The sequence below is a fragment of the Henckelia pumila genome, chromosome 4 (genome assembly GCF_033568475.1).
Source record: "Henckelia pumila isolate YLH828 chromosome 4, ASM3356847v2, whole genome shotgun sequence".
Taxonomy (NCBI): Eukaryota; Viridiplantae; Streptophyta; class Magnoliopsida; order Lamiales; family Gesneriaceae; genus Henckelia; species Henckelia pumila.
Window position 1 is genome coordinate 54661966 of NC_133123.1, and position 284213 is coordinate 54946178.

At 42.9% G+C, this 284213-nt stretch overlaps 94 non-coding genes and 21 pseudogenes across 94 annotated transcripts; 29 read left to right on the forward strand and 86 right to left on the reverse strand.

Moving 5' to 3' along the window:
• Positions 1 to 7577: 7577 nt before the first annotated feature.
• On the reverse strand, positions 7578 to 7696 carry LOC140868761 (5S ribosomal RNA). The gene has a single exon (XR_012146162.1). It is a non-coding gene; the product is annotated as a 5S ribosomal RNA (ribosomal RNA).
• Positions 7697 to 8097: 401 nt separating this feature from the next.
• Positions 8098 to 8216, reverse strand: LOC140868616 (5S ribosomal RNA). The gene has a single exon (XR_012146024.1). It is a non-coding gene; the product is annotated as a 5S ribosomal RNA (ribosomal RNA).
• Positions 8217 to 8840: 624 nt separating this feature from the next.
• On the reverse strand, positions 8841 to 8959 carry LOC140869099 (5S ribosomal RNA). The gene has a single exon (XR_012146489.1). It is a non-coding gene; the product is annotated as a 5S ribosomal RNA (ribosomal RNA).
• Positions 8960 to 9359: 400 nt separating this feature from the next.
• LOC140868583 (5S ribosomal RNA) lies at positions 9360 to 9478 on the reverse strand. The gene has a single exon (XR_012145993.1). It is a non-coding gene; the product is annotated as a 5S ribosomal RNA (ribosomal RNA).
• Positions 9479 to 9878: 400 nt separating this feature from the next.
• Positions 9879 to 9996, reverse strand: LOC140869568 (5S ribosomal RNA; annotated as a pseudogene).
• Positions 9997 to 17898: 7902 nt separating this feature from the next.
• Positions 17899 to 18017, reverse strand: LOC140868772 (5S ribosomal RNA). The gene has a single exon (XR_012146173.1). It is a non-coding gene; the product is annotated as a 5S ribosomal RNA (ribosomal RNA).
• Positions 18018 to 18415: 398 nt separating this feature from the next.
• On the reverse strand, positions 18416 to 18534 carry LOC140869243 (5S ribosomal RNA). The gene has a single exon (XR_012146627.1). It is a non-coding gene; the product is annotated as a 5S ribosomal RNA (ribosomal RNA).
• A 349-nt stretch (positions 18535 to 18883) lies between these two features.
• LOC140869785 (5S ribosomal RNA) lies at positions 18884 to 19002 on the reverse strand (annotated as a pseudogene).
• A 399-nt stretch (positions 19003 to 19401) lies between these two features.
• LOC140868033 (5S ribosomal RNA) lies at positions 19402 to 19520 on the reverse strand. The gene has a single exon (XR_012145470.1). It is a non-coding gene; the product is annotated as a 5S ribosomal RNA (ribosomal RNA).
• Positions 19521 to 19920: 400 nt separating this feature from the next.
• LOC140869705 (5S ribosomal RNA) lies at positions 19921 to 20039 on the reverse strand (annotated as a pseudogene).
• A 401-nt stretch (positions 20040 to 20440) lies between these two features.
• LOC140869358 (5S ribosomal RNA) lies at positions 20441 to 20558 on the reverse strand. Its single transcript, XR_012146739.1, has one exon. It is a non-coding gene; the product is annotated as a 5S ribosomal RNA (ribosomal RNA).
• A 402-nt stretch (positions 20559 to 20960) lies between these two features.
• LOC140868017 (5S ribosomal RNA) lies at positions 20961 to 21079 on the reverse strand. Its single transcript, XR_012145454.1, has one exon. It is a non-coding gene; the product is annotated as a 5S ribosomal RNA (ribosomal RNA).
• A 400-nt stretch (positions 21080 to 21479) lies between these two features.
• Positions 21480 to 21598, reverse strand: LOC140868466 (5S ribosomal RNA). Its single transcript, XR_012145883.1, has one exon. It is a non-coding gene; the product is annotated as a 5S ribosomal RNA (ribosomal RNA).
• A 399-nt stretch (positions 21599 to 21997) lies between these two features.
• On the reverse strand, positions 21998 to 22116 carry LOC140868769 (5S ribosomal RNA). Its single transcript, XR_012146170.1, has one exon. It is a non-coding gene; the product is annotated as a 5S ribosomal RNA (ribosomal RNA).
• Positions 22117 to 22517: 401 nt separating this feature from the next.
• Positions 22518 to 22636, reverse strand: LOC140868821 (5S ribosomal RNA). Its single transcript, XR_012146222.1, has one exon. It is a non-coding gene; the product is annotated as a 5S ribosomal RNA (ribosomal RNA).
• Positions 22637 to 23036: 400 nt separating this feature from the next.
• On the reverse strand, positions 23037 to 23155 carry LOC140868791 (5S ribosomal RNA). Its single transcript, XR_012146192.1, has one exon. It is a non-coding gene; the product is annotated as a 5S ribosomal RNA (ribosomal RNA).
• A 402-nt stretch (positions 23156 to 23557) lies between these two features.
• On the reverse strand, positions 23558 to 23676 carry LOC140868985 (5S ribosomal RNA). Its single transcript, XR_012146379.1, has one exon. It is a non-coding gene; the product is annotated as a 5S ribosomal RNA (ribosomal RNA).
• A 400-nt stretch (positions 23677 to 24076) lies between these two features.
• On the reverse strand, positions 24077 to 24195 carry LOC140869207 (5S ribosomal RNA). Its single transcript, XR_012146593.1, has one exon. It is a non-coding gene; the product is annotated as a 5S ribosomal RNA (ribosomal RNA).
• Positions 24196 to 24595: 400 nt separating this feature from the next.
• LOC140869073 (5S ribosomal RNA) lies at positions 24596 to 24713 on the reverse strand. Its single transcript, XR_012146465.1, has one exon. It is a non-coding gene; the product is annotated as a 5S ribosomal RNA (ribosomal RNA).
• Positions 24714 to 26044: 1331 nt separating this feature from the next.
• Positions 26045 to 26163, forward strand: LOC140869756 (5S ribosomal RNA; annotated as a pseudogene).
• Positions 26164 to 36151: 9988 nt separating this feature from the next.
• LOC140869679 (5S ribosomal RNA) lies at positions 36152 to 36270 on the forward strand. The gene has a single exon (XR_012146799.1). It is a non-coding gene; the product is annotated as a 5S ribosomal RNA (ribosomal RNA).
• A 399-nt stretch (positions 36271 to 36669) lies between these two features.
• On the forward strand, positions 36670 to 36788 carry LOC140869330 (5S ribosomal RNA). The gene has a single exon (XR_012146709.1). It is a non-coding gene; the product is annotated as a 5S ribosomal RNA (ribosomal RNA).
• Positions 36789 to 37187: 399 nt separating this feature from the next.
• Positions 37188 to 37306, forward strand: LOC140868766 (5S ribosomal RNA). Its single transcript, XR_012146167.1, has one exon. It is a non-coding gene; the product is annotated as a 5S ribosomal RNA (ribosomal RNA).
• A 398-nt stretch (positions 37307 to 37704) lies between these two features.
• LOC140868295 (5S ribosomal RNA) lies at positions 37705 to 37823 on the forward strand. Its single transcript, XR_012145719.1, has one exon. It is a non-coding gene; the product is annotated as a 5S ribosomal RNA (ribosomal RNA).
• A 900-nt stretch (positions 37824 to 38723) lies between these two features.
• Positions 38724 to 38842, forward strand: LOC140869253 (5S ribosomal RNA). Its single transcript, XR_012146636.1, has one exon. It is a non-coding gene; the product is annotated as a 5S ribosomal RNA (ribosomal RNA).
• A 22742-nt stretch (positions 38843 to 61584) lies between these two features.
• LOC140869030 (5S ribosomal RNA) lies at positions 61585 to 61703 on the forward strand. Its single transcript, XR_012146423.1, has one exon. It is a non-coding gene; the product is annotated as a 5S ribosomal RNA (ribosomal RNA).
• Positions 61704 to 62099: 396 nt separating this feature from the next.
• Positions 62100 to 62218, forward strand: LOC140868841 (5S ribosomal RNA). The gene has a single exon (XR_012146242.1). It is a non-coding gene; the product is annotated as a 5S ribosomal RNA (ribosomal RNA).
• Positions 62219 to 62617: 399 nt separating this feature from the next.
• Positions 62618 to 62736, forward strand: LOC140868035 (5S ribosomal RNA). The gene has a single exon (XR_012145472.1). It is a non-coding gene; the product is annotated as a 5S ribosomal RNA (ribosomal RNA).
• Positions 62737 to 63137: 401 nt separating this feature from the next.
• LOC140869106 (5S ribosomal RNA) lies at positions 63138 to 63256 on the forward strand. Its single transcript, XR_012146496.1, has one exon. It is a non-coding gene; the product is annotated as a 5S ribosomal RNA (ribosomal RNA).
• A 399-nt stretch (positions 63257 to 63655) lies between these two features.
• On the forward strand, positions 63656 to 63774 carry LOC140868938 (5S ribosomal RNA). The gene has a single exon (XR_012146334.1). It is a non-coding gene; the product is annotated as a 5S ribosomal RNA (ribosomal RNA).
• Positions 63775 to 64174: 400 nt separating this feature from the next.
• On the forward strand, positions 64175 to 64293 carry LOC140868788 (5S ribosomal RNA). Its single transcript, XR_012146189.1, has one exon. It is a non-coding gene; the product is annotated as a 5S ribosomal RNA (ribosomal RNA).
• A 504-nt stretch (positions 64294 to 64797) lies between these two features.
• LOC140868580 (5S ribosomal RNA) lies at positions 64798 to 64916 on the forward strand. Its single transcript, XR_012145990.1, has one exon. It is a non-coding gene; the product is annotated as a 5S ribosomal RNA (ribosomal RNA).
• Positions 64917 to 65312: 396 nt separating this feature from the next.
• On the forward strand, positions 65313 to 65431 carry LOC140869581 (5S ribosomal RNA; annotated as a pseudogene).
• Positions 65432 to 65833: 402 nt separating this feature from the next.
• LOC140868929 (5S ribosomal RNA) lies at positions 65834 to 65952 on the forward strand. The gene has a single exon (XR_012146326.1). It is a non-coding gene; the product is annotated as a 5S ribosomal RNA (ribosomal RNA).
• Positions 65953 to 66351: 399 nt separating this feature from the next.
• LOC140869322 (5S ribosomal RNA) lies at positions 66352 to 66470 on the forward strand. Its single transcript, XR_012146701.1, has one exon. It is a non-coding gene; the product is annotated as a 5S ribosomal RNA (ribosomal RNA).
• A 350-nt stretch (positions 66471 to 66820) lies between these two features.
• LOC140869211 (5S ribosomal RNA) lies at positions 66821 to 66939 on the forward strand. The gene has a single exon (XR_012146597.1). It is a non-coding gene; the product is annotated as a 5S ribosomal RNA (ribosomal RNA).
• Positions 66940 to 67338: 399 nt separating this feature from the next.
• LOC140868800 (5S ribosomal RNA) lies at positions 67339 to 67457 on the forward strand. Its single transcript, XR_012146201.1, has one exon. It is a non-coding gene; the product is annotated as a 5S ribosomal RNA (ribosomal RNA).
• Positions 67458 to 68344: 887 nt separating this feature from the next.
• LOC140869552 (5S ribosomal RNA) lies at positions 68345 to 68463 on the forward strand (annotated as a pseudogene).
• A 400-nt stretch (positions 68464 to 68863) lies between these two features.
• Positions 68864 to 68982, forward strand: LOC140869744 (5S ribosomal RNA; annotated as a pseudogene).
• A 22944-nt stretch (positions 68983 to 91926) lies between these two features.
• On the forward strand, positions 91927 to 92045 carry LOC140869315 (5S ribosomal RNA). Its single transcript, XR_012146694.1, has one exon. It is a non-coding gene; the product is annotated as a 5S ribosomal RNA (ribosomal RNA).
• Positions 92046 to 92445: 400 nt separating this feature from the next.
• LOC140869634 (5S ribosomal RNA) lies at positions 92446 to 92564 on the forward strand (annotated as a pseudogene).
• A 402-nt stretch (positions 92565 to 92966) lies between these two features.
• On the forward strand, positions 92967 to 93084 carry LOC140869689 (5S ribosomal RNA; annotated as a pseudogene).
• Positions 93085 to 93483: 399 nt separating this feature from the next.
• Positions 93484 to 93602, forward strand: LOC140868087 (5S ribosomal RNA). The gene has a single exon (XR_012145521.1). It is a non-coding gene; the product is annotated as a 5S ribosomal RNA (ribosomal RNA).
• Positions 93603 to 93952: 350 nt separating this feature from the next.
• LOC140869755 (5S ribosomal RNA) lies at positions 93953 to 94070 on the forward strand (annotated as a pseudogene).
• A 350-nt stretch (positions 94071 to 94420) lies between these two features.
• Positions 94421 to 94539, forward strand: LOC140869714 (5S ribosomal RNA; annotated as a pseudogene).
• A 688-nt stretch (positions 94540 to 95227) lies between these two features.
• On the forward strand, positions 95228 to 95346 carry LOC140869616 (5S ribosomal RNA; annotated as a pseudogene).
• Positions 95347 to 95746: 400 nt separating this feature from the next.
• LOC140869072 (5S ribosomal RNA) lies at positions 95747 to 95865 on the forward strand. The gene has a single exon (XR_012146464.1). It is a non-coding gene; the product is annotated as a 5S ribosomal RNA (ribosomal RNA).
• A 349-nt stretch (positions 95866 to 96214) lies between these two features.
• Positions 96215 to 96333, forward strand: LOC140868374 (5S ribosomal RNA). The gene has a single exon (XR_012145794.1). It is a non-coding gene; the product is annotated as a 5S ribosomal RNA (ribosomal RNA).
• Positions 96334 to 103385: 7052 nt separating this feature from the next.
• Positions 103386 to 103504, reverse strand: LOC140868122 (5S ribosomal RNA). The gene has a single exon (XR_012145554.1). It is a non-coding gene; the product is annotated as a 5S ribosomal RNA (ribosomal RNA).
• Positions 103505 to 103905: 401 nt separating this feature from the next.
• Positions 103906 to 104019, reverse strand: LOC140869733 (5S ribosomal RNA; annotated as a pseudogene).
• Positions 104020 to 104420: 401 nt separating this feature from the next.
• On the reverse strand, positions 104421 to 104539 carry LOC140867848 (5S ribosomal RNA). The gene has a single exon (XR_012145289.1). It is a non-coding gene; the product is annotated as a 5S ribosomal RNA (ribosomal RNA).
• Positions 104540 to 104832: 293 nt separating this feature from the next.
• Positions 104833 to 104949, reverse strand: LOC140869795 (5S ribosomal RNA; annotated as a pseudogene).
• A 401-nt stretch (positions 104950 to 105350) lies between these two features.
• On the reverse strand, positions 105351 to 105469 carry LOC140868290 (5S ribosomal RNA). Its single transcript, XR_012145715.1, has one exon. It is a non-coding gene; the product is annotated as a 5S ribosomal RNA (ribosomal RNA).
• Positions 105470 to 105869: 400 nt separating this feature from the next.
• Positions 105870 to 105988, reverse strand: LOC140869372 (5S ribosomal RNA). Its single transcript, XR_012146753.1, has one exon. It is a non-coding gene; the product is annotated as a 5S ribosomal RNA (ribosomal RNA).
• A 399-nt stretch (positions 105989 to 106387) lies between these two features.
• LOC140868129 (5S ribosomal RNA) lies at positions 106388 to 106506 on the reverse strand. The gene has a single exon (XR_012145561.1). It is a non-coding gene; the product is annotated as a 5S ribosomal RNA (ribosomal RNA).
• A 401-nt stretch (positions 106507 to 106907) lies between these two features.
• LOC140869635 (5S ribosomal RNA) lies at positions 106908 to 107026 on the reverse strand (annotated as a pseudogene).
• Positions 107027 to 107370: 344 nt separating this feature from the next.
• Positions 107371 to 107489, reverse strand: LOC140868850 (5S ribosomal RNA). Its single transcript, XR_012146250.1, has one exon. It is a non-coding gene; the product is annotated as a 5S ribosomal RNA (ribosomal RNA).
• Positions 107490 to 115151: 7662 nt separating this feature from the next.
• LOC140870503 (5S ribosomal RNA) lies at positions 115152 to 115270 on the reverse strand. Its single transcript, XR_012147461.1, has one exon. It is a non-coding gene; the product is annotated as a 5S ribosomal RNA (ribosomal RNA).
• Positions 115271 to 115670: 400 nt separating this feature from the next.
• Positions 115671 to 115789, reverse strand: LOC140868779 (5S ribosomal RNA). The gene has a single exon (XR_012146180.1). It is a non-coding gene; the product is annotated as a 5S ribosomal RNA (ribosomal RNA).
• Positions 115790 to 116181: 392 nt separating this feature from the next.
• LOC140868531 (5S ribosomal RNA) lies at positions 116182 to 116300 on the reverse strand. The gene has a single exon (XR_012145944.1). It is a non-coding gene; the product is annotated as a 5S ribosomal RNA (ribosomal RNA).
• Positions 116301 to 116700: 400 nt separating this feature from the next.
• Positions 116701 to 116819, reverse strand: LOC140867986 (5S ribosomal RNA). Its single transcript, XR_012145423.1, has one exon. It is a non-coding gene; the product is annotated as a 5S ribosomal RNA (ribosomal RNA).
• A 25295-nt stretch (positions 116820 to 142114) lies between these two features.
• On the reverse strand, positions 142115 to 142234 carry LOC140868760 (5S ribosomal RNA). The gene has a single exon (XR_012146161.1). It is a non-coding gene; the product is annotated as a 5S ribosomal RNA (ribosomal RNA).
• A 399-nt stretch (positions 142235 to 142633) lies between these two features.
• On the reverse strand, positions 142634 to 142752 carry LOC140868123 (5S ribosomal RNA). The gene has a single exon (XR_012145555.1). It is a non-coding gene; the product is annotated as a 5S ribosomal RNA (ribosomal RNA).
• Positions 142753 to 143153: 401 nt separating this feature from the next.
• On the reverse strand, positions 143154 to 143272 carry LOC140868551 (5S ribosomal RNA). The gene has a single exon (XR_012145963.1). It is a non-coding gene; the product is annotated as a 5S ribosomal RNA (ribosomal RNA).
• Positions 143273 to 143671: 399 nt separating this feature from the next.
• LOC140869806 (5S ribosomal RNA) lies at positions 143672 to 143790 on the reverse strand (annotated as a pseudogene).
• Positions 143791 to 144191: 401 nt separating this feature from the next.
• LOC140867951 (5S ribosomal RNA) lies at positions 144192 to 144310 on the reverse strand. The gene has a single exon (XR_012145389.1). It is a non-coding gene; the product is annotated as a 5S ribosomal RNA (ribosomal RNA).
• A 400-nt stretch (positions 144311 to 144710) lies between these two features.
• On the reverse strand, positions 144711 to 144829 carry LOC140870272 (5S ribosomal RNA). The gene has a single exon (XR_012147241.1). It is a non-coding gene; the product is annotated as a 5S ribosomal RNA (ribosomal RNA).
• A 392-nt stretch (positions 144830 to 145221) lies between these two features.
• On the reverse strand, positions 145222 to 145340 carry LOC140868302 (5S ribosomal RNA). Its single transcript, XR_012145726.1, has one exon. It is a non-coding gene; the product is annotated as a 5S ribosomal RNA (ribosomal RNA).
• Positions 145341 to 145741: 401 nt separating this feature from the next.
• On the reverse strand, positions 145742 to 145860 carry LOC140869146 (5S ribosomal RNA). Its single transcript, XR_012146535.1, has one exon. It is a non-coding gene; the product is annotated as a 5S ribosomal RNA (ribosomal RNA).
• Positions 145861 to 146260: 400 nt separating this feature from the next.
• On the reverse strand, positions 146261 to 146379 carry LOC140868902 (5S ribosomal RNA). Its single transcript, XR_012146301.1, has one exon. It is a non-coding gene; the product is annotated as a 5S ribosomal RNA (ribosomal RNA).
• A 392-nt stretch (positions 146380 to 146771) lies between these two features.
• Positions 146772 to 146890, reverse strand: LOC140869114 (5S ribosomal RNA). Its single transcript, XR_012146504.1, has one exon. It is a non-coding gene; the product is annotated as a 5S ribosomal RNA (ribosomal RNA).
• Positions 146891 to 147291: 401 nt separating this feature from the next.
• On the reverse strand, positions 147292 to 147410 carry LOC140868280 (5S ribosomal RNA). The gene has a single exon (XR_012145705.1). It is a non-coding gene; the product is annotated as a 5S ribosomal RNA (ribosomal RNA).
• Positions 147411 to 147780: 370 nt separating this feature from the next.
• Positions 147781 to 147899, reverse strand: LOC140868568 (5S ribosomal RNA). The gene has a single exon (XR_012145979.1). It is a non-coding gene; the product is annotated as a 5S ribosomal RNA (ribosomal RNA).
• Positions 147900 to 148291: 392 nt separating this feature from the next.
• LOC140868248 (5S ribosomal RNA) lies at positions 148292 to 148410 on the reverse strand. Its single transcript, XR_012145675.1, has one exon. It is a non-coding gene; the product is annotated as a 5S ribosomal RNA (ribosomal RNA).
• A 403-nt stretch (positions 148411 to 148813) lies between these two features.
• On the reverse strand, positions 148814 to 148932 carry LOC140868458 (5S ribosomal RNA). Its single transcript, XR_012145875.1, has one exon. It is a non-coding gene; the product is annotated as a 5S ribosomal RNA (ribosomal RNA).
• A 404-nt stretch (positions 148933 to 149336) lies between these two features.
• Positions 149337 to 149455, reverse strand: LOC140868103 (5S ribosomal RNA). Its single transcript, XR_012145537.1, has one exon. It is a non-coding gene; the product is annotated as a 5S ribosomal RNA (ribosomal RNA).
• Positions 149456 to 149847: 392 nt separating this feature from the next.
• Positions 149848 to 149967, reverse strand: LOC140868370 (5S ribosomal RNA). The gene has a single exon (XR_012145791.1). It is a non-coding gene; the product is annotated as a 5S ribosomal RNA (ribosomal RNA).
• A 403-nt stretch (positions 149968 to 150370) lies between these two features.
• LOC140868363 (5S ribosomal RNA) lies at positions 150371 to 150489 on the reverse strand. The gene has a single exon (XR_012145784.1). It is a non-coding gene; the product is annotated as a 5S ribosomal RNA (ribosomal RNA).
• Positions 150490 to 150887: 398 nt separating this feature from the next.
• LOC140870369 (5S ribosomal RNA) lies at positions 150888 to 151006 on the reverse strand. Its single transcript, XR_012147333.1, has one exon. It is a non-coding gene; the product is annotated as a 5S ribosomal RNA (ribosomal RNA).
• A 392-nt stretch (positions 151007 to 151398) lies between these two features.
• On the reverse strand, positions 151399 to 151517 carry LOC140868846 (5S ribosomal RNA). The gene has a single exon (XR_012146246.1). It is a non-coding gene; the product is annotated as a 5S ribosomal RNA (ribosomal RNA).
• A 402-nt stretch (positions 151518 to 151919) lies between these two features.
• Positions 151920 to 152038, reverse strand: LOC140869375 (5S ribosomal RNA). Its single transcript, XR_012146756.1, has one exon. It is a non-coding gene; the product is annotated as a 5S ribosomal RNA (ribosomal RNA).
• A 401-nt stretch (positions 152039 to 152439) lies between these two features.
• LOC140868550 (5S ribosomal RNA) lies at positions 152440 to 152557 on the reverse strand. The gene has a single exon (XR_012145962.1). It is a non-coding gene; the product is annotated as a 5S ribosomal RNA (ribosomal RNA).
• A 1525-nt stretch (positions 152558 to 154082) lies between these two features.
• LOC140869053 (5S ribosomal RNA) lies at positions 154083 to 154201 on the reverse strand. The gene has a single exon (XR_012146446.1). It is a non-coding gene; the product is annotated as a 5S ribosomal RNA (ribosomal RNA).
• Positions 154202 to 154602: 401 nt separating this feature from the next.
• LOC140868832 (5S ribosomal RNA) lies at positions 154603 to 154721 on the reverse strand. The gene has a single exon (XR_012146233.1). It is a non-coding gene; the product is annotated as a 5S ribosomal RNA (ribosomal RNA).
• A 400-nt stretch (positions 154722 to 155121) lies between these two features.
• LOC140868914 (5S ribosomal RNA) lies at positions 155122 to 155241 on the reverse strand. Its single transcript, XR_012146312.1, has one exon. It is a non-coding gene; the product is annotated as a 5S ribosomal RNA (ribosomal RNA).
• A 400-nt stretch (positions 155242 to 155641) lies between these two features.
• On the reverse strand, positions 155642 to 155760 carry LOC140868762 (5S ribosomal RNA). Its single transcript, XR_012146163.1, has one exon. It is a non-coding gene; the product is annotated as a 5S ribosomal RNA (ribosomal RNA).
• A 402-nt stretch (positions 155761 to 156162) lies between these two features.
• Positions 156163 to 156281, reverse strand: LOC140870358 (5S ribosomal RNA). The gene has a single exon (XR_012147322.1). It is a non-coding gene; the product is annotated as a 5S ribosomal RNA (ribosomal RNA).
• Positions 156282 to 156681: 400 nt separating this feature from the next.
• Positions 156682 to 156801, reverse strand: LOC140868915 (5S ribosomal RNA). Its single transcript, XR_012146313.1, has one exon. It is a non-coding gene; the product is annotated as a 5S ribosomal RNA (ribosomal RNA).
• Positions 156802 to 157201: 400 nt separating this feature from the next.
• On the reverse strand, positions 157202 to 157320 carry LOC140868183 (5S ribosomal RNA). Its single transcript, XR_012145610.1, has one exon. It is a non-coding gene; the product is annotated as a 5S ribosomal RNA (ribosomal RNA).
• Positions 157321 to 157719: 399 nt separating this feature from the next.
• LOC140868916 (5S ribosomal RNA) lies at positions 157720 to 157839 on the reverse strand. The gene has a single exon (XR_012146314.1). It is a non-coding gene; the product is annotated as a 5S ribosomal RNA (ribosomal RNA).
• A 400-nt stretch (positions 157840 to 158239) lies between these two features.
• On the reverse strand, positions 158240 to 158358 carry LOC140868764 (5S ribosomal RNA). The gene has a single exon (XR_012146165.1). It is a non-coding gene; the product is annotated as a 5S ribosomal RNA (ribosomal RNA).
• Positions 158359 to 158760: 402 nt separating this feature from the next.
• On the reverse strand, positions 158761 to 158879 carry LOC140868359 (5S ribosomal RNA). The gene has a single exon (XR_012145780.1). It is a non-coding gene; the product is annotated as a 5S ribosomal RNA (ribosomal RNA).
• Positions 158880 to 159279: 400 nt separating this feature from the next.
• LOC140868917 (5S ribosomal RNA) lies at positions 159280 to 159399 on the reverse strand. Its single transcript, XR_012146315.1, has one exon. It is a non-coding gene; the product is annotated as a 5S ribosomal RNA (ribosomal RNA).
• Positions 159400 to 159800: 401 nt separating this feature from the next.
• Positions 159801 to 159919, reverse strand: LOC140868184 (5S ribosomal RNA). Its single transcript, XR_012145611.1, has one exon. It is a non-coding gene; the product is annotated as a 5S ribosomal RNA (ribosomal RNA).
• A 399-nt stretch (positions 159920 to 160318) lies between these two features.
• On the reverse strand, positions 160319 to 160438 carry LOC140868961 (5S ribosomal RNA). The gene has a single exon (XR_012146357.1). It is a non-coding gene; the product is annotated as a 5S ribosomal RNA (ribosomal RNA).
• Positions 160439 to 171836: 11398 nt separating this feature from the next.
• Positions 171837 to 171955, reverse strand: LOC140868196 (5S ribosomal RNA). Its single transcript, XR_012145622.1, has one exon. It is a non-coding gene; the product is annotated as a 5S ribosomal RNA (ribosomal RNA).
• A 10082-nt stretch (positions 171956 to 182037) lies between these two features.
• On the reverse strand, positions 182038 to 182156 carry LOC140869365 (5S ribosomal RNA). Its single transcript, XR_012146746.1, has one exon. It is a non-coding gene; the product is annotated as a 5S ribosomal RNA (ribosomal RNA).
• A 398-nt stretch (positions 182157 to 182554) lies between these two features.
• LOC140869014 (5S ribosomal RNA) lies at positions 182555 to 182673 on the reverse strand. The gene has a single exon (XR_012146408.1). It is a non-coding gene; the product is annotated as a 5S ribosomal RNA (ribosomal RNA).
• A 401-nt stretch (positions 182674 to 183074) lies between these two features.
• Positions 183075 to 183193, reverse strand: LOC140868977 (5S ribosomal RNA). Its single transcript, XR_012146372.1, has one exon. It is a non-coding gene; the product is annotated as a 5S ribosomal RNA (ribosomal RNA).
• A 392-nt stretch (positions 183194 to 183585) lies between these two features.
• On the reverse strand, positions 183586 to 183704 carry LOC140869490 (5S ribosomal RNA). Its single transcript, XR_012146781.1, has one exon. It is a non-coding gene; the product is annotated as a 5S ribosomal RNA (ribosomal RNA).
• A 403-nt stretch (positions 183705 to 184107) lies between these two features.
• LOC140869090 (5S ribosomal RNA) lies at positions 184108 to 184226 on the reverse strand. Its single transcript, XR_012146481.1, has one exon. It is a non-coding gene; the product is annotated as a 5S ribosomal RNA (ribosomal RNA).
• Positions 184227 to 184628: 402 nt separating this feature from the next.
• On the reverse strand, positions 184629 to 184747 carry LOC140868887 (5S ribosomal RNA). The gene has a single exon (XR_012146286.1). It is a non-coding gene; the product is annotated as a 5S ribosomal RNA (ribosomal RNA).
• Positions 184748 to 185147: 400 nt separating this feature from the next.
• On the reverse strand, positions 185148 to 185266 carry LOC140869369 (5S ribosomal RNA). The gene has a single exon (XR_012146750.1). It is a non-coding gene; the product is annotated as a 5S ribosomal RNA (ribosomal RNA).
• Positions 185267 to 185666: 400 nt separating this feature from the next.
• On the reverse strand, positions 185667 to 185785 carry LOC140868177 (5S ribosomal RNA). Its single transcript, XR_012145605.1, has one exon. It is a non-coding gene; the product is annotated as a 5S ribosomal RNA (ribosomal RNA).
• A 398-nt stretch (positions 185786 to 186183) lies between these two features.
• Positions 186184 to 186303, reverse strand: LOC140869204 (5S ribosomal RNA). The gene has a single exon (XR_012146590.1). It is a non-coding gene; the product is annotated as a 5S ribosomal RNA (ribosomal RNA).
• A 399-nt stretch (positions 186304 to 186702) lies between these two features.
• On the reverse strand, positions 186703 to 186822 carry LOC140869479 (5S ribosomal RNA; annotated as a pseudogene).
• Positions 186823 to 187222: 400 nt separating this feature from the next.
• Positions 187223 to 187341, reverse strand: LOC140868195 (5S ribosomal RNA). Its single transcript, XR_012145621.1, has one exon. It is a non-coding gene; the product is annotated as a 5S ribosomal RNA (ribosomal RNA).
• An 8446-nt stretch (positions 187342 to 195787) lies between these two features.
• LOC140869551 (5S ribosomal RNA) lies at positions 195788 to 195906 on the reverse strand (annotated as a pseudogene).
• Positions 195907 to 216992: 21086 nt separating this feature from the next.
• On the reverse strand, positions 216993 to 217110 carry LOC140869670 (5S ribosomal RNA; annotated as a pseudogene).
• Positions 217111 to 227225: 10115 nt separating this feature from the next.
• On the reverse strand, positions 227226 to 227344 carry LOC140869285 (5S ribosomal RNA). The gene has a single exon (XR_012146664.1). It is a non-coding gene; the product is annotated as a 5S ribosomal RNA (ribosomal RNA).
• A 398-nt stretch (positions 227345 to 227742) lies between these two features.
• On the reverse strand, positions 227743 to 227861 carry LOC140869559 (5S ribosomal RNA; annotated as a pseudogene).
• Positions 227862 to 237833: 9972 nt separating this feature from the next.
• On the reverse strand, positions 237834 to 237952 carry LOC140868611 (5S ribosomal RNA). Its single transcript, XR_012146019.1, has one exon. It is a non-coding gene; the product is annotated as a 5S ribosomal RNA (ribosomal RNA).
• A 398-nt stretch (positions 237953 to 238350) lies between these two features.
• On the reverse strand, positions 238351 to 238470 carry LOC140868233 (5S ribosomal RNA). The gene has a single exon (XR_012145660.1). It is a non-coding gene; the product is annotated as a 5S ribosomal RNA (ribosomal RNA).
• A 399-nt stretch (positions 238471 to 238869) lies between these two features.
• On the reverse strand, positions 238870 to 238988 carry LOC140869748 (5S ribosomal RNA; annotated as a pseudogene).
• A 401-nt stretch (positions 238989 to 239389) lies between these two features.
• Positions 239390 to 239508, reverse strand: LOC140868329 (5S ribosomal RNA). The gene has a single exon (XR_012145752.1). It is a non-coding gene; the product is annotated as a 5S ribosomal RNA (ribosomal RNA).
• Positions 239509 to 284213: the final 44705 nt, after the last annotated feature.

The following is a 284213-nucleotide window of genomic DNA, read 5'->3' on the forward strand; positions in this document are numbered from 1 at the left end:
TATACAACCAAATCGAATAGCTGTATAAACCCAAACAACAGTAATAAAACCTAGACAATGCTCCAGCTGGCCAACCACTGACTTGCCCCTCCTGGATCCACCCTCCTCGTCCAATCGCAAACCTGCCCCATGGAATAGGGTGTCCAGAAAATACAGAGTACGAGACGTGAGCATAAAATGCTCAGTACGAGAGTATGAGTATACATGCATGCAAAGTGAACTCCCTATAGACTCGAGGTCAAGGATCAGATAACAGAGACAGACCGGGCCCTGGTATGTAGCACGTTGTGCCGTCGCTTCAGGAGGTGGCTCCCATACCGAGATAACCGTGGATACGCCGGACCCAAATCGATGGAAGTCTATCCACTAACAGGATAGGGTACAACCCTACTAACAGACATCTCGAAAGAGATACAACAAGATGCAAATAAATGCAGCATAATATCATGGCATATAAATCATGCAGTCACGTAATACATGCATACTCAGTCAAGATATCTCGAACAGTACTTTCGTACCTCAAAATAGTGCAAGCTCTACCAACTCTAGGCCCACGCCTATAGTCTGCTCTACACTGCCAAATGATACTACTATCATTAAAGTGCTCCAAAAGCCTTAACTAAGCTATTGCATACTCCTAAATATTTATAGGAAGCAAAAGCTATACCTTCGTCCGTCGTTAGCCCTTTGATGTCGATGCCTCCAGAACTTGGGCACAACTCCGCTACGACTACCGAACGCCTCGCCGACCTCCGGACCAAGCCTAAGAAGACAAGAACAGCTCCAAAAGGACTAGAAAGGAAAGGAGAACTCGAAATTGGCAAATGAAAGTGAAGACTCGGCCTTCTATTTATAGACAACGATCGGAACTTCCGATCCTTGATCGGAACGTCCGAACCTCGATCGGAACATCCGATCCTGCCATCGGAGCTTCCGAAGATCCTAATCTGCCATGTGTCAAAATATCACTAGTTGACTCCGGATAGGGGTGATCGGAGCTTCCGGTCCTGATCGGAGCTTCCGATCTAGCCAATCGTCATGGATGACGTAATATGATCGGAGCTTCCGATCCTGCATCGGAGCTTCCGATCCTGTTCGGAACTTCCGAACCTACCTTCGGAACTTCCGAACTCTATTTAAGTAATTATGATTAATCCCTTAATTACTGATTTCGGGTACGGGGTACTACATTCTCCCTCACTTAAGATATTTCGTCCTCGAAAATAGATCTTAAGTACTGAATGCAATACAAGGTTACAGAAACATTCTTTATTCAAATCAAACGTTTACAGTGTTTGCAACTGAATACAACTTAAAGAATGAAATCAAAACAACTCAGGATGGTCTTTACGCATCCTGTCCTCAAGCTCCCAAGTAGCTTTCTCGGTGCCTCGGTGCTGCCACTGAACTAAAACCAAAGGAATGACTTTGTTCCGTAAAACATTATCCTTATAATCCAGGATACGAAGAGGTTTCTCAACATAAGTCAAATCCTTGTCTACCTGAACCTCAGATCGCTGTAGAATATGAGATTCATCCACCACGTACCATCGCAACAGAGATACGTGGAACACGTCGTGAATACTTGATAGATGCGGTGGCAAAGCTAGTCGATAAGCCAAATCCCCAATGCTCTCCAAGATCTCAAACGGACCGATAAATCTGGGAGACAACTTGCCCTTAAGGCCAAATCTGAGAATCTTGCAGAAAGGTGACACTCTAAAAAACACTTTCTCCCCGACCTCGAACTGCAAGGGCCTACGCTTGATATTAGCATAACTGGCCTGACGATCCTGTGCAGTTTTAATCCGTTTCTTGATCTGATCAACAATATCTATCGCTTGCTGGATAAACTCCGGTCCCTCAGCCTATCTCTCCCCCACTTCTTCCCAGAAGAGTGGAGTACGACAACGTCGCCTGTACAACGCCTCAAAAGGTGCCATCCCAATACTAGTATGATAGCTGTTGTTGTACGCGAACTCGATCAACGGCAAATAATCCTGCCAGGCTGAACCAAAATCCATGAAGCACGCTCTAAGCATATCCTCCAAAGTACGGATAGTGCGCTCTGACTAACCATCAGTCTCCGGATGATAGGCTGTACTCAAACTGAGAGTAGTACCCATCGCACACTGAACACTCCCCCAGAATCTAGAAGTAAACCTGGGGTCCCGATCGCTGACAATGCTCACAGGCACTCCATGAAGTCGAACAATCTCCTGAATGTACATCCGTGCCATGCGATCCACAGAGTACTCTCGGCTATAGGCAATGAAATGCGCTGACTTGGTGAGTCGGTCCACCACAACCCAGATAGCATCACAGTTCTTCGGGGATACACTCCCATTTCCATTTCGGAATAGGCAGACTGCGAAGCAATCCTCCAGGTCATCGGTGCTCTTCCTTGACCTATTGACACACCAAACATCTCGAAACAAACTGATAAACACTGCGTTTCATTCCCTTCCACCAGAAACGAGTACGGAGATCCTTGTACATCTTGTTGTTCCCAGGATGAATACTTAACTTAGTGCGATGTGCCTGAGACAAAATCTCCTCTCGCAACTCTTCATCCTGTGGAATCACAAGCCTACCAGACAAACACAGAAAGCCATCTGACTGATAATGAAATCCAGACGAGCTACCCTCGTTAGCTAAACGAGCTAAATGCTGGGTCTTCGAATAAGACATCTGAGCATCTCGGATCCGCGAATACAAGGCTGGCTCAGATAATATCGCAAACATCTGGATACTCTGCATACCTTTCTTATGCTTGAAGGTATAACCTGAAGTACAACAGTCACTGATCGCACTAGACATCGAACAAGTCTGAAGTGCGGATAGTCGCATCTTGCGACTCAAAGCATCAGCGGTGAGATTAGCAGCTCCCGGATGGTACTTAATCTCGCAATCATAGTCCTTAAGCAAGTCCATCCAACGTCTCTGCCTCATGTTCAACTCCGCCTGAGTGAACAAATACTTGAGACTCTTATGGTCGGTGAAGATCTCAAATTTCTCGCCATACAGATAATGACGCCAGATCTTCAAAGCGAACACAATGGCTGCCAATTCTAAATCATGGACTGGGTAATTGTCCTCGTGAAGCTTCAGCTGTCTAGAAGCGTATAGGATCACATGCCCATTCTGAGACAGGACACAACCCAACCCCTGAAGAGAAGCATCCGTGTAAACTACATACCCTCCAGATCCTGACGGTAATGCCAATACTGGCACAGAAGTCAACCGCCGTCGAAGCTCACAGAAATTCTCCTCACACTCGGAGGACCACTCGAAATCCACACCCTTGCGGGTAAGCTGCGTCAACGGTCGAGCTAACTGAGAAAAGTTTAGAATGAAGCGACGATAATACCCTGCTAGACCCAGGAAACTACGGATCTCAGCAACTGTTGTCGGACGCGACCAATTAAGTACCGCTTCAATCTTGCTTGGATCAACAGAAATCCCTTCCCTGGATATGATATGGCCAAGAAAGACCACTCTATCCATCCAGAACTCACACTTGCTCAGCTTGACGTACAACTGCTCATCTCGAAGAGTCTGTAGTACTAACCGCAAGTGAGAAACATGCTCTTCCGTATTACGCGAATAAACCAAGATGTTGTCAATGAAGACCACGACAAACTTGTCCAAATACTCCCTGAAGACACGGTTCATCAGATCCATGAATATAGCCGGCGCATTGGTCAAACCGAATGGCATCACTAGGAACTCGTAATGCCCATAGCGAGTACGGAATGCAGTCTTGGCTACGTCCTGATCACGGACTCTCAACTGATGATACCCAGATCTCAAGTCAATCTTGGAGTAAACTGATGTGCCCTGCAGCTGGTCAAACAAGTCATCAATACGAGGCAACGGATACTTGTTCTTCACAGTGACTCGATTCAGCTGCCGATAGTCAATGCACAGCCGCATCTACCCATCCTTCTTCTTCACGAAGAGAACAGGAGTTCCCCAAGGAGATACACTAGGACGAATGTACCCCTTGTCCAAAAGATCCTGTAGCTGATTCTTCAACTCATGCATCTCTGACGGAGCCAGATGATACGGTGCTCTAGAAATAGGCGAAGTACCTGGCATCAACTCTATGCCAAACTCGACTTCCCTAGCAGGAGGAAAACCCGGAATCTCATCAGGAAATACATCTAGAAATTCATCAACAACAGGAATGCTCTCTATCCCAATACTCTCAGCAGACAAATCAACTACATAGATAAGGTAGCCTTCCCCGCCAGACTCTAGAGCTCGACAGGCTCTCAAAGCTGATACCAAAGGCATCGGGGGTCGCGCTCGCTCACCATAGAAAAACCAACTCTCACTCCCCTCTGGATGAAAGCGTACTAGTCTCTGATAGCAGTCCACTGAAGCTCGATAGGTAGACAACATATCTATTCCCAGAATGTAATCAAAGTCGTCCATTGCCAGGACCATGAGATTCGCTAACAGAATGTTCTCTTCGAACTCTAAAGGGCAACCCATCACTAGACGCTTAGCCAAAGCAGATTGGCCCGTCGGAGTAGAAACAGACATCACTACGTCTAGTGCAATGCATGGTAACTTATGCCTCTTAACAAAACGTGCAGAAATGAAGGAATGAGATGCACCAGTGTCAATAAGTACAAGAGCAGGTATACCATAAAGCAAAAATATACCTGCGATGACTTTCTCATTCTCCTGCACAGTCTGATCATGTCTCAGGGCAAATACCTGGCCAGAAGCTCGTGGCCTCAAATGAGAACTCCCAGCAGACTGTCCCTGCGACCTCTGCTGAACGGTGGCCTGAGAACCCGATCCTGAACCAGAACCAGAACCGCCTCCCCCAGACAGTGGACAATCCCTCCGGATATGACCAGTCTCTCCACAACGGAAACAAGCTCCAGAAGCTCTACGGTACTTGTCGGATGGATGGTTCTTTCCACAGTGATCATACTTGTACTTCTTACCGTAACGGACAACACCTCCAGAACCAGAGGAAGAAGAAGATCAAGACTTCTTGAAAGTTTGGGCACGGGGACCCAAAGAACTAGCAGGCCTCGACTGAGGGAAAGACCTGTTCCGCCGAATGCTGTCCTCCGCCTAGTGACAACGGCTCACCAAACCCTCGTAGGACATGTCGTCGCCAACTGCCACACGGTCATGGATCTCAAGGTTAAGGCCCTGAAGGAACAGATTATACTTCATCTCTGAGCTATCAGCAATCTCGGGGCAATAGGATAACAGATCAAAGAACCTCTGCTGATACTCATTGATAGACATGGCTCCCTGTCGCAGACTCAGTAGCTCGCCTGCCTTCGACTGACGGAGTGCAGGAGGAAAATACCGCTTTTGGAAAGCTGTGCGGAACTCGGCCCAGGTGGCCACTCCTCTCGCCGCAACAAAAGGTGCAGAAGTAAACCTCCACCACCTGCGCGCACGCCCATCCAGAAGATAGCCAAGGGTCTCCACCTTCTGCTCTTCGGTGCATTGGAAATCTGAAAAGTCGTCTCCATGCGGTCTAACCAGTTTTCCGCATCCTCCGGAGACTCACCTCCAACTAAGGGCTTAGGACCCATAGCTAAGAATCGACGCACAGTGAAACGCTCGTCATCATGATGACGATGACGCCGTTCTCGACGAGGCTCCCGGTCGGCATCACCCCAACGCCCACCAACACTGCCATGAGAACTCCGGTCGTCACGATTTGCCATCTACAAAAATATCTCATGATGAGACTAAATCCCAAGAATTCTTTTGCATGCTCTGATACCATAAATGTAGTGACCCTTACCCGGATCACCTACTAAACAGAACTTTATGCATGCAATTTACTTAATTAAACAGATATCAGAATAAAACTGCGGAAACCATAAATAATTTACAACCCCAAGTAAAGGAATCTGTAATTTATCCAATAATATACAACCAAATCGAATAGCTGTATAAACCCAAATAACAGTAATAAAACCTAAGCGAAGCTCCAACTGGCCAACCACTGACTAGCCCCTCCTGGATCCACCCTCCTCGTCCAATCGCAAACCTGCCCCATGGAATAGGGTGTCCAGAAAATACAGAGTACGAGACGTGAGCATAAAACGCTCAGTGCGAGAGTATGAGTATACATGCATGCAAAGTGAACTCCCTATAGACTCGAGGTCAAGGATTAGATAACAGAGACAGACCGGGCCCTGGTATGTAGCACGTTGTGTCGTCGCTTCAGGAGGTGGCTCCCATACCGAGATAACCGTGGATACGCCGGACCCAAATCGATGGAAGTCCATCCACTAACAGGATAGGGTACAACCCTACTAACAGACATCTCGAAAGAGATACAGCAAGATGCAAATAAATGCAGCATAATATCATGGCATATAAATCATGCAGTCACGTAATACATGCATACTCAGTCAGTATATCTCGAACAGTACTTTTGTACCTCAAAACAGTGCAAGCTCTACCAACTCTAGGTCCATGCCTATAGTCTGCTCTACACTGCCAAATGATGCTACTATCATTAAAGTGCTTCAAAACCCTTAACTAAGCAATTGCATACTCCTAAATATTTATAGGAAGCAAAAGCTATACCTTCGTTCGTCGTTAGCCCTTTGATGTCGATGCCTCCAGAACTTGGGCACAACTCCGCTACGACTACCGAACGCCTCGCCGACCTCCGGACCAAGCCTAAGAAGACAAGAATAGTTCCAAAAGGACTAGAAAGGAAAGGAGAACTCGGAATTGGCAAATGAAGGTGAAGCCTCGGCCTTCTATTTATAGACAACGATCGGAACGTCCGAACCTCGATCGGAACGTCCGATCCTGCCATCGGAGCTTCCGAAGATTCTGATCTGCCATGTGTCAAAATATCACTAGTTGACTCCGGATAGGGGTGATCGGAGCATCCGGTCCTGATCGGAGCTTCCGATCTAGCCAATCGTCATGGATGACGTAATATGATCAGAGCTTCCGATCCTACATCGGAGCTTCCGATCCTGTTCGGAACTTCCGAACCTACCTTCGGAGCTTCCGAACTCTATTTAAGTAATTATGATTAATCCCTTAATTACTGATTTCGGGTACAGGGTACTACATCACCCATCCTAGTACTGCTCTCGCCCAAGCACGCTTATCTTCGGAGTTCTGATGGGATCCGGTGCATTAGTGCTGGTATGATCGCACCCAACAGTGAATGAATTCTTTATTGTTTTGTCTCTCGAATTTTGGATCGGAGGAACAGGAGCTGCAATTTCAAACGGACATAACTTTCGATCTGCTGAGAGTTACGGGAGCTTCAGCCTGCTCACGCGAAGCTCTTCTCGATACCTACAGCGCGTATCTCGGTCTAAGAGATGGAGAAGCTCAAATTCAAACCCGGAGATGGGCTTTGGGGGAATTTTTCCCGTAGGGCGCGCTGAGACCCACCGAAGTGGCCCGCGTCACCCAGATCACACATTCACGTCGTGTGATTCAGTCTATTGCATCTTTTTTATCCGCGGATTGGACTGAAAGATTCGGAAATAGGACGGAGAGGAATCGGAAGAAAAAGATGTACGAGTAAGAAAAAAAAGAAACTAATAAAAAATGGGGTGCAACACGAGGACTTCCCAAGGGGTCACCCATCCTAGTACTGCTCTTGCCCAAGCACGCATAACTTCGGAGTTCTGATGGGATCCGGTGCATTAGTGTTGTTATGATCGCACCCAACAGTGAATGAATTCTTTATTTTTTTGTCTCTCGAAATGCGGATCGGAGGAATAGGAGCTGCAGTTTCAAACGGACATAACTTTCGATCGGCTGAGAGTTACTGGAGCTTCAGCCTGCTCACGCGAAGTTCCACTTGATAACTATAGTGTGCATCTTGGTTAAAGATATGGAGACGCTCAAATTCCAAAATGGAGATGGTCTTGTGGGGCATTTTTCCCGTATGTCGCGCTGAGACCCACCAAAGCGGCCCGCGTCACCCAAATCGCACGTTCACATCGTATGATTTAGTCTATTTCATCTTTTCTATCCGCGGATTGGACTGAAAGAGTCGGAAATAGGACGGCGAGGAATCGAAAGAACAAGAAGTACGAGTAAGAAAAAAAGAAATTAATGAAAAAAAGGATGCAACACGAGGACTTCCCAGGGGGTCACCAATCCTAGTACTGCTCTTGCCCAAGCGCACTTAACTTCGGAGTTCTGATGGGATCCGGTGCATTAGTGCTGGTATGGTCGCACCAAACAGTGAATGAATTTTTTATTGTTTTGTCTCTCGAATTGCGAATCGGAGGAACAGGAGCTGCAGTTTCAAACGGACATAACTTTCGATCGGCTAAGAGTTACAGGAGCTTCAGCCTGCTCACGTGAAGCTTCTCTTGATACCTATTACTGCTCTCGCCCAGGCGCGCTTAACTTCGGAGATCTGATGGGATCCAGTGCATTAGTGCTTGTATGATCGCACCCAACAGTGAATGAAGTCTTTATTGTTTTGTCTCTCGAATTGCGGATCGGAGGAACAGGAGCTGCAGTTTCAAACGGACATAAATTTCGATCGGCTAAGAGTTATGGGAGCTTCAGCCTGCTCACGCGAAGCTCCTCCCGATACCTACAGCAAGTATCTCGGTCTAAGTGATGGAGACGCTCAAATTACAACCCGGAGATGGTCTTTCATGGCGTTTTTCCCGTAGGGTGTGCTGGGACCCACCGAAGCGGCCCGCATCACCCAGATCGCACGTTCACATTGTATGATTCAGTCTATTTCATCTTTTCTATCCGCGGATTGGACTAAAAGAGTCGGAAATAGGACGGAGAGGAATCAGAAAAACAAGAAGTACGAGTAAGAAAAAAAGAAATTAATGAAAAAAAGGGTGCAACACAAGGACTTCCCAAGGGGTCACCCATCCTAGTACTTCTCTCGCCCAAGCGTGCTTAAATTTGGAGTTCTGATGGGATCCGGTGCATTAGTGATGGTATGATCGCACCCAATAATGAATGAATTCTTTATTGTTTTGTCTCTCGAATTGGGATCGGAGAAACAGGAGCTGCAGTTTCAAACGGACATAACTTTCGATCGGCTAAGAGTTACGGGAGCTTAAGCCTGCACATGCGAAGCCTCTCTCGATACCTACAGAGCGCATCTCGGTCTAAGAGATGGTGATGCTCAAATTTCAACCCGGAGATTGTCTTTCGGGCGTTTTTCCCGTAGGGCGCGCTAGGACCCATTGAAGCGGCCCGCGTCACCCATATCACACGTTCACATCTTGTGTCTCAGTATATTTACATCTTTTATATCCGTGGATTGGACTCAAAGAGTCGGAAATAGGACGACGAGGAATCGAAAGAACAAGAAGTACGAGTAAGAAAAAAAGAAATTAATGAAAAAAAGGGTGCAACACGAGGACTTCCCAGGGGGTCACCAATCCTAGTACTGCTCTCGCCCAAACGCGCTTAACTTCGGAGTTTTGATGGGATCCGGTGCATTAGTGCTGGTATGATCGCACCCAACAGTGAATGAATTTTTTATTGTTTTGTCTCTCGAATTGCGGATCAGAGGAACAGGAGCTGCAGTTTCAAATGGACATAACTTTCGATCGGCTAAGAGTTACGGGAGCTTCAGCCTGCTCACGCGAAGCTTCTCTCGATACCTACAGCAAGTATCTCGGTCTAAGAAACAGAGACGCTCAAATTATAACCCGAAGATGGTCTTTCGGGGCGTTTTTCCCGTATGGCATGCTGGGACCCACCGAAGCGGCCCGCGTCACCCAGATTGCACGTTCATCTCGTGTGATTAAGTATACTGCATCTTTTATATCCGCAGATTGGACTGAAAGAGTCGGAAATAGGACGACGAGGAATCGAAAAAAAAGAAGTACGAGTAAGAAAAAAAGAAATTAATGAAAAAAGGGGTGCAACACGAGGACTTCCTAGGGGGTCCCCATCCTAGTACTGCTCTCGCCCAGACGCACTTAACTTTGGAGATCTTATGTGATCCGGTGCATTAGTGCTAGTATGATCGCACCCAACAGTGAATGAATTCTTTATTGTTTTGTCTCTCGAATTGCGGATCGGAGGAACAGGAGCTGCAGTTTCAAATGGACATAACTTTCGATCGGCTAAGAGTTACGGGAGCTTCAGCCTGCTCACGCGAAGCTCCTCTCGATACCTACAGCAAGTATCTCAGTCTAAGAGACGGAGACACTCAAATTACAACCCGAAGATGATCTTTCATGTCGTTTTTCCCGTAGGGCACGCTGGGACCCACCGAAGCGGCCCGCATCACCCAGATCGCACGTTCACATCGTATGATTTAGTCTATTGCATCTTTTCTATCCGCGGATTGGACTGAAAGAGTCGGAAATAGGACGGCGAGGAATCGGAAAAACAAGAAGTACGAGTAAGAAAAAAAGAAATTAATGAAAAAAGGTTCAACACGAGGACTTTCCAGGGGGTCACCCATCCTAGTACTGCTCTCGTCCAGGCGTGGTTAACTTTGGAGTTCTGATTGTGTAGTGGCCCATATCCAGAATTAACGATAATGAGTAATTATCGTGTGATCATGTTATATTTAGTAAAACGTGATTAAGGAGATTTCCAAATGGATTAACGGAGCCGGAAATAGACCCAAAATGATCAGAAATGGTCCGGAGGGTCAGACAGATCGAAAGCTCCGAAGTTAGGATCGGATGCTCCGAAGGTGATCGGAAGCTCCGATGAACGATCGGAAGCTCCGATCGAATTACGTCATCCATGACGTGTGGTTGATCGGAAGCTCAGAACAGGATCGGAAGCTCCGATCACCCCTATCCGAAGTCAACATGTGAGATTTTGACATGTGGCAGATAAGGATGTTCGGAAGCTCCGATGGTAGGATCGGAGGTTCCGATCGATGCCTATAAATATAAGGTCCGAGGCATTCATTTCTTGCCAATTCCGAATTCTCTCCTTCGCCCTCGTGGTCCTATTTTAGGGCTTTGGGTACTCTTATTTTAGAGTTGGAGTAGGGTATTTGTTTTAGTATAGTCAGACAGTGTCTAACATAGTCGTGGAGCAGTGCTCGTGTTGTAGAGCCGTGTTCAAGGCTGTGGATTCGCAGCATGGAAGTGCCCTAGTTGCGGAATAGTCGCCATCAGTGGGCTGACAACGGACGCAGGTATAGCTATGGTCTCCTTAAATTATTTAGGAGTATGCAATAGCTTAGTTAAGGCTTTTAGTGCTTATTGAATGATGCATGGGTATTTGCATTGTAGACTTGATGATAGGCTTGGAACCTAGAGTGGAACTACTAGGACTGCCTTAGAAAGGTACGTAAGTACTGACTGAGATTGTCAGCGGATATGCATGCTTATGTGTTGCATTTATGTGTTTGCATGTTATTATTGTTATGCGGCATGTGCATATCATCTTGTGCCTGTACATCTATATATCTTTCGAGATGAGCCAGTTAGGGTTGCTTAGCCCTGTTAGGACGTTTGATATCGAGTACCCTTAGGTACTGATACCTCGAGGACTCCGTGGTCCGCGTCCGGGATTCGGGAATGAGTGGTCGCACACAGTGGTTAGCTACCCCGATGTGACGAGCTTATATCCCAGGCGCCAGTTTGAGCAGTTTGTATACAATTATCCTAGATATGGATACCCTGTCATTTGCATGCATCATATTTGTATGTTTATCCGTGCTTTCGTATTGAGCTTAGAGCTCACGTCCAGTATTTTCTGTGTATCTAGATACCCTATTCGACGGGGCAGGTGTAGGTGCAGGATTGAGCACCAGGAGCCTGGAGGAGCCAGTGACCTTGAAGACAGCAGTATTTAGCTGTAGGTTTTTATCGAAGTAATTCGATTGGGTTGTATAAATCGAGTTTGTTAGCCGGTTGTATTTTGCCGGTCTGCTTGTATTTAAGTCTTCCGTAGCGATTTTATTTAATGCATGCTTAATTATGCTCTTAACTCTGATTAGGTAGTGGATCCGGGTAGGGTCGCTACATTTATGGTATCAGAGCACTACATGCAAGGGACTTAGGAAATTGATAACAAGACTTCTTGATTATCCTTGTAGGATTGATTGAGGCCTAGCGAAAGAAGATTTGATTCTCCATTGCCGAGGTTTGCGGCATAAGTCTTTACTATAAGGAATGCAGCAGTGATGAGAACACCAGTAGTAGCATATCGATAGATAGACTGACTGCTGTGAATAGTTCATTATTCGATGCATTGGAATGCTGATCGAAGAATATATGGATTCCAACCAGGGAAGATTGGAAGAGAAGATTGAGTATATCGCGTCAGATACCTCTGAGGGTTTTTTGGAACGAATGGTGTTTAGTAATCCATGTGGTTCCAGTCCTTGAAGATTCTCCACTCGTAGCTGGAGAGATTGTCAGATAGACCTTCATAGGAGATACCTTGAGTGCCTAAGGCATGATAGGTTTCGAGCGTAAGGTCTGTAAACTCGTGCAGAACATAGTTTTGCTGGTATGCTTGTATCGATGCTTTTGGTAGGCATACGGGGAACTTCATGTTCAAAAGCATGATTTGGATACAAGAAGAACGCTGATGGTAGATCGCGAGCAAAAGAATTCGACCGACATGCACTGACGCAGAGCATAGCTGGTTAGCTATCACGTGCCATTTCTCAAAAGTTCTTTGCGGGAGGACATGTAGAGATACTTGGACGGGAGTATGCTTGTATCGATGCGTGTGTCGATGGAAAGCTTCATGCTCAAGGGACGAAGGCAGGATTCAATGATTTCAAATATTGTATTGTTTTAGTTGTAAACAGTATTTCAGTGGTAATGAATCATTAGAATTTAGTTGTATCAGTTCAAGTTATTGGATGTACATTTTGTTGTATTTTGAATATTGTATGTATTACATGGGATTGTAATAAAGAAATTGTACAAACTTGAAGTAATGATACATGTGTTACTTATTCAGCAATTCGTGATTGATTGCAAGTAATTTTATAAAGTTTGGCTTGGAATTAGTTGATTGGTAATCAACTAGGATAGCTCATGGATTTTGGGTAAGCCGGCGGTAACGAATTGACATGGGGTTAGTCTAAGTATCTTCCTAGGGCTGACCTAATTAGTCGTTTGACTGGATTAGTGCCATTGATGAGGTAATTCATCTGGGGGCATGGGAATTTTGATCTTGTTTGAAATTTTGAGTTTTGTTCTAAGTTGTTTCCTTAGGACAGTAGTCTGATTGACCTTCATAGGTTGAGACTTTGTGATGATGGGATTTCATCGGGATACCAAGACGAGTATATGCCGAGAGTTGTGGACTATGACCATGACTAGACATGATGGAGCGCGACCCTATGCCAGTGCTACTCTGGGAGTCTTTTGTACTTCGGAGAATGCCTGGAAGCCTTTGTGCTTCAGGATTTGGCGGTGGGAAGGCTACTTAGTCTAGAGTTTTGGTAACAGTCACGACGGGGTATGACATTGGATTAGATGACTGGTTAGGTATCAGCGGTTTAGATATCGTTTGACCGTCGTCAGAGATATTGGTTTGCAGTTTTGTCATAAGGACCAGTCTTGGAGGGATTTTCCTTGACGAGTGCATACTCTGAGCAAACAGTTTTAGTCTATTGAATACTGCTAGACTAAGTGGATCTAGTCGGTATTTGGATGCTCTTGTGATAAGGGTTATCCAGGAGATGGGCTTGTGAAATTCCTGAAAACATTTGACTCGGGGATGAGTAGTTTTCAGCATTGATGGTTTCCTTCAGTGATAGATTATATCCGATGCTAAGGATTGTACATGACTATTTGAGGCGTGAGGATAGCGTGATTTATGCCAATGTACACTTGGTGGTGATTTTAGGTGGGACACCGCGACAAGTAACCTCAGTCTCAATTTGTTGCAGTCTTAGCAAGAGATATAATTATCAGGAGCATGTTCAACGATAGTTGAAATCTTTTCGGACTTGTATTGCAGCATGGATTAAACAAGTCCTTATGATCATCTTGGATGAGGATAGACAGTGATAGTATATCTAGACTGGTGCATGTTTAGCGCTAGTGACTACTTGTAACTGTTGTCTGACTCTGTCAAAGATGAGTGATTGAATCAGCTGTGATTCTTTTGATTCCAAGTATTTGGGATATGCGGACGTGTGGCAGTGAGATCATCGATATTGATCGAGCCATGAGAGTTTCATTGATCAGTGATTGTCTGATTAGGGTTGATATCGTCAGGCATGGCGAGAGCTACAGTATATCGATTTGATTGATCAGATTATTCCAATCGGTACAGATGGGATATAGTGAATCAAGAAGTACTGGGAATGGTATTTAAGTATGGTATGCTTTGATATAACGATTCAAGTGCATTTAGGGAATTCTTTAGTTGCTAAAGGATCTTCAGGAATGCGGGAATCGAGACTTTTGGATTCTACGAATCACGAAAGTGATCATAAGTTGGCTCTTGTGATCGTATTTGTTGGTAACGTTGCTTTGGCTACCAGTGACGGATTTTGATCTGAGCATTGCTTGGTATTAGCAATTATTGATCCAGTTTAAGGAAATAGGATTCAGTGATTGTTCCAGGATTGTCAGTGGACGAATTTTGGGGTGCTTCCAATATATGTCTCAAGAGTTGTTCTTGAGAGGCGATTCGACAAGTGCTTATGGATTTCAATGAGCATTAGCAAGTTAGCATTAGTCGTTTCATGGGATGAGACAGCAGCTGAGACTTGTTTTTCTGAGTCTGGCAGGATTGTTGTCACTGATATCCCAGTGCGTTCTGATATGCTGTGTCATTGAGAGGTTGAGATAGTGGGATTGCCGCTAGTACTGATATATTTTGTGCGGGACCTAATTGAATTCGTTTGGTTATCCCCGCTAGGGAGCCAAGGATTTGGTTATCTGGAACAGGATTAACCGGAATCATTTTCGTCGATACTATCTATAGTTCCGAGATAGAAGTAAGCATTTAACATAGGCTACTAATGCTGAGGATGGTGTTGGTCCATCTGGGAGTTTCAGCAGGATGATAGTGAATTTTGAGGCGACGACCTCGAAGGATGCATTTAGACAAGAAATTGTGTATAAGGATTTTGTCACAATTGGGGTTACAAATCTCTGTTTGCTAGTTGTTGTTCTTTGGGAACATTCGTTGACCAATGACAGGGTGAGTACTGAAAGTACGTACTATGATGCCAGGAATTGTCAGGATTTTGTTGTTATCCATGGAAGGATGACTAATACGATTGAGTAGATGCTATCTACGATAGCGGGATTCGGATCAAGGTTTATTGCAATCAGTCTGGGGATTTCAGATGGTTAGAGTCGTGTGCAGTGATGCGATTGCTTTGCGAACTGGTGGCCGGTACTTGCCATTTATATTAGCATAAAGTACTGTTTTGGAAGATAAATTTTATCCTTCGTGATAAAAAGTAACCCACACGAGTTCTTGAAAAAGGGATATCTAGGATTTGACCGAGAGTCGAATCTAGATCGATTTGTTTAGAGCTTGGCGATAATGTCAAGGGATGCGATGTTATCGTTACACTAGTGAAATACAATATGTTGTATCTGGTTTTATCGTGTGCAGCGATGGAGTTCGTGCATGTCTAGAGAATAGCTGATGGTTAGTTACGATCTTAGCAGGAGTGTCATCGATAGATTTGTAAGTAGTGTGGCTGATACAGTCGGCAATTTGGACCGAAGGTGCCATGTTGTTGCAGTTATCGATGGATAACTGACGATAGTTAGCAGTGTTACTCAATTCTCGTAGGATTGCTGATAAGAAGGCAGTGATTTCCAGAGTGATCGTTAAAAGCGCGCGAGTTTATGTTCTTATGTGGTTCAGTGAATGAACAGACCTTGCAGGTTTAGCGAGGTTTGGTATTGTCGAAGGTTATTTGACCAGATGTTTTGAACCGGAACTACTAATGAATTGGACGAATGGTTTATACTATAGTCCCGAGGTTTACCTTAGATTTCAAGGACGAAATCCTTTTAAGGTGGTAGGAATGTAGTGGCCCATATCCAGAATTAACGATAATGAGTAATTATCGTGTGATCATGTTATATTTAGTAAAACGTGATTAAGGAGATTTCTAAATGGATTAACGGAGCCGGAAATAGACCCAAAATGATCAGAAATGGTCCGGAGGGTCAGACAGAACGGAAGCTCCGAAGTTAGGATCGGATGCTCCGAAGGTGATCGGAAGCTCCGATGAACGATCGGAAGCTCCGATCGAATTACGTCATCCATGACGTGTGGTTGATCGGAAGCTCCGAACAGGATCGGAAGCTCCGATCACCCCTATCCAAAGTCAACCAGTGAGATTTTGACATGTGGCAGATAAGGATGTTCGGAAGCTCCGATGGCAGGATCGGACGTTCCGATCAAGGATCGGAAGTTCCGATCGAGGATCGGAGTTTCCGATCGATGCCTATAAATATAAGGTCCGAGGCATTCATTTCTTGCCAATTCCAAATTCTCTCCTTCGCCCTCGTGGTCCTATTTTAGGGATTTGGGTACTCTTATTTTAGAGTTGGAGTAGGGTATTTGTTTTAGTATAGTCAGACAGTGTCTGACATAGTAGCGGAGCAGTGCTCGTGTTGTAGAGCCGTGTTCGAGGCTGTGGATTCACAGCAGGGGAGTGCCCTAGTTGCGGGATAGTCACCATTAGTGGGCTGACGACGGACGCAGGTATAGCTATGGTCTCCTTAAATTATTTAGGAGTATGCAATAGCTTAGTTAAGGATTTTAGCGCTTATTGAATGATGCATGGGTATTTGCATTGTAGACTTGATGATAAGCTTGGAACCTAGAGTGGGACTACTAGGACTGCCTTAGAAAGGTACGTAAGTACTGACTGAGATTGCCAGCGGATATGCATGCTTATTCGTGCATTTATGTGTTTGCATGTTATTATTGTTATGCGGCATGTGCATATCATCTTGTGCCTGTACATCTGTATATCTTTCGAAATGAGCCAGTTAGGGTTGCTTAGCCATGTTAGGACTTTTGATATCGAGTACCCTTAGGTACTGATACCTCGAGGACTCCGTGGTCTGCATCCGGGATTCGGGAATGAGTGGTCGCACACAGTGGTTAGCTACCCCGATGTGACGAGCTTATATCCCAGGCGCCAGTTTGAGTAGTTTGTATACAGTTATCCTAGATATGGATACCCTGTCATTTGCATGCATCATATTTGTATGTTTATCCGTGCTTTCGTATCACGTCTAGTATTTTCTGTGTATCTGGATACCCTATTCGACGGGGCAGGTGTAGGTGCAGGATTGAGCTCCAGGAGCCTGGAGGAGCCAGTGACCTTGAAGACAGCAGTATTTAGCTGTAGGTTATTATCTAAGTAATTCGATTGGGTTGTATAAATCGAGTTTGTTAGCCGGTTGTATTCTGCCGGTCTGCTTGTATTTAAGTCTTCCACAACGATTTTATTTAATGCATGCTTAATTATGCTCTTAACTGTGATTAGGTAGTGGATCCGGGTCGGGTCGTTACAGATTGGATCCGGTGCATTAGTGCTGGTATGATCGCACCCAATAATGAATGAATTCTTTATTGTTTTGTCTCTCGAATTGCGGATCGGAGGAACAGGAGCTGCAGTTTCAAACGGACATAACTTTCGATCGGCTAAGAGTTACGGGAGCTTAGCCTGCTCATGCGAAGCCTCTCTCGATACCTACAGCGCGCATCTCGGTCCAAGTGATGGTGACACTCAAATTTCAACCCGGAGATGGTCTTTCGGGCGTTTTTCCTGTAGGGCGTGCTAGGACCCATCGAAGCGGCCCGCGTCACCCATATCGCACGTTCACATCTTGTGTCTCAGTCTATTGCATCTTTCATATCCGTGGATTGGACTCAAAGAGTCGGAAATAGGACGACGAGAAATCGAAAGAAAAGAAGTACGAGTAAGAAAAAAAGAAATTAATGAAAAAAAGGGTGCAACACGAGGACTTCCCTGGGGGTCACCAATCCTAGTACTGCTCTCGCCCAAGCGCGCTTAACTTCGGAGTTCTGATGGGATGCGGTGCATTAGTGCTGGTATGATCGCACCCAACAGTGAATGAATTTTTTATTATTTTTTCTCTCGAATTGCGGATCGGAGGAACATGAGCTGCAGTTTCAAAAGGACATAACTTTAGATCGGCTAAGAGTTATGGGAGCTTCAACCTGTTCACGCGAAGCTTCTCTCGATACCTACAACAAGTATCTCGGTCTAAGAAATGGAGACGCTCAAATTACAACCCGGAGATGTTCTTTCGGGGCGTTTTTCCCGTAGGGCACGCTGCGACCCACCGAAGCGGCCCGCGTCACCCAGATCGCACATTCACATCGTGTGATTAAGTCTATTGCATTTTTATATCCGCGGATTGGACTGAAAGAGTTGGAAATAGGATGGCGAGGAATCGAAAAAACAAGAAGTACGAGTAAGAAAAAAAGAATTAATGAAAAAGGGGTGCAACACGAGGACTTCCCAGGGGGTCACCCATCCTAGTACTGCTCTTTCCCTAGCACGCATAACTTCAGAGTTCTGATGGGATCCAGTGCATTAGTGATGGTATGATCGCACCCAACAGTGAATGAATTATTCATTTTTTTGTCTCTCGAATTGCGGATCGGAGGTACAGGAGCTGTAGTTTCAAACGGACATAACTTTCGATCGGCTGAGAGTTACTGGAGTTTCAGCCTGCTCACGCAAAGCTCCACTTGATACCTATAGTGCGTATCTCGGTTAAAGAGACGGAAACGCTCAAATTCCAAAACGAAGATGGTCTTTCGGGGAATTTTTCCCGTATGTCGCACTGGGATCCACCGAAGCGGCCCGCGTCACCCAGATCGCACGTTCATATCGTATGATTCAGTCTATTGCATCTTTTCTATCCGCAGATTGGACTGAAAGAGTCGGAAATAGGACGGCGAGGAATCGAAAGAACAAGAAGTCCCAAGTGGTCACCCATCCTAATACTGCTCTTGCCCAAGAGCGCTTAACTTCGGAGTTCTAATGGGATCCGGTGCATTAGTGTTGGTATGATCGCACCCAACAATGAATAAATTCTTTATTGTTTTGTCTTTCGAATTGCGGATCGAAGGAACAGGAGCTGCAGTTTCAAACGGACATAACTTTCGATCGGCTAAGAGTTACGGGAGCTTCAGCCTGCTCACGCGAAGCTCATCTCGATTCCTACAACAAGTATCTCGGTCTAAGAGACGGAGACGCTCAAATTACAACCCAGAGATGGTCTTTTGGGGCGTTTTTCCCGTAGGGCACGCTGGGACCCACTGAAGCGGACCGCGTCACCCAGATTGCACGTTCACGTCATGTGATTAAGTCTAATTGCATATTTTCTATCCACGGATTGGACTGAAAGAGTCGGAAATAGGACGACGAGAAATCGGAAAAACAAGAAGTACGAGTAAGAAAAAAAAATTAATGAAAAAGAAGTGTAACACGAGGACTTCCCAGGGGGTCACCCATCCTAGTACTACTCTCGCCCAAGCACGCTTATCTTTGGAGTTCTGATGAGATCCAGTGCATTAGTGCTGGTATGATCGCAACCAACAGTGAATGAATTCTTTATTGTTTGTCTCTCGAATTGCGGATTGGAGGAACAGGAGCTGCAGTTTCAAACAGACATAACTTTTGATCTGCTGAGAGTTACGGGAGCTTCAGCCTGCTAACGCGAAGCTCTTCTCGATACCTACAGTGCGTATCTTGGTCTAAGAGACGGAGAAGCAAAAATTCAAACCCGGAGATGGGCTTTGGGGGAATTTTTCCTGTAGGGCGCGCTGAGGCCCTTTGAAGTGGCCCGCGTCTCCCATATCGCACATTCACGTCATGTGATTCAGTCTATTGCATCTTTTCTATCCGCGGATTGGACTAAAAGAGTCGGAAATAGGATGGAGAGGAATCGGAAGAACAAGATGTACGAGTAAGAAAAAAAGAAACTAATAAAAAGAGGGGTGCAACACGAGGCCTTCCCAGGGGGTCACCCATCCTAGTACTGCTCTTTCCCAAGAACGCATAACTTCGGACTTCTGCTGGGATCCGGTGCATTAGTGCTGCTATGATCGCACCCAACAGTGAATGAATTCTTTATTTATTTGTCTCTCGAATTGCGGATCGGAGGAACAGGAGCTGCAGTTTCAAACGGACATAACTTTCGATCGGCTGAGAGTTACTGGAGCTTCAGCCTGCTCACGCGAAGCTCCACTCGAAAACTATAGTATGTATCTCGGTTAAAGAGATGGAGAAGCTCAAATTCCAAAATGGAGATGGTCTTTTGGGGAATTTTTCCCGTATGTCGTGCTGGGACCCACAGAAGCGGCCCGCGTCACCCAGATCGCAAGTTCACATCGTATGATTCAGTCTATTGCATCTTTTCTATCCGTGGATTAGACTGAAAAAGTCGGAAATAGGACGGCGAGGAATCGAAAGAACAAGAAGTACGAGTAAGAAAAAAAGAAATTAATGAAAAAAGGGGTGCAACACGAGGACTTCCTAGGGGTCACATATCCTAGTACTGCTCTCGCCCAGGCGGGCTTAACTTCGGAGTTCTGATGGGATCCGGTGCATTAGTGCTAGTATGATCGCACCCAACAGTTAATGAATTCTTTATTGTTTTGTCTCTCGAATTGCGGATCGGAGGAACAGGAGCTGCAGTTTCAAACGGACATAACTTTCGATCGGCTTAGAGTTACGGGAGCTTCAGCTTGCTCACGCGAAGCTCCTCTCGATACCTACAGCAAGTATCTCGGTCTAAGAGACGGAGACGCTCAAATTACAACCCGGAGATGGTCTTTCGTGGCATTTTTCCCGTAGGGCGCACTGGGACCCACCGAAGTGGCCCGCGTCACCCAGATCACACGTTCTCATCGTATGATTCAGTCTATTGCATCTTTTCTATCCGCAAATTGGACTGAAAGAGTCGGAAAATAGGATGGCGAGAAATCGGAAAAACAAGAAGTACGAGTAAGAAAAAAAGAAATTAATGAAAAAAAGGGTGCAACACGAGGACTTCCCAAGGGGTCACCCATCCTAGTACTGCTCTCGCCCAGACGCACTTAACTTCGGAGTTCTGATGGGATCCGGTGCATTAGTGCTGGTATGATAGCACCCAATAATGAATGAATTCTTTATTGTTTTGTCTCTCGAATTGCGGAACGGAGGAACAGGAGCTGCAGTTTCAAACGGACATAACTTTCGATCGGCTAAGAGTTACTGGAGATTCAGCCTGCTCATGAAAAGCCTCTCTCGATACCTACAGCGCGCATCTCTGTCTAAGAGACGGTGACGCTCAAATTCCAACCCGGAGTTTGTATTTCGGGCATTTTTCCCATAGGGCGCGCTAGGACCCATCGAAGCGGCCAGCGTCACCCATATCGCACGTTCACGTTTTGTGTCTCAATCTATTGCATCTTTTATATCCGTGGATTGGACTCAAAGAGTCGGAAATAGGACGACGAGAAATCGAAAGAACAAGAAGTACGATTAAGAAAAAAAGAAATTAATGAAAAAAAGGGTGCAACACGAGGACTTTCCAGGGGGTCATCAATCCTAGTACTGCTCTCGCCCAAGCGCGCTTAACTTCGGAGTTCTGATGGGATCCGGTGCATTAGTGCTGGTATGATCGCACCCAACAATGAATGAATTTTTTATTGTTTTGTCTCTCGAATTGTGGATCGGAGGAACAGGAGCTGCAGTTTCAAATGGACATAACTTTCGATCGGCTAAGAGTTACGGGAGCTTCAGCCTGCTCATGCGAAGCTCCTCTCGATACCTATAACAAGTATCTCGGTCTAAGAGACGGAGACGTTCAAATCACAACCCAGAGATGGTCTTTCGGGGCATTTTTCCCGTAGTGCGCGCTGGGATCAACCGAAGAGGCCCGCATCACCCAGATCGCACATCCACGTCGTGTGATTAAGTCTATTGCATCTTTTATATCCGCGAATTGGACTGAAAGAGTCGGAAATAGGACGGCGAGGAATCGGAAAAACAAGAAGTACGAGTAAGAAAAAAAAAATTAATTAAAAAGGGGTGCAACACAAGGACTTCCCAGGGGGTCACCCATCCTAGTACTGCTTTCTCCTAAGCACGCTTAACTTCGGAGTTCTGATGGGATCCGGTGCATTAGTGCTGGTATGATCGCACCGATGAATGAATGAATTCATTATTTTTTTGTCTCTCGAATTGCGGATCGGAAGAACAGGAGCTGCAGTTTCAAACGGATATAACTTTTGATCTGCTGAGAGTTACGGGAGCTTCAGCCTGCTCACGCGAAACTCTTCTCGATATCTACAGCGCGTATCTCGATCTTTGAGATGGAGAAGCTCAAATTCAAACCCGGAGATGGTCTTTGGGGGCATTTTTCCCGTAGGGCGCGCTGGGACCAACTGAAACGGCCCGCATCACCCAGATCGCACATCCAAGTCGTGTGATTAAGTCTATTTCATCTTTTATATCCGCGAATTGGACTGAAAGAGTCGGAAATTGGACGGAGAGGAATCGAAAGAACAAGATGTACGAGTAAGAAAAAAAGAAACTAATAAAAAAATGGGTGAAACACAAGGACTTCCCAGGGGGTCACCTATCATAGTACTGCTCTTGCCCAAGCACGCATAACTTCAGAGTTCTGATGGGATCCGGTGCATTAGTGCTGGTATGATCGCACCCAACAGTGAATGAATTCTTTATTTTTTTGTCTCTCGAATTGCGGATCGGAGGAACAGGAGCTGCAGTTTCAAACGGACATAACTTTTGATTGGCTGAGAGTTACTAGAGCTTCAGCCTGCTCACGCGAAGCTCCACTCGATACCTATACTGCGTATCTCAGTTAAAGAGATGGAGACGCTCAAATTCCAAAACGGAGATGCTCTTTTGGGGCATTTTTCCCGTATGTCGCGCTGGGACCCACTGAAGTGGCCCGCATCACCCAGATCGCACGTTCACATCGTATGATTCAGTCTATTGCATCTTTTCTATACGTGGATTGGACTGAAAGAGTTGGAAATAAAATGGCAAGGAATCGAAAAAACAAGAAGTACGAGTAAGAAAAAAGAAATTAATGAAAAAAGGGGTGCAACACGAGGACTTCCCAGGGGGTCACCCATCATAGTACTACTCTTGCCCAAGCACGCATAACTTCGGAGTTTTGATGGGATCCAGTGCATTAGTGCTGCTATGATCGCACCCAACAGTGAAAGAATTCTTTATTTTTGTGTCTCTCGAATTGCGGATCGGAGGAACAGGAGCTGTAGTTTCAAACGGACATAAATTTCAATCGGCTGAGAGTTACTGGAGCTTCAGCCTGCTCATGCGAAGATCCACTTGATAACTATAGTGCGTATCTCGGTTAAAGAGATGGAGACGCTCAAATTCCAAAATGGAGATGGTCTTTTCGGGGCATTTTTCCCGTATGTCGCACTGGGACCCACCGAAGCAGCCCGCGTCACCCAGATCGCACGTTCACATCGTATGATTCAGTCTATTGCATCTTTTCTATCCCCGGATTGGACTGAAAGAGTCGGAAATAGGACGGCAAGGAATCAAAAGAACAAGAATTACGAGTAAGAAAAAAAGAAATTAATGAAAAAAGGGGTGCAACACGAGGACTTACCAGGGGGTCACCCATCCTAGTACTGCTCTCGCCCAGGCGCGCTTAACTTCGGAATTTTGATGGGATCCGGTGCATTAGTGCTGGTAGGATCGCACCCAACAGTGAATGAATTCTTTATTGTTTTGTCTCTCAAATTGCGGATCGGAGGAACAAGAGCTGCAGTTTCAAACGGACATAACTTTCGATCGGCTAAGAGTTAGGGGAGCTTCAGCCTGCTCACGCGAAGCTCCTCTTGATACCTACAGTAAGTGTCTCGGTCTAAGAGACGGAGACGCTCAAATTACAACCCGGAGATGGTCTTTCGTGGCGTTTTTTCCCGTAGGGCGCGCTGGAACCCACCAACGGCCCGCGTCACCCAGATCGCACGTTCACATCGTATGATTTAGTCTATTGCATCTTTTCTATCCGCGTATTAGACTAAAAGAGTCGGAAATAGGACGACAAGGAATCGGAAAAACAAGAAGTACGAGTAAGAAAAAAAGAAATTAATGAAAAAAGGGGTGCAACACGAGATATTCCAAGGGGGTCACCCATCCTAGTACTGCTCTGTCCCAGGTGCGCTTAACTTCGGAGTTCTGATGGGATCCGGTGTATTAGTGCTGGTATGATCGCATCCAATAATGAATGAATTCTTTATTGTTTTGTCTCTAGAATTGCGGATCAAAGGAACAGGAGCTGCAGTTTCAAACGGACATAACTTTCGATCGGCTAAGAGTTACGGGAGCTTCAGCCTGCTCATGCGAAGCCTCTCTCGATACCTACAGCGCGCATCTCGATCTAAGAGACGTTGACGCTCAAATTCCAACCCGGAGATGGTCTTTCTGGCATTTTTCCCATAGGGCGCGCTAGGACCCATCGAAGCGGCCCACGTCACCCATTTCGCACGTTCACGTCTTTTGTCTCAGTCTATTGCATCTTTTATATCCGTGGATTGGACTCAAAGAGTCGGAAATAGGACGACGAGGAATCGAAAGAACATGAAGTACGAGTAAAAAAAAAAGAAATTAATGAAAAAAGGGGTGCAACACGAGGGCTTCCCTGGGGGTCACCCATCTCGTACTGATCTTGCCCAAGCACGCTTAACTTCGGAGATTTGATGGGATCCGGTGCATTAGTGCTGGTATGATCGCACCCAACAGTGAATGAATTCTTTATTGTTTTGTCTCTCGAATTGCGGATCGGAGGAACAGGAGCTGCAGTTTCAAACGGACATAACTTTCGATCTGCTGAGAGTTACGGGAGCTTCAGCCTACTCACACGAAGCTCTTCTCGATACCTACAGTGCGCATCTCGGTCTAAGAGAAGGAGAAGCTCAAATTCAAACCCAGAGATGGTCTTTGGGGGCATTTTTCTCGTAGGGCGCGCTGGGACCCACCAAAGGTGTAATTCAAGAAACCCCTTTCTTAATTACCACCTACTCTGATCAGAGATTTCAAGCTACGTATGCATGAGATTACATAGGATATCCATATTCGTAGGTAAGCTCTGAATCCCCGACTACAATGCATTGACTCCTATATGTTTCGTCACAACACCCAACATTGCCACCTGATGACCCCAAATGAGTCGGTAAACAAGTCAAAGTGAAGCACTAGCATATAGAGTCTCCATGTTGTCTCGGGTCATAAGGACTAATGGTGTACAACCATAAACTAGGACTTCCGCACTCGATAAGTGAGAACCACTTGGAAAATCCTTTAGGAAGGGTTGTTCAGTGCACTCTACAAGGAGCACCTATTTGCATGCTTGGACATCTCCATGTCCCCTACCAATGAAACATGGTACTCACATCGCAAATACTAGTCTCAAGCTCGAGCGGCTTTTATCCTTCTTTATGGCGGCTGAATCGACTAGGAACATTTTAGAATATACAGTATTCAAAATATGAGTTTCATGATAGTCATCACATGACCATCTCATATTCTTTCTACTATTTGTATTTTCAAGGGCTTTATCTATGCAGCTTGCATGGGTATACAGATAAAGATTTGCCAAATTAAATAATGTCAAATATTATTAAAATAAAGATTGTCATACAAGAGTTCTCTCAAGGACCATCGGCCAACACATTGGCTCGACGGGCACCTACTCTAACAAAGTCCTCGTGTTGCACCCCTTTTTCATTAATTTCTTTTTTTATTACTCGTACTTCTTGTTCCTACGATTCCTCGCCATCTTATTCTGACTCTTTCAGTCCAATCCACGGATAGAAAAGATGCAATAGACTGAATCACACGACGTGGACGTGCGATCTGGGTGACATGGACCGCTTCGGTGGATCCCAGCGTGCCCTACGGGAAAAACGACACGAAAAACCATCTTCGGGTTGGAATTTAAGCTTCTCCGTCTCTTAGACTGAGATGCGCATTGTAGGTATCGAGACGAGCTTCGTGTTTGAAAGGGCAGCGCCTGTTCCTCCGATCCGCAATTCGAGAGACAAAACAAAAGAGAATTCATTCACTGTTAGGTGCGATCATACAAGCACTAATGCATCGGATCCCATGAGAACTCTGAATTTAAGCGTGATTGGGAGAGAGCAGTACTAGGATGGGTGACCCCCTGGGTAGTCCTCGTGTTGCACCCCTTTTTCATTAATTTCTTTTTTTATTACTCATACTTATTGTTCCTTCGATTCCTCGCCATCCTATTCCCGACTCTTTCAGCCCAATCCGCAGATAGAGAATATGCAATAGACTGAATCACACGACGTGAACGTGCGATATGGGTGACGCGGGCCGCTTTGGTGGGTCCCAGCATGCCCTACGGGAAAAATGACCCGAAAGACAATCTATGGGTTGAAATTTGTGCATCTTCATCTCTTAGACCTAGATGCGCGCTATAGGTATCGAGACGAGCTTTGCGTGAGCAGAGTGAAGCTCCCGTAACTCTCAGCCAATCGAAAGTTATGTCCGTTTGAAAGTGCAGCGCCTATTCCTCCGATCCGCAATTCGAGAGACAAAACTGTAAGAGTGGGTGCCCAGTGAGCCAACTGTGTGGCTATGGGCTTTGATGACTCTTTGTATAAACAATCTTTTGTTTAATATTATTTACACTTTTATTAATGGCAATGACTTTATATTACTTCATATTGTTATATTGTGATATACTATTGTTGTTTTGATAAAGACCTTGAATATACTATAGTGTATGTAAGATGTGGTAGAACATGGGGATGTCTATCATGAAATACATCTTATAGTCACTGTATATTTTAAAACCGTTCCTAGTCGATTGAGCCGTCCGATAATAAGGATAAGGATCGCTCGAGTTTGAGACTAGCATTTGCGATGCGGAGTACCACGTTTCATTGGTAGGGAACATGGAGATGTTCGAAGCATGCAAATGGATATTCATAGGATGAATAATCGAACTACCCTATCCGGACTTTCCAAGTGGTTATCACTTATCGAGTGGATGAAGTCCGTGGTTTTGGTTGTACACCATTAGTCCTTACGACTTGAAACATCATGGAGACTCTATATGCTAGTACTGTGCTTTGACTCGTTTACCGACTCTGAGGGGGTCATCAGGTGTCGAGATTGGGTACAGTTACGACACATATAGGAGTCAATGCATTGTTGTCAAGGATTCACCACATACTTGCGAGTGTGGATATCCTATGCGATCTGAGGAGATATTAGTGTGACAAATCTCTGGCCAGAGTACTTGATGTGATTTAAGAAATGGTTTCTTAGTAGCACATGCGATGTCACTAATTTGATCTTCAAGATGTATTGCATAGTTATCGAATCTTGAGCGACCCTCGATATACCAATGGTTGTTGATTCGATCGGATATATGGATGAAGGGACCGTACTGTACGCTAACCAAAATCTACTGGTTCTTGTAGGCACTATCAGTGATACCTAGGGAATCATGGGGCGATGTTGCTAGGCGCTTTACCATGATTCGTTGGGCAAGTCGGAAATCGTTGTTCCGAGTCACAAGGAGTTGTGAGCCCACGGCTAGCTGTATCCCTGAACCATTGAGGGTCACACAGTGTAATGGAGTTTTAATCCCCGTTGAGATAGTTAAATTTAAAGAGTTAAATTTAATGAATAAAGAAGTTGGACTTCTTAAATAAGAGTAAGAGAGTAGGATTTCCTAAAATGACATAGGGATGTACATTTTTGGAAACCACTGAATTCGGATTCAGGAAAATTTATCTTGACTTTAAAATGTGCAGAAATGGTTTCTGTGCACATTGGTAAAATCGGTTTATCAATCGGAGTCACGATGAATTTTATATTAATTTCTGAACATGCGGGCTTTGCTTGTCGGGCCTTAACTTATGACTAATGGGCCCTAAGGTGTTAGTGGCCTGCATTATAAATAAGTTATTGCAGTACAGAAATTTGACACAACAGGTCATTATTTTTGAGAGCAAAAATTTCGAACCCTAGACCCTCTCTCATAAAGTTTCGGCCGAACACTCCCACTCTGTCAGAGAAAATTTCGGTCTGTGATTTTGAATCGCAGTCAGGAATAACGAATCAGATTCGTTTAATCTCTTCGCAGAAAACTTCTGATAGATTTTCTAGTGCAATCTATCAGAGGGATTTAAACCCCATTCGTGGACCTGATTGAAGGAGTTCATCAGTTCCTTGGAGATACAAGAAGCGCAGAGAAATCTGTGTGGTGTCCATTAATCTCGCTTCGAGATTGAAGGTAAAATTTAATTAATTGTTATTTGAATTTTACACACACAATATAATTTAATCGTTGAATGGTTGATACCCACATCATGGAATTGTTCCATGATAAAAATTTTTAAACTTCCGCTGCACCGGGTATCAATCGTGATTGATCTGACCGCCAGTTTTCCTACAGTGGTATCAGAGCCAGGTTGCTCAGATCAAACGATTAAATTAATCAATTGTACAAAAATTTTTGAGTCTCGGTTTTTGAAACAAAATAAATATTTTTTAAATAAAAAAAAAAAAAAATTTCGGGGGCAAAACCCGGGCAGGGATTGGATCGCTGCCCGGTGGGGCAGCAATTGTTGCTGGCGCCGCCCAAACGGGGCGCACGGCGTCGCCCAGGGGCGGCGCTCGGCGCTGCCCAGGGCGGTGCACGGCGCCGCCCAGGGGCGACGCTCGGCGCCGCCCAGGGCAGCGCACGGCGCCGCCAGGGCAGCAATTGTTGCTGCCCTAAAGGGGCAGCCGGGCTGCTCCGGCCCGCGCCCACGGGTGCGGGCCGGCCCGGGAGTGTCCCGGGCGGCCCGCGGAAAAAATTAAATTTTTTATTTAAAATTAATTTTAATATGTTAAAATTTTATTTTTGGTCCGGTCAAAAATTGTTTTTGATTGGTTCACGAGATTTCGGATCGAATTGTTCGAGTCCGTAAACTTTAAAATTGATTTTTGGATAAATTTGAATTTTTGGAAAATTTTAATATTTTATCCTTAAATTGAATTTTGAAATCAATTATTTTTGGTAAAATTGATGATAAGATTTGATCTTATGAATATATTGAGTAAAATATGATTTTATCCATAAAATTGGATTTTGTAGATAAAATATGATTTTATTTGATAAAGAGATAAAATATGATTTTATATGTAAAATAAGATTTTATATATAAAATATGATTTTATCTTGTTTAAATTTGAATTGCCACTGCATGTTATCCAATAAATTAATTTTGAATTAAATGTTATTGGATAAGGATGATCGATTGCCATGACCAATTTTGTAGGTGTATGTTAGGAATTTACATTTGTTTTTATTGTTGTTGGTTTTATTAATGGGCCTGGTTTATGGCCCGATATGAATGTCATATGTAATAAAAGTGGGCTTGGTTTATGGCCCGTTCCCACCCCTAAAAATGTATCCCCTACTTGTCATTGTTATTTATTGTAAATACATTAGATTTAGTGGGAGATCAAGATTTGAAGATGGTGGGCCCAGCAGACAATAAAGATGAAGAAATGTAAATTGGAAGCTAATGTAATAGGATTGCATTGCATACTGCATATTACCTAGGATTGGACTAAGACCCGTGATTGGCAACCACAGGTCAATTAGAAATGGAATCGATCATCCTATATAATATTTGATATTATGATTGTATGCATGTTTAGACATAATTGCGTGAATCCGGCAAGCATGCAATAAATTAAATTTGATGAGACAAATATTTTTATAATTAAAAATCCCTCATTTTAAATATGATTTAAAATTGATATCAAGATAAATAAAGGAAATTTAAATTTGTTTAAATGTTCCTACCTTCCATCAACGGTCAATGTATGCGATGCTACCCGCGGATACGGTCCGGCTCATATTATTGGGGGGGCCCGTCCGTCGGAAAGCTGTACATTGGATCGACAAATGTTGTAAGTTGGGTGGAACTCCCATGGGATCGGCTCATATTATTGGGGGATCCACATGGCGACCGTCCATCACAACTTAATATTGATGGGTCATCTTGACATGTCACTTTAAACGGCGTCATATTATTGGGCCCTTATTGGACATGAGGTAAATACATGGGGGTTGCTTTGGAAGCAATTGGGCTCTACCTTTTGAGAATTATGGTTGGCTGATATTATTCGGGACCATAAGTTTGTCAATTGGACTCCATGTTCTCACTAAGGAAAAAGTTTCCCGTTTTCACTAGAGGGTAGTGAAATCGTTAAAATAGTGGGAGTGAAATTCATAAAATTAAATTCGCCTATTTTATGTCTTAGTAAATTATTTAAACAATCATTGATATATGTCTGTTTTTCTTTTCAGTATTTCATACGATGAATTCGTGTAATCCTTTATTCTCGATCCTCGAACAAAACAAGTTGACTGGCGCCAACTATACGGAATGGTTCTGGAAGTTGAAGATTGTCTTAACTTCGGAGAAAATGCTCTACGTGTTAGAGAAAGCACCTCCGAAGGAAGCACCAGCTGATGTAAGTCCGGAGGAATTGGCCAAGCTTGATGCATGGTGGGACCATGACATCAAGACCAAATGCTATATGCAAGCCTCGATGTCTGATGAACTCCAGAGGCGATTTGAGGACATGGTGAATGCTGCTGACATTCACGCGCAACTCAAGGAACTTTTTGGGGCTCAATCGAGGGCTGAAAGGTTCGCAACTGTTAAGGAGTTGATGACGTGCCGCATGCGTGAAGGGACTTCGGTCCGTGATCATGGGGTACGAATGATTTGGCTCATACAAAAGTTGGTGACCCTTGATTTGGTGTTGGAGCATGAACTCAATGTGGATTTACTGCTTCTGTCTCTTCCTTCTTCATTTGATGGATTTGTGGTAAATTTTAATATGAACAAGATAGAGGCCACCCTTGAAGAGATGGTCAATATGCTCGTTACATATGAATCCACACTTAAGAAGGATAAGCCCGTTTTCTTGGTGGGCTCCTCATCTTCTGCTGAGAAGGGGCCAAGTATGAAGGGCAAGAAACGTTCTGCCCCACCCAAGAAAGTCGAGCCCGAGAAGAAGCAAAAGACAAAGGCTTCAAACAATGGAAAATCCAAGGATGTTTGCCATTACTGCAAGAAGCCGGGACATTGGAAGCGTAACTGCAAGGAATATCTAGAGCAGTTGCGAACTGCAAAGGGTATGTTCTATATTGAAATTAACGTTTCGCTTAACACTACTTCTTGGGTATTGGATACCGGATGTGGATCTCACATTTGCAATGATTTGCAGGTGATGACAAGAAGTCGGAGGCTTAGAATGGGTGAGACCCAGCTGAGGCTCGGGAATGGTTCCAGAGTTGAAGCTACAGCCGTAGGAGACGTTTGTTTAATTTTGCAGAACGGTTTTAAGTTATTATTAAGAGATGTTTTATTTGTTCCAGATTTAATTAAAAACATTATTTCTATTTCTATGCTTGATAGAGATGGTTATTCTTGCAATTTTGTGAATGGGATTTGCAATATTTACAAGAATGAATGTTTGATTGGAAATGGACAACTAGAAAACGATCTATACAACTTAAAACTAAAAGAAGTTCCAATAAATTATATTGATAAACCGGCGACAACAAACAAAAGGAAAATCGATAGTCAAAACCCGGCAAACCTTTGGCACGCTAGACTAGGTCATATTTCCTCAAGGAGGATGAACAAGCTAGTGGGAGAGGGCATGTTTGATATGTCTGATATTAACTCTCTACCTACCTGTGAATCCTGCCTAAAAGGGAAAATGACTAAATCTCCTTTTAAGGGGAAACCTGAGCGTAGTCAAAATCTGTTGGATTTGATCCATACAGATGTTTGTGGTCCATTTAGAGTTGGGACTCAACATGGCCACACCTACTTCATTACCTTTACTGATGATTATTCAAGGTATGGGTATTTATATTTAATGAAATATAAGTCTGAAGCATTTGAAAAGTTCAAAGAATTCAAGGCTGAAGTAGAAAACAAGCTAGGTAAAAGTATTAAAGCACTTCGATCGGATCGAGGTGGAGAATACTTGAGTACCGAGTTTTTGGACTATCTAAAAGAGAATGGGATTCTCTCACAGTGGACTCCTCCTATGACACCACAGCTGAATGGTGTATCGGAGCGTCGTAATCGAACTTTGTTGGACATGGTTCGATCCATGATAAGCTTCACTGAGCTTCCACCTTCGTTTTGGGGCTATGCGCTTGAAACGACGGTATTGTTGTTGAACAACGTCCACACTAAAGCAGTGGACAAAACACCATACGAGTTATGGAATGGCAAAGCTCCTAAGTATTCGTACTTGAGGATTTGGGGATGTCCTGCTTACGTGAAGCGGACAGTGGGAGATAAGTTGGATAGTCGATCCAGCTTATGTTATTTTGTAGGGTATCCGAAGAATTCAATCGGATATTATTTCTATTATCCTGCTGAAACAAAGGTGTTTGTTTCTAGGAATGCCACCTTCTTGGAGAAGGAGTTCTTATTGGATAAGAAAGGCGAGATGATGGAACTCGAAGAAGTTCGAGAAGAGCCCGAAATACAAAATAACGATCCTACACCTCAGGAACCATTGCTGGACACGCCTGCACCTAGAAGATCCGAGAGGACTTCTAGACCTCCCATTCGATATGGTCTTCTTCTTGAAGGGGATCAAGATGAACCCGACATTGGATGTGATCCAAGAAACTTCAAGGAAGCAATTTCTGATGCGGATTCGAATTTATGGCTTGAAGCTATGCAGTCAGAATTGGATTCGATGCATACAAACCAAGTATGGTCTTTGGTAGATCCTCCCGACGGAATTGTTCCAATAGGGTGTAAATGGATCTACAAAAGAAAGCTTGGGCCTGATGGTAAGGTATTGACCTACAAGGCGCGATTGGTGGCGAAAGGTTATACTCAAAGGCAAGGAGTTGACTATGATGAAACCTTTTCACCAGTTGCAATGTTCAAGTCCATAAGAATCCTAATTGCCATAGCTGCATGGTATGACTATGAGATATGGCAGATGGATGTGAAGACTGCTTTTCTTAATGGAGACATTAAGGAAGAAATCTATATGAAGCAGCCTGAGGGGTTCACATCCATGGGAAGCGAGCATAAGGTATGCAAGCTTCAGAGATCAATTTATGGTCTAAAACAAGCATCAAGAAGTTGGAACCAGAAATTTGATGAAACAATAAAAGATTTTGGTTTCATCAAGAACCGGAGGAACCATGCGTGTACAAGAAAGTAGTTAAGGATGCTGTGACATTCTTAGTACTTTATGTTGATGACATCCTACTCATTGGGAATGATGTAGGGATGTTGCAGTCAACAAAGATATGGTTATCAGGTAGATTCTCGATGAAGGATTTGGGTGAGGCATCCTACATTCTAGGGATACAGATCTATAGAGATAGATCTAAGAGAATGATAGGACTCACTCAATCAACCTACATCGACACCATATTGAAACGGTTTTCAATGGATGGGTCCAAGAGAGGACATCTACCCATGTGTCATGGAGTTTCTCTATCCAAGTCTATGTGTCCCAAGACTGATGCAGAGATAGAGAATATGACACATGTACCATATGCGTCAGCTATAGGTAGTATCATGTATGGGATGATATCTACCAGACCGGATGTAGCATTTGCTCTGAGTGTCACGAGCAGATATCAGTCTAATCCTGGTCAAATGCATTGGAAAGCCGTGAAGGACATTCTTAAGTACTTGCGAAGGACTAAGAATATGTTCATGGTGTATGGAGGACGAGATCTCAAATTGGAAGGCTATACCGACTCTAGCTTCCAAAGTGATGTGGATGACTCGAAGTTAACCTCTGGATTTGTGTTCATGCTCAATGGCGGTGCTGTCTCTTGGAAGAGTTCCAAGCAGGACACCACAGCGGATTCCACCACTGAGGCTGAATACATTGCAGCATCAGCTGCTGCTAAAGAGGCCGTTTGGATGAGGAAGTTCGTCCAAGAGTTGGGCGTTATTCCTGAATTTGTTGGTCCAGTCCCGGTGTACTGTGACAGCACGGGTGCCGTTGCTCAAGCAAAGGAACCAAGGTCTCATCAAAGATCCAAACACGTACTGAGGAAATACCACATAATCCGGGAGATTGTGGAAAGAGGAGACATCATTGTCGAACGAGTGGCCTCTGCAGACAATATCGCTGATCCGCTTACTAAGCCTTTGCCAGGACCATTGTTTGACAAACATCGCGAAGCAATGGGTCTACGTAGTATGACTAGTTGGCTATAGGGCAAGTGGGAGATTGTAAGAGTGGGTGCCCAGTGAGCCAACTGTGTGGCTATGGGCTTTGATGACTCTTTGTATAAAAAATCTTTTGTTTAATATTATTTACACTTTTATTAATGGCAATGACTTTATATTACTTCATATTGTTATATTGTGATATACTATTGTTGTTTTGATAAAGACCTTGAATATATAGTGTATGTAAGATGTGGTAGAACATGGGGATGTCTATCATGAAATACATCTTATAGTCACTGTATATTCTAAAACCGTTCCTAGTCGATTGAGCCGTCCGATAATAATAAGGATAAGGATCGCTCGAGTTTGAGACTAGCATTTGCGATGCGGAGTACCACGTTTCATTGGTAGGGAACATGGAGATGTTCGAAGCATGCAAATGGATATTCATAGGATGAATAATCGAACTACCCTATCCGGACTTTCCAAGTGGTTATCACTTATCGAGTGGATGAAGTCCGTGGTTTTGGTTGTACACCATTAGTCCTTACGACTTGAAACATCATGGAGACTCTATATGCTAGTACTGTGCTTTGACTCGTTTACCGACTCTGAGGGGGTCATCAGGTGTCGAGATTGGGTACAGTTACGACACATATAGGAGTCAATGCATTGTTGTCAAGGATTCACCACATACTTGCGAGTGTGGATATCCTATGCGATCTGAGGAGATATTAGTGTGACAAATCTCTGGCCAGAGTACTTGATGTGATTTAAGAAATGGTTTCTTAGTAGCACATGCGATGTCACTAATTTGATCTTCAAGATGTATTGCATAGTTATCGAATCTTGAGCGACTCTCGATATACCAATGGTTGTTGATTCGATCGGGATATATGGATGAAGGGACCGTACTGTACGCTAACCAAAATCTACTGGTTCTTGTAGGCACTATCAGTGATACCTAGGGAATCATGGGGCGATGTTGCTAGGCGCTTTACCATGATTCGTTGGGCAAGTCGGAAATCGTTGTTCCGAGTCACAAGGAGTTGTGAGCCCACGGCTAGCTGTATCCCTGAACCATTGAGGGTCACACAGTGTAATGGAGTTTTAATCCCCGTTGAGATAGTTAAATTTAAAGAGTTAAATTTAATGAATAAAGAAGTTGGACTTCTTAAATAAGAGTAAGGGAGTAGGATTTCCTAAAATGACATAGGGATGTACATTTTTGGAAACCACTGAATTCGGATTCAGGAAAATTTATCTTGACTTTAAAATGTGCAGAAATGGTTTCTGTGCACATTGGTAAAATCGGTTTATCAATCGGAGTCACGATGAATTTTATATTAATTTCTGAACATGCGGGCTTTGCTTGTCGGGCCTTAACTTATGACTAATGGGCCCTAAGGTGTTAGTGGCCTGCATTATAAATAAGTTATTGCAGTACAGAAATTTGACACAACAGGTCATTATTTTTTAGAGCAAAAATTTCGAACCCTAGCCCCTCTCTCATAAAGTTTCGGCCGAACACTCCCACTCTGTCAGAGAAAATTTCGGTCTGTGATTTTGAATCGCAGTCAGGAATAACGAATCAGATTCGTTTAATCTCTTCGCAGAAAACTTCTGATAGATTTTCTAGTGCAATCTATCAGAGGGATTTAAACCCCATTCGTGGACCTGATTGAAGGAGTTCATCAGTTCCTGGGAGATACAAGAAGCGCAGAGAAATCTGTGTGGTGTCCATTAATCTCGCTTCGAGATTGAAGGTAAAATTTAATTAATTGTTATTTGAATTTTACACACACAATATAATTTAATCGTTGAATGGTTGATACCCACATCATGGAATTGTTCCATGATAAAAAATTTTAAACTTCCGCTGCACCGGGTATCAATCGTGATTGATCTGACCGCCAGTTTTCCTACAAAAACAACAAAGAATTCATTCACTGTTGGGTACGATCATACCAGCACTAATGCACCGGATCCCATCAGAACTCCGAAGTTAAGCGTGCTTGGGCGAGAGCAGTACTAGGATGGGTGACCCCTTGGGAAGTCCTCGTGTTGCATCCTTTTTCATTAATTTCTTTTTTTATTACTCGTATTTCTTGTTCCTCCGATTCCTCGCCGTCCTATTCCCGACTCTTACAGTCCAATCCTCAGATAGAAAAGATGCAATTGACTGAATCACATGACGTGGACGTGTGATTTGGGTGACGCGGGCCGCTTCGGTGGGTCCTAGCGCGCCCTACGGGAAAAACAACCCAAAAGACCGTCTCTGGGTTGGAATTTGAGCTTCTCCGTCTCTTAGACCGAGATGTGAGCTATAGGTATCGAGACGATCTTCGCGTGAGCAGGCAGAAGCTCCAGTAACTCTCGGCCGATCAAAAGTTATGTCCGTTTGAAAGTGCAGCGCCTGTTCCTCCGATCCGCAATTCGAGAGACAAAACAATAAAGAATTCATTCACTGTTGGGTGCAATCATACTAGTACTAATGCATCGGATCCCATCAGAATTCCGAAGTTAAGCGTGTTTGGGCGAGAGCAGTACTAGAATGGCTGACCCCTTGGGAAGTCATCGTATTGCACCCCTTTTTCATTATTTATTTTTTTATTACACGTACTTCTTGTTCCACCGATTCCTCGCCGTCCTATTACCAACTCTTTCAGTCCAATCCTCGGATAGAAAAGATGAAATAGACTAAATCACACGACGTAGACATGTGATCTGGGTGACGCGGGCCGCTTCGGTGGGTCCCAGCATGCCCTACGGGAAAAACGACCCGAAAGACCATCTCCGTGTTGGAATTTGAGCGTCTCCGTCTCTTAGACCGAGATGCGCGCTGTAGGTATCGAGACGAGCTTCGCGTTAGCAGGCTGAAACTCTCGTAACTCTCAGCCGATCGAAAGTTATGTCTGGTTGAAAGTGCAGCGCCTGTTTCTCTGATCCGCAATTCGAGAGACAAAACAACAAAGAATTCATTCACTGTTGGGTGTGGTCATACCAACACTAATACACCAGATCCCATCAGAACTTCGAAGTTAAGCATGCTTGGGCGAGAGTAGTATTAGGATGGGTGACCCCCAGGGAAGTCCTCGTGCTGCACCCCTTTTTTCATTAATTTTTTTTATTACTCATATTTGTTGTTCCTCCGATTCCTCGCCATCCTATTCCTAACTCTTATAGTCCAATCCTCGGATAGAAAAGATGCAATAGACTGAATCACACGACGTGGACGTGCGATCTGGGTGATGCGGGCTGCTTTGGTGGGTCCCAGCATGTCCTAGGGGAAAAACGACCCGAAAGACCATCTCTGGGTTGGAATTTGTGTGTCTCCATCTCTTAAACAGCGATGCGCGCTATAGGTATCGAGACGAGCTTCGCGTGAGCAGGTTGAAGCTCCCGTAACTCTCAGTCGATCGAAAGTTATGTCTGTTTGAAAGTGCAGCGTCTGTTCCTATGATCCGCAATTCGAGACACAAAACAACAAAGAATTCATTCAGTGTTGGGTGCAATCATACCCGCACTAATGCACCAGATCCTATCAGAACTCCGAAGTTAAGCATGCTTGGGCGAGAACAGTACTAGAATGGGTGACCCCCTGGGAAGTCCTCGTGTTGCACCCCTTTTTCGTTAATTTCTTTTTTATTACTCATACTTCTTGTTCCTCCGATTCCTCGCCGTCCTATTCCCGACTCTTACAGTCCAATCCTCAAATATAAAAGATGCAATAGACTGAATCACACGACGTGGACGTGCGATCTAGGTGATGCGGGCCGCTTCGGTGGGTCCCAGCGGGCCATACGGGAAAAATGACCAAAAAAGACCATCTCCAGGTTGAAATTTGTGCGTCTCCGTCTCTTTGACTGAGATGCGTACTGTAGGTATCGAGATGAGCTTCGCGTGAGCAGGATGAAGCTCCCGTAACTCTCAGCCGATCGAAAGTTATGTGTGTTTGAAAGTGCAGCGCTTTTTCCTCCAATCCGCAATTCGAGAAACAAAGCAATAAAGAATTCATTCACTGTTGGGTGCATCGGATCCCATAAGAACTCCGAACTTAAGCGTGTTTGGGCGAGTGTAGTACTAGGATGGGTGAACCCTTGGGCAGTCCTCGTGTTGCACCCATTTTTCATTTATTTCTTTTCTTATTACTCGTATTTCTTGTTCCTCCGATTCCTCGCCATCCTATTCCCGACTCTTTCAGTCCAATCTGCGGATAGAAAATATGCAATAGACTGAATCACACGATGTGGACGTGCGATTTGGGTGACTCGGGCCGCTTCGGTGGGTCCCAGCGCTCCCTACGGGAAAAATGACCCGAAATACCATCTCTTGGGTTGGATTTTGTACGTCTCCGTCTCTTAGACCAAGATGCGCGCTATATGTATCAAGACGAGCTTCGCGTGAGCAGGCTGAAGCTCCCGTAACTCTCAGCCGATCAAAATTTATGTCCGTTTGAAAGGGCAGCGCCTGTTCCTCCGATTCACAATTCAAGAGACAAAACAATAAAGAATTAATTCACAGTTGAATGCAATCATACCAGCACTAATGCATCGGATCCCTTCAAAACTCCGAAGTTAAGCGTGCTTGTGCGAGAGCAGTACTAGGGTGGGTAACCCCCTGGGAAGTCCTCGTGTTGCACCCCTTTTTCATTAATTTCTTTTTTTATTACTCGTACTTATTGTTCCTCCGATTCCTCGTCGTCCTATTTCCGACTCTTTCAGTCCAATCCACGAATAGAAAAGATGCAATAGAATGAATCGCACGACGTGGACGCGCGATGTGGGTGACGCGGGCCGCTTCGGTGGGTCCCAGCGTGCCCTATGGGAAAAATTACCCGAAAGACAATCTACGGGTTGGAATTTGTGCGTCTTCGTCTCTTAGACCGAGATGCGCACTATAGGTATCGAGACGAGCTTCGCGTGAGCAGGGTGAAGCTCCCGTAACTCTCAGCCGATCGAAAGTTATGTCCGTTTGAAAGTGCAGCGTCTGTTCCTCCGATCCCAATTCGAGAGACAAAACAACAAATAATTCATTCACTGTTGGGTACGATCATACCAACACTAATGCACCGGATCCCATCAGAACTCCGAAGTTAAGCGTGCTTGGGCGAGATCTGTAAGACCCTGAAATTAATTATTTCGAGTTTAGCAGAGTTGATTATTATTTATTTTGGAATTAATGAAGATTGATTGAGCTGGGATTCAGTCGATTTAATTTGGAGTTTCAGGGACCGAATTGCAATTATACCGGTTGACTAGTCAGTGGAGATTATTATATTAATTGTTATATATAATATCTACCCATCACCATCCCTTCACTCCTCTCTCCTTTCCTCTCCCTCCATCACGCCTATAACCGAGAGAAGCCATGAACGATTCTCCAAGCTTCTCCTTCCGTCCGATTCGCTCAATCCGACCGTCAAATTTCAGATTCGAGTTGAGATTCTCGATCACCGCAACGAAGGCTTCGTTTGGACGTAAGTTTTGCTACGATCCATGAACTTTGATTTTTGTTGGGTTGTCAGAATTTGATAATGTTCGAGTATGTTGTTCATGAGCTAGCATAGATCATGTATTCGAAGTCGGTTCAGAAAAAGAACGAAGTTTTGATTTTATATGATTTTTGGAGGTTAATTTCGAAAATGAGTCTTGGGTTTTGTTTGGATTTTGGTTGTTTATGGGATTGGAAGATGGTATGAGTTGGTTTGTGTTTTATTGAGGAGGAATATTGATGTTGATGATTTTTGGTTTGACCGTTTATAGCCATTATGCCGTCGAAATCGAGTTTTGGATTATCGGTTGTTTATTCAGTTTGATTTCCGGGTTTGTTTGAATTAGTAGATTGATATCGAATCCGTATGTTTAACATTTCAGATTTGAGTTGAAAGATTCGGGTTTGGATCGAACTTGGGAGTTGAATCGTCTCGAGAATTGAAGACGGTATAGTATTTAACTTCTTGCTTGGCTTGTTTTGATTCAATTCGATATTGATTGAGTTCGTTGTTATTTTTAGATTTGAATCATCGACGAACTTGGAAAGGTAAGAAGACGACAATGGAATGAATGAGACGATTAGCTCGAATTTGAATTAATTCGAGGGCCCAAAAGAAATCACATACTTGCATGCTACTTGAATTATATGATATTTGTTTTACTTGAATGAGTTTTGACTTGCATTGCATTCATATTAAGCCAATTACCTTGGTTTTACGGGCAAGAGAAGCCCAGAAGAGTTAGAAGTACTATGGACTATAGTTGAGTGACATTGGTTAGCAGATTTTTACCAATTGTCGAGAAACACTCTCTATAGGTGCCCAGAGTCTAGAGGAATAAAATATTCACTATCCACCTCGATCGGGAGATTCGGTGAGTTGGTGATATTTTATCCTCGGGATCCCAAATAAGAGAAGAGAACCTTTACCTCGTGATTATCCAGACTTGATAATCCCAGAGTTTTAAAGACATGCATTGCATTGTATGTGTAACGCCCGATTTTATCTTAATTAACTTTATTTGAGATAATCGGAGATTCCAGTGTTCAAGAGCCGACTTACTTTTGATCGAGGTCCTTTTTGCAAATTTCGGAATTTTCAGGGACTAAAATGCAAATTTGGGATTTGTTAGATATTTAAGCATGAGATTGACTTTTATTCACTCATTCCCTTCCCCTCCAAGTCGTCTCCCTCCATTGAAGCGATTCCCAAGTTCTTCAAGCTTTTAGATTTCTCCCCCGAGCTCGATCCGTCCGTTGGAAATTATTTCTGAGGGTAGATTAGCGATCACGGCTGAGAGAGATTCGTTATATCGTAAGTATTTCTTCGATCAGATTCGTTCTATTTTTCGGATGTTGTTAGAATCGATTGAATTTGGAGTATGTTGATCTTGGCAGAGTTCTGATCATTTATTCTCTGTCGGTTTTGAAATAGAGCGTCGTTCGGATTTGTTATTAATTTTTAGGCTTTAATTCGAAAATGGGATTTTTGGATTTGTTGGAATTGGATTGGATTGGATGAATTATTGTTGTTATGGGTTGTTGGGATTGATATTTAGATGTTTGCATTTTTGGTTAGGTGAATTTCTAGCCGTTATGCCGCCGGTTTGAATTTTAAGAATTTTGGATGTTTTGTTGAGTTTTGGGATTATTTTGGTTTGGATGGATTGTTATTGGACTATATTTGTATCCGTACAGATTGATTGAAGATAGCAGAGTTCAGAATTGACAGCTTTCGAATCGTTGAAGAGTTGATCGATGTAGCGACCCGACCCGGATCCACTACCTAATCAGAGTTAAGAGCATAATTGAGCATGCATTAAATCAAATTGCTGCGAAAGAATAAATAGAAGTAGACCGGCAGAATACAACCGGCTAATCAAACTCGATTTATACAACCCAATTGAATTACTTTAAATAAAACCTACAGCTAATCCTGCTGTCTTCAAGGTCACTGGCTACTCCAGGCTCCTGGTGCTCAATCCTGCACCTATACCTGCCCCATCGAATAGGGTATCCAGATACACAGAAAATACTGGACGTGAGCTCTAAGCTCAATACAAAAGCATGGATAAACATACAAATATGATGCATGCAAATGACCGGGTATCCATATCTGGGATAACTGTATACAAACTGCTCAAACTGGTGCCTAGGATATAAGCTCGTCACATCGGGGTAGCTAACCACTGTGTGCGACCACTCATTCCCGAATCCCGGACGCGGACCGCGGAGTCATCGAGGTATCAGTACCTAAGGGTACTCGATATCAAACGTCCTAACAGGGCTGAGCAACCCTAACTGTCTCATCTCGAAAGATATACAGATGTACAGGCACAAGATGATATGCACATGCCGCATAACAATAATAACATGCAAACACATAAATGCAACATATAAGCATGCATATCCGCTGGCAATCTCAGTCAGTACTTACGTACCTTTCTAAGGCAGTCCTAGTAGTCCCACTCTAGGTTCCAAGCCTATCATCAAGTCTACAATGCAAACACCCATGCATCATTCAATAAGCGCTAAAAGCCTTAACTAAGCTATTGCATACTCCTAAATAATTTAAGGAGGCCATAGCTATACCTGCGTCCGTCGTCAGCCCACTGATGGCGACTATCCCGCAACTAGGGCACTCCCCTGCTGCGAATCCACAGCCTCGAACGCGACTCTACAACAAGAGCGCTGCTCTGCTACTATGTCAGACACTGTCTGACTATACTAAAATATGTTCCCTACTCCAACTCTAAAATAAGAGTACCCAAAGCCCTAAAATAGAGCCACAAGGGCGAAGGAGAGAATTCGGAATTGGCAAAAATGAATTCCTCGGACCTTATATTTATAGGCATCGATCGGAACCTCCGATCCTCGATCGGAACTTCCGATCCTTGATCGGAACGTCCGATCCTGCCATCGGAGCTTCCGAACATCTTTATCTGCCACATGTCAAAATCTTACTGGTTAACTTCGGATAGGGCGATCGGAGCTTTCGATCCCGATCGGAGTTTCCGATCCTGCCACACGTCATGCATGATGTAATATCGATCGGAGCTTCCGATCTCACCTTCGGGGCTTCCGATCCTTCAGATACCAAATTGGTTTAATTAACATAATTAATCTCTTAATTACCAATTTCGGTTACGAGGTACTACATTCTCCCCCACTTAAGATATTTCGTCCTCGAAAATAGATCTTAAGTACCGAATGCAATACAAGATACAGAAACATTCCTTATTCAAATCAAACGTTACAACCGAATACAACTCAAAACTGAAATCAAAACAACTCAGGATGGTCTTCACACATCCTTTCTTCAAGCTCCCAAGTAGCTTCCTCAGTGCCTTGGCACTGCCACTGAACTAAAACCAAAGGAATGACTTTGTTCCGTAAAACCTTATCCTTATAATCAAGGATACGAATAGGTTTCTCAGCATAGGTCAAATCCTTGCTCACTTGAACCTCAGACCGCTGCAAAATATGAGACTCATCCGCCACATACCATCGCAACAGTGATACATGGAACACGTCGTGAATACTGGAAAGATGCGGTGGCAAAGCTAGTCGATAAGCGAAATCGCCAATGTTCTCCAAGATCTCAAACGGACCGATAAACCTGGAAGACAACTTGCCTTTAAGACTAAATCTGAGAATCTTACGAAAAAGTGACATTCTCAGAAATACTGTCTCCCCCACTTTTTTCTAGAAGAATGGAGTATGAAAAGTCGCCCGTACAATGCCTCAATAGGTGTCCTCCCAATGCTATGATGGTACCTATTGTTGTACACGAACTTAATCAATGACAACTGATCTGGCTAAACTGAACCAAAAATCCATAGTACACGCCCAAAACATGTCCTCCAAGGTATGGATAGCGCTCTCCATCTGACCATCTATCTCTGGATGATATTCAGTATTTAAACTGAAAGTAGTGCTCGTAGCACGCTGGACACTCCCCCAGAATATGGAAGTAAACCTGGGTCTCGATCGCTGACAATGCCCACTGGCATCCATGAAGTAGAGCGATCTTTTGGATGTATAACCGAGCCTTACGATCAATAGAGTTCTCTCGACTGCTCTTCGAATACCCACTGTTCCTACGAACCTTAGCAGTGATAGTTTCTCGTCAAGTATACCACTTGATACCGACTATCCCTCTTGCTAGAATCAGTTCGTACTAACGAGAAGACCAGATACAACCAACCTGTATCTCCACTGGTCTAACACTGACATCAAATCCCAGAGGTGACCGCAAGTGTTAGCCAATCGATTCACACTTGACGTCCTGCCACAGATAACAACAAATCCCGAAAGTTCCTAGCATCGACAGACTTACATACCGTACTTATTTTCTTTGATGCTGACTAATATTCTCAAAGAATGTCACCGCTATAATGCTGAACACATAGATGGGACCGCAACATCTACTACATTAGTATTCTAGATTAGAGATCACCACTATCTCATCACTCGAGATATCAATTGAATTCGCAAAACTGGTTATCCAATCATAGATAACAATCCCAAGTCACACTTGACTTGTTACCAAGATGAACAAAACTAGTTCACCTCAACCCTTCGTGCAATCCATGACACATGCGGTAAACCAACGAATTTACCCGATAGATCTCGGTCGATCCCAACACCTCAATGGCATAGCACATCAGAACGTACTGGGAAATCACCGACAACAATCTCACTAGACTCTGAACACAGTCTCAGCTGTCGTATTATCCCACGAACAAACAACTGATATCGGCCTGCTAATGCTCATTGAATTCCGCAACACTCGTCGAATCACAATTTAACGAAAATCCTCCGAGAAAACTGCTGGAAATGCCTAAACAAGTATTCGGCTAACAGTTCCCAAAACTGTAATCCAATAGCATGGAACAATTCTATTTCCAAAACTGGTTCAACCATTGCTAATACCAAGCAATGTTCAGATCAATTATGTCTTCTTTTACCACTGATAACTTTACCCGAGTTATCGAACTAGCCATGACTTACCAAAGTCAAAACATGCAATCACCTCCCGTGATCTATCGAACTTGAAAGTCCAAACGACTGCACTCCGAAAATCTCAACCAATCGACCTCGTCGATAAGTTGTGACTATCACACAACTCGTCAGTACTAACCAAATTATGGCAACCATCCGCCAGGTCTTGGTCATTTGAAATCTCACATGGCTCGATCAATAATCATGATCTTACGGCCTTACGTCCGCATATCCCAAATATTTGGAATAAAAAGAATCACAGCTGATTCAACTCACCTATCTCTGACAAAGTCAGACAATAGCTATTAGTAGTCACCAGTACCAATCTCGTATTGATACTGACTCACTACCAACTGTCGCTAAACTTGCTCCTGATAACTATATCTCTTTCTAAGACTGCAAAAAATCGAGACTGAGGTTACTTGCCGCGGTGTCCCACCTGAAATCACCACCAAGTGTACACTGGCATAAATCACGCTATCCTCACGCCTCAAATAGTCATGTACAATCCTTAGCATCGGATATAATCTATCACTGAAGGAAACCATTAATGCTGAAAACTACTCATCCCCGAGTCAATGTTTCAGGAATTTCACAAATTAAAACTCCTGGATAGCCCCTATCACAAGAGCATCCAAACCCCGACTAGATCCACTAGTCTAGCAGTATCCAATAGACTAAAACTATCTGTTCAGAGTACGTACTCGTCAAGGAAAATCCCTCCAAGACTGGTCCTTGTGACAAAGTTGCAACCCAATATCTCTGACGACAGTCAGACGATATCTAAACCGCTGACACCTAACCAGGCATCCAATCAAATGTCATACCCCGTCGTGACTGTTACCAAAACTCTAGGCTAAGTAGCCTTCCCACCGCCAAATCCTGAAGCACGAAGGCTTCCAGGCATTCTCCGAAGTACGAAAGACTCCTAGAGTAACACTGGCATAGGGTCGCGCTCCATCATGTCTAGTCATGGTCATAGTCCACAACTCTCGGCATATACCTAACTTGGTATCCCGATGAAATCCCATCATCACGAAGTCTCAACCTATGCAGGTCAATCAGACTACCGTCCTAAGGAAACAACTTAGAACAAAAACTCAATATTCCAAACAAGATCGATATTTCCATGCTCCCAGATGAATTACCTCATCAATGGCACTAACTCAGTCAAACGACTAATTAGGTCAGCCCTAGGAAGACACCTAGACTAACCCATGTCAATCTGTTACCGTTGACTTACTCAAAATCCATGAGCTATCCTAGTCAACTAATTCCAAGCCAAACTTAGTAAAATTACTTGTAATCAAACACGAATCTTTGAACATGTTTCATTACTTCAAGTTATGTACAATTTCCTTTATTACAATCCCATGTAATACATACAGTATTTCAAAATACAACAAAATGTACATCCAATAACTTGAACTGATACAACCAATTTCTGATGATTCATTACAAATGAAATACTGTTTACAAATACATCAATACAGTATTTAAAATCGTCGAACTTGTCTTCACTTCTTGAGCATGAAGCTTCCAATCGACACACGCATCGATACAAGCATACTTCCGTCCATGTCTCTCTACATGTCCTCCAGCGAAGAACTCCGGAGAAATGGCACGTGATAGCTAACCAGCTATGCTCTGCGTCAGTGCATGTCAGTCGACTTCTTCTGCTCACGATCTACCATCAGCGTTCTTCTTGTATCTAAATCATGCTTTTGAACATGAAGTATTCCGTATGCCTACCAAAAGCATCGATGCAAGCATACCGGCAAAACCATGTTCTGCACGAGGTTAAAGACCTCACTCTCGAAACCTATCATGTTTTAGGCACTCAAGGCATTCCCTGATAAAGGTCTATCTGACAATCTCTCCAGCTACGAGTGGAGAATCTTCAAGAACTGGAACCACATGGATTACTAAACACCATTCGTTCCAAAAAGCCCTCAGAGGTATCTGACGAGATATAAACAATCTTCTCTTCCAGTCTTCCCTGGCTGGAATCCATATGTTCTTCGATCAACATCCCAATGCATCGAATGATGAATCGTCCACAGCAGTCAGTCTATCTATCGATATGCTACTACTGGAGTTCTCATCACTGTTGCATTCCTTATAGTAAAAACTTCTGCCGCAAACCTTGGCAATGAAGAACCAAATCTTCTTTCGCTAGCCTCAATCAATCCTACAAGGATAATCAAGAAGTCTTATTATCAATTTCCTAAGTCCCTTGCATGCAGTGCTCTGATACCATAAATGTAGCGACCCGACCCGGATCCACTACCTAATCAGAGTTAAGAGCATAACTGAGCATGCATTAAATCAAATTGCTGCGGAAGACTAAATACAAGTAGACCGGCAGAATACAACCGGCTAATCAAACTCGATTTATACAACCCAATAGAATTACTTTAAATAAAACCTACGGCTAATCCTGCTGTCTTCAAGGTCACTAGATACTCCAGGCTCCTGGTGCTCAATCCTGCACCTATACCTGCCCCATCGAATAGGGTATCCAGATACACAGAAAATACTGGACGTGAGCTCTAAGCTCAATACGAAAGCACGGATAAACATATAAATATGATGCATGCAAATGACCGGGTATCCATATCTGGGATAACTGTATACAAACTGCTCAAACTGGCGCCTGGGATATAAGCTCGTCACATCGGGGTAGCTAACCACAGTGTGCGACCACTCATTCCTGAATCCCGGACGCAGACCGCGGAGTCCTCGAGGTATCAGTACCTAAGGGTACTCGATATCAAACGTCCTAACAGGGCTGAGCAACCCTAACTGGCTCATCTCGAAAGATATACAGATGTACAGGAACAAGATGATATGCACATGCCGCATAACAATAATAACATGCAAACACATTAATGCAACATATAAGCATGCATATCCGCTGGCAATCTCAGTCAGTACTTACGTACCTTTCTAAGGCAGTCCTAGTAGTCCCACTCTAGGTTCCAAGCCTATCATCAAGTCTACAATGCAAACACCCATGCATCATTCAATAAGCGCTAAAAGCCTTAACTAAGCTATTGCATACTCCTAAATAATTTAAGGAGACCATAGCTATACCTGCGTCCATCGTCAGCCCACTGATAGCGACTATCCCGCAACTAGGGCACTCCCCTGCTACGAATCCACAGCCTCGAACACGGCTCTACAACACGAGCGCTGCTCCGCTACTATGTTAGACACTATCTGACTATACTAAAATATGTTCCCTACTCCAACTCTAAAATAAGAGTACCCAAAGCCCTAAAATAGAGCCACGAGGGCGAAGGAGAGAATTCGGAATTGGCAAGAAATGAATGCCTTGGAAATTATATTTATAGGCATCGATCGGAACCTCCGATCCTCTATCGGAACCTCCGATCCTCGATCGGATCTTCCGATCCTTGATCGGAACGTCCGATCCTGCCATCGAAGCTTCCGAACATCCTTATCTGCCACATGTCAAAATCTTACTAGTTGACTTTGGATAGGGCGATTGGAGCTTTCGATCCCGATCGGAGTTTTCGATCCTGCCACACATCATGCATGACGTAATATCGATCGGAGCTTCCGATCCTGCATCGAAGCTTCCGATCCTGATCGGAGCTTCCGATCTCACCTTCGGGGCTTCCGATCCTTCAGATACCAAATTGGTTTAATTAACATAATTAATCTCTTAATTACCAATTTCGGTTACGGGGTACTACAATCGATGTTTGGTATCGAGTTGATCTCATCCTCGGAAGTTGACTTGAATTATATTCATTGTTGAACTTTGTTTGGAATGGAATTCTTGTATTGTTGTTATTTCCAGGTTTGGAGAATCGACGTTTGAAAGAGGTATAAGATGACTTAGATTAAAATGGAACGTGTGACTCGAATCCGACTTGATTCGAATGTTCCGAAGAATCACATACTTGCATGTTATTTGCTTTTGATTTAATATAGTTGATTGAGTTATGTTTGCATTGCATTCATCTTGAGCCAGAATCCTTGATTTGAGCAGCGGGCAGGACGGCCCTTTTGATGATAGACGTTTTGGGGATTATATTGTGAGTGGCCTGGGTGTAGCCATTTCACCTAGTGCTAGCATACTCCTTATAGTTGCACCAAAGTCTAGAGGATGGAGATACGTAGCACCACCTCGATCGGGAGAGTCGGTGAGTTGTTTACGTGATCTCGTCCTCGGGATCCCAAAGCAAAAGCAGCAACTCTTTTGATTATCCGACTTGATAATCCCAGATTTAAAGACATGCATTTCATTTTGAATTCTCTTGGAATTGCATGGTTGATATGTGAATAGCTGGAAGTTGATGTATTTCGTTTTGAGATACTTATTTGATATTGCATGGTTGTCTCTTTTACTGGGAATATTATTCTCACCGGATTATCCGGCTGTTGTCTTTGTTTGTATGTGTACTTGGCAACAGGTGGGGCAGGACCGAGTCAGAGATCGCATGGATAGATGGTCGAGTTGATAGAGTGAGGCCTTGTTGTTTTAGAAGTCGAATATGTAATCGAACTTAGATCATATTCGAACTTGTATTGTATTGCATTGAATAAGCTAGATTGAAGCATGTTCTATTAGTTTGAGATTGTATAACTTTAGAACTACTCTGTATTGGATTATGCATGGGTATTAACGTTTTGAGTTGCGTTGTAATGCATGATTTCGTTTTGAAAGTGTTGGAGTCGAGCCTCCTTGTTTTCTGTTGTTTCCTTGTTCTGCAGCAGGGGGCGCCCGGGCTGCAGTTTTTAGTAGCCCGGGCGCACACCCCTTCGAGCCAAACAATAGGTTGCTGTTTTTGGAGGCGCCCGGGCTGCAGTTTTTAGCCGCCCGGGCGCACCCCCTTTTAAAAAAAAAATATTTCTTTCTTTTAGTCTTGGATCTTGTTTGCTTAATTTTTGTCTAATCCGAGATTAGTTGTTTAGAACCGAGGTCTCACATAAGTGGTATCAGAGCGATAAGATTCTTGGACTGAACTAGAGTGAGCGGGTAGATTGAGTCCGCTTGAATTGGTTTCTTGCATGTGTTTGAGTTATTTAATTGATTTATTAAATACAATGCGAGCATGCTTTATTGTTGGAGAATTATTTGGATTACATAATTTTGTGATTTAAATTGTTAAGCATGACTTATTTGAGATATGAACTGTATTTCATTCGGATCCGAATTCCTATTGCTTGAGCAAGCAGAATAGAGGTTTTTGGACACCAAATGGTGGAAAATCGAGGTAATTGTGTCCTAACTCGTTTGAGTATGAGATATTTGTTCTGGATGTATATTGAACAGGAATAGAACGGCACTAATTGAAGAATTATTGATGAGATTTCAGTCGTTTTAATCACCGACTCTGAAAAGTAATGAGAATACCGCGAGATGTGAAAGCTGGTTAGTAGAGATCGATCAGACATGGGATTATTTGGACTACAATTATGACTGATGGATTTTGGGTGAGTTCCCTTATTTTGAGGAATCTAGATGATGAATTCCCTTCTTGTTGAGCTTTTGGGTTCTTTAGTCTCAACTCTGGATTTTGATTGGGAATAAGATTGAACTAGGCCGTATAATACTTAGGCTTTCGAATTTGGATTTTATTATCCGTTGAATTGTTCCTCTGGTAAGAATTTTTGATTCAAGGATTTCTTTGATATTATTCTTTAGATGAACCGTTTATTACAGAATTGTACTGATCTTTCCGAGCTTTTGAGCAACGTGAAGTAGCTTTTTGTACCGATCAATTGTATGTTATTCGTCGATGTCTGAATTCTGTTTGAATCGAATTGTCTTCCTCGATTTTTATGGTCTAGATCGACGTCCTTATCTGAGATTGGAAGATTTAAGAATTTTATCCCTGATTCTTCGAGGAATTCTTATCGTTGGTGAAGCTGATTACTTCGCAGAGTATGTTCTTTTGTTTGGACTTCATCTTATGATACCAGTTCTTATTGATTGCAGAAGAGATTGATCAGCGCTTTAGGGCTTCTTAATCCTTTCTGTTACTGATGATCTTTCAGTACTTGGTTTTCTTCTTATCGAGATTTTGGATGTATTCTTATTCAGAGGAATTCCGCTCTATTCTAGCCATCGAGACAGCTGAATACGCTCGAGACTCAATGTCTGAATCTGGACTTTGAGCTCGCATCGATTTTATTGATTATAAGATCTGTTATCTATTGTCTTATGAGGAAATTTTCGTGATATGTTCTAATCTTAGGAGTTGGAGTATTTGTTTTCGCAGACGGAACTGATTTGGAGACAGAGAAGAGGATTAGATAATTTGAGATTCTGACTGCAAATCTTTTTCGAGGAATTATATGCAGCAGCTGATGCTCTGAGCCGAAACATCTGTTCTTATTTTATCTACTATTGGTATTTTCTTTGATGGATGATTGTTACACTTCTGATTAGAGTTTGAAACAGATAGGAGGCCTATCAGAAATTTTTCTTTTGAGCCAAATCAGAAAGGGATAGAGATTACGTTCGAGGAATACGTCGCAAGACTTCTGTGATTTGTTTGAGTGAGTTGCTATCCGTGTATGATTGATGATTATTGTTCTGTTGTTGTATTCCCTACGGATTGGTTCTCATACATGATCAGATGATGGATATTCTGTCAGAATTTTGTCAGATTGTTTTGACTGCCGGATTGGTCATTTCAGACAGAGATTTTTGTTATACCTTTTCTTCTGGATTAGTCTCCGAAGAGGTTTTGTTATTCCAGTTCATCTGAGTTCAATTGATATCCTCAGAACGATGGACAGCCAGAGCAGACGAGTTGAACTTTTGACGTTATGCCATGAGTTGAAGTGCTCGACTTAGCACTAGTGTGCAGGACTCCAGATTCTTGTGGAGACTTTGTAAAACGACAGCTTTTTGGTGAATTCTTGAATGCACTTTTCAAGAGTTGTACAAGAAGAGATGAAGATCCCTGTTGTTTGGAGGTGATTTTCTGTGTCACCTGTTTTGGAACCAGAGATGAATCGAATTGTGACTAAGCAGAGGAAGATTTTTCTGACGAGAATGAGTCGACTTTTGATTGATGGACTTGAAGGAGTAAGTTGAGAGACACAGTTCGTGTTGGAATCGTGTTAATTTCGAGGACGAAATCTTTTCTTAGAGGGGGAGAATTGTAACGCCCCGATTTTATCTTAATTGACTTTATTTGAGATAATCGGAGATTCCAGAGTTCAAGAGCCGACTTAATTTTGATCAGGGTCCTTTTTGCAAATTTCGGAATTTTCAGGGACTAAAATGCAAATTTGGGATTTGTTAGATATTTAAGCATGAGATTGACTTTTCTTCACTCATTCCCTTCCCCTCCAAGTCGTCTCCCTCCATTGAAGCAATTCCCAAGTTCTTCAAGCTTTTAGATTTCTCCCCCGAGCTCGATCCGTCCATTGGAAATTATTTCTGAAGGCAGATTAGCGATCACGGCTGAGAGATCTTCGTTATATCGTAAGTATTTCTCCGATCAGATTCGTTCTATTTTTCGGATGTTGTTAGAATCGATTGAATTTGGAGTATGTTGATTTTGGCAGAGTTCTGATCGTTTATTCTCTGTCGGTTTTGAAATAGAGCGTCGTTCGGATTTGTTATTAATTTTTAGGCTTTAATTCGAAAATGGGATTTTTGGATTTGTTGGAATTGGATTGGATTGGATGAATTATTGTTGTTATGGGTTGTTGGGATTGATATTTAGATGTTTGCATTTTTGGTTAGGTGAATTTCTAGACGTTATGCCGCCGGTTTGAATTTTAAGAATTTTTGAAGTTTTGTTGAGTTTTGGGATTATTTTGGTTTGGATGGATTGTTATTGGACTGTGTTTGTATCCGTACAGATTGATTGAAGATAGCGGAGTTCAGAATTGACAGCTTTCGAATTGTTGAAGAGTTGATCGAGGTTTGGTATCGAGTTGATCTCATCCTCGGAAGTTGACTTGAATTATCTTCATCGTTGAACTTTCTTTGGAATGGAATTTTGATTTGAAATTCTTGTATTGTTGTTGTTTCCAGGTTTGGAGCATCGACGTTTGAAAGAGGTATAAGATGACTTAGATTGGAATGGAACGTGTGACTCGAATCCGACTTGATTCGAGTGTTCCGAAGAATCACATACTTGCATGTTATTTGCTTTTGATTGAATATATTTGATTGAGTTATGTTTGCATTGCATTCATCTTGATCCAGAATCCTTGATTTGAGCAGCGGGCAGGACGGCCCTTTTGATGATAGACGTTTTGTGGATTATATTGTGCGTGGCCTGGGTGTAGCCGTTTCACCTAGTGCTAGCATACTCCTTATAGTTGCACCAAAGTCTAGATGATGGAGATACGTAGCACCACCTCGATCGGGAGAGTCGGTGAGTTGTTTACGTGATCTCGTCCTCGGGATCCCAAAGCAAAAGTAGCAACTCTTTTGATTATCCAACTTGATAATCCCAGATTTAAAGACATGCATTTCATTTTGAATTCTCTTGGAATTGCATGGTTGATATGTGAATAGCTGGAAGTTGATGTATTTCGTTTTGAGATACTTATTTGATATTGCATGGTTGTCTCTTTTACTGGGAATATTATTCTCACCGGATTATCCGGCTGTTGTCTTTGTTTGTATGTGTACTTGGCAACAGGAGAGATCGCATGGATAGGTGGTCGAGTTGATAGAGTGAGGCCTTGTTGTTTTAGAAGTCGAATATGTAATCGAACTTAGATCGTATTCGAACTTGTATTGCATTGCATTGAATAAGCTAGATTGAAGCATGTTCTATTAGTTTGAGATTGTATAACTTTAGAACTACTCTGTATTGGATTATGCATGGGTATTAACGTTTTGAGTTGCGTTGTAATGCATGATTTCGTTTTGAAAGGGTTGGAGTCGAGCCTCCTTGTTTTCTGCTGTTTCCTTGTTCTGCAGCAGGGGGCGCCCGAGCTGCAGTTTTTAGCCGCCCGGGCGCACACCCGTTCGAGCCAAACATCAGGTTGCTGTTTTTGGAGGCGCCCGGGCTGCAGTTTTTAGCCGCCCGGGCGCACCCCCTTTTAAAAAATATATATATTTCTTGCTTTTAGTCTTGGATCTTGTTTGCTTAATTGTTGTCTAATCCGATATTAGTTGTTTAGAACCGAGGTCTCACAGTATGCATTTGAATTGAGTTTAGACATGCTTTTGGAATTGCTTGTCTTGTATGTATATATATCTTGTTTCGATATATTATTTGATATGCATGTTTTGTCTCTTTTACTGGGAATTGTATTCTCACCGGTTTATCCGGCTGTTGTCTTTGTTTGTATGTGTACTTGGCAACAGGAGGATCAGGAGTTGGACCGAGTCGTCTTGGTTAGCTTGGGGTGAGATTGATAGAAGTGAGACTCCACGTCGTAGGTTCGAGTTTGTTGAACTTGTATTAGTTTTGCTGAGTCTTTTGAACTCTATTTTAGAACTCGACTTTTGGTTGTAATTTTTGGGCAGAGCTTAGAACCCGGTGTATGTTCTAAATATGGATTTGTATTGTATTTGAGTCTTGGAATATCTAGAATTTCCTTTGTTGTTTTTCTCCCAGGCTCTCCCTCCCTTTCTGTCCATTTTGCCTGTGCGCGGGCGAGGCATTACCTCGCGCGCGCGCGAGGAGCCTGGAGAGGCTCGGGAGTTTTGGCCCGCGCGCGCGCGCGCGAGAATTTCCGCGAGCCTCTGCTCGCGTAGCCTGCGCGCGCGCGAGGTGATGACCTCGCGCGGGCGCGAGGCTCGCTTTAAAAAAAAAAAAATTGATTCGATTTCACGCGGCTCTTCGTGTTCGATTTTGTGTAATTATTCGAGAATAGAAGATTAGAAACGGGGTCTCACATTAAGTGGTATCAGAGCGATAAGATTCTTGGAATTGAACTAGAGTGAGTGGGGTAGATCGAGTCCGCATGAATTGAATTCTCGCATGTGATTGATTTATTTAAATGATTATTTAAATACTTGCGAGCATGATTTATTGATTCTTCAATTAATTGAATTACATGAGTTGTGATTTAATTTTAGAATCACGATTACTTGATTTGATCGAAAGCATGCTTTATTATTTGTAAATTACTTGAAATTGCATGATTATGTGATTTAAAATTTAAAGAATGAATTACTTGAAATATGAACTGTATTTTAATTTCGGATCCGAGTTCCACCATCTGCTTGAGCTAGCAGATCAGAGATTGTTTGCAATGAGAATTAGAATTTGATTGAGAACCGAAATTCAGTGATTTGTAGTTGAACGAACTTATCGAAAAGAGATGTGGAACACTGAATTTTGAGATGGAGATTTTGTGTCCATTTCTTACTGATTATCAGAATTTTCTCCTGAAGAACTTTAGCAGACGACAACCAACAATAACTCCTTCGACTGATCTAGATCGTACCACTATTGCACTGAAAGATGTCACACTTTCACCGATGGGAGTACTACCAAGGAGGTTTTAGTCGTTTATATTACCAATTTTGAAGAGTACCGAGAATGTTATCTGATGTAGAAGTTGAATAGAAGATATCGATAAGTTGGGTGATTCTATGAACTACACAGATGATCGGGGAATTCGGTTAGTGTGGTACCAACTTAGAGAATTGATAAAAGTTGGTAGAATTGGAGAAGAAAGATTTAGGGAATCAAGGTTTGATCACTTTTTGGAATCCTCCTCCATCCGAATCTCTTCGACAGATTCCTTTTCACCGTTTGATCAGAATTAGAGGGACTTAGAAATCATCTTTAATCGAAGCGGAAGCAGTTTGGGAAATCATTGAGCAGTGCCTTGTCATGGGAAGACGTTGTCAGTTCTGTCATCAGCCCGGACACTATGCCAGAGTTCGTCATCATAATATTATCGAGAGATCTTTGAAGAGGAATTCCTTTTGTAGTCAGCTCTGACAGAGATGCAAGCCGTTTCAGTTGCTCCTTTCGGCCGCAATAACAGAATCTTGGAGAACTCAACCTTATGACGAATCAATCTTTGAGGCAACAGATTCTAGTTGCACTTTTATCGAGGATCAGACTTAGTTTTCACCGATGACGACTGCAGGAATCTGTAGATTTGATTTGATTGGTGGTTAGTTGCTTTATCCAGTACAAGAATACAGTGGATTTGTTTCAGGAAGTCGACAGATTCCGATCCGAGTCAATAGACGAACGGAAATCCTCCGGTAAGGATTCTCGATTCCAGGATTCCTTGTTAGTTAATCTGCCGAATGACCTTCTGATTTCAGAATTTTGCGGTGGAATTCTCTTGTTCAACTGTTGTCCTAGAAACTAGCCTGATTTCAGTTATCAGATTTTGATTTGATTGGTTGTTAGTTGCTTTATCCAGTACAAGACTACAGTGGATTTGTTTCAGGAAGTCGACAGATTCCGATCCGAGTCAATAGACGAACGTAAATCCTCCGGTAAGGATTCTCGATTCCAGGATTCCTTGTTAGTTAATCTGCCGAATGACCTTCTGATTTCATAATTTTGCGGAGGAATTCTCTTGTTCAACTGTTGTCCAAGAAACTAGCCTGATTTAATTGATAAACCAGTGGTTAGAGAGTTGTTGTTATCATCCGAATGAGATTTCTGGATATTTCTCTGAGTCATGAGGTTAGAGTCAGCAATGACTTGAGATCAGTCATCATCAGCTGAGAGTTTGTCAGGAAGAAGTATTGGAGACTGGACTTGGATCGACGTATGACTGCCTTGGAGTATAGTCGTACCGTTTGAAGTGAAAACTCGTCTATAGTATTGTAGATCTTTTGAACTGAATATATCAGAGATATTTAGATGTAATTAGAAATTCTTATCAATCTTTTCGGTTCTGTTCGAAGAATAGTGATGATCATACAGAGTATTGGAGAATGGTCTTACAGAATTTTGTGCCAAGACGAGGCATGCTTTACTATTGAAGTCTGAATTTTGATTGTATCGAGATGTCCTTTCCTCAATCATTTAATTCTAGAGCTGGAATTTCTGTGATCATTTCAAGACCGAAGCTGTTTTGATTGAAGCCAAACCGACATATGTACCTGAGAGTTGAAGATTTTGAGTTCTATATCAGATTTTCGAGAGATTCTTATCGCCGTGGAGTAGATTTCTCATCTAACTCTAGAGAATTCACTTGTATCTTAACCAAATCTTATGAGATCAGTTTTTTTGACATGAATAAGAGATCGACCCAAGCTCCAGTAATTCTTATTTCCTCTGTACTGATGATATTCAGTGCATTGAATTTTCTTATCTAGATTTTGGAGGTATTCTTATTCAGAAGAAATCTGTGATAGCTCAGTCATGGTAGCAGATGGAGCAGTTCAAGGATCAACATCCTTTTCGTGATATTGAATTGACAGTGATCTTATTGCTGTTAGATCGAGCATCTTTATCTCCAGTGAAATTTTCGAAGTCTTTTTGTTGAACTGAGAAGTCAGAGTATGAGTTTCACAACCGAACTGATTTTGAGATTGAGGAACAGATTGGATATGATGAAGAATCTGATGGTGAATTACAGTATGATCTGAAGTAGAACAGTGCAGCGACTGAAGTTTGAACAGAATGACCTATTATTATTTTATCTACTACCGTTATTCTCTTGAGCCGATGGATCTGTTCTTATTTTATCTACTATCCTTGACTTCACCGACCGATGAATGTTGCACTCCTGATTTAGAGTCTGGAACAAATAGGAAGTCTATCAGAATTCTTTTATCCGAACTAAACCAGAATTGATTTAGAAGATGGAGATAGCGCAGAAAACATATTTGAATTGAAGAATTTATTAAAGAAGAGTCAGTACTGGACACAAGCTGAGTTTCAGGACAGTGACAATACCTCAGTTTTGAGTAATTGTTTTGTCGTGTCAGAGATTTTGATTGAGATAGAGTACCTTGATATTTGCACTTTGCACTTATGCATTATTCTCTCAGATGACCGAAAGATGTTCAGAGGATTAAAGGACCGACTGTCTGTGGTACAACTATTGTCAGATTGTAAAGAAGATTATTTTTTCGACGATTAACTTTCCGAAGCTATTGTTCAGTCGGGAAATTAGCAGTCAGCTGAACTATTAGACCGATTACAGAATATGCTACTGTTTTCCGTATGGAATGAACTCCAGACTCGACCCAATGTTGACAAGTTTGTCAGAAAGAGTTTCAGATTATTTTACTCTGTCGCCATTTTATCCGTGCAGAATGGAATTGGGAGCGTTCGACATGTGGTCACGGAGGTATAGAACTGTTTGATTTGGAGATGCTATCTGACTATAATCGAGATATGACTGTAGTCGGCTTCTGTTTCCGTATAGAATGGATTTCAAACACGACAATATGAATGAGATTGTTGTCAGGAGAATTTTCAGATAGTTGATATGTCAAAGTCTGTCCTTTCAAAGAGGTCTTGAGTTAACCTTCACCTTGAACTCAGTCTTTGAGAAACTTTTGTTATTGGATTATAATTGAGCTCAGTTTATTGTCCTCAGAACGACGGACATCCAAGAATAAGCGTTATAGACTTTAAGAGGATATGCTGAGCTGTAGTGCTTGATTTTGGCACTAGCTGGATGGATTTCTCATCTTTTGAGAGGTTTCTGTACAACAGCTATCAGATGAGTATCTTGATATCAATTTTTTTTTAAATGAGTTGTATGAGAAGAAATGAGAATCCCAATTGAATTGGGATGATTTTCTGAGTTCCCTGACTTGGGATCAGTTTTGATTCGAGGTTTGATAGACGGATGTAGGCTTCCTGCCTAGAATGTAGACGACTTGAGAAGAAGGACGAACGAAATAGTCGAATTCCGATGCAGATCTCTGTACTTATGTGCAGGGAGGCCAAGTAATTCAGAAGATTCCTCCTTTTAGAGGCTGTGGCAGTTATGATAAGGGAGAGAACTATCTCGATGAACTCACGAGTTCCTTGGGGATTCTAGAGAAGATAGGAAATCTCGCCTACCAACTTTTACTCCTTCAGTTCTCCTTGTATTCCACTACCTCGTCTTCTGTATTCTTAGGGTATTCTCGACGTGCTTCACGTCTTTTGTTGCCAAGTTCACGGATTTTTCTTGATGTTGAGACGGAAATTGATGTGTCGTCAGTTTTGTTTGAGGCAACCGATTCAGAGTTGACCGAATATAGCTGCAGCTTCTTAGCGGAACCGTTTCAGATGAGTTGTACAATTGAGTAGATACGGATTTGAAGAAACGGTACCAGAAGCAGAGTTGATGAGGATCATGATCTTCAGAGTTATTTTGAGAGAAGAATTATTATAGAAGTCTTCGAACGGTATCTTGTTTTTCTGAGATGGAACTGCTTTGATTTCGAGGACGAAATCGATTCTTAGAGGGGGAGAATTGTAAGACCCTGAAATTAATTATTTCAAGTTTAGCAGAGTTGATTATTATTTATTTTGGAATTAATGAAGATTGATTGGGCTGGGATTTAGTCGATTTAATTTGGAGTTTCAGGGAGCGAATTGCAATTAAACCGGTTGACTAGTCAGTGGAGATTATTATATTAATTGTTATATATAATATCTACCCATCATCATCCCTTCACTCTTCTCTCCTTCCCTCTCCCTCCATCACGCCTATAACCGAGAGAAGCCATGAACGATTCTCCAAGATTCTCCTTCCGTCCGATTTGCTCAATCCGACCGTCAGATTTCAGATTCGAGTTGAGATTCATGAAGTTTTGCTACGATTCTCCAACCACAACAAAGGCTTCGTTTGGACGTAAGTTTTGCTACGATCCATGAACTTTGATTTTTGTTGGGTTGTCAGAATTTGATAATCTTCGAGTATGTTATTCATGAGCTAGCATAGATCGTGTATTCGAAGTCGGTTCAGAAAAAGAACGAAGTTTGGATTTTATATGATTTTTGGAGGTTAATTTCAAAAATGAGTCTTGGGTTTTGTTTGGATTTTGGTTGTTTTATGGGATTGGAAGATGGTATGAGTTGGTTTGTGTTTTATTGAGGAGGAATATTGATGTTGATGATTTTTGGTTTGACCGTTTATAGCCGTTATGCCGTCGAAATCGAGTTTTGGATTATCGGTTGTTTATTCGGTTTGATTTCCGGGTTTGTTTGAATTAGTAGATTGATATCGAATCCGTATGTTCAACATTTCAGATTTGAGTTGAAAGATTCGGGTTTGGATCGAACTTGGGAGTTGAATCGTCTCGAGAATTAAAGACGATATAGTATTTAACTTCTTTCTTGGCTTGTTTTGATTCAATTCGATATTGATTGAGTTCGTTGTTATTTTCAGATTTGAATCCTCGACGAACTTGGAAAGGTAAGAAGACGACAATGGAATGAATGGGACGATTAGCTCGAATTTGAATTAATTCGAGTGCCCAAAAGAAATCACATACTTGCATGCTACTTGATTTATATGATATTTGTTTTACTTGAATGAGTTTTGACTTGCATTACATTCATATTGAGCCAATTACCTTGGTTTTACGGGCAAGAGAGGCCCAGAAGAGTTAGACGTTTTGTGGACTATAGTTGAGTTACATTGGTTAGCAGATTTTTACCAATTGTCGAGAAACACTCTCTATAGGTGCCCAAAGTCTAGAGGAGTAAAATATTCACCGTCCACCTCGATCGGGAGAGTCGGTGAGTTGGTGATATTTTATCCTCGGGATCCCAAATAAGAGAAGAGAACCTTTACCTCGTGATTATCCAGACTTGATAATCCCAGAGTTTTAAAGACATGGATTGCATTGTATACATTTGAATTGAGTTTAGAAATGCTTTTGGAATTGCTTTTCTTGTATGCATATATATCTTGTTTCGATATATTATTTGATATGCATGTTTTGTCTCTTTTACTGGGAATTGTATTCTCACTGGTTTATCCGGCTGTTGTCTTTGTTTGTATGTGTACATGGCAACAGGAGGATCAGGAGCTGGACCGAGTCGTCTTGGTTAGCTTGGGGTGAGATTGATAGAAGTGAGACTCCGCATCGTAGGGTTGAGTTTGTTGAACTTGTATTAGTTTTGCTGAGTCTTTTGAACTCTATTTTAGAACTCGACTTTTGGTTGTAATTGTTGGGCAGAGCTTAGAACCCGTTGTATGTTCTAAATATGGATTTGTATTGTATTTGAGTCTTGGAATATCTAGAATTTCCTTTGTTGTTTTTTTCCCAGGCTCTCCCTCCCTTTCTGTCCATTTTGCCTGCGCGCGGGCGAGGCATCACCTCGCGCACGCGCGATGAGCCTGGAGAGGCTCGGGAGTTTTTGCCCGCGCGCGCGCGAGCATTTCCGCGAGCCTTTGCTCGCGTAGCCTACGCGCGCGCGAGGTGATGACCTCGCGCGGGCGCGAGGCTCTATTTAAAAAAAAAATTGATTTGATTTTACGCGGCTCTTCGTGTTCGATTTTGTGTAATTATTCAAGAATAGAAGATTAGAAACAGGGTCTCACAAGATCAGTACTAGGATGGGTGACCCCTTGGGAAGTCCTCGTGTTGCACTCCTTTTTCATTAATTTCTTTTTTTAATACTCGAACTTATCGTTCCTCCGATTCCTCGCCATCCTATTCCCGACTCTATCAGTCCAATCCGCGAAAAGAAAAGATGTAATAGACTGAATCACACGACGTGGACGTGCGATCTGGGTGACGCAGGCCGCTTTGGTGGGTCCCAAAGCGCCCTACGGGAAAAACGACCCGAAAGACCATCTCCGGTTTGGAATTTTTTGCATCTCCATCTCTTAGACCGAGATGCGCACTGTAGGTATCGAGACGAGTTTCGCGTGAGAAGGCTGAAGCTCCCGTAACACTCAGCCGATCGAAAGTTATGTCCGTTCGAAAGTGCAGCGCCTGTTCCTCCGATCTTCAATTCGAGAGACAAAACAACAAAGAATTCATTTACTGTTGGGTGCGATCATACCAACACTAATGCACCGGATCCCATCATAACTCCGAAGTTAAGCGTGATTGGGCGAGAGCAGTACTATGATGGGTGACCCCCTGGGATGTCCTTGTGTTGCACCTCTTTTTTCATTAACTTTTTTATTACTCGTATTTATTCTTCCTCCGATTCCTCGCCGTCCTATTCCTGACTCTTACAGACCAATACTCGGATAGAAAAGGTGCAATAGACTGAATCACATGATTTAGACGTGCGATCTGGGTGATGCGGGCCGCTTCGGTGGGTCCCAGCGCGCCCTACTTGAAAAACGACCCAAAAGACCATCTCCAGGTTGGAATTTGTGTGTCTCCGTCTCTTAGAACGAGATGCGTGCTATGGGTGTCAAGACGAGATTCGCGTGAGCAGGTTGAAGCTCCAGTAACTCTCAGCCGATCGAAAGTTATGTCCGTTTAAAAGTGTAGCGTCTGTTCCTACGATCCGCAATTCGAGGGACAAAACAACAAAAATTCATTCACTGTTGGGTGCGATCATACCAGCATTAATGCACCGGATCCCATCAGAACTCCGAAGTTAAAAGTGCTTGGGTGAGAGCAGTACTAGGATGGGTGACCCCTTGGGAAGTCCTCGTGTTGCACCCCTTTTTCATTAATTTCTTTTTTTATTACTCGTACTTCTTGTTCCTCCGATTCCTTGCCGTCCTATTCCCGACTCTTACAGTCCAATCCTTGAATAGAAAAATGCAATAGACTGAATCACACAACGTGGACGTGCGATCTGGGTGACGTGAGCTGCTTCGGTGGGTCCCAGCGCACCCTACGGGAAAAACGATCCAAAAGACCATCTCCGGGTTGGAATTGTTGTGTCTTCGTCTATTAGAACGAGATGCGTTCTATGGGAATCGAGACGAGCTTCGCATGAGCAGGTTGAAGCTCCCGTAACTCTCAGCCGATCAAAAGTTATGTCCGTTTAAAAGTGCAGTGCCTGTTCCTACGATCCGCAATTCGAGAGACAAAAGAACAAAGAATTCATTCACTGTTGGGTGCGATCATACCAGTAATAATGCACCGGATCCCATCAGAACTCCGAAGTTAAGCGTGCTTGGGCGAGAGCAGTACTAGGTTTGGTGACCCCCTGGGAAGTCCTCGTGTTGCACCCCTTTTTCATTAATTTCTTTTTTTTATTACTCGTACTTCTTTTTCCTCTGATTCCTCTCCGTCCTATTCCCGACTCTTATAGTCTAATCCTTGGATATAAAAGATGCAATATACTGAATCACACGACGTGGACGTGCGATCTGGGAGATGCGGGCTGCTTCGATGGGTCCCAGCGCGCCCTACGGGAAAAACGACCCAAAAGACCATCTCCGGGTTGGAATTTGTTCGTCTCCGTCTCTTTGACCGAGATGTGTGCTGTAGGTATCGAGACGAGTTTCGTGTGAGCAGGCTGAAGCTCCCGTAACTCTCAGCCGATCGAAAGTAATGTGCGTTTGAATGTGCAGCGCCTGTTCCTCCGATCCGCAATTTGAGAGACAAAACAATAAAGAATTCATTCACTGTTGGGTGTGATCATACCAGAACTAATGCATCGGATCCCATCAGAACTCCGAACTTAAGCGTGCTGTGGCGAGAGCAGTACTAGGATGGGTGACCCCTTGGGAAGTCCTCGTGTTGCACCCATTTTTCATTTATTTCTTTTTTTATTACTGGTACTTCTGGTTCCTCCGATTCCTCTCCGTCCTATTCCCGACTCTTTCAATCCAATATGCGGATAGAAAATATGAAAAGACTGAATCACACAATGTGGACATGCGATCTGTGTGACGCGGGCCTCTTTGGTGGGTCCCAGCGCGCCCTACGGGAAAAACGACCGGAAATACCATCTTCGGGTTGGAATTTGTACGTCTTCATCTCTTAGACCGAGATGCGCGCTATAGGTATCGAGAAGAGATTCGCGTGAGCAGGCTGAAGCTCGCGTAACTCTCAGCCGATCGAAAGTTATGTTTCTTTGAAATGGCAGCGCCTGTTCCTCCGATCCGCAAATCGAGAGACAAAACAATAAAGAATTCATTCACTGTTGGGTGTGATCATACCAGCACTATTGCATCGGATCCCATCAGAACTCCAAAGTTAAGCTTGCTTGGGCAAGAGCAGTACTAGGATGGGTGACCCCCTGGGAAGTCCTCGTGTTCCACCCCTTTTTCATTAATTTATTTTTTTATTACTCGTACTTATTGTTCCTCCGATCCATCGCTGTCCTATTACCGACCCTTTCAGTCTAATCCGCGGATAGAAAAGATGCAATAGACTGAATCACATGACGTGGACGTGCGATGTGAGTGACGCGGGCCGCTTTGGTGGGTCCCAGTGCGCCTTACGAGAAAAATGACTCAATAGAAAATCTACGGGTTGGAATTTGTGCGTCTTCGTCTGTTAGACCGAGATGCGCGCTATAGGTATCGAGACGAGCTTTGCTTGAGCAGGGTGAAGCTCCCGTAACTCTCAGCCGATCGAAAGTTATGTCCGTTTGAAAGACAAGCACCTGTTCCTTCGATCCGCAATTCGAGAGACAAAACAACAAAGAATTCATTCACTGTTGGGTACGATCATACCAACACTAATGCACTGGATCCCATCAGAACTTTGAAGTTAAGCGTGCTTGGGCGAGAGCAGTACTAGGATGGGTGACCCCTTGAGAAGTCCTCGTGTTGCACCCCTTTTTCATTAATTTCTTTTTTTATTACTCGTACTTCTTGTTCCTCCGATTCCTCGCCGTCCTATTCCCGAATCTTTCAGTCTAATCTTTGGATAGAAAAGATGCAATAGACTAAATCACACGACGTGGATGTGCGATCTGGGTGACGAGGGCCGATTCAATATGTCCCAGCGCGCCCAACGGGAAAAACGAACCGAAATACCATCTCTGGGTTGGAATTTGAGCGTCTCCGTCTCTTAGACCAAGATGTGCGCTGTAAGTATCGAGACGAGCTTCGCGTGAGACGTGCAATCTGGGTGATGCGGGCTGCTTTGGTGGGTCCCAGAACGCCCTACGGGAAAAACGAACAGAAAGACCATCTCCGGGTTGGAATTTGAGATTCTCCGTCTCTTAGACTAAGATGCGCGTTGTAGGTATCAGGTCGAGCTTCGCATTTGAAAGTGCAGCGCCTTTTCCTCCGATCCGGAATTCGAGAAACAAAACAATAAAGAATTCATTCACTGTTGGGTGCGATCATACCAGTACTATTGCATCGGATCCCATCAGAACTCCAAATTTAAGCGTGCTTGGGCGAGATTTGTACTAGGATGGGTAACCACCTGGGAAGTCCTCGTGTTGCACCCTTTTTAATTAATTTTTTTTATTACTCGTACTTCTTGTTCCTCCGATTCTTCTCCGTCCTATTCCCAACTCTTTCAGTCCAATCCATATATAGAAATGATGCAATAGGCTGAATCACATGATGTGGACGTGCGATCTGGGTGACGCGGGCCACTTCGGTGGGTCCCAGCGCACCCTACGGGAAAAACAACCCGAAAGACCATCTCCAGGTTGGAATTTGTGCGTCTCCGTCTCTTAGACCAAGATGCGCGCTGTAGGTATCGAGAAGAGCTTTGCGTGAGCAGGCTGAAGCTCCCGTAACTCTCAGCCGATAAAAAGTTATGTCCGTTTGAAAGTGTAGCCCCTGTTTCTCCGATCCACAATTCGAGAGACAAAACAACAAAGAATTCACTCACTGTTAGATGCGATCATACCAGCATTAATGCACTGGATCCCATCAGAAATACGAAGTTATGCGTTCCTGGGCGAGAACAGTACTAGGATGGGTGACCACCTGGGAAGTCCTCGTGTTGCACCCCTTTTTCATTAATTTATATTTTTATTACTCGTACTTCTTGTTCCTCCGATTCCTCGCCGTCCTATTTTCCTGACTCTTTCAGTCCAATCTGCGGATAGAAAAGATGCAATAGACTGAATCACACGACGTGGACGTGCGATCTGGGTGATGTGGGCTGCATCAGTGGGTCCCAGCGCGCCCTACGGAAAAAACGACCCGAAAGACCATCTCCGGGTTTAAATTTGTGCGTCTCCATCTCTTAGACTAAGATGCGTGCTATAGGTATCGAGACGAGCTTTGCATGGGCATGCTGAAGCTCCCGTACCTCTCAGCCGATCAAAAGTTATGTCCGTTTGAAAGTGAAGCGTCTGTTACTTCGATCCGCAATTCGAGAGACAAAACAACAAAGAATTCATTCTTCGTCGGGTGCGATCATACCAGCACTAATGAACCGGATCCCATTAGAAATCCAAAGTTAAGCGTACTTGGGCATGAGCAGTACTAGGATGGGTGACCCCTTGGGAAGTCCTCGTGTTGCACCCCTTTTTCATTAATTTCTTTTTTATTACACGTACTTCTTGTTCCTCCGATTCCTCGCCGTCCTATTCCCAACTCTTACAGTCCAATCCTCGGATAGAAAAGACGCAATAGACTTAATAACATGATGTAGACGTGCGATCTGGGTGATGCGAGCCGCTTCGGTGGGTCCCAACGCGCCCTACGGGAAAAATGACCCGAAATACCATCTTCGGGTTGGAATTTGTGCGTCTCCGTCTCTTAAACCGAGATGCGCGATGTAGGTATCGAAACGAGTTTCATGTGAGCAGGCTGAAGCTCCCGTAACTCTCAGCCGATTGAAAGTTATGTTCGTTTGAAAGTGCAGCGCCTGTTCCTCCGATCCGTAATTCGAGAGACAAAACAACAAAAAATTCATTCACTGTTGGGTGCGATCATACCAGCACTGATACACCATATCCCTTCAGAACTTCGAAGTTAAGCATGCTTGGGCGAGAGCAGTATTAGAATGGGTGACCCCCTAGGAAGTCCTCGTGTTGTACCCCTTTTTCATTAATTTCTTTTTTTATTACTCATAATTCTTGTTCCTCCGATTCCACGCCGTCCTATTCTGGACTCTTTCAGTCCAATCCGCGGATAGAAAAGATGCAATAGACTGAATTACACGACGTGTACGTGAGGTTTGGGTGACGCGGGCCGTTTCAATGGGTCCCAGTGTGCCCTAAGGGAAAAACAACCAGAAAGACCATCTCCGGGTAGGAATTTGAGATTCTTCGTCTCTTAGATTGAGATGCGCATTAAAGGTATGGAGTCGAGCTTCGCGTTTGAAAGTGCAGCGCCTGTTTCTGCGATCCGCAATTCGAGAGACAAAACAATAAAGAATTCATTCAATGTTGGGTGCGAGAATACCAATACTAATGCATCGGATCCTATCAGAACTCCGAAGTTAAGCGTGCTTGGGCGAGATCTGTACTAGGATGGGTGACCACCTAGGAAGTCCTCGTGTTGCACCCCTTTTTTATTAATTTATTTTTTTATTACTCGTACTTCTTGTTCCTCCGATTCCTCGCCGTCCTATTCCCGACTCTTTCCGTCCAATCCGTGGATAGAATTGATGCAATAGACTGAATCACATGATGTGGACGTGCAATCTGGGTGACGCGGGCCGCTTCGGTGAGTCCCAGCCCAACCTACGAGAAAAATGGCTTGAAAGACCATCTCAGGGTTGGAATTTGTGCGTCTTCGTCTCTTATACCGAAATGCACGCTATAGGTATCGAGACGAGCTTCGCGTGAGCAGGCTGAAGCTCCCGTAACTCTCAGCCGATCGAAAGTTATGTCCGTATGAAGTGCAGCGCCTGTTCCTCCGATCCGCAATTCGAAAGACAAAACAACAAAGAATTCATTCACTGTTGGGTGCGATCATACCAACACTAATTCACCGGATACCATCAGAACTCCGAAGTTAAGCGTGCTTGGGCGAGAGCAGTACTAGGATGGGTGATCCCCTGAGAAGTTCTCGTGTTGTACCCCTTTTTCAATAATTTCTTTTTTCATTACTCGTACTTATTGTTCCTCCGATTTCTCGCCATCTTATTCCTGACTCTTACAGTCTAATTCTCGGATAGAAAATATTCAATAGACTTAATCACATGACGTGGACGTGCGATCAGGGTGACGCGGGCCGCTTCGGTGAGTCCCAGCGCGCCCTACGGGAAAAACGACCCAAAAGACAATCTTCGGGTTGGAAAATGTGCGTCTCCATCTCTTAGACCGAGATGCTCTCTATAGGTATCGATACGAGCTTTGCTTAAGCAGGATGAAGCTCCCATAACTCTCAGCCGATCGAAAGTTATGTCCGTTTGAAAGTGAAGAGCCTGTTCCTCCGATCCGCAATTCGAGAGACAAAACAACAAAGAATTCATTCACTGGATCCCATCAGAACTCCGAAGTTAAGCGTGCTTGGGGAAGAGCAGTACTAGCATGGGTGAACCCTTGGAAAGTCCTCGTGTTGCTCCCATTTTTCATTAATTTCTTTTTTTATTACTCGTACTTCTTGTTCCTCCGATTCCTTGCCGTCCTATTCCCGATTCTTATAGTCTAATTCTCTGATAAAAAACATGCAATAGACTGAATCACATGATGTAGACATGCGATCTGGTTGACGCGGGCTGCTTCGGTGGGTCCCAGCACGCCCTACGGGAAAAACGACCTGAAATACCATCTCCGGTTTGGAATTTGTGTGTCTCCGTCTCTTAGACCAAGATGTGCGCTATAGGTATCGAAATGAGCTTCGCGAGAGCAGGCTGAAGCCCCCGTAACTCTCAGTCGATCGAAAGTTATGTCCGTTTGAAAGTGCAGCGCCTGTTCCTCCGATCCACAATTTGAGAGAGAAAACAACAAAGAATTCATTCACTGTTAGGTGCGATCATTACAGCACTAATACACCGGATCCCATCAGAACTCCGGTGTTAAGCTTGCTTGGGCGAGAGAAGTACTAGGATGGGTGACCACCTAGAAATTCCTCGTGTTGCACACCTTTTTCATTAATTTCTTTTTTTATTACTTGTACTTCTTGTTCCTCCGATTCCTAGCCGTCCTATTCCCGACTCTTTCAGTCCAATCCGCGGATAGAAACGATGCAATAAACTGAATCACATGACGTGGACGTCTGATCTGGGTGACGCGGGCCGCTTCGGTGGGTCCCAGTGCACCCTACGGGAAAAACGACCCAAAAGACCATCTCCGGGTTGGAATTTGTGCGTCTCTATCTCTTAGACCGAGATGCGAACTATAGGTATCGTGACGAGCTTCGCATGAGCAGGCTGAAGCTATCGTAACTCTCAGCCGATCGAAAGTTATGTCCGTTTGAAAGTGCAGCGCCTGTTCCTCCGATCCGCAATTCAAAAGACAAAACAACAAAGAATTCAATCACTGTTGGGTGCGATCTTACTGGCACTAATGCACCGGATACCATCAGAACTCCGAAGTTAAGTGTGCTTGGGTGAGAGCAGTTCTAGGATTGCTGACCCCCTGGGAAGTCCTCGTGTTGCACATATTTTTCATTAATTTCTTTTTTTTATTACTCGTACTTATTGTTCCTCCGATTCCTCGCCGTCCTATTCCTGACTCTTACAGTCCAATCTTTGGATAGAAAAGATTCAATAGACTGAATCACACGACTTGGACGTGCGATCTGGGTGATGTGGGCCGCTTCAGTGGGTCCCAGCGTGCCCTACAGGAAAAAAGACAAGAAAGACCATCTCCGGGTTGGAATTTGTGCGTCTCCGTCTCTTAGACCGAGATGCACGCCGTAGGTATCGAGACGAGCTTTGCGTGAGCAGGCTGAAGCTCCTGTAACTCTCAGCCGATCGAAAGTTATGTCCGTTTGAAAGTGCAGCGCCTGTTCCTCCGATCCGTAATTCGAGAGACAAAATAACAAAGAATTCATTCACTGTTGGGTGCGATTATACCAGCACTAATGCACCGGATCCCATCAGAACTCCGAAGTTAAGCTTTCTTGGGCGAGAGCAGTACTGTAGTAACCCGTAACCCAATAAAGAGATTACGGAAATTAATCATATTTAAATTTCAAATTTTTGGATGGCCCGATGAGAAGACCGGAGGATCCGAAGACATTCGGACGATCCGAAGTGATGTTCGGGGGCTCCAATCGCGTTCGGACTGTCCGTCGGCGGGATCAGAGGGCCGAAACAGGGTTAGGTCTTACGTCATCGAATACGTCAGCAAGGTGACGTCGTTGCTGACATCACTGATGGGACTTCGGAGGACCCGAAGTCAGGATCGGACGATCCGATCGTGTACGGAGGCTCCGAACAGGGTTCGGACGGCCCGAACTTCGCCTATAAATATGAGGGACGAGAGTTCATTTGAGGTGCACCAATACCTATCTTCTCTCTCTACTCCTAGGCTTTCTAACTCAAATCTAGGGAGATCTAGGCATCCTACGGGAAATCCGAAAATGGCACAGCGATCTAGGCGTCGTAGCGGAGCTGTGGCCTAGTTTTGAGACTATTGACAGCAAAGGGCTAATGACGGACGCAGGTATAACTTTGGCATCCTAAAAATATTTAGGAGTATGCATTAGCATAGTTAAGGGTTTTAGAGCTTAAATAATGATGCATGGGTATTTGCATTGTAGTAGCAGTAGACTGGACTAGTAGGCTTGGAGTCTAGAACAGCGGAGCTAGGTTTGACCATCAGTGTTAGAGGTGCGTAAGTACTGACCGAGATATCCGGCATGATATATATGCTTATATGTTGCATGATTATGTGCTACGTGTTTCACCATGTTTTACGGCTTTAGCACATGCATATTTTTACGGTAGATTGCATCTGGTATGATGTGAGTCATGACAAGTTTCCATCGGTGATGAGTTACTTCTTATGGATTCTTGTCTGGGGACACTCAGCCCGTGGTTTCACTATATCTAGGAGCGACCACGACGGTGGAGTAGACGCTATAGTGGATAGGGGAATACAAGAGTACCCCGCGGAGTAGCTCTCTTAGCACGATACTGTGTGTTCATGGTGCCCTGAGTAGACTGTTTTACCTAGTGATTTTAAATCATTTGTTTGTTGCATATTAGTTTATATATCATTGCTTTGTATTGAGCATTGTCACTCACGCCCCTGTGTTTGGTATTGGTGGTATACCTTGTGGCGGGTCAGGTTTGAGGTTGGACGGTCCAGGAGGCTCTCAGCAGGAGTGATGTCCCGAGAGTCTGGAGTTTTAGGGGGTTAGGATTTGTTTACCCTGAACCTTCGATTTGGTTGTATAATGGTATTTATAAATTTTTGTTATCATCGGTTGTATTCTGCCGATTGGATTTGTTGTACTTTTAAGTATCCGCTCCTTACGCTTTAAGTTTTATGCATGCGCTTAAATTATAACTCTGATTAGATAGTGGATCCGAGTTGGGTCACTACACTTTTTGGTATCAGAGCGCATTGCACTGGGAATTTCGTAAAGCAGATTAAGTAATTATCTGTTCTCATGAAACAGATGGCAGATTACGATGAGAGCCACGATAGCGGAGGTGGCGGTCGATGGGGCGATCCGAATGATCGTAGACATCGTCGTGGAGAGCCTGATGAGCGCAAATGAGTGAGCATGCGCAGGTTTAAGGAGGTTATCCCGAAGCCCTTGATAGGAGGTGAGACGCTTGATGAGGCTGAGGATTGGCTTGAGAGGATGGATTAGTTTTTTCAGGAGTTCCGTTGAACAGACGAGGATAGGATGGAGATTCTTGCCTTCATGCTTGAGGGGCGAGCGAGGAAGTGGTGGAGATCTACTTCCGCACCATTCATAGCAGTGAGAGGAGTAGCAACGTGGGTTGAGTTCCGTACTGCTTTTCGGAGACTGTATTTCCCTCCAGTTCTTCGTTAGGCGAAAGCCAGTGAGTTGGTGAGTTTACGACAGGGTACGATGATGATCGAGGAGTACCAGCAGAAGTTCTTTGATCTGCTACCTTATTGTCCTCACATTGCTGATAGTTCTATGGCAAAGTACGACCATTTTCTTCAGGGTCTGAACCCTAAGATTCATCGGATGGTCGTTGTGGGCAGTGATATGACCTACAAGGGCTTGGTGGACCGTTGTCGCCAGGCGGAGGACACTATCATGAGGAACAAGGGACTCTTCTCTTCTTTTTCCAAGTCAGCGAGTCTTTCATGAAGCCAGGAGGTACTTCTTCTTCATATGGATCTGGTGGATTGCATAACTTTGGTGGACAGAGATCGAACCGATGTTGTCAGTGTAGGCGCAAGCATCTTGCAGGCCCATGTCCTCATTTTAGTGGGGCATGTTTCCAATGTGGTCAGTAGGGTCATATGAAGAGAGATTGTCCGTTATTGATGGGAGCAGAGAGTGGTTCTGGAGGTTCTCAGGCATCTGTTCAGCCACCTCAGTACCATTAGCCACCTTATCAGCAGCCGTATTCCCAGCAACCGCAGCAGTTTCAGCGACAGCCTGCTCAGAATCCTTCTCGGGGTCATTCTTCTTTGCGACCACGTGCCCAGGGTCAGGTCTTTGCGCTTAACCAGGAACAGGCAGAGGTTGATAGTGATCGGATGATCGCAGGTATCTGTAGTTTATGTGGTTTTCCTGCATATGTTTTTATTGATACCGGTGCATCACATTCTTTCGTATCAGCACGTTTTGCTAAGAAGTATAAGTTTCTATTTATTCCATTAGACGTCTTGCTAGTAGTTTCTACTCCAATGGGTAGCGAGATTTTAGCCAAGCATCTAGTTGTGGGTTGTGTTTTGGATTTCGAGGGGCATCAGCTTAGTGCTAACCTGATGATTCTAGCCATGGAGGATTTTGATTATATAATTGGGATAGATCTCCTGACTACCTACCGAGCGATAGTGGATTGCTATCAGATATTTTTTCAGTTCCATCCCGAGGATTGCGAGTTTTGGTATTTCTATGGTGAGGGAGCGCGACCCCCGATGCTAGTGGTTTCTGCTCTGAAAGCCCGGCGTGCTTTAGAGTCTGGCGGGGAAGGCTACCTTATCTACGCCATTGAAGCATCATTAGGAGAGCTAGACATCCAGGCGATACCAGTGGTTTGTGATTTTCCCGATGTGTTTTCGGAGGAGATTCCAGGCTTACCACCAGTGAGGGAGATCGCGTTTGGCATTGAGTTAGTGCCAGGGACTGCACCGATTTCCAGAGCTCCTTACCGTTTGGCACCGTCAGAGATGAAAGAGCTGTAGAAGCAATTGCAAGATCTTCTTGATAAGGGCTATATTCGACCTAGTGTTTCGCCATGGGGGGCCCCAGTACTGTTTGTCAAGAAGAAGGATGGTTCGATATGTTTGTGTATCGATTACCGTCAGTTGAATCAAGTGACATTTAAGAACAAATATCCTTTTCTGCGGATAGATGATCTCTTAGATCAGTTACAGGGTACTTCTGTCTATTCAAAGATTGATCTTCGGTCGGGATATCACTAGTTGAGGGTTAGAGATGAGGATATCTCTAAAACAGCATTTCGTATGCGGTATGGTCACTATGAATTTTTAGTGAGGCCGTTTGGTCTGACGAATGCTACAGCTATTTTCATGGATCTGATGAATAGGGTATTCCGCAACTTCCTAGATAAGTTTGTGGTAGTGTTCATCCATGACATCTTGGTGTATTCTCGCAGCATGGATGAGCATTCCTACCATCTCTACACTGTACTTCAGGTCTTGAGAGAAAGACATTTGTACGTAAAGCTGAGCAAGTGTGACTTTTGGATTGACCAAGTTGTGTTCCTTGGTCATGTCATTTCTCAGGAGGGCGTATCTATTGACCCCAGCAAGACAGAGGCAATTCTGAATTGGTAGCGTCCGACTACAGCTTTTGAGATTCGTAGTTTCCTTAGTTTGGCAGGATACTACCGGCGTTTTGTGGAAAATTTCACTCAGATAGCAAGGCCTTTGACTCAGTTGGCGAAGAAAGATGCTTCTTTCATGTGGTCAGATGCATGTGAAGATAGTTTTTATGAGTTAAGACGCCGTTTGACGATAGCTCCAGTTCATGCTTTGCCGTCTGGATCAGGTGGTTTTGTAGTCTACACTGATGCTTCTCTCCAGGGTTTGGGGTGTGTGTTGACTCAGAATGGCCACGTGATCGTGTATGCATCCAGACAGTTGAAAACTCACAAGGAGAACTATCCCGTACATGATCTAAAGCTTGCAGCCATTTCTTTGCTCTGAAGATATGGCGTCACTATTTGTACGGAGAGCGATTTGAGATCTTCACCGATCATAAGAGTTTGAAGTATCTGTTCACTCAGGCTGAGTTGAACATGCGGCAGCGTCGTTCGATGGATCTGTTGAAATATTATGACTGTGAGATCAAGTACCATCCAGGTTCTTCAAACCCCGTTGCTGATGCGCTTAGTCGCAAGGTCTATGTGAGTTCCCTTCGTACCAGTTCAGTTTCGAAGGCGGTGGAGGAGTGTTGTTCTTTGGGATTCACGTTCCGTCATAAGAAAGAACAGCAAGGGATTTGTGTTTCTTCTGTGCTTCCAGAGCCAGCATTGTATCGACGAATCCGAGAAGCACAGAATTATGATCTGAAGACTCAGAAGTTGGCCCGTTTGGCTGAGGGTGATAATACTTCTGGTTTTCATCTGCAAGAAGACGGTCTCTTGTGTCTTTCTAGTCGAGTTGTGGTACCCTAGGATTCTAATTTGAGGGATGAGATCTTATCGCAAGCTCACCGTAGTCGATTCTCTATACATCCAGGAAGCATGAAGATGTATAAGGATCTTTGCACACTGTTTTGGTGGAAAGGGATGAAGCGCAGCGTTTATCAGTTTGTATCGCGATGCCTTGTGTGTCAGCAGGTCAAGGAAGAGTTTAGACGACCCGGAGGGTTACTTCACAGCTTAGAGATTCCTGAGTGGAAGTGGGAGCATGTGATGATGGATTTTGTCACCCACTTGCCTATGTCTTCCAGGAATTGTGATGCTATTTGGATTGTTGTGGATCGATTATCGAAGTCAGCGCATTTTCTTCCCTATAACCGCGACTATACCTTTTATAGGATGGCGTAATTGTATGTGCGGGAGAACGTTCGATTGCATGGCATTCGGTTGAGCATTGTCAGTGATAGAGATCCGAGATTCACCTCGAGATTTTGGGGTAGTTTCCAGCGAGCCCTTGGTACTACTTTGAGCCTGAGTATGGCTTATCATCCCGAGACAGATGGACAGTTCGAGCGTACTATTTGCACTTTAGAGGATATGCTTCGCATGACAGTGATGGATTTTGGTCCAGCGTGGCATGATCATTTACCATTGGTGGAGTTCGCTTACAACAATAGTTTCCATCACAGCATTGGCATGGCACCATTTGAGGCTCTTTATGGACGTCGTTGTCGTACACCTTTGTTTTGGGACGAGGTTGGCAAACGTCAGGTTGAGGGTCCTCAGATGATTCAGCAGATGACAGATGCAATGGAGTTGATCCGACGCAGGATTAAGGCTGCCCAGGATCGACAGGCGAATTACGCCAATGCTCACCGGAGGCCGTTACACTTCGAGGTGGGAGAGCATGTATTCTTGCGTGTGTCACCTTTTTGGAAGGTGAGGAGGTTCGGTCGCAAAGGTAAGCTGACACCGAGATTTATTGGTCCTATCGAGATTCTCGAGAAGGTTGGGGACGTGGCTTATCATCTAGCTTTGCCACCAGATCTTTTGGGGATCCATGATGTGTTCCACGTGTCCTTGTTGAGACAGTATGTGGCGGATGAGTCACATATTTTTCATCCAACCGAGGTACAGTTAGATCAGGATCTATCGTATGTGGAGAAACCCCTACGGATTCTAGACAGGAAGGACAAGGTATGTAGTGACCCTTACCCGGATCACCTACTAAACAGAACTTATGCATGCAATTAACTTAATTAAACAGATATCAGAATAAAACTGCGGAAACCATAAACAATATACAATCCCAAGTAAAGGAATCTGTAATTTATCCAATAATATACAACCAAATCGAATAGCTGTATAAACCCAAATAATAGTAATAAAACCTAAGCGAAGCTCCAGCTGGCCAACCACTGACTAGCCCCTCCTGGATCCACCCTCCTCGTCCAATCGCAAACCTGCCCCATGGAATAGGGTGTCCAGAAAATATAGAGTACGAGACGTGAGCATAAAACGCTCAGTGCGAGAGTATGAGTATACATGCATGCAAAGTGAACTCCCTATAGACTCGAGGTCAAGGATCAGATAACAGAGACAGACCGGGCCCTGGTATGTAGCACGTTGTGCCGTCGCTTCAGGAGGTGGCTCCCATACCGAGATAACCGTGGATACGCCGGACCCAAATCGATGGAAGTCTATCCACTAACAGGATAGGGTACAACCCTACTAACAGACATCTCGAAAGAGATACAGCAAGATGCAAATGAATGCAGCATAATATCATGGCATATAAATCATGCAGTCACATAATACATGCATACTCAGTCAGGATATCTCGAACAGTACTTTCGTACCTCAAAACAGTGCAAGCTCTACCAACTCTAGGTCCACGCCTATAGTCTGCTCTACATTGCCAAATGATACTACTATCATTAAAGTGCTCTAAAAGCCTTAAATAAGCTATTGCATACTCCTAAATATTTATAGGAAGCAAAAGCTATACCTTCGTCCGTCGTTAGCCCTTTGATGTCGATGCCTCCAGAACTTGGGCACAACTCCGCTACGCTACCGAATGCCTCGCCGACCGCCGGGTCAAGCCTAGCAAGGCTAGAACAACTCGAATAGACTAGAAAGGAGAGGGAAACACTCGGAATTGGCAATTGGAAATGAAGCCTCGGCCCTCTATTTATAGACAACGATCGGAACTTCCGATCCTTGATCGAAACGTCCGAACCTCGATCGGAACGTCCGATCCTGCCATCGGAGCTTCCGAAGATCCTGATCTGCCACGTGTCAAAATATCACTTGTTGACTTCGGATAGGGGTGATCGGAGCTTCCGATCCTGATCGGAGCTTCCGATCCAACCACACGTCATGCCTGACGTAATATCATCGGTGATTCCGATCGCTCATCGGAGCTTCCGATCCTGTTCGGAGCTTCCGATCATGCCTTCGGAGCTTCCGATCCGTCCGATACCCAATTTATATAATTAGCATTAATCCTTTAATTACTCAATTAGGGTACGGGCTACTACATTCTCCCCCACTTAAGATATTTCGTCCTCGAAATCAGATCTTAAGTACCGAATGCAAATACAGAAATCAGAAACATTCTTTATTCAAATCAAACGTTTACAAAGTTTGCAACTGAATACAAATTAAAGAATGAAATCAAAACAACTCAGGATGGTCTTTACGCATCCCTCAAGCTCCCAAGTAGCTTCCTCAGTGCCTCGGCGCTGCCACTGAACTAAAACCAAAGGAATGACTTTGTTCCGTAAAACCTTATCCTTATAATCCAAGATACGAAGAGGTTTCTCAACATAAGTCAAATCCTTGTCTACCTGAACCTCAGACCGCTGCAGAATATGAGATTCATCCGCCACATACCGTCGCAACAGAGATACGTGAAACACATCGTGAATACTGGATAGATGCGGTGGCAAAGCTAGTCGATAAGCCAAATCGCCAATGCTCTCCAAGATCTCAAACGGACCGATAAATCTGGGAGATAACTTGCCCTTAAGGCCAAATCTGAGAATCTTTTGGAAAGGTGACACTCTAAAAAACACTTTCTCCCCGACCTCGAACTGCAAGGGCCTACGCTTGATATTAGCATAGCTGGCCTGACGATCCTGTGCAGTCTTAATCCATTTTTTGATCTGATCAATAATGTCTATCGCCTGCTAGATAAACTCCGGTCCCTCAGCCTGTCTCTCCCCCACTTCTTCCCAGAAGAGTGGAGTACGACAACGTCGCCCATACAACGCCTCAAAAGGTGCCATCCCAATACTAGTGTGATAGCTGTTGTTGTAAGCGAACTCGATCAACGGCAAATGATCCTGCCAGGCTGAACCAAAATCCATGACGCACGCTCTAAGCATATACTCTAACGGACGGATAGTGCTCTCTGACTGACCATCAGTCTCCGGATGATAGGCTGTACTCAAACTAAGAGTAGTACCCATCACACGCTGAACACTCCACTCCCCCAGAATCTAGAAGTAAACCTGGGGTCCCGATCGCTGACAATGCGCACAGGAACTCCATGAAGTCGAACGATCTCCTGAATGTACATCCGTGCCATGCGATCCACAGAGTACTCTCGGCTATAGGCAATGAAATGCGCTGACTTGGTGAGTCGGTCAACCACAACCCAGATAGCATCACAGTTCCTCAGGGATACCGGCAAATGGGTCACAAAGTCCATTGTGATAAACTCCCATTTCCATTCAGGAATAGGCAGACTGTGAAGCAATCCTCCAGGTCGTCGGTGCTCTGCCTTGACCTGTTGACACACCAAATATCTCGAAACAAACTGATAAACACTGCATTTCATTCCCTTCTACCAAAAACGAGTACGGAGATCCTTGTACATCTTGTTGCTCCCAAGATGAATACTCAACTTAGTGTGATGCGCCTGAGACAAAATCTCCTCTCGTAACTCTTCATCCTGCGGAATCACAAGCCTACCAGACAAACACAGAAAAGCCATCTGACTGATAATGAAATCCAGATGAGCTACCCTCGTTAGCTAGATGAGCTAAACGCTGGGTTTTCGTATCAGACATCTGAGCATCTCGGATCCGCGAATACAAGGCTGGCTCAGATAATATCGAAAACATCTGGATACTATGCATACCTTTCTTATGCTTGAAGGTATAACCTGAAGTACAACAGTCACTGATCGCACTAGACATCGAACAAGTCTGAAGTGCGGATAGTCGCACCTTGTGACTCAAAGCATCAGCGGTGAGATTAGCAGCTCCCGGATGGTACTTAATCTCACAATCATAGTCCTTAAGCAAGTCCATCCAACGTCTCTGCCTCATGTTCAACTCCGCCTGAGTGAACAAATACTTGAGACTCTTATGGTCGGTGAAGATCTTAAATTTCTCGCCATACAGATAACGACGCCAGATCTTCAAAGAGAACACAATGGCTGCCAATTCCAAATCATGGACTGGGTAGTTGTCCTCGTGAAGCTTCAGCTGTCTAGAAGTGTATGCGATCACATGCCCATTCTGAGTCAGGACACAACATAACCCCTGAAGAGAAGCATCCGTGTAAACTACATACCCTCCAGATCCTGACGGTAATGCCAACATCGGCGCAGAAGTCAACCGTCGTCGAAGCTCACAGAAATTCTCCTCACACTCGGAGGACCACTCGAAATCCACACCCTTGCGGGTAAGCTGCGTCAACGGTCGAGCTAACTGAGAGAAGTTCAGAATGAAGCGACGATAATACCCTGCTAGACCCAGAAAACTACGGATCTCAGCAACTGTCGTCGGACGCGACCAATTAAGTACCGCTTCAATCTTTCTTGGATCAACAGAAATCCCTTCCCTGGATATGATATGGCCAAGAAAGACCACTCTATCCATCCAGAACTCACACTTGCTCAGCTTGGCGTACAACTGCTCATCTCGAAGAGTCTGTAGTACTAACCGCAAGTGAGAAACTTGTTCTTCCGTATTACGCGAATACACCAAGATGTCGTCAATAAAGACCACGACAAACTTGTCCAAATACTCCCTGAAGACACGGTTCATCAGATCCATGAATATAGCCGGCGCATTAGTCAAACCAAATGGCATCACTAGGAACTCGTAATGCCCATAGCGAGTACGGAATGCAGTCTTGGCTACATCCTGATCACGGACTCTCAACTGATGATACCCAGATCTCAAGTCAATCTTGGAGTAAACTGATGTGCCCTGCAACTGGTCAAACAAGTCATCAATACTAGGCAACGGATACTTGTTCTTCACAGTGACTCGATTCAGCTTTCGATAGTCAATCCACAGCCGCATCGACCCATCCTTCTTCTTCACGAAGAGAACAGGAGCTCCCCAAGGAGATACACTAGGACGAATGTACCCCTTGTCCAAAAGATTCTGTAGCTGATTCTTCAAATCACGCATCTCTGACGGAGCCAGACGATACGGTGCTCTAGAAATAGGCGAAGTACCCGGCATCAACTCTATGCCAAACTCGACTTCCCTAGCAGGAGAAAAACCCGGAATCTCATCAGGAAATACATCTGAAAATTCATCCACAACAGGAATTCTCTCTATCCCAATACTCTCAGCGGAAAAATCAACTGCATAGATAAGGTAGCCTTCCCCGCCAGACTCTAGAGCTCGACAAGCTCTCAAAGCTGATACCAAAGGCATCGGGGGTCGCGCTCCCTCACCATAGAAAAACCAGCTCTCGCTCCCCTCCGGATGAAAGCGTACTAATCTCTGATAGCAGTCCACTGAAGCTCGATAGGTAGTCAACATATCTATTCCCAGAATGCAATCAAAGTCGTCCATCGCCAGGACCATGAGATTTGAAATCAAAATGTTACCCTCAAACTCTAAAGGGCAACCCATCACTAGATGCTTAGCCAAAGCAGATTGGCCCGTCGGAGTAGAAACAGACATCACTACGTCTAGTGCAATGCATGGTAACTTATGCCTCTTAACAAAACGTGCAGAAATGAAGGAATGAGATGCACCAGTGTCAATAAGTACAAGAGCAGGTATACCATAAAGCAGAAATGTACCTGCAATGACTTTCTCATTCTCCTCCACTGCCTGATCATTTCTCAGGGCAAACACCTGGCCAGAAGCTCGTGGCCTCAAATGAGAACTCCCAGCAGACTGTCCCTACGACCTCTACTGAACGGTGGCCTGAGAGCCCGATCCTGAACCAGAACCAGAACCAGAACCGCCTCCCCCAGACAGTGGACAATCCCTCCGGATATGACCAGTCTCTCCACAATGGAAACAAGCTCTAGAAGCTCTACGGCACTTGTCGGATGGATGGTTCTTCCCACAGTGATCACACTTGTCCTTCTTACCGAAACGGACAACACCTCCAGAACCAGAGGAAGAAGAAGATCCAGACTTCTTGAAAGTTTGGGCACGGGGACCCAAAGAACTAGCAGGCCATGACTGAGGGAAAGACCTGTTCCGTCGAATAGTGTCCTCCGCCTGGAGACAACGGCTCACCAAACCCTCGTAGGACATGTCGTCGCCAACCGCCACACGGTCATGGATCTCAGGGTTAAGGCCCTGAAGGAACAGATTATTTTTCATCTCTGAGCTATCAGCAATCTCGAGGCAATAGGATAGTAGATCAAAGAACCTCTGCTGATACTCATCGATAGACATGTCTCCCTGTCGCAGACTCAGTAGCTCGCCTGCCTTCGGCTGACGGAGTGCAGGAGGAAAATACCGCTTTTGGAAAGTTGTGCGGAACTCGGCCCAGGTGGCCACTCCTCTTGCCGCAACAAAAGGTGCAGAAGTAAACCTCCACCACCTGCGCGCACGCCCATCCAGAAGATAGCCAAGGGTCTCCACCTTCTGCTCCTCGGTGCATTGGAAAGTCTGAAAAGTCGTCTCCATGCAGTCTAACCTGTAGTAGCCCGTGCCCTAATTGAGCAATTAAAGGATTAATGCTAATTAATTGAATTAGGCATTGGACGGATCGGAAGCTCCGAAGGCACGATCGGAAGCTCCGAACAGGATCGGAAGCTCCGATGAGCGATCGGAGGCACCGATCGATATTACGTCAGGCATGACGTGTGGTTGGATCGGAAGCTCCGATCAGGACCGGAGGCTCCGATCACCCCTATCCGGAGTCATCAAGTGATATTTTGACACGTGGCAAATCAGGATCTTCGGAAGCTCCGATGACAGGATCGGACGTTCCGATCGAGGTTCGGACGTTCCGATCGAGGATCGGAGGCTCCGATCGTTGTCTATAAATAGAAGGCCTAGGCTTCATTTCTCCTTGCCAATTCCGGATTTCCTCTCTATTTCTAGTCATATTCGAGTTGTTCTAGCCTTCCTAGGCTTGAACCGGGATTCGTCTAGACGTTCGGTAGTCGTAGCGGAGTTGTGCCCAAGTTTTGGAGGCATCGACATCAAAGGGCTAACGACGGACGAAGGTATAGCTTTTGCTCCCTATAAATATTTAGGAGTATGCAATAGCTTAGTTAAGGCTTTTAGAGCACTTTAATGATAGTAGTATCATTTGGCAGTGTAGAGCAGACTATAGGCGTGGACCTAGAGTTGGTAGAGCTTTCACTGTTTTGAGGTACGAAAGTACTGTTCGAGATATCCTGACTGAGTATGCATGTATTATGTGACTGCATGATTTATATGCCATGATATTATGCTGCATTCATTTGCATCTTGTTGTATCTCTTTCGAGACGTCTGTTAGTAGGGTTGTACCCTATCCTGTTAGTGGATGGACTTCCATCGATTTGGGTCCGGCGTATCCACGGTTATCTCGGTATGGGAGCCACCTCCTGAAGCGACGGCACAGCGTGCTACATACCAGGGCCCGGTCTGTCTCTGTTATCTGATCCTTGACCTCGAGTCTATTGGGAGTTCACTTTGCATGCATGTATACTCATACTATCGCACTGAGCGTTTTATGCTCACGTCTCGTACTCTGTATTTTCTGGACACCCTATTCCATGGGGCAGGTTTGCGATTGGACGAGGAGGGTGGATCCAGGAGGGGCTAGTCAGTGGTTGGCCAGCTGGAGCTTCGTCTAGGTTTTATTACTGTTGGTTGGGTTTATACAGCTATTCGATTTGGTTGTACATTATTGGATAATTACAGATTCCTTTACTTGGGATTGTATAATGTTATTGGATTCCGCAGTTTTATTCTGATATCTGTTTAATTAAGTTAATTGCATGCATAAGTTCTGTTTAGTAGGTGATCCGGGTAAGGGTCACTACATTTATGGTATCAGAGCATGCAAAAGATTTCTTGGGATTTAGTCTCATCTTTAGGTATTTTTGTAGATGTCAAATCGTAACGACCAGAGTTCTCATGGCAGTGTTGGTGGGCGTTGGGGTGATGCCGACCGGGAGCCTCGTCGAGAACGGCGTCATCGTCACCATGACAACGAGCATTTCACTGTGCGTCGATTCTTAGCTATGGGTCCTAAGCCCTTAGTTGGAGGTGAGTCTCCGGAGGATGCGGAGAACTGGTTAGACCGCATGGAAACGACTTTTCAGACTTTCCAATGCATCGATGAGCAGAAGGTGGAGACCCTTGGCTATCTTCTGGATGGGCGTGCGCGTAGGTGGTGGAGGTTTACTTCTGCACCTTTTGTTGCGGCGAGAGGAGTGGCCACCTGGGCCGAGTTCCGCACAGCTTTCCAAAAGCGGTATTTTCCTCCTGCATTCCGACAGTCGAAGGCAGGCGAGCTACTGAGTCTGCGACAGGGAGCCATGTCTATCGATGAGTATCAGCAGAGGTTCTTTGATCTGCTATCCTATTGCCCCGAGATTGCTGATAGCTCAGAGATGAAGTATAATCTGTTCCTTCAGGGCCTTAACCCTGAGATCCATGACCGTGTGGCGGTTGGAGACGACATGTCCTACGAGGGTTTGGTGAGCCGTTGTCACCAGGCGGAGGACAGCATTCGGCGAAACAGGTCTTTCCCTCAGTCGAGGCCTGCTAGTTCTTTGGGTCCCCGTGCCCAAACTTTCAAGAAGTCTGGATCTTCTTCTTCCTCTGGTTCTGGAGGTATTGTCCGTTATGGTAAGAAGGACAAGTGTGATCACTGTGGGAAGAACCATCCTTTCGACAAGTGCCGCAGAGCTTCTGGAGCTTGTTTTCGTTGTGGAGAGACTGGTCATATCCAGAGGGATTGTCCACAGTCTGGGGGAGGCGGTTCTGGTTCTGGTTCAGGATCGGGTTCTCAGGCCACCGTTCAGCAGAGGTCGCAGGGACAGTCTGCTGGGAGTTCTCATTTGAGGCCACGAGCTTCTGGCCAGGTGTTTGCCCTGAGACATGATCAGGCTGTGGAGGAGAATGAGAAAGTCATCGCAGATACATTTATGCTTTATGGTATACCTGCTCTTGTACTTATTGACACTGGTGCATCTCATTCCTTCATTTCTGCACGTTTTGTTAAGAGGCATAAGTTACCATGCATTGCACTAGACGTAGTGATGTCTGTTTCTACTCCGACGGGCCAATCTGCTTTGGCTAAGCGTCTAGTGATGGGTTGCCCTTTAGAGTTCGAAGGGAACGTTCTGTTGGCGAATCTCATGGTCCTGGCGATGGAAGACTTTGATTGCATTCTGGGAATAGATGTGCTGACTACCTATCGAGTTTCAGTGGACTGCTATCAGAGATTAGTATGCTTTCATCCGGAAGGGAGTGAGAGTTGGTTTTTCTATGGTGAGGGAGCGCGACCCCCGATGCCTTTGGTATCAGCTTTGAGAGCCTGTCGAGCTCTAGAGTCTGGCGGGGAAGGCTACCTTATCTATGCAGTTGATTTGTCCGCTGAGAGTATTGGGATAAAGAGCATTCCTGTTGTGGATGAATTTCCAGATGTGTTTCCTGATGAGATTCCGGGTTTTCCTCCTGCTAGGGAAGTCGAGTTTGGCATAGAGTTGATGCCGTACTTCGCCTATTTCTAGAGCACCGTATCGTCTGGCTCCGTCAGAGATGCGTGAGTTAAAGAATCAGCTACAGGATCTTTTGGACAAGGGGTACATTCGTCCTAGTGTATCTCCTTGGGGAGCTCCTGTTCTCTTCGTGAAGAAGAAGGATGGGTCGTTGCGGCTGTGCATTGACTATCGGCAGCTGAATCGAGTCACTGTGAAGAACAAGTATCCGTTGCCTCGTATTGATGACTTGTTTGACCAGCTGCAGGGCACATCAGTTTACTCCAAGATTGACTTGAGATCTGGGTATCATCAGTTGAGAGTCCGTGATCAGGACGTAGCCAAGACTGCATTCCGTACTCGCTATGGGCATTACGAGTTCCTAGTGATGCCATTTGGTTAGACTAATGCGCCGGCTATATTCATGGATCTGATGAACCGTGTCTTTAAGGAGTATTTGGACAAGTTTGTTGTGGTCTTCATTGACGACATCCTGGTTTATTCGCGTAATATGGAAGAGCATATTTCTCACTTGCAGTTGGTACTACAGACTCTTCGAGATGAGCAGTTATACGCCAAGCTGAGCAAGTGTGAGTTCTGGATGGATAGAGTGGTTTTTCTTGGCCATATCATATCCAGGGAAGGGATTTCTGTTGATCCAAGCAAGATTGAAGCGGTACTTAATTGGTCGCGTCCGACGACGGTTGCTGAGATCCGTAGTTTTCTGGGTCTAGCAGGGTATTATCGTCGCTTCATTCTAAATTTCTCTCAGTTAGCTCGACCGTTGACGCAACTTACCCGCAAAGGTGTGGATTTCGAGTGGTCCTCCGAGTGTGAGGAGAATTTCCGTGAGCTTCGACGGCGGTTGACTTCTGCGCCGGTGTTAGCATTACCGTCAGGATCTGGAGGGTATGTAGTTTACACGGATGCTTCTCTTCAGGGGTTAGGTTGTGTCCTGACTCAGAATGGGCATGTGATCGCATACGCTTCTAGACAGCTGAAGCTTCACGAGGACAATTACCCAGTCCATGATTTGGAATTGGCAGCCATTGTGTTCGCTTTGAAGATCTAGCGTCATTATCTTTATGGCGAGAAATTTGAGATCTTCACCGACCATAAGAGTCTCAAGTATTTGTTCACTCAGGCAGAATTGAACATGAGGCAGAGACGTTGGATGGACTTGCTTAAGGACTATGATTGCGAGATTAAGTACCATCCGGGAGCTGCTAATCTCACCGCTGATGCCTTGAGTCGCAAGGTGCGACTATCCGCACTTCAGACTTGTTCGATGTCTAGTGCGATCAGTGACTGTTGTACTTCAGGTTATACCTTCAAGCATAAGAAAGGTATGCAGAGTATCCAAATGTTTGCGATATTATCTGAGCCAGCCTTGTATTCGTGGATCCGAGATGCTCAGATGTCTGATTTGAAGACCCAGCGTTTAGCTCGTCTAGCTAACGAGGGTAGCTCGTCTGGATTTCATTATCAGTCAGATGGCTTTCTGTGTTTGTCTGGTAGGCTTGTGATTCCACAGGATGAAGAGTTGCGAGAAGAGATTTTATCTCAGGCACATCGCACTAAGTTGAGTATTCATCCTGGGAGCAACAAGATGTACAAGGATCTCCGTACTCGTTTCTGGTGGAAGGGAATGAAACGCAGTGTTTATCAGTTTGTTTCGAGATGTTTGGTGTGTCAACAGGTCAAGGCAGAGCACCGACGACCTGGAGGATTGCTCCACAGTCTGCCTATTCCTGAATGGAAATGAGAGTTTATCACTATGGACTTTGTGACCCATTTGCCGGTATCCCCGAGGAACTGTGATGCTATTTGGGTTGTGGTGGACCGACTCACCAATTCAGCGCATTTCATTGCCTATAGCCGAGAGTACTCTGTGGATCGCATGGCACGGATGTACATTCAGGAGATCGTTCGACTTCATGGAGTGCCTGTGAGCATTGTCAGCGATCGGGACCCCAGGTTTACTTCTAGATTCTGGGGGAGTGTTCAGCGTGCGATGGGTACTACTCTCAGTTTGAGTACAGCCTATCATCCGGAGACTGATGGTCAGTCAGAGCGCACTATCCGTACGTTAGAAGATATGCTTAGAGCGTGCGTCATGGATTTTGGTTCAGCCTGGCAGGATCATTTGCCGTTGATCGAGTTCGCTTACAACAACAGCTATCACACTAGTATTGGGATGGCACCTTTTGAAGCGTTGTATGGGCGACGTTGTCGTACTCCACTCTTCTGGGAAGAAGTGGGGGAGAGACAGGGTGAAGGACCGGAGTTTATCCAGCAGGCGATAGACATTGTTGATCAGATCAAGAAACGGATTAAGACTGCACAGGATCGTCAGGACAGTTATGCTAATATCAAGCGTAGGCCTTTGCAGTTCGAGGTCGGGGAGAAAGTGTTTCTGAGAGTGTCACCTTTCCGCAAGATTCTCAGGTTTGGCCTTAAGGGCAAGTTGTCTCCCAGATTTATCGGTCCGTTTGAGATCTTGGAGAGCATTGGCGATTTGGCTTATCGACTAGCATTGCCACCGCATCTATCCAGCATTCACGACGTGTTCCACGTATCTCTATTGCGACGGTATGTGGCGGATGAATCTCATATTCTGCAGCGGTCTGAGGTTCAGGTAGACAAGGATTTGACTTATGTTGAGAAACCTCTTCGCATCCTTGATTATAAGGATAAGGTTTTACGGAACAAAGTCATTCCCTTGGTTTTAGTTCAGTGGCAGCGCCGAGGCACTGAGGAAGCTACTTGGGAGCTTGAGGACAGGATGCGTAAAGACCATCCTGAGTTGTTTTGATTTCATTCTTTAAGTTGTATTCAGTTTCAAACTCTGTAAACGTTTGATTGAATAAAGAATGTTTCTGATTTCTGTATTTGCATTCGGTACTTAAGATCTGATTTCGAGGACGAAATATCTTAAGTGGGGGAGAATGTAGTAGCCCGTGCCCTAATTGAGCAATTAAAGGATTAATGCTAATTAATTGAATTAGGCATTGGACGGATCGGAAGCTCCGAAGGCACGATCGGAAGCTCCGAACAGGATCGGAAGCTCCGATGAGTGATCGGAGGCACCGATCGATATTACGTCAGGCATGAAGTGTGGTTGGATCGGAAGCTCAGATCAGGACCGGAGGCTCCGATCACCCCTATCCGGAGTCATCAAGTGATATTTTGACACGTGGCAGATCAGGATCTTCGGAAGCTCCGATGACAGGATCGGACGTTTCGTTCGAGGTTCGGACGTTCCGATCGAGGATCGGAGGCTCCGATCGTTGTCTATAAATAGAAGGCCGAGGCTTCATTTCTCCTTGCCAATTCCGGATTTCCTCTCTATTTCTAGTCATATTCGAGTTGTTCTAGCCTTCCTAGGCTTGAACCGGGAGTCGTCTAGACGTTCGGTAGTCGTAGCGGAGTTGTGCCCAAGTTCTGGAGGCATCGACATCAAAGGGCTAACGACGGACGAAGGTATAGCTTTTGCTCCCTATAACTATTTAGGAGTATGCAATAGCTTAGTTAAGGCTTTTAGAGCACTTTAATGATAGTAGTATCATTTGGCAGTGTAGAGCAGACTATAGGCGTGGACCTAGAGTTGGTAGAGCTTTCACTGTTTTGAGGTACGAAAGTACTGTTCGAGATATCCTGACTGAGTATGCATGTATTATGTGACTGCATGATTTATATGCCATGATATTATGCTGCATTCATTTGCATCTTGTTGTATCTCTTTCGAGATGTCTGTTAGTAGGGTTGTACCCTATCCTGTTAGTGGATGGACTTCCATCGATTTGGGTCCGGCGTATCCACGGTTATCTCGGTATGGGAGCCACCTCCTGAAGCGACGGCACAGCGTGCTACATACCAGGGCCCGGTCTGTCTCTGTTATCTGATCCTTGACCTCGAGTCTATAAGGAGTTCACTTTGCATGCATGTATACTCATACTCTCGCACTGAGCGTTTTATGCTCACGTCTCGTACTCTGTATTTTCTGGACACCCTATTCCATGGGGCAGGTTTGCGATTGGACGAGGAGGGTGGATCCAGGAGGGGCTAGTCAGTGGTTGGCCAGCTGGAGCTTCGTCTAGGTTTTATTACTATTGGTTGGGTTTATACAGCTATTCGATTTGGTTGTACATTATTGGATAATTACAGATTCCTTTACTTGGGATTGTATAATGTTATTGGATTCCGCAGTCTTATTCTCATATCTGTTTAATTAAGTTAATTGCATGCATAAGTTCTGTTTAGTAGGTGATCCGAGTAAGGGTCACTACATAACCAGTTCTCCGCATCCTCCGGAGACTCACCTCCAACTAAGGGCTTAGGACCCATAGCTAAGAATCGACGCACAGTGAAACGCTCATCGTCATGATGACGATGACGCCGTTCTCGACGAGGCTCCCGGTCGGCATCACCCCAACGCCCACCAACACTACCATGAGAACTCCGGTCGTCACGATTTGCCATCTACAAAAATACCTCAAGATGAGACTAAATCCCAAAAATTCTTTTGCATGCTCTGATACCATAAATGTAGTGACCCTTACCCGTATCACCTACTAAACAGAACTTATGCATGCAATTAACTTAATTAAACAGATATCAGAATAAAACTGCGGAAACCATAAACAATATACAATCCCAAGTAAAGGAATCTGTAATTTATCCAATAATATACAACCAAATCGAATAGCTGTATCAACCCAAACAATAGTAATAAAACCTAAGCGAAGCTCCAGCTGGCCAACCACTGACTAGCCCCTCCTGGATCCACCCTCCTCATCCAATCGCAAACCTGCCCCATGGAATAGGGTGTCCAGAAAATACAGAGTACGAGACGTGAGCATAAAATGCTCAGTACGAGAGTATGAGTATACATGCATGCAAAGTGAAATCCCTATAGACTCGAGGTCAAGGATCAGATAACAAAGACAGACCGGGCCCTGGTATGTAGCACGCTGTGCCGTTGCTTCAGGAGGTGGCTCCCATACCGAGATAACCGTGGATACACCGGACCCAAATAGATGGAAGTCCATCCACTAACAGGATAGGGTACAACCCTACTAACAGACATCTCGAAAGAGATACAGCAAGATGCAAATGAATGCAGCATAATATCATGGCATATAAATCATGCAGTCACATAATACATGCATACTCAGTCAGGATATCTCGAATAGTACTTTCGTACCTCAAAATAGTGCAAGCTCTACCAACTCTAGGTCCACGCCTATAGTCTGTTCTACACTGCCAAATGATACTACTATCATTAAAGTGCTCTAAAAGCCTTAACTAAGCTATTTCATACTCCTAAATATTTATAGGAAGCAAAATCTATACCTTTGTCCGTCGTTAGCCCTTTGATGTCGATGCCTCCAGAACTTGGGCACAACTCCGCTATGACTACCGAACGCCTCGCCGACCACCTGGTCAAGCCTAGGAAGGCTAGAACAACTCGAATAGACTAGAAAGGAGAGTGAAACACTCGGAATTGGCAATTGGAAATGAAGCCCTCTATTTATAGACAACGATCGGAACTTCCGATCCTTGATCGGAACGTCCGAACCTCGATCGGAACGTCCGATCCTGCCATCGGAGCTTCCGAAGATCCTGATCTTCCATGTGTCAAAATATCACTTGTTGACTTCAGATAGGGGTGATCGGAGCTTCCGATCCAACCACACGTCATGCCTGACGTAATATCATCGGTGATTCCGATCGCTCATTGGAGCTTCCGATCCTGTTCGGAGCTTCCGATCGTGCCTTCGGAGCTTCCGATCCGTCCGATATCCAATTTATTTAATTAGCATTAATCCTTTAATTACTCAATTAGGGTACGGGCTACTACAAGGTACTTCGTAACAAGCGTATACCATTGGTGATGGTACAGTGGCAGTGCAGAGGTACAGAGGAAGCTACTTGGGAGTTAGAGAGCTGGATGCGAGCCGAGCACCCCGAGTTATTTTGAGATTTTGTACTTTTTTGTATCAAGTTTGTACTTGTTCGGTTGTAATAAAGAACATTAGTGTTGAGTTCTGTACTATTACTCTAACTTTAATTTCGAGGATGAAATTTCATAAGTGGGGGATAATGTAGTAACCCGTAACCCAAAAAAGAGATTAAGGAAATTAATCATATTTAAATTTCAAATGTTCTGATGGCCCGATGAGAAGGCCGGAGGATCTGAAGATGTTCGGACGATTCGAAGTGACGTTCGAAGTCTCCGATCGCGTTCGGACGGTCCGTCGGCAGGATCGGAGGGCCTGAACAGGGTTAGGGCTTGCGTCATCGAATACGTCAGCAAGGTGATGTCATGGCTGATGTCACTGATGGGACTTCGGAGGACCCAAAGTCAGGATCGGACAATCCGATCATGTTCGGAGGCTCCGAACAGGGTTCGGACGGCCCGAACTTCGCCTATAAATATGAGGGCCGAGAGTTCATTTGAGGTGCACCAATTCCTCTCTTCTTTCTCTACTCCTAGGCCTTATAACTCAGATCTAGGGAGATCTAGGCGTCCTATGGAAAATCCGAAAGTGGCGCAACGATCTAGGCATCGTAGCGGAGCTGTGGCCTAGTTTTGAGACTATCGACAGCAAAGGGATAACGACGAACGCATGTATAACTTTGGCATCCTAAAAATATTTAGGATTATGCATTAGCTTAGTTAAGGCTTTTAGAGCTTAATTAATGATGCATGGGTATTTGCATTGTAGTAGCAGTAGACTGGACTAGTAGGCTTGGAGTCTAGACCAGCGGAGCTAGGTTTGACCAGCAGTGTTAGAGGTACATAAGTACTGACTGAGATAGCCGGCATGATAAATATGCTTATATGTTGCATGATTATGTGCTACGTGTTTAACCATGTTTTACGGCTTTAGCACATGCATATTTTTACGGTAGACTGCATCTGGTATGATGTGAGTCATGACAAGTTTCCATCGGTGATGAGTTACTCCTTATGGATTCTTGTCTGGGGACACTCAGCCCCTGGTTTTGCTATCACTAGGAGCGACCACGACGGTGGAGTAGACGCTATAGTGGATAGGGGAATACACGAGTACCCCGCAGAGTAGCTCTCTCAGCACAGTATTGTGTGTTCATGGCACCCTGAGTAGACTGTTTTACCCAGTGATTTTAAATCATTTGTTTGCTGCATATTAGTTTATATATCATTGCTTCGTATTGAGTGTTGTCGCTCACGCCCCTGTGTTTGGTATTTGTGGTATACCTTGTGGCAGGACAGGTTTGAGGTTGGACGGTCCAAAAGGCTCTCAGCAGGAGTGAAGTCTCGAGAGTGTGGAGTTTTAGAGGGTAGGGATTTGTTTACCCTGAACCATCGATTTGGTTGTATAATGGTATTTATACATTTGTGTTATCATCGGTTGTATTCTGCCGATTGGATTTGTTGTACTTTTAAGTATCCGCTCCTTACGCTTTATGTTTTATGAATGCGCTTAAATTATAACTCTGATTAGATAGTGGATCCGGGTTAGGTCACTACAAGGACTAGGATGGATGACCCCCTGAGAAGTCCTCGTGTTGCACCCCTTTTTCATTAATTTCTTTTTTTTTTACTCGTAATACTTGTTCCTCCGATTCCATGCCGTTCTATTCCCGACTCTTTCAGTCCAATCCACGGATATAAAAGATGCAATAGATTGAATCACACGACGTGGACGTGCAATCAGGGTGACGCGGGCCGCTTCGGAGGGTCCCAGGGCGCCCTACGGGAAAAACGACCAGAAAGACCATCTCCGGGTTGGAATTTGAGATTCTCCGTCTCTTAGACTGAGATGTGCGTCGTAGGTATCGAGTCGAGCTTCGCGTTTGAAAGTGCAGCGCCTGTTCCTCCAATCCGCAATTCAAGAGACAAAACAATTAAGAATTCATTCACTGTTGGTTGCGATCATACCAGCACTAATGCATCGGATCCCATCAGAACTCCGAAGTTAAGCATGCTTGGGCGAGATCTATACAAGGATGGGTGACCACCTGGTAAGTCCTCGTGTTGCACCCCTTTTTCATTAATTTGTTTTTTTATTACTCGTACTTCTTGTTCCTCCGATTAATTATCGTCCTATTCCCGACTCTTTCAGTCCAATCCGCGGATATAAATTATGCAATAGACTGAATCACATGACGTGGACGTGCGATCTGGGTGACGCGGGCCGCTTTGGTGGGTCCCAGCGCACCCTACAGGAAAAACGACCCGAAAGACCATCTTCGAGTTGGAATTTGTGCATCTCCATCTCTTAGATCGAGATGCGCACTATAGGTATCGAGACGAGCTTTGCTTGAGTAGGCTAAAGCTCCCGTAACTCTCAGCCGATCGAAAGTTATGTCCGTTTGAAAGTGCAGCACCTGTTCCTCCGATCCGCAATTCAAAAGACAAAACAACAAAGAATTCATTCACTGTTGGGTGCGATCATACCAGCATTAATGCACCGATCCCATCAGAACTTCGAAGTTAAGCGTGCTTGGGGGAGAGCAGTACTAGGATGGATGATCCCGCTGGGAAGTCCTCGTGTTGCACCCCTTTTTCATTAATTTCTTTTTTTATTACTCGTACTTCTTGTTCCTCCGATTCCTCGCCGTCCCATTTTCCCGACACTTTCAATCCAATCCGCGGATAGAAAAGATGCAATAGACTGAATCACACGACGTGGATGTGCGATCTGGGTGACACGGGCTGCTTCGGTGGGTCCTAGCGCGCTCTACGAGAAAAATGATCCGAAAGACCATCTCCGGGTTGGAATTTGTGTGTCTCCGTCTCTTAGACCGAGATGCGTGCTATAGATATCGAGACGAGCTTCGCGTGAGCAAACTGAAGCTCCCGTAAATCTCAGAAGATCAAAAGTTATGTCCGTTTGAAAGTGCAGCGCCTGTTCCTCCGATCCTCAATTCGAGAGACAAAACAACAAATAATTCATTCACTGTTGGGTGCGATCATACCACTACTAATGCACCGAATTCCATCAGAACTCCAAATTTAAGCGTGCTTGGGTGAGAGCAGTACTAGGATGGGTGACCCCTGGGAAGTCCTCGTTTTGCACCCCTTTTTCATTAATTTCTTTTTTTATTACTCATACTTATTGTTCCTCCGATTCCTCGCCGTCCTATTCCCGACTCATACAGTCCAATCCTCAAATAGAAAAGATGTAGTAGACTGAATCACACGACGTGGACTTACGATCTGGGTGACGCGGGCCGCTTCAGTGGGTCCCAGCGCGCCCTACGGGAAAAATGACCCAAAAAACCATCTCTGGGTTGGAATTTGTGCATCTCCGTCTTTTAGACGAGATGTGCGCTATAGGTATCAAGACGAGCTTCGTGTGAGAATGCTGAAGCTCCCGTAACTCTCAGCCGATCGAAAGTTATGTCCGTTTGAAAGTGCAGCGCCTATTCCTCAGGTCCGCTATTCGAGAGACAAAACAACAAAGAATTATTTCACTGTTGGGTGCGATCATACCAGCACTAATGCACCGGATCCCACCAGAACTCCGAAGTTAAGCGTGCTTGGGCGAGAGCAGTACTAGGATGGGTGACCCCCTGATAAGTCCTCGTGTTGCACCATTTTTTCATTAATTTCTTTTATTATTACTCGTACTTCTTGTTCCTCCGATTTCTCGCCGTCCTATTCCCGACTCTTTCAGTCCAATCCGCAGATATAAAAGATGCAATAGACTAATTCACACGACGTGGACTTGCGATCTGGGTGACGCGGGCCGCTTTGGTGGGTCCCAGCATGCCCTACGGGAAAAACGACCCGAAAGACCATCTCCGATTTGAAATTTGAGCGTCTCCATCTCTTAGACTGACATGCGTGTTGTAGGTATCGAGACGAGATTCGCGTTTGAAAGTGCATCGCCTGTTCCTCCGATCCGCAATTCGAGAGATAAAATAATAAAGAATTCATTTATTGTTGGGTGCGATCATACCAGCGCTAATGCACCGGATCCCATTAGAACTCCAAAGTTAAGCGTGCTTCAGCTAGAGAAATACTAGGATGAGTGACCCCTGGGAAGTCCTCGCGTTGTACCCCTTGCTCATTAAGTTCTTTTTTTATTACTCGTACTTTTTGTTCCTCCGATTCCTTGCCGTCTTATTCCCGACTCTTTTAGCCCAATCATCGGATAGAAAAGATGCAATAGACTAAATCAAATGACATGGACGTGCAATCTGGGTGACGCGGGCCGCTTCGGTGTGTCCTAGTGCGCCCTACGGGAAAAACAACCCGAAAGACCATCTCCGGGTTGAAATTTGAGTGTTTCCGTCTCTTAGACTGAGATGCGCGTTGTAGGTATCGAGACGAGCTTCGTGTTTGAAAGTGCAGCTCCTATTCCTCTGATCCGCAATTCGAGAGACAAAACAATAAAGAATACATTCACTGTTTGGTATGATCATACCAGCACTAATGCATCAGATCCCATCAGAACTCCTAAGTTAAGCGTGCTTGAGCAAGAGGAGTACTAGGATGGGTGACCCCCTAGGAAGTCCTCGTGTTTCACTTCTTTTTTATTAATTTCTTTTTTTAATACTCGTACTTATTGTTCCTCCGATTCCTCGTCGTCCTATTCCCGACTCTTACAGTCCAATCCTCGGATAGAAAAGATGCAATAGACTGAATCACATGACGTGGACGTGCGATCTGGGCGACGCGGGCCGCTTCGTTGGGTCCCAGCGCGCCCTACAGGAAAAATGACCCGAAAGACCGTCTTCGAGTTTGAATTTGTGCGCCTCCGTCCCTTACACCGAGATGCGCCTTGTAGGTATCGAGACGAGTTTTGCGTGAGCAGGCTGAAGCTCCCGTAACTCTAAGCCGATCGAACGTTATGTCCGTTTGAAAACCTTGCTCATTAAGTTCTTTTTTTATTACTCGTACTTCTTGTTCCTCCGATTCCTCGCCGTCTTATTCCCGACTCTTTTAGCCCAATCATCGGATAGAAAAGATGCAATAGACTAAATCAAATGACGTGGACGTGCAATCTGGGTGACGCGGGCTGCTTCGGTGTGTCCTAGTGCGCCCTACGGGAAAAACAACCCGAAAGACCATCTCCGGGTTGAAATTTGAGTGTTGCCGTCTCTTAGACTGAGATGCGCGTTGTAGGTATCGAGACAAGCTTCGTGTTTGAAAGTGCAGCTCCTATTCCTCTGATCCGCAATTCGAGAGACAAAACAATAAAGAATACATTCACTGTTTGGTATGATCATACCAGCACTAATGCATCAGATCCCATCAGAACTCCTAAGTTAAGCGTGCTTGAGCAAGAGGAGTACTAGGATGGGTGACCCCCTAGGAAGTCCTCGTGTTGCACCTCTTTTTTATTAATTTCTTTTTTTAATACTCGTACTTATTGTTCCTCCGATTCCTCGTCGTCCTATTCCCGACTCTTACAGTCCAATCCTCGGATAGAAAAGATGCAATAGACTGAATCACACGACGTGGACGTGCGATCTGGGCGACGCGGGCCGCTTCGTTGGGTCCCAACGCGCCCTACAGGAAAAATGACCCGAAAGACCGTCTTCGAGTTTGAATTTGTGCGCCTCCGTCTCTTACACCGAGATGCGCCCTGTAGGTATCGAGACGAGTTTTGCATGAGCAGGCTGAAGCTCCCGTAACTCTAAGCCGATTGAACGTTATGTCCGTTTGAAAGTGCAGCGCTTGTTCCTCCGATCCCCTATTCAAGAGACAAAAAAACAAAGAATTTATTCACTGTTGGGTGCGATCATAACAACACTAATGCACCAGATTCCATCAGAACTCCGAAGTTAAGCGTGCTTGGGCGAGAGCAATACTAGGATGGGTGACCCCCTGGGAATTCCTCGTGTTGCACCTTTTTTTCATTAATTTATTTTTTATTATTCGTATTTCTTGTTCCTTCGATTCCTCGCCGTCCTATTCCCGACTCTTTCAGTCCAATCCGCGGATAGAAAAGATGAAATAGACTGAATCACACGACGTGGACGTGCGATATGGGTGACGCGGGCTGCTTCAGTGGGGCCCAGCGCGCCCTACGGCAAAAACGACCTGAAAGACCATCTCCGGGTTGGAATTTGAGTGTCTCTGTCTCTTAGACTTAGATGCGCGTTGTAAGTATCGAGACAAGCTTCGCGTTTGAAAGTGCAGCGCCCGTTCCTCCGATCCGCAATTCGAGAGACAAAACAATAAAGAATTCATTCACTGTTGGTTGCAATCATACCAGCACTAATGCATCGGATCCCATCAGAACTCCTAAGTTAGGCGTGCTAGGGCGAGACCAGTACTAGGATGGGTGACCCCCTGGGAAGTCCTCGTGTTGCAGCCCTTTTTTTCATTAATTTTTTTTTATTACTCGTACTTCTTGTTTCTCCAATTCCTCGCCGTCCTATTTCCGACTATTTCAGTCCAATCCGCGGATAGAAAATATGCAATAGACTTAATAACATGACGTGGACATGCGATCTGGGTGACGCGGGCCGCTTCGGTGGGTCCCAGCGCGCCCTACGGAAAAAACGACACAAAAGACCATCTTCGGGTTGGAATTTGTGCTTCTCTGTCTCTTAGACCGAGATGCGCGCTATAGGTATCGAGATGAGCTTCGCGTAAGAAGGCTGAAGCTCCAGTAACTCTCAACCGATCGAAAGTTATGTCCGTTTGTGTAGTGACCCATATCCAGAATTAATGATTAATGAGTAATTAATCATGTTATTATGTTAAGATTAAGTAAAACATGATTAGGAAGATTTCAAATGGATTAACGGAGTCCAAAAATAGATCCAGGACACCCGAAAATGGTGGGTTTGGTTTGGAAGGTTCGGACGCTCCGAACAGGGTTCGTAGGATCCGAACGTGACCAGAGCCATAGATTGGAAGGCCGAGGAGTTCGGAGGGTCCGAAGTCAGTTCGGACGGCCCGAACAGTAGTCAGCCAGCTGTCCTAAGATATTACGTCATTGATGACATCATTGATGTGACTTCGAAGGGTCCAAATTTAGGATCGGATGATCCGATCGTGTTCGGAGGCTCTGAACAGGGTTCGGACGGTCCGAACTTCGCCTATAAATATGAAGGTAGAGACTTCATTTCAGGTGCACCTATTCATCTCTTCTCTCTCTATTCCTAGGCCTTCTAACTCAGATCTAGGGAGATCTAGGCGTCCTATCGGGATTCTGGAAGTGGCATAGCGATCTAGACGTCGTAGCGGAGCTGTGGCCTAGTTTTGAGGCTATCAACAACAAAGGGCTAACGACGGATGTAGGTATAGCTTTAGCTTTCTAAAATTATTTAGGAGTATGCAATAGCTTAGTTAAGGCTTTTAGAGCTTAATTATTGATGCATGGGTAATTTCATTGTAGTAGCAGTAGACTGGACTAGTAGGCTTGGAGTCTAGACCAGCGGAGCTAGGTTTTGACCAGCAGTGTTAGAGGTACGTAAGTACTGATCGAGATATCCGGCATGATATATTTGCATGTATGTTGCATGAGTATGTGCTATATGTCTTATCAAGTTTTAGCATGTTTTACCGCCTTAGCACATGCATGATTTTACGTATGACTGCATCCTAAGAGATGTGAGTCATTGAAAGTCTCCATAGGGAACCATGATCTCATGTTGGACTCGAGTCAGGTATGACAATTTCCATATGGGATCTGTATCCTGTTTTGGATTCGGGTTAGGATGGGGTTGGCTCAGCCCTGATATAGAATATACGAGTACCCCGCGGAGTCGCTCTCTAGCCGGTACTGTATAATCCTGGCGCCATGAGCAAGTGTTTTACCTGAAATTTTAAATCATCAGTGTGCGCATATTTGTACATATATCATTGCTTATGTATTGAGCGTTGTCGCTCACGCCCCTGTGTTTTGGTATTGTGGTGTACCTTGTGGCGGGGCAGGTTTGAGGCTGAACGATCCTGGCGGCTCTCAGCAGGATTGAGGATCCGAGAGTGCGAGATTAGAGGTTAGGGATTTGTTACCTTGAACCTTCAATTTGGTTGTATAATGATATTTATACACTTGTGTTATCGTCGGTTGTATTCTGCCGATTGGAATTGTTGTATATTAATTATCCGCTCCTTAAGCTTTAAGTATTATTGCATGCGCTTTATTTATAACTCTGATTAGTTAGTGGATCCGGGTTGGGTCAGTACACTTTTTGGTATCAGAGCGCATTGCACTGGGAATTTCGTAAAGAGGATTAAGTAATTATCTGTTCTTATGCAACAGATGGAAGATTACGATGAGAGCCATGATAGCAGAGGCAGACGTCGTCGTGGACAGCCTGAGGAGCGCAAAGGAGTAAGCATGCACAGGTTTAAGGAGGTTATCCCGAAGCCTTTGTCAGGAGGTGAGATGCCTGAGTAGGCCGAGGATTGGCTCGAGAGGATGGAGCAGTGTTTTCAGGATTTCTGTTGTACAGACGAGGGTAGGATGGAGATTCTTGCCTTCATGCTTGAGGGGCGAGCGAGGAAGTGGTGGAGATCTACTTCCGCACCATTCATAGCAGCGAGAGGAGTAGCTACGTGGGTTGAGTTCTGTACTACTTTTCAAAGACTGTATTTTCCTCCAGCTCTACGACGGGCAAAAGCTAGTGAGTTACTGAGTTTGCGACAGGGTTTGATGACGATCGAGGAGTACCAGCAGAAGTTCTTTGATCTGCTATCTTATTGTCCTCACATTGCTGATAGTTCTGTGGCGAAGTATGACCATTTCCTTCTAGGTCTGAACCCTGAGATTCATCGGATGGTTGTTGTGGGCAGTGATATGACCTACGAGGGCTTGGTGTACCGTTGTCACTAGGCGGAGGACAGTATCTGGAGGAATAGGGGACTCTTCTCTTCTTGTTCCAGGTCAGCGAGTGCCAGTACTTTGAGTCCAAAAGGACAGTCTTTCAAGAATCCAGGAGGTACTTCTTCTTCTTCATCTGGATCTGGTGGAATGCATAATTTCGGTGGTCAGAGACCGAACCGTTGTCATCAGTGCAGTCGCAGGCATCCACTAGGACAGTGTGGTCGATCGACCAATGCATGATTTCAGTGTGGCCAGGAGGGTCACATGAAGAGGGATTGTCCGATGCTGATTGGGGCAGCGAGTGGTTCAGGAGGTTCTCAGGCATCTGTCCATCCACCTCTGTACCAGCAGCCACCATATCAGCAGCAGTATTCTCATCAGCACCAGCAGCCGCAGCAGTCTCAGCGATAGCCTACTGAGACTCCTTCTCGGATTCTTTCTTCTTTGCGGCCACGTGCCCAAGGTCAGGTCTTTGCGCTTAACCAGGAGCAGGCAGAGGCTGACAGTGATCGGATGATCGCAGGTATCTGTAGTTTATGTGGTTTTCCTGCATATGTTTTGATTGATATCTGTGCATCGCATTCTTTCATCTCAGCACGTTTTGCTAAGAAGCATAAGTTGCCATTTATTCCCTTAGACGTGTTGCTAGTAGTTTCTACTCCTATGGGTAGCGAGGTTTTAGCCAAGCGTCTAGTTGTGGGTTGTGTTTTGGATTTCGAGGGGCATCAGCTTAGTGCTAACCTGATGGTTCTGGCTATGGAGGATTTCGATTGCATCATTGGGATAGATCTCTTGACTACCTACTGCGCGATAGTGGATTGTTATCAGAGGTTTGTTCAGTTTCGACCAGAGGATGGCGAGTCTTGGTATTTCTATGGTGAGGGTGCGCGACCCCCGATGCCAGTGGTTTCTGCTCTGAAGGCCCGACGTGCTTTAGAGTCTGGCAGGGAAGGCTATCTTATCTACGCCATTGATGCATCCTTAGGGGAGCCAGATATCCAGGAGATACCAGTGGTTCGTGATTTTCCAGATGTGTTTCCAGAGGAAATTCCAGGTTTGCCGCCAGTGAGGGAGATCGAGTTTGGTATTGAGTTAGTGCCAGGGACAACACCGATTTCCAGAGCTCCTTATCGTTTAGTGCCATCAGAGATGAAATAGCTGCAGAAGAAATTGCAAGATCTTCTTGATAAGGGCTATATTCAACCCAGTTTTTCGCCAAGGGGAGTCCCATTGCTATTTGTCAAGAAGAAGGATGGTTCGATGCGGTTGTGTATCGATTATCGTTAGTTGAATCAAGTGACAGTGAAGAATAAGTATCCTCTTCCGCGGATAGATGATCTCTTTGATCAGTTGCAGGGTACTTCTTTCTATTCGAAGATTGATCTTCGGTCTGGGTATCATCAGTTGCGAGTTCGGCAGGAGGATGTTCCTAAGACAGCATTTCGTACACGGTATGGACACTATGGGTTTCTAGTGATGCCGTTTGGTCTGACTAATGCTCCTGCTGTTTTTATGGATCTGATGAACAGGGTGTTCCGCGACTTTCTGGATAAGTTCGTGGTAGTGTTCATCGATGATATCTTGGTTTATTCTCGCAGCATGGATGAGCATGCCTATCATCTATACACTGTACTTCAGGTCTTGAGGGAAAGACAGTTGTACGCGAAGCTGAGCAAGTGTGACTTATGTATTGACCGAGTTGTATTCCTTGGTCATGTCATATCTCAGGAGGGTGTATCTGTTGAACCCAGCAAGACAGAGGCTATTCTAAATTGGTCGCGTCCAACTACAGCTTCTGAGATTCGTAGTTTCCTTGGTTTGGCAGGGTACTACCGACGTTTTGTGAAGAATTTCTCTCAGATAGCTAGGCCTTTGACTCAATTGACGAAGAAAGATGCTTCTTTCGTGTGGTCTGATGCTTGTGAAGATAGTTTTTGTGAGTTGAGATGTCATTTGATGTCATCTCCATTTCTTGCTTTGCCATCTGGATCAGGTGGGTTTGTAGTCTACACTGATGCTTCTCTCTAGGGTTTGAGGTGTGTGTTGACTCAAAATGGCCACGTGATCGCATATGCTTCCAGACAGTTGAAAACTCACAAGGAGAACTATCCCGTACATGATCTAGAGTTAGCAGCCATTGTCTTTGCTCTGAAGATATGGCGTCACTATTTTTACGGAGAGAGATTCAAGATCTTCACCGATCATAAGAGTTTGAAGTATATGTTTACTCAAGCTGATTTGAACATGCGGCAGCATCGTTGGATGGATCTGTTGAAAGATTATGATTGTGAGATCAAGTACCATTCAGGCTCTTCAAACCTATTTTTTATGTGCTTAGTCGCAAGGTCTATGTGAGTTCCCTTCGTACAAGTTCAGTTTCGAAGGTAGTGGAGGAGTGTTGTTCTTTGGGATTCACATTCCGTCATAAGAAAAAACAGCAAGTGATTCTTGTTTCTTCTGTGCTTGCAGAGCCAGCATTGTATCGACGAATCCGAGAAGCTCAGAATTCCGATCCGAAGACTCAGAAGTTAGCCCATTTGGCTGAGGGTGATAATACTTCTGGTTTTCATCTACAAGGAGACGGTCTGTTGTGTCTTTCTGGTCGTGTTGTAGTACCCGAGGATTCTACTTTGAGGGATGAGATCTTATCACAAGCTCACCGCAGTCGATTCTCTGTACATCCAGGCAGCATGAAGATGTATATATTTACGGACCATGCATAATTTTCATGGATTGGTTCAGGCTTCTGACTCCTTAGACTTAATCCCATTAACTTTTAGACTGGCCCAAAAATTCACAGACTGACCCAAAAATTCCTATGGGCCCACGAGCCCATAAAAATCATTGGGCTAACTTAAATAAAATATTTGAGGGCCAAATAAAATTATTTGGAGGCCCAAATAATTTTATAACTAATTAATTTAGCCAAAAAACACAATAAATCATTAAATATTTAAAAATAAAAATACCCGAGCCCGGACCACCTAACCCAGACCCGGACCAACCTGACATGACCCATGACCCTACTGACCTGACCCAGGACCCAGACCCAACCCGAATCTGCCCTAAAACCTAAAACCTGATCCCCCCTTTCTTCCCAAGCTGCTACCGAGTGCAGCACCTAATTCCGGTGTTCGGCCGGCCAACTCCGGTCACCAATGACTGGAGTACCACCATCCAATTCTAGCCCACTCCCAGATGTTTCTAACAAACCAAAAACCAGGCCAAACCATTGACTATGGAGTGAGAACGAAGCTCTAGAATCTTGCACATCTGCAGCTCATGCGCAGACGCGAGTAGTTGAGGCGTTTTCATCGTGCGGCTTGCTCAGACCACCAATGACCATGAAACCACTTCCTAGACCTAGCTAACATCCATACGGTTATAACAAAACAAACCACGCACAAATCCATGGCCTGAAGTAGGAGAACGAACCCCCTTTCCTCATAACCCTGAACCTGCGCAAACCATGCACCAGAAACGAACAGCTTCATGTCTGACCATTCCAGCCCCAAACCGACTACACCACTCAACCCTAAGGACCCTAATACACGTCCCTAACCCCCTTCCAACAGCCTGATCCGAACCATATCAGAAAAGCAATGAAAAACGTGAGAAAATATGGGAAAAGAACATATACGGTTCAACATGGTTGCATATTCTTTATCTAACACACATGCAATATCAATGGTTTTCATGCAAGAATCAGAATATAAAACTTAAATGGTGGCCAAAAAGAGAATTCAAACGTGCCTTTCTTGAAGATTTCGAAGAAAACGATAATATGGCGCGTACAGCGATCACCGGAACGAATGATCTACAATCTTTTGCTTAAAATCTTCAAAACTTGTGTGTGTAAGTGGGTTTTCTGCTAATGAACGATGAAGATGATAAGAGATGGCGGCTAGGTATTCTACGTGAAGAAGGATTGAAGAAAATAAGCTAGATATATTTTACTTATTTATTTAGATTTTTGGAAGATAATATATTAAGTTAATATAAAAATATAACTCTTAAAATTAAATAATTTCTGAGTAATTTTCGTAATATATATATATATATATGTATATATATAATTTTTAAAACTCCTTAAAAGTCTTTTAAATAGCTTATTTGTGAAAACTGCTTTCATATATAACTATATATATAAAAACTATTATTTTATGAAAATAATACCTTAAAATAATATTTTAAGGCTCTTAAAATTATCTCAAAATTATTTAGAATAAAATCCATATATCTCGTCCGTTCATGGTTCTGACTACGCGATCGAAAAACTTTATTTCTAAAAATCTCATAAATAACATAAATGCGTGTTAAATGCTATAAATAATATTTAAATCATGCAAAAAAATTCACGTAATCCATATAAAGTCATTTAACCCATTTTTTAAATTTTAATTTAATTATTTCTTAATTATGCATGCGAAATCACCTAAGAAAATTCTGGGCGCTACACGTTTACGTCGTGTGATTAAGTCTATTGTATCTTTTCTATCCGCGGATTGGACTAAAAGAGTTGGAAATAGGACAGCGAGGAATCGGAAAAACAAGAAGTACGAGTAAGAAAAAAAGAAATTAATGAAAAAGGGGTGCAACACGAGGACTTCCCAGGGGGTCACTCATCCTTGTACTGCTCTCGCCCAAACACGCTTAACTTCGGAGTTCTAATGGGATCCGGTGCATTAGTACTGGTATGATCGCACCCAAAAGTGAATGAATTCTTTATTTTTTTGTCTCTCGAATTGCGGATCGGAGGAACAGGAGCTGCAGTTTCAAACAGACATAACTTTCGATCTGCTGAGAGTTACATGAGCTTCAGCCTGCTCACGCGAAGCTCTTCTCGATACCTACAGCGCGTATCTCGGTCTAAGAGATGGAGAAGCTCAAATTCAAACCCGGAGATGGTCTTTGGGGGCATTTTTCCCATAGGGCGCGCTGGGACCCACCGAAGTGGCCCGCGTCACCCAGATCGCGCGTTCACGTCGTGTGATTCAGTCTATTACATCTTTTCTATCCATGGATTAAACTGAAAGAGTCGAAAATATGACGGAGAGGAATCGGAAGAACAAGATATACGAGTAAGAAAAAAAGAAACTAATTAAAAAAGGGGTGCAACACGAGGACTTCCCAGGGGATCACCCATCCTAGTACTGCTCTTGCCCAAGCACGCATAACTTCGGAGTTCTGATGAGATCCGGTGCATTAGTGATGATCGCACCCAATTGTGAATGAATTCTTTATTTTTTTGTCTCTCGAATTGTGGATCGGAGGAACAGGAGATGCAGTTTCAAACGGACATAACTTTAGATCGGCTGAGAGTTACTGGAGCTTCAGCCTGCTCACGCGAAGCTCCACTCGATACCTATAGTGCGTATCTAGGTAAAAGAGATGGAGACGCTCAAATTCCAAAATGGAGATGGTCTTTCAGGGCATTTTTCCCGTATGTCGCGCTAGGACCCACCGAAGTGGCCCACATCACCCAGATCATACGTTCACATCGTATGATTCAGTCTATTGCATCTTTTGTATCCGCGGATTGGTCTGAAAGAGTCGGAAATAGTACGGCGAGGAATCGAAATAATTAGAAGTATGAGTAAGAAAAAAACAAATTAATGAAAAAAGGGGTGCAACACGAGGACTTCCCAGGGGGTCACCCACCCTAGTACTACTCTCGCCCAAGCACGCTTAACTTCGGAGTTCTGATGGGATCCGGTGCATTAGTGCTGGTATGATTGCACCCAACAATGAATGAATTCTTTACAATTTTTTTCTCGAATTGCGGATCGAAGGAACAGGAGCTGCAGTTTCAAATGGACATAAATTTCGATCGGCTAAGAGTTACGCATTTTTCCCGTAGGGCGCGCTGGGACCCACTGAAGCGGCCCGCGTCACCCAGATCGCACGTTCACGTCGTGTGATTAAGTCTATTGCATCTTTTCTATCTGCGGATTGGACTGAAAGAGTCGGAAATAGGACGACAAGGAATCGAAAAAACAAGAAGTACGAGTAAGAAAAATAGAAATTAATAAAAAAAGGGTGCAACACGAGACTTCCCAGTGGGTCACCCATCCTAGTACTGCTATTGCCCAACACGCATAACTTCGGAGTTCTGATGGGATCCAGTGCATTAGTGCTAGTATTATTTCACCAAACAGTGAATGAATTCTTTATTGTTTTGTCTCTCGAATTGCGGATCGGAGGAACAGGAGCTGCAGTTTCAAACGGACATAAATTTTGATCTACTGAGAGTTACGGCAGCTTCAGCCTACTCACGCGAAGCTCTTCTCGATACCTACAACGCGTATCTCGGTCTAAGAGACGGAGAAGCTCAAATTCAAACCCGAAGATGGTCTTTGGAGGAATTTTTCCCATAGGGAGCGCTGGGACCCACCGAAGTGGCCCGCGTCACCCAGATCGCATGTTCACATCGTGTGATTCAGTCTATTGCATCTTTTTTATCCACAGAATGGACTGAAAGAGTTGGAAATAGGACGGAGAGGAATCGGAAGAACAAGATGTACGAGTAAGAAAAAAAGAAACTAATAAAAAAAGGGGTGCAACACGAGGACTTCCCAAGGGGTCACCAATCCTAGTACTGCTCTTGCCCAAGCACGCATAACTTCGGAGTTCTGATGGGATCCGGTGCATTAGTGCTGGTATGATTGCACCCAACAGTGAATGAATTCTTTATTTTTTTGTCTCTCGAATTGCGGATCGGAGGAACAGGAGCTGCAGTTTCAAACGGACATAACTTTCGATCGGCTAAGAGTTACGGGAGCTTCAGCCTGCTCACGCGAAGCTCCTCTCGATACCTACAACAAGTATCTTGGTCTAAGAGATGGAGACGTTAAAATTACAACCCGGAGATGGTTTTTCGGGGCATTTTTTCTGTAGGGCGTGCAGGGACCCACCGAAGTGGCACGCGTCACCCAGATAGCACGTTCACGTCGTGTGATTAAGTCTATTGCATCTTTTCGATCCGCGGATTGGACTGAAAGAGTCGGAAATAGGACGGCGAGGAATCGAAAAAACAAGAAGTTCGAGTAAGAAAAAAAGAAATTAATGAAAAAGGGGTGCAACACGAGGACTTCCTAGGGGGTCACCCATCCTAGTACTGCTCTCTCCCAAGTGCGCTTAACTTCGGAGTTCTGATGGGATCCGGTGCATTAGTGATGTTATGATCGCACCCAACAGTCAATGAATTCTTTATTGTTTTCTCTCTCGAATTACGGATCAGAGGAACAGGAGCTGCAGTTTCAAACGGACATAACTTTCGATCTGCTGAGAGTTACGGGAGCTTCAGCCTGCTCACGCGAAGCTCTTCTCGATACCTACAGCGCATATCTCGGTCTAAGAGACGGAGAAGCTCAAATTTAAACCCGGAGATGGTCTTTGGGGGCATTTTTCCCGTAGGGCATGCTGGGACCCACCGAAGTGGCCCGCGTCACCCAGATCGCACGTTAATATCGTGTGATTCAGTCTATTGCATCTTTTCTATCCGTGGATTGGACTGAAAGAGTCAGAAATAGGACGAAGAGGAATTTGAAGAACAAGATGTACGAGTAAGAAAAAAAAACTAATAAAAAAAGGGGTGCAACACGAGGACTTCCCAGGGGGTCACCCATCCTAGTACTGCTCTTGCCCAAGCACGCATAACTTCGGAGTTCTGATAGGATCCGGTACATTAGTGCTGGTATGATCGCACCCAACAGTGAATGAATTCTTTATTTTTTTGTCTCTTGAATTGCGGATCAGAGGAACAGGAGCTGCAGTTTCAAATAGACATAACTTTCGATCGGCTGAGAGTTACTGGAGCTTCAGCCTGCTCACGCAAAGCTCCACTCGATACCTATAGTGCATATCTCGGTTAAAGAGACGGAGACGCTCAAATTCCAAAATAGAGATGGTCTTTCTTGGCATTTTTCTCATATGTCGCGCTGGGACCCACCGAAGCGGCCCGTGTCACCGAGATCGCACGTTCACATCGTATGATTCAGTCTATTGCATCTTTTATATCCTCGGATTGGACTGAAAGAGTCGGAAATAGGACGGCGAGGAATTGAAAGAACAAGAAGTACGAGTAAGAAAAAAAGACATTTATCAAAAAAAGGGTGCAACACGAGAACTTCACAGGGGGTAACCCATTCTAGTACTGCTCTCTCCCAAGTACGCTTAACTTCGATGTTTTGATGGGATCCGGTGCATTAGTGCTAGTATGATCGCACCCAACAGTGAATGAATTCTTTATTGTTTTATCTCTCGAATTGCGGATCGGAGGAACAGGAGTTGCAGTTTCAAACGGACATAACGTGCATTAGTGCTAGTATGATCGCACCCAACAGTGAATGAATTCTTTATTGTTTTATCTCTTCTTTCGGGGCGTTTTTCCCGTAGGGTGCGCTGGGACCCACCGAAGCGTCCCGCGTCACCCAGATCGCACGTTCACATCTTATGATTCAATCTATTGCATCTTTTCTATCCGTGGATTGGACTGAAAGAGTCGGAAATAGGACGGCGAGGAACCGGAAAAACAAGAAGTACGAGTAAGAAAAAAAGAAATTAATGAAAAAAGGGGTGCAACACAAGGACTTCCCAAGAGGTCACCTATCCTAGTCCTGCTCTCGCCCAAGAACGCTTAACTTTGGAGTTCTGATGGGATCCGGTGCATTGGTACTGGTATGATCGCACCCAACTGTGAATGAATTTTTTATTGTTTTGTCTCTCCAATTGCGGATCGGAGGAACAGGAGCTGCAGTTTCAAACGGACATAACTTTCGATCTGCTGAGAGTTATGGGTGCTTCAGCTTGCTAACGCGAAGCTCTTCTCGATACCTACAGTGCGTATCTCGGTCTAAGAGATGGAGAAGCTCAAACCCGGAGATTGTCTTTGGGGGCATTTTTCCCGTAGGGCGCACTGGGACCCATCGAAGTGGCCCGCGTCACGCAGATCGCACGTTCACGTCCTGTGATTAAGTCTATTGCATCTTTTCTATCCGCGGATTGGACTGAAAGAGTCGGAAATAAGATGGAGAGGAATCGGAAGAACAAGATGTATGAGAAAGAGAAAAAGAAACTAATAAAAAAAGGGGTGCAACACGAGGACTTCCCAGGGGGTCACCCATCCTAGTAGAGCTCTTGCCCAAGCAAGCATAACTTCGGAGTTCGGATGGTGTAGTGACCCTTACCCGGATCACCTACTAAACAGAATTTAGGCATGCAATTAACTTAATAAAACAGATATCAGAATAAAACTGCGGAATCCATAAACATTATACAATCCCAAGTAAAGAAATCTGTAATTTATCCAATAATATACAACCAAATCGAATAGCTGTATAAACCCAAACAACAGTAATAAAACCTAAGCGAAGCTCCAGCTGGCCAACCACTGACTAGCCCCTCCTGGATCCACCCTCCTCGTCCAATCGCAAACCTGCCCCATGGAATAGGGTGTCCTGAAAATACAGAGTACGAGACTTAAGCATAAAACGCTCAGTGCGAGAGTATGAGTATACATGCATGCAAAGTGAACTCCCTATAGACTCGAGGTCAAGGATCAGATAACAGAGACAGACCGGACCCTGGTATGTAGCACGCTGTGCCGTCGCTTCAGGAGGTGGCTCCCATACCGAGATAACCGTGGATACGCCGGACCCAAATCGATGGAAGTCCATCCACTAACAGGATAGGGTACAACCCTACTAACAGACATCTCGAAAGAGATACAGCAAGATGCAAATGAATGCAGCATAATATCATGGCATATAAATCATGCAGTCACATAATACATGCATACTCAGTCAGCATATCTCGAACAGTACTTTCGTACCTCAATACAGTGCAAGCTCTACCAACTCTAGGTCCACGCCTATAGTCTGCTCTACACTGCCAAATGATACTACTATCATTAAAGTGCTCTAAAAGCCTTAACTAAGCTATTGCATACTCCTAAATATTTATAGGAAGCAAAAGCTATACCTTCGTCCGTCGTTAGCCCTTTGATGTCGATGCCTCCAGAACTTGGGCACAAATCAAACGTTTACAGAGTTTGCAACTGAATACAACTTAAAGAATGAAATCAAAACAACTCAGGATGGTCTTTACGCATCCTGTCCTCAAGCTCCCAAGTAGCTTCCTCAGTGCCTCGGCGCTGCCACTGAACTAAAACCAAAGGAATGACTTTGTTCCGTAAAACCTTATCCTTATAATCCAGGATGCGAATAGGTTTCTCAACATAAGTCAAATCCTTGTTCACCTGAACCTCAGACCGCTGCAGAATATGAGATTCATCCACCACATACCGTCGCAATAGAGATACATGGAACACGTCGTGAATACTGGATAGATGCGGTGGTAAAGCTAGTCGATAACCCAAATCTCCAATGCTCTCCAAGATCTCAAACGGACAGATAAATCTGGGAGACAACTTGCCCTTAAGGCCAAATCTGAGAATTTTGCTGAAAGGTGACACTCTCAGAAACACTTTCTCCCCGACATCGAACTGCAAAGGCCTACGCTTGATATTAGCATAGCTGTCCTGATGATCCTGTGCAGTCTTAATCCGTTTCTTGATCTGATCAACAATGTCTATCGCCTGCTGGATAAACTCCGGTCCCTCAGCCTGTCTCTCCCCCACTTCTTCCCAGAAGAGTGGAGTACGACAACGTCGCCCGTACAACGCCTCAAAAGGTGTCATCCCAATACTAGTATGATAGCTGTTGTTGTACGCGAACTCGATCAACGGCAAATGATCCTGCCAGGCTGAACCAAAATCCATGACGCACGCTCTAAGCATATCCTCCAAAGTACGGATAGTGCACTCTAACTGACCATCAGTCTTCGGATGATAGGCAGTACTCAAACTGAGAGTAGTACCCATCGCACGCTGAACACTCCCCCAGAATCTAGAAGTAAACCTGGGGTCCCGATCACTGACAATGCTCACAGGTACTCCATGAAGTCGGACGATCTCCTGAATGTACAACCGTGCCATGCGATCCACAGAGTACTCTCGGCTATAGGCAATGAAATGCGCTGACTTGGTGAGTCGGTCCACCACAACCCAGATAGCATCACAGTTCCTCGGGGATACCGGCAAATGGGTCACAAAGTCCATTGTGATAAACTCCCATTTCCATTCAGGAATAGGCAGACTGTGAAGCAATCCTCCAGGTCGTCGGTGCTCTACCTTGACCTGTTGACACACCAAACATCTCGAAACAAACTGATAAACACTGCGTTTCATTCCCTTCCACCAGAAACGAGTACGTAGATCCTTGTACATCTTGTTGCTCCCAGGATGAATACTCAACTTAGTGCGATGCGCCTGAGACAAAATCTCTTCTCGCAATTCTACATCCTGCGGAATCACAAGCCTACCAGACAAACACAGAAAACCATCTGACTGATAATGAAATCCAGACGAGCTACCCTCGTTAGCTAGACGAGCTAAACACTGGGTCTTCGAATCAGACATCTGAGCATCTCGGATTCGCGAATACAAGGCTGGCTCAGATAATATCGGAAACATCTGGATACTCTGCATACCTTTCTTATGCTTGAAGGTATAAACTGAAGTACAACAGTCACTGATCGCACTAGACATCGAACAAGTCTGAAGTGCGGATAATCGCACCTTGCGACTCAAAGCATTAGCGGTGAGATTAGCAGCTCCCGGATGGTACTTAATCTCGCAATCATAGTCCTTAAGCAAATCCATCCAACGTCTCTGCCTCATGTTCAACTCTGCCTGAGTGAACAAATACTTGAGGCTCTTATGGTCGGTGAAGATCTCAAATTTCTCGCCATACAAATAATGACGCCAGATCTTCAAAGCGAACACAATGGCTGCTAACTCCAAATCATGGACTGGGTAGTTGTCCTCGTGAAGCTTCAGTTGTCTAGAAGCGTATGCGATTACATGCCCATTCTGAGTCAGGACACAACCTAACCCCTGAAGAGAAGCATCCGTGTAAACTACATACCCTCCAGATCCTGTCGGTAAAGCCAACACCGGCGCAGAAGTCAACCGCCGTCGAAGCTCACGAAAATTCTCCTCGCACTCGGAGGACCACTCGAAATCCACACCCTTGCGGGTAAGCTGCGTCAACGGTCGAGCTAACTGAGAGAAGTTCAGAATGAAGCGACGATAATACCCTGCTAGACCCAGAAAACTACGGATCTCAGCAACTGTCATCGGACGCGACCAATTAAGTACTGCTTCAATCTTGCTTGGATCAACAGAAATCCCCTCCCTGGATATGATATGGCCAAGAAAGACCACTCTATCCATCCAGAACTCACACTTGCTCAGCTTGGCGTACAACTGCTCATCTCGAATAGTCTGTAGTACCAACCGCAAGTGAGAAACATGTTCTTCCGTATTACGCGAATACACCAAGATGTCATCAATGAAGACCACGACAAACTTGTCCAAATAGTCCCTGAAAACACGGTTCATCAGATCCATGAATATAGCCGGTGCATTAGTCAAACCAAATGGCATCACTAGGAATTTGTAATGCCCATAGCGAGTACGGAATGCAGTCTTGGCTACGTCCTGATCACGGACTCTCAACTGATGATACCCAGATCTCAAGTCAATCTTGGAGTAAAGTGACGTGCCCTGCAGCTGATCAAACAAGTCATCAATACGAGGCAACGGATACTTGTTCTTCACAGTGACTCGATTCAGTTGCCGATAGTCAATTCACAGCCGCATCGACCCATCCTTTTTCTTTACAAAAAGAACAGGAGCTCCCCAAGGAGATACACTAGGACGAATGTACCCCTTGTACAAAAGATCTTGTAGCTAATTCTTCAACTCACGCATCTCTGACGGAGCCAGACGATACGGTGCTCTAGAAATAGGCGAAGTATCCGACATCAACTCTATGCCAAACTCGACTTCCCTAGTAGGAGGAAAACCCGGAATCTCATCAGGAAACACATCTGGAAATTCATCCACAACAGGAATGCTCTCTATCCCAATACTCTCAGCGGAAAAATCAACTGCATAGATAAGGTAGCCTTCCCCGCCAGACTCTAGAGCTCGACAGGCTCTCAAAGCTGATACCAAAGGCATTGGGGGTCGCGCTCCCTCACCATAGAAAAACCAGCTCTCACTCCCCTCCGGATGAAAGCGTACTAATCTCTGATAGCAGTCCACTGAAGCTGGATAGGTAGTCAACATATCTATTCCCAAAATGCAATCAAAGTCGTCCATCGCTAGGACCATGAGATTCGCAATCAAAATGTTACCCTCGAACTCTAAAGGGCAACTCATCACTAGACGCTTAGCCAAAGCAGATTGGCCCGTCGGAGAAGAAACAGATATCACTACGTCTAGTGCAATGCATGGTAACTTATGTCTCTTAACAAAACGTGCAGAAATGAAGGAATGAGATGCACCAGTGTCAATAAGTACAAGAGCAGGTATACCATAAAGCAGAAATGTACCTGCGAATGACTTTCTCATTCTCCTTCACAGCCTGATCATGCCTCAAGGCAAACACCTGGCCAGAAGCTCGTGGCCTCAAATGAGAACTCCCAGCAGACTGTCCCTGCGACCTCTGCTGAACGGTGGCCTGAGAACCCGATCCTGAACCAGAACCAGAACCGCCTCCCCCAGACAGTGGACAATCTCTCCGGATATGACCAGTCTCTCCACAATGGGAACAAGCTCCAGAAGCTCTACGGCACTTGTCGGATGGATGGTTCTTCCCATAGTGATCACACTTGTCCTTCTTACCGAAACGGACAACACCCCCAGAACCAGAGGAAGAAGAAGTAGATCCAGACTTCTTGAAAGTTTGGGCACGGGGACCCAAATAACTAGCAGGTCTCGACTGAGAGAAAGACTTGTTCCGCCGAATGCTGTCCTCTGCCTGGTGACAACGGCTCACCAAACCCTCGTAGGACATGTCGTCGCCAACCGCCACACGGTCATGGATCTCAGGGTTAAGGCCCTGAAGGAACAGATTATACTTCATCTCTGAGCTATCAGCAATCTCGGGGCAATAGGATAGCAGATCAAAGAACCTCTGCTGATACTCATCAATAGACATGGCTCCCTGTCGCAGACTCAGTAGCTCGCCTGCCTTCGACTGACGGAGTGCAGGAGGAAAATACCGCTTTTGAAAAGCTGTGCAGAACTCGGCCCAAGTGGCCACTCATCTCGCCGCAATAAAGGGTGCAGAAGTAAACCTCCACCACCTACGGGCTCGCCCATCCAGAAGATAGCCAAGGGTCTCCATCTTCTGCTCCTCGGTGCAGTGGAAAGTCTGAAAAGTCATCTCCATGCGGTCTAACCAATTTTCTGCATCCTCCGGAGACTCACCTCCAACTAAGGGCTTAGGACCCATAGCTAAGAATCGACGCACAGTGAAACGCTCATCGTCATGATGACGATGATGCCGTTCTTGATGATGCTCTCGGCCGGCATCACCCCAACACCCAGCAATACTGCCATGAGAACTCTGGTCATCACGATTTGCCATCTACAAAAATACCTCATGGTTACCATATGCAGAGTCTAAATCCCAAGAATACTATGCTTGCTCTGATACCATAAATGTAGTGACCCTTACCCGGATCACCTACTAAACAGAATTTAGGCATGCAATTAACTTAATAAAACAGATATCAGAATAAAACTGCGGAATCCATAAACATTATACAATCCCAAGTAAAGGAATCTGTAATTTATCCAATAATATACAACCAAATCGAATAGCTGTATAAACCCAAACAATAGTAATAAAACCTAAGCGAAGCTCCAGCTGGCCAACCACTGACTAGCCCCTCCTGGATCCACCCTCCTCGTCCAATCGCAAACCTGCCCCATGGAATAGGGTGTCCAAAAAATACAGAGTACGAGACGTGAGCATAAAATGCTCAGTGTGAGAGTATGAGTATACATGCATGCAAAGTGAACTCCCTATAGACTCGAGGTCAAGGATCAGATAACAGAGACAGACCGGGCCCTGGTATGTAGCACGATGTGCCATCGCTTCAGGAGGTGGCTCCCATACCGAGATAACCGTGGATACGCCGGACCCAAATCGATGGAAGTCCATCCACTAACAGGATAGGGTACAACCCTACTAACAGACATCTCGAAAGAGATACAGCAAGATGCAAATGAATGCAGCATAATATCATGGCATATAAATCATGCAGTCACATAATACATGCATACTCAGTCAGGATATCTCGAACAGTACTTTCGTACCTCAATACAGTGCAAGCTCTACCAACTCTAGGTCCACGCCTATAGTCTGCTCTACACTGCCAAATGATACTACTATCATTAAAGTGCTCTAAAAGCCTTAACTAAGCTATTGCATACTCCTAAATATTTATAGGAAGCAAAAGCTATACCTTCGTCCGTCGTTAGCCCTTTGATGTCGATGCCTCCAGAACTTGGGCACAACTCCGCTACGACTACCGAACGCCTCGCCGACCTCCGGACCAAGCCTAAGAAGACTAGAATAGCTCCAAAAGGACTAGAAAGGAAAGGAGAAATCGGAATTGGCAAATGAAAGTGAAACCTCGGCCTTCTATTTATAGACAACGATCGGAACTTCCGATCCTTGATCGGAACGTCCGAACCTCGATCGAAACGTCCGATCCTGCCATCGGAGCTTTCGAAGATCCTGATCTACCACGTGTCAAAATATCACTAGTTGACTCCGGATAGGGGTGATCGGAGCTTCCGATCCTGATCGGAGCTTCCGATCCAACCACACGTCATGCCTGACGTAATAACATCAGTGCCTCCGATCGCTCATCGGAGCGTCCGATCCTGTTCGGAGCTTCCGATCATCCCTTCGGAGCTTCCGATCCGTCCAATACCCAATTCAATTAATTAGCATTAATCCTTTAATTACTCAATTAGGGTACGGGCTACTACAGATGGGATCCGGTGCATTAGTGCTGGTATGATCGCACCCAACAATTAATGAATTCTTTATTTTTTTGTCTCTCGAATTGCAGATCGGAGGAACAGGAGCTGCAGTTTCAAACGGACATAACTTTCGATCGGCTGAGAGTTACTGGAGCTTCAGCCTGCTCACGCGAAGCTCCACTCGATACCTATAGTGCGTATCTCGGTTAAAGAGACAGAGACGCTCAAATTCCAAAATGGAGATGGTCTTTCGGGGCATTTTTCCCGTATGTCGCGCTGGGACCCACCGAAGCGGCCCGCGTCACCTAGATTGCACGTTCACATCGTATGATTTAGTCTATTGCATCTTTTCTATTCGCGGATTGGACAAAAAGATTCGGAAATAGGACGGCGAGGAATCGAAAGAACTAGAAATACGAGTAAGAAAAAAAAATTAATGAAAAAAGGGGTGCAACACGAGGACTTCCCAAGGGGTCACCCATCCTAGTACTGCTCTCGCCCAAGCACACTTAACTTCAAAGTTCTGATGGGATCCGGTGCATTAGTGCTGGTCTGATCGCACCCAACAGTGAATGAATTCTTTATTGTTTTGTCTATCGAATTGCGGATCGGAGGAACAGGAGCTGCAGTTTCAAACAGACATAACTTTCGATCAGCTAAGAGTTACTGGAGCTTCAGCCTGCTCACGCGAAAATTCTCTCGATACCTACATCAAGTATCTCGGTCTAAGAGACGGAGACGCTCAAATTACAATCCGGAGATGGTCTTTCGGGGCGTTTTTCCCGTATGGCACGCTGGAACCCACCAAAGCGGCCAGCGTCACCCAGATCGCACGTTCACGTCATGTGATTAAGTCTAATTGCATCTTTTCTATCCGCGGATTGGACTGAAAGAGTCAGAAATAGGACGGCGAGGAATCGGAAAAATAAGAAGTACGAGTAAGAAAAAAAAAATTAATGAAAAAGGAGTGCAACACGAGAACTTCCCAGGGGGTCACCCATCCTAGTACTACTCTCGCCCAAGCACGCTTAACTTCAGAGTTCTGATGGGATTTAGAGCATTAGTGATGGTATAATCACACCAAAAATGAATGAATTCTTTGTTGTCTCGAATTGCGGATCGGAGGAATAGGACCTTCAGTTTCAAACGAACATAACTTTCAATCTGCAGAGAGTTACGGAAGCTTCAGCCTACTCATGCAAAACTCTTCTCGATACCTACGGCGCGTATCTCGGTCTAAGAGACAGAGAAGCTCAAATTCAAACCCGGAGATGGTCTTTGGGGGCATTTTTCCCGTAGGGCATGCTGGGACCCACCGAAGTGGCCCGCATCACCCAGATCGCATGTTCACATCGTGTGATTCAGTCTATTGCATCTTTTCTATCCGCGGATTGGACTGAAAGAGTCGGAAATAGGACGGAGAGAAATCGGATGAACAAGATGTACGAGTAAGAAAAAAAGAAACTAATAAAAAAGGGATGCAACACGAGGACTTCCCAGGGGGTCACCCATACTAGTACTGCTCTTGCCCAAGCACGCATAACTTCGAAGTTCTGATGGGATCCGGTGCATTAGTGCTGGTATGATCACACCCGACAGTGAATGAATTCTTTATTTTTTTGTCTCTCGAATTGCGGATCGGAGGAACAGGAGCTGCAGTTTCAAACGGACATAACTTTCAATTGGCTGAGAGTTACAGGAGCTTTAGCCTTCTCACGCGAAGCTCCACTCGATACCTAAAGTGCGTATCTCGGTTAAAGAGACGGAGACGCTCAAATTCCAAAACGGAGAAGGTCTTTCGGGTCATTTTTCCCATATGTTGCGCTGGGACCCTCCGAAGCGGCCCGCGTCACCAGATTGCACGTTCACATCGTATGATTCAGTCTATTGCATCATTAATATCCGTGGATTGGACTGAAAGAGTCAGAAATAGAAAGGCGATGAATCGAAAGAACAAGATGTACGAGTAAGAAAAAAAGAAATTAATGAAAAAAAAGGTGCAACACGAGGACTTCCCAAGGGGTCACCCATCCTAGTATTGCTCTCGCCCAAGCACGCTTAACTTCGGAGTTCTGATGGGATCCGGTACATTAGTTCTGGTATGATCGCACCCAACATTGAATGAATTCTTTATTGTTTTGTCTCTCGAATTGCGGATCGGAGGAACAGGAGCTGCAGTTTCAAAAGGACATAACTTTCGATCGGCTAAGAGTTACTGCTCTCGCCCAGGCACGGTTAACTTCGGAGTTCGTTCTTGCCCAGGAACAGTTAACTTCGGAGTTCTGATGGGATCCGATGGATTAGTGCTGGTATGATCACACCCAACAGTGAATGAATTCTTTATTGTTTTGTCTCTCGAATTACGGATCGGAGGAGCAGGAGCTTTAGTTTCAAACGGACATAACTTTCGATCGGCTAAGAGTTACGGGAGCTTCAACCTGCTCACGCGAAGCTCCTCTCGATACCTACAGCAAGTATCTCGATTTGAGAAACGGAGACGCTCAAATTACAACCCGGAGATGGTCTTTCGTGGCATTTTTCCCGTAGGGCGCGCTGAGACCCATCGAAGCGGCCCGCGTCAGCCAGATCGCACGTTCACGTCGTTTGATTAAGTCTATTGAATCTTTTCTATCCACGGATTGGACTGAAAGTTCAACGACCCTAACTCTCTAAATATAAATAAATAAATATGCGGAAATTTTTTTTTTTATTACTTACTAAATAAAAATATGTACATACATGCACATACATATATGCACAGAATAAATACTGGCAATTTGAAAACTTAAAATTTCATAAATTAAATATCTGAGTTATGCGTTTAATAAAATACTGAGAAAAACAAAATAAATTAAAGTTTTGCATGCACTGAAAATATTTCAATAAAAACATCCCATAGTGTCAATTACTGAAAATAAATAAAAAATGTATAACATGATAAAATATTCGAAACATGCATATAGACTCAGACAACGGTCACGGCCACGGGGTCACTACATGTCCGCTCATAGGTCCTCGCCACCGGTGGGTACCACATCCTCCTCTACGTACTCACCTGCACCATACCAGTGTAGTGAGCCTAGAGGCCCAACATGCTAACATAACAAGCGTTTAAAAATAATTTAAATCACTTTAATACTAATACATAACATATACATGAATGAGCATGCTTAAAAATATCATGAACATAACATAAACTTAAATTAAACTTGAATATCATAATAATACATAAACATTGTTGAGCAAAGTATTTTCTAACATCGAAAGGTCGCATCCATAGTGTAACCATACATACATTAAATACTGATCAGTGTGGTAAACCAACGTACGTGACGGTGACGAATCACCTCTTAAATTGGCAGTAAACTACCCTTCAATAGTTCACATATGGGGACGAATCCCCCTTAAATTGTCACACTACTTCAACTTTCAACATAAAATTATTTTCTTTTGCTCAACCTCAAACATTAAATCATGCATAAAAATTATTTCATGAATGCATGTACTTAAATAAAATGTGTGTCCTTCATATATATTAATTTAATTTCATACTAACATATAAATATTAAAAATTACTTCCATGCATAAAAAAAATTAATTAAATATATATTCAGGACCATTGCAATTTCTCATGGGTTGTACTGAACTATTGGGCCTAACACTCAAGCCCTTTTTCTTAAATTCTGGCCCATTAACACTGAGACTGACCCATTAATACACTTAAACCCAAAAATACATTTCTAGGCCCAATTAATAAATTAAAGCCCATTAAAACATTCATGGCCCAATAACAACCTATTCTGGCCCAATGGGCCCAAAAGCCCAAAGACTGGCCCAATAATTTTCATGGGCTTCCAAGCCCATAAAAATTATTAGGCTAACTTAAAATAATTATTCAAGCCCATTAATAAATTTAAATGTAGCCCATTAATTTAATTAATCTATTTAGCCCAACTAAAACACTTTAACTTAATAATTAACTTAAAAATAAAATATCCGAGCCCGACTAACTTAACCCGGACCCGGACCCAACTAACATGACCCAAGACCCACTAAATTGACCCGAACCACCAACCCGACCCGGACCCACCCCTGATACCCTAAAACCCGCAGCCCCTTCCTAGTTCATGCTGCGGCCGTGAGCAGCAGCCACTCCTTGGCTACTGCCGGCCTGCTCCGACCGCCCCTAGCCGGAGCGCCGCCCTAGCTCGGTCTCAACCCTTCACCCTAGCCCAAGGCCGAACCCTCCTTCCAGAAACCCTAACCTGCGCACCCCATGGCTACTTCTTGCACCAGCTCGCCCATGCCTCTATCTAGCCCATGACCGACAGAGCAAAGCTAGCCTAAGGACCTCGACGAACCCCTTGGCAGCCCTGACCAGCAGCCATGCACGCCCCTTAACCAAAAATGTGAACATGATTCCCAAAAACGTGAACAAGTGCATACATTCAACCTTCTCGATTTTTTTTTTCTTCTGAAATTTCTTGAATTAAAAAAAATGATACATACACACACACATGCATAAGTACTGATATGGCACAAAAATTAGAGAAAGAATCATGCCTTGCACCGTAGGTTGAAGAGAAGAAGGCGCGTGGAACGATTCCGGGACGACGAGGCGACGATGACACAACTTGGATGCTTCAAAATCGTGGCTATGGAATCCTTAGAGATGCTAGCCGATGAAGAAGATGAAGAACAAGGGAGGGGGTGGCGGCTAGAAGATTCAACGTAGGATTTTGGGGTAGGTTTAGGTTAATTAGAATAAAATAAAGTTTAGGATAATTAAAATATTAATAAGGGTTTTAAATATACAATATATATAACTTAAAAACTCTAAATAATATTTAAAATCTGATAACTTTAATAAAATCCCGAAATATATAATTAAGGGAATTTTAAAGATAGTAAAAAGTCATTATTTTGGCTAAATTTGGATAAAAATGGACTCCTAAAATTATATAAAATTAAATATTGAAAATTTTGAGGAAATAAAACTCAAAATAATATTTTTGGGCTCTAAAAATGCTCATGAAATAAATTGGATACAATGTTGTCATCTCGTCCGTCCACGGACCCGTCTACGCGATAAAATAATTAAATTTCCATATATCATGAAAAATCACTAATTATGGGTTAAATGCTTAAAAATAACTTAAAACATGCACCAATAATTTCACATAATTATTTAACCCATAATCTAAAATTTTAAATAAATAAATTCCCTAATTATGCATGCGAATTTACGTACTAAAAATATTGGGTGTTACAATTCTCCCCCCCCCCCCCCCCCCCCTTAATTTGAATTTCATCCTCGAAATTAAAGTACTTACCCGAACAACTCCGGGTAGCGAGTCCTCATGTCTGCCTCGGTCTCCCAAGTAGCTTCCTCCTCTGAATGATTCAGCCACTGGACTCTGACCATCGGTATGACCCGCGTCCTCAATCTGCGCTCCTCCCTAGCCAAGATCCGTATAGGCCTCTCCTTAAATGCTAACTCCGGTGTCAACTGAAGAGGCTCAAAATCCAACACATGTGACGGGTTCGAGATATATCTCCGAAGCATGGATACATGGAATACATTGTGCACTGCCGCTAGCCCATGTGGTAGAGCTAAACGGTAGGCCAACGTGCCAACTCTCTCCAAGATCTCGAATGGCCCTATATATCTAGGGTTAAGCTTGCCTCTCCGGCCAAATCGCACTACTCCCTTCATAGGTGACACCTTCAGGAATACGTGATCACCTACAGCGAACTCCAAATCTCGTCGTCGAGTATCTGCATAACTCTTCTGACGACTCTGAGCAGTCCTCATGCGATCCCGAATCTGGGTCACAATATCAGCAGTCTGCTGCACTATCTCAGGACCCAATAGGATTCTCTCTCCAACCTCATCCCAATGAAGAGGAGAACTGCATCTCCTCCCATACAAAGCTGCATAAGGAGCCATACCTATAGACGCCTGAAAGCTATTGTTATAGGTAAACTCCACTAACGGCAATCTCGTCTCCCATGAGCCCTGAAAATCGATGACACAGGCTCTCAGTAAATCCTCAAGAACCTGTATCACCCTCTCAGATTGCTCATCTCTCTGGGGATGAAAAGCTGTGCTGAACAGTAATCTGGTCCCCAATGTTGTATGTAGACTTTTCCAAAACGCGAATGTGAATCTCGGATCTCTATCGGATACGATAGACACTGGTATGCCATGCAGTCTAACAATCTCCTTGATGTAAAGCTCTGCATACTGTGTCAAGGAGTAGGAAGTCCTCACCAGCAAGAAATGAGCTGACTTGGTCAGTCTATCCACGATCACCCAAATAGCTGTGCAACCTCTAGCACTCCTCGGTAAGCCAATTACAAAGTCCATAGTAATATTCTCCCATTTCCATTCCGGAATAGGAAGAGGTCTAAGAAGTCCTGCTGGACGCTGATGCTCAGCCTTGACATGCTGACAAGTCAAGAACTCTGACACAACTCTCCTGATTGCTCTCTTCATCCCGGGCAACTAATACAATAGCTGCAAATCTCGGTACATCTTCGTACTTCGGGGTGAATGGAGTACGGAGATGTGTGACTCTCTGCTAGAATCTCAACTCTCAACTGATCGACGTTCGGTACCCACATCCTACCACGGTATTGAACAATGCCATCCACAACTGTATACAGAAGACCACCCTTGGCCTCATCTCTCTGTATCCAACGCTGCAAATCCTCATCAGTAGACTGTCCATCCCTGATCCGATCTAGCAGAACTGGCTGCAACGTCAATACTGACAAGCTCGGTGCATGACCACCCGAGTAAAACTCCAAATCAAACCTCTGAATCTCCCTCTGCAGTGGTAACTGCACTGACAAACACGATACCACTGACGACTTCCGACTCAAAGCATCGGCCACTACATTAGCTTTACCCAGATGGTAGCTAATGTCACAGTCGTAATCCTTCACCAACTCCAACCATCTCCGTTGCCTCATGTTCAACTCCTTCTGAGTGAAGAAGTACTTGAGGCTCTTGTGATCAGTGAAAATCTTGCACTTCTCTCCATACAGATAGTGCCTCCAGATTTTCAAAGCGAAGACCACTGCCGCTAACTCCAAATCATGTGTCGGGTAGTTCTACTCATGAATCTTAAACTGCCTCGATGCATAAGCAATAACCTTACCACACTGCATAAGTATTGCGCCTAAACCTAGCTTAGACGCATCGGTGTACACCACTAACTCCTCGTGTGGTACTGTCATCGCTAAAACCGGTGTGGTAAAGAGTGCTTCCTTCAGCTGATCGAAGCTCCTCTGACAGTCTGGACTCCAAACAAACTTCGCATTCTTCTTGGTTAAGGAAGTCAAGGGTACTGCAATAGAGGAAAAACCCTTAACTTCCTATAGTATCCTGCCAAACCCAAGAAAGTGCGAATCTCCAAAGCATTCTTCGGAATACCCCATTTTTGCACTGCCTCAACCTTCGACTGATCCACTGCAATCCCATCTCTAGAAATAATGTGGCCAAGAAATGCCACCTGCTCAAGCCAAAACTCGCACTTGCTGAACTTGGCATACAAACGATGCTCCCTCAAAGTCTGCAAGGCTGTCTGTAGATGCTGCCTATGCTCCTCAACGCTCCTAGAGTAGATCAAGATATCATCAATGAAGACTATGATGAACTGATCAAGATACGGCCGAAAAACTCGGTTCATGAGATCCATGAAAACCGCTGGAGCATTGGTCATCCCAAATGGCATCAATAAGAACTCGTAATGCCCATAACGTGCCTGGAAAGCAGTCTTGGACACATCTGCATCTCTAACTCGCAGCTGATGATAACCAGATCGCAGGTCGATCTTGGTGAACACCGAAGCTCCCTGAAACTGATCAAATAAGTCCTCTATCCTCGGCAGTGGGTACTTATTCTTCACTGTGACCCTATTGAACTCTCGATAATCGATGCACAGTCTCATACTGCCATCTTTCTTCTTCACCAATAACACTGGAGCTCCCCATGGAGAAAAACTAGGACGAACAAAGCCTTTCTCTAATAACTCTTGTATCTGCTCCTTCAACTCTTTCATCTCGGTAGGAGCAAGTCTGTATGGTGCCTTAGAGATAGGCACGGTGTCTGGCACTAAGTCGATGCTGAACTCCACATCTCTCACTGGTGGAATTCCTGCAACATCCTCCGGAAAGACGTTTGGAAAGTCACGAACCACCTCTATCTCGGATAATGATCTGCTAGATGGTTCTGAGGCCATGACAATACTTGCTAGAAAACCTTGACAACCCCATTTCAACAGCTTCCTCGCCTGAATAAGAGATATCACCTGAGGAATATCACTGCTCTGAGATGCATGAAAAGTAAACGGGTCGCCTCCCGGCGGTTTCACTGACACTGTCCTCCGACGAAAATCAATCGAAGCTCCATTGACTGTCAACCAGTCCATACCCAATATCAAATCAAATCCACTCAACGAAAAAATCACCACATCTGCGCGAATGGAGTGCCCCTGAAGCTCCAACTCCAGTTCTCGAATGACACTAGAGGTAGAAATAATCTGTCCTGACGGCATAGTGACATCATAACCACTGTCAAAAATCTCGGGTGTGATGCCTATCCGTCTGATAAACTCCAGGGAGATAAACGAATGCGTAGCCCCTGAATCTAGCAACGCAAACGTGGAGTTGTCTCCAACTAAAATTTTCCCTGCACGCAGAAGAATCCCAACAATTTCATACCACTACTAAACTATCCCCCAAAGATAAGTCACTAATAACCCTTAATTCTAGTCACAAGTAAATCATGCTTCTTATTCTAACATGCAGATAGAAAAATCCCAAATAAAAATTATTTCACAAAGAAAAATCGAAATTCTTAACCAAAGGAAGAAATTATAAAATACTAGGGGTAAGATATACCGGTGATCAAGGAGGTGTCTGGGTCTGCCTCCTCTGCCTGCATAACGAACACTCTACCAGCAGTGTTCTTCTTCCTCGGGCAATTAGCTATCTGGTGCCCTGGCTCTCTACAGTGGAAACAAACTCCTGCTCCCAAAAGACAAGATCCCGAATGCATCTTCTGACACTTCGGGCAAGTAGGAAAACCTCCAGTATTAAGGGCCCCGCCCCTAGGCTGCTGTGGCCTCTGCTGCTGGTTCGGGCCCTTAGACGGCCCAATATACTGCTTCTTCGCAGGAGGCTGCGAAGATGGTCGCTGAAATCCAGATTGATTCTGTCTCTTCCCCTGCAGCTCTCTCTGTATCTCTCTCCTACCCTCCTTTGACCTCAGTGCTCTACTAACTGCCGCCTCATATGTAGCGACGTCCATCATACATACGTCATGCTTAATATCCGCCTTCAGTCCCTCCACAAACTGCCTCATCTTTTCCAGTGGACTGTCTGCAATCAGAGGCACAAAATGACAGCCCCTCTTGAACTGTCTCACATACTCAACCACTGACCTGTCCCCCTGTCGGAGACTCATAAACTTCCGGATCATGCGACTGCGCACATCCTCCGTGAAATACTTGGCGTAGAAGATACGCCTAAACTCCACCCAAGTCAATGTAGGAAGATGTACTCCCCTGGCAGCACCCTCCCACCAAAGAGCTGCATCTCCCCTCATCATATACGTCGCACATTTCACCCTGTCGGCGTCAGTAATCCCCATGTATGCAAAGATGGACTCCAAATAACGAATCCACCACTCAGCCACCATTGGATCGGTGATACCAGTGAACTCCTTCGGCCCCTTCTTCTGGAACCGCTCAGCTATGTCCTCCTCGTGGGACAGTCCAGGACGTGTAGCCTGCTGCTCCAGCAGAGCAGTAATCCCTGCCATAATATTATCATTGGCCTGATCCAATGCTGCAAGTGGGTTCTGCGGAGGTGGAGGTGGAGATTCCCCACGTCTGTTCATTGGTCTCGGAGGCATTCTGCACCACCACATATTTCTTTACGTATATCGTCATGCATAACTAAGTGTTTTAACATTAATGCTAACTTAAATTCTTAAAAGTAAATCATGCTATAAACACTTAAAACTTACAGACCGATAGCGTGGATTTCTGAGCTCGCACAGCAGTAATGACCCCTCCAAGGCCCGTGCTCTGATACCAATTGAAACGACCCTAACTCTCTAAATATAAATAAATAAATATGCGAAAATTTTTTTTTATTACTTACTAAATAAAAATATATACATACAAGCCCATACATATATGCACAGAATAAATAGATTTAAAATAAATAACTTAAATAAAATAATGCAACAATTTGAAAACTTAAAATTTCATAAATTAAATATCTGAGTCATGCGTTTAATAAAATACTGACAAAAACAAAAGAAATCAAAGTTTTGCATGCACTGAAAATATTTCAATAAAAACATCATATAGTGTCAATTACTGAAAATAAATAAAAAATGTATAACATGATAAAATATTCGAAACATGTATATAGACTCCGACAACGGTCACGGGATCACTGCATGTCCGCTCATAGGTCCTCGCCACCGGTGGGTACCACATCCTCGTCTACGTACTCACATGCACCATACCAGTGTAGTGAGCCTAGAGGCCCAACATGCAAACATAACAAGGGTTTAAAAATAATTTAAATCACTTTAATACTAATACATAACATATACATGAATGAGCATGCTTAAAAATATCATGAACATAACATAAACTTAAATTAAACTTGAATATCATAATAGTACATAAACATTGTTGAGCAAAGTATTTTCTAACATCGAAAGGTCGCATCCATAGTGTAACCATACATACATTAAATACTGATCAGCGTGGTAAACCAACATACGTGGCGGTGACGAATCACCTCTTAAATTGGCAGTAAACTGCCCTTCAATAGTTCAATTATGGGGACGAATCCCCCTTAAATTGTCACACTACTTCAACTTCCAACATAAAATTATTTTCTTTTGCTCAACTTCAAACATTAAATCATGCATAAAAATTATTTCATGAATGCATGTACTTAAATAAAATGTGTGTCCATATATATTTAATATAATTTCATACTAACATATAAATATTAAAAATAACTTCCATGCATAAAAAAAAATAATTAAATATATATTCAGGACACATGCAATTTCTCATGGGTTGTACTGAACTGCTGGCCCTAACACTCAAGCCCTTTTTCTTAAATTCTGGCCCATTAACACTGAGACTGGCCCATTAATACACTTAAACCCAAAAATACATTTCTAGGCCCAATTAATAAATTAAAGCCCATTAATGTTGGAAAACTGGCGTTCAGATCAATCACGATTGATACCCGGTGCAGCGGAAGTTTAAAAATTTTATTATGGAACAATTTCATAGTGTGGGTATCAACCGTTTACGATTAAATTATTTGTGTGTGTAAAAATTAAATAACTGTTATGTAATTTTTACCTTCAATCTCGAAGCGAGATTATTGGACACCACACAGATTTCTCTGCGCTTCTTGTATCTCCCTGGAACTGATGAATATTCTGTCCTTCAATCAGGTCCATGAATGGAGGTTTAATCCCTCTGATAGATTGCACTAGAAAATCTATCAGAAGTTTTCTACGAAGAGAATAAACGAATTTGATTCGCTATTCCAGACTGCAATTCAAAATCACAGACCGGAATTTCTCACGCAGAGAAGAGAGGGGCGGCCGAATTTCTAGAGAGAACTAGGGGTTTTTTTCGAAAACTGTCTCTCAAAATTATGACCAACTGTGTATAATTTCTGTACTGCAATAACTTATTTATAATGCAGGCCACTAACACCTTAGGGCCCATTAGTCATAAGTTGAGGCCCGACAAGCAAAGCCCGCATGTTCAGAAATTAATATAAAATTCATCGTGACTCCGATTGATAAACCGATTTTACCAATGTGCACAGAAACCATTTCTGCACATTTTAAAGTCAAGATAAATTTTCCTGAATCCGAATTCAGTGGTTTCCAAAAATGTACATCCCTATGTCATTTTAGGAAATCCTACTCCCTTACTCTTATTTAAGAAGTCCAACTTCTTTATTCATTAAATTTAACTCTTTAAATTTAACTATCTCAACGGGGATTAAAACTCCATTACACTGTGTGACCCTCAATGGTTCAGGGATACAGCTAGCCGTGGGCTCACAACTCCTTGTGACTCGGAACAACGATTTCCGACTTGCCCAACGAATCATGGTAAAGCGCCTAGCAACATCGCCCCATGATTCCCTAGGTATCACTGATAGTGCCTACAAGAACCAGTAGATTTTGGTTAGCGTACAGTACGGTCCCTTCATCCATATATCCCGATCGAATCAACAACCATTGGTATATCGAGAGTCGCTCAAGATTCGATAACTATGCAATACATCTTGAAGATCAAATTAGTGACATCGCATGTGCTACTAAGAAACCATTTCTTAAATCACATCAAGTACTCTGGCCAGAGATTCGTCACACTAATATCTCATCAGATCGCATAGGATATCCACACTCGCAAGTATGTGGTGAATCCTTGACAACAATGCATCGACTCCTATATGTGTTGTAACTGTACCCAATCCCGACACCTGATGACCCCCATAGAGTCGGTAAACGAGTCAAAGCACAGTACTAGCATATAGAGTCTCCATGATGTTTCAAGTAGTAAGGACTAATGGTGTACAACCAAAACCGCGGACTTTATCCACTCGATAAGTGATAACCACTTGGAAAGTCCGGATAGGGTAGTTCGATTATTCATCCTATGAATATCCATTTGCATGCTTCGAACATCTCCATGTTCCCTACCAATGAAACGTGGTACTCCGCATCGCAAATGCTAGTCTCAAACTCGAGCGATCCTTATCCTTATTCTCGGACGGCTCAATTGACTAGGAACAGTTTAGAATATACAGTGACTATAAGATGTATTTCATGATAGACATCCCCATGTTCTACCACATCTTACATACACTATAGTATATTCAAGGTCTTTATCAAAACAACAATAGTATATCACAATATAACAATATGAAGAAAGATAAAGTCATTGCCATTAATAAAAGTGTAAATTACATTAAACAAAAGATCGTTTGTACAAAGAGTCATCAAAGCCCATAGCCTCAAGTTGGCTCACTGGGCACCCACTCTTTCAATTAAAACATTACTGGCCCAATAACAACATATTCTGGCCCAATGGGCCCAAAAGCCCAAAGACTGACCCAATAGTTTTCATGGGCTTCCAAGCCCATAAAAATTATTAGGCTAACTTAAAATAATTATTCAAGCCCATTAATAAATTTAAATGTAGCCCATTAATTTAATTAATCTATTTAGCCCAACTAAAACACTTTAACTTAATAATTAACTTAAAAATAAAATACCCGAGCCCGACTAACTTAACCCGGACTCGAACCCAACTAACATGACCCAAGACCCACTGACTTGACCCGGACCACCAACCCGACCCGGACCCACCCCTGAAACCCTAAAACCCGCCGCCCTTCCTAGTTCATGTTGCGGCCGTGAGCAGCAGCCACTCCTTGGCTGCTGCCGGCCTGCTCTGGCCGCCCCTAGCCGGAGCGCCGACGCCCAGACGTAGCCCACGTCTGGGTGGTTTGAACCTGCCCTAGCTCGGCCTCAACCCTTCACCCTAGCCCAAGGCCGAACCCTTCTTCTAGAAACCCTAACCTGCACACCCCATGGCTACTTCTTGCACCAGCTTGACCAAGCCTCTATCTAGCCCATGACCGACCGAGCCAAGCTAGCCTAAGGACCCCGACGAACCCCTTGACAGCCCTAACCAGCAGCCATGAACGCGCCTTAACCAAAAACGTGAACATGATTCCCAAAAACGTGAACAAGTGCATACATTCAACCCTTCTCGATTTTTTTTTCTTCTGAAATTTCTTGAATTAAAAAAAAATGATACATACACACACACACGCATAAGCACTGATATGGCACAAAAATTAGAGAAAGAATCATGCCTTGCACCATAGGTTGAAGAGAAGAAGGCGCGTGGAACGATTCCGGGACGACGAGGCGACGATGACACAACTTGGATGCTTAAAAATCGTGGCTATGGAATCCTTAGAGATGCTAGCCGATGAAGAAGATGAAGAACAAGGGAGGGGGTGGCGGCTAGAAGATTCAACGTAGGATTTTGGGCTAGGTTTAGGGTAATTAGAATAAAATAAAGTTTAGGGTAATTAAAATATTAATAAGGGTTTTAAATATACAATATATATAACTTAAAAACTCTAAATAATATTTAAAATCTGATAACTCGAATAAAATCCCGAAATATATAATTAAGGGAATTTTAAAGATAGTAAAAAGTCATTATTTTGGCTAAATTTGGATAAAAATGGACTCCTAAAATGAAATATAAAATTAAATACTGAAAATTTTGAGGAAATAAAACTCAAAATAATATTTTTGGGCTCTAAAAATGCTCATGAAATAAATTGGATAGAAAGTTGTCATCTCGTCCATCCACGGTCCCGTCTACGCGATAAAATAATTAAATTTCCATAAATCATGAAAAATCACTAATTATGGGTTAAATGCTTAAAAATAACTTAAAACATGCACCAATAATTTCACATAATTATTTAACCCATAATCTAAAATTTTAAATAAATAAATTTCGTAATTATGCATGCGAATTTACGTACTAAAAATACTGGGTGTTACAATTCTCCCCCCCTTAATTTGAATTTCGTCCTCGAAATTAAAGTACTTACCCGAACAACTCCGGGTAGCGAGTCCTCATGTCTGCCTCGGTCTCCCAAGTAGCTTCCTCCTCCGAATGATTCAGCCACTGGACTCTGACCATCGGTATGACCCGCGTCCTCAATCTGCGCTCCTCCCTAGCCAAGATCCGTATAGGCCTCTCCTCAAATGGTAACTCCGGTGTCAACTGAAGAGGCTCAAAATCCAACACATGTGATGAGTACGAGATGTATCTCCGAAGCATGGATACATGGAATACATCGTGCACTGCCGCTAGCCCTGGTGGTAGAGCTAAACGGTAGGCCAACGTGTCAACTCTCTCCAAGATCTCGAATGGCCCTATATATCTAGGGTTAAGCTTGCCTCTCCTACCAAATCGCACTAATCCCTTCATAGGTGACACCTTCAGGAATACGTGATCACCTACAGCAATCTCCAAATCTCGTCGTCGAGTATCTGCATAACTCTTCTGACGACTCTGAGCAGTCCTCATGCGATCCCGAATCTGGGTCACAATATCAGCAGTCTGCTGCACTATCTCAGGACCCAATAGGATTCTCTCTCCAACCTCATCCCAATGAAGAGGAGATCTGCATCTCTTCCCATACAAAGCTGCATAAGGAGCCATACCTATAGACGCCTGAAAGCTATTGTTATAGGTAAACTCCACTAACGGCAATCTCGTCTCCCATGAGCCCTGAAAATCGATGACACAGGCTCTCAGTAAATCCTCAAGAACCTGTATCACCCTCTCAAACTGACCATCTGTCTGGGGATGAAAAACTGTGCTGAACAGTAATCTGGTCCCCAATGTTGTATGCAGACTCTTCCAAAATGCGGATGTGAATCTCGGATCTCTATCGGATACAATAGACACTGGTATGCCATGCAGTCTAACAATCTCCTTGATGTAAAGCTCTGCATACTGTGTCAAGGAGTAGGTAGTCCTCACCGGCAAGAAATGAGCTGACTTGGTGAGTCTATCCACGATTACCCAAATAGCTGTGCAACCTCTAGCACTCCTCGGTAAGCCAACTACAAAGTCCATAGTAATATTCTCCCATTTCCATTCCGGAATAGGAAGAGGTCTAAGAAGTCCTACGGGACGCTGATGCTCAGCCTTGACCTGCTGACAAGTCAAGAACTCTGACACAACTCTCCCGATTGCTCTCTTCATCCCGGGCCACCAATACAATAGCTGCAAATCTCAGTACATCTTTGTACTTCCGGGGTGATTGGAGTATGGAGATGTGTGAGCCTCTGCTAGAATCTCAGCTCTCAACTGATCGACGTTCGGTACCCATATCCTACCACGGTACTGAATTGCCATCCACAACTGTATACAAAAGACCACCCTTGGCCTCATCTCTCTGTCTCCAACGCTGCAACTCCTCATCAGTAGACTGTCCATCCCTGATCCGATCTCACATAACTGGCTGCAATGTCAATACTGACAAGCTCGGTGCATGACCACCCAAGTAAAACTCCAAATCAAACCTCTGAATCTCCCTCTGCAGTGGTAACTGCACTGACAAACACGATACCACTGACGACTTCCAACTTAAAGCATCGGCCACCACATTAGCTTTACCCGGATGGTAGCTAATGTCACAGTCGTAATCCTTCACCAACACCACTAACTCCTCGTGTGGTACTGTCATCGCTAAAACCGGTGCGGTAGTGAGTGCTTCCTTCATCTGATCGAAGCTCCTCTGACAGTCTAGACTCCAAACAAACTTCGCATTCTTCTTGGTTAAGAAAGTCAAGGGTACTGCAATAGAGGAAAAACCCTTGATGAACTTCCTATAGTATCCTGCCAAACCCAAGAAAGTGCGAATCTCCAAAGCATTCTTCGGAATACCCCATTTCTGCACTGCCTCAACCTTCGACTGATCCACTGCAATCCCATCTCTAGAAATAATGTGGCCAAGAAATGCCACCTGCTCAAGCCAAAACTCGCACTTGCTGAACTTGGCATACAAACGATGCTCCCTCAAAGTCTGCAAGGCTGTCTGTAGATGCTTCCTATGCTCCTCAACGCTCCTAGAGTAGATCAAGATATCATCAATGAAGACTATGATGAACTGATCAAGATACGGCCGAAAAACTCGGTTCATGAGATCCATGAAAACCGCTGGAGCATTGGTCATCCCAAATGGCATCAATAAGAACTCGTAATGCCCATAACGTGCCTGGAAAGCAGTCTTGGACACATCTGCATCTCTAACTCGCAGCTGATGATAACCAGATCGCAGGTCGATCTTGGAGAACACCGAAGCTCCCTGAAACTGATCAAATAAGTCCTCTATCCTCGGCAGTGGGTACTTATTCTTCACTGTGACCCTATTGAACTCTCGATAATCGATGCACAGTCTCATACTGCCATCTTTCTTCTTCACAAATAGCACTGGAGCTCCCCATGGAGAAAAGCTAGGACGAACAAAGCCTTTCTCTAATAACTCCTGTATCTGCTCCTTCAACTCTTTCATCTCGGTAGGAGCAAGTCTGTATGGTGCCTTAGAGATAGGCACGGTGTCTGGCACTAAGTCGATGCTGAACTCCACATCTCTCACTGGTGGAATTCCTGCAACATCCTCCGGAAAGACGTTCGGAAAGTCACGAACCACCTCTATCTCGGATAATGATCTGCTAGATGGTTCTGAGGCCATGACAATACTTGCTAGAAAACCTTGGCAACCCCATTTCAACAGCTTCCTCGCCTGAATAAGAGATATCACCTGAGGAATATCACTGCTCTGAGATGCATGAAAAGTAAACGGGTCGCCTCTCGGCGGTTTCACTGACACTGTCCTCCGACGAAAATCAATCGAAGCTCCATTGACTGTCAACCAGTCCATACCCAATATCAAATCAAATCCACTCAACGGAAAAATCACCACATCTGCGCGAATGGAGTGCCCCTAAAGCTCCAACTCCAGTTCTCGAATGATACTAGAGGTAGAAATAATCTGTCCTGACGGCATAGTGACATCATAACCATGTCAAAAATCTCGGGTGTGATGCCTATCCGTCTGATAAACTCCAGGGAGATAAACGAATGCGTAGCCCCTGAATCTAGCAACGCAAACGTGGAGTTGTCTCCAACTAAAATTTTCCCTGCACGCAGAAGAATCCCAACAATTTCATACCACTACTAAACTTTCCCCCAAAGATAAGTCACTAATAACCCTTAATTCTAGTCACAAGTAAATCATGCTTCTTATTCTAACATGCAGATAGAAAAATCCCAAATAAAAATTATTTCACAAAGAAAAATCGAAATTCTTAACCAAAGGAAGAAATTATAAAATACTAGGGGTAAGATATACCGGTGATCAAGGAGGTGTCTGGGTCTGCCTCCTCTGCCTGCATAACGAACACTCTACCAGCAGTGTTCTTCTTCCTCGGGCAATTAGCTATCTGGTGCCCTGGATCTCTACAGTGGAAACAAACTCCTGCTCCCAAAAGACAAGATCCCGAATGCATCTTCTGACACTTCGGGCAAGTAGGAAAACCTCCAGTATTAGGGGCCCCGCCCCTAGGATGTTGTGGCCTCTGCTGCTGGTTCGGGCCCTTAGACGGCCCAATATACTGCTTATTCGCAGGAGGCTGCGAAGATGGTCACTGAAATCCAGACTGATTCTGTCTCTTCCCTTGCAGCTCTCGCTGTATCTCTCTCCTACCCTCCTTTGACCTCAGTGCTCTACTAACTGCCGCCTCATATGTAGCGACGTCCATCATACATACGTCATGCTTAATATCCGCCTTCAGTCCCTCCACAAACTACCTCATCTTCTCCAGTGGACTGTCTGCAATCAGAGGCACAAAATGACAGCCCCTCTCGAACTGTCTCACATACTCAACCACTGACCTGTCCCCCTGTCGGAGACTCATAAACTTCCGGATTATGCGACTGCGCACATCCTCCGTGAAATACTTGGCGTAGAAGATACGCCTAAACTCCGCCCAAGTCAATGTAGGAAGATGTACTCCCCTGGCAGCACCCTCCCACCAAAGAGCTGCATCTCCCCTCATCATATACGTCGCACATTTCACCCTGTCGGCGTCAGTAATCCCATGTATGCAAAGATGGACTCCAAATAACGAATCCACCCCTTAGCCACCAATGGATCGGTGATACCAGTGAACTCCTTTGGCCCCTTCTTCTGGAACCGCTCAGCTATGTCCTCCTCGTGGGACAGTCTAGGACGTGTAGCCTGCTGCTCCAGCAGAGCAGTAATCCCTGCCATAATATTATCATTGGCCTGATCCAATGCTGCAAGTGGGTTCTGCGGAGGTGGAGGTGGAGATTCCCCACGTCTGTTCATTGGTCTCGGAGGCATTCTGCACCACCACATATTTCTTTACGTAAATCGCCATGCATAACTAAGTGTTTTAACATTAATGCTAACTTAAATTCTTAAAAGTAAATCATGCTATAAACACTTAAAACTTACAGACCGGTAGCGTGGATTTCTGAGCTCCCACAGCAGTAATGACCCCTCCAAGGCCCGTGCTCTGATACCAATTGAAACGACCCTAACTCTCTAAATATAAATAAATAAATATGCAGAAATTTTTTTTTTATTACTTACTAAATAAAAATATATACATACAAGCCCATACATATATGCCCAGAATAAATAGATTTAAAATAAATAACTTAAATAAAATAATGCAACAATTTGAAAACTTAAAATTTCATAAATTAAATATCTGAGTCATGCGTTTAATAAAATACTGACAAAAACAAAAGAAATCAAAGTTTTGCATGCACTGAAAATATTTCAATAAAAACATCCTATAGTGTCAATTACTGAAAATAAATAAAAAATGTATAACATGATAAAATATTCGAAACATGCATATAGACTCCGACAACGGTCACGGGATCACTGCATGTCCGCTCATAGGTCCTCGCCACCGGTGGGTACCACATCCTCGTCTACGTACTCACATGCACCATACCAGTGTAGTGAGCCTAGAGGCCCAACATGCTAACATAACAAGGGTTTAAAAATAATTTAAATCACTTTAATACTAATACATAAAATATACATGAATGAGCATGCTTAAAAATATCATGAACATAACATAAACTTAAATTAAACTTGAATATCATAATAGTACATAAACATTGTTGAGCAAAGTATTTTCTAACATCGAAAGGTCGCATCCATAGTGTAACCATACATACATTAAATACTGATCAGCGTGGTAAACCAACATACGTGGCGGTGACGAATCACCTCTTAAATTGGCAGTAAACTGCCCTTCAATAGTTCAATTATGGGGACGAATCCCCCTTAAATTGTCACACTACTTCAACTTCCAACATAAAATTATTTTCTTTTGCTCAACTTCAAACATTAAATCATGCATAAAAATTATTTCATGAATGCATGTACTTAAATAAAATGTGTGTCCTTCATATATATTTAATATAATTTCATACTAACATATAAATATTAAAAATAACTTCCATGCATAAAAAAAAATAATTAAATATATATTCAGGACACATGCAATTTCTCATGGGTTGTACTGAACTACTGGCCCTAACACTCAAGCCCTTTTTCTTAAATTCTGGCCCATTAACACTGAGACTGGCCCATTAATACACTTAAACCCAAAAATACATTTCTAGGCCCAATTAATAAATTAAAGCCCATTAAAACATTCCTGGCCCAATAACAACATATTCTGGCCCATGGGCCCAAAAGCCCAAAGACTGACCCAATAATTTTCATGGGCTTCCAAGCCCATAAAAATTATTAGGCTAACTTAAAATAATTATTCAAGCCCATTAATAAATTTAAATGTAGCCCATTAATTTAATTAATCTATTTAGCCCAACTAAAACACTTTAACTTAATAATTAACTTAAAAATAAAATACCCAAGCCCGACTAACTTAACCCAGACTCGGACCCAACTAACATGACCCAAGACCCACTGACTTGACCCAGACCACCAACCCGACCCGGACCCACCCCTGAAACCCTAAAACCCGCCGCCCTTCCTAGTCATGTTGCGGCCGTGAGCAGCAGCCACTCCTTGGCTGTTGCCGGCCTGCTCTGGCCGCCCCTAGCCGGAGCGCCGACGCCCAGACGTAGCCCACGTCTGGGTGGTTTGAACCTGCCCTAGCTCGGCCTCAACCCTTCACCCTAGCCCAAGGCCGAACCCTTCTTCTAGAAACCCTAACCTGCACACCCCATGGATACTTCTTGCACCAGCTTTCCCAAGCCTCTATCTAGCCCATGACCGACCGGGCCAAGCTAGCCTAAGGACCCCGAAGAACCCCTTGACAGCCCTAACCAGCAGCCATGAACGCCCCTTAACCAAAAACGTGAACATGATTCCCAAAAACGTGAACAAGTGCATACATTCAACCCTTCTCGATTTTTTTTCTTCTGAAATTTCTTGAATTAAAAAAAATGAAACATACACACACACACACGCATAAGCAATGATATGGCACAAAAATTAGAGAAAGAATCATGCCTTGCACCGTAGGTTGAAGAGAAGAAGGCGCGTGGAACGATTCCGGGACGACGAGGCGACGATGACACAACTTGGATGCTTCAAAATCGTGTCTATGGAATCCTTAGAGATGCTAGCCGATGAAGAAGATGAAGAACAAGGGAGGGGGTGGCAGCTAGAAGATTCAACGTAGGATTTTGGGCTAGGTTTAGGGTAATTAGAATAAAATAAAGTTTAGGGTAATTAAAATATTAATAAGGGTTTTAAATATACAATATATATAACTTAAAAACTCTAAATAATATTTAAAATCTGATAACTCTAATAAAATCCCGAAATATATAATTAAGGGAATTTTAAAGATAGTAAAAAGTCATTATTTTGGCTAAATTTGGATAAAAATGGACTCCTAAAATTATATAAAATTAAATACTGAAAATTTTGAGGAAATAAAACTCAAAATAATATTTTTGGGCTCTAAAAATGCTCATGAAATAAATTGGATAGAAAGTTGTCATCTCGTCCATCCACGGTCCCGTCTACGCGATAAAATAATTAAATTTCCATAAATCATGAAAAATCACTAATTATGGGTTAAATGCTTAAAAATAACTTAAAACATGCACCAATAATTTCACATAATTATTTAACCCATAATCTAAAATTTTAAATAAATAAATTTCCTAATTATGCATGCGAATTTACGTACTAAAAATACTGGGTGTTACAATTCTCCCCCCCCTTAATTTGAATTTCGTCCTCGAAATTAAAGTACTTACCCGAACAACTCCGGGTAGCGAGTCCTCATGTCTGCCTCGGTCTCCCAAGTAGCTTCCTCCTCCGAATGATTCAGCCACTGGACTCTGACCATCGGTATGACCCGCGTCCTCAATCTGCGCTCCTCCCTAGCCAAGATCCGTATAGGCCTCTCCTCAAATGCTAACTCCGGTGTCAACTGAAGAGGCTCGAAATCCAACACATGTGACGAGTTCGAGATGTATCTCCAAAGCATGGATACATGGAATACATTGTGCACTGCCGCTAGCCTTGGTGGTAGAGCTAAACGGTAGGCCAACGTGTCAACTCTCTCCAAGATCTCGAATGGCCCTATATATCTAGGGTTAAGCTTGCCTCTCCTGCCAAATCGCACTAATCCCTTCATAGGTGACACCTTCAGGAATACGTGATCACCTACAGCGAACTCCAAATCTCGTCGTCGAGTATCTGCATAACTCTTCTGACGACTCTGAGCAGTCCTCATGCGATCCCGAATCTGGGTCACAATATCAGCAGTCTGCTGCACTATCTCAGGATCCAATAGGATTCTCTCTCCAACCTCATCCCAATGAAGAGGAGATCTGCATCTCCTCCCATACAAAGCTGCATAAGGAGCCATACCTATAGACGCCTGAAAGCTATTGTTATAGGTAACTCCACTAACGGCAATCTCGTCTCCCATGAGCCCTGAAAATCGATGACACAGGCTCTCAGTAAATCCTCAAGAACCTGTATCACCCTCTCAAACTGACCATCTGTCTGGGGATGAAAAACTGTGCTGAACAGTAATCTGGTCCCCAATGTTGTATGCAGACTCTTCCAAAATGCGGATGTGAATCTCGGATCTCTATCGGATACAATAGACACTGGTATGCCATGCAGTCTAACAATCTCCTTGATGTAAAGCTCTGCATACTGTGTCAAGGAGTAGGTAGTCCTCATCGGTAAGAAATGAGCTGACTTGGTGAGTCTATCCACGATTACCCAAATAGTTGTGCAACCTCTAGCACTCCTCGGTAAGCCAACTACAAAGTCCATAGTAATATTCTCCCATTTCCATTCCGGAATAGGAAGAGGTCTAAGAAGTCCTACGGGACGCTGATGCTCAGCCTTGACCTGCTGACAAGTCAAGAACTCTGACACAACTCTCCCGATTGCTCTCTTCATCCCGGGCCACCAATACAATAGCTGCAAATCTCAGTACATCTTCGTACTTCCGGGGTGAATGGAGTATGGAGATGTGTGAGCCTCTGCTAGAATCTCAGTTCTCAACTGATCGACGTTCGGTACCCACATCCTACCACGGTACTGAACAATGCCATCCACAACTGTATACACAAGACCACCCTTGGCCTCATCTCTCTGTCTCCAACGCTGCAACTCCTCATCAGTAGACTGTCCATCCCTGATCCGATCTCACAGAACTGGCTGCAATGTCAATACTGACAAGCTCGGTGCATGACCACCCAAGTAAAACTCCAAATCAAACCTCTAAATCTTCCTCTGCAGTGGTAACTGCACTGACAAACACGATACCACTGACGACTTCCAACTCAAAGCATCGGCCACCACATTAGCTTTACCCGGATGGTAGCTAATGTCACAGTCGTAATCCTTCACCAACTCCAACCATATCCGTTGCCTCATGTTCAACTCCTTCTGAGTGAAAAATTACTTGAGGCTCTTGTGATCAGTGAAAATCTTGCACTTCTCTCCATACAGATAGTGCCTCCAGATTTTCAAAGCGAAGACCACTGCCGCTAACTCCAAATCATGTGTCGGGTAGTTCTGCTCATGAATCTTCAACTGCCTCGACGCATAAGCAATAACCTTACCACACTGCATAAGTATTGCGCCTAAACCTAGCTTAGACGCATCAGTGTACACCACTAACTCCTCGTGTGGTACGGTCATCGCTAAAACCGGTGCGGTAAAGAGTGCTTTCTTCAGCTGATCGAAGCTCCTCTGACAGTCTGGACTCCAAACAAACTTCGCATTCTTCTTGGTTAAGGAAGTCAAGGGTACTGCAATAGAGGAAAAACCCTTAACTTCCTATAGTATCCTGCCAAACCCAAGAAAGTGCGAATCTCCAAAGCATTCTTCGGAATACCCCATTTCTGCACTGCCTCAACCTTCGACTGATCCACTATAATCCCATCTCTAGAAATAATGTGGCCAAGAAATGCCACCTGCTCAAGCCAAAACTCGCACTTGCTGAACTTGGCATACAAACGATGCTCCCTCAAAGTCTTCAAGGCTGTCTGTAGATGCTGTCTATGCTCCTCAAAGCTCCTAGAGTAGATCAAGATATCATCAATGAAGACTATGATGAACTGATCAAGATACGGCCGAAAAACTCGGTTCATGAGATCCATGAAAACCGCTGGAGCATTGGTCATCCCAAATGGCATCAATAAGAACTCGTAATGCCCATAACGTGCCTGGAAAGCAGTCTTGGACACATCTACATCTCTAACTCGCAGCTGATGATAACCAGATCGCAGGTCGATCTTGGAGAACACCGAAGCTCCCTGAAACTGATCAAATAAGTCCTCTATCCTCGGCAGTGGGTACTTATTCTTCACTGTGACCCTATTGAACTCTCGATAATCGATGCACAGTCTCATACTGCCATCTTTCTTCTTCACAAATAACACTGGAGCTCCCCATGGAGAAAAGCTAGGACGAACAAAGCCTTTCTCTAATAACTCCTGTATCTGCTCCTTCAACTCTTTCCTCTCGGTAGGAGCAAGTCTGTATGGTGCCTTAGAGATAGGCACGGTGTCTGGCACTAAGTCGATGCTGAACTCCACATCTCTCACTGGTGGAATTCCTGCAACATCCTCCGGAAAGACGTTCGGAAAGTCACGAACCACCTCTATCTCGGATAATGATCTGCTAGATGGTTCTGAGGCCATGACAATACTTGCTAGAAAACCTTGGCAACCCCATTTCAACAGCTTCCTCACCTGAATAAGAGATATCACCTGAGGAATATCACTGCTCTGAGATGCATGAAAAGTAAACGGGTCGCCTCCCGGCGGTTTCACTGACACTGTCCTCCGACGAAAATCAATCGAAGCTCCATTGACTGTCAACCAGTCCATACCCAATATCAAATCAAATCCACTCAACGGAAAAATCACCACATCTGTGCGAATGGAGTGCCCCTGAAGCTCCAACTCCAGTTCTCAAATGACACTAGAGGTAGAAATAATCTGTCCTGACGGCATAGTGACATCATAACCACTATCAAAAATCTCGGGTGTGATGCCTATCCGTCTGATAAACTCCAGGGAGATAAACGAATGTGTAGCCCCTGAATCTAGAAACGCAAACGTGGAGTTGTCTCCAACTAAAATTTTCCCTGCACGCAGAAGAATCCCAACAATTTCATACCACTACTAAACTTTCCCCCAAAGATAAGTCACTAATAACCCTTAATTCTAGTCACAAGTAAATCATGCTTCTTATTCTAACATGCAGATAGAAAAATCCCAAATAAAAATTATTTCACAAAGAAAAATCGAAATTCTTAACCAAAGGAAGAAATTATAAAATACTAGGGGTAAGATATACCGGTGATCAAGGAGGTGTCTGGGTCTGCCTCCTCTGCCTGCATAACGAACACTCTACCAGCAGTGTTCTTCTTCTTCGGGCAATTAGCTATCTGGTGCCCTGGCTCTCTACAGTGGAAACAAACTCCTGCTCCCAAAAGACAAGATCCCGAATGCATCTTCTGACACTTCGGGCAAGTAGGAAAACCTCCAGTATTAGGGGCCCCGCCCCTAGGCTGCTGTGGCCTCTGCTGCTGGTTCGGGCCCTTAGACGGCCCAATATACTGCTTATTCGCAGGAGGCTGCGAAGATGGTCGCTGAAATCCAGACTGATTCTGTCTCTTCCCCTGCAGCTCTCGCTGTATCTCTCTCTCTGTCTCCAACGCTGCAACTCCTCATCAGTAGACTGTCCATCCCTGATCCGATCTCACAGAACTGGCTGCAATGTCAATACTGACAAGCTCGGTGCATGAATACCCAAGTAAAACTCCAAATCAAACCTCTGAATCTCCCTCTGCAGTGGTAACTGCACTGACAAACATGATACCACTGACGACTTTCAACTCAAAGCATCGGCCACCACATTAGCTTTACCCGGATGGTAGCTAATGTCACAGTCGTAATCCTTCACCAACTCCAACCATATCCGTTGCCTCATGTTCAACTCCTTCTGAGTGAAAAAGTACTTGAGGCTCTTGTGATCGGTGAAAATCTTGCACTTCTCTCCATACAGATAGTGCCTCCAAATTTTCAAAGCGAAGACCACTGCCGCTAACTCCAAATCATGTGTCGGGTAGTTCTGCTCATGAATCTTCAACTCCCTCGACGCATAAGCAATAACCTTACCACACTGCATAAGTATTGCGCCTAAAACTAGCTTAGACGTGTCGGTGTACACCACTAACTCCTCGTGTGGTACTGTCATCGCTAAAACCGGTGCGGTAGTGAGTGCTTCCTTCATCTGATCGAAGCTCCTCTGACAGTCTAGACTCCAAACAAACTTCGCATTCTTCTTGGTTAAGAAAGTCAAGGGTACTGCAATAGAGGAAAAACCCTTGATGAACTTCCTATAGTATCCTGCCAAACCCAAGAAACTGCGAATCTCCAAAGCATTCTTCGGAATACCCCATTTCTGCACTGCCTCAACCTTCGACTGATCCACTGCAATCCCATCTCTAGAAATAATGTGGCCAAGAAATGCCACCTGCTCAAGCCAAAACTCGCACTTGCTGAACTTGGCATACAAACGATGCTCCCTCAAAGTCTGCAAGGCTGTCTGTAGATGCTGTCTATGCTCCTCAACACTCCTAGAGTAGATCAAGATATCATCAATGAAGACTATGATGAACTGATCAAGATATGGCCGAAAAACTCGGTTCATGAGATCCATGAAAACCGCTGGAGCATTGGTCATCCCAAATGGCATCACTAAGAACTCGTAATGCCCATAACGTGTCCGGAAAGCAGTCTTGGACACATCTGCATCTCTAACTCGCAGCTGATGATAACCAGATCACAGGTCGATCTTGGAGAACACCTAAGCTCCCTGCAGTTTCAAACGGACATAACTTTCGATCTGCTGAGAGTTACAGGAGCTTCAGCTTGCTAACGCGAAGCTCTTCTTGATACCTACAATGCATTTCTCGGTCTAAGAGACGGATAAGCTCAAATTCAAACCCGGAGATTGTCTTTGGGGGAATTTTTCCCGTAGGGCACGCTGGGACCCACCGAAGTGGCCCGCGTCACCGAGATCGCACGTTCACATCATGTGATTAAGTCTATTGCATCTTTTCTATCCGCGGATTGGACTGAAAGAGTCAGAAATAAGACGGAGAGGAATTGGAAGAACAAGATGTACGAGTAAGAAAAAAAGAAACTAATAAAAAAAAGGGTGCAACACGAGGACTTCCCAGGGGGGTCACCCATCCAAGTACTACTCTTGCCCAAGCACGCATAACTTCGGAGTTCTGATGGGATACGGTGCATTAGTGCTGGTATGATCGCACCCAACAATGAATAAATTCTTTATTTTTTTGTCTCTCCAATTGCTGATCGGAGGAACAGGAACTGAAGTTTCAAACGGACATAAGTTTCGATCGGCTGAGAGTTACGGGAGCTTCAGCCTGCTCACGCGAAGCTCCTTTTGATACCTACACCAAGTATCTCGGTCTAAGAGACGGAGACGCTCAAATTACAACCCGGAGATGGTCTTTCGGGGAGTTTTTCCCGAAGGGTGCTGGGACCCACAGAAGCGGCCCGCGTCACCCAGATCGCACGTTCATGTCATGTGATTAAGTCTATTTCATCTTTTCTATCCGTTGATTGGACTGAAAGAGTCGGAAATAAGACGGAGAGAAATCGAAAGAACAAGATGTACGAGTAAGAAAAAAAGAAACTAATAAAAAAAGGGGTGCAACACGAGGACTTCCCAGGAGGTCACCCATCCTAGTACTGCTCTCGCCCAAGCATGCTTAACTTCGGAGTTCTGATGGGATCCGGTGCATTACTGCTTCTATGATCGCACCCAACATTGAATGAATTCTTTATTGTTTTGTCTCTCGAATTGCGGATCGGAGGAACAGGAGCTGCAGTTTCAAACGGACATAACTTTCGATCTGCTGAGAGTTACGGGAGCTTCAACTTGCTCACGCAAAGCTCTTCTCGATACCTACAGCTCTTATCTCGGTCTAAGAGACGAAGTAGCTCAAATTCAAACCCAGAGATTGCCTTTGGAGGCATTTTTCCCGTAGGGCAAGCTGGGACCCACCAAAGTGGCCCGCGCCACCCAGATCGCACGTTCAAGTCCTGTGATTCAGTCTATTGCATCTTTTCTATCCGTGGATTGGACTGAAAGAGTCGAAAATAGAACGGAGAGGTATCGGAAGAACAAGATGTACGAGTAAGAAAAAAAGAAACTAATAAAAAAAGGGGTGTAACACGAGGACTTCCAAGGGGGTCACCCATCCTAGTACTGTTCTTGCCCAAGCACGCATAACTTCGGAGATCTGATGGGATCCGGTGCATTAGTGCTGGTATGATCGCACCCAACAGTGAATGAATTCTTTATTGTTTTTCTCTCGAATTGCAGATTGGAGGAACATGAGCTACAGTTTCAAACGGACATAACTTTCGATCGGCTAAGAGTTACGGGAGCTTCAGCCTGCTCACGCGAAGCTCCTCTCGATACCAACAGCAAGTATCTCGGTCTAAGAGACGGAGACGCTCAAATGACAACTCGGAGATGGTCTTTCGGGGCGTTTTTCCCGTAGGGCACGCTGGGACCCACCGAAGCGGCCCGCGTCACCTAGATCGCACGTTCACGTCATGTGATTAAGTCTATTGCATCTTTTCTATCAGCGAATTAGACTGAAAGAGTCGGAAATAGGATGGCGAGGAATAGGAAAAACAAGAAGTACGAGTAAGAAAAAAAGAAATTAATGAAAAAGGGGTGCAACATGAGGACTTCACAGGGGATCACCCATTCTAGTATTGCTCTCGACGAATCACGCTTAACTTCGGAGTTCTGATGGGATCCGGTGCATTAGTTCTGTTATGATCGTACCCAACAGTGAATGAATTCTTTATTGTTTTGTCTCTCGAATTGCGGATCGGAGGAACAGGAGTTGCAGTTTCAAACGGACATAACTTTCGATCTGCTGATAGTTACGGGAGCTTTAGCCTACTCACGCAAAGCTCTTATCGATAACTACAGCGCGTATCTCGGTCTAAGAGAAGGAGAAGCTCAAATTCAAACCCGGAGATGGTCTTTGGGGGCATTTTTCCCGTAGGGTGCGCTGGGACCCACTGAAGTGGCCCACGTAACCCATATCGCACGTTCACGTCGTGTGATTCAGTCTATTGCATCTTTTCTATCCGCGGATTGGACTGAAAGAGTCGGAAATAGGACGGAGAGGAATCGGAAGAACAAGATGTATGAGTAAGAAAAAAAGAAACTAATAAAAAAAAGGGTGCAACACGAGGACTTCCCAAGGGGTCACCCATCCTAGTACTGCTCTTGCCCAAGCACGCGTAACTTTGGAGTTCTGATGGGATCCGGTGCATTAGTGCTGGTATGATCGCACCCAACAGTGCATGAATTCTTTATTTTTTTTCTCTCGAATTGCGGATCTTAGGAACAGGAGCTGCAGTTTCAAACGGACATAACTTTCGATCGGCTGAGAGTTACTGGAGCTTCAGCCTGCTCACGCGAATCTACACTCGATACCTATAGTGCGTATATCGGTTAAAGAGACGGAGACGCTCAAATTCCAAAACGAAGATGGTCTTTCGGGGCATTTTTCTCGTATGTCGCGCTGGGACCCACCAAAGCATCCCGCGTCACCCAGATCGCACTTTCACATCATATGATTCAGTCTATTGCATCTTTTATATCCACGGATTTGACTGAAAGAGTCGGAAATAGGACGGCGAGGAATCGAAAGAACAAGAAGTACGAGTAAGAAAAAAAGAAATTAATGAAAAAAAGGGTGCAACACGAGGACTTCCCAAGGGGTCACCCATCTTAGTACAGCTCTCGCCCAAGAACGCTTAACTTCGGAGTTCTGATGGGATCCGGTGCATTAGTGCTGGTATGATCGCACCCAACAGTTAATGAATTCTTTATTGTTTTGTCTCTTGAATTGCGGATCGGAGGAACAGGAGCTGCAGTTTCAAAAGGACATAACTTTCGATCGGCTAAGAGTTATGGGAGCTTCAGCCTGCTCACGCGAAGCTCCTCTCGATACCTACAGCAAGTATCTCGGTCTATGAGACGGAGACGCTCAAATTACAACCCGAAGATGGTCTTTCGTGGAGTTTTTCCCTTAAGGTGTGCTGGGACCCACCGAAGCGGCCCGCGTCACCTAGATCGCACGTTCACATTAAGTTTATTGCATCTTTTCTATCCGCGGATTGGACTGAGAGAGTTGGAAATAGGACGGCGAGGAATCGGAAAAACAAGAAATACGAGTAAGAAAAAAAGAAATTAATGAAAAAGGGGTGCAACATGAGGACTTCCCATGGGATCACCCATCCAAGTACTACTCTCGCCCAAGCATGCTTAACTTCGGAGTTCTGAAGGGATCCGGTGCATTAGTACTGGTATGATCGCACCCAACATTGATTGAATTATTTATTTTTTGTCTCTCGAATTGCGGATCGGAGGAACAGGAGCTGTAGTTTCAAACGGACATAACTTTTGATCTGCTGAGAGTTACGGGAGCTTCAGCCTGTTCACGCGAATTTCTTCTCGATACCTACAGTGCGTATCTCGGTCTAAGAAACGGAGAAGCTCAAATTCAAACCCGAAGATGTTCTTTGGGGGCATTTTTCCCATAGGGCGTGCTGGGACCCACCGAAGTGGCCCGCGTCACCCAGATCGCACATTCACGTTGTGTGATTCAGTCTATTGCATCTTTTCTATCCGTTGATTGGACTGAAAGAGTCGGAAAAAGGACGGAGAGGAATCGGAAGAACAAGATGTACGAGTAAGAGAAAAAAAATCTAATAAAAAAAAGGGATGCAACACGAGGACTTCCCAAGTGGTCACCCATCCTAGTACTGCTCTTGCTCAAGCACGCATAACTTCGGAGTTCTGATGGGATCCGTTGCATTAGGGCTGGTATGATCGCACCCAACAATGCATGAATTCTTTATTTTTTTGTCTCTCGAATTGCTGATCTAAGGAACAGGAGCTGCAGTTTCAAACGGACATAACTTTCGATCGGCTGAGAGTTACTGGAGCTTCAGCCTGCTCACGCGAATCTACACTCGATACCTATAGTGCGTATATCGGTTAAAGAGACGGAGATGCTCAAATTCCAAAACAAAGATGGTCTTTCAAGGCATTTTTCCCATATGTCACGCTGGGACCCATCGAAGCGGCCCGCGTCACCCAGATCGCACGTTCACATTGTATGATTCAGTATATTGCATCTTTTATATCCGCGAATTGGACTGAAAGAGTTGGAAATAGGACGGCGATGAATCGAAAGAACAAGAAGTACGAGTAAGAAAAAAAAAATTAATGAAAAAAGGTGTGCAACACGAGGACTTCCCAAGGGGTCACTCATCCTAGTACTGCTCTCACCCAAGCGCGCTTAACTTCGGAGTTCTGATGGGATCCGGTGCATTAGTGCTGGTATGATCTCACCCAACAGTGAATGAATTCTTTATTGTTTTGTCTCTCGAATTGCGGATCGGAGGAACATGAGCTGCAGTTTCAAAAGGACATAACTTTCGATTGGCTAAGAGTTATGGGAGCTTTAGCCTGCTCACGCGAAGCTCCTCTCGATACCTACAGCAAGTATCTCGGTCTAAGAGATGGAGACGCTCAAATTACAACCCGAAGATGGTCTTTCGTGGCGTTTTTCACTTAAGGAGCGCTGGGACCCACCGAAGCGGCCCACGTAACCCAGATCGCACGTTCAAATTAAGTCTATTGCATCTTTTCTATCCGCGGATTGGAGTGAAAGAGTCGGAAATAGGACGGCGAGGAATCGGAAAAACAAGAAATACGAGTAAGAAAAAAAGAAATTAATGAAAAAGGGGTGCAACACGAGGGCTTCCCAGGGGGTCACTCATACTAGTACTGCTCCCGCCCAAGCACGCTTAACTTCGGAGTTCTGAAGGAATCCGGTGCATTAGTTCTGGTATGATCGTACCCAACATTGATTGAATTATTTATTTTTTTGTCTCTCGAATTGCGGATCGGAGGAACCGGAGCTGTAGTTTCAAACGGACATAACTTTTGATCTGCTGAGAGTTACGGGAGCTTCAGCCTGCTCACGCGAAGTTCTTCTCGATACCTACAGCGCCTATCTCGGTCTGAGAGACGGAGAAGCTCAAATTCAAACCCGGAGATGGTCTTTGGTGGCATTTTTACCGTAGGGCGCGCTGGGACCCACTGAAGTGGCCCGCGTCACCCAGATCGCACGTTCACGTCAGTGATTCAGTCTATTGCATCTTTTCTATCCGCGGATTGGACTGAAAGAGTCAGAAATAGGACGGAGAGGAATCGGAAGAACAAGATGTACGAGTTAGAAAAAAAGAAACTAATAAAAAAAAGGGGTGCAACACGAGGACTTCCCAAGGGGTCACCCATCCTAGTACTGCTCTTGCCCAAGCACGCATAACTTCGGAGTTCTGATGGGATCCATTGCATTAGTGCTGGTATGATCGCACCCCTCGAATTGCAGATCTGAGGAACAGGAGCTGCAGTTTCAAACGGACATAACTTTCGATCGGCTGAGAATTACTGGAGCTTCAGCCTGCTCACGCGATTCTACACTCGATACTTATAGTGCGTATATCGGTTAAAGAGACGGAGACGCTCAAATTCCAAAATGGAAATGGTCTTTCGGGGCATTTTTCCCGTATGTCACGCTAGGACACATCGAAGCGGCCCGCGTCACCCAGATCGCACGTTCACATCATATGATTCAGTCTATTGCATCTTTTCTATCCGCGGATTGGACTGAAAGAGTCGGAAATAGGACGGCGAGGAATGGAAAGAACAAGATGTACGAGTAAGAAAAAAAGAAATTAATGAAAAAAAAGGTGCAACACGAGGACTTCCCAAGGGGTCACCCATCCTAGTATTGCTCTCGCCCAAACACGCTTAACTTCGGAGTTCTGATAGGATCCGGTGCATTAGTTCTGGTATGATCGCACCCAACATTGAATGAATTCTTTATTGTTTTGTCTCTCGAATTGCGGATCGGAGGAACAGGAGCTGCAGTTTCAAAAGGACATAACTTTCGATCGGCTAAGAGTTACGGGAGCTTCAGCCTGCTCACGCGAAGTTCCTCTCGATACCTACAGCAAGTATCTCGGTCTAAGAGACGGAGACGCTCAAATTACAACCCGGAGATGGTCTTTCGTGGCGTTTTTCCCTTAAGGCATGCTGGGACCCACCGAAGCGGCCCGCGTCACCCAGATCGTACGTTCACATTAAGTCTATTGCATCTTTTCTATCCGCGGATTGGACTGAAAGAGTCGGAAATAGGATGGCGGGGAATCGGAAAAACAAGAAATACGAGTAATAAAAAAAGAAATTAATGAAAAAGGGGTGCAACACGAGGACTTCCCAGGGGGTCACCCATCCAAGTACTGCTCTCGCCCAAGCACGTTTATCTTCGGAGTTCTGATGGGATCCGGTGCATTAGTGCTGGTATGATCGCACCCAACAGTGAATGAATTATTTATTGTTTTGTCTCTCGAATTGCGGATCTGAGGAAAAGGAGCTGCAGTTTCAAACGGACATAACTTTCGATCTGCTGAGAGTTACTGGAGCTTCAGCCTGCTCACGCGAAGCTCTTCTCGATACCTACAGCGCGTATCTCGATCTAAGAGACGGAGAAGCTCAAATTCAAACCCGGAGATGGTCTTTGGGGGAATTTTTCCCGTAGGGCACGCTGGGACCCACAGAAGTGGCCCGCGTCACCCATATCGCACGTTCACGTCGTGTGATTCAGTTTATTGCATCTTTTCTATCCGCGGATTGGACTGAAAGAGTCGGAAATAGGACGGAGAGGAATCGAAAGAACAAGATGTACGAGTAAGAAAAGAAAAATCTAATAAAAAAAAAGGGATGCAACACGAGGACTTCCCAAGGGGTCACCCATCCTAGTACTGCTCTTGCCCAAGCACGCTTAACTTCGGAGTTCTGATGGGATCCGGTGCATTAGTGCTGGTATGATCGCACCCAACAGTGCATGAATTCTTTATTTTTTTTTCTCTCGAATTGCGAATCTGAGGAACAGGAGCTACAGTTTCAAACGGACATAACTTTCGATCGGCTGAGAGTTACTAGAGCTTCAGCCTGCTCACGCGAATCTACACTCGATACCTATAGTGCGTATATCGGTTAAAGAGACGGAGACGCTCAAATTCCAAAACGAAGATGGTCTTTCAAGGCATTTTTCCCTTATGTCACGCTGGGAGCCACCGAAGCGGCCCGCGTCACCCAGATCGCACGTTCACATCGTATTATTCAGTATATTGCATCTTTTCTATCCACGGATTGGACTGAAAGAGTCGGAAATAGGACGGAGAGGAATCGGAAGAACAAGATGTACGAGTAAGAAAAAAAAGAATCTAATAAAAAAAAAGGGATGCAACACGAGGAATTCCCAAGGGATCACCCATCCTAATACTGCTCTTGCCCAAGCACGCTTAACTTCGGAGTTCTGATGGGATCCGGTGCATTAGTGCTGGTATGATCGCACACAACAGTGAATGAATTTTTTATTGTTTTGTCTCTCGAATTGCAGATCGGAGGAACAGGAGCTGCAGTTTCAAAAGGACATAGCTTTCGATCGGCTAAGAGTTACGGGAGCTTCAGCCTGCTCACGCGAAGCTCCTCTCGATACCTACAGCAAGTATCTCGGTCTAAGAGATGGAGACGCTCAAATTACAACCCGGAGATGGTCTTTCGTGGAGTTTTTCCCTTTAGGCGCGCTGGGACCCACCGAAGCGGCCCGCGTCACCCAGATTGCACGTTCACATTAAGTCTATTGCATCTTTTCTATCCGCGGATTGGACTGAAAGAGTTGGAAATAGGACGGCGAGGAATCGGAAAAACAAGAAGTACGAGTAAGAAAAAAATAAATTAATGAAAAAGGGGTGCAACACGAGGACTTCCCAGGAGGTCAACCATCCTAGTACTGCTCTCGCCCAAGCACGCTTAACTTTGGAGTTCTGATGGGATCCGGTGCATTAGTGCTTTGTATGATCGCACCCAACAGTGAATGAATTTTTTATTGTTTTGTCTCTCAAATTGCGGATCGGAGGAACAGGAGCTGCAGTTTCAAACGAACTTAACTTTCGATCTGCTGAGAGTTACGGGAGCTTCAGCTTGCTCACGCGAAGCTCTTCTCGATACCTACAGCGCGTATCTCGTTCTAAGAGTCGGAAAAGTTAAATTCAAACCCAGAGATTGTCTTTGGGGGCATTTTTCTCGTAGGGCGCGCTGGGACCCACCGAAGTGGCCCGCGTCACCCAGATCGCACTTTCACGTCTTGTGATTCAGTCTATTGCATCTTTTATATCCGCGGATTGGACTGAAAGAGTTGGAAATAGGACGGAGAGGAATCGGAAGAACAAGATGTACGAGTAAGAAAAAAAGAGTCTAATAAAAAAAAAAGGGATGCAACACGAGGACTTCCCAAGGGGTCACCCATCCTAGTACTGCTCTTGCCCAAGCACGCATAACTTCGGAGATCTGATGGGATCCGTTGCATTAGTGCTGGTATGATCGCACCCAACAGTGCATGAATTCTTTATTTTTTTGTCTCTCGAATTGCGGATCTGAGGAACAGGAGCTGCAGTTTCAAACGGACATAACTTTCGATCGGCTGAGAGTTACTGGAGCTTCAGCCTGCTCACACGAATCTACACTCGATACCTATAGTGCGTATATCGGTTAAAGAGACGGAGACGCTCAAATTCCAAAACGGAGATGGTCTTTCAAGGCATTTTTCCCATATGTCACGCTGGGACCCACCGAAGTGGCCCGCGTCACCCAGATCGCACGTTCACATCGTATGATTCAGTATTGCATCTTTTATATCCGCGGATTGGACTGAAAGAGTCGGAAATAGGACGGCGATGAATCGAAAGAACAAGAAGTACGAGTAAGAAAAAAAGAAATTAATGAAAAAGGGGTGCAACACGAGGACTTCCCAAGGGGTCACCCATCATAGTACAGCTCTCACCCAAGCACGCTTAACTTCGGAGTTCTGATGGGATCTGGTGCATTAGTGCTGGTATGATCGCACCCAACAGTGAATGAATTCTTTATTGTTTTGTCTCTCGAATTGCGGATCGGAGGAACAGGAGCTGCAGTTTCAAAAGGACATAACTTTCGATTGGCTAAGAGTTACGGGAGCTTCAGCCTGCTCACGCGAAGTTCCTCTCGATACCTACAGCAAGTATCTCGGTCTAAGAGATGGAGACGCTCAAATTACTACCCAGAGATGGTCTTTCGTGGTGTTTTTCCCTTAAGGAGCGCTGGGACCCACCAAAGCGGCTCGCGTCACCCAGATCGCACGTTCACATTAAGTCTATTGCATCTTTTCTATCCGCGGATTGGAGTGAAAGAGTCGGAAATAGGACGGCGAGGAATCGGAAAAACAAGAAATACGAGTAAGAAAAAAAGAAATTAATGAAAAAGGGGTGCAACACGAGGACTTCCTAGGGGGTCACCCATCCTAGTACTGATCTCGCCCAAGAACGCTTAACTTCGGAGTTCTGAAGGGATACGGTGCATTAGTGCTGGTATGATCCCACCCAACATTGATTGAATTATTTATTTTTTTGTCTCTCGAATTGCGGATCGGAGGAACAGGAGCTGCAATTTCAAACGGACATAACTTTTGATCTGCTGAAAGTTACGGGAGCTTCAGCCTGCTCACGCGAAGTTCTTCTCGATATCTACAGCGCGTATCTCGGTCTGAGAGATGGGGAAGCTCAAATTCAAACCCGGAGAAGGTCTTTGGGGGCATTTTTCCCGTAGGGCGTGCTGGGACCCACCAAAGTGGCCCGCGTCACCCAGATCACACGTTCACGTCGTGTGATTCAGTCTATTGCATCTTTTTTTTCCGCGGATTGGACTGAAAGAGTTGGAAATAGGACGGAGAGGAATCGGAAGAACAAGATGTACGAGTAAGAAAAAAAGAAACTAATAAAAAAAAGGGGTGCAACACGATGACTTCCCAAGGGGTCACCCATCCTAGTACTGCTCTTGCCCAAGCACGCATAACTTCGGTGTTCTGATGGGATCCGTTGAATTAGTGCTGGTATGATCGCACCCAACAGTGCATGAATTCTTTATTTTTTTGTCTCTTGAATTGCGGATCTGAGGAACAGGAGCTGCAGTTTCAAACGGACATAACTTTCGATCGGCTAAGAGTTACTGGAGCTTCATCCTGCTCACGCGAATCTACACTCGATATCTATAGAGCGTATATCGGTTAAAGAGACGGAGACGCTCAAATTCCAAAACGGAGATGGTGTTTCGGGGAATTTTTCCCGTATGTCGCGCTGGGACACATCGAAGCGGCCCGCGTCACCCAGATCGCACGTTCACATCGTATGATTCAGTCTATTGCATCTTTTCTATCCGCGGATTGGACTGAAAGAGTCGGAAATAGGACGGCGAGGAATCGAAAGAAAAAGTAGTACGAGTAAGAAAAAAAGAAATTAATGAAAAAAAGGGTGCAACACGAGGACTTCCCAAGGGTCACCCATCCTAGTACTGCTCTCACCCAAGCACGCTTAACTTCGGAGTTCTGATGGGATTTGGTGCATTAGTGCTGGTATGATCGCACCCAACATTGAATGAATTCTTTATTGTTTTGTCTCTCGAATTGCGGATCGGAGGAACAGGAGTTGCAGTTTCAAAAGGACATAACTTTCGATCGGCTAAGAGTTACGGGAGCTTTAGCCTACTCACGCGAAGCTCCTCTCGATACCTACAGCAAGTATCTTGGTCTAAGAGACGGAGACGCTCAAATTACAACCTGGAGATGGTCTTTCGTGGCGTTTTTCCCTTAAGGCGTGCTGGGACCCACCGAAGCGGCCCGCGTCACCTAGATCGTACGTTCACATTAAGTCTATTGCATCTTTTCTATCCGCAGATTGGACTGAAAGTGTCGGAAATAGGATGTCGAGGAATCGGAAAAACAAGAAATACTAGTAATAAAAAAAGAAATTAATGAAAAAGGGGTGCAACATGAATACTTCCCAGGGGGTCTACTATCCTAGTACTGTTCTCGCCCAACCACGCATAACTTTGGTACAAGGATTGAGGGAACATTGCATTTATGACCTGAAGTGCAAGGTTTGAATCCTGGGGAGGGCAAAAACTCCCCACCAGGGGGGAGAAGATCATGAGAGCAAGAATGAATAGGGCCAGCCCAGTTCATTACAACATGTGACACCCGAAGCCAAAAAAGTCCTAGGGCGGTACATGGTCCGCAATATGGGTGGTTAATACCTGAAAGATGGAAACCCCACCAAAGAATGGGCGATGGGTGACATGAATGAACCGATCGCACACCGAAATGAGAGGTACAAAAGATTTGATATGTACAACTCATACAAGAAGGTGCATCTTCTTTTCGGAAGCTCATCACATAAGAACTCCAAAGTTAAGCGTGTTTAACTTGGGGAAATTATAGGATGGGTGACCCCCTGGGAAGTTTCTCAGGGTGCGTGTGAGTGAGGACAAAATCACGCTGAAAAAACCCATCTTGATACAGTGAGGCATTACAAATGGTATCAGAGACTGGCCTCCCCCAGTACGGTGTGGTTCGGGGACGAACCAAGCGGAAGCTGGTGGCATGTGACACTCGAAGCCAAATAATTCCCAGGGCGGTACATGGTCCGCAATATGGGTGGTTAATACCTGAAAGATGGAAACCCCACCAAAGAATGGGCGACGGGTGACATGAATGAACCGATCCCACACCGGAATGAGAGGTACAAAAGATTTGATATGTACAACTCATATCAAGAAGGTGCATCTTCTTTTCGGAAGCTTATCACATAAAAACTCTAAAGTTAAGCGTGCTTGATTTGGGGAAATTATAGGATGGGTGACCCCCTGGGAAGTTTCTCAGGGTGCGTGTGAGTGAGGACAAAATCACGCTGAAAAGACCCGTCTTGATACAGTGGGGCGCGCTAGGACCCACCAAAGTGGCCTGCATCACCCAGATCGCACGTTCACGTCATGTGATTCAGTCTATTGCATCTTTTCTATCCGCGGATTGGACTGAAAGAGTCGGAAATAGGACGGAGAAGAATCGAAAGAACAAGATGTATGAGTAAGAAAAAAAGAAACTAATAAAAAAAAAGGGGTGCAACACGAGGACTTCCTAGGGAGTCACCCATCCTAGTACGGCTCTTGTCCAAGCACGCATAACTTCGGAGTTCTGATGGGATCCGGTGCATTAGTGCTGGTATGATTGCATCCAACAATGAATGAATTCTTTATTTTTTTGTCTCTCGAATTGCGAATCAGAGGAACAGGAGCTGCAGTTTCAAACGGACATAACTTTCGATCGGCTGAGAGTTTCTGGAGCTTCATCCTGCTCACGCGAAGATCCACTCGATACCTATAGTGCGTTTATCGGTTAAAGAGATGGAGACGCTCAAATTCCAAAACTCAGATGGTATTTAAGGGAATTTTTTCCGTATGTTGCGCTGGGACCCACCAAAGCGGCCCGCGTCACCCAGATCGCACGTTCACATCGTATGATTCAGTCTATTGCATATTTTCTATCCGCGGATTGGAGTGAAAGAGTCGGAAATAGGACGACGTGGAATCGAAAGAACAAGAAGTACGAGTAAAAAAAAAAGAAATTAATGAAAAAAGGGGTGCAACACGAGGACTTCCCAAGGGGTCACCCATCCCAATACTGCTCTCGCCCAAGCACGCTTAACTTCAAAGTTCTGATGAGATGCGGTGCATTATTGCTGGTATGATCGCACCCAACAGTGAATGAATTCTTTATTGTTTTATCTCTCGAATTGCGGATCGGAGGAACAGGTGATGCTGTTTCAAACGGACATAACTTTTGATCGGCTAAGAGTTACGGGAGCTTCAGCCTGCTCACGCAAAGCTCCTCTCGATACCTGCAGCAATTATCTCGGTCTTAGAGACAGAGACACTCAAATTACAACCCGGAGATGGTCTTATGTGGCGTTTTTCCCGTAGGGCATGCTAGGACCCACCGAAGCGGCCCGCGTCACCTAGATCGCACGTTCACATCGTATGATTCAGTCTATTGCATCTTTTCTATCCGTGGATTGGACTGAAAGAGTCGGAAATAGGACGGCGAGGAATCGGAAAAAGAAGAAGTACGAGTAAGAAAAAAATAAATTAATGAAAAAGGGGTGCAACACGAGGACTTCCCAGGAGGTCAACCATCCTAGTACTGCTCTCGCCCAAGCACGCTTAACTTTTGAGTTCTGATGGGATCCGGTGCATTAGTGCTTTGTATGATCGCACCCAACAGTGAATGAATTCTTTATTGTTTTGTCTCTCGAATTGCGGATCGGAGGAACAGGAGCTGCAGTTTCAAACAAACATAACTTTCTATCTGCTGAGAGTTACGGGAGCTTCAGCTTGCTCACGTGAAGCTCTTCTCGATACCTACAACGCGTATCTCGTTCTAAGAGACGGAGAAGCTCAAATTCAAACCCAGAGATTGTCTTTGGGGGAATTTTTCTCGTAGGGCGCGCTGGGACCCACCGAAGTGGCCCGCGTCACCCAGATCGCACTTTCACGTCCTGTGATTCAGTCTATTGCATCTTTTCTATCCACGGATTAGACTGAAAGAGTTGGAAATAGGACGGAGAGGAATCGGAAGAACAAGATGTACGAGTAAGAAAAAAAAAACTAATAAAATAAGGGGTGCAACACGAGGACTTCCTAGGGGGTCACCCATCCTAGTACGGCTCTTGTCCAAGCACGCATAACTTCGGAGTTCTGATGGGATCCGGTGCATTAGTGCTGGTATGATTGCATCCAACAATGAATGAATTCTTTATTTTTTTGTCTCTCGAATTGCGAATCAGAGGAACAAGAGCTGCAGTTTCAAACGGACATAACTTTCGATCGGCTGAGAGTTTCTGGAGCTTCAGCCTGCTCACGCGAAGATCCACTCGATACCTATAGTGCGTTTATCGGTTAAAGAGATGGAGACGCTCAAATTCCAAAACTGAGATGGTATTTAAGGGAATTTTTCCCGTATGTTGCGCTGGGACCCACCAAAGCAGCCCGCGTCACCCAGATCGCACGTTCACATCGTATGATTCAGCCTATTGCATATTTTCTATCCGCGGATTGGAGTGAAAGAGTCGGAAATAGGACGGCGTGGAATCGAAAGAACAAGAAGTACGAGTAAAAAAAAAAAGAAATTAATGAAAAAAGGGGTGCAACACGAGGACTTCCCAAGGGGTCACCCATCCCAGTACTGCTCTCGCCCAAGCACGCTTAACTTCGAAGTTCTGATGAGATGCGGTGCATTAGTGCTGGTATGATCGCACCCAACAGTGAATGAATTCTTTATTGTTTTATCTCTCGAATTGCGGATCGGAGGAAGAGGTGCTGCTGTTTCAAACGGACATAACTTTTGATCGGCTAAGAGTTACGGGAGCTTCAGCCTGCTCACGCAAAGCTCCTCTCGATACCTGCAGCAATTATCTCGGTCTTAGAGACACAGACGCTCAAATTACAACCCGGAGATGGTCTTTCGTGGCGTTTTTCCCGTAAGGCATGCTAGGACCCACCGAAGCGGCCTGTGTCACCTAGATCGCACGTTCATGTCGTGTGATTAAGTCTATTGCATCTTTTCTATCCGTGGATTGGACTGAAAGAGTCGGAAATAGGACGGCGAGGAATCGGAAAAAGAAGAAGTACGAGTAAGAAAAAAATAAATTAATGAAAAAGGGGTGCAACACGAGGACTTCCCAGGAGGTCAACCATCCTAGTACTGCTCTCGCCCAAGCACGCTTAACTTTTGAGTTCTGATGGGATCCGGTGCATTAGTGCTTTGTATGATCGCACCCAACAATGAATGAATTCTTTATTGTTTTGTCTCTCGAATTGCGGATCGGAGGAACAGGAGCTGCAGTTTCAAACGAACATAACTTTCGATCTGCTGAGAGTTACGGGAGCTTCAGCTTGCTCACGCGAAGCTCTTCTCGATACCTACAGTGCGTATCTCGTTCTAAGAGACGGAGAAGCTCAAATTCAAACCCAAAGATTGTTTTTGGGGGAATTTTTCTCGTAGGGCGCGCTGGGACCCACCGAAGTGGCCCGCGTCACCCAGATCGCACTTTCACGTCCTGTGATTCAGTCTATTGCATCTTTTCTATCCGCGGATTAGACTGAAAGAGTTGGAAATAGGACGGAGAGGAATCGGAAGAACAAGATGTACGAGTAAGAAAAAAAAAACTAATAAAATAAGGGGTGCAACACGAGGACTTCCCAGGTGGTCACCCATCCTAGTACTGCTCTTGCCCAAGAACGCATAACTTCGGAGTTCTGATGGGATCCGGTGCATTAGTGCTGGAATGATCGCACCCAACAGTGAATGAATTCTTTATTTTTTTTCTCTCGAATTGCGGATCGGAGGAACATGAGCTACAGTTTCAAACGGACATAACTTTCGATCGGCTAAAAGTTACGGGAGCTTTAGCCTGCTCACGCGAAGCTCGTCTCGATACCTCCATCAAGTATCTCGGTCTAAGAGACGGAGACGCTCAAATTACAACCCGGAGATGGTCTTTTGGGGCGTTATTCCCGTAGGGCGCGCTGGGACCCACCGAAGCAGCCCGCGTCACCCAGATCGCACGTTCACATCGTATGATTCAGTCTATTGCATCTTTTCTATCCGCGGATTGGACTGAAAGAGTCGGAAATAGGACGGCGAGGAATCGGAAAAACAAGAAGTACGAGTAAGAAAAAAAGAAATTAATGAAAAAGGGGTGCAACACGAGGACTTCCCAGGAGGTCAACCATCCTAGTACTGCTCTCGCCCAAGCACGCTTAACTTTTGAGTTCTGATGGGATCCGGTGCATTAGTGCTTTGTATGATCGCACCCAACAGTGAATGAATTCTTTATTGTTTTGTCTCTCGAATTGCGGATCGGAGGAACAGGAGCTGCAGTTTCAAACAAACATAACTTTCTATCTGCTGAGAGTTACGGGAGCTTCAGCTTGCTCACGTGAAGCTCTTCTCGATACCTACAGCGCGTATCTCGTTCTAAGAGACGGAGAAGCTCAAATTCAAACCCAGAGATTGTCTTTGGGGGAATTTTTCTCGTAGGGCGCGCTGGGACCCACCGAAGTGGCCCGCGTCACCCAGATCGCACTTTCACGTCCTGTGATTCAGTCTATTGCATCTTTTCTATCCACGGATTAGACTGAAAGAGTTGGAAATAGGACGGAGAGGAATCGGAAGAACAAGATGTACGAGTAAGAAAAAAAAAACTAATAAAATAAGGGGTGCAACACGAGGACTTCCTAGGGGGTCACCCATCCTAGTACGGCTCTTGTCCAAGCACGCATAACTTCGGAGTTCTGATGGGATCCGGTGCATTAGTGCTGGTATGATTGCATCCAACAATGAATGAATTCTTTATTTTTTTGTCTCTCGAATTGCGAATCAGAGGAACAAGAGCTGCAGTTTCAAACGGACATAACTTTCGATCGGCTGAGAGTTTCTGGAGCTTCAGCCTGCTCACGCGAAGATCCACTCGATACCTATAGTGCGTTTATCGGTTAAAGAGATGGAGACGCTCAAATTCCAAAACTGAGATGGTATTTAAGGGAATTTTTCCCGTATGTTGCGCTGGGACCCACCAAAGCAGCCCGCGTCACCCAGATCGCACGTTCACATCGTATGATTCAGCCTATTGCATATTTTCTATCCGCGGATTGGAGTGAAAGAGTCGGAAATAGGACGGCGTGGAATCGAAAGAACAAGAAGTACGAGTAAAAAAAAAAAGAAATTAATGAAAAAAGGGGTGCAACACGAGGACTTCCCAAGGGGTCACCCATCCCAGTACTGCTCTCTCCCAAGCACGCTTAACTTCGAAGTTCTGATGAGATGCGGTGCATTAGTGCTGGTATGATCGCACCCAACAGTGAATGAATTCTTTATTGTTTTATCTCTCGAATTGCGGATCGGAGGAAGAGGTGCTGCTGTTTCAAACGGACATAACTTTTGATCGGCTAAGAGTTACGGGAGCTTCAGCCTGCTCACGCAAAGCTCCTCTCGATACCTGCAGCAATTATCTCGGTCTTAGAGACACAGACGCTCAAATTACAACCCGGAGATGGTCTTTCGTGGCGTTTTTCCCGTAAGGCATGCTAGGACCCACCGAAGCGGCCTGTGTCACCTAGATCGCACGTTCATGTCGTGTGATTAAGTCTATTGCATCTTTTCTATCCGTGGATTGGACTGAAAGAGTCGGAAATAGGACGGCGAGGAATCGGAAAAAGAAGAAGTACGAGTAAGAAAAAAATAAATTAATGAAAAAGGGGTGCAACACGAGGACTTCCCAGGAGGTCAACCATCCTAGTACTGCTCTCGCCCAAGCACGCTTAACTTTTGAGTTCTGATGGGATCCGGTGCATTAGTGCTTTGTATGATCGCACCCAACAGTGAATGAATTCTTTATTGTTTTGTCTCTCGAATTGCGGATCGGAGGAACAGGAGCTGCAGTTTCAAACGAACATAACTTTCGATCTGCTGAGAGTTACGGGAGCTTCAGCTTGCTCACGCGAAGCTCTTCTCGATACCTACAGTGCGTATCTCGTTCTAAGAGACGGAGAAGCTCAAATTCAAACCCAAAGATTGTCTTTGGGGGAATTTTTCTCGTAGGGCGCGCTGGGACCCACCGAAGTGGCCCGCGTCACCCAGATCGCACTTTCACGTCCTGTGATTCAGTCTATTGCATCTTTTCTATCCGCGGATTAGACTGAAAGAGTTGGAAATAGGACGGAGAGGAATCGGAAGAACAAGATGTACGAGTAAGAAAAAAAAAAACTAATAAAATAAGGGGTGCAACACGAGGACTTCCCAGGTGGTCACCCATCCTAGTACTGCTCTTGCCCAAGAACGCATAACTTCGGAGTTCTGATGGGATCCGGTGCATTAGTGCTGGAATGATCGCACCCAACAGTGAATGAATTCTTTATTTTTTTTCTCTCGAATTGCGGATCGGAGGAACATGAGCTACAGTTTCAAACGGACATAACTTTCGATCGGCTAAAAGTTACGGGAGCTTCAGCCTGCTCACGCGAAGCTCGTCTCGATACCTCCATCAAGTATCTCGGTCTAAGAGACGGAGACGCTCAAATTACAACCCGGAGATGGTCTTTTGGGGCGTTATTCCCGTAGGGCGCGTTGGGACCCACCGAAGCAGCCCGCGTCACCCAGATCGCACGTTCACATCGTATGATTCAGTCTATTGCATCTTTTCTATCCGCGGATTGGACTGAAAGAGTCGGAAATAGGACGGCGAGGAATCGGAAAAACAAGAAGTACGAGTAAGAAAAAAAGAAATTAATGAAAAAGGGGTGCAACACGAGGACTTCCCAGGTGGTCAACCATCCTAGTATTGCTCTCGCCCAAGCACGCTTAACTTCGGAGTTCTGATGGGATCCGGTGCATTATTGCTTTGTATGATCGCACCCAACAGTGAATGAATTCTTTATTGTTTTGTCTCTCGAATTGCGGATCGGAGGAACAGGAGTTGCAGTTTCAAACGGACATAACTTTCGATCTGCTGAGAGTTACGGGAGCTTCAGCTTGCTCACGCGAAGCTCTTATCCATTCCTACAGCGCATATCTCGGTCTAAGAGACGGAGAATCTCAAATTCAAACCCGGAGATTGTCTTTGGGGGCCTTTTTCCCGTAGTGCGCGCTGTGGCCCACCAAAGTGGACCGCGTCACCCAGATCGCACGTTCACGTCCTGTGATTCAGTCTATTGCATTTTTTCTATCCACGTATTGAGTGAAAGAATTGGAAATAGGACAGAGAGGAATCGGAAGAACAAGATATACGAGTAAGAAAAAAAGAAATTAATGAAAAAGGGGTGCAACACGAGGACTTCCCATGGGATCACCCATCCTAGTACTGCTCTTGTTGGAAAACGGTGTTCAGATCAATCAGAATTGATACCCGGTGCAGCGGAAGTTTTAAAATTTTATATGGAACGATTCCATATCATGGGTATCAAAACATTACGATTAAATTGTGCGTGTAAAAATTAAATAACAATTAAATTTTTACCTTGAATCTCGAAACAAGATTATGGACACCAACATATAACTCTGCTCTTGTTGTATATCCCAGAAACTGATGGACGAACAATTCTTCAATCAGGTCCACGAACAGAATTCGAATCCCTCTGATAGATTGCACTAGAAAATCTATCAGAAGTTTCTACGAAGAGAATTAACGAATTTGATCCGTTAAACCAGACTACAAATTCGAAATTCACAGACTGGATTTCAGAGAGAAAAACACAGAGAGGGGGCGGCCACTCTAGGTCTCAAAACCCTAGTGTTCAAAAATTATGAGACTTTTGTCTAATTTCTGCACTGCAATAACTTATTTATAATGTGGGCTGCTAACAGCTTAGGGCCCATTAGTCATAAGTTAAAGCCTGACAAGCAAAGCCTACATATTCAGAAATTAATATAAAATTCATCGTGACTCAGATTGATAAACCAATTTCACCAATGTGCACAGAACCATTTCTGCATCTTTTAAAGTCAAGATAAATTTTCTAAATCCGAATTCAGTGATTTCCAAAAATGTCAATCCCTATGTCATTTTAGGAAATCTTACTCTTCTACTCTGATATAAGAAGTCCTACTTCTTTGTTCATTAAATTTAACTCTTTAAATTTAACTATCTCAACGGGAATTAGAAATCCATTACTTGTGTGACCCTCAATGGTTCAGGGATACAGCTAGCCGTGGGCTCACAACTCCTTGCGACTCGGAACAACAATTTCCGACTTGCCCATCGAATCATGGTAAGAGCACCTAGCAACATCGCCCCATGATTCCCTAGGTATCACTGATAGTGCCTGCAAGAACCAATAGATTTTGGTTAGCATACAGTACGGTCCCTTCATCCATATATCCCGATCGAATCAACAACTATTGGTAAATCGAGAGTCGTTCGAGATTCGATAACTATGTAATGCATCTTGAAGATCAAATAGTGACATCGCATGTGCTACTAAGAAACCATTTCTTAAAACACATCATGTACTCTGGCCAGAGATTCGTCACACTAATATCTCCTCAGATTTCATAGGATATCCACACTAGCAAGTATGTGGTGAATCCTTGACAACAAAGCATCGACTCCTATATGTGTCGTAACTGTACCCAATCCCGACACCTGATGACCCCAATAGAGTCGGTAAACGAGTCAAAGTACAGTACTAGCATATAGAGTCTCAATGATGTTTCAAGTAGTAAGGACTAATGGTGTACAACCAAAATCGCGGACTTTATCCACTCGATAAGTGATAACCACTTGGAAAGTCCGGATAGGGTAGTTCGATCATTCATCGTATGAATATCCATTTGCATGCTTTGAACATCTCTATGTTCCATACGAATGAAACGTGGTACTCGGCATCACAAATGCTAGTCTCAATCTCGAGCGATCCTTATCCTTTTTAACGGACAGATCAATCGACTAGGAACTGTTTTGAATATACAGTGACTATAAGATGTGTTTCATGATAGTCATCCCCATGTGCCACCACATCTTACATACACTATAGTATATTCAAGGTCTTCATCTAAACATCTTATAGTATGTCACAACATAATAATATGATAAAATATAAAGTAAATTCCATTATAAAAGTGTAAATTATATTAAACAAAAGATTGTTTATACATAGAGTCATAAAAGTCCTTAGCCACAAGTTGGCTCACCGGACACCCACTCTTTCAATCTCCCACTTGCCCTAAAGCCAACTAGTCATATTACGTAGTCCCATTGCTTCGCGATGTTTGTCAAATAATGGTCCTGGCAAGGGCTTAGTAAGTGGATCAGCGATATTGTCTGCAGAGGCCACTCTCTCGACAGTGATGTCTCCTCTTTCCACGATCTCCCGGATGATGTGGTATTTCCTCAGTACGTGTTTGGATCTTTGATGAGACCTTGGTTCCTTTGCCTGAGCAACGGCACCCGTGTTGTCACAGTACACCGGGACTGGACCAACAGCTTCAGGAATGATGCCCAACTCTTGGACGAAATTCCTCATCCAAACGGCCTCTTTAGCAGCAGCTGATGCCGCAATGTATTCTGCCTCAGTGGTGGAATCCACTGTGGTGTCCTTCTTGGAACTCTTCCAAGAGACAGCACCGCCATTGAGCATGAACACAAATCCAGAGGTTGACTTCGAGTCATCCACGTCACTTTGGAAGCTAGAGTCAGTATAGCCTTCCAATTTCAGTTCTCTTCCTCCATAAACCATGAATACATTCTTAGTTCTTCTCAAGTACTTAAGAATATCCTTCACGGCTTTCCAATGCATTTGACCGGGATTGGCTTGATATCTGCTCGTGTAGTGACCCTTACCCGGATCACCTACTAAACAGAACTTAGGCATGCAATTAACTTAATTAAATAGATATCAGAATAAAACTGCGGAAACCATAAATAGTTTACAACCCCAAGTAAAGGAATCTGTAATTTATCCAATAATATACAACCAAATCGAATAGCTGTATAAACCCAAACTACTGTAGTAAAACCTAAGCGAAGCTCCAGTTGGCCAACCACTGACTAGCCCCTCCTGGATCCACCCTCCTCGTCCAATCACAAACCTGCCCCATGGAATAGGGTGTCCAGAAAATACAGAGTACGAGACGTGAGCATAAAACGCTCAGTGCGAGAGTATGAGTATACATGCATGCAAAGTGAACTCCCTATAGACTCGAGGTCAAGGATCAGATAACAGAGACAGACCGGGCCCTGGTATGTAGCACGTTGTGCCGTCGCTTCAGGAGGTGGCTCCCATACCGAGATAACCGTGGATACGCCGGACCCAAATCGATGGAAGTACATCCACTAACAGGATAGGGTACAACCCTACTAACAGACATCTCGAAGGAGATACAACAAGATGAAAATGAATGCAGCATAATATCATGGCATATAAATCATGCAGTCACATAATACATGCATACTCAGTCAGGATATCTCGAACAGTACTTTCGTACCTCAATACAGTGCAAGCTCTACCAACTCTAGGTCCACGCCTATAGTCTGTTCTACACTGCCAAATGATACTACTATCATTAAAGTGCTCTAAAAGCCTTAACTAAGCTATTGCATACTCCTAAATATTTATAGGAAGCAAAAGCTATACCTTCGTCCGTCGTTAGCCCTTTGATGTCGATACCTCCAGAAATTGGGCACAACTCCGCTACGACTAATGAACGCCTCGCCGACCTCCGGACCAAGCCTAAGAAGACTAGAACAGCTCCAAAAGGACTAGAATGGAAAGGAGAACTCGGAATTGGCAATTGAAAGTGAAGCCTCGGCCTTCTATTTATAGGCAACGATCGGAACTTCCGATCCTTGATCGGAACGTCCGAACCTCGATCGGAACGTCCAATCCTGCCATCGGAGCTTCCGAAGATCCTGATCTGCCACGTGTCAAAATATCACTTGTTGACTCCGGATAGGGGTGATCGGAGCTTCCGGTCCTGATCGGAGCTTCCGATCAAACCACACGTCATGCCTGACGTAATAACATCGGTGCCTCCGATCGCTCATCGGAGCTTCCGAACGTGCCTTTGGAGCTTCCGATCCGTCCGATACCCAATTCAATTAATTAGCATTAATCCTTTAATTACTCAATTAGGGTACGGGCTACTACAGCTCGTGACACTCAGAGCAAATGCCACATCCGGTCTGGTGGATATCATCCCATACATGATACTCCCTATGGCTGATGCATATGGTATGTGTGTCATTTTCTCTATCTCTTCGTCAGCCTTGGGACACATAGACTTGGATAGAGAGACTCCATGACACATAGGTAGATGTCCTCTCTTGGACTCATCCATTGAAAACCTTTTCAATATAGTGTCGATGTAGGTAGCTTGAGTAAGTCCTATCATTCTCTTAGATCTATCTCTATAGATCTGTATCCCTAGAATATAGGACGCCTCACCCAAATCCTTCATCGAGAATCTACCTGAAAACCATATCTTTGTTGACTGCAACATCCCTACGTCATTCCCAATGAGTAGGATGTCATCAACATAAAGTACTAAGAATGTTACCGCATCCTTAACTAATTTCTTGTACACGCATGGTTCCTCCGGGTTCTTGATGAAACCAAAATCCTTTATTGTTTCATCAAATTTCTGGTTCCAACTTCTTGATACTTGTTTTAGACCATAAATTGATCTCTGAAGCTTGCATACCTTATGCTCGCTTCCGATGGAGGTGAATCCTTCAGGCTGCATCATATAGATTTCTTCCTTAATGTTTCCATTAAGAAATGCAGTCTTCACATCCATTTGCCATATCTCATAGTCATACCATGCTGCTATGGCAATTAGGATTCTTATGGACTTGAACATTGCGACTGGTGAAAAGGTTTCATCATAGTCAACTCCTTGTCTTTGAGTATAACCTTTTGCAACCAATCATGCCTTATAGGTCAACACCTTGCCATCAGGCCCAAGTTTTCTTTTGTAAATCCATTTACATCCTATTGGAACAATTCCATCAAGAGGATCTACTAAAGACCAAACTTGGTTTGTATGCATCGAATCTATTTCCGACTGCATAGCTTCAAGCCATAAATTTGAATCCGCATCAGAAATTGCTTCCTTGAAGTTTCTTGGATCACATCCAACGTCGGGTTCATCTTGATCCCCTTCAAGAAGAAGACCATATCGAATAGGAGGTCTAGAAGTCCTCTCGGATCTTCTAGGTATAGGCGTGTCCTCTGAAGATTCTTGAGGTATGGGATCATTATTTTGTATTTCGGGTTCTTCTCGAATTTCTTCGAGTTCCATCATCTCGCCTTTCTTATCCAATAAGAACTCCTTCTCCAAGAAGGTGGCATTCCTTGAAACAAACATTTTTGTTTCAGTAGGATGATAGAAATAATATCCGATTGAATTCTTCGGATACCCTACAAAATAACATAAGGTGGATCGACTATCCAACTTATCTCTCACTGTCTGCTTCACGTAAGCTGGACATCCCCAAATCCTCAAGTACGAATACTTAGGAGTTTTGCCATTCCATAACTCGTATGGTGTTTAATCCACTGCTTTGGTGTGGACGTTGTTCAACAACAACACCGCCGTTTCAAGCGCGTAGCCCCAAAACGAAGGTGGAAGCTCAGTAAAGCTCATCATGGATCGAACCATGTCCAACAAAGTTCGATTGCGATGCTTCGAAACACCATTAAGCTGAGGTGTCATAGGAGGAGTCCACTGAGAGAGAATCCCATTCTCTTTTAGATAGCTCAAAACTCGGTACTCAAGTATTCTCCACCTCGATCAGATCGAAGTGCTTTAATCCTCTTACCTAGTTTGTTTTCTACTTCAGCCTTGAATTCTTTGAACTTTTCAAATGATTCAGACTTATATTTCATCAAATATAAGTACCCATACCTAGAATAATCATCAGTAAAGGTAATGAATTAGGTGTGACCAAATTTTGTACCAATACTAAATGGTCCGCAAACATCCGTACGGATCAAATCCAATAGATTTTGACTACGCTCAGGTTTTCCTTTGAAAGGAGATTTAGTCATTTTTCCTTTCAAGCAGGACTCACAAGTAGGTAGAGAGTTAATATCAGACATATCAAACATGCCCTCTCCCACTAGCTTGTTCATCCTCCTTGATGAAATATGACCTAGCCTAGCATGCCAAAGGTTTGCCGGGTTTTGACTATCGATTTTCCTTTTGTTCGTTGTTACCGGTTTATCAACATAATTTATTGGAACGTCTTTTAATTTTAAGTTATATAGATCGTTTTCAAGTTGTCCATTTCCAATCAAACATTCATTCTTGTAAATATTGCAAATCTCATTCACAAAATTGCAAGAAAAACCATCTCTATCAAGCATAGAAACAGAAATAATGTTTTTAATCAAGTCTGGAACAAATAAAACATCTCTCAAAAGTAACTTAAAATCATTCTGCAAAATTAAATAAACGTCTCCCACAGCTTTGGCTTCAACTCTAGAACCATTTCCGAGCCTCAGCTGGGTCTCACCCATTCTAAGCTTGCGACTTCTTGTCATCACCTGCAAATCATTGCAAATGTGAGATCCACATCCGGTATCCAAAACCCAAGAAGTAGTATTAAGTGAAACATTTATTTCAATATAAAACATACCCTTCGCAGTTACGTTTCCAATGACCGGGTTTCTTGCAGTGATGGCAAACATCCTTGGACTTTTCCATGTTTGAAGCCTTTGTCTTGTTCATATTGAAATTCACCACAAAACCGTCAAACGATGAAGGAAGAGAGAGAAGTAATAAGTCCACATTGAGTTCATGCTCCAATACCAAATCAAGCGTTACCAACTTCTGAATGAGCCAAATCACGCGTACCCCATGATCACGGACCGAAGTCCCTTCACGCATGCGACACGTCATTAACTCTTTTACAGTAGCGAACCTTTCAGCTCTCGATTGAGCCCCAAAAAGTTCTTTGAGTTGTACGTGAATGTCAGCAGCATTCACGGTATCCTCAAATCGCCTCTGGAGTTCATCAGACATCGAAGCTTGCATATAGCATTTGGCCTTGATATCATGGTCCCACCATTTATCAAGTTTGGCCAACTCTTCCAGACTTATATCAGCTAGTGCTTCCTTCGGAGGAGATTTTTCTAACACGTAGAACATCTTCTCCGAGGCCAAGACAATCTTCAACTTACGGAACCATTCCGTATAGTTTGCGCCAATCAGTTTGTTTTGTTCGAGAATAGAGAATAGTGGATTGCGCGAATTCATTTTAATGAAATACTGAAAAGAAACAGACAATAATCAGTGATTGTTTAATTAATTTACTAAGACATAAAATAGGCGAAATTTATTTTATGAATCTCACTCCCACTATTTTAACGATTTCACTACCCTCTAGTGAAAAACGAGAAACATTTTCTTTAGTGGGAACATGGAGTCCAATTGACAAACTATAGTCCCGAATAATATCAGCCAACCATAATTTTCAAAAGGTAGAGCCCAATTGCTTTCAAAGCAACCTCCACGTTTTTTACCTCATGTCCAATAAGGGCCCAATAATATGACGCCGTTTATTGTGACATGTCAAGATGACCCATCAATATCAAGTTGTGATGGACGGTCGCCATGTGGATCCCCAATAATATGAGCCAATCCCATGGGAGTTCCATCCAACTTACAACATGTGTCGATCCAATGTACAACTTTCCGACAAACGGGCCCCTCCAATAATATGAGCCGGACCGTATCCGCGGGTAGCATCTCATACATTAATCGTTGATGGAAGGTATGAACATTTAAAAATTATTTAAATTTCCTTTATTTATCTTGATATCAATTTTAAATCATATTTAAAATGAGGGATTTTAATTTTGAAAATTTGTCTCATCATTTAAAATTTGTATGCTTGCGGGATTCATACAATTTAGTCTAAACATGCATACAATGATAATATCATATATTATATTTTAGGATGATCGATTCCATTACTAATCGACCCGTGGTTGCCAATCACGAGTCTAAGTCCAATCCTAGGTGATATGCAAGTATGCAATGCAATCCTATTACATTGTGCTTCCAATTTACATTTCTTCAGTCTTTATCATTGCTTGCTGGTCCCACCTCCATCTTCAAAAACTCCCACTATTTCTAGTGAATTTACAATAAATTACTATGACAAATAAAGGGATACATTGTAGGGGTGGGAACGGGCCATAAACCAGGCCCACTTTTATTACAAATGATAAAATCAAATTTGGGTCATAAACCAGGCCCATTAATAAAACCCAACAATCAATAATAAAGTCAAATGTAAACAACCTAACATACACCTATAATATTGGTCATGGCAATCGATCATCCTTATCCAATAATATTTAATTCAAAATTAATTTATTGGATAACATGCAATGGCAATTAAATTAAAAAGGATAAAATAATATTCCATATATAAAATCTTATTTTACATACAAAATCATATTTTACATTTTTATCAAATAAAATCATATTTTACATATAAAATCCAATTTTATACATAAAATCATATTTTACTCAATATTTCCATAAGATCATATCTTATCATCAATTGTACCAAAAATAATTAATTTCATAAAATCTGATTTAACGGATAAAATCTATAAATTTTCAAAAAATTCAAATTTATCCACAAATCAATTTAAAAATTTTCGGACTCGAACAATTCGATCCGACGCCTCGTGGACCAATCAAAAACAATTTTCGATCGGACCAAAAATAGAATTTTAACATATTAAAATTTTAATTAAAAATAAAAATTAATTTTCCCGGGCCGCCCGGGACGATCCCGGGCAGCCCGCGCCCCAAAAGGGGCTCGGGTCGGGCAGCGCCGTGCGCTGCCCTGGGCAGCGACGTTCGCTGCCCCGGGTTTGCCCATTAATTTTAAATTTTTAAAATCCTTTTGTTTCAAAAAACCAAGGCTTAAAAATTTTGTACAATCGATTAATTTAATCGCTTGATCTGAGCAACCTGGCTCTGATACCACTGTTGGAAAACGGTGTTCAGATCAATCAGAATTGATACCCTGTGCAGCGGAAGTTTTAAAATTTTATATGGAACGATTCCATATCATGGGTATCAAAACTTTACGATTAAATTGTGCGTGTAAAAATTAAATAACAATTAAATTTTTACCTTGAATCTCGAAACGAGATTATGGACACCAACAGATAACTCTGCTCTTGTTGTATATCCCAGGAACTGATGGACGAACAATTCTTCAATCAGGTCCACGAACAGAATTCGAATCCCTCTGATAGATTGCACTAGAAAATCTATCAGAAGTTTCTACGAATAGAATTAACGAATTTGATCCGTTAAACCAGACTGCAAATTCGAAATTCACAGACTGGATTTCAGAGAGAAAAACACAGAGAGGGGGCAGCCACTCTAGGTCTCAAAACCCTAGTGTTCAAAAATTACGAGACTTGTGTCTAATTTCTGCACTGCAATAACTTATTTATAATGTGGGCTGCTAACAGCTTAGGGCCAATTAGTCATAAGTTAAAGCCTGACAAGAAAAGCCTGCATATTCAGAAATTAATATAAAATTCATCGTGACTCGGATTGATAAACCAATTTCACCAATGTGCACAGAAACCATTTCTGCATCTTTTAAAGTCAAGATAAATTTTCTGAATCCGAATTCAGTGATTTCCAAAAATGCCCATCCCTATGTCATTTTAGGAAATCTTACTCTTCTACTCTGATATAAGAAGTCCTACTTCTTTGTTCATTAAATATAACTCTTTAAATTTAACTATCTCAACGGGAATTAGAAATCCATTACTTGTGTGACCCCCAATGGTTCAGGGATACAGCTAGCCGTGGGCTCACAACTCCTTGCGACTCGGAATAACAATTTCCGACTTGCCCATCGAATCATGGTAAGAGCGCCTAGCAACATCGCCCCATGATTCCCTAGGTATCGCTGATAGTGCTTCAAGAACCAATAGATTTTGGTTAGCGTACAGTACGGTCCCTTCATCCATATATCCCGATCGAATCAACAACTATTGGTAAATCAAGAGTCGTTCGAGATTCGATAACTATGCAATGCATCTTGAAGATCAAATAGTGACATCGCATGTGCTACTAAGAAACCATTTCTTAAAACACATCATGTACTCTTGCCAGAGATTCGTCACACTAGTATCTCCTCAGATTGCATAGGATATCCACACTAGAAAGTATGTGGTGAATCCTTGACAAAAAAGCATCGACTCCTATATATGTCGTAACTGTACCCAATCCCGACACCTGATGACCCCAATAGAGTCGGTAAACGAGTCAAAGTACAGTACTAGCATATAGAGTCTCAATGATGTTTCAAGTAGTAAGGACTAATGGTGTACAACCAAAACCGCGGACTTTATCCACTCGATAAGTGATAACCACTTGGAAAGTCTGGATAGGGTAGTTCGATCATTCATCGTATGAATATCCATTTGCATGCTTTGAACATCTCTATGTTCCATACGAATGAAACGTGGTACTCGGCATCGCAAATGCTAGTCTCAATCTCGAGCGATCCTTATCCTTTTTAACGGACGGCTCAATCGACTAGAAACTGTTTAGAACATACAGTGACTATAAGATGTGTTTCATGATAGCCATCCCCATGTGCCACCACATCTTACATACACTATAGTATATTCAAGGTCTTCATCTAAACATCTTATAGTATGTCACAACATAATAATATGATAAAAGATAAAGTAAATGCCATTATAAAAGTGTAAATTATATTAAACAAAAGATTGTTTATACATAGAGTCATAAAAGCCCTTAGCCACAAGTTGGCTCACCGGGCTCCCACTCTTTCAGCTCTTGCCCAAGTACGCATAACTTCGGAGTTCTTATGGGATCCGGTGCATTAGTGCTGGAATGATCGCACCCAACAGTGAATGAATTCTTTTTTTTTCTCTCGAATTGCGGATCGGAGGAACATGAGCTACAGTTTTAAACAGACATAACTTTCGATCGGCTAAGAGTTATGGGAGCTTCAGTCTGCTCACGCGAAGCTCGTCTCGATACCTACATCAAGTATCTCGGTCTAAGAGACGGAGACGCTCAAATTACAACCTGGACATGGTATTTTGGGGCATTTTTCCCGTAGGGCACGCTGGGACCCACCGAAGCAGCCCGCGTCACCCAGATCGCACTTTCACGTCGTGTGATTAAGTCTATTGCATCTTTTCTATCAGCGTATTGGACTGAAAGAGTCGAAAATAAGACGGCGAGGAATCGGAAAAAAAAGAAGTACGAGTAAGAAAAAAAGAAATTAATGAAAAAGGGGTGCAACACGGGGACTTCCCAGGGGATCACCCATCCTAGTACTGCTCTCTCCCAAGCACGCTTAACTTCGGAGTTCTGATGGGATCCGGTGCATTAGTGCTGGTATGATCGTACCCAATAATGAATGAATTCTTTATTGTTTTGTCTCTCGAATTGCCGATCGGAGGAACAGGAGCTGCAGTTTCAAACGGACATAACTTTCGATATGCTGATAGTTACGGGAGCTTCAGCCTACGCACGCGAATCTCTTCTCGATACCTACAGCGCGTATCTCGGTCTAAGAGACGGAGAAGCTCAAATTCAAACCCGGAGATGGTCTTTGGGGGCATTTTTCCCGTAGGGCGCGCTGGGACCCACCGAAGTGGCCCACGTCACCCAGATCGCACGTTCACGTCGTGTGATTCAGTCTATTGCATCTTTTCTATCCGCGGATTGGACTGAAAGAGTCGGAAATTGTACGGAGAGGAATCGGAAGAACAAGATGTACGAGTAAGAAAAAAAGAAACTAATAAAAAAAGGGGTGCAACACGAGGACTTCCCATGGGATCACCCATCCTAGTACCGCTCTTGCCCAAGCACGCATGTATTTTGATGGGATCCAGTGCATTAGTGCTGGTATGATCGCACCCAACAGTGAATGAATTCTTTATTTTTTTGTCTCTTGAATTGCGGATCGGAGGAACAGGAGCTGCAGTTTCAAATGAACATAACTTTCGATCGGCTGAGAGTTACTGGAGCTTCAGCCTGCTCACGCGAAGCTCCACTCGATATCTATAGAGCGTATCTCAGTTAAAGAGACGAAGACGCTCAAATTCCAAAACGGAGATGGTCTTTCAGGCATTTTTCCCGTATGTCGCGCTGGGACACACCGAAGCGGCCCACGTCACCTAGATCGCACGTTCACACGTTCACATTGTTATATTGTGATATACTATTAATGTTTTGATAAAGACCTTGAATATACTATAGTGTAAGTAAGATGAGATAGTGAATAAAGAGAGATCACTATTATGAAACACATCTTATAGTCACTGTATATTCTAAACAGTTCCTAGTCAATTGAGCCGTCCGCTAATAAGGATAAGGATCGCTCGAGATTGAGACTAGCATTTGTGATGCTAAGTACCACGTTTCATTGGTAATGGACATGGAGAAGTTCAAAGCATGCAAATGGATATTCATATGATGAATGATCGAACTACCCTATTCGGACTTTCCAAGTGGTTATCACTTATCGAGTGGATAAAGTCCGCGGTTTTCGTTGTACACCATTAGTCCTTATTACTTGAAACATCATTGAGACTCTATATGCTAGTACTGTACTTTGACTCGTTTACCGACTCTATTGGGGTCATCAGGTGTCGGGATTGGGTAAAATTACGACACATATAGGAGTCGATGCTTTGTTGTCAAGGATTCACCACATACTTGCGAGTGTGGATATCCTATGCGATCTGAGGAGATATTACTGTGATGAATCTCTGGCCAGAGTACATGATGTGTTTTAGGTTACTCGGTTTTCCTAGTAACACATGCGATGTCACTATTTGATCTCCAAGATGTAATGCATAGTTATCGAATCTCGAACGACCCTCGATGCACCAATGGTTGTTGATTCGATCGGGATATACGGATGAAGGGATCATACTGTACGCTAACCAAAATCTACTAGTTCTTGCAGGCACTATCAGTGATACCTAGGAAATCATGGGGCGATGTTGCTAGACGCTCTTACCATGATTCGTTGGGCAAATTGGAAATTGTTGTTCCTAGTCACAAGGAGTTGTGAGCCCACAGCTAGCATTATCCCTGAACCATTGAGGGTCACACAAGTAATGGATTACTAAACCCCATTGAGTTAGTTAAATTTAAAGAGTTAAATTTAATGAAAGAGAAGTTGGACTTCTTAACTAAAAGGGAGTGGAATTTCCTAAAATGACATAGGGATGGGCATTTTTGGAAATCACTGAATTCGGATTCAGAAAAAATTATCTTGACTTTAAAAGGTGCAGAAATGGTTTCTGTTCACATTGGTTAAATCGGTTTATCAATAGGAGTCATGATGAAATTTATATTAATTTCTATAATAATGGGCTTGGCTTGTTGGGCTTAAGTTATGGATTATGGGCCCTAAGGAGTTAGAGTCCTAATATAATCATAACTTAATCTAGTCTATAAATTATCTATAAATATATGAGTAGTGTTCGAAAATCTTAAGCATTCCATCTTGCAATTTTCGAAATCACACATATATTTTCAAGGGGAATTTTTCGAAAATTCCTCTGTCCCTTTAGAGAAAATTCGGTCTGTGATTTTTGTGAAAAATTACATTCCAAATTAACAGATCAAATCTGTTTATTCTCATCGATAAACATCTGATTGATTTCTAGTGCAATCAATCAGAGGGTTTCTATTTTCTGTTCATGGACCTTATTCCGGAGATTGATCGTGAAGCCATCGGTTCCCGGGATATACAAGAAGAGTAGATTAAATTCTGTTGGTGTCCATAATCAAGCCGTTGCTTGAATATGTAAAAATTTAATTGTGATTTTATTTTTACTTTCATAATTTAATTGTAAAGTTTTGATACCCATGATATGGAATCGTTCCATATCGAAAAATAAAAATTTTTAAACTTCCGCTGCACCGGGTATCAATTCTTAATTGATCTGAACACGTTCTTCCAACAGTGGTATCAAAGTCAGGTTGCTCAGATCAAACGATTAAACTAATCGATTGTACAAAATATTTGGCCTCGGTTTTTTTTGAAAAAAAAAACGAATTTTAAAAATTAAAATTTTGACGGAACAGGGGCATCGGGGCAGCGATCAAAGCGATTTGATCGCTGCCCAGGGCATCGATCGTCGCTGCCCGCCTCCACCTGGGCAGCCCTGTCCCACGTGGAGGAGGGGGCTGCCCGGGAATGTCCCGGGCAGTCCGGGAAAAATTAAAATTTATTTTTAATTAAAATTTTAATATTTTGAAATTTTAGTTTTTGGTTCGATCGAAAATTGTTTTTGATTGGTCCACGAGGCATCAGATCAAATTGTTTGAGTTCGACATTTTTAAAATTGATTTTTGGATAAATTTGAATTTTCGGAAAATTTGTAAATCTTATCCGTTAAATTAGATTTTATAAAATTAATTATTTTGGTACAATTGATGATAAGATATGATCTTATGAATGTATTAGATAAAATATGATTTTATCTTTTAATTATGATGTCATTGCATGTTATCCAATGTTTTAATTATTGAATTAATTATTGGATAAAAGGATGATCGATTGCCATGACCAATGTTTTAGGTGTATGTTAGGTAATTTACATTTGGTTTTATTGTTGTTGGGTTTTATTAATGGGCTTGGTTTATATCCCAAATTTGAATTGTCATTTGTAATAAAAAGTGGGCTTGGTTTATGGCCCGTTCCCACCCTTTAAATATGTATCCTCTACTTGTCATCGAAATTTATTGTAAATTTGTTAGACTTAGTGGGAGATAAAGATTTTAAGACAATGGTGGGCCCAGCAGACGATAAAGACCGAAGAAATGTAAATGGAAGCTCAATGTAATAGGATTGCATTGCATACTTGCATATCACCTAGGATTGGACTTAGACTCGTGATTGGCAACCACGGGTCGATTAGATAATGGGATCGATCATCCTTAAATAATATATGATATTATTGATGTATGCATGTTTAGGCTAAATTATATGAATCCCGCAAGCATACATAAATTACATGATGAGACAGATTTTCAAAAAATTAAAAATCCCTCATTTTAAATATGATTTAAAATTGATATCAAGATAAACAAAAGGAAATTTAAATATTGTTTAAATATTCCTACCTTCCATCAACGATCAATGTATGAGATGCTACCGGCGGGCACGGTCCGGCTCATATTATTTGGGGGGCCCGTTCGTCGGAAAGCTGTACATTGAATCGACACATGTTGTAAGTTGGGTGGAACTCCCATGGGATTGGCTCATATTATTGGGGATCCACATGGCGACCGTCCATCACACCTTAATATTGATGGGTCATCTTGACATGTCACATTAAACGGCGTCATATTATTGGGCTCTTATTGGACATGAGGTAAAAACATGGGGGTTGCTTTGGAAGCAATTGGGCTCTACCTTTTGAAAATTATGGTTTGCTGATATTATTCGGGACTATAGTTTGTCAATTGGACTTCATGTTCCCACTAAGGAAACAAGTTTCCCGTTTTCACTAGAGGGTAGTAAAATCGTTAAAATAGTGGGAGTGAAATTCATAAAATTAAATTTTGCCATATTTTATGTCTTAGTAAATTAATTAAAAAATCACTGATTATTGTCTGTTTCTTTTCAGTATTTCATTACAATGAATTTGACTATACGGAATGGTTCCGTAAATTAAAGATTGTTCTAAATCGGAGAAAATTTTCTACGTGTTAGAAAAGAATCCTCCAAAGGAAGCACCGGCTAATATAAGTCCGGAAGAATTGTCAAAACTTGATCAATGGTGGGACCATGATGTCAAGGCCAAGTGCTATATGCAAGCTTCAATGTCTGATGAACTCCAGAGGCGATTTGAGGATGCCGTGAATGCTACTGACATGCACATGCACCTCAAGGAACTTTTTGGAGCTCAGTCAAGGTCGGAGAGGTATGCCACCGTCAAAGAGCTCATGACATGCCGCATGCGAAATGGGACTTCGGTCCGTGAGCATGGGGTACACATGATTGGGCTCATTGAAAAATTGGTAACACTCGATTTGACTTTGGAGCATGAACTAAACGTGGACTTATTGCTTCTTTCCCTTCCTTCGTCATTTGACAGATTTGTGGTGAACTTCAATATGAACAAGATAGAGGCCACCCTTGAAGAGATGGTCAATATGCTTGTGTCTTATGAGACCACATTAAAGAAGGATAAACCGGTACTCTTGGTTGGCTCCTCTTCTTACTCCAAGAAGGGGCCAAGTGGAAAGGGTAAGAAACGTTCTGCTCCACCCAAGAAAATTGTATCACAAAAGAAGGCCAAGACAAAAGCTTCAAACGTGAACATATCTGGAGATGTTTGCCATCGCTGCAAGAAACCTGGTCATTCGAAACGTAACTCCAAGGAATACCTCGAGCAGTTGCGAATTGCAAAGGGTATGTCTTACATTGAAATAAATGTTTCACTTAATACTAATTCATGGGTATTGGATACCGGATGTGGATCTCACATTTGCAATGATTTTCAGGTGATGACAAGAATTCGTAAGCTTAGGATGGGTGAGACCCAGCTGAGGCTTGAAAATGGTTCCAGAGTTGAAGCCAAAGTAGTGGGAGATGTTTATTTAGTTTTGCAGAACAATTTTAAGTTATTTTTGAGAGATGTTTTATTTGTGCCATATTTAGTTAAAAACATTATTTCTGTTTCTATGCTTGATAGAGATGGTTTTTCTTGTAATTTTGTGAATGAGATTTGCAATATTTACAAGAATGAATGTTTGATTGGAAATGGACAACTTGAAAACGATCTATATAACTTAAAATTAAAAGATGTTCCAATTGATTATGTTGATAAACCGGTAACAACAAATAAAAGGAAAAACAATAGTCAAAACCCGACAAACCTTTGGCATGCTAGGCTATGTCATATTTCCTCAAAGAGGATGAACAAGCTAGTGGGAGAGGGCATGTTTGATATGTCTGATATTAACTCTCTACCTACTTGTGAGTCCTACTTAAAAGGAAAAATGACTAAATCTCCTTTCAAAGGGAAGCCTAAGCGTAGTCAAAACCTGTTGGATTTGATCCATACAGATGTCTGTGGACCATTTAGTATTGGTACTAAATTTGGACACACCTACTTCATTACCTTTACTGATGATTATTCGAGGTATGGGTATTTATATTTAATGAAATATAAGTCTGAATCATTTGAAAAGTTCAAAGAATTCAAGGCTGAAGTAGAAAACAAACAAGGTAGAAGTATTAAAGCACTTCGATCGGATCGAGGTGGAGAATACTTAAGTACCGAGTTTTTGAACTATCTAAAAGAGAATGAGATTCTCTCTCAGTGGATTCCTCCTATGACACCTCAGCTAAATGATGTCTCGGAGCGTCGCAAATCAAACATTGTTGGACATGGTTCGATCTATGATGAGCTTCACTGAGCTCCCACCTTCGTTTTGGGGCTATGCGCTTGAAACGGCGGTATTGTTGTTGAACAATGTCCACACTAAAACAGTAGATAAAACTCCATACGAGTTATGGAATGACAAAGCTCCTAAGTATTCATACTTAAAGATTTGGGGATGTCCTGCTTACGTGAAGCAGACAGTGGGAGATAAGTTGGATAGTCAATCCACCTTATGTTATTTTGTAGGATATCCGAAGAATTCAATCGGATATTATTTCTATCATCCTTATGAGACAAAAGTGTTTGTTTCGAGGAATGCCACCTTCATGGAGAAGGAGTTCTTATAAGATAAGAAAGGCAAGATGATGGAACTCGAAGAAATTCGAGAAGAACCCGAGATACAAAATAACAACCACACACCTCAAGAACCTTCAACGGACACGCTATATCTAGGAGATCCGAGAGGACTTCTAGACCTCCTATTCGATATGGTCTTCTTCTTGAAGGGGATCAAAGTGAACCCAATATTGGATGTGATCCAAGAAACTTCAAGGAAGCAATTTCTGATGCGGATTCTAATTTATGGCTTGAAGCTATGTAGTCGGAAATAGACTCGATGCATACAAACCAAGTTTGGTCTTTAGTAGATCCTCCCAATGGAATTGTTCCAATAGGGTGTAAATGGATCTACAAGAGAAAAATTAGGCCTGATGGTAAGGTACTTACTTACAAGGCACGATTGGTAGCAAAAGGTTATACTCAAAGACAAGGAGTTGACTATGATGAAACCTTTTCAGCAGTCGCAATGTTCAAGTCCATAAGAATCCTTATTGCCATAGCAGCAAGGTATGACTATGAGATATGGCAAATGGATGTGAAGACTGCATTTCTTAATGGAAACATTAAGGAAGAAATCTATATGATGCAGCCCGAGGGATTCATATCCATGGGAAGCGAGCATAAGGTATGCAAGCTTCAGAGATCAATTTATGGTTTCAAACAAGTATCAAGAAGTTAGAACCAGAAATTTGATGAAACAATAAAGGACTTTGGTTTCATCTAAAACCCAGAGGAACTGTGCATGTACAAGAAAGTAGTTAAGGATGCAGTGACATTCTTAGTGCTTTATGTGGATGACATCCTACTCATTGGGAATGACGTAGGGATGTTGCAGTCAACAAAGATATGGTTATCAGGTAGATTCTTGATGAAGGATTTGGGTGAGGCATCCTATATTCTTGGGATACAGATCTATAGACATAGATCTAAGAGAATGATAGGACTCACTCAAGCAACCTACATCGACACCATATTGAAAAGGTTTTCTTTGGATGAGTCCAAGAGAGGACATCTACCTATGTGTCATGGAGTTTCTCTATCCAAGTCTATGTGTCCCAAGACTGACGAAGAGATAGAGAAAATGACACACATACCATATGCGTCAGCCATAGGTAGTATTATGTATGGGATGATATCTACCAGACCGGATGTAGCCTTTGCTCTGAATGTCACAAGCAGATATCAGGCCAACCCCGGTCAAATGCATTGGAAAGCCGTGAAGGATATTCTTAAGTACTTAAGAAGTACTAAGAATATATTCATGGTTTATGGAGGAAGAGAATTGAAATTGGAAGGCTATACCGACTCTAGCTTCCAAAGCGACGTGGATGACTCGAAGTCAACCTCTGGATTTGTATTCATGCTCAATGGCGGTGCTGTCTCTTGGAAGAGTTCCAAGCAAGACACCACAGCGGATTCCATCACTGAGGCAGAATACATTGCAGCATCAGCTGCTGCTAAAGAGGCCGTTTGAATGAGGAATTTCGTCCAAGAGTTGGGCGTAATTCCTGAAGCTGTTGATCCAGTTCCGGTATACTGCGACAACACTGGTGCCGTTGCTCAGGCAAAGGAACCAAGGTCTCATCAAAGATCCAAACACGTACTGAGGAAATACCAAATCATCCGGGAGATTGTGGAAAGAGGAGACATAACTGTCGAGAGAGTGGCCTCTACAAACAATATCACTGATCCACTTACTAAGCCCTTGCCAGGTCCATTGTTTGACAAACATCACGAAGCAATGGGATTGCGTAGTGTGACTAGTTGGCTTTAGGGCAAGTGGGAGATTGAAAGAGTGGGTGCCCGGTTAGCCAACTTGTGGCTAAGGACTTTTGTGACTCTATGTATAAACAATCTTTGTTTAATATAATTTACATTCATTAATGGCATTTTCTTTGTCTTTCTTCATATTATTATATTGTGATATACTATTGATGTTTTGATAAAGACCTTGAATATACTATAGTGTAAGTAAGATGAGATAGTGAATAAAGAGAGATCACTATTATGAAACACATTTTATAGTCACTGTATATTCTAAACAGTTCCTAGTCAATTGAGCCGTCCGCTAATAAGGATAAGGATCGCTTGAGATTGAGACTAGCATTTGTGATGCTAAGTACCACGTTTCATTGGTAATGGACATGGAGATGTTCAAAGCATGCAAATGGATATTCTTATGATGAATGATCGAACTATCCTATTCGGATTTTTCAAGTGGTTATCACTAATCGAGTGGATAAAGTTCGCGGTTTTGGTTGTACACCATTAGTCCTTATTACTTGAAACATCATTGAGACTCTATATGCTAGTACTGTACTTTGACTTGTTTACCGACTCTATTGGGGTCATCAGGTGTCGGAATTGGGTACAGTTATGACACATATAGGAGTCGATGCTTTGTTGTCAAGGATTCACCACATACTTGCGAGTGTGGATATCCTATGCGATCTGAGGAGATATTAGTGTGACGAATATCTGGCCAGAGTACATGATGTGTTTTAGGTTACTCGGTTTTCCTAGTAACACATGCGATGTCACTATTTGATCTCGAAGATGTAATGCATAGTTATCGAATCTCGAACGACTCTCGATGCACCAATGGCTGTTGATTCGATCGGGATATATGGATGAAGGGACCGACTGTACGCTAACCAAAATCTACTGGTTCTTGCAGGCACTATCAGTGATACCTAGGGAATCATGGGGCGATGTTGCTAGACGCTCTTACCATGATTCGTTGGGCAAGTCGGAAATTGTTGTTCCGAGTCACAAGGAGTTGTGAGCCCACGGCTAGCTGTATCCCTGAACCATTGAGGGTCACACAAGTAATGGATTACTAAACCCCGTTGAAATATTTAAATTTAAAGAGTTAAATTTAATGAAAGAGAAGTTGGACTTCTTAACTAAAAGGGAGTGGAATTTCCTAAAATGACATAGGGATGGGCATTTTTGGAAATCACTGAATTCGGATTCAGAAAAAATTATCTTGACTTTAAAAGGTGCAGAAATGGTTTCTGTGCACATTGGTTAAATCGGTTTATCAATAGGAGTCATGATGAATTTTATAATAATTTCTATAATAACGGGCTTGGCTTGTTGGGCTTAAGTTATGAATTATGGGCCCTAAGGAGTTAGAGTCCTCATATAATCATAACTTAATCTAGTCTAGAAATTATCTATAAATATATGAGTAGTGTTCAAAAATCTTAAGCATTCCATCTTGCAATTTTCGAAATCACACATATATTTTCAAGGGGAATTTTTTTAAAATTCCTCTGTCCCTTTAGAGAAAATTTTTTCTATGATTTTGTGAAAAATTACATTCTGAATTAACAGATCAAATCTGTTTATTCTCATCGATAAACATCTGATTGATTTCTAGTGCAATCAATTAGAGGGTTTCTGTTTTCTGTTCGTGGACCTTATTTCGGAGATTGATCGTGAAGCCAACGGTCCCCGGGATATACAAGAAGAGCAGATAATTCTGTTGGTGTCCATAATCAAGCCGTTGCTTGAATAGGTAAAAATATAATTGTGATTTTATTTTTACTTGCACAATTTAATCGTAAAGTTTTGATACCCATGATATGAAATCGTTCCATATCGAAAAATAAAAATTTTTAAACTACCGCTGCACCGGGTATCAATTCTTAATTGATCTGAACACGTTTTTCCAATAGGGAATCCGAAAGAACAAGAAGTACGAGTAAAAAAAAAAGAAATTAATGAAAAATAGTGTGCAACACGAGGACTTCCCGGGGGGTCACCCATCCTAATACTGCTCTCCCCCAAGCACGCTTCACTTCGGAGTTCTGATGAAATCCGGTGCATTAGTGCTAGTATGATCGCAACCAAAAGTGAATGAATTCTTTATTGTTTTGTCTCTCGAATTGCGGATCAGAGGAACAGGAGATGCAGTTTCAAACGGTTATAACTTTTGATCGGCTAAGAGTTACGGGAGCTTCAGCCTGCTCACGCGAAGCTCCTCTCGATACCTACAGCAAGTATCTCGGTCTAAGAGATGAAGACGCTCAAATTACAACCCGGAGATGGTCTTTCGTGGCGTTTTTCCCGTAGGGTGCGCTGGGACCCACCGAAGCGGCCCGCGTCACCTAGATCGCACGTTCACGTCGTGTGATTAAGTCTATTGCATCTTTTCTATCCGCGGATTCGACTGAAAAAGTTGGAAATAGGATGGCGAGGAATCGGAAAAATAAGAAGTACGAGTAAGAAAAAAAAATTAATAAAAACGGGGTGCAACACGAGGACTTCCCAGGGGGTCACCCATCCAAGTATTGCTCTAGCCCAAGCATGCTTAACTTCAGAGTTCTGATGGGATCCGGTGCATTAGCGCTGGTATGATCGGACCCAATAGTGAATGAATTCTTTATTTTTTTGTCTCTCGAATTGCGGATCAGAGGAACAGGAGCTGCAGTTTCAAACGGACATAACTTTCGATCGACTGAGAGTTACTGGAGCTTCAGCCTTCTCATGCGAATCTCCACTCGATACCTATAGTTCGTATATCTGTTAAAGAGACGGAGATGCTCAAATTTCAAAACGGATATGGTCTTTCGGGGCATTTTTCACGTATGTCGCGCTGGGACCCACCGAAGCGGCCCGCGTCACCCAGATCGCACGTTCACATCGTATGATTCAGTCTATTGAATCTTTTCTATCCACGGATTGGACTAAAAGAGTCGGAAATAGGACGGCAAGTAATCAAAAGAACAAGAAGTACGAGTAAAAAAAAAAGAAATTAATGAAAAAACGGGTGCAACACGAGGACTTCCCAAGGGGTCACCCATCCTAGTACTGCACTCACCCAAGCACGCTTAACTTCGAAGTTCTGATGGGATCCGGTGCATTAGTGATGGTATGATCTCACCCAACAGTGAATGAATTCTTTATTGTTTTGTCTCTCGAATTGCGGATCGGAGGAACATGAGCTGCAGTTTCAAATGGACATAACTTTCGATCGGCTAAGAGTTACAAGAGCTTCAGCCTGCTCACGCGAAGCTCCTCTCGATACCAACAGCAAGTATCTCGGTCTAAGAGACGGAGACGCTCAAATTACAACCCGGAGATGGTCTTTCATGGCGTTTTTCCTGTAGGGCGCGCTGGGACCCACCAAAGCGACCCGCGTCATACAGATCGCACGTTCACATTAAGTCTATTGCATCTTTTCTATCCGCGGATTGGACTGAAAGAGTCAGAAATAGGACGGCGAGAAATCGGAAAAACAAGAAGTACGAGTAAGAAAAAAAGAAATTAATGAAAAAGGGGTGCAACACGAGGACTTCTCAGGAGGTCACCCATCCTAGTACTGCTCTCGCCCAAGCACGCTTAACTTCGGAGTTTTGATGGGATCCGGTGCATTAGTGCTGGTATGATCGCACCAAACATTGATTGAATTCTTTATTGTTTTGTCTCTTGAATTGCGGATCAGAGGAACAGGAGCTGCAGTTTCAAACGGACATGACTTTCGATCTGCTGAGAGTTACAGGAGCTTCAGCCTGCTCACGCGAAGCTCTTCTCGATACCTACAGCTCGTATCTCGATCTAAGAGACGGAGAAGCTCAAATTCTAACCCAGAGATGGTCTTTGGTGGCATTTTTCCCGTAGGGCGCGCTAGGACCCACCGAAGTGTCCTGCGTCACCCAGATCTCACGTTCACATCGTGTGATTCAGTTTATTGCATCTTTTCTATCCGCGGATTGGACGGAAAGAGTAGAAAATAGGATGGAGAGGAATCGGAAGAACAAGATGTACGAGTAAGAAAAAAAGAAACTAATAAAAAAAAAGGGGTGCAACACGAGGACTTCCCAGGGGGTCACCTATCCTAGTACTGCTCTTGCCCAAGCACGCATAACTTCGGAGTTCTGATGGTATCCGGTGCATTATTGCTGGTATGATCGCACCCAACAGTGAATGAATTCTTTATTTTTTTTGTCTCTCGAATTGCGGATTAGAGGAACAGGAGCTGCAGTTTCAAACGGACATAACTTTCGATCGGCTGAGAGTTACTGGAGCTTCAACCTGCTCACGCAAAGCTCCACTCGATACCTATAGTGCGTATATCGGTTAAAGAGATGGAGACGCTCAAATTCCAAAACGGAGATGGTTTTTTGGGGCATTTTTCTCGTATGTCGCGCAAGGACCCAACGAAGCGACCCGCGTCACCCAGATCGCACGTTCACATCGTATGATTCAGTCTATTGCATCTTTTCTATCCACGGATTGGACTGAAACAGTCGGAAATAGGACGGCGGGGAATCTAAAGAACAAGAAGTACGAGTAAGAAAAAAATAAATTAATGAAAAAAAGGGTGCAACACGAGAACTTCTCAAGGGGTCACCCATCCCAATACTGCTCTCGCCCAAGCACGCTTAACTTCGGAGTTCTGATGAGATCCGGTGCATTAGTGCTGGTATGATCGCACCCAACAGTGAATGAATTCTTTATTATTTTGTCTCTCGAATTGCGGATCGGAGGAACAGGAGTTGCAGTTTCAAACGGACATAACTTTCGATCGGCTAAGAGTTACGGGAGCTTTAGCCTGCTCACGCGAAGCTCCTCTCGATACCTACAGCAACTATCTCGGTCTTAGAGATGGAGATGCTCAAATTACAAAACGGAGATGGTCTTTCGTGACGTTTTTCCCGTAGGATGCGCTGGGACCCACCGAAGCAGCCCGTGTCACCTAGATCGCACGTTCACGTCGTGTGATTAAGTCTATTGCATCTTTTCTATCCGCGGATTGGAATGAAAGAGTCGGAAATAGGACGGCGAGGAATCAAAAGAACAAGAAGTACGAGTAAGAAAAAATAAATTAATGAAAAAATGGGTGCAACAAGAGGACTTCCCAGGGAGTCACCCATCCTAGTACTGCTCTCGCCCAAACACTCTTAACTTTGGATTTCTGATGGGATCCGGGGCATTAGTGCTAGTATGATCACACCCAATAGTGAATGAATTCTTTATTGTTTTTCTCTCGAATTGCGGATCGGAGGAACAGGAGCTGCAGTTTCAAACAGACATAACTTTCGATTGGCTAAGAGTTACGGGAGCTTCAGCCTGCTCACGCGAAGCTCCTCTCGATACCTACAGCAAGTTTCTCTGTCTAAGAGATGGAGACGCTCAAATTATAACCCGGATATGGTCTTTCGGGGCCTTTTTCCCATAGGGTGCACTGGGACCCACCGAAGCAGCCCGCGTCACCCAGATCGCACGTTCACATCGTGTTATTAAGTCTATTGCATCTTTTCTATCAGCAGATTGGACTGAAAGAGTCGGAAATAGGACGGCGAGGAATCGGAAAAACAAGAAGTACGAGTAAGAAAAAAAGAAATTAATGAAAAAAGGGGTGCAACACGAGGACTTTCCAGGGGGTCACCCATCCTAGTACTGCTCTCGCCCAAGCACGCTTAATTTCGAAGTTCTGATGGGATCCGATGCATTAGTGCTGGTATGATCGCACCCAACATTGAATGAATTCTTTATTGTTTTGTCTCTCTAATTTCGGATCGGAGGAACAGGAGCTGCAGTTTCAAACGGACTAACTTTCGATCTGCTGAGAGTTACGGGAGCTTCAGCTTGCTCACGCGAAGCTCTTCTCGATTCCTACAGCGCGTATCTCGGTCTAAGAGACGGAGAAGCTCAAATTCAAACCCAGAGATTGTCTTTGGGGGCCTTTTTCCCGTAGTGCGTGCTGGGACCCACCGATGTGGCCCGCGTCACCCAGATCGCACGTTCATGTCCTGTGATTCAGTCTATTGCATATTTTCTATCCACGGATTGGACTGAAAGAGTCGGAAATAGGATGGAAAGGAATCGGAAGAACAAAATGTACGAGTAAGAAAAAAAGAAACTAATAAAAAAGGGTGCAACACGAGGACTTTCCAGGGGGTCACCCATCCTAGTACTGCTCTTGCCCAAGCACGCATAACTTCGGGTGTTCTGATGGGATCCGGTGCATTAGTGCTGGTATGATCGCACCCAACAGTGAATGAATTCTTTATTGTTTTGTCTCTCGAATTGCGGATCGAAGGAACAGGAGCTGCAGTTTCAAACGGACATTAATTTCGATCTGCTGAGAGTTACGGGAGCTTCAGCTTGCTCACGCGAAGCTCTTCTCGATACCTACAGCGCGTATCTAGGTCTAAGAGATGAAAAAGCTCAAATGCAAACCGAGTGATTGTCTTTGGGGGCATTTTTCATGTAGGGCGTGCTGGGACCCACCGAAGTGGCCCGCGTCACCCAGATCGTACGTTCACGTCCTGTGATTCAGTCTATTGCATTTTTTCTATCCACAGATTGGACTGAAAGAGTCGGAAATAGGACGGAGAGGAATCAGAAGAACAAGATGTACGAGTAAGAAAAAAAGAAACTAATAAAAAAGGGTGCAACACGAGGACTTCCCATGGGGTCACCCATCCTAGTACTGCTCTTGCCCAAGCACGCATAACTTCGGGTGTTCTGATGGGATCCGGTGCATTAGTGTTGGAATGATCGCACCCAACAGTGAATGAATTCTTTATTGTTTTGTCTCTCGAATTGCGGATCAAAGGAACAGGAGCTGCAGTTTCAAACGGACATAACTTTCCATCTGCTGAGAGTTACGGGAGCTTCAGCTTGCTCACGCGAAGCTCTTCTCGATACCTACAGCGCGTATCTCGGTCTAAGAGATGGAGAAGCTCAAATTCAAACCCAGAGATTGTCTTTGGGGTAATTTTTCCCGAGGGCTTGCTGGGACCCACCGAAGTGGCCCGCGTCACCCAGATCGCACTTTCACGTCCTGTGATTTAGTCTATTGCATCTTTTTTATCCGTGAATTAGACTGAAAGAGTCGGAAATAGGACGGAGAGGAATCGGAAGAACAAGATGTACGAGTAAGAAAAAAAGAAACTAATAAAAAAAGGGGTGCAAGACGAGAACTTCCCAGGGGGTCACCCATCCTAGTACTGCTCTTGCCCAAGCACGCATAACTTCGGAGTTCTGATGGGATCCAGTGCATTAGTGCTGGTATGATCACACCCAACAGTGAATGAATTCTTTATTTTTTTTCTCTTGAATTGCGGATCGGAGGAACATGAGCTACAATTTAAAATGGACATAACTTTTGATCGGCTAAGAGTTACGGGAGCTTCAGCCTGCTCACGCGAAGCTCGTCTCGATACCTACATCAAGTATCTCGGTCTAAGAGAAGGAGACGCTCAAACTACAACCCGGAGATCGTCTTTTGGGGCGTTTTTCTCGTAGGGCGCGCTGGGACCCACCGAAGCAGCCCGCGTCACCCAGATCGCACGTTCACGTCGTGTGATTAAGTCTATTGCATATTTTCTATCAGTGGATTGGACTGAAAGAGTCGGAAATAGAACGGCGAGGAATCGGAAAAACAAGAAGTACGATTAAAAAAAAAGAAATTAATGAAAAAGGGGTGCAACACGGGGACTTTCCAGGGGATCACCCATCGGAGTTCTGATGGGATCCGGTGCATTAGTGCTGGTATGATCGTACCCAACAGTGAATGAATTCTTTATTGTTTTGTCTCTCGAATTGCCGATCGGAGGAAAAGGAGCTGCAGTTTCAAACGGACATAACTTTCAATCTGCTGATAGTTACGGGAGCTTCAGCCTACTCACGCAAAGCTTTTCTCGATACCTACAGTGCGTATCTCGATCTAAGAGACGGAGAAGCTCAAATTCAAACCCGGAGATGCTCTTTGGGGGCATTCTTCCTATAGGGCGCGCTGGGACCCACCGAAGTGGCCCACGTCACCCAGATCGCACGTTCACGTCGTGTGTAGTGACCCTGCATGGAATCACCTACTAACTGGCAACTAATAGCATGCATTAAACTTAATACAGCAAAATACTTAACAGAGTAAAAACGTGCGGAAACATAATCCATAATTTACATATCAGCTTAGTAATATAATCCAGGCTTAAATCTGTAGTGATACAACCATAACAAAATTCTTAAAAGTAAGCATTATACAGCTAATAAAACGTGTTGTATAAAAACTTTCAAAGCTCCTGCTCCCTAGTCCTGCCTTGAACTACCAGCTCCGTCCATCCTGCGACCTGCCCCATGAAATAGGGTGTCCAAGATAACAACTAGGACGTGAGCGCTACGCCCAGTACATAGACATGAGTAAACATATGTATATAATGCATGCAACATGATGACTGGTACAGGGTCATCTGAAAAGTCATGCTCAGAACCGGCGCCACATGAGTGCTGCCACCGCACGGATCAACCTCTGGGCGCAACCACACTCGTCTAGTACACCAGAGTAGACAGACATAAATGCCCCCGCCGTCGCGGTACTCTCAGTGACAGACTATCGAGTATAGAGCTGAGCGGCTCTATAGTCAGGTATAACAAGGTATAGGCTCAACGTGTATATGCACATGACATATGGATATAGAAAGCGGTAAATCATATATCATGCCATATAATAATGCCAAATAAATGCAACATATAAACATGTATACTCGCTGGCAATCTCAGTCAATGTGTACGTACCTCTAGGCTAGTTCAAGTATAATAGATCCTAGGTTTCAAGCCTATATTCAAAAGTTCACCGTATCACTACATAAATTCTATAAGCCTTAACTAAGCTAATAAGTACTCCCAAAACTTAAATAGATTCCCGGACCATACCTTCGTCAGTAGTTAGCCCTTTGGAGTCGCTAGTCCCGGATGACTATAACCACACCTTGGTTATTCCAGAACCTCTATTATAACCGATAGGGCCCTCAAGTGTATATCTCACACTATATAACTGAAGAAGGAAACTCGGGAATTCGTAATTGAAAATGAACTCTGAACGGCCCTATTTATAGCCAAATATCTCGGCCAGGATCGGAACTTCCGATTTCGGGATCGGAGCTTCCGATCCAGCTCATTGTGTGCATGTCTGCCACACCAGGATCGGAACTTCCGATCTACGATCGGAACTTCCGATCTGCTCTATGACCGACACTTGTCAAAACTCGCGACTGAGTCATCGATCATTTTTGACAACTGGGGATCGGAACTTCCGTTCCAGGATCGGAGCTTCCGTTCCGGGATCGGAGCTTACTATCCGGGATCGGAGCTTACTATCCGGCCCAAAATGAAAAAGCCCAAATTTTACTTCTGAAGTCCAATAACACTCCGAAATTGGTTAAATACCAACCCTTAATCATGTTTAACATATTATTATCTTAAAATGGTATCTGGGTTACTACATTCTCCCCATCTTTAGATATTTCGTCCGCGAAATAACATCTAAAGACAATAAAGATAACAATATGAAACATCAAGCTATGTCTTATTACAACAACGGTAATTACATCTTATATGGTAATCAAAAATACAAAGCAAACAACTCAGGATATTCTGCTCGCATACGACTCTCAGTTTCCCAAGTTGCTTCTTCAACGCCTCGGCGCTGCCACTGTACCATCACAAGTGGTATAGTCTTGTTCCGAAGAACTTTCTCCTTCCTGTCTAGGATACAGATTGGTCGTTCAACAAAAGACAGATCTGGCTCTAGCTGAATATCAGTAGATTGAATCACATGAGATTCATCAGCTATGTACTGTCGAAGCAACGACACATGAAAAACATTGTGTATACTGGAAAGAGATGGCGGTAAAGCCAAACGATAAGCAACATCTCCGATCTTCTCCAGTATTTGGAAAGGCCCAATGTAACGAGGAGACAACTTGCCTTTCACACCGAATCTCATCACCTTCCTGAAAGGTGATACTCGCAGAAAAACATATTCACCAGGCTCAAACTGAAGTGGCCTGCGGCGAATATTCGCATAACTGGCTTGTCTATCTTGAGCAACTTTGATCCTATGCTTGATCAAATCTACCTTGTCTACAATCTGCTGCACCAATTCAGGACCCTCGACTTGCCGTTCCCCGACTTCATCCCAGAATAACGGAGTACGACACCGTCGACCATACAATGCCTCGAAAGGTGCCATATCAATACTACGATGATAACTGTTATTGTAGGAAAATTCAATCAAAGGTAACTGATCCTGCCAAGATAAACCAAAATCCATGACAGAAGAACGTAGCATATCCTCCAGCGTATGAATAGTGCGCTCTGACTGCCCGTCAGTCTCCGGATGATATGCCGTGCTCAAACTCAGAGTGGTACCCAACGCCTGCTGAAAACTACCCCAAAAATGTGAAGTAAATCGCGGATCTCTATCACTGACGATACTCACTGGAATCCCATGTAATCGCACAATCTCCTGAATATATAAGCGTGCCATGCGATCATAAGAATACTCCCGGTTATAAGGAATAAAGTGTGCTGATTTCGTCAAACGGTCAACAACGACCCAGATAGCATCACACTGACGTGACGTCATAGGTAAGTGTGTGACAAAATCCATAGTTACGTGCTCCCACTTCCATTCGGGAATCTCAAGATTCTGCAGTAATCCACCTGGTCGTCGATGTTCAGCCTTGACCTGTTGACAAACCAAACATCTCGAAACAAACTGATAAACACTTCGCTTCATTCCCTTCCACCAGAATCTAGTTCGCAAGTCCTTATACATTTTCATACTTCCAGGATGAATTGATAATCGACTCTTGTGAGCTTGAGATAGAATATCATTCCTGAGCTCCGCAACATTAGGTACAACCAATCTATTGGATAGGCACAATAAACCATCTGCCTGAAAATGGAATCCAGATGTATTAACTCCATTGGCTAGACTTGCCAATCGCTGAGTCTTAACATCAGATATCTGAGCATCTCTGATCCGAGAATACAATGCTGGCTCAGATAGAATAGTATACAAACGAATCCCATTCCTCCCTTTCTTGTGCTTGAGCGTAAAAATCAATGAACAGCACTCTTGAATCATATGAGATATTTCATTAGTCTGAAGTGCAGACAGTCTCACCTGCCGACTCAAGGCATCAGCCGTAAGATTAGCAGAACCTGGATGATATTTGATTTCACAATCATAATCCTTCAGGAGATCCATCCAGCGTCTCTGTCGCATATTCAACTCTGCCTGAGTGAATAAATACTTCAAGCTCTTCTGATCCGTAAATATCTCAAATTTCTCGCCATAAAGATAATGTCTCCAAATCTTGAGCGCAAATACAATGGCGGCTAACTCGAGATCATGCACTGGATAATTACTCTCATGCAACTTCAACTGTCGAGAAGCATAGGCAATAACATGTCCATGCTGTGTCAAAACACATCCTAACCCCTGACCAGAGGCATCAGTATAGACAACATAACCTCTTGATCCAGAAGGTAGAGCTAGCACAGGTGCAGTAGTAAGACGTCTATGCAGCTCGTGAAATGACTCCTCACAATCCGAGGACCAAATGAAGGCAACATTTTTCCGTGTAAGCTGAGTCAAAGACCTGGCCAACTGTGAAAAATTCTCGATGAACCGACGGTAATATCCCGCTAGACCCAAGAAACTACGAATCTCAGCAACCGTCGTCGGTCGAGACCAGTTCAGCACTGCCTCTATCTTACTAGGATCAACAGATATCCCTTCATTAGAAATCACATGACCGAGAAATACTACCCGATCAAGCCAGAATTCACACTTGCTTAATTTCGCATATAGCTGCTTATCTCGTAACGTCTGTAGAACAATTCTCAAATGCTGTGCATGCTCATCCTTGTCATGAGAATAGACAAGAATATCATCTATGAAGACGATGACAAATCTATCCAGATAATCTCGAAATACCTGATTCATCAGATTCATAAAGACTGCCGGTGCATTCGTCAAACCGAATGGCATCACCAGAAACTCATAATGCCCATATCTGGTCCTGAAAGCAGTCGTAGATATATCTGAGTCTCGTACCCGCATCTGATGGTATCCAGATCTCAGATCTATCTTCGAATAAACAGAAGTACCCTGTAGTTGATCGAACAGATCATCAATCCGCGGCAAAGGATACTTATTCTTGATGGTGACACGATTCAACTGCCTATAATCAATACATAATCGCATCGATCCATCCTTCTTTTTGACAAACAAAACAGGTGCTCCCCACGGAGAAACACTCGGACGAATATATCCCTTATCAAGTAGATCCTGCAACTGCTGTTTCAATTCCCTCATCTCTGACGGTGCCAGACGATAAGGTGCTCGGGATATAGGCGTAGTTCCTGGTACTAGATCAATACCAAATTCAACCTCTCGAACCGGAGTAAAACCAGGAATCTCATCAGGGAATACGTCAGGAAACTCGCTGACAACCGGTAGCTGATCAATACCCGTACTACTCATGGACATATCAACTGCATAGATGAGGTAGCCCTCCCCACCTGACTCCAAGACATGACATGCCTTCAGAGCCGAAACAAGTGGTATCGGAGGTCGCGCACCCTCACCATAAAAGTACCAACTATCACCCTCAACGGGATGAAACTGTACCAGACGCTGATAACAATCCACAGTAGCATGATACAAAGTCAGCATATCTATTCCCAAGATACAGTCAAAATCCATCATCGCTAATATCATCAAATTAGCCGATAACACATTACCCTCAAACTCCAGAAGGCAACCCATCACTAGACGCTTAGTTACTACCTCCTGCTCCAACGGAGTAGATACAACTAAATCCATATCTAATGATACATAAGGTAATCTATGTCTCTTAACGAAGCGACTAGAAATAAAGGAATGCGATGCTCCCGTATCAATTAATACAAGTGCATGAATACCACATAACAAGAAGTTACCTGCCAACATGCGATCGCTTCCCTCAGTAGCCTGCTCCTGAGACAGAGCAAACACTTGCCCTTGAGTCTGGGGACGAAAACCAGAAGAACTCTGTGGTGCTGGCTGCTGACGTGGAAAAGTAGAAGCCTGAGATCCAACCTGGGATCCCGATCCACTAGCAGAACTCATGCGCTGAGGACAATCTCTCCGCAGATGTCCCTGCTGACCGCAAATATAACAAGCACCAGTAGCTCTCCGACATGAAGCTGCAGGATGCTTCCCACCACAATGGCTACAAAACTCCTCCTTCTTCTTCTTCTTCCCAAAACGGAACATACCTCGTGAACCACGAGATCCAGATGAAGTAGTAGGAGTAGAAGAAGACGTAGGTCCGGATTGCACAACAGATTGAGCTCGAGGCTCAACAAATCCACTAGGCTGTGCTGGCATCATCAACTGTCCACGCCTGTTGCTGGTCTCCACAAGACGGCAACGGTTCACCAAAGTCTCATAAGATACCGGGTCATCACAGACGACAACCTGAGAGTAGATATCTTGGTTCAGGCCTTGCAGAAAGATATCATATTTCGACGCATCACTCTCATTGATATGAGGACTGAAAGGTAGCAGATCAAGAAATCGCTGTTGATACTGATCAATAGTCATTGATCCTTGCCTCAAAGTAAGCAACTCCATAGATCGTGCTTGGCGAACAGCCGGAGGAAAATACAATTTCTGAAACTCCCGACAGAAATCCCCCCAAGTCACCTGTCCTCTCTCAGTACGTGCCTGAGCAACCTTGGCGTCCCACCAAAAACGTGCTCTATCCTCTAGAACGAATTCTAGAACTTCCAATTTCTGCTCCTCAGTACACTCAAAAGCTCGAAACGTGCTCTCAAGTTTAGACATCCAGCTTCTAGCTTGTTCAGGATTCTCGCCTCCCACTAAGGGTTTCGGTCCTACCTGCATAAACTTATTAATAGTATAGCGACGTCGACCCTCATGAGGACGATGTTGATCATCCTGATGATGATGGCGACGATGATGATGACCACCTCCCTGGCCAACACTACCGTGACTCTCGTCAGCCATATCCTGAAAAGAATTGCACATTAAAATCCCAAATGCGCAAGAATTACTCAAGACTAAACTAAATCCCAAGTACTAATCCCAAAATCTATGCATGCTCTGATACCAAAAATGTAGTGACCCTGCATGGAATCACCTACTAACTGGCAACTAATAGCATGCATTAAACTTAATACAGCAAAATACTTAACAGAGTAAAAACGTGCGGAAACATGATCCATAATTTACATATCAGCTTAGTAATATAATCCAGGCTTAAATCTGTAGTGATACAACCATATCGAAATTCTTAAAAGTAAACATTATACAGCTAATAAAACGTGCTGTATAAAAACTTTCAAAGCTCCTGCTCCCTAGTCCTGCCTTGAACTACCAGCTCCGTCCATCCTGCGACCTGCCCCATGAAATAGGGTGTCCAAGATAACAACTAGGACGTGAGCGCTACGCCCAGTACATAGACATGAGTAAACATATGTATATAATGCATGCAACATGATGACTGGTACAGGGTCATCTGAAAAGTCATGCTCAGAACCGGCGCCACATGAGTGCTGCCACCGCACGGATCAACCTCTGGGCGCAACCACACTCGTCTAGTACACCAGAGTAGACAGACATAAATGCCCCCGCCGTCGCGGTACTCTCAGTGACAGACTATCGAGTATAGAGCTGAGCGGCTCTATAGTCAGGTATAACAAGGTATAGGCTCAACGTGTATATGCACATGACATATGAATATAGAAAGCGGTAAATAATATATAATGCCATATAATAATGCCAAATAAATGCAACATATAAACATGTATACTCGTTGACAATCTCAGTCAATGTGTACGTACCTCTAGGCTAGTTCAAGTATAATAGATCCTAGGTTTCAAGCCTATATTCAAAAGTTCACCGTATCACTACATAAATTCTATAAGCCTTAACTAAGCTAATAAGTACTCCCAAAACTTAAATAGATTCCCGGACCATACCTTCGTCCGTAGTTAGCCCTTTGGAGTCGCTAGTCCCGGATGACTATAACCACACCTTGGTTATTCCAGAACCTCTATTATAACCGATAGGGCCCTCAAGTGTATATCTCACACTATATAACTGAAGAAGGAAACTCGGGAATTCGTAATTGAAAATGAACTCCGAACGGCCCTATTTATAGCCAAATTTCTCGGCCAGGATCGGAACTTCCGATTTCGGGATCGGAGCTTCCGATCCAGCTCATTGCGTGCATGTCTGCCACGCCAGGATCGGAACTTCCGATCTACGATCGGAACTTCCGATCTGCTCTATGACCGACACTTGTCAAAACTCGCGACTGAGTCATCGATCATTTTTGACAACTGGGGATCGGAACTTCCGTTCCAGGATCGGAGCTTCCGTTCCGATCGGAGCTTACTATCCGGGATCGGAGCTTACTATCCGGCCCAAAATGAAAAAGTCCAAATTTTACTTCTGAAGTCCAATAACACTCCGAAATTGGTTAAATACCAACCCTTAATCATGTTTAACATATTATTATCTTAAAATGGTATCTGGGTTACTACATCGTGTGATTCAGTCTATTGCATCTTTGCTATCCGCGGATTGGACAGAAAGAGTCGAAAATAGGACGGAGAGGAATCGGAAGAACAAGATGTACGAGTAAAAAAAAAAAACTAATAAAAAAAGGGGTGCAACACGAGGACTTCCCAGGGGGTCACCCATCCTAGTACTTCTCTTGCCCAAGAACGCATAACTTCAAAGTCTTGATGGGATCCTGTGCATTAGTGCTGGTATGATCGCACCCAACAGTGAATGAATTCTTTATTTTTTTTGTCTCTCGAATTGCGGATCGAAGGAACAGGAGCTGCAGTTTCAAACGAATATAACTTTCGTTCGGCTGAAAGTTACTGGAGCTTCAGCCTGCTCACGCGAAGCTCCACTCGATACCTATAGTGCGTGTCTTGGTTAAAGAGACGGAGACGATCAAATTCCAAAATGGAGATGGTCTTTCAGGCATTTTTCCCGTATGTCGTGCTGGGACACACCGAAGCGGCCCGCGTCACCTAGATCGCATGTTCACATCGTATTATTTAGTCTATTGCATCTTTGTATAAACAATCTTTGTTTAATATATTTTACATTCATTAATGACATTTTCTTTGTCTTTCTTCATATTATTATATTGTGATATACTATTGATGTTTTGATAAAGACCTTGAATATACTATAGTGTAAGTAAGATGAGATAGTGAATAAAGAGAGATCACTATTATGAAACACATTTTATAGTCACTGTATATTCTAAACAGTTCCTAGTCAATTGAGCCGTCCGCTAATAAGGATAAGGATCGCTTGAGATTGAGACTAGCATTTGTGATGCTAAGTACCACGTTTCATTGGTAATGGACATGGAGATGTTCAAAGCATGCAAATGGATATTCATATGCTGAATGATCGAACTACCCTATTCGGACTTTCCAAGTGGTTATCACTTATCGAGTGGATAAAGTCCGCGGTTTTGGTTGTACACCATTAGTCCTTATTACTTGAAACATCATTGAGACTCTATATGTTAGTACTGTACTTTGACTCGTTTATAGACTCTATTGGGGTCATCAGGTGTCGGGATTGGGTACAGTTATGACACATATAGGAGTCGATGCTTTGTTGTCAAGGATTCACCACTTACTTGTGAGTGTGGATATCCTATGCGATCTAAGGAGATATTAGTGTGACGAATCTCTGGCCAGAGTACATGATGCGTTTTAGGTTACTCGGTTTTCCTAGTAACACATGCGATGTCACTATTTGATCTCCAAGAGGTAATGCATAGTTATCAAATCTCGAACGACTCTCGATGCACCAATGATTGTTGATTCGATCGGGATATATAGATGAAGGGACCGTACTGTACGCTAATCAAAATCTACTGATTCTTGCAGGCACTATCAGTGATACCTAGGGAATCATGGGGCGATGTTGCTATACGATCTTACCATGATTCGTTGGGCAAGTCGGAAATTGTTGTTCCGAGTCACAAGGAGTTGTGAGCCCACGGCTAGCTGTATCCCTGAACCATTTAGGGTCACACAAGTAATGGATTACTAAACCCCGTTGAGATAGTTAAATTTAAAGAGTTAAATTTAATGAAAGAGAAGTTGGACTTCTTAACTAAAAGGGAGTGGAATTTCCTAAAATGGCATAGGGATGGGCATTTTTGGAAATCACTGAATTCGAATTCAGAAAAAATTATCTTGACTTTAAAAGGTGCAGAAATGGTTTCAATGCACATTGGTTAAATCGGTTTATCAATAGGAGTCATGATGAATTTTATATTAATTTCTATAATAACGGTCTTGGCTTGTTGGGCTTAAGTTATGGATTATGGGCCCTAAGGAGTTAGAGTCCTAATATAATCATAACTTAGTCTAGTCTAGAAATTATCTATAAATATATGAGTAGTGTTTGAAAATATTAAGCATTCCATCTTGCAATTTTCGAAATCACACATATATTTTCAAGGGGAATTTTTCGAAAATTCCTCTGTCCCATTAGAGAAAATTCGGTCTGTGATTTTTGTGAAAAATTACATTCCGAATTAACAGATCAAATATGTTTATTCTCATCGATAAACATCTGATTGATTTCTAGTGCAATCAATCAGAGGGTTTCTGTTTTCTGTTCGTGGACCTTATTCCGGAGATTGATCGTGAAGCCATCGGTTCCCGGGATATACAAGAAGAGCAGATTAAATTCTGTTGGTGTCCATAATCAAGCCGTTGCTTGAATAGGTAAAAATTTAATTGTGATTTTATTTTTACTTGCATAATTTAATCGTAAAGTTTTGATACCCATGATATGGAATCGTTCCATATCGAAAAATAAAATTTTTTAAACTTCCGCTGCACCGGGTATCAATTCTTAATTTATTTGAACACGTTTTTCCAATAGTGGTATCAAAGCCAGGTTGCTCAGATAAAACGATTAAATTAATCGATTGTACAAAATATTTGGCCTCGGTTTTTTTTTTAAAAACAAAACGAATTTTAAAAATTAAAATTTTGACGGAACAGGGGCATCGGGGCAGCGATCGTCGTTGCCCACGGGCAGCGACGAAGCTTCCCGCCTCCACGTGGGCAGCCCTGTCCCATGTGTAGGAGGGGGCTGCACGGGAATGTCCCAGGCAGTCCGGGAATAATTAAAATTTATTTTTAATTAAAATTTTAATATTTTGAAATTTTAGTTTTTGGTCCGATCGAAAATTGTTTTTGATTGGTCCACGAGGCATCGGATCAAATTGTTTGAGTCCGAAATTTTTAAAATTGATTTTTGGATAAATTTGAATTTTTGGAAAATTTGTAAATCTTATCCGTTAAATTAGATTTTATAAAATTAATTATTTTGGTATAATTGATGACAAGATATGATCTTATGAATTTATTAGATAAAATATGATTTTATCTTTTAATTATGATGCCATTGCATGTTATCCAATGTTTTAATTATTGAATTAATTATTGGATAAAAGGATGATCTATTGCCATGACCAATGTTTTAGGTGTATGTTAGGTAATTTACATTTGGTTTTATTGTTGTTGGGTTTTATTAATGGGCTTGGTTTATAGCCCAAATTTGAATTGTCATTTGTAATAAAAAGTGGGCTTGGTTTATGTCCCGTTCCCACCCCTTAAATATGTATCCCCTACTTGTCATCGAAATTTATTGTAAATTTGTTAGACTTAGTGGGAGATAAAGATTTGAAGACAATGGTGGGCCCAGCAGACGATAAAGACCGAAGAAATGTAAATGGAAGCTCAATGTAATAGGATTGCATTGCATACTTGCATATTACCTAGGATTGGACTTAGACTCGTGATTGGCAACCACGGGTCGATTAGATAATGGGATCGATAATCCTTAAATAATATATGATATTATTGATGTAAGCATGTTTAGACTAAATTGTATGAATCCCGCAAGCATACATAAATTACATGATGAGAAAGATTTTCAAAAAATTAAAAATCCCTCATTTTAAATATGATTTAAAATTGATATCAAGATAAAAAAAAGGAAATTTAAATATTGTTTAAATATTTCTACCTTCCATCAACGATCAATGTATGAGATGCTACCCGCGGGCACGGTCCGACTCATATTATTGGGGGTGCCCATTCGTCGGAAAGTTGTACATTGGATCGACACATGTTGTAAGTTGGGTGGAACTCCCATGGGATTGGTTCATATTATTGGGGATCCACATGGCGACCGTCCATCACAACTTAATATTGATGGGTCATCTTGACATGTCACATTAAGCGACGTCATATTATTGGGCCCTTATTGGACATGAGGTAAAAACATGGGAGTTGCTTTAGAAGAAATTGGGCTCTACCTTTTGAAAATTATGGTTGGCTGATATTATTCGGGACTATAGTTTGTCAATTAGACTCCATGTTCCCACTAAGGAAACAAGTTTCCCGTTTTCACTAGAGGGTAGTGAAATCGTTAAAATAGTGGGAGTAAAATTCATAAAATTAAATTTCGCCATATTTTATGTCTTAGTAAATTAATTAAACAATCACTGATTATTGTCTGTTTCTTTTCAGTATTTCATTACAATGAATTCGCGAAATCCAATATACTCAATTCTCGAACAAAACAAATTGACTGGCGCAAACAATATGGAATGGTTCCGTAAATTAAAGATTGTTCTAAAATCGGAGACAATTTTCTAAGTGTTAGAAAAGAATCCTCCAAAGGAAGCACCGGCTAATATAAGTTCGGAAGAATTGACAAAACTTGATCAATGGTGGGACCATGATGTCAAGGCCAAGTGCTATATGCAAGCTTCAATGTCTGATGAACTCCAGAGGCGATTTGAGGATGCCGTGAATGCTGCTGACATACACATTCACCTCAAGGAACTTTTTGGAGCTCAGTCAAGGTCGGAGAGGTATGCCACCGTCAAAGAGCTCATGACATGCCGCATGCGAGATGGGACTTCGGTCCGTGAGCATGGGGTACACATGATTGGGCTCATTGAAAAATTGTTAACACTCGATTTGACTTTGGAGCATGAAGTAAACGCGGACTTATTGCTTCTTTCCCTTCCTTCGTCGTTTGACGGATTTGTGGTAAACTTCAATATGAACAAGATAGAGGCCACCCTTTAAGAGATGGTCAATATGCTTGTGTCTTATGAGAACACATTAAAGAAGGATAAACCGGTACTCTTGGTGTAGCGACCCTACCCGAATCCACTACCTAATCAGAGTGATTAGCGCAAGCAACAATAATTAAAGCGTTAAATAGCGGATAATTCCAAAGTACAACAAATCCAATCGGGAGAATACAACCGACGATAGAAACAGTGTATAATTCTTTATACAACCAAATCGAAATTAGGGTATCAGAATCCCTAACAAACTACCTCTGCACGGTAGCAACCTCAACCCTGCTGGGAACCACCGGGACCGTCCAGCCTCAGACCTGCCCCGCCACAAGGTACACAATACCCAAACACAGGGGCGTGAGCTAGAATGCTCAATACGGAAGCAATGATATAAATACAAATATGAGCATGCACATGACTTTAAAAATCAGGGTTAAATCATTTTACTCATGGCGCCTGGAATACACAGTACCGGGCTAGAGAGCGACTCCGCGTGGTACTCGTATATTCCCAAGACACGAATCCTCAGGAAGAATCGCCTCGACTGATGGAAACTATCATGACTCACATCATCCCGATGCAGTCTCCGTAAAAACATATGCATGTGCTAAAAACAGTAAAACATAACCAATACAGCACATACATCATGCATCACACACATATGTATAAATATAATGTCTGCTATCTCGGTCAGTACTTACGTACCTCTAACACTGCAGGTCAACTCCTAGCACACCCGTCTAGGTCCAAAGCCTACAGGTCTGCTCTACAGCGTTTACACATGCAAAAGTCCATGCATCACTATAAACGCTCTAAAAGACTTAACTAAGCTATTGCATACTCCTAAATATTTTTAGGAAGCCAAATTATACCTTCGTCCGTCGTCAGCCCGCTGGTGTAGAATCGCCTCAAAAATTAGGCACACCTCCGCTACGACGCCGGGATCGCTAGACAACTTCCGGATTCCCAATAGGATGCCTAGAACTCTGTAGATCTATGTAAGAAAGTTCGAAAACTAGAGGAGAGGAGGGAAATTGGTGCACAGAATGAGGGCTCGGACCCCTTATTTATAGACGACGATCGGAACCTCCGAACCCGGTTCGGACCGTCCGAACTCGATCGGAACCTCCGATCGCACCTTCGGAGCATCCGATCGCTCAATATTACGTCAGCCATGACGTCACCTTGCTGACGTAAATGATGACATGTGCCCTGGTCCAGATCGGAGCTTCCGATCTTGCCGATGGAGCTTCCGATCTCGATCGGAGCCTCCGATCTTGGCACGGAGCTTCCGATCCACTTCGGACCGTCCGATTTATCTTGGACTATTTAGGCATAATTTAGTAATTAATTACCTTAATTACCTTGATTAATTGCGGGTTACTACATTCTCCCCCACTTAAGAAATTTCTTCCTCGAAATTACATCTTAAGAAAAACATAGTACGCAAAATCAATGCTCTTATTACAACTGAACAATATACATTCGATACAACAGAGTACAAAATCTTAAAACAACTCGGGGTGCTCGGCTAACATCCGGCTCTCCAACTCCCAAGTAGCTTCCTCTGTACCTCTGCGTTGCCACTGTACCATAACCAATGGTATTCGCTTGTTACGAAGTACCTTGTCCTTCCTGTCAATAATCCACAGGGGGTTTCTCCACATACGATAGATCCCGATCTACCTTTACCTCGGTCGGATAAAAAATATGTGACTCGTTCGCCACATACTGCCTCAACAAGGACACGTGGAACACATCGTGGATCTCCGAAAGATTTGGTGGCAAGGCTAGACGATAAGCCACGTCTCCAACTTTCTCGAGAATCTTGAAAGGACCAATAAATCTTGGTGACAACTTACCCTTGAGACCGAACCTCATCACCTTCCGGAAAGGTGATACACGCAAGAATACATACTCTCATTCTTAAAAATGAAGTGGCCTGCGGTGAGTGTTCGCATAGCTAGCCTGTCGATCCTGGGATGCCTTAATCCTGCGTCGGATCAATTCTACAGCATCAGTCATCTGCTGAATCATCTGAGGACCCTCCACCTGCCGCTCACCAACCTCGTCCCAAAACAAAGGTGTACGACAACGACGTCCATAAAGAGCCTCAAATGGTGCCATGCCAATGCTGCTATGGTAGCTATTGTTATAAGCGAACTCCACCAATGGCAAATGATCGTGCCATGCTGGGCCAAAATCCATTACGATAGCTCGAAGCATGTCCTCGAGAGTAGGATAGTCCTCTCCGATTGTCCATCAGTCTCTGGATGATACGCTGTGCTCAAACTCAAAGTGGTACCAAGAGCACGCTGAAAACTCCCCCAAAATCTTGAGGTGAAACGAGGATCTCTGTCGCTCACAATACTCAGTGGTGTTGGAAAAAACTGGCGGTCAGATCAATCACGATTGATACCCGGTGCAGCGGAAGTTTAAAATTTTTATCATGGAACAATTCCATGGTGTGGGTATCAACCATTCAACGATTAAATTATTGTGTGTGTAAAATTCAAATAACAATTAATTAAATTTTACCTTCAATCTCGAAGCGAGATTAATAGACACCAACAGAATTAATCTGCTCTTGTTGTCTCTCCCAGGAACCGATGAACTCCTTCAATCAGGTCCACGAATAGGGTTTAAATCCCTCTGATAGATTGCACTAGAAAATCTATCAGAAGTTTTCTGCGAAGAGATTAAACGAATCTGATTCGTTATTCCTGACTGCGATTCAAAATCACAGACCGAAATTTCTCGGGCAGAGGTAGGGAGGGGTCGGCCGATTACCTTTTGAGAGAGAGGAGGGTTCGAAATTTCTGTCTCAAAAATAATGAGCTGTTGTGTGTAATTTCTGTACTGCAATAACTTATTTATAATGCAGGCCACTAACACCTTAGGGCCCATTAGTCATAAGCTAGGGCCCGACAAGCAAAGCCCGCACGTTCAGAAATTAATATAAAATTCATCGTGACTCCGATTGATGAACCGATTTCACCAATGTGCACAGAAACCATTTCCGCACATTTTAAAGTCAAAATAAATTTTCCTGAATCCGAATTCAGTGGTTTCCAAAAATGTCCATCCCTATGTCATTTTAGGAAATCCTACTCCCTTACTCTTATTTAAGAAGTCCAACTCCTTAGTTCATTAAATTTAACTCTTTAAATTTAACTATCTCAACGGGGATTAAAACTCCATTACACTGTGTGACCCTCAATGGTTCAGGGATACAGCTAGCCGTGGGCTCACAACTCCTTGTGACTCGGAACAACACTTTCCGACTTGCCCAACGAATCAAGGTAAAGCGCCTAGCAACATCGCCCCATGATTCCCTAGGTATCACTGATAGTGCCTACAAGAACCAGTAGATTTTGGTTAGCGTACAGTACGGTCCCTTCATCCATATATCCCGATCGAATCAACAACCATTGGTATATCGAGAGTCGCTCAAGATTCGATAACTATGCAATACATCTTGAAGATCAAATTAGTGACATCGCATGTGCTACTAAGAAACCATTTCTTAAATCACATCAAGTACTCTGGCCAGAGATTTGTCACACTAATATCTCCTCAGATCGCATAGGATATCCACACTCGCAAGTATGTGGTGAATCCTTGACAACAATGCATTGACTCCTATATGTGTCGTAACTGTACCCAATCTCGACACCTGATGACCCCCATAGAGTCGGTAAACGAGTCAAAGCACAGCACTAGCATATAGAGTCTCCATGATGTTTCAAGTCGTAAGGACTAATGGTGTACAACCAAAACCGCGGACTTTATCCACTCGATAAGTGATAACCACTTGGAAAGTCCGGATAGGGTAGTTCGATTATTCATCCTATGAATATCCATTTGCATGCTTCGAACATCTCCATGTTCCCTACCAATGAAACGTGGTACTCCGCATCGCAAATGCTAGTCTCAAACTCGAGCGATCCTTATCCTTATTATCGGACGGCTCAATCGACTAGGAACGGTTTTTAGAATATACAGTGACTATAAGATGTATTTCATGATAGACATCTCCATGTTCTACCACATCTTACATACACTATAGTATATTCAAGGTCTTTATCAAAACAACAATAGTATATCACAATATAACAATATGAAGTAATATAAAGTCATTGCCATAAAAGTGTAAATAATATTAAACAAAAGATTGTTTATACAAAGAGTCATCAAAGCCCATAGCCACACAGTTGGCTCACTGGGCACCCACTCTTACAATCTCCCACTTGCCCTATAGCCAACTAGTCATACTACGTAGACCCATTGCTTCGCGATGTTTGTCAAACAATGGTCCTGGCAAGGGCTTAGTAAGCGGATCAGCGATATTGTCTGCAGAGGCCACTCGTTCGACAATGATGTCTCCTCTTTCCACAATCTCCCGGATTATGTGGTATTTCCTCAGTACGTGTTTGGATCTTTGATGAGACCTTGGTTCCTTTGCTTGAGCAACGGCACCCGTGTTGTCACAGTACACCGGGACTGGACCAACAAATTCAGGAATAACGCCCAACTCTTGGACGAACTTCCTCATCCAAACGGCCTCTTTAGCAGCAGCTGATGCTGCAATGTATTCAGCCTCAGTGGTGGAATCCGCTGTGGTGTCCTGCTTGGAACTCTTCCAAGAGACAGCACCGCCATTGAGCATGAACACAAATCCAGAGGTTGACTTCGAGTCATCCACATCACTTTGGAAGCTAGAGTCGGTATAGCCTTCCAATTTGAGATCTCGTCCTCCATACACCATGAACATATTCTTAGTCCTTCGCAAGTACTTAAGAATGTCCTTCACGGCTTTCCAATGCATTTGACCAGGATTAGACTGATATCTGCTCGTGACACTCAGAGCAAATGCTACATCCGGTCTGGTAGATATCATCCCATACATGATACTACCTATAGCTGACGCATATGGTACATGTGTCATATTCTCTATCTCTGCATCAGTCTTGGGACACATAGACTTGGATAGAGAAACTCCATGACACATGGGTAGATGTCCTCTTTTGGACCCATCCATTGAAAACCGTTTCAATATGGTATCGATGTAGGTTGATTGAGTGAGTCCTATCATTCTCTTAGACCTATCTCTATAGATCTGTATCCCAAGAATGTAGGATGCCTCTCCCAAATCCTTCATCGAAAATCTACCTGATAACCATATCTTTGTTGACTGCAACATCCCTACATCATTCCCAATGAGTAGGATGTCATCAACATAAAGTACTAAGAATGTCACCGCATCCTTAACTACTTTCTTGTACACGCAAGGTTCCTCCGGGTTCTTGATGAAACCAAAATCTTTTATTGTTTCATCAAATTTCTGGTTCCAACTTCTTGATGCTTGTTTTAGACCATAAATTGATCTCTGAAGCTTGCATACCTTATGCTCGCTTCCCATGGATGTGTACCCCTCAGGCTGCTTCATATAGATTTCCTCCTTAATGTCTCCATTAAGAAAAGCAGTCTTCACATCCATTTGCCATATCTCATAGTCATACCATGCAGCTATGGCAATTAGGATTCTTATGGACTTGAACATTGCAACTGGTGAAAAGGTTTCGTCATAGTCAACTCCTTGCCTTTGAGTATAACCTTTAGCCACCAATCGCGCCTTGTAGGTCAATACCTTACCATCAGGCCCAAGCTTTCTTTTGTAGATCCATTTACACCCTATCGGAACAATTCCATCGGGAGGATCTACTAAAGACCAAACTTGGTTTGTATGCATCGAATCCAATTCTGACTGCATAGCTTCAAGCCATAAATTCGAATCCGCATCAGAAATTGCTTCCTTGAAGTTTCTTGGATCACATCCAATGTCGGGTTCATCTTGATCCCCTTCAAGAAGAAGACCATATCGAACTGGAGGTCTAGAAGTCCTTTCGGATCTTCTAGGTGCAGGCGTGTCCAGCAATGGTTCCTGAGGTGTAGGATCGTTATTTTGTATTTCGGGTTCTTCTCGAACTTCTTCGAGTTCCATCATCTCGCCTTTCTTATCCAATAAGAATTCCTTCTCCAAGAAGGTGGCATTCCTAGAAACAAACACCTTTGTTTCAGCAGGATAATAGAAATAATATCCGATTGAATTCTTCGGATACCCTACAAAATAACATAAGCTGGATCGACTATCCAACTTATCTCCCACTGTCCGCTTCACGTAAGCAGGACATCCCCAAATCCTCAAGTACGAATACTTAGGAGCTTTGCCATTCCATAACTCGTATGGTGTTTTGTCCACTGCTTTAGTGTGGACGTTGTTCAACAACAATACCGCCGTTTCAAGCGCATAGCCCCAAAACGAAGGTGGAAGATCAGTGAAGCTCATCATAGATCGAACCATGTCCAACAAAGTTCGATTACGACGCTCCGATATACCATTAAGCTGTGGTGTCATAGGAGGAGTCCACTGAGAGAGAATCCCATTCTCTTTCAGATAGTCCAAAAACTCGGTACTCAAGTATTCTCCACCTCGATCCGATCGAAGTGCTTTAATACTTTTACCTAGCTTGTTTTCTACTTCAGCCTTGAATTCTTTGAACTTTTCAAATGCTTCAGACTTATATTTCATTAAATATAAATACCCATACCTTGAATAATCATCAGTAAAGGTAATGAAGTAGGTGTGGCCATGTTGAGTCCCTACTCTAAATGGACCACAAACATCTGTGTGGATCAAATCCAACAGATTCTGACTACGCTCAGGTTTCCCCTTAAAAGGAGATTTAGTCATTTTTCCTTTTAGGCAGGATTCACAAGTAGGTAGAGAATTAATATCAGACATATCAAACATGCCCTCTCCCACTAGCTTGTTCATCCTCCTTGAGGAAATATGACCTAGCCTAGCATGCCAAAGGTTTGCCGGGTTTTGACTATCGATTTTCCTTTTGTTTGTTGTCGCCGGTTTATCAACATAATTCACTGGAACGTCTTTTAGTTTTAAGTTGTATAGATCGTTTTCAAGTTGTCCATTTCCAATTAAACATTCATTCTTGTAAATATTGCAAATCCCATTCACAAAATTGCAAGAATAATCATCTCTATCAAGCATAGAAATAGAAATAATGTTTTTAATTAAATCTGGCACAAATAAAACATCTCTTAACAATAATTTAAAACCGTTCTGCAAAGTCAAACAAACATCTCCAATGGCCGTAGCTTCAACTCTGGAACCATTCCCGAGCCTCAGCTGGGTCTCACCCATTCTAAGCCTGCGACTTCTTGTCATCACCTGCAAATCATTGCAAATGTGAGATCCACATCCGGTATCCAATACCCAAGAAGTTGTATTAAGTGACATGTTTATTTCAATATAGAACATACCCTTTGCAGTTCCCAACTGCTCAAGATATTCCTTGCAGTTGCGCTTCCAATGACCCGGCTTCTTGCAGTAATGGCAAACATCCTTGGATTTTCCATTGTTTGAAGCCTTTGTCTTTTGCTTCTTCTCGGGCTCAACTTTCTTGGGTGGGGTAGAACGTTTCTTGCCCTTCATACTTGGCCCCTTCTTCGCAGAAGATGAGGAGCCCACCAAGAAAGCTGGCTTATCCTTCTTAAGTGTGGATTCATATGTAACGAGCATATTGACCATCTCTTCAAGGGTGGCCTCTATCTTGTTCATATTAAAATTTATCACAAATCCATCAAATGAAGAAGGAAGAGACAGAAGCAATAAATCCACATTGAGTTCATGCTCCAACACCAAATCTAGGGTCGCCAACTTCTGTATGAGCCAAATCACTCGTACCCCATGATCACGAACCGAAGTCCCTTCACGCATGCGGCACGTCATCAACTCCTTAACAGTAGCGAACCTTTCAGCCCTCGACTGAGCCCCAAAAAGTTCCTTGAGTTGCGTGTGAATGTCAGCAGCATTCACCGTGTCCTCAAATCGCCTCTGGAGTTCATCAGACATCGAGGCTTGCATATAGCATTTGGTCTTGATGTCATGGTCACACCATGCATCAAGTTTGGCCAATTCCTCCGGACTTATGTCAGCTGGTGCTTCCTTCGGAGGTGCTTTCTCTAACACGTAGAGCATTTTCTCCGAAGTTAAGACAATCTTCAACTTCCGGAACCATTCCGTATAGTTGGCGCCAGTCAACTTGTTTTGTTCGAGGATCGAGAATAATGGATTTCGCGAATTCATTGTATGAAATACTGAAAAGAAAAACAGACATATATCAATGATTGTTTAACAATTTACTAAGACATAAAATAGGCGAATTTAATTTTATGAATCTCACTCCCACTATTTTAACGATTTCACCACCCTCTAGTGAAAACGGGAAACTTTTTCCTTAGTGAGAACATGGAGTCCAATTGACAAACTTATGGTCCCGAATAATATCAGCCAACCATAATTCTCAAAAGGTAGAGCCCAATTGCTTCCAAAGCAACCCCCATGTTTTTACCTCATGTCCAATAAGGGCCCAATAATATGACGCCGTTTAAAGTGACATGTCAAGATGACCCATCAATATTAAGTTGTGATGGACGGTCGCCATGTGGATCCCCCAATAATATGAGCCGATCCCATGGGAGTTCCACCCAACATACAACATTTGTCGATCCAATGTACAGCTTTCCGACGGACGGGCCCCCCCAATAATATGAGCCGGACCGTATCCGCGGGTAGCGTCACATACATTGACCGTTGATGGAAGGTGGGAACATTTAAACAAATTTAAATTTCCTTTATTTATCTTGATATAAATTTTAAATCATATTTAAAATGAGGGATTTTTAATTATAAAAATATTTGTCTCATCATATCCATTTTATTGCATGCTTGCCGGATTCACGCAATTTATGTCTAAACATGCATACAATCATAATATCAAATATTATATAGGATGATCGATTCCATTTCTAATTGACCCGTGGTTGCCAATCACGGGTCTTAGTCCAATCCTAGGTAATATGCAGTATGCAATGCAATCCTATTACATGTGCTTCCAATTTACATTTCTTCAGTCTTTATTGTCTGCTGGGCCCACCGTCTTCAAATCTTGATCTCCCACTAAATCTAATGTATTTACAATAAATAACAATGACAAGTAGGGATACATTTTTAGGGGTGGGAACGGGCTATAAACCAAGCCCACTTTTATTACATATGACATTCATATCGGGCCATAAACCAGGCCCATTAATAAAACCAACAACAATAAAAACAAAATGTAAATTCCTAACATACACCTACAAAATTGGTCATGGAAATCGATCATCCTTATCCAATAACATTTAATTCAAAATTAATTTATTGGATAACATGCAGTGGCAATTCAAATTTAAACAAGATAAAATCATATTTTATATATAAAATCTCATTTCACATATAAAATCATATTTTATCTCTATATCAAATAAAATCATATTTTATCTATAAAATCCAATTTTACAAATAAAATCATATTTTACTCAATATATCATAAGATCATATCTTATCATCAATTGTACCAAAATAATTGATTTCAAAATTCAATTTACGGATAAAACATTAAAATTTTCCAAAAATTCAAATTTATCCAAAATCAATTTTAAAATTTACGGACTCGAACAATTCGATCCGAAATCTCGTGAACCAATCAAAAACAATTTTTGACCGGACCAAAAATAAAATTTTAACATATTAAAATTAATTTTTAATAAAAAAATATAATTTTTCCCGCGGGCCGCCCGAGACACTCCCGGGCCGGCCCGCACCCGGGGCGCGGGCCGGGGGCAGCCCGGCTGCCCCCTTAGGGCAGCAACAATTGCTGCCCTGGCGGCGCCGTGCGCCGTCCTGGGCGGCGCCGAACGCCGCCCCTGGGCGGCGCTGTGCGCCGCCCTGGGCAGCGCCCAGCGCTGCCCTGTGCGGCGCCGTGCGCCGCCCTGGGCGGCGACGGTCGCCGTCCTGGGCGGCGCCGTGCGCCCCCTTTGGGCGGCGCCGTGCGCCGCCCGGGGCAGCAACAATTGCTGCCCCACCGGGCAGCGATCCAATCGCTGCCCGGGTTTTGCCCCGGAAAAAATTTTTTTTTTTTTTTTTTTATTTAAAAATATTTATTTTGTTTTCCAAAAACCGAGATTCAAAAATTTTGTACAATCGATTAATTTAATCGTTTGATCTGAGCAACCTGGCTCTGATACCACTGTTGGAAAAAACTGGCGGTCAGATCAATCACGATTGATACCCGGTGCAGCGGAAGTTTAAAATTTTTATCATGGAACAATTCCATGGTGTGGGTATCAACCATTCAACGATTAAATTATTGTGTGTGTAAAATTCAAATAACAATTAATTAAATTTTACCTTCAATCTCGAAGCGAGATTAATAGACACCAACAGAATTAATCTGCTCTTGTTGTCTCTCCCAGGAACCGATGAACTCCTTCAATCAGGTCCACGAATAGGGTTTAAATCCCTCTGATAGATTGCACTAGAAAATCTATCAGAAGTTTTCTGCGAAGAGATTAAACGAATCTGATTCGTTATTCCTGACTGCGATTCAAAATCACAGACCGAAATTTCTCGGGCAGAGGTAGGGAGGGGTCGGCCGATTACCTTTTGAGAGAGAGGAGGGTTCGAAATTTCTGTCTCAAAAATAATGAGCTGTTGTGTGTAATTTCTGTACTGCAATAACTTATTTATAATGCAGGCCACTAACACCTTAGGGCCCATTAGTCATAAGCTAGGGCCCGACAAGCAAAGCCCGCACGTTCAGAAATTAATATAAAATTCATCGTGACTCCGATTGATGAACCGATTTCACCAATGTGCACAGAAACCATTTCCGCACATTTTAAAGTTAAAATAAATTTTCCTGAATCCGAATTCAGTGGTTTCCAAAAATGTCCATCCCTATGTCATTTTAGGAAATCCTACTCCCTTACTCTTATTTAAGAAGTCCAACTCCTTAGTTCATTAAATTTAACTCTTTAAATTTAACTATCTCAACGGGGATTAAAACTCCATTACACTGTGTGACCCTCAATGGTTCAGGGATACAGCTAGCCGTGGGCTCACAACTCCTTGTGACTCGGAACAACACTTTCCGACTTGCCCAACGAATCAAGGTAAAGCGCCTAGCAACATCGCCCCATGATTCCCTAGGTATCACTGATAGTGCCTACAAGAACCAGTAGATTTTGGTTAGCGTACAGTACGGTCCCTTCATCCATATATCCCGATCGAATCAACAACCATTGGTATATCGAGAGTCGCTCAAGATTCGATAACTATGCAATACATCTTGAAGATCAAATTAGTGACATCGCATGTGCTACTAAGAAACCATTTCTTAAATCACATCAAGTACTCTGGCCAGAGATTTGTCACACTAATATCTCCTCAGATCGCATAGGATATCCACACTCGCAAGTATGTGGTGAATCCTTGACAACAATGCATTGACTCCTATATGTGTCGTAACTGTACCCAATCTCGACACCTGATGACCCCCATAGAGTCGGTAAACGAGTCAAAGCACAGCACTAGCATATAGAGTCTCCATGATGTTTCAAGTCGTAAGGACTAATGGTGTACAACCAAAACCGCGGACTTTATCCACTCGATAAGTGATAACCACTTGGAAAGTCCGGATAGGGTAGTTCGATTATTCATCCTATGAATATCCATTTGCATGCTTCGAACATCTCCATGTTCCCTACCAATGAAACGTGGTACTCCGCATCGCAAATGCTAGTCTCAAACTCGAGCGATCCTTATCCTTATTATCGGACGGCTCAATCGACTAGGAACGGTTTTTAGAATATACAGTGACTATAAGATGTATTTCATGATAGACATCTCCATGTTCTACCACATCTTACATACACTATAGTATATTCAAGGTCTTTATCAAAACAACAATAGTATATCACAATATAACAATATGAAGTAATATAAAGTCATTGCCATAAAAGTGTAAATAATATTAAACAAAAGATTGTTTATACAAAGAGTCATCAAAGCCCATAGCCACACAGTTGGCTCACTGGGCACCCACTCTTACAATTGGAATACCATTCAAACGGACAATTTCTTGCACATAAAGTCGTGCCATCCTGTCAAAGGTGAAATCTCGATTATATGGTAAGAAATGCGTGGATTTCGACAATCAGTCAACAACAACCCAAATCGCGTCGCAATTCCTGGAAGACATAGGCAAGTGGGTGACAAAGTCCATCGTCACATGCTCCCACTTCCACTCAGGAATATCGAGATTGTGAAGTAGACCTCCGGGTCGACGATACTCTGCCTTGACCTGCTGACACACAAGGCATCAGGACACGAACTGATAAACGCTGCGCTTCATTCCTTTCCACCAAAATCGAGTACGTAGATCCTTGTACATCTTCATGCTGCCAGGATGTACTGAGAACCTACTATGATGAGCTTACGATAAGATCTCGTCTCTAAGTGTGGAATCATCAGGCACAACCACACGGCCAGAAAGACACAACAAACCATCCACCTAAAAATGGAAACCAGCTGAATTCTCACCCTCAGTGAATCGGGCTAATCTCTGCATCTTGGGATCAACACCCTGTGCCTCACGAATACGTCTATACAAGGCTGGCACGGCAAGCACAGATGCAACACGAACTCCCTGTTGTTTCTTTTTATGACGGAAAGTGAAACCCAAGGAACAACACTCTTCGACCATTCGTGACACTGCACTGGTACGAAGGGAACTCAAATAAATCTTGCGACTAAGCGCATCAGCAACCGGATTAGAAGATCTTGGATGGTAATTGATTTCGCAATCATAGTCCTTCAGAAAGTCCATCCAACGGCGCTGTCGCATGTTCAACTCTGCCTGAGTGAACAGGTACTTCAAACTCTTATGATCAGTAAAAATCTGGAATCATTCACCGTACAAATAATGACGCCATATCTTCAGAGCAAAGACAATGGCTGCAAGCTCTAGATCATGTACGGGATAATTCCCCTCGTGAGTCTTTAGTTGCCTGGAGGCATAGGCAATCACATGCCCATTTTGAGTCAACACACACCCCAAACCCTGAAGAGAAGCATCGGTGTGGACTACGAAACCACCAGATCCAGTCGGCAAGGATAGTACTGGAGCAGTCGTCAATCGACGTCTCAACTCATGAAAACTGTCTTTGCACGCGGAAGACCACTCAAAAGAAACATCCTTTCGCGTCAACTGTGTCAAAGGCCTGGCTATCTGAGAGAAATTCTCCACGAATCGACGGTAGTATCCGGCCAAACCCAAGAAACTACGAATCTTAGATGCTGTCGTCGGGCGCGACCAATTAAGAATAGCCTCTGTCTTGCTAGGATCCACTAATACTCCATCTCTAGAAATGACATGACCAAGGAACACAACTCGGTCAATCCAAAAGTCACATTTGCTGAGCTTAGCATACAACTGATGCTCTCGCAAGGTCTGTAAAACAGTACGAAGATGAAAGGCATGCTCATCCATGCTACGAGAATACACAAGGATGTCATCGATGAACACTACAACGAACTTATCCAAGAGCTCTCGGAAAACCCTGTTCATCAAATCCATGAAAATAGCTGGAGCATTTGTTAGACCAAATGGCATCACTAAGAACTCATAGTGCCCATATCGAGTACGAAATGATGTCTTCGAAACATCCTCGTCTCTAACTCGCAACTGATGATACCCAGAACGCAAGTCGATCTTGGAATAGACAGAAGTACCCTGTAATTGATCAAACAGATCGTCAATCCGCGGGAGAGGATACTTGTTCTTTACTGTCACTTTGTTCAACTGACGATAGTCAATGCACAAACGCATCGAACCATCCTTCTTCTTGACGAATAGAACCGGGGCTCCCCAAGGTGAAACACTGGGTCGAATGTAGCCCTTATCAAGAAGATCCTGCAACTGCTGCTGCAACTCTCGCATCTCAGATGGAGCTAATCGGTACGGTGCTCGGGAAATCGGCGCTGTCCCTGGCAACAAGTCAATGCCAAACTCGATCTCTCGCACAGGTGGTAACCCTGGAATCTCGTCGGGAAACACATCCGGGAACTCACTGACTACTAGTATCTCCTCCATGTCTGGACCCTCTAAGGATGCATCAATCACATAGATCAGGTAGCCTTCCCTGCCAGACTCTAAAGCACGTCGGGCTTTCAGAGCAGAAACCACTGGCATCGGAGGTCGCGCTCCCTCACCATAGAAATACCAAGCATCCTCAGCCTCGGGGCGAAACTGGACAAATCTCTGGTAGCAATCCACTACCGCTCGATACGAAGTCAGAAGATCAATCCCGATGATACCATCAAAGTCATCCATCGCTAAAACCATCAGGTTAGCGCTCAACAGATGTCCCTCAAATCCCAAAATACCACCCAAAACAAGACTCTTAGCTAAGACTTCCTGACCCATCGGAGTCGAAACCGCTAACAAGATGTCTAAGGAAACAAAAGGTAATCTATGCCTCTTAACAAACCGAGCTGATATGAATGAGTGCGAAGCACCGGTATCGATCAAAAGATAAGCAGGAAAACTGCACAAACGAAAAGTACCTGCAATCATGTTCTCACTGTCTGCCTGAGCCTGCTCCTGGTTCAGCGCAAACACCTACCCCTGAGCACGTGGGCGCGATGACTGTCCTCTCGAAGAAGACTGAGAATGATGTCGCTGCGATGGCTGCGACTGCTGACGCTGCTGGGGCGAAGGCTGCTGCTGATACTGCGGTGGCTGATCGATAGTGGTCTGAGAACCACCAACACTCCCCGAACCACTCACTGTACCAGCCAAAGTGGGACATTCTCTCTTCATGTGACCCTCCTGGCCGCACTGAAAACAAACACCAGTGATATGAGGACACGGTCCTGGGTGATGCTTTCGTTTGCACTGACGATAACGTCGTGAATCACCAAAACGATGAACACCGCCAGATCCGGAAGAAGAAAAAGAAGTACCATCCTGTCTCTTAAAAGACTGGGCCCTTGGACCCAAAGAGCTAGATGGTCTGGATGCAGAAGATCCGAAAGTCCTGTTCCTCTGCAGACTTTCCTCTGCCTGGTGACAATTGTTCACCAAATTCTCGAAGTTTCTCTCTCTGCCCACGACAACCAACTGATGAATGTCAAGGTTAAGGCCCTGAAGAAATAGATCGTGCATCGTCTCTGAGCTACTCGCAATATGGGGACTGAAAGAAAGAAGCTTCTGAATCCGAATTCAGTGATTTCCAAAAATGTCCATCCCTATGTCATTTTAGGAAATTCCACTCCCTTTAGTTAAGAATTCCAACTTCTCTTTCATCAAATTTAACTCTTTAAATTTAACTATCTCAACGGGGTTTAGTAATCCATTACTTGTGTGACCCTCAATGGTTCAGGGATACAGCTAGCCGTGGGCTCACAACTCCTTGTGACTCGGAACAACGATTTCCGACTTGCCCAACGAATCATGGTAAGAGCGTCTAGAAACATCGCCCCATGATTCCCTAGGTATCACTGATAGTGCCTGCAAGAACCAGTAAGTTTTGGTTAGCGTACAATACAGTCCCTTCATCCATATATCCCGATCGAATCAACAACCATTGGTACATCGAGAGTCGTTCGAGATTCGATAACTATGCAATGCATCTTGAAGATCAAATAGTGACATCGCATGTGCTACTAGGAAACCAAGTAACCTAAATCACATCGAGTACTATGACCAGAGATTTATCACACTAATATCTCCTCAGATCGCATAGGATATCCACAATCGCAAGCGTGTGGTGAATCCTTGACAACAAAGCATTGACTCCTATATGTGTCGTTACTCTACCCAATCCCGACACCTGATGACCCCATAGAGTCGGTAAACGAGTCAAAGTACAGTACTAGCATATAGAGTCTCAATGATGTTTCAAGAAGTAAGGACTAATGGTGTACAACCAAAACCGCGGACTTATCCAATCAAATAATAATAACCACTTGGAAAGTCCGAATATGGTAGTTCGATCATTCATCATATGAATATCCATTTGCATGCTTTAACCATCTCCATGTCCATTACCAATGAAACATGGTACTTGGCATCACAAATGCTAATCTAAATCTTGAGCGATCCTTATCCTTATTAGCGGACGGCTCATATGACTAGGAACTGTTTAGAATATACAGTGACTATAAGATGTGTTTCATAATAGTGATCTCTCTTTATTCACTATCTCATCTTACTTACACTATAGTATATTCAAGGTCTTTATCAAAACAACAATAGTATATCACAATATAACAATATGAAAAAAGATAAAGAAAATTCCATTAATAAATGTAAATCATATTAAACAAAGATTGTTTGTACATAGAGTCATAAAAGCCCTTAGCCACAAGTTGGCTAACCGGGCACCCACTCTTTCAGGAACAGGCGCTGCACTTTCAAACAGTCGTAATTTTCGATCGGCTGAAAGTTACGGGAGATTCAGCCTGCTCACACGAAGCTCGTCTTGATACATATAGCGTGCTTCTCAGTCTAAGAGATGAAGACACTCAAATTCCAACCTGGAGATGGTCTTTCGGGTCGTTTTTCCCGTAGGGAGAGCTGGGACCCACCAAAGCGGCCCGCGTCACCCAGATCGCACGTCCACGTCGTGTGATTCAGTTTATTGCATCTTTGCTATTCCCAGATTGGACTAAAAGAGTCGGGAATAGGACGACGAGGAATCGGAGGAACAAGAAGTACGAGTAATAAAATGAATTTAATGAAAAAGGGATGCAAAACGAGGACTTCCCAAGGGTTCACCCATCCTAGTACTGCTCTCGCCCAAGAACGCTTAACTTCGGAGTTCTGATGAGATCCGGTGCATTAGTGTAGTATGATCACTCCCAACAGTGAATGAATTTTTTGTTGTTTTGTCTCTCGAATTGCGGATCGGAGGAACAGACACTGCCATTTCAAACGGACATAACTTTCGATTGGCTGAGAGTTACGGGTGTAAGAGTGGGTGCCCAGTGAGCCAACTGTGTGGCTATGGGCTTTGTTGACTCTTTGTATAAACAATCTTTTGTTTAATATTATTTACACTTTTATGGCAATGACTTTATATTACTTCATATTGTTATATTGTGATATACTATTGTTGTTTTGATAAAGACCTTGAATATACTATAGTGTATGTAAGATGTGGTAGAACATGGAGATGTCTATCATGAAATACATCTTATAGTCACTGTATATTCTAAAACCGTTCCTAGTCGATTGAGCCGTCCGAAAATAAGGATAAGGATCGCTCGAGTTTGAGACTAGCATTTGCGATGCGGAGTACCACGTTTCATTGGTAGGGAACATGGAGATGTTCGAAGCATGCAAATGGATTTTTCATAGGATGAATAATCGAACTACCCTATCCGGACTTTCCAAGTGGTTATCACTTATCGAGTGGAAAAAGTCCGCGGTTTTGGTTGTACACCATTAGTCCTTACGACTTGAAACATCATGGAGACTCTATATGCTAGTACTGTGCTTTGACTCGTTTACCGACTCTGAGGGGGTCATCAGGTGTCGAGATTGGGTACAGTTACGACACATATAGGAGTCAATGCATTGTTGTCAAGGATTCACCACATACTTGCGAGTGTGGATATCCTATGCGATCTGAGGAGATATTAGTGTGACAAATCTCTGGCCAGAGTACTTGATGTGATTTAAGAAATGGTTTCTTAGTAGCACATGCGATGTCACTAATTTGATCTTCAAGATGCATTGCATAGTTATCGAATCTTGAGCGACTCTCGATATACCAATGGTTGTTGATTCGATCGGGATATATGGATGAAGGGACCGTACTGTACGTTAACCAAAATCTACTGGTTCTTGTAGGCACTATCAGTGATACCTAGGGAATCATGGGGCGATGTTGCTAGGCGCTTTACCATGATTCGTTGGGCAAGTCGGAAAGTGTTGTTCCGAGTCACAAGGAGTTGTGAGCCCACGGCTAGCTGTATCCCTGAACCATTGAGGGTCACACAGTGTAATGGAGTTTTAATCCCCGTTGAGATAGTTAAATTTAAAGAGTTAAATTTAATGAACTAAGGAGTTGGACTTCTTAAAATAAGAGTAAGGGAGTAGGATTTCCTAAAATGACATAGGGATGGACATTTTTGGAAACCACTGAATTCGGATTCAGGAAAATTTATTTTGACTTTAAAACGTGCAGAAATGGTTTCTGTGCACATTGGTGAAATCGTTTCATCAATCGGAGTCACGATGAATTTTATATTAATTTCTGAACGAGCGGGCTTTGCTTGTCGGGCCCCAGCTTATGACTAATGGGCCCTAAGGTGTTAGTGGCCTGCATTATAAATAAGTTATTTCAGTACAGAAATTACACACAACAGGTCATTATTTTGAGAGACAAAATTCGAAAAACCCTAGCCCCTATTCTCTCACAATTCGGCCGAACCCTCCCTACCTCTGCCCGAGATTTTCCGGTCTGTGATTTTGAATCGCAGTAAGGAATAACGAATCAAATTCGTGTATTCTCTTCGCAGAAAACTTCTGATAGATTTTCTAGTGCAATCTATCAGAGGGATTAAACCTCTGTTCGTGGACCTGATTGAAGGCGTTCATCGGTTCCAGGGAGAGACAACAAGAGCAGAATTGTTCTGTTGGTGTCCATTAATCTCGTTGCGAGATTTGAGGTAAAATTTATTTAATTGTTATTTAAATTTTACACACACGTAATTCAATCGATGAACGGTTGATACCCATACCATGGAAACGTTCCATGAAAAATTTTTAAACTTCCGCTGCACCGGGTATCAATCGTAATTGGTCTGGGAACTCGCCAGTTTTCCAACAGTGGTATCAGAGCCAGGTTGCTCAGATCAATCGATTGAATTAATCAATTGTACAAAATTTTTGAGTCTCGGTTTATGAAACAAAATAAATATTTTTAATAAAAAAAAAATTTTTTCGGGGCAAAACCCGGGCAGCGATTGGATCGCTGCCCGGTGGGGCAGCAATTGTTGCTGCCCCGGGCGGCGCACGGCGCCGCCCAAAGGGGGCGCACAGCGCCGCCCAAGGCGGCGACCGTCGCCGCCCAGGGCGGCGCACGGCGCCGCCCAGGGCAGCGCTGTGCGCTGCCCAGCGCAGCGCTGGGCGCTGCGCAGGGCAGCGCTCGGCGCTGCCCAGGGGCGGCGCTCGGCGCCGCCCAGCGCAGCGCTGGGCGCTGCGCAGGGCGGCGCTCGGCGCCGCCCAGGGCAGCGCACGGCGCCGCCCAGGGGCGGCGCCAGGCGCTGCCCTAAGGGGGCAGCCGGGCTGCCCCCGGCCCGCGCCCCGGGTGCGGGCCGACCCGGGAGTGTCCCGGGTGGCCCGCGGGAAAAATTAATTTTTAATTTTTTATTAATTTTAATATTTAAAAATTTTATTTTTGGTCCGGTCAAAAATTGTTTTTGATTGGTTCACGAGATTTCGGATCGAATTGTTCGAGTCCGTAAATTTTAAAATTGATTTTGGATAAATAATTTGAATTTTTGGAAAATTTTAATATTTTATCCGTAAATTGAATTTTGAAATCAATTATTTTGGTACAATTGATGATAAGATATGATCTTATGATATATTAGATAAAATATGATTTTATTTGTAAAATTGGATTTTATAGATAAAATATGATTTTATTTGATATGGAGATAAAATATGATTTTATATGTGAAATGTGATTTTATATATAAAATATGATTTTATCTTGTTTAAATTTGAATTGCCACAGCATGTTATCCAATAAATTAATTTTGAATTAAATGTTATTGGATAAGGATGATCGATTGCCATGACCAATTTTGTAGGTGTATGTTAGGAATTTACATTTTGTCTTTATTGTTGTTGGTTTTATTAATGGGCCTGGTTTATGGCCCGATATGAATGTCATATGTAATAAAAGTGGGCTTGGTTTATAGCCCGTTCCCACCCCCTAAAAATGTATCCCCTACTTGTCATTGTTATTTAATTGTAAATACATTAGATTTAGTGGGAGATCAAGATTTGAAGATGGTGGGCCCAGCAGACAATGAATACTGAAGAAATGTAAATTGGAAGCATATGTAATAGGATTGCATTTGCATACTGCATATTACCTAGGATTGGACTAAGACCCGTGATTGGCAACCACGGATCAATTAGAAATGGAATCGATCATCCTATATAATATGTGATATTATGATTGTATGCATGTTTAGACATAAATTGCGTGAATCCGGCAATGCATGCAATAAATTAAAAATGATGAGACAAATATTTTTATAAATAAAATCCCTCATTTTAAATATGATTTAAAATTTTATATCAAGATAAATAAAGGAAATTTAAATATTGTTTAAATGTTCCTACCTTCCATCAACGGTCAATGTATGTGATGCTACCCGCGGATACGGTCCGGCTCATATTATTGGGGGGGCCCGTCCGTCGGAAAGCTGTACATTGGATCGACAAATGTTGTAAGTTGGGTGGAACTCCCATGGGATCGGCTCATATTATTGGGGGATCCACATGGCGACCGTCCATCACAACTTAATATTGATGGGTCATCTTGACATGTCACTTTAAACGGCGTCATATTATTGGGCCCTTATTGGACATGAGGTAAATACATGGGGGTTGCTTTGGAAGCAATTGGGCTCTACCTTTTGAGAATTATGGTTGGCTGATATTATTCGGGACCATAAGTTTGTCAATTGGACTCCATGTTCTCACTAAGGAAAAAGTTTCCCGTTTTCACTAGAGGGTGGTGAAATCGTTAAAATAGTGGGAGTGAGATTCATAAAATTAAATTCGCCTATTTTATGTCTTAGTAAATTGTTAAACAATCATTGATATATGTCTGTTTTTCCTTTTCAGTATTTCATACAATGAATTCGCGAAATCCTTTATTCTCGATCCTCGAACAAAACAAGCTGACTGGCGCCAACTATACGGAATGGTTCCGGAAGTTGAAGATTGTCTTAACTTCGGAGAAAATGCTCTACGTGTTAGAGAAAGCACCTCCGAAGGAAGCACCAGCTGACATAAGTCCGGAGGAATTGGCCAAACTTGATGCATGGTGTGACCATGACATCAAGACCAAATGCTATATGCAAGCCTCGATGTCTGATGAACTCCAGAGGCGATTTGAGGACACGGTGAATGCTGCTGACATTCACACGCAACTCAAGGAACTTTTTGGGGCTCAGTCGAGGGCTGAAAGGTTCTCTACTGTTAAGGAGTTGATGACGTGCCGCATGCGTGAAGGGACTTCGGTCCGTGATCATGGGGTACGAGTGATTTGGCTCATACAGAAGTTAGCGACCCTTGATTTGGTGTTGGAGCATGAACTCAATGTGGACTTGCTGCTTCTATCTCTTCCTTCTTCATTTGATGGATTCGTGATAAATTTTAATATGAACAAGATAGAGGCCACCCTTGAAGAGATGGTCAATATGCTCGTTACATATGAATCCACACTTAAGAAGGATAAGCCAGCTTTCTTGGTGGGCTCCTCATCTTCTGCAAAGAAGGGGCCAAGTATGAAGGGCAAGAAACGTTCTGCCCCACCCAAGAAAGTGGAACCCGAGAAGAAGCAAAAGACAAAGGCTTCAAACGATGGAAAATCCAAGGATGTTTGCCATTACTGCAAGAAGCCGGGTCATTGGAAGCGCAACTGCAAGGAGTATCTTGGGCAGTTAGGAACTGCAAAGGGTATGTTCTATATCGAAATAAACATGTCACTTAATACAACTTCTTGGGTATTGGATACCGGATGTGGATCTCACATTTGCAATGATTTGCAGGTGATGACAAGAAGTCGCAGGCTTAGAATGGGTGAGACCCAGCTGAGGCTCGGGAATGGTTCCAGAGTTGAAGCTACGGCCATTGGAGATGTTTGTTTGATTTTGCAGAATGGTTTTAAATTATTGTTGAGAGATGTTTTATTTGTGCCAGATTTAATTAAAAACATTATTTCTATTTCTATGCTTGATAGAGATGGTTATTCTTGTAATTTTGTGAATGGGAATTGCAGCATTTACAAGAATGAATGTTTAATTGGAAATGGACAACTTGAAAACGATCTATACAATTTAAAACTAAAAGACGTTCCAGTAAATTGTATTGACAAACCGGCGACAACAAACAAAAGGAAAATCGATAGTCAAAACCCGGCAAACCTTTGGCACGCTAGACTAGGTCATATTTCCTCAAGGAGGATGAACAAGCTAGTGGGAGAGGGCATGTTTGATATGTCTGATATTAACTCTCTACCTACTTGTGAATCCTGCCTAAAAGGGAAAATGACTAAATCTCCTTTTAAGGGGAAGCCTGAACGTAGTCAAAATCTGTTGGATTTGATCCATACAGATGTTTGTGGTCCATTTAGAGTAGGGACTCAACATGGCCACACCTACTTCATTACCTTTACTGATGATTATTCTAGGTATGGGTATTTATATTTAATGAAATATAAGTCTGAAGCATTTGAAAAGTTCAAAGAATTCAAGGCTGAAGTAGAAAACAAGCTAGGTAAAAGTATTAAAGCACTTCGATCGGATCGAGGTGGAGAATACTTGAGTACCGAGTTTTTGGACTATCTAAAAGAGAATGGGATTCTCTCTCAGTGGACTCCTCCTATGACACCACAGCTTAATGGTGTATCGGAGCGTCGTAATCGAACTTTGTTGGACATGGTTCGATCCATGATGAGCTTCACTGAGCTTCCACCTTCGTTTTGGGGCTATGCGCTTGAAACGGCGGTATTGTTGTTGAATAACGTCCACACTAAAGCAGTGGACAAAACACCATACGAGTTATGGAATGGCAAAGCTCCTAAGTATTCGTACTTGAGGATTTGGGGATGTCCTGCTTACGTGAAGCGGACAGTGGGAGATAAGTTGGATAGTCGATCCAGCTTGTGTTATTTTGTGGGGTATCCGAAGAATTCAATCGGATATTATTTCTATTATCCTGCTGAAACAAAGGTGTTTGTTTCACGGAATGCCACCTTCTTGGAGAAGGAGTTCTTATTGGATAAGAAAGGCGAGATGATGGAACTCGAAGAAGTTCGAGAAGAACCCGAAATACAAAATAACGATCCCACACCTCAGGAACCATTGCTGGACACGCCTGCACCTAGAAGATCCGAAAGGACTTCTAGACCTCCAGTTCGATATGGTCTTCTTCTTGAAGAGGGTCAAGATGAACCCGACATTGGATGTGATCCAAGAAGCTTCAAGGAAGCAATTTCTGATGCGGATTCGAATTTATGGCTTGAAGCTATGCAGTCAGAATTGGATTCGATGCATACTAACCAAGTCTGGTCTTTAGTGGATCCTCCCGATGGAATTGTTCCAATAGGGTGTAAATGGATCTACAAAAGAAAGCTTGGGCCTGATGGTAAGGTATTGACCTACAAGGCGCGATTGGTGGCGAAAGGTTATACTCAAAGGCAAGGAGTTGACTATGACGAAACCTTTTCACCAGTTGCAATGTTCAAGTCCATAAGAATCCTTATTGCCATAGCTGCATGGTATGACTATGAGATATGGCAAATGGATGTGAAGACTGCTTTTCTTAATGGAGACATTAAGGAAGAAATCTATATGAAGCAGCCTGAGGGGTTACACATCCATGGGAAGCGAGCATAAGGTATGCAAGCTTCAGAGATCAATTTATGGTCTAAAACAAGCATCAAGAAGTTGGAACCAGAAATTTGATGAAACAATAAAAGATTTTGGTTTCATCAAGAACCCGGAGGAACCTTGCGTGTACAAGAAAGTAGTTAAGGATGCGGTGACATTCTTAGTACTTTATGTTGATGACATCCTACTCATTGGAAATGATGTAGGGATGTTGCAGTCAACAAAGATATGGTTATCAGGTAGATTTTCGATGAAGGATTTGGGTGAGGCATCCTACATTCTTGGGATACAGATCTATAGGGATAGATCTAAGAGAATGATAGGACTCACTCAATCAACCTACATCGATACCATATTGAAACGGTTTTCAATGGATGGGTCCAAGAGAGGACATCTACCCATGTGTCATGGAGTTTCTCTATCCAAGTCTATGTGTCCCAAGACTGATGCAGAGATAGAGAATATGACACATGTACCATATGCGTCAGCTATAGGTAGTATCATGTATGGGATGATATCTACCAGACCGGATGTAGCATTTGCTCTGAGTGTCACGAGCAGATATCAGTCTAATCCTGGTCAGATGCATTGGAAAGCCGTGAAGGACATTCTTAAGTACTTGCGAAGGACTAAGAATATGTTCATGGTTTATGGAGGACGAGAACTCAAACTGGAAGGCTATACCGACTCTAGCTTCCAAAGTGATGTGGATGACTCGAAGTCAACCTCTGGATTTGTGTTCATGCTCAATGGTGGTGCTGTCTCTTGGAAGAGTTCCAAGCAGGACACCACAGCGGATTCCACCACTGAGGCTGAATACATTGCAGCATCAGCTGCTGCTAAAGAGGCCGTTTGGATGAGGAATTTCGTCCAAGAGTTGGGCGTCATTCCTGAATTTGTTGGTCCAGTCCCGGTGTACTGCGACAACACGGGTGCCGTTGCTCAAGCAAAGGAACCAAGGTCTCATCAAAGATCCAAACACGTACTGAGGAAATACCACATAATCCGGGAGATTGTGGAAAGAGGAGACATCAGTGTCGAACGAGTGGCCTCTGCAGACAATATCGCTGATCCACTTACTAAGCCTTTGCCAGGACCATTGTTTGACAAACATCGCGAAGCAATGGGTCTACGTAGTATGACTAGTTGGCTATAGGGCAAGTGGGAGATTGTAAGAGTTGGTGCCCAGTGAGCCAACTGTGTGGCTATGGGCTTTGTTGACTCTTTGTATAAACAATCTTTTGTTTAATATTATTTACACTTTTATGGCAATGACTTTATATTACTTCATATTGTTATATTGTGATATACTATTGTTGTTTTGATAAAGACCTTGAATATACTATAGTGTATGTAAGATGTGGTAGAACATGGAGATGTCTATCATGAAATACATCTTATAGTCACTGTATATTCTAAAACCGTTCCTAGTCGATTGAGCCGTCCGAAAATAAGGATAAGGATCGCTCGAGTTTGAGACTAGCATTTGCGATGCGGAGTACCACGTTTCATTGGTAGGGAACATGGAGATGTTCGAAGCATGCAAATGGATTTTTCATAGGATGAATAATCGAACTACCCTATCCGGACTTTCCAAGTGGTTATCACTTATCGAGTGGAAAAAGTCCGCGGTTTTGGTTGTACACCATTAGTCCTTACGACTTGAAACATCATGGAGACTCTATATGCTAGTACTGTGCTTTGACTCGTTTACCGACTCTGAGGGGGTCATCAGGTGTCGAGATTGGGTACAGTTACGACACATATAGGAGTCAATGCATTGTTGTCAAGGATTCACCACATACTTGCGAGTGTGGATATCCTATGCGATCTGAGGAGATATTAGTGTGACAAATCTCTGGCCAGAGTACTTGATGTGATTTAAGAAATGGTTTCTTAGTAGCACATGCGATGTCACTAATTTGATCTTCAAGATGCATTGCATAGTTATCGAATCTTGAGCGACTCTCGATATACCAATGGTTGTTGATTCGATCGGGATATATGGATGAAGGGACCGTACTGTACGTTAACCAAAATCTACTGGTTCTTGTAGGCACTATCAGTGATACCTAGGGAATCATGGGGCGATGTTGCTAGGCGCTTTACCATGATTCGTTGGGCAAGTCGGAAAGTGTTGTTCCGAGTCACAAGGAGTTGTGAGCCCACGGCTAGCTGTATCCCTGAACCATTGAGGGTCACACAGTGTAATGGAGTTTTAATCCCCGTTGAGATAGTTAAATTTAAAGAGTTAAATTTAATGAACTAAGGAGTTGGACTTCTTAAAATAAGAGTAAGGGAGTAGGATTTCCTAAAATGACATAGGGATGGACATTTTTGGAAACCACTGAATTCGGATTCAGGAAAATTTATTTTGACTTTAAAACGTGCAGAAATGGTTTCTGTGCACATTGGTGAAATCGTTTCATCAATCGGAGTCACGATGAATTTTATATTAATTTCTGAACGAGCGGGCTTTGCTTGTCGGGCCCCAGCTTATGACTAATGGGCCCTAAGGTGTTAGTGGCCTGCATTATAAATAAGTTATTTCAGTACAGAAATTACACACAACAGGTCATTATTTTGAGAGACAAAATTCGAAAAACCCTAGCCCCTATTCTCTCACAATTCGGCCGAACCCTCCCTACCTCTGCCCGAGATTTTCCGGTCTGTGATTTTGAATCGCAGTAAGGAATAACGAATCAAATTCGTGTATTCTCTTCGCAGAAAACTTCTGATAGATTTTCTAGTGCAATCTATCAGAGGGATTAAACCTCTGTTCGTGGACCTGATTGAAGGCGTTCATCGGTTCCAGGGAGAGACAACAAGAGCAGAATTGTTCTGTTGGTGTCCATTAATCTCGTTGCGAGATTTGAGGTAAAATTTATTTAATTGTTATTTAAATTTTACACACACGTAATTCAATCGATGAACGGTTGATACCCATACCATGGAAACGTTCCATGAAAAATTTTTAAACTTCCGCTGCACCGGGTATCAATCGTAATTGGTCTGGGAACTCGCCAGTTTTCCAACAACGGGAGCTTCAGCCTGCTCACGTGAAGCTCATCTCGATACCTACAACACGCGTCTCGGTCTAAGAGACGGAGACGGTCAATTTCCAACCCGAAGATGGTTTTTTGGGTTGTTTTTCCCGTATGGCACGCTGGGACCCACAAAAGCGGCCCACAACACCTAGATCGCACGTCCACGTCGTGTGATTAAGTTTATTGCATCTTTTCTATACAAGGATTGGACTGTAAGAGTCGGGAATGGGACGACGAGGAATCAGAGGAACAAGAAGTACGAGTAATAAAAAAAAATTAATGAAAAAGGGGTGCAAAACGAGGACTTCCCAAGGGTTCACCCATACTAGTACTGCTCTTGCCTAAACACGCTTAGCTTCGGAGTTCTGATGGGATCCGGTGCATTAGTACTGGTATGATCGCACCCAACAGTGAATGAATTCTTTCTTGTTTTGTCTCTCGAATTGCGGATCGGAGGAACAAGCGCTGCCCTTTCAAACGGACATAACTTTCGATCGGCTGAGAGTTACGGGAGCTTCAGCCTTCTCACACGAAGCTCGTCTCGATACCTACAATGCGCATCTTGGTCTAAGAGACGGAGATGCTCAAATTCCAACCCGGAGATGGTCTTTCGGGTCTTTTTCACGTAGGGCGCGCTGGAACCCACCAAAGCGGCCACCGTCACCCAAATCGCACGTCCACGTCGTGTGATTCAGTCTATTGAATCTTTTTTATCCGCGGATTGGATTGAAAGAGTCGGAATAGGACGGCGAGGAATCGGAGGAACTAGAAGTACGAGTAATAAAAAAAGAAATTAATGAAAAATGGGTGCAACACTGAGACTTCCCAGGGTATCATCCATCCTAGTACTGCTCTTGCCCAAGCACGCTTAACTTCGGAGTTTTGATGGGATCCGGTGCATTAGTGCTGGTATGATCACTCCCAACACTGAATGAATTTTTTTTTTGTTTTGTCTCTCGAATTGCGGATCGGAGGAACAGGCGTTGCTCTTTCAAACGGGCATAACTTTCGATCGGCTGTGAGTTACGGGAGCTACATCATGGTCATGCGAATCTCATCTCGATACCTACAACACGTGTGACGACCCGAGTTCTAATCTCTCATTTAATCAAATCATCATAATTAATAGTCAAGGAATCAAAGACTAAACAAAGTAAAATTTATTTATTTTTTTTTAAAATCAGAGCACCTCGCTCGATCGGTAAAAAGCTACCGATCGAGCGAGCACAAAGGCCCAAATATCGGGTGAGAGTAAAATTGACCTTGCTCGATCGGTTATTTTCTACCGATCGAGCGAGCACAACTGCTCAAGTTTCTGTCCAAGAAATAACAGCCTCGCTCGATCGGTAGGAATCACCCGATCGAGCGAGCACATTTTCAGAAGAAAAGATCAGAACTTTTGCTGTCAAACTATGTAATCTTCCTAGCATGTTCAAGTACTTCATGGCATAATTGAACACTAACAATTCAATCTTATAACCACAACTAACATATATCCTAAACAAGATATAGTTAAATAAGAACAAGATCACCATATACTTGAATAAAGTCTCATGATAGAATTACATATCATACAAGAATCATCATGCTACATCATGTTGTCTTAAGGATTTACACATCTTTCCAAATCCTATATACATAAACAAGACAACAACTTATTATCAACAAATCTTGGTACAAGTAGCTATAACATGATCATGTCTTTGAACTCAACTCTAACATAGACAACTCACAATCATCTAAACTCGGATCATCACGCTATTCTTCTCATCCCTTGTCCTTCAAGTTCGCTTTTGCCCGGTTCCACTACCGCCTATTGCCATGACACATACAACACAACAATTGCCGGATAACTCCAGTGAGAAATATATTTCCCAGTAAAAGAAACTAAACATGCATATAAAACATATATCAAGCTCATGATATAAATAAAGACAATGCATGTTTTAAAACAAGGTTCATCTCTTATCTCGTCGGTTGGGATCCCGAGAAGAAGATATCATAGCTAACCACCGACTCTCCCAATCGAGGTGGGGCTACTTATCTTACTTTTCAAGACTTTGAAGCCACTACATATGCATTTCAGATGCTAGGCTACGTCAACCACCCAGAACATACATATATAATCCCTCAAATCGTATATTCGAACGTTTTCGTTCATTTCAAAATCAAAGAATAAGTCTTTCAAGATGAATGCAATATATATCATCACAAGAGCATTCATTAACATCTAATACTTATTCAATAAATCATAGAAGAGCATAGAAAAGCAATTAAGCAAATAAGTATGTGATTTAGGAAACTCGATACAAACCATCTCGAGTTATAATTCCATTCAAGTAGTAGTCCAATTTTACCTTTCAAATGTGAGGGTTATGGTGTCTTCAAACTTGTCAAAATCTGTACAAGTATCAACCATAAGCCTAATCCAAAATCTGCTCAATTTTCAACTCAAACGTCAAGGAAAAACGCTACCAACCTTGTGCTTTCTTCTATCGGTTTCGAAGTCAAGATTATCAAGTCGATGCGTCCTGTTTATAAGCTGAAACCACAACATAATTGCCAAAGAACATCAGCTTAAGCTCATCTCAATATCAGCCCAAACATAAGATAGCAAAACACTTCAAATCAAAAGTTCGTCGGCATATCGATATAAACTCGGCAATCCCGAACGCAACTATAACAATATCAGTTGTATAAGCTTCAAAACCAACATAATCCTCAACATATCAGCAGGTATATAAATCGAATCATAGCTGGGAAATCATAAGAACATGATTCAACAATCATTCCTCAACCCAACTTCAAGAAAACAAGGTATAGAAGCTCATCAACAACAATTCATAACCACATCTGATATCTGCCAGTTTCGACTTCTCAAACCATAATGAAAGAACAGAAAACTTACATCAAATCGAAGGTATCGTTGCAAGGATTTCAGAACATCTTTCGGAATCAAAAACGGATACCCGGATCAAAAGATATCTCAATTTGAAGATGAAGAAAATGGTGAAGCTATTCCTTGTTCCTTCTCTCGGTTTCTTTTTTTTTTTTTGATGAAATATGTTAATCACACGTGCATGCTGATTATTCACTTCCAAATTATGATAACTTCAATAATAATTTCACTTTAGCCCCTCAAATATTCAAAAATTGCAATTTGGTCCTCAGCTTCTCATTTCATTCAATTTCAATCCTAATCAATTTAAGAATATTAGAATTTAAATCAAAACTCCAAATATTCCCAAATTAATTATTCTCGGATTAAAATTAAATAATTCTGGGCGTTACAATTCTCCCCACTAAGACACGATTTTGTCCTCGAAATCTCAAGTAGTATCAACAGATCATATAATAGAAAGAACAGAAAGACTAAAGGAGACTCACATCATTGAAACATCTCTGGAAATCGTTGCCTCATATCTGATTCTGTCTCCCAAGTTGCTTCTTCAATACCATGACGACTCCATTGAACTTTCACAAGCGGAATAGTCTTCGTTCGAAGTTGCTTCTCCTTACGATCAAGAATCTGAATTGGCTTTTCGAAATAACTCAAAGTCTCGTCAAGTTCAGCCTCATCAGATTGAAGCACATGAGATTCTTCAGCAAGATATTTTCGAAGCATCGATACATGAAAGACATCATGTATTCCAGATAAAGCCGGAGGAAGAGCTAATCGATAGGCAAGATTGCCTATTTTCTCCAGAATTTCATACGGACCAATGTAGCGTGGAGACAACTTCCCTCACTTGCCCAATCGTACGGTGCCTCTGAACGGAGAAATCTTCAGAAATACACGATCCCCTTGTTCAAAAGACAAAGGTCGACGTCGAATATTGGCATACTTTGCTTGTCTATCCTGAGCTGTCTTCATTCTTTTCTGAATAAGCTTCAGCTGTTCTGTCATATCTCGAATCATATCAGGCCCAATGTCAGGTACTTCAGAGATATCATCCCAATAAAGAGGAGATCGACATTTTCTACCATACAGAGCTTCAAATGGAGCCATCTCAATACTCGATTGATAGCTGTCGTTGTACGAGAATTCACAAAGTGGTAGTGAATCTTGCCAACTAGTGCCAAAATCAAGCACTACAGCTCTCAACATGTCCTCCAATGTCTGAATGGTACGCTCAGACTGTCCGTCTGTCTGTGGATGATACGCTGTGCTTAAGTGTAGCTGAGTACCCAAAGCATTCTGTAAGCTTTACCAAAAATAAGATGTAAATCGAGGATCATGATCTGATACAATAGACTTCGGCACTCCATGTAATCTGACAATTTCTCGGACATAAAGTTCTGCCATCTGATCATGTCGATATGTCATACGATAAGGAATAAAACATGTTGACTTCATTAATCTGTCGATAATCACCCAGATAGCATCGCAACCTCTGGAAGATCGAGGTAACTTTGTCACAAAGTCCATGGAAATATGATCTCATTTCCATTTTGGCACTGACAAATTCTGTAACAAACCAGGCGGTTTCTTCCTTTCAGCCTTCACCAGTTGGCAATTAAGACATCGAGACACAAAATCAATGATATCTGACTTCATTGATTTCCACCAATATCGAGTCTTCAGATCTTTATACATCTTCCTCCCTCCAGGATGAATGCTATATCGACTACAATGCGCCTCTGTCAGTAGTTGTTGTCTCACATCAGAAATATCAGGCACTACAAGGCGATTATGAACATAAAGAAGATCATCTCGAACCTGATATTCAGACACATGCCCTGACCGGACTTTCTCAATTGAATTCTGCACACTCTGATCAAGTTTCTGAGCTTCTCTGATTCTCAAAAGTAACTCTGGTTCAACTTGAATTTGATAAAGTCACAGAGGCTGATAATTCATATCAAATACCAATCCAAAAAGACAACAGTTTTCAATCAAATTTGATACACCAATCGTCGATAAGGACAAGGAACATACCTTTCGACTCAATGCATCAGCTACTGCATTCGATTTCCCCGGATAGTACTTAATCTCACAATCAAAATCTTTCAGCAAATCAAGCCATCTTCGCTGTCTCATATTCAGTTCTGACTGTGAAAACAAATATTTCAGACTCTTGTGATCAGAATAGATTTCAAACTGTTCCCCGTACAGATAATGTCGCCAAATCTTCAAAGCAAATACAATGGCGGCCAATTCAAGATCATGAATCGGATATCTGGTCTCGTGAGGCTTCAACTGTCTCGAGGCATAAGCAATCACATGCCCTCGCTGCATCAAAACACACCCCAAACCTCGATGAGATGCATCACAATAAACAGTGAAACCACCAGTACCTGAAGGAATCGTCAAGACTGGTGCACTGGTCAGTCATTTCTTCAACTCAAGAAAACTGGATTCACAAGCTTCAGACCAGATGAATGGAGCATTTTTCTGAGTCAACTGAGTAATCGGCTTCGCAATACTGGAAAAATCTTTAATGAATCGATGATAATACCCAGCCAGACCCATGAAACTACATATCTCAGGAACAGATGTTGGTCTCGACCAACTGATCACTGCCTCGACTTTACTTGGATCAACAGCTATACCATTTCCGGATATAATATGTCCAAGAAAAACAACCTGTTTCAGCCAAAACTCACATTTCGACAGTTTAGCATACAGTTTCTCAGATCTCAGAGTCTTCAACACAGTTCTCAAATGTTCAGAATGATCAATCAAATTCTTTGAATATATCAGAATATCATCAATAAAAATAATCACGAAATCATCGAGATATTTCTGAAACACACGGTTCATCAAAGCCATAAACACAGCTGGAGCATTCGTCAGACCAAACGGCATAACTATAAACTCATAATGGCCATACCTGGTTTTGAACGCAGTTTTCGGAATATCAGAATCCCTAAATCTCAGCTGATGATATCCAGATCTCAGATCGATCTTGGAATACAAAGAAGAACCCTGCAACTGGTCAAATAAATCATCAATACGAGGCAAAGGGTATTTGTTCTTTACTGTTGCCTTGTTCAGTTGCCGGTAGTCAATGCACAATCTCATTGAACCGTCTTTCTTTCTGACAAACAACACTGGAGCACCCCAAGGAGAAACACTAGGTCAAATGTATCCCTTGGCCAGTAAATCTTCCAACTACTCTTTCAACTCTTTCAATTCAACTGGTGTCATTCAATAAGGTGCTTTCGAAATCGGTGCTGTACCTGGCATCAGTTCTATGTTAAAATCAATTTCACGGTACGGAGGTAGTCCTGGAATCTCATCAAGAAAAACGTCCGCAAATTCACTAACCACTGGCAAGTCAGCCAGGTTCGGGCTAGCTTTCAAAACATCAACTGCATAAACAATAAATCCCTCCGCTCCTTTCTACAAAATTCGGGTCATGGATAATACAGAAATCAGAGGAATCTTAGCACGAGAACCCTTACCATAAAACTTCCATTCTCCAGCCATATAAGGTCTGAACCTCACCACTTTCTGAAAACAGTCCACGGTAGCTCTATACTTGGTTAGCATATCAATTCTGATAATGCAGTCAAAATCAGACAAACCAGGCACAATACAATCTATCTCTATTTCATTACCGTCGTACTGTAATAAACAATCCTTAACTGTCTGAATTGATATAAGACCTCTCCCCAAAGGAGAAGAGACAGATACAACAACAGATAAAGAATTAGCAGGCAAAGTATGTAATGACACAAATCGTTCAGAGATAAATGTATGGGATGCACCTGTATCTATCAATACATAGGCAGGATAACCATAAAGAGAACAATTACCTGCAATAACATCATCCGGTGCTCCCTGTGCCTGTTCCTCTGTCAATGCAAAGACATGAGCCTGTTGTCTCGAAGACTGGCTACCTGTCTGACTCCCTCCTGGCCTTGGTTGTTGCTGTGGGTGTGGTGGTTGGAAGGAATGGATAGATGAGGCTTGCCTAGCAGGTTGAGCCACTGATCGTGATGACTCTGCACCTCGTGACTGTCCGGAACCCCTTTGAGGGCACACTCTCGCAAAATGTCCCGGCTGATGGCATATATGGCAACTCCCAAATACGCCTCGGCACTGATCAGTCGGATGACTTCCACCACAATTGTTACAAACCATGCCAGACTTTGGTTTTGACCCACTCGAACTCGAAGAAATTCTCCCAGACCACTTAAACTGCTTTCCTCGAGCTTGCCAAAATTTCTTCTTGCCACTGCTACTGCCACCACTTTCAAACCGAGGAGGTTGTTGTGAGATTGAAGCTGAAGATTGTGGCTGTCTCAGAGGTTGAACAGAATACAAAGCTCCTCGCTGTTGTTTCAAACCAGCTTCTGCTCCTTTGGCACTGTTCAAGGCATTAGCAAATGTATTTGGTCGCCTTGTGTTCATTAAAGTAAATACCTCTGGATTCAGTCCATTAATGAACTGATCAGCCATAGCCTCATCACTGTCAGCAACGTGTGGAGCAAAACGTAGCAATGTAGAGAATTTTGCAACATAGTCTTCAATATTCAAATTTCCCTGCTTCAAATTAGCAAACTCTGCACCCTTATCTTTCCGGTAATACACCGAAAATAATCGTTGATAGAATTCAGTTTTGAAGACTGTCCAGGTGAGTACTGTTCCTCTACGCTCCAGAGCCTTCTTAGTCGTGAACCACCAGCTCTTCGCAACCTCATGCAATTGGTGCCCAATCAGTCTGACTCTCCGCTCATCACCATAGTCGAGTGAATCAAACAACATCTCCATATCATCAAGCCATCCTTCACATTCGATTGCATTCTCAGTACCCTTCAGTGTTGGCGGATGGTATGATTGAAAACGTTTGAGCAGTGTTTCCATCGGAGTAGCTGACATATCAGTCATATCTCGAGAAGTACTTCCCTGTTCATTACTCGGAAGTGCAGTAGCTTGAGGCACTGTCATAGGTACTACTGTTTGTTCTGGCAGAGGATGCACTGTCTACTCTGGCCTAGGAGTAGGAACCTGTGGTATGAGAGGAGGTCGGCCTGGTCGTCGAGACATATCTGATTATCAAAAGCGTTAGGATACCAAAATCATCAAATCTATTTCAGTCCTCCTCTGATCATCTTACCTCTGATCAACACTCGGTTTTGATTCAATCGTAAATAAATAATCAAGGTATTCAGATAGCACATGCTTCCAATCGACTCAGATAATCAAGTAGCATGTCGTAAACAACAGATCACATGCTTGTATCATGTCAGATAGTGCAATAAGCATGCATCTTTAATCATTATCAATCATACTTTCAAATAAAATAAATACAACATCATTTAATAAAATACTTGAAAGTAAAACATTCTAGAATTTATACCATGTAATTCAAGCATGTAATAAATCATAGCATAATAAACAAGTAAGGAAGAAAACTCGATCTACCCCACTCGCTATCTATCTTAGTCCAGAACTTTCTTGCTCTGATACCACCTGTTGTGACGACCCGAGTTCTAATCTCTCATTTAATCAAATCATCATAATTAATAGTCAAGGAATCAAAGACTAAACAAAGTTAAATTTTTATTTTTATTTTTAAATCAGAGCACCTCGCTCGATCGGTAAAAAGCTACCAATCGAGCGAGCACAAAGGCCCAACTCTCGGGTGAGAGTAAAATTGGCCTCGCTCGATCGGTCATTTTCTACCGATCGAGCGAGCACAACTGCTCAAGTTTCTGTCCAAGAAATAACAGCCTCGCTCGATCGGTAGGAATCACCCGATCGAGCGAGCACATTTTCAGAAGAAAAGATCAGAACTTTTGCTGTCAAACTATGTAATCTTCCTAGCATGTTCAAGTACTTCATGGCATAATTGAACACTAACAATTCAATCTTATAACCACAACTAACATATATCCTAAACAAGATATAGTTAAATAAGAACAAGATCACCATATACTTGAATAAAGTCTCATGCTAGAATTACATATCATACAAGAATCATCATGATACATCATGTTGTCTTAAGGATTTACACATCTTTCCAAATCCTATATACATAAACAAGACAACAACTTATTATCAACAAATCTTGGTACAAGTAGCTATAACATGATCATGTCTTTGAACTCAACTCTAACATAGACAGCTCACAATCATCTAAACTCGGATCATCACGCTATTCTTCTCATCCCTTGTCCTTCAAGTTCGCTTTTGCCCAGTTCCACTCCCGCCTATTTCCATGACACATACAACACAACAATAGCCGAATAACTCCGGTGAGAAATAGATTTCCTAGTAAAAGCAACTAAACATGCATATAAAACATATATCATGCTCATGATATAAATAAAGACAATGCATGTTTTAAAACAAGGTTCATCTCTTATCTCGTTGGTTGGGATCCCGAGAAGAAGATATCATAGCTAACCACCGACTCTCCCAATCGAGGTAGGGCTACTTATCTTACTTCTCTAGACTTTGAAGCCACTACATATGAATTTCAGACGCTAGGCTACGTCAACCACCCAGGCCATACATATATAATCCCTCAAATCGTCTATTCAAATGTTTCCGTTCATTTCAAAATCAAAGAATATGTATTTCAAGATGAATGCAATATATATCATCACAAGAGCATTCATTAACATCTAATACTTATTCAATAAATCATAGAAGAGCAAAGAAAAGCAATTAAGCAAACAAGTATGTGATTTAGGAAACTCGATACAAACCATCTCGAGTTATAATCCCATTCAAGTAGTAGTCCACTTTTACCTTTCAAATGTGAGGGTTATGGTGTCTTCAAGCTTGTCAAAATCTGTACAAGTATCATTCATAAGCCTAATCCAAAATCTGCTCAATTTTCAACTCAAACGTCAAGGCAAAACTCTACCAACCTTGTGCTTTCTTCTATCGGTTTCGAAGTCAAGATTATCAAGTCGATGCGTCCTGTTTATAAGCTGAAACCACAACATAATTGCCAAAGAACACCAGCTTAAGCTCATCTCAATATCAGCCCAAACATAAGATAGCAAAACACTTCAAATCAAAAGTTCGTCGGCATATCGGTATAAACTCGGCAATCCCGAATGCAACTATAACAATATCAGTTGTATAAGCTTCAAAACCAACATAATCCTCAACATATCAGCAGGTATATAAATCTAATCATAGCTGGGAAATCATAAGAACATGATACAACAATCATTCCTCAACCCACCTTCAAGAAAACAAGGTATAGAAGCTCATCAACAACAATTCATAACCACATCTGATATCTGCCAGTTTCGACTTCTCAAACCATAATGAAAGAACAGAAAACTTACATCAAATCGAAGGTCTCATTGCAAGGATTCCAGAACATCTTTCGGAATAAAAAACGGATACCCGGATCCAATGATATCTCAATTTGAAGATGAAGAAAATGGTGAAGCTATTCCTTGTTCCTTCTCTCGGTTTCTTTTTTTTTTTTCTGATGAAATATGTGAATCACACGTGCATGCTGAGTATTCACTTCCAAATTCTGATAACTTCAATAATAATTGCACTTTAGCCCCTCAACTATTCAAAAATTGCAATTTGGTCCTCAGCTTCTCATTTAATTCAATTTCAATCCTAATCAATTTAAGAATATTAGAATTTAAATCAAAACTCCAAATATTCCCAAATTAATTATTCTCGGATTAAAATTAAATAATTCCGGGCGTTACAACACGCATCTCGGTCTAAGAGATGGAGACGGTCAATATCCAACCCAGAGATGGTTTTTTGGGTTGTTTTTCCCGTATGGCGTGTTGGGACCCACCGAAGCGGCCCGCATCACCCAAATCGCACGTCCACGTTGTGTGATTCAGTTTATTGCATTTTTTCTATCCGAGAATTGGACTGTAAGAGTCGGGAATGGGACAACGAGGAATCGGAGGAACAAGAACTACGAGTAATAAAAAAAGAAATTAATGAAAAAGGGGTGCAAGACGAGGACTTCCCAGGGGGTAACCCATCCTAGTACTGATCTCGCCCAAGAAAGCTTAACTTTGGAGTTCTGATGGGATCCGGTGCATTAGTGCTGGTATGATCGCACCCAACACTGAATGAATTCTTTCTTGTTTTGTCTCTCGAATTGCGGACCAGAGGGACAAGCGCTGCACTTTCAAATGGACATAACTTTCGATCGGCTGAGAGTTACGGGAACTTCAGCCTGCTCACGCGAAGCTCGTCTCGATACCTACAACGCGTATCTTGGTCTAAGAGACGGAGATGCTCAAATTCAAACCCGGAGATGGTCTTTCGGGTCTTTTTTTCCCATAGGGCGCGCTGAGACCCATCAAAGCGGCAACCGTCACCCAAATCGCACGTCCACGTTGTATGATTCAGTCTATTGAATCTTTTCTATCCGCGGATTGGATTGAAAGTGTCGGGAATATGACGGTGAGGAATCGGAGGAACAAGAAGTACGAGTAATAAAAAAAATTAATGAAAAAGGGGTGCAACACGAGGACTTCCCAGGGGGGTCACCCATCCTGGTACTGCTCTCGCCCGAGCACGCTTAACATCGGAGTTTTGATGGGATCCGGTGCATTAGTGCTGGTATGATCGCACCCAACAGTTAATGAATTCTTTATATTTTTGTCTCTCGAATTGCGGATCGGAGGAACATGCGCTGCACTTTCAAACGATCATAACTTTCGATCGGCTGAGAGTTACGGGAGCTTCAGCCAGCTCACGCGAAGCTCGTCTCGATACATACAACACGCTTCTCGGTCTAAGAGCCTAAGACACTTAAATTCCAACCCATAGATGGTCTTGCGGGTCGTTTTTCCCGTAGGGGGCGCTGAAACCCACCGAAGCGGCCCGCGTCACCCAGATCGCACGTCCACGTCGTGTGATTCAGTTTATTGCATCTTTTCTATCCGCGGATAGGACTGAAAGAGTCGGGAATAGGACGGCGAGGAATCGAAGGAACAAGAAGTACGAGTAATAAAATAAAAATTAATGAAAAAGGGGTACAACACGAGGACATCCCAGGGGGTCACCCATCCTAGTATTGCTCTCGCCCAAGCACGCTTTACTTCGGAGTTTTGATGGGATACGGTGCATTAGTGGTGTTATGATCGCACCCAACAGTAAATGAATTCTTTGTTGTTTTGTCTCTCGAATTGCGGACCAGAGTAACAGGCGCTGCACTTTCAAACGGACATAATTTTTGATCGGCTGAGAGTTACGGGAGATTCACTCTACTCACGCGAAGCTCGTTTTGATACCTACAACGCGCATCTCGATCTAAGAGTCGGAGACGGTCAAATTCCAACCCGGAGATGGTCTTTCTGGTCGTTTTTTCCCGTATGGCGCGTTAGGACCCACCGAAGCAGCCCGCGTCACCCAGATCGCACTTCCACGTCATGTGATTCAGTCTATTGCATCTTTTCTATCTGAGGATTGGACTGTAAGAGTCGGAAAGAGGACGGAGAGGAATCAGAGGAACAAGAAGTACGAGTAATAAAAAAAGAAATTAATGAAAAAGGGGTACAATACGAGGACTTTCCAGGGGGTCACCCATTCTAGTACTTCTCTCGCCCAAGCACGCTTAACTTCGGAGTTCTGATGGTATCCGGTGCATTAGTGCTGGTATAATCGCACCCAACAGTGAATGAATTCTTTCTTGTTTTGTCTCTCGAATTGCGGATCGGAGGAACAGTCGCTGCAATTTTAAACGGACATAACTTTCGATCAGCTGAGAGTTACGGGAGCTTCATCCTGCTCATGCGAAGCTCGTCTCGATACCTACAGCGCGCATCTCGGTCAAAGAGACGGAGATGCTCAAATTCCAACCCGAAGATGGTCTTTCGGGTCTTTTTTCCCATAGGGCACGCCTGGACCCACCAAAGCGGCCACCGTCACCCAAATCGCATGTCCATGTCATGTGATTCAGTCTATTGAATCTTTTCTATCCGCGGATTGGATTGAAAGAGTCGGGAATAGGACGGCCACACTACGATTATATGCAAACTCAACAAATGGCAAACATTTTTCCCAACTCTTCAAATTCTTTTTAATTATAGCACGCAACAAAGTTCCTAATGTCCTATTAACAACCTCAGTTTGACCATCCGTTTGAGGATGACATGTAGTCGAAAATAGTAGTTTAGTACCAAGTTTGCACCATAATGTTTTCCAAAAGTAGCTCAAGAAACGAGTATCTCTATCAGACACAATACTCCTAGGCATGCCATGCAATCTAACAATTTCATTAAAGAACAAGTCCGCAACATGAGATGCATCATCGGATTTATGACATGCAATAAAATGAGCCATCTTTGAAAATCGATCAACCACCACAAACACAGAATCCCTCCCCTTATTAGACCTTGGTAATCCTAAAAAAATATCCATAGAAATGTCTACCCATGGTTCAATAAGAATGGGAAGTGGAGTATACAATCCATGTGGTTGTGTCTTAGACTTAGCTTTCCTACAAGTCACACATCTCTCACAAATATTCTCAACATCATGCTTCATATGTGGCCAATAAAAAATGTTCATGCAAAGTATCATAAGTTTTAGCCACACCCAAATGTCCCATTAAACCACCCCCATGTGATTTTCTAACAAGTAATTCACGAATAGACGATTTAGGCACACATAGCGTATCTTCCTTAAACAAATATCCATCATGCATGAAAAATTTATCTTTTGGACCATGAAAACATGACGCATAAATTTTACCATAATCAAGATCACTAGCATACAACTCCTTCACATACTCAAATCCCAAAAACATAGAATCTAGAGTAGATAGAAGCACATACCTTTGTGATAGAGCATCCGCTACCACGTTTTCCTTCCCTTGCTTGTACTTGATAATGTAGGGAAAAGTCTTTACAAACGCCACCCACTTAGCTTCTCCACTTAGCTTCTCACTGAAGCATGCAATTGGTCGTCTTCCTTGCATCAAAACACATACAATCCCTACACCTGACGCATCACATTCAATTTCAAATGTATTAGAAAAATCAGGCAATACAAATAAAGGAGTATTAATTAATTTTTTCTTAATAATATCAAAATACTTCTCTTGCTCCTCGCCCCAATGGAATGGAACGTTCTTCTTGATCACCGCAGTCATAGGAGCCGCCAAAGTGCTAAAATCCTTCACAAATCTCCTATAGAAACTTGCAAGACCATGAAAACTTCGAACTTGACCAATAGAAGTAGGCGTTGGCCAATCTCGAATTGCACTTACCTTGTCTTCATCAACTTTGACACCTTGAGCACTCACAACAAAACCAAGAAACACAAGCTCGTTTGTACAAAACGCACACTTTTTCAAGTTAGCATACAAGTGTTCAGCTTTTAGTGTGATTAGCACAACTCTCAAGTGTTCAACATGCTCATTCAATTTTTTGTTGTACACCAAGATATCATCAAAATATACCACAACAAATTTTCCAATATAAGCACGCGAAACATGATTCATCAATTTCATAAAAATACTAGGTGCATTAGTTAACTCAAATGGCATAAATAACCACTCATACAACCCATACTTAGTTTTAAAGCAGTTTTCCATTCATCACCTTCTCTCATCCGAATTTGATGGTAACCATTTTTAAAATCAATTTTACTAAAGATGCTAGAACCATACAATTCATCCAACATATCATCTAATCTAGGAATATGATGCCTATACTTGATGGTAATATTGTTAATGGCTCTACAATCAACACACATTCTCCATGAACCATCTTTCTTAGGAACCAACAAAACAGGTACAACACAAGGAGACATAGACTCATGCATAAATCCCTTATCGAGAAGTTCACTTACCTGCCTTTGTAGCTCTTTTGTTTCCTCCGGGTTACTCCTATAAGCTGGATGATTCGGCAATGCACTTCTGGGCACAAGATCAATTTGATGTTTAATTCCCCTCAAAGGTGGTAATCCTTGAAGGTAGATCCTCCGGAAATAATTCGTCAAATTCCTGCAAGAGAGAAATAACACTACTCGGAAGATTTTCGGCTATATCACTTGTGTTAAGGAGAATCTCCTTATAGAAAATCAACACAAGTGGAGTATGCACATGTAAAATCTCTCGCAACTCACTCTTTTGGGCCATATATTTTTTTTTATCGGCCTCTTTCCTCTCAATTTTTTTCTCATCTATTTATCTTTCATTCTTTTTTTCTAAACCCATCTCACTTTTTTGTTCACTCTTTTTTTCGGCCTCTTATTTCTTTTTCTTTTTCAAATGATCCTCCGATACTTGCTTTGGAGTCATAGGCAACAATACAATAGACTCTTTTTTCATAGTAAAAAAATAACGATTTTTAAAACCATCATGTGTTACCTTCCTATCAAATTGCCACGGCCTTCCCAACAATATATGACAAGCTTGCATAGGAACAACATCACACAAAACTTCATCCTCATACTTACCAATGGAAAAAGGTACCACAACTTTCCTAGTCACTCTCACCTCCGAACTATCATGAAACCTCTGCAATCTATATGGTTGAGAATGTTTTAAAGTAGGCAAACCCAATTTTTCAACAAGCTCACTACTCGCCACATTATTACAACTCCCCCCCATCAATAATGACACTGCACACTTTATTTTTCACAAAACATCTAGTATGAAATAAATTTTCTCTTTGATTTTCTTCCTCCTCTTTTTGTTGCACATTCAAAACTCTCCTAGTCACCAATAACTCTCCAACCACCGCATCATATCCCTCATCATCGGGATCCTCCAACGCAAGAATACCATGATAATTCTCCTCCTCACTCTCCGACTCAAACTCACCACAAGCATTCATAATCATAATTTTTTTATTTGGACACTGACTAGCAATATGTCCAACACCTTGACATCTAAAGCATTTGATATCTCTAGAACGATTAATAGGAGTTTCAGATTTACCTTGCACTCCTTGCTTTGGTGTTTCTTGCTTGGTGTCAATTTTTGGCTTGGACACCAGCTTGACATCCTCTCGTTTGCCAACGTTTGGACGCCAAGGAGTAGAAGAACCTCCAACAGTAGAATTTCGACCCATGCCCCTTGTTCTAAGTTGTTGTTCTAATTTCATGGCAATTTGCACCATCTCCTCAAGATCCATGCAATATCTAAGCTCCACTTGATCTTGAATCTCCCTATTCAAACCACATAAGAAATGAGCCATAGTTGCTTCACGATCCTCTTCAATATTAGCCCGGATCATAGTAACTTCCAACTCCTTGAAATAATCTTCAACACTCTTTGGACCTTGCTTCAAATTTTGTAGCAGCCTAAACATGTCACGATAGTAGTAATTCGGTACAAATCTCTTCCGCAAAATTTGCTTCATCTCCTCCCATGTCTCAATAGGATGCTCTCGATTTCGCATCCTAGAAATAACAAACTGATACAACCAAATAAGAGCATAATCCACAAACTCAACAACCGCCAATTTTATCTTTTTCGCATCACTGTAGTTGTGGCAGTCAAATATGGACTCCACTCTCATCTCCCACTCCAAATAAGCCTCTGGATCAGCCTTCCAATGAAAAGAAAGAATTTTCATCTTAATCCCACTAATATTCCCATCTTCTCTTCCCCCATCAATGTATCTTCCACGCCTTGCTTCTCTTCTATTTCTCCCACCCTCTTGATCTCGCCTATTCCTAGCCCAATTCTCACCGACTTTTGTTGTGAAAAATACTCGCAAGCGTACGAGTGTCAAGTTTTAGTAAAGTGAAAGAGAGAGTGTCGATCCCACAGGGAATAATTTGAAAATATTCAATACTTGCAATTAAAATAGTCTTAATTTTATTTAGAAATTTAAACTTTAGAGGGGTTAATGACAAATTAAATAAATAGAGAAAATTGAAAAGCGCGCACAAACACAATCCTTTAGAGATTATCAATCAGAGAAAAAAATAGTCTAGAGGTTTGATTTCACCTGGTCTCAACAATATTCAATCCCAATCAATCTATTTTCATGAATTCATTTAAATTAATAACCAAGAACACATAGATTATACTATTTCCCTCTCCCGAGTATCAAATAGAATGTATCAATTACAGATCGATTTCAATATCCCTATAAAAAATCTACTTGTAATGATATGTGTGAAACAATGTTCTTTTTAGATTCTATTAAAGTTATAAGCTCTCCCGAGTCATATAAACTATTAAAAGTGTGAATTCTATTGATCATATTCTAAATCCCCTCTCCCGAGTGCCGGATTCTGAATAAATATGATAAATCAATTTATGGCCAGTAAATTGAAAAGACTATCAAACCTAGAATCACAATTAATTTAGAAGAACTCAATTCATTAAAATCAACAATTCATAAATATGTCTTGACCAGGCTACATCGACCTCTAGACTTAAAAAGTTTAGTTCATAATAAAATTCATAGCAACATAAATCATGTTCAGAAATTCAAACATAATTCAATCTCAAAAGAAATAAATAAAGTAAATATAACAAATCCGAAGTCTTTCTTCCGTGTCCGGTTGAAAAGTCTTCGTCTTCGTTCCAAGCAACTCCAAATCTCGATCGAAACTTAAACGACTTTTCTCTCAAGATTATTTTTGTGTAGTGGCCGCTTCTCCCCTCTCATTTGGTCTGAAAAACCCTTAAATACACCCTTAAGATTCATCCAAACACCTTCCAAAAGTATCCAAAAATTCCCAAAATTAAACACAGCACTTCGTCATATAGACTACGACGCGCGGGCGCACCACAGGAGAGGCGGGTGCGCATAGTACACTCTCTCAGACACTTAGTAACTCGACTTCATGCGCGGGCGCACCACACCAAGATCGGGCGCGCATAGCTTCCTGTGGAAAAATTGTTGAGTTTCACTTCAGTTGACGCGCGGGCGCACCACGACAGGCGCAGGCGCGCATAGTCGTCTATCCAGGTTTCTTCAAACTACGAACCATCTTCGCTTGCTTCGCTCTTTTCTTGACTTCTATGATTTCTTCTATCATACATTCATTATTTCCTGTAATTCCTGATATCCAACAAAAACAACAACAACTTCCACATAATACAGCTCGAAACCAAGCAATTATCCAATAATATCAACACAAATTACGTGCACAAAAGGCACTTATCAAATTCCCCCAAACTTAAATGTTTGCTAGTCCCGAGCAAAAATCATTCAAGACTCAAACACAAAACACTAACTATTCCAATCAACAAATCAAGACCAACCAAGAAATACTATGAAATAATGGCCTTAGCAAAATATTCAGAAAATTTCATCCAATCATATCAAACTATCATTTTTCAAACACAAGTTTATGACCTCCAAAACTTACAAATCCCGCAACTCACGTGCAAAATACTCTTATCTAACTCAATTCACACATTCATATATCAGGAGGACTTTAACAGGTGAAAGGATCAAACACAGGATAATTACTTTTGAAACCCACGCAAAAATCAGGTTATTTCACAAAAGAAACTTGTGTGCGTGTTTCGGTCAAAAATTCATATTCATTAAGAGTGTCAATCAATCATCCATAAGCTAGATTCTCGCAACCCTTCTTCACTAGTATATTGGGCAACTGAGACTCGGTCAATAGGACTTAATTAGCTTAAAATGTAAGGTCTGGCTCATGGCTACAAATGAAGGAAAAGAATTCAAAATAAGGAGTAATTCATATTCATGCTCAATCTAACTTCAACTCCTTTTTCATTAACAATTTCACATTCTTTCTTCTTCAATTCACTTCATTTTTTTTCAACTTTCTTCATTCTTCTTTTTCACAACTTTTTTTTTTCTTTTTCCCAACAATTTCAACTTTTTTTTTTCTACTACCTCTTTGCATCTTTCAATTCATCATCACACCATTCCATTTTTTCACAAATAAAACTAGGAGCATATCACAATTTAGCATTCAAATTACTCTCTTAAAGGTAGGAATTAGTGTATAAGCTATCGGGTAGTCAATGTAGGACCTTGAAATAATCACGAATGGGGGTATAATCACACATTTACACGCATGCCATTCGATTTTCAGATAAAGCTCAAACAAGGTACTAGGGATAAAATTAATAAGGTAGCTTGAAAGGCTCAAACGAATTCAGAAAAAAATGCCTAAATCATCCCTAATCTCAGTATTGCCCGTATTGTGCCTCAAAGGGTGTCCGAATTCGCGATTCCGTCGTCTTCTCCGACCATCTCCCCGGCCGTGACTTTTTCCGGCGTTCCAGACCATGCATTGGACTCGCCTCTTCCTCCTGATTCTTTTAAGACATCCCCCGCTGTCTCTCTTTCCCTGGATTCGACGGGCTCGGGATCTGAAGGCTCGCAAGTACTGTTCACGCCGAGCCCGTATTTTGTTTCTGCGATTCCGACGAGCTCAGGCTGTTACAGCCCTTTCCAAGGCCCGATATGGAATCCTCATCCAATTTTGTTCCAGATGACCCCCACCCCGTTCCATAATTTGCCACCTCCGGAGCTAGTTTTCAGATCTGAGAACCACGGCCTTCAAACCCTAGCTCCGTCTGGTTGCTTTCCCAATTACTCCGCCGTGGTTCATCCTTTTTCAAATTCCTTCCTCCCTCAGCCTTCCCTTGTCCCTACCGTCGTATCTATCCCTTCAATTTCGAGTTCCATGGCCCCGATCGGAAACGCCCAAATTCAAGGTTCTTGGCCGAGTTTCTCACCGAGTCAGGTGATTTTTCCCCCTCCGCCGCCCGAGTCTGCTCACATGGACCCCAAATTTGTGTTCTCCACCACCTCGCCGGCCCTCGGTGGTACTCCGGCTGGTGACTTACGAGTCAACTCGGACGAGTCACACGGCCGCACTCATTGTGTCAACTCATCTGGTCAAAGCATGGTCAACCCAGTCAAAATCATTGACTCCATGGTCAAAATTGGACTTGGTCATGGTCAAATGGTTGACTTGGTCAACTCGGTCAAAATTGTTGACCCCTCGATCAATGCAGTCAAAATTGTTGACCATGTGGTCAACCCGGTCAAAATTATTGACTCTGAAGTCAAAATTGGTGATGTGGACCTTCAAATGGTTGAATTGGACCCTCAAGTCCAAATTGGTGATGTTCAAGTCAAAATTGTTGACCAGCCAGTCAACTCTAGCTCCAAAATTGTTGATTCAGTCCCTGTTTCTTTTCGGGATGCTTTAGCGCCTCCATCTCCTCAAGCTTCGAGGAAGAGCTTTCCAGATGTGATCAATTCAATGGAGGATCTTCCGGAGCCGACTTTTCGGGATGGAAAACCGGGTATTCAATTCCCGGATGAGGTAATTTTTTCCCTTATTGAGCCTTTTAAGTTTGCCTTGGTGGGCAAAATTACGGGGAATCGGTCCACTGCTCCCAATAGCATGATTTCAACTTCCTTTTCTCAAATGGGTTTTAAGACTTCTTTTACTCTGAAATTCCTCCCTCGGGGATATTTGGTCATCACTCTTTCTTGTGAAGAGGATTTTGCTTGTCTTTGGACGAAGGGAGAGATTTTTGTGGGAGCAGTTGGGATCCGCTTTTCCAAGTGGACCCCTGAATTCAAGTTTGAGGCAGAGTCGCCTATTGCCCTTGTCTGGGTCCGATTTCCTGAGCTTCCATTGCACTTATATAACAAGAAGAGCCTGTATGCTATCGCCAAAATTCTTGGGAATCCAATTAAATTGGATGAGCATACGGCAGAGAGATCGAGAGGGGATTTTGCCCGTGTTTGTGTGGAAATGAACGTGCTTGACGAGCGAATTAAGAATGTGTGGGTTGGATGGGGTGAGCACACCCAAGAGATAGAGGTAGTTTATGAGAAGGTCCCGTCCTTCTGCACTGATTGCAAGATGTTGGGTCATTCTACCTCTGTGTGCTATTCCCACGGGAAGAACCTAAGACCTCCTCGTCCAAAGCCTTCCGTTGGGAAGGAAAAGGTTGTGATCGGGAACCCTCCTACGCAGTCTCAGGAGGCGGGTCCTTCAGTGGCCCCGGAAGGCCCTGCTCCTTTTGCCCCCGGGGCGGGCAATTGGACCACCAAGAAGAGAAGGCGTAACCAGCGGCGGCGGCCACCTCCTCAGGCTGTCCCGCGTAATCAGAATGCCTTCCAAGTTCTTGAGTCTTTACCTGAGGAGCCTGATCTTTGTCGCTCTGAGTTGAGGACTGAGGCTCCTTTCGAGTCTACTGAGCAGAGTCCAGATCTCCATGTGGATGGAGATGTTGTTAAGGACATTGCTTCTGGGTCCAGTGATACTGCGATGGGAGGAGATGCTGGTGCTCGTGACCCGCAGTCTGTTGTCACTCCCCATGAGGGATCTGACCCCTGCTTGGCCCTTTCTTGGGCTCGTCAGGTGGAGGAAGAGGTTAGTGCCTCTTCAGTGGTTGGTGAGATGGAGCTTGGTTTTCCGCAGGTTGTTCCTGTGCCTGCCTTTGAGGCTACTGATACTTGTACTTTGAATCACAGTAGCCACTCCATCCCCTCGCTTCCTGGGACTCCTGTGGAGTCCTCCGCCCCGTCCTTTGAGGGGCTTGTCTCTCATAAGGGTACTATTTGTCAGGACGTTGATCCGATCACTGAGTTTGTCAGCGAGGACGACTCAAGTTCCTTCTGTGGGACTGAATCGTGTGATGGGAGAGATTTTGGGAGATATGATGAGGATTTTGATTTCTCTGTCTCACCCTCCAAGAGAACGCTTCGTTCTGACACGAAGCAACAGCAGACTCGCCAGGAGCCTAGAAAGAAGACGGGGCCTTACTCCACCCGTTCCAAATGCAGTGCCTAATTTGGAACATCAGGGGACTCAGGAGCTCTGAGTCCAAGGAGAGGCTTCATGCCTTGGTGAAAGAGAAGCGTGTCAAGATCTTGGCTATCTTGGAGCCGGTGATTACACTTGACCAGCGCTTCATGACCCGTCGCCTTGGTTTCCAGAGAGTTCTGTCGAATGTCTTTGGTCATATTTGGGTTTTTTTGGCGGACGATGTGAAGGCGGAGTGTGTCCTTGATCACGCTCAGTTCCTCCATCTTCGCGTGTCGGCTCCTTTTTTTCCGACCCATGTTTTTTGCTCTTTCGTGTATGCCAAGTGTGACTACATTTTACGGTGCGACTTGTGGGCTTCTTTGCTGCAGGTCAAGCCTGTTGGTGGTCCTTGGCTTGTCGGGGGGGATTTTAATGTCGTGAGGGATGCCTCCGAGTGTCTTGGCTCTTCTGGTGGGAGGCAGCTCCCCATGGACGAGTTTAATCATTTTGTTTTGGAGTCTACGCTGGTTGACGCTGGTTTTGAGGGCTCTTCGTTCACTTGGACGAATAAGTACATTTGGAAGCGTCTTGATAGAGTTTTTGTTTCTGTGGATTGGGTTGACCATTTCAACTCTATCAGGGTTGAACACCTCAGTCGCACGGTTTCGGATCATTGTCCTCTTTTGGTGTCTGCTCCTGTCTTTGCTCGGGGGCCGAGCTCGTTTCGGTTCCAGAGCATGTGAACTCGGCACCCGGGGTTCCTTCAAACCGTCAGGCTGAACTGGAACATGCCTTGCTCTTTGCAAGGCATGCCCAGGCTCTTTGCCAAGCTGAAACGGTTGAAGGGCCACCTCAAGTGGTGGAACCGGGATGTTTTTGGGAACCCTTTTGATAAGATCGCTGAGGCGGAGAGGTCGGTTAGACTGGTTGAGGCTTCCTGTGAAGCGGATCCCTCTGAGCATAGCTGGACCCTCTTGTCCAGATGCAATGAGGAGCTATCTAGAGTCACCGCTATGGAAGCGGATTTTTGGAAGCAGAAAGCTGCTTGTAATTGGCTTGAGGATGGGGAGAGGAATACGAAGCTTTTCCACAACATGGTGAAGAAGAAGAATGTGGTTAATAAGATCTTTCATATTTGGGAGGATGGTAATTGCCTCACCTCTCCTGGTCTCATCAAGCAGTCTGGGGCTGCCTATTTCGAGCGCCTCCTCATTGGAGATCCTTTTGTCCTGGATCTTCCAGATTTTTCTGGCTTCTCCTCGGAGATTTCGGAGGAGGAGAACCATAGCTTTGCCGCCGCACCTTCCTTGGAGGAGGTTCGTGCTGTCGTCTTTTCCATCCCTCGGGATAGTGTGGCGGGCCCCGATGAGTTTTCTTCGGTTTTTTTTCAGAGCTGCTGGGATTTTGTGCAGCATGATGTCATGAACGTTGTCCTTGATTTCTTTCGGGGCTCTCTTATGCCCAGGGCTTCACTGCCACCACGATCACTTTGATCCCCAAAGTCGAGGGTGCGCAAGCTTGGACGGACTTCCGTCCCATCAGCTTGTGTAATGTTTCCAACAAGATTATCTCAAAGCTTTTATACTCTCGTCTGCGGTCGGTGGTGGGGAGACTCATTTCTCAGAGTTAGAGTGGCTTTGTGCCGGGGCGGATGATTGCTGACAATATCCTTCTAGCGCATGAGCTCACTCACAGTCTTAATCTCCCTGCCCGTGGTGGTAATGTCATTCTGAAATTGGACATGGCTAAGGCCTATGATAGAGTCCAATGGTCTTTTCTTCTGGATGTCCTCCGAAGGTTTGGTTTTTTGGAGCAGGTTGTGAGAATGGTGAGGGCTTGCATTTCTTTTTGCAAGTTCTTGGTTAATGTCAATGGCACCCCTGCTGGTTTCTTTGCTTCCTCGAGGGGCCTAAGACAGGGTGACCCGTTATCTCCCCTCCTCTTTGTTCTTGGAGCGGAGTATCTGTCCCGTGGCTTGGACTGGTTGTTCCTCCAGCATGCTGGTTTGAGGTATCGGTCTGGGTGTGATTTGCCGATTTCCCATTTGGCCTATGCTGACGATGTCATTATTTTTGCCAATGGGGGATCCCGTGGTCTTCAGCGTCTCAAATATTTTCTGGCTCACTATGAAAATTGCTCGGGCCAGCTCGTTAATGTGGCCAAGAGTGCTATGATCTTCCCTCCGGGCTGGACCGCTCGTCGCCGCTCCCGTTTGCTGCAAATCACTGGATTTGCAGAGGGGCAGCTGCCCTTGAAATACCTTGGAGCTCCGCTTTTCCGTGGAAACCGCAAGTGCTCTCTCTTTGAGCCTCTTCTGCAGTCGGTCCGGAAAAAGCTGGAGGGCTGGGAGTCCCGTTCCCTTGCTCCTGGGAGTAGGATGACGCTGATCCGCAGTATGCTCCTTTCGATCCCGATCTATCTCTGCCAGGTGATCCAGCCTCCTTTGGCTGTGTTGGAGAAATTGGAGCGTATTTTCAATGCTTTTCTTTGGGGCTCCAGACCCTTAGAGAAGAAGTGGCACTGGGCCCGCTGGTCTCGCGCTTGTCTCCCTGTGAAAGAAGGAGGTCTGGGTTTTCGCAGGCTCAAGGACATTGTTGACAGCTTTTCCATGAAGCTGTGGTTCAGATTTCGGCAGGGTTCCTCTCTCTGGGCGAGATTCCTTTCGAGGAAGTATTGCCGGACTGTCAGCCCTATTTGTGCTCCTTCTCGTGGAGCCATTTCCCGCACTTGGAGGCGCTTGCTCCAGATTAGACCTCGTGCGGAGCCTGGTATCCGGTGGAGGATTGGTCTTGGGGATGTCTCTTTTTGGGATGATACTTGGTTGGGTGATGCCCCTTTGTCGAGCAGGTGTAATGTCAGAGGGGATCGGTGTGTGCGTGTCTTTAGCTTCCTTTTGGAGGGAGACTGGGATTTTGATCTCCTTTTCACTGTTGTCGCTCCCTCGGTGGCGGAGGAGATCGTTCAGATTCCTGTTTTGGTGGATGAGCCGGATGCGACTATCTGGATCCACAGCACCGATGGTGCCTTTTCTGTGAGATCTGCTTGGGAGCAGGTCACATCGAGAGGCTCGGTCTCGGATATCTTTAATCCCTGTTGGGGACGCTGGATGAGGCCCACCATGTCCTTCTTTCTGTGGAGGTTTTGGCATCGGTGGTTGCCTGTGGATGAGGTGCTCCAACAGCGGGGTTTCTCCCTTGTGTCCAAGTGCCAGTGCTGTGAGATTTCGGAGACATTCACTCACATTTTCATCGACGGTCCCATCGCCCGCTCTATGTGGCATTTCTTTGGGGCCATCTTTAGAGTTCGCATCTCTGCCACTGAGAACTTTAGTCTGTTTCTCAGTGCTTGGAAAAGGGGTCGCGAGTGGTCTCCGGGGGGTAATGTGAGGGAATTCATTCCTTTTGTTGTGCTTTGGTTCCTCTGGACTGCACGCAATGATACTAAGCACCGTCACTTACCCTACTTTGCGGAGAAGGTTAAGTTCCAAATTTTGTCTTATTTGAGACTTGCTCATTCCGCAACTGTTATCAAGCCTCGTCTTTGGTTGGGGGCTTTGCAGGCTGCGAGGAAGATGGGCATTTTGGTCGGCCTCCAACGGATTCACAAGACTGCAATCGTCCATTGGTTGAGGCCTCCACCTGGGTCCTTCAAGCTCAATGTGGATGGGAGCTCGAGAGGTAACCCGGGTGAGTCGTCTGTGGGGGGGGGGGGTGGTTGTCCGGGATTCTTCTGGTAGGGTCTTGGCATTTTTTAGTGAGTTTATTTGTTTGGGGTCCAATGTCCGTGCAGAACTCTGGGCGATTTGGAGGGGTATTCTTCTCTGTTCTGACCTTAACCTTTTTCCCCTTTGGATTGAGACTGATTCCCAGATTTCCATTCAGATTCTTAGATCTCGGAGGTGCCGTTGGGATTTGGACCATATTGTTTCGAGGACGCGTGTTTTGGTGCGGAATAGGCCGGTTCATTTCTCGCATATCTATCAGGAAGGGAATTCGGTTGCGGATGCGTTGGCGCGGAAGGCTCATGATCATAGGCAGTGTTTGTTGGAGATTGGTGTTCCTTTAACCACTCCCATCTCTGCGTTGGCCCGTTCTGACTCTTCCGGGCTTCCTTACCTTAGATCTAGGTTTTCTTAGAGCCTCACGCTCGCTTATAGCCGTTTCTCTTGGGCTTTCTTTTTCTTTGTTTGCTCTCCTTTTTGGTCTAGGTCATCCTAGATTTAGATATATGTAGCTATTTATTTTTCTTTGCAGGTACAGCTCTCCGGCCCTTTTCCGGAGTTTTTGGAGTTATTCTGTTCCCCTGTCGCTTGCTTTGCTTCTTCAGGGTGATGGATCACCAGGCGTTCACTGTGCTTCTCCTTGCCTGATTCTTGCTGTTGTTTGGATGTTTTGTGGGCGGTCTCTCGTGCCCCTCGCTTTTTGGATTTCCAGTCTTCTTGGGAGTTAGGTTATGGCTTGAGTTTCCTTCGCCATTTTCCTGCTTTTTTGCTCTGGGCCTGCTGGTTTGCGGTCGCTCCTCTTTTCCCTCGCGGCCTATGTATAGTGACTTCCCAGCTGATCATGACTTTTGGACATATTTCTTGCATAGCCTTGATTTGTTGTTCAGCTCTGGATGGTGCCAGCCTCTTTTCGCGCTTTAGTGTCGGATTTGATTTTGCTGGCCTGGAGTTGTGGATCTCCTCTAGGTTTTTCTGCACAGGTTGATACCAGCCACTCTTCGCGCCTCAGTGTCCGTTTTTGATTTTGCTGGGCCGAGCTGTGGTTCTCTTCTAGCTTTTGCTGCCCAGGATGACTGCTGACGTTGACTTAGTAAGCTATCTTTGATGTTATTTGTTTATACTTATTTCCTAGGGATGCTTTGGTTGTATATTTTTCGATACTCTAGCTGTTCTGATGTTCTTATTACCTTTATATAGCTTTTTGGGGAGGTCTTGGCCTAGTCCCCTTCCTCCGTTAGGTGTTATTTGTATCGCTTTTTTATGTTTATATACAGGTAGGGGTCTGCCTAACCCCCCGCTTCCGGCGGTGTTTTTTTTTAAAAAAAAAAAATCATCAACAGAAAACGATGATTTTCAACTCAGATCACGTACCCAAAGTACTCATGTATATCTTGTGAAAGCTCGAAGGGCAACTAAGGATACAATACTTCCAATAAAAATCAAGCCCAAAGATCTCAAGAATTGCCTCATTCCCTTCTATGTTTGTATGTTTTAATTCAGACATAAGCAAAAGCACAGAATGTATAGGGATTCATTCATCTCAGTGGTTTACTGATAAAAATTCTTTTAGTTCAATCATGGAGTAAAGCTAAAAAAAAATCATTTGCATCATTGGCCAATGTATTTTCATTTCTTTCATGGTTTCTTGGATGTAACTCACATTCACTCAACAATTCACCCTTTCACAAGATCACAAACTAATCCAATCTCGCAAATGCATCCCACCACTAAACAATACAGAAGACTGAACACTATAAACAAAAACAAAATAAAACAAAACACACAAAAAGGAATAAAAACAAATTCAGCACTTTTGAATCACGAAGCAAAATCCCCCCAAACTTGGTACAATCAGTGTCCTCAATGATTTAAACAAGAAAGAAATAGGACATGTACCGCAAACGACAACCGTCAGTGGTCGTCGCTATCATCACTCATATCGTGACTATCAACAGAAGGTGTTGGGTTTGAAGTACCAAAAGCAGGTGGCCACTGAGGAAAAGGGGGAAAAGGATGAGCCGAACTCGCCGCTTGAGGAAATTGGTGGCTTAATGCACCAGTGAATCCCATCATGTAATCTATGAAAACGTCATGTCTTTGCTGAAAGTGAAGGAATTCTTGACGATGTTGGCGCAAACCTTCCTCAATGGATGTAACCCGCGCTTCCAAAGAAGGAGGCATCACAGACTGTGATGCAGAAGCTCGACTAGCAGCAGCTCGAGCATTGAAAGCTCTTCTAGCCGCACGTTCTCTTTGTTCACTAGCATATTGGTGGCGAGAGGACGAAGAACCACCGGGTATGAGAGCCATGGGCTTCAAAAACTCTTCAGTCGGGCTCCAATCAACCCCCACTGCTTCACACAAATCAGTAATAATGGAAGGCAAAGCAAGGCCCCCCCTTGATCGACCAGTAAACACATTTTGAATCGTCTCTTGACAGATACGACCCATATCCATATCCATTCCTTCCACGATGCAATAAACAAGAATCTACCTTTCACGTGTGACCTCATGATCATGGTCTGTGGGCTTCAGTCGAGCACAGACGAGAGCGTACCATCTCTTGGCATCACTTTTCAAATCAACCTTTCGCAACTTGGAAGGTTTAAAATCACTTCCCAATCTCCACACAGCTCACTCGACACAAATAGATTTGATAATAGCATCATAATCAATGTCCCCAGATCGATATGCCACATACTCATCATTATCTATTGGCGGAATCTGAAAGAGAGTATTAATTGCAACCGAATCAAACGACACCATGTGTCCTCTGACTAATACTTTGAAGTCAACGTGTTTAACTTTCAGATTGGCATAGAACTCTCGCACCACTAAAATAACAACTTCTTGAGGCTGCTTAACAAATTGAAGCCATTGACGCTGTATCGCCTCATCCTCGACATTGCATTTAATAATTCCATTTGGCTCAAAACCAACGGTAGTGTCAAATCCTCTCTCAGGCAAAATATTCTTAGAAAGAAACTCTTGATAATTTGCTTCGGCCATTGGATTCCAAAAACGATGATTATCAAAATCAGGGGTGGAAGATGAAGATTCCCCCAACTTTGTTTTCTTCTTAGGAGCCATAAATCAAACACTTGGCATGCACAATATGAACTTGAAATTCACAAGAATAATTCAACAATCTTGATACCCACAACTAATAATTCCAGTCACCCCACCTCTACACTTCAATGTAACAACTACGACAATCAGTTCACCCCACGAAATGACAAATCCGCTCCAAAAGCTCCTTCCAATTCAAGAACCCAATAAACAGAAAAATGGGCACACACGTAAATAGAGAACTTACCACTAGAGCAAGAGAAAAATCCACAATAACCCAAAAAAATATAGCCTTGCACCAAGCTTGATGCCCCACCCTTGAACGAGAAGTTAGAGATTAGAGGAAACGAAAATTTAGAAGGTAAAGAGGATGAATTGAGAGAAAAGAACAAAAATATAGAGATAAAAGGGAAAAAATTTACAATAGAGGAAGAGATGGAGAAAAAACGGCATTTTGGAGAGAAAAAGAGTTGGAAGAAAAGGAAATACAAGGTAAAAATAGAAAAGGGAATGAGATAAAGAAGGGAAGAAATCGGGCAATAAGTTCAGTCGAGGCGGGCGCGCGTCAGGTAAGGCGGGCGTGCATAGTGCACTGCTCATGTTCTTTTTATTCATAAATCAACGCGCGGGCGCGCCCTAGTGACCAGCGCCCGCGCATAGCACTCTGTAGAACTGCACTTGTGTTCATTATTTTCAGGCGCGGGCGCGTCTAAGGTGAAGCGGGCGCGCATAGTGCACTGTAAATAACTTTGAGATTGACATTTCTTCACGCGCGGGCGCGCCACAGGATAGGCGGGCGCACATAACCGTCTGGACCAGTTCTTCAGTTGTTATTTTCGGGACATGCGGGCGCGCGTGGCATTTTGGAAATGGTTCCTGAAAATGAAATAAAGGAAAAAAAATTAACTAACAAGAAAATGACAAAATGCAAAGCAGAAACCGAAAAAACAAAATTAAAACTAAAAGGACTAATGGGTTGCCTCCCATTTAGCACTTGTTTTATAGTCCTCAGCCGGACTTGCACCAGTTTTAAGCCGGGTCTGTGAGGAGAGTACTCTCAATACTTTGTACTTCAGTACCCATAATAATGTTTCACCCTTTGCTCGTTCACTTTGAATATTCTTCCATCTGTACATCGTAGCTCAATTGCACCGTGCGGATATACCTTCTCCACCATAAATGGTCCAGACCATCTGGACTTCAATTTTCCTGGAAACAATTTTAGACGGGAGTTAAATAACAATACTTTCTGACCTGGTTCGAATTCGCGAGGTACAATGTTCTTATCATGCCACTTCTTTGTTTGCTCCTTGTAGATCTTGGAATTCTCATATGCATCATTTCGAAACTCATCCAATTCTGTCAACTGTAATTTACGTAACTCCCCCGATGCTTCGATATCCATATTCAGCTTCTTGACCGCCCAAAATGCTTTATGCTCTAACTCCAAGGGCAAATGACATGCCTTACCAAACACCAACCTATACGGTGACATCCCAATCGGTGTTTTAAACGCAGTGCGGTATGCCCATAATGCGTCATCCAGCTTGAGTGCCCAATCTTTTCTATTCGTCTTCACCGTCTTCTCTAATACTTGCTTGATTTCTCGGTTAGAAATTTCCTCTTGACCATTGGTTTGCGGATGATATGCACATGCCACCTTATGCCTGACACCATACTTAGCGAGCAAGGTATTAAAAATTTTATTACAAAAGTGCGTACCTTCATCACTGATTATTGCTCGTGGTGTCCCAAACCGTGTAAAAATGTTCTTCTGCAAAAATTTTACTACAACACGAGCATCATTAGTAGAGGTGGCAATTGCTTCCACCCATTTCGACACATAATCCACTGCTAATAGGATATAAGTGTTGCCTAAAGAAGGGGGAAAATGACCCATAAAATCAATACCCCACACATCAAATAATTCAACTTCTAAAATGTTTGTGAGGGGTAATTCATTCTTTCTAGAAATATTTCCCGTTCTCTGGCACTTATCACATGATTTCATTAAGGTATAACTATCTTTAAATAACGTAGGCCAATAAAAACCAGATTGTAATACCTTAGCGGCAGTTCGGGTGGATCCAAAATGTCCTCCATAGGGAGAGGAATGGCATTGTTCCAAAATTTCAGCTGCCTCTTGCCCCGCCACACATCATCTAATCACTTGATTAGCACAACGTTTGAAAACATAGGGATCATCCCATAAGTAAAACTTAACGTCATGGAAAAACTTCTTCTTTTGATGTCGATTCAACTCTGGAGGCATAGCACCACAAGACAAAAAATTCGCTATATCAGCAAACCAAGGGGTATAGGAACTTACCTCAAAGATCTGTTCATCCGGAAACAGTTCCTTTATGCTTTTCTCCTCCTTCACGTTCTCTAATTCCAATCTCGATAAGTGATCTGCAACTTGATTTTCACTTCCCTTCTTATCCTTGATTTCAATGTCAAACTCTTGTAACAGTAGGATCCACCTTATCAAGCGTGGCTTAGCGTCCTTTTTGGCAAACAAGTAGCGAATCGCTGCATGGTCAGTATAAACAACTACTTTAGTACCAATTAAATATGGACGGAATTTATCAAAAGCAAAAACTACTGCAAGCATCTCTTTTTCTGTAGTAGTGTAGTTTTGCTGGGCGGCATCCATGGTGCGGCTGGCATAATATATGGCTCTGAAAATCTTATCTCTCCTCTGGCCTAATACAGCGCCCACTACATAGTCACTAACATCACACATGAGCTCAAAGGGCTCCTTCCAATCCGGTGCAATCATGAAGGGTGCTGTGGTCAACGCCGTCTTTATCTTTTCAAAGGCCTGCAAACAATCATCATCAAAAATGAATGTAGAATCTTCTTCAAGTAAATTATACAGGGGTTTTGTGATTTTAGAAAAATCCTTGATGAAACGCCGATAAAATCCTGCATGGCCTAAAAAACTTCTGATGCCCTTTATGTTCTTCGGAGGTGGAAGCTTCTCAATTGCAACCACTTTAGCTCGATCCACCTCTAATCCATTGGATGACACTTTATGTCCATGGACAATGCCCTCTTGAACCATAAAGTGGCATTTTTCCCAATTTAGCACTAAATTCTTTTCCTGGCACCTCTGCAAAACAAGAGACAAATTATGCAAGCAATGATCAAAAGAGGTACCAAATACGAAAAAGTCATCCATAAAAACTTCCATCACGTCCTCCACCATATCCGCAAAAATCGCCATCATACACCGCTGAAAAGTTGCAGGTGCATTGCACAATCCAAAAGGCATCCTCCTGAAAGCAAACGTGCCATAGGGACACGTAAAAGTAGTCTTCTCCTGATCCTCTGGTGCTATAGCAATTTGATTATAACCTGAATAACCATCTAAGAAGCAGTAATAGCAATAACCAGAAAGTCTATCAAGCATTTGATCAATGAAAGGAAGTGGAAAATGATCCTTACGAGTAGCTTTGTTCAACTTCCTATAGTCTATACAAACTCGCCAGCTAGTTACTGTACGTGTGGAGATTAACTCATTATTTTTGTTTTTAACTACAGTAATCCCACCCTTCTTAGGCACAACTTGAACCGGAGATACCCAACTACTATCAGAAATAGCATAAATCACTCCCGCATTCAGCAACTTTAAAACTTCTTTCTTAACTACCTCTTTCATAGCAGGATTCAACCGCCTCTGATGATCAACATAAGGAGTATAAGACTCTTCCATCAAAATTTTATGCATGCAAATTGTTGGACTAATACCCTTAATGTCAGAAATTGACCACCCTAAAGCAGTTTTAAATTTTCTCAGAACTCGCAACAATTTATCTTTTTCTACAGCAGACAAATGAGCAGATATAATAACAGGACAAGTATAATTTTCACCAAGGAATTCATAACATAGGTGCGCTATTTTCCAATGCTTCAGATTCCTTAGAACTCACCATTTTTTCTTTCGGAGCGCTGTCTAGGAATATTTTTTGTTCATGGAACTCCCAATCTTCTTCCTTATCAACCACCTCGTCCGCCACCAAACACCTTTCTAGTGGGTCAGTACTTCCTGCACATGAAAATGAATTATGATAATTAACAATTTAAATGCTCTTACATGTACTCACCTCGCTTGGCCCCCTCATGGTATGATAAATGTTGAAAATCACAGCTTCACCACCAACACGAAGTGTGAGCTCTCCTTTATGGACATCGATCAGTGCGCATGCAGTAGCTAGAAAGGGTCGTCCAAAGATCAAAGGAGTTTCTTCATCTTCATCCATGTATAAAATTACGAAATCTGCGGGAAATATGAACTTGTCGACCTTCACCAAAACATCCTCCACAATACCTCGAGGATATGTGAGACTCCGATCAGCCAACTGTAAAGTGATGGTGGTTGCCCTGACTTCTCCAAGCTCTAAAGTCCTGTAGACAAAAAAAGGCATCAAATTAATACTTGCTCCTAAATCACATAACGCTCGATTAACTTTAGAACCACCAATAAAACAAGGGATAGTAAAACTCCCTGGATTCTTAAGCTTTTGTGGTAATTTTTTCTGCAGGATTGCACTACACTCTTCTGTCAAATTCACCACTTCATTGTCTTGCAATCTCCTCTTCTTGGACGTTACATCTTTGATGAACTTTTCATAGTTAGGCATTTGTTCCAAGGCATCTGCAAATGAAATATTGATGTGTATCTTCTTAAAGATATCTAGAAACTTGGAAAATTGCTCATCAAGTGTCTTCTTCTTAAACCGCTGTGGGTATGGAAGTTGTGGCTTGTACATCGGTTTAGATTCAGATTCCTTCTTGGGCTCTTCAACCACAATTTCTTCAGCCACTGGTTCTTTTACTTCTTTTTCTCTGCGCTTCTCTTCAGCTTCTAACTTCTTCCCACTTCTTAACTCAACTGCTTTGCATTTTTCTTTTGGATTCACTTCAGTATTGCTGGGAAACTGCCCTCTGTTTTGATCCTTCAAAGCATGTGCAAGTTGTCCAATCTGTGTCTCCATGGATTTCATCATAGCTCCCAAACTGCACATGTGTGTCTCCATTCTGTCCATTCGAGTTTCAGTCCTCGACATTCGCTTGTTAGATTCAGTAACAAATGTAGACACCACATCTTCCAACGATGCTTTACCTTCCCCTTGATTTGTGTTGAATCCCGGAGGGGGTTTCAACACATTCTTGTTGTTGGCATAAGAAAAGTTTTCATGGTTACGTAAATCAGGATTATAAGTATTAGGAGGAGGGTTACCTCGATAATTTCCATAGCCTCTAGGATTGATATATTGAGCTTCCTCAGGTGGATGAGATTCTTCTATGGCAACTGATACACCTGCAGGTTCTGCGATATTCACCTTGTTCAGAGAAGCAACTTGTGTACTCAACGCAGATAACTGTGCAGTAATGGATGTAAGAGGATCCACACTGTACACTCCCTTCTTGACTCCCGTACGTTCAGATGGCCATTGATAACTATTGATATTCATCTATTCCAGCATATCATAAGCCTGAACGGGGTCCTTGGCAAATATGGTACCTCCCACAGCAGAGTCCACCGACATTCTTGTATGCGTATTTAATCCATTGTAGAAAAACTCTATTTCTTCCCAATCTGCAATATTATGATTAGGACAACGCCTTAACAAATCTTTGTACCTTTCCCATGCCTCATATAGCTGTTCTGAATCATGCTGTTGGAAGGTACTGATCTCAATCTTCAGCTGGGTTGCTTTGGATGGTGGAAAGAATTTCTCTAAGAATTTCACAGCCATGCCTTCCCAAGTTGTTATGCGTCCTAGCGGCAATGCCTGCAGCCAACTCCGTGCCTTGTCCCTGAGAGAAAAAGGAAACAAACGTAAGAGTATTGTATCCTCAGAAACACCATTTATTTTAACAGCATCAGTAATTTCTAGAAAAGTGCGCAAGTGTAAATGAGGATCAGCAGTGGCAGTTCCATTGAATTGGTTCTGCTGAACCATGTTAATTAATGCCGACTTCAACTCAAAGTTGTTGGCATTTATTGTCCCTCGAGCGATTCCAGAATAGTGAGCCTGGATCGTCGGCCTGAAATGATCTCTAATTGGCACCAAGGGCAATTCATTAACATTTTCTTCAGCCATGTTAAGTTGTTCTTCTCTCCTAGCTCTTCTCAAAGCTCGTGCAGTTCGTTCAATCTCTGGATCAAAGAGCAAATAATTCGCACTTTGAGATCTTCGCATAAACTAAAATTAATAACAATAACAAATTATTAGTAATTAAATTAAAATAAAGGAAAGCTCTAAATTAAAACTTCGACTAATTGGTAACAAGACTAAAAAATAATCAAAATTATTCCCCGGCAACGGCGCCAAAAACTTGTTGTGAAAAATACTCGCAAGCGTACGAGTGTCAAGTTTTAGTAAAGTGAAAGAGAGAGTGTCGATCCCACAGGGAATAATTTGAAAATATTCAATACTTGCAATTAAAATAGGCTTAATTTTATTTAGAAAATTAAACTTTAGAGGGGTTAATGACAAATTAAATAAATAGAGAAAATTGAAAAGCGCGCACAAACACAATCCTTAAGAGATTATCAATCAGAGAAAAAAATAGTCTAGAGGTTTGATTTTACCTGGTGTCAACAATATTCAATCCCAATCAATATATTTTCATGAATTCATTTAAATTAATAACCAAGAACACGTAGATTATACTATTTCCCTCTCCCGAGTATCAAATAGAATGTATCAATTATAGATCGATTTCAATATCCCTATAAAAAATCTACTTGTAATGATATGTGTGAAAAAATGTTCTTTTTAGATTTTATTAAAGTTATAAGCTCTCCCGAGTCATATAAACTATTAAAAGTGTGAATTCTATTGATCCTATTCTAAATCCCCTCTCCCGAGTACCGGATTCTAAATAAATATGACAAATCAATTTATGGCCAGTAAATTGAAAAGACTATCAAACCTAGAATCACAATTAATTTAGAAGAACTCAATTCATTAAAATCAACAATTCATAAATATGTCTTGACCAGGCTACATCGACCTCTAGACTTAAAAAGTTTAGTTCATAATAAAATTCATAGCAACATAAATCATGTTCAGAAATTCAAACATAATTCAATCTCAAAAGAAATAAATAAAATAAAGATAACAAATCCGAAGTCTTTCTTCCGTGTCCGGTTGAAAAGTCTTCGTCTTCGTTCCAAGCAACTCCAAATCTCGATCGAAACTTAAACGACTTTTCTCTCAAGATTATTTTTGTGTAGTGGCCGCTTCTCCCCTCTCATTAGGTCTGAAAAACCCTTAAATACACCCTTAAGATTCGTCCAAACACCTTCCAAAAGTATCCAAAAATTCCCAAAATTAAACACAGCACTTCGTCATACAGACTACGACGCGCGGGCGCACCATAGGAGAGGCGGGCGTGCATAGTACACTGTCTCAGACACTTAGTAACTCGACTTCATGCACGGGCGCACCACACCAAGCACGGGCGCACATAGCTTCCTGTGGAAAAATTGTTGAGTTTCACTTCATTTGACGCGCGGGCGCACCACGACAGGCGTGGGCGCACATAGTCGTCTGTCCAGGTTTCTTCAAACTACGAACCATCTTCGCTTGCTTCGCTCTTTTCTTGACTTCTATGATTTCTTCTATCATACATTCATTATTTCCTGTAATTCCTGACATCCAACAAAAACAACAACAACTTCCACATAATACAGCTCGAAACCAAGCAATTATCCAATAATATCAACACAAATTACATGCACAAAAGGCACTTATCAACTTTCATCATCCTCACTACCACCAACTTCAAGTTTACTTATCCTCTCATGCACCGTCTCCAATTTAGCCCTCTTTGCTTCCCTCACCATCTTAGACAAATCATCTATTTGGGTCTTGGAAAACCCTTGGCTAGAACTATCCTCTCCTTCTTTATTTAAACTCATTGTAACTGCAAGAAACGGTTAGTAATAAAAATTAACTTACACAAATTCTCACAAAATCACTCCAAATAATTCACTCAACCACTCTTTTTTTCACTTAAATTATGCAGGCTTTTGATTTATGTAGAAGTGAATCAAATTCTCAAGTTCACAATTTGTAGAAACTTGAAGATTGACTCTCGAAGATTGACAAAAACAAGACGAAGAAATTTATGGACTGGAATTTTTGGCTTGCACCCAAGGATGAACAAGAGTAAAATAATTAATTGACCACAAGCTATCTTGATTCTTCTATTTTTATTTTTATTTTGAAGCTTTCGGTCTTTCTATTTTTTTTTGACCGATTTTTTTTTTTAATTTTTCGAGATAACTTGTAGCACAAGACACGAAAACTTGGGCGACAATAACATGAAAAGCAAATGATAAGTTTATAAAACTTTGATACCAAATGATAAGAATTTTGGATGTCATGAAAAGCAAACATGATTATAAAGAATCGCACCCTCAGTTCAATAACAAAAAGACTCAATAATGTTGTCCCAATCTTTTGAAACAAGTAAGTTTTCGGATATCCACCTCTAATTTACAATGAAAATAGCAACAGATAATCACGAGATAAAAAATTGATCTCAACGGAACCTTCAGAAAACTTGTTTCTGACAATCCACGAAGAAGAACAATCGACAAACGCCACAACGTTTATAAAACTTTGATAAGTTTGATTTTTGGATAAACAAAGCAAAGCTTTGACATAATTCTAGAAAGAATTATCATTGATAAAAATCAATAATCAACAATACAATGAAGATTATTGATTATTGATTTTTATCAATGATAATTCTTTCTAGAATTATGTCAAAGCTTTGCTTTGTTTATCCAAAAATCAAACTTATCAAAGTTTTATAAACTTTGTGGCGTTTGTCGATTGTTCTTCTTCGTGGATTATCAGAAACAAGTTTTCTGAAGGTTTCGTTGAGATCGATTGTTTATCTCGTGATTATCTGTTGCTAGTTTCATTGTAAATTAGAGGTGGATATCCAAAAACTGTGATTATCCGTTGCTAGTTTCATTGTAAATTAGAAGTGGATATCCGAAAACTTAATTGTTTCAAAAGATCGGGACAACATTATTGAGTCTTTTTGTTATTGAACTGAGGGTGCGATTCTTTATAATCGTGTTTGCTTTTCATGACATCCAAGATTCTTATCACCGGCTACTAAAATCCTACCTGCATTAACGGTGAATACATCCACGGAAAAGATTGAAGCTAAATAACACAAGTTCTACTTATACTCATTCTAAGTCATCAAATCCCAAATAAGATTCTACGCATGTTAATATAGTCAAGTTCTTCAAACATGCAACATGCTTCAAAATGTTTACCCCGAACAAGAAATCTTAAAATCACATCCGCAGCTGGTGGAGGTGGCGGAGGTGGAGGTGGTGGCGGTGGAGGAGGCGGAGGAGGTGCATGGGGATCATGACGACGTGCCATCTACACGCAAGTTCGAATTCTCACATTCAAATTTCATGCCTTAAAAAAAATTCCTTTAAACTTAAACATGCTCAAAATATTATAGGAACTAGTACTATCAAACTTAAACAGATAGAAATAATAAAAACTTAAATCTTACAGACTTTGAGGCCCCTTGAGTTTCGAAAATCGGCAGTAGGCATAGCCCAACCAAGACCGTGCTCTGATACCAACTGAAACGACCCTAACCTCTAAACTTAATTAAATAATAAAGAAAAAACGGATTTATAAAAATTTTGCCATGACTTGTTTGAAAGTAAACAAAGCCACTCTGTCACACACATAAAATCTTGTTGGAGAACTCGGCGATCAGATCAATCAGGATTGATACCCGGTGCAGCGGAAGTTTAAAATTTTTATATGGAACGATTCCATAATGGGTATCAACCTTACGATTAAATTATGTGTGTAAAAATTAAATAACGATTATAAATTTTTACCTCCAATCTCGAAGCGAGATTATGGACACCAACAGATTGCTCTGCTCTTGTTGTATATCCCTGGAACTGATGGACGAACTGTTCTTCAATCAGGTCCACGAACGGATATTTAATCCCTCTGATAGATTGCACTAGAAAATCTATCAGAAGTTTCTACGAAGAGATTAACGAATTTGATCCGTTAAACCAGAATGTAAATCAAAATTCACAGACTGGATTTTCCGAGCAGAGGGGAGAAAGGGGGCGGCCACTATTGAGAGAAAAATACTAGGGTTTTCGAAAATTGTGACCTGTTGTGTGTGATTTCTGTACTGCAATAACTTATTTATAATGTAGGCCACTAACAGCTTAGGGCCCATTAGTCATAAGTTCAAGCCCGACAAGCAAAGCCCGCATGTTCAGAAATTAATATAAAATTCATCGTGACTCCGATTGATAAACCGATTTCACCAATGTGCACAGAAACCATTTCTGCACCTTTTAAAGTCAAGATAAATTTTTCTGAATCCGAATTCAGTGGTTTCCAAAAATGTCCATCCCTATGTCATTTTAGGAAATCTTACTCCTCTACTCATAATTAAGAAGTCCAACTTCTTTGTTCATTAAATTTAACTCTTTAAATTTAACTATCTCAACGGGGATTAAAAATCCATTACTCTGTGTGACCCTCAATGGTTCAGGGATACAGCTAGCCGTGGGCTCACAACTCCTTGTGACTCGGAACAACAATTTCCGACTTGCCCATCGAATCATGGTAAGAGCGCCTAGCAACATCGCCCCATGATTCCCTAGGTATCACTGATAGTGCCTGCAAGAACCAATAGATTTTGGTTAGCGTACAGTACGGTCCCTTCATCCATATATCCCAATCGAATCAACAACCATTGGTATATCGAGAGTCGTTCGAGATTCGATAACTATGCAATACATCTTGATGATCAAATAGTGACATCGCATGTGTTACTAAGAAACCATTTCTTAAAACACATCATGTACTCTGGCCAGAGATTCGTCACACTAATATCTCCTCAGATCGCATAGGATATCCACGCTCGCAAGTATGTGGTGAATCCTTGACAACAAAGCATCGACTCCTATATGTGTTGTAACTGTACCCAATCCTGACACCTGATGACCCCAATAGAGTCGGTAAACGAGTCAAAGCACAGTACTAGCATATAGAGTCTCAATGATGTTTCAAGTAGTAAGGACTAATGGTGTACAACCAAAACCGCGGACTTTATCCACTCGATAAGTGATAACCACTTGGAAAGTCCGGATAGGGTAGTTCGATCATTCATCGTATGAATATCCATTTGCATTCTTCGAACATCTCTATGTTCCCTACCAATGAAACGTGGTACTCTGCATCGCAAATGCTAATCTCAAACTCGAGCGATCCTTATCCTTATTATCGGACGGCTCAATCGCCTAGGAACAGTTTAGAATATACAGTGACTATAAGATGTGTTTCATGATAGACATCTCCATGTTCTACCACATCTTACATACACTATAGTATATTCAAGGTCTTTATCAAAACAACAATAGTATATCACAATATAACAATATGAAGAAAGATAAAGTCATTGCCATTAATAAAAGTGTAAATTATATTAAACAAAAGATTGTTTATACAAAGAGTCATCAAAGTCCTTAGCCACAAGTTGGCTCACTGGGCACCCACTCTTTCAATTCTAACATTAAGAAATAAACGTCTGATAAAAATACAAACTGAGATAATCATAAATTACGAAAGGAAAGGCAACCCCATATGGTTGCAATAATAGCGATAACAAATTTCAAGACTAATATTTAAGCACAGGGAAAACACATCCTGGCTAATACTGAAAGTACTCAAACTAAAATTCTTTATTTCAAACATAGTCTTATGCGGAACTAAAAAGCAGCAACGGTCATAGGGACTTGCACCACCGGCGACCTCAACCCCGAGGATACTACCCCTCGATCTCTAGATACTCCTCCTCACCTGGCAATGAAACAAGCATAGCGAGTCTAATGACTCAGTAGGTATAAACAGTGTAATAACAAGGGTTTAAAAAATACCTGCAGTAATACTCAAAGTACTGTACATAATATACTTTGCAAATTAAACTGAAAATATGCATGATACAAGATAATGAGACAACCTGTAAACAATGAACTCACACCAACTCACGCTATGAGACTTTTGATCTTTCTTAACTTAACATGAAACTGAACTTGAAACTGAACATGAGACTTTCATAAACTTTCCTTGAACTGTACTTTCTTTTCTGAGAACTTAGATCATTGATTGTGACGTTTCCTTTAATAATTTGACCGATCATGTCTGCAGTACACTATGCCGGCAAGGACATCGAGAATACTCCCGACGCCGCATTGCCCCTTTGTTGGTAAGGGAAATCAGGATTTCTCCCAACTCCTCCAAATCCCTCTATTGGTAAGGGAAATCAGGATTTCTCCCAACTCCTCCAAACCCCTCTGTTGGCAAGGGAAATCAGGATTACTCCCAACTCCTCCAAGCCCCTCTGTGTCACAAATCAATTCACTTTATTCAAAACTTCACTTTCTTTACTTGTGACTTTAACTTTTCTTGAGATGCAAAAGAAGTGATACACTTTGCTTACTTTACTTGACTCGAAGATGAGAACTCAAGCACATGAATATGCAACTATAGGAAATGAAACTCAACTAAAAAATGTGGGTATTAGGTGAGTGAGTGGCTTCCCCTAGGTGAATTACCCAAATTTAACTCCAATTCTTACAAACAAGGCATAACCCGAGCAATCAAACCGAAAAACCCTTAACTCGATCTTACCTTAACCGAATTCGACCCCGCTCAAACCGACACTCCCCAAACACTACAATCTAAACATAGGACTAGATTGTGACTTCATTTGACAGCCCAAGCAATTCAAACATAAACCATTTCCGGACAGCCCCTTTTTCCTCTTAAAAATTCTGCACCAACGCCTTAAACTTAAATGACCCTTAACCTATCTAAATCTTAACCGAAACAAGCCCATTTTATACCGATGCGACCACAACATCATATCCTTGACCTAGGACCATCCCAAGCCACGACCAGACTATATTTGATGCCTCCCCTGCCCCAAATTCAGTAACCCCTGACCAAAGAATCCATCACCCTACTTCACTTCTACTTTGAGGAATCAACTCCATGCCCTTTTTCCTTACCTCTACCTCCTTCCAAACCACCAAACACACCTATTGACATGTTTTAGGACTTAACACAAGCACCTAGGCAGCCCTCAACCTCACTTTAACTCCACCATTCGAAAACACCAAGTTTATGCACCAATGCGTCTTAAATTCTTGAACAATCAATGAAGCCAATTGCCAAACAACAAAATGCACTACACATACTTCAAACACAGCCCTAACACCATGAAATTTTCAAAATTTAGGCATGCACAACTTCTGAAAAATTCAAAAATGACAATGCACAAGAAAACCCTTCATATCTCAAGTCAAGTTTCATCATACAACTCTCAAACCTCCACACATATGCATATTTCAAATTTTTACATTAAACTTGGCTGAAAACTTGAGAAATTTGAACCCTACATGTCATATAAACATAGGCATTTCGAAATTTAAAAAAAAAAGTTTAGCACAAAAACATAATAGCTAGCTTGAATGCCCAAGAAAAGTCTATACTTGCCTTGACTTCTACTACCAACAAACTCGAAAATAAGAGAGGTGAAGGGCTGAAACTTCTTGACCAACCAATAGAATAACCTCCCTAGATGACTTCCCAGCAACGACGGCGGCGGCGACTGGAGATCAAGGGAAGGGGGCGGCCGAAGAGGAAAGGAAAAGAGAGAGGGGGGCGGCTACTTGAGAAATAAAAATGCTAGGGTTTGTGTTATGCTTTTGTTTAGGTTTAAAAGGTCTGTGTGAGGTGTACATGTGTGTGTAAGCATAGGTGCAAGTATATAAAAGTAGGTATGAGTATTGTTTTAAAAGTACAACTTTAAAGTACTACAACTTTTGCCTACTAAACTTACACTTATAAAATTACTAAGTTTAAAAACCCCAAATTAAAATATTATATTGGGTTTTACTTATCCGGCTTTAAGAAAATTCAAACTTTTGAAAAAGTTAAAGAATAAGCCCAAGAATGCGATAAAATGATTTTTAATGCCCGGAAACTTCGAACTTTCAAACTCTCGTCTAATTTGCTCCTTCCTCCCTACTTCACTTTTTAAAATAAAATCTTTGAATTTACCGCCGAAATCCACCATCTTCAAACCCCGAAACCGGAAGTCACTGACTCAAGAATCTCAATAATTAATAACTTAAAATATTTGAGCAACTTAAACTTTAAAGAAAACTTAAACAATTAAATCCAAGAAATTAAAAATCATAATTATTAAAAATGAATTTAGAAATGAAATTTAAATTATTAAATTCTAGATGCTACATTATGCATCATCATCTAAAAATACTAACATATATGCATGCATACACACAATTGTAAAATTATCGTGTCAAACTATTTTGAAAGAGTGGGTGCCCGGTGAGCCAACTTGTGGCTAAGGGCTTTGATGACTCTTTGTATAAACAATCTTTTGTTTAATATTATTTACACTTTTATTAATGGCAATGACTTTATCTTTCTTCATATTGTTATATTGTGATATACTATTGTTGTTTTGATAAAGACCTTGAATATACTATAGTGTATGTAAGATGTGATAGAACATGGAGATGTCTATCATGAAACACATCTTATAGTCACTGTATATTCTAAACTGTTCCTAGTCGATTGAGTCGTCCGATAATAAAGATAAGTATCGCTCGAGTTTGAGACTAGCATTTGCGATGCGGAGTACCACGTTTCATTGGTAAGGAACATAGAGATGTTCGAAGCATGCAAATGGATATTCATATGATGAATGATCGAACTACCCTATCCGGACTTTCCAAGTGGTTATCACTTATCGAGTGGATAAAGTCCGCGGTTTTGGTTGTACACCATTAGTCCTTACTACTTGAAACATCATTGAGACTCTATATGCTAGTACTGTGCTTTGACTCGTTTACCGACTCTATTGGGGTCATCAGGTGTCGGGATTGGGTACAGTTACAACACATATAGGAGTCGATGCTTTGTTGTCAAGGATTCACCACATACTTGCGAGTGTGGATATCCTATGCGATCTGAGGAGAATTAGTGTGACGAATCTCTGGCCAGAGTACATGATGTGGTTTAAGAAATGGTTTCTTAGTAGCACATGCGATGTCACTATTGGATCTTCAAGATGTATTGCATAGTTATCAAATCTCGAACGACTCTCGATATACCAATGGTTGTTGATTCGATCGGGATATATGGATGAAGGGACCGTACTGTACGCTAACCAAAATCTATTGGTTCTTGTAGGCACTATCAGTGATACCTAGGGAATCATGGGGCGTTGTTGCTAGACTCTCTTACCATGATTCGATGGGCAAGTCGGAAATTGTTGTTCCGAGTCACAAGGAGTTGTGAGCCCACGGCTAGCTGTATCCTTGAACCATTGAGGGTCACACAGTGTAATGGATTTTTAATCCCCGTTGAGATAGTTAAATTTAAAGAGTTAAATTTAATGAACAAAGAAGTTGGACTTCTTAATTATGAGTAGAGGAGTAAGATTTCCTAAAATGACATAGGGATGGACATTTTTGGAAATCACTGAATTCGGATTCAGAAAAATTTATCTTGACTTTAAAAGGTGCAGAAATGGTTTCTGTGCACATTGGTGAAATCGGTTTATCAATCGGAGTCACGATGAATTTTATATTAATTTCTGAACATGCGAGCTTTGCTTGTCGGGCTCGAACTTATGACTAATGGGCCCTAAGCTGTTAGTGGCCTGCATTATAAATAAGTTATTGCAGTACAGAAATTACACACAACAGGTCACAAATTTTCGAAAACCTAGTGATTTTCTCTCAGTAGTGGCCGCCCCCCTTTCCCCTCTGCTCGGCAAAATCCAGTCTGTGAATTTTGAATTACAGTCTGGTTTAACGGATCAAATTCGTTAATCTCTTCGTAGAAACTTCTGATAGATTTTCTAGTGCAATCTATCAGAGGGATTAAATATCCGTTCGTGGACCTGATTGAAGAACAGTTCGTCCATCAGTTCCAGGGATATACAGCAAGAGCAGAGCAATCTGTTGGTGTCCAAAATCTCGATTCGAGATTGAAGGTAAAAATTTATAATTGTTATTTAATTTTTACACACACAATTTAATCGTAAAAGTTTTGATACCCAATATGGAATCGTTCCATATAAAATTTTTAAACTTCCGCTGCACCGGGTATCAATTCTGATTGATCTCATCGCCGCGTTCTCCAACATATTTAACTAACAATGAATCCAAATGTGAGCGACAATTGAATGAGGATACCTGATTTTTACTTCATTTAATTATTAACTAAATTCAAACTTTTTTTTTTTTTGAAACTATTGTGATACATATATATATTATATAAAAATTCATATATATTAATTGTCTAATCTTGCACAAAAACGTTAAAAAATATAATAAAATCTAGTAAACTATTTTAATTTTGGTGGGACATAAACCACAGAATCCCCTACTGTGGTTCCCCCACAAGTCCACGGTAGAGGATCCATAACCAAAAAGATACTTGTTATTCTTTTTGACCAAAAGGAAAGAAATCGGGAGAAATATCTTGTTTTCTAGAAAATAGATGTATGTATATGGATAAGACAAATAATCATCCAAAATTAGTTCACCAATTGATGAGCAAAAAAATTATATTATCCGTTTGGAGAGAATCTGGGTAATTTATCTGGGTAATTTATGGTGATCTAGATAGCCGAATTAATAATCGAACTGTTCCAAAGATCGAATTTCATGGGTTGTTACCTGCATCACAAAGCTAAGTGAGTAGCACCGGGGGTTGCGCGGCGAAGACACTCCGACACTCAAGTCAGTATTTGCCCAATAAAAGTTCTAGAGAACTAGAGCATGTTAGCATAAATTGTACCTTAAGAATGAGAGAACTTGAGCTATTTATAGATAGTCGGAAAATTTCATGGATTTGAGTCTCTTATGGGATTTTAGGAATTTATGGGCCTTAATAAAGTGTTCAAATAAATAACTAAATAATATGAGACCCAAATGGATTGAGTCACTGGGCTTGAGCCCGAAAAAAAGTCAAATTGGGTAATAACCCATCATAAGCTCCCCGCTCTCGGGCATGTCTCATGCTTCGGGATGACCGATAGTAGAAAATTTGGAGATACCTTTATGAATTAATTGTAGTAGGAATGTTGCAATTGAAATAGTAGGAAACAAAATCCTGTTGAATTAAAAATTATTGGATTTACAGTCCTGTCTGAATAATGATCGTAGAATTGCAGTAGGATTGTGGTGTAATAGGATAGGAATCAAAGTCCTGCTAGAATAATAATTATAGAAACTCAGTAGAATTCTTGCTGGATTACCATTATAAATTCAATATCGTAGTGTTTTCATCACAACTTACTAACTCAATATTGTTTCTGAATTTTTTATTGCAGTATTTTCTTGAGCACACCCCAAAAAATAAAGGAGATACAATTAACTTTTTTCCTATGACAAGTATTAATTTCTTTCCCTTTATTTGTGTTTGACTTTTTGTACAATTTAGAAAGTTGCACTTTCTCTTTTTCCTTTAGCTGTTTGTGATGGAGTATGCATTCTCAATAATGCAGTGAACAAGTTCCCACAGACGGCGCCAAATTGATGTAGCAAAAAATTGATATTACCCGATTGGAGAGAATCTGGGTCATTTCTGGAGATCTGTATAGCCGAATTAATAATCGAACTGTTCCAAAGACCGAACTTCGTGTGTTGTTACCTGCATCACATAGCAAAGTGAGTGGCGCCGGGGGTTGCCCAGCGAAGACACTCCGACGCTCAAGTCAGTATTTGCCCAATAAAAGTTCTAGAGAACTAGAGCATGCATGTGACTATAGATTGTGTACCTTAAAAATGAGAGAACTTGAGCTATTTATAGATAGTAGGAAAGTTTCATGGGCTTGACCCTCTTATAGGCTTTTAGGAATTTATGGGTCTCGATAAAGTGTCCAAATAAATAACTAAATAATATGGGACCCAAATGGATTGAGTCACTGAGTTTGGGCTTGGGCCCGGGAGAAAGTCAAATTTGGTAATAACACATCACCAATTAATTGGCCAATTTCGAATCTATAAGGGCATGATTAGCTAGATGCTTGTATGAAATAGAGTTGGAATGAAATCAATTTTCGAATGAAATAAGAATAAGAATGAAATGATAAGTCTATTTCATTCAAATGATTGGTACCAAAAAAATAAAACGAGAATAGAATAAATTATTTTTAATTATGCAATAATTTCTTCATTAAAATTCAAAATAATAGCTACACAAAAATATTAATTATAGAGTAAAAAATATCATAATTTGCTAATTATGGACCATTTTGAATAACAATTAACGTCGTTTCATTGATTTTAATACCATGCACAAATACCTCACCATATATTTCAAAATTACATATACGGAATTAATGTTGTTGAATACAAAATCTCTCACAATATAATGATTGTCAAATTAAATTAAATATATACAAATACGGCAAAATTTATTAGTAATATTAAAGTAAAGACTAGTTAAGACATAACAAATCGTCATTACCAATAACAAATATATGTGTATAATATAACAGCGTTCAAACCTATCCTTTTAATTAGTGCATCGAGCCTTTTTTGAAGAAAACATGTCAAATTTTAGGGTTTTGGGATTCTTCTTCCTTGTAGTATTCATCATGTCAGCAGGTTTGTGTATATAAAAAAAAAAAAAAACGTAGCAAATAAACTTTAAAAAGTAGATCAATCTTTTTAATTTATAACTTGAAAAGGGTGTCGACTTGCTCGCCCCTTGACGTCTTTCGATCAATATCTATGCTACATCAGGAGAAAATTTCAGCCTAATATTTGTCGTTTGTTACGTATTCAGGTGGCATCGATGGAGCAAATTTGAATTGCTGCTATGACAACCACATCGGCCGGTGCAACCATGGACAAGACGAGGCTTTGTGTGATTCTATGTGCCGACAGAGCTCGTGCGGAAAAGGAGGATTTTGCAAAGTTTTTAAGCATAAACCCCCAAACCACTATTGCCATTGCTATTGTTAATCAAAGTACGTTAGCTGATGTGTGTTGTTTGGCTTCATAATTTGGGTTTTAATATTATTTCTGCATGTATGCATGAAAAATAATATAATTAATTACGATGTCGAATTAATTTAAAAAGTTTGTATATGATAAATATTCTAATTTGATTCGCTTATGGAATGTTAAAAATTTCATGTGATTAGATTTTAAATTTTAAACACAAAGTTTGATATTGGATAATTTATATGTTCAAAGCCGATGCAGATTAATTTTAAGATTGATTTGTTCGCTTGATGAAAAGATTGAAAAAGTCACGTCTTAAATGGAAGATTCAAATATATTGTATGCGGGGACGTAACCAGGATTTTGCAGTAGAAGGACTAATTTTACATGAAAAAAATATGAATAAAACTCATAGGGTCAATATACATATTAGATTTATGTTAATATTTTTCAACTTGTTTATGATTTAAAAAAAAATTGAATATCAATCATGCTAGTAATGACACAAAATTTTAATATATCAATTTTCTTATAAATATTTTCTATATTCAAAAGTGAATGTATTTCAATAATTAAATTATATTTTCTAAAAAAAATTTGAAAATTTGATGGGTTAATGAATCAAAAAAAATTATCTTTAAAATAAGTTGAATAATTATTTTATATTTTATAAAGTATAATTTTTTTAATGTGATAATGTACATAATTATAGATTTACTTTGAATTTATGATGTTATTTTGTACTCAATAGCATATAATATTTAATATATTGAATGTTCCATTAAATGGTCTATATAAACACAAAATATAGAAGCCTAAATAACTTAAATAAAACTCATATATATCAATAAATTAAAAAATCCAATCAATTGCAAATAATAATTAATATATATAATTAACTCAATAAATAAAAATATATATATATATATATATATATATATATATATATATATATATACTAATTATATGGGCTGGGCTGGACTGGACTGTGCTGGGCTGAATCCCAGCCTAGCCCCCCATATAGTTTCGTCCCTCATTGTATGTTATACATAAAGGTTGTGCGTGAATTGAAGATTTTAAATAATATATCTCAAATTTTTTTGACTGATTAGATGTAAAAAATTGTGTTTCAATAAATGGATTTGGTTTGGAAAAATCCTGAACAAATTTTGACAAGTAAATAGTACAAACAATGAAAAGAAAGTAGTTATTTATTTTCACACTAAACATAAATTAATTTATTTTTTCACCACAAACATCTTAGAATGACAATGACTTAAAACAAACTTTCATCAACTATTTACATTTCTCTTACCATACATCATCCAAATATTTATAGACGGACTGCTTGTCACCTCATTTGATAACAGAGTATGTGAATTAATTAGATTGAATTTATATATCACATGATCTATTTTTTAAATTCTGCCTAATTATTTTTTCTCCAATTAAATATAAAGATGAATAATAGTAATTCAATGACACACAATCAAAAATATTCAGAAGGACATTAACGACACTGTCTTCTAGAAATCAAAACATTAAATTTACAACCTTCATTAAAAATAAAGTCAATACTTTGCGAATTGAACTTTTAAGAAAATACAAATTAAATATGTCATTCTCAATTATCGATGATATATGGTTGAAACAAAACTACGTGTGCGGTATGCCAATTAGTCCTTGCATAAAACCTCATCTAAGTTGTTACCTCATCATTCATTATAGTTAATCTAGAACTGCTGTAATGCCCCAATTTTATTATAATTGAGTTTAATTGAAATAATCAGAGTTTTCAATAGTTGAGGGCCATTTTGATATTTTGCAGGGGTCATTTTGCAAACTTTGAAGAATTGAGGAACGAAATGCAAAAATTGGATTATATATATATTATCTTGCAAGTTGACTCTTCTCACCATCACATCATTCCCTCTCCTCTTTTCTTTCCCATTTCGTACGTACAGAATCGAGAGAAGCCATGGCCAACGACATTTCAAGCTTTTCTTCCGCCTGATTCGCACCATCCGACCGTTAGATTTTATTTCCGAGTTGAGATACACGATCACTGCAACGAGGGCTTTGTTTTGACCTATGTTTTGCTAAGATCCTCGAACTTTGATTTTTGTTGGGTTGTCAGAATTTAATAATCTTCGAGTATGTTATTCTTGAGCTAGCATAGATAGTGTATTCGAAGTCGGTTCGGAAAAAGAACGAAGTTTGGATTTTATACGAATTTTGAGGCATATTTCGAAAATGGGGTTTTGTATATTGTTGAGATTTGTTGTGTTTTGTTGGTCTGGAGGATGATTTGAGTTGATCGGAGTTGATTGATGTTGTTGTTGATTTTTGGTTTGACCGTTTATTGTCGTTATGTCGTCGAAATCGAGTTTCGATTATCGGTTGTTTATTTCGGTTTGATTTCCGGGTTTGATTGAATTGGTAGATTGATATCGAATCCGTATATTCTTCATTTTCATATTTGGATTGGAGTTTCGGGTTTGGATCGAACTTGGAAGTTGAATCGAATTGAGAATTAAAGACGGTATATTGATTGAGTTTCTTTGTTTCGATTTGTTGTGATTCGATTGATTATTTATTTGAGTTCGTTGTTATTTTCAGATTTGAATCTTCGACGGACTTGAAAGGTAAAAGATGACATAGAATAAAAATGGGATTGAATACACGAGTTCGATTGATTCTCGAGTCCCGAAAATCACATACTGAATGGTTAATTGTTGGTGTGAACTTGATTGATTATTTTGTTTATACTTGCATTCATATTGAGCCGATTATTCGATTCGTTTTGAATATAGACGATTTAGGGAGCTATGTTGAAGTGTCTTTGGATTTCGAGTTTTTTCAAGTGCCAGAATACTTCTTATAGTTGCTCTGAAGTCTAGGGGTTTGAGTTGTGCGACATCCACCCCAAAAGAGAGTGTAGGTGGGTTGTTGTAATGACTTGGCCTTGGGATCTCTACCGAGTACCGATCGATATTTCGATTATCTGATTTGATAATCCCGAGTTTTGAAGTCATGCATACATCCACCCTCATTTGATTTATTGATGATGATTACATGTCTATATGAGGTGTTTATCTGCTATTGCATGTCTGTCTCTTTTACTTAGAAATTATATTTCTAACCGGGTTATCCGGCTGTTGTTTTATTTGTATGTGTACTTGATAACAGGAGGATCAGGAGCTGGACCAAGTCATTTGGGTTAGCTCGGGGTAAGATGATAGAAGTGAGACACCGTGTGTCGTAGGGTCGTACCTTTTGGATTTATATTATTTTTGATTAGTCGAACGAACCCTATTGTCGAACTTGTTATTGTAATTGGGCAGAACTTAGATTATGGCATGTTCTAATTATTGTTTTATATGTGTGTATGAGTTTAGAATTATTTAGAATTGCCTTTGATTGATTTTCCAGGCTCTCTCTCCCTCTCTGCCAGTTTGGCCTACGCGCGGGCGAGGCATGACCTCGCGCGCGCGCGAGGTTTCCTGGAGGGCTCGGGAATTTTGGCCCGCGCGCGCACGAGCCCTTCTCTCGCGCGGGCGCGAACCTTTCGCGAGACCTCTGTGCGCAAGGCTCTTTAAAAAAAAATATTTGATTCGTTTTCCGCGGATCTTCGTGTTCGTTTGTGTTTAATTATTCGATATTAGAAGATTAGAAACGGGGTCTCACATTAAGTGGTATCAGAGCCATAAGATTCTTGGATTTGAACTAGAGTGAGCGAGGTAGATCGAGTCTGCATGAATTGAATTCTCGCATGTGATTGACTTATTTAAATGATTATTTTAAATACGTGCGAGCATGCTTTCTTGATTCTTGAATTAATTGAATTACATGATTTGTGATTTAATTTATAAAGCATGAATTACGTGATATATATTTCTGCCTTGTGCTATTATCTGTTCTTGTATATCATTGAGATTCATGAGTACTCAGAGCAGAGTTTTTGACACCGAGGTTATGAGATTGAGATTGAGTTTGAGATATTGTGTCCTAAACCTTTGATATCAGATGGCACCTCGACGATCTTTGATAAGGAATCCACCACCTTTGACTCCTCCTACTGAGAATCCGCCACCAGTAATAATTCCTTCGCATGATCAGGGTAGTACTGGAGTGGATCAGTTTGATGCAACCGCGACCCCGATGGAGACTCTATTGAAGAGATTTCGATCCTTCCGACTGCCTACCTTGACTGGTACAGAGAACTCCATTGAGTGTGAGAGTTGGCTAAAGGACATTGATCAGCTCTTTGATTCTCTCGACTATACCGATGACCGCAGAATCAGGTTAGTCATTCACCAGCTTCAGGGTGTTGCAAAGAATTGGTGGACTACAACCAAGAGGGCAAATGAGAATCGAGGCACCATTGTCACTTGGAGTTTATTCAAGACTGAGTTCTACAAGCGGTTCTTTCCTGTCTCGTATCGTAAGGAAAAGGGTGCCGAATTTGCGAATCTGAAGCAAGAGAACTTGAGTATCGAGGAGTATGTGAGCAAGTTTGACAGTCTCTTGAGGTTTGCACCTCACATCACAGATCACGAGGAAGCCAAAGCCGATCACTTCATCAACGGCTTGAATCCTGAGATCTTTACCTTGGTCAATACCGAGAGACCCAATAAATTCGCAGATGCCATGGATCAGGCAAAGGGAGCCGAAGCTGGACTTTTGATGCAGCGAGGAAATCAGATAGCTCCTCAGCAGCAGCAGAGATCTTTTCAGAATCAGCCTATTCAGTTTCATCCTCAACAGTCCCAGTATCTGTACCAACCTTCTCAGCAGTCGAATCAGTCTCAGAGGGTTGAAGGAGGAAACAGTGGCAAAAACAGGCGAGATCAGTATCGACCAAAAGGGAAGCAATTCAAGAAGTCTGGGAGCAGTTCATTGAGTTCCAGTGTCTCTAGACAGTTCAGTTCCGGGCAGAATTCAAGATTTTTAGGAGCATCGTGCAGTAAGTGTGGAGGACGTCACCCTAGTGATCAGTGTCGAGGCGTGTTTGGTAGATGCAATATCTACTAGCAGTCGGGTCACTTTGCTAGAGTTTGTCCTCTGCGAGGATCCTATAGAGCTCAGAGCGGTAGTTCTTCTTGACTGCCAGCTCAGCCCGAGAGATCAGCTTCTCCAGTCCATACTTTTCAGCCCCAGCAACAATCTCGTCAGGGAGGTAATCAGAATCAAAACCAACCTTGTAATGCCCCGATTTTATTATAATTGAGTTTAATCGAGATAATCAGGGTTTTCAGTGATTGAGGATTGTTTTTTTATTTAGCAGGAGGTTACTTTGCAAGATTGGAGAAATAAAGGACTGAAATGCAAATATTGGATTTAATATATTATCTCATGCAAGTTGGCTTTTCTATCACCTTGACCCATTCCTCTCCTTTCTTCTCCTTCCTCCCATTTCATACGTACTGAAGAAGCCATAGCCAAATCATTTTTTCAAGCTTTCTCTCCGCTCGATTCGCTCGATCCGACCGTTAGATTTCATTTCCGAGTTGAGATTCACGATCACCACAACGAGGGCTTTGTTTAGACGTAAGTTTTTCTTCGATCTCTTGAACTTCGATTTTGTTGAGTTGTCAGAATTTGATAATATTGGAGTATGTCGTTCTTGAGCTAGTATAGATCGTGTATTCGAAGTCGGTTTGAAAAAAAAACGAAGTTTGGATTTTATATGATTTTAGAGGCATATTTTCGAAAATAGTGATTTTGATTGAGGTTGGATTTGAGTTGTTTTGATGGATTGTGATGATGATTGAGTTATTGTGATGTTGTTGGATGGTTTGTATTTTTTGGATAGTTAGTTTATAGTCGTTATGCCGTCGAAATTGAGTTTGAGTTATCAGTTTTGGTTCGGTTTGATTTGTATATCGAATTTGATTGAGTTTGAACTCCGAGTTGATATCGAATCCGTGTCTCGATATTTTGACAGTTGATTAGAGATTGGAATTGGAGGACTTGGAGATCGGTTACCAATCAAAGAGTTGGAAGACGGTATAGATTGTTTGATTTATCGACTTTGAGTTTCGAATTGTTTAGATTTTGAATCGAGTTGTCTCTTGTTTGACAGGATTGATTGAAGCTTCGAGAAAAAGGCAAAAGTCGACATTGAAATGAATGGGAAAGAATACTCGAGATCGACTTATTCTCGAGTTCCCGAAAATCACATACCGCTTGTTTATTTGCTTGCGTGAACTTGATTTAGTTATTAATGCACTTGCATTCATATTGAGCCGACTTTCGATTCGTTTTGAAATGAGACGTTTTAGAGAGCTATATTGAAGTGGCTTTGGATTTCGAGTTTTTCCAATTGCTAGAATACTTCTTATAGTTGCTCTGAAGTCTAGGGGATCGAGTTGATCGACTTCCACCCCGAAAGGGTGCGTCGGTGAGTTGTCGTGAAGACTTGACCCCGGGATCCCAACCGAGTACCGATCGATTTTATGATTATCTGACTTGATAATCTTGACTTTTAAATCCATGCATTCATTCAATATTATTTCGATGTTATGATTTATGTTGACACATTTCGATTGAGGTGTTTATTTGATATTGAGTGCATGTCTCTTTTACTTAGAAATTATATTTCTAACCGGATTATTCTGGCTGTTGTCTTTGTTTTGTATGTGTAACTTGGCTACAGGAGGATCAGGAGCTGGACCGAGTCGTCCTGGTTAGCTTGGGGGTGAGATTGATAGAAGTGAGACTCCGGGTCGTAGGGTCGAGTCTATTTGGAATTGTATTAGTTTTGTTGAGTCAGTGGAACTCATTTATGAAACTCGAATGGTTATTGTATTTTGGGCAGAACCGAGATTTGGTATGTTCTAATTATTCGAGTTTAGAAGATTAGAAATGGGGTCTCACATTAAGTGGTATCAGAGCAATAAGATTCTTGGATTTGAACTAGAGTGAGCGGGGTAGATCGAGTCCGCATGAATTGAACTCTCGCATGTGATTGATTTATTTAAATGATTATTTTTAAATACGTGCGAGCATGCTTTATTGATTCTTGAGTTAATTGAATTACATGAGTTGTGATTTAATTTATAAAGCATGAATTATGTGATATATATCTGTCATTGTATATCGTTGAGATTAATGAGTACTCAGAGCAGAGTTTTGGACACCGAGGTTATGAGATTGAGAATAAGTCTGAGATATTGTGTCCTAACCCTTGATATCAGATGGCACCGCGACGATCTTTGAGAAGGAATCAACCACCTTTGACTCCTCCTTCTACTGAGAATCCGCCGCCAGTTATTACTCCTCCGAATGATCAGGATAGTATAGGAGTGGATCAGTTTGATGCAACCGCAACCCCGATGGAGACTCTTCTGAAGAGATTCCGATCTTTTCGACCGCCTACTTTAACGGGTACCGAGAACTCCGTTGCTTGTGAAAGTTGGCTAGATGAAATGGATGAGCTCTTTGATTCCCTCGACTATACCGATGACCACAGGATCAGGTTAGTCAGTCATCAGTTGCAGGGTGTTGCTAAGAATTGGTGGACCACAACCAAGAGAGCGAATGAGAACCGAGGCACCGCCATCACTTGGAGCTTGTTCAAGACTGAGTTCTTCAAGCGTTTCTTTCCTGTCTCTTATCGAAAGGAAAAGGGTGCCGAATTTGCGAACCTAAAACAAGGGAACTTGAGCATTGAGGACTATGTGAGCAAATTTGACAGTCTCTTGAGGTTTGCACCTCACGTTGCAGATAACGAGGAAGCCAAGGCCGACCAATTCATCAATGGATTGAACCCTGAGATATTTACCTTGGTCAATACCGGAAGACCCAACAACTTCGCTAATGCTATGGATCAAGCAAAGGGAGCCGAAGCCAGATTCTTGATGCAACGAGGTAATCAGGTAGCTTCTCAGCAGCAGCAGAGATCTTTTCAGGACCAGCCTGTTCAATTTCAGCCTCAACAGGCTTAGTATGATTACCAACCGTCTCAACAGTCGAATCAGCCTCAGAGGTTTGAGGGAGGCAACAGTGGCAGAAACAGGCGAGATCAGTATCAGCCGAAGGGGAAGAATTTTAAGAAGTCTGGTAACAGTTCATCGAGTTCCAGTGGCTCTAGACAGTTCAGTTCAGGACAGAATTCTGGGTTTTCTGGAGCTTCATGCAGCAAGTGTGGAGGACGTCACCCGAGTGATCAGTGTCGAGGCGTGTTTGGTAGTTGCAACATCTGCCAGCAGCCGGGTCATTTTTCTAGAGTTTGTCCTCAACGAGGATCCAATAGATCTCAGAGCGGCAGTTCTTCACGACCGCCAGCTCAGCCCGAGAGATCAACTTCTGCAGTCCATTATTTTTCGCCTTAGCAACAGAATCGTCAGGGAGGTAATCAGAACCAGAACCAACCTCCACGACAGCAGTCGAGGGTGTTTGCCTTGACAGAGGATCAAGCCAATGCAGCTCCGAATGACGTGATAGCAGGTAACTGTTCGATCTTTGGTTATCCTGCGCTTGTTTTGATTGATACGGGTGCTTCCCACTATTTCATCTCTGAAAGATTTGTTGTGATGCATGATTTAATTGTTGAGCCTTTATCTGATGTTGTTTCTATTACTTCACCTTTGGGTGGAGAGACTGTTTCGGTGAGATTGGTCTATAACTGTGTGTTAGAATCCAAAGGGAATTCGATTGAGATTGACTGCATCGTTCTTGGATTATCTGATTTTGACTGTATCGTCGGGATTGATGCTTTGACCAAGTATAGGGCGACAGTAGATTGCTTTCAGAAAGTTGTTCGTTTCAGGCCTGAGATGGCAGATGATTGGAAGTTTTTCGGTAAGGGTTCTCGATCCAAAATTCCTTTGATTTCGGTATTAACCATGTGTAGTACCCCGTACCCGAAATCAGTAATTAAGGGATTAATCATAATTACTTAAATAGAGTTCGGAAGCTCCGAAGGTAGGTTCGGAAGTTCCGAACAGGATCGGAAGCTCCGATGCAGGATTGGAAGCTCCGATCATATTACATCATCCATGACGATTGGCTAGATCGGAAGCTCCGATCAGGACCGGAAGCTCCGATCACCCCTATCCGGAGTCAACAAGTGATATTTTGACACGTGGCAGATCAGGATCTTCGGAAGCTCCGATGGCAGGATCGGACGTTCCGATCAAGGTTCGGACGTTCCGATCAAGGATCGAAAGTTCCGATCGTTGTCTATAAATAGAAGGCCGAGGCATCACTTTCATTTGCCAATTCCGAGTTCTCCTTTCCATTCTAGTCCTTTTGGAGCTGTTCTAGTCTTCTTAGGCTTGGTCCGGAGGTCGGCGAGGCGTTCGGTAGTCGTAGCGGAGTTGTGCCCGAGTTCTGGAGGCACCGACATCAAAGGGCTAACGACGGACGAAGGTATAGCTTTTGCTTCCTATAAATATTTAGGAGTATGCAATAGCTTAGTTAAGGCTTTTAGAGCACTTTAATGATAGTAGTATCATTTGGCAGTGTAGAGCAGACTATAGGCGTGGACCTGGAGTTGGTAGAGCTTGCACTGTGTTGAGGTACGAAAGTACTGTTCGAGATATCCTGACTGAGTATGCATGTATTATGTGACTGCATGATTTATATGCCATGATATTATGCTGCATTCATTTGCATCTTGCTGTATCTCTTTCGAGATGTCTGTTAGTAGGGTTGTACCCTATCCTGTTAGTGGATGGACTTCCATCGATTTGGGTCCGGCGTATCCACGGTTATCTCGGTATGGGAGCCACCTCCTGAAGCGACGGCACAGCGTG